This window comes from Bubalus kerabau, chromosome 9 (genome assembly GCF_029407905.1).
Source record: "Bubalus kerabau isolate K-KA32 ecotype Philippines breed swamp buffalo chromosome 9, PCC_UOA_SB_1v2, whole genome shotgun sequence".
NCBI lineage: Eukaryota > Metazoa > Chordata > Mammalia > Artiodactyla > Bovidae > Bubalus > Bubalus kerabau.
This window is the reverse complement of record NC_073632.1, coordinates 41,128,081-41,416,438: the sequence shown is the minus strand read 5'-3', so window position 1 is coordinate 41,416,438 and position 288,358 is coordinate 41,128,081. Positions and strand designations below refer to the sequence as shown.

Below are 288,358 nucleotides of genomic sequence, written 5' to 3'. Positions count from 1 at the left end.
ACACTAATACTGTATATGAATGCATATATATGGAATTTAGAAAGACAGCAATGACAATCCTATAAGCAAGGCAGCAAAAGAGACACATATGTAAAGAACAAACTTTTGGATTCTGTGGGAGAAGGCGAGCGTGGGATGATTTGAGAGAATAGTATTGAAACGTGTACATTACCATATGTAAAATAAATGACCAGTGCAAGTTCGATATATGAAGCAGGGCACTCAAAGCCAGTGTTCTGGGACAACCCAGAGGGATAGGTTTGGGGATGCAGGTGGATTGGGGGTTCAGGATGGGGGGACACATGTGCACCTATGGCTGATTCATGTTGATGTATGAAAAAACCACCACAATATTGTAAAGTAATCATCCTCCAATTAAAATAAATAATTTTTTAAAAAAACTCTTTCCTTGTCATTTATTGGGTTTCTCAATAAAAAGAAGCAGACTCTGATTATCAGATTTATATGCAGGAACTTCACTGAAGAGTGTTCATTAGATCAATACCTGCTGAGAGAAAGAGAAGTGAAGAGAAGGAAGCAGGATCGGGCAGAGGGGGAAGTTGAACTGTGACGCATTCACAAAAAGACCCTACTTGGCAAAGGCATGAGGCACTAAACATCCCATTGACAAGTCCTGGACTTCAGGCCGTCCCAAAGAGGGGGTGCTATGGCCTTGGATAGTGGTGCTAGCTGAGGTCCCATGGCAGGCAAAGAAACTATACCCAGAATACGAGTTTATTCTAGGCAAGAATACCAGAAAGGTCACTGCAAGAAAGAAAAAATTAAATGCTTTATGTCTCTCCCATTTTAAAAAATATTTGCTTTAAACTATTTGTTATGCATTGAAGTGTAAGTTAATTCTGCACTACTTTTGCCAGTCAGGCTAACTTTGTAACAATTTATGTTTCATATTTTCAAGTCTTCAGCATTAAGGATATATTTAGGTAGCCTTATGAGCCATGTCATTTTTCCCAAAATAACATCCTGCCCCTAAACCATGCAATCCGATCATAAGGAATTCATATCAATGACACATTGTCAACAGACATTTCTGAATCTGAAAAGTATTTGACCTATCAAAGGAGCACTGGAGCGAAGGTCTACTATCAAAGCCTTACATCCCATCAGGCCAGGTTTCTCTTACAACCCTGAGTAACGATCCTTCATTTGTCCATTAGCACTCAGCCTATCCTGCATATAGGCAAGTCCTCCCCTCTGCCTATTGGCCAGAGAGAGTGATGGACGGCAACAGCTGCTGCCTCAGTCACTCCCAGGCTTCACCTCCACCCTACAGAGATCGAGAACTGAAATACATCAGGAGGCCACTCAGCTGTGCATTATGGAGACCAGGTAGAGGGCCAGCAACCTGTGCACTTTAACCTGAAGCTAAGAGGTCTGCGTTATAGAAAAACCAGTGTCTCCATCCCCTTTTCTCTTTACAAACACAGCACAAACCAGGGACTCGGGCTGTAGGTTTATCAAAGACTTAGGTGCAAACGGGCAATTAACAGGCCAACTTTAGTTCCTGAGAGAAAACGAGGTAAAAGCAAAGGGATTGGAACAGGCACTCGGAGTCTGATACTGGGTCAGTGCTAATCGGTGGGTAGTGTTTTACAGATCGGGGTTGGCGGCACTGTCAGGCGTGTCTCAGCAATGCCACTGTCACTAAATCTGCAAATAGAGTAAGGTGGTAAGGAGAAGTGGGACAAGAAAGGGGCAACATCCAGTAAGTACTAGGACCTCTCTGGGACCCTGGAATGGACAGATCAGCGAATTTTCCACAGCTGCTTTTTTGCGACTGTATATTTGGGGAGTACACTTAAGTGTCAAGTTTTGAGGTGATGCTATCAGGCTTCCCTGGTGGCTCAGATGTTGAACAATCTGCCTGCAATGCAAGGGACCTGGGTTCAATCCCTGGGTTGGGAAAATCCCCTGAATAAGGGAACGGCTACCCACTCCAGTATTCTGGCCGGGAAAATTCCACAAAGGAGCCTGGCAGGCTACAGTCCATGGGGCTGCCAAGAGTCGGACACGACTGAGCGACTTTCACTTTACTTTTCTGGACACTGCCATTCTATGTGTACGGCTAAGAAGCAGTTGCTTTCTGAGAACTCCAATATTCCTGGACTGGGGACTCATATTGACCCTGGGTCTCCTCCACCAAACAGCTGACCAGCCTCTACTGTGTATCAATAATCTCCGGAGGCAAAGCAATGGGGATGAGCTGACAGCAGCATCTGCTGCTCGTCCATCATCTCTTCCGGCCAATAGAAGCGGGACATGGTCCCCAAGGCCTGGGAAGGCCCTCATTCTCCCTCTCCAGTGGCTGTGCCAGATGAAGAAGTCATTACTACTCAGGGCTGGAAAAGAAACCAAGGATGTCTGGAGGGAATAAAAGAATGAGAGAACAGGATACAGGCAGCCAGTTGGCCATCAGGGCACATCACAGCCTTTGGGCACTCTTTCCAGATGCCTTGCATTTTTTAGTGTGCAGCCACTTTCTCCATCCCTTCACTGGGGGCGGGGGGCGGGGGGGCGCAGTTCAAGGTTTTAACATCCCAGCATAACTCAGTCTTTAAGAGAGGGATAGAAAAGTCTTGAGAAAGAGAAAGCACTGCGAAAAGTGGAAAAAAAAAAAAAAAGAAAAGAAAGTGAAAGTTGTTTAGTCTTGTCCAACTCTTTGGACCCCACGGACTATACAGTCCATGGAATTCTCTAGGCCAGAATACTGGAGTGGGTAGCCTTTCCTGTCTCCAGGGGATCTTCCCCACCCAGGGGTTGAATCCAGATCTCCTGCATTACAGGCGGATTCTTTACCAGCTGAGAAGCCCAAGAATCCTGGAGTGGGTAGCCTATCCCTTCTCCAGTGGATCTTCCCAACCCAGGGATTGAACCAGGGTCTACCTGCATTGCAGGTGGATTCTTTACCAACTGAGCTATTGTGGCAACCCAAAAAGAGATTTAAAGTTTTCTCAGTATTTTGAGATTAATTCAGAAAGTTCCATGAGGAGACATGGGTTCCTAGGAGCCATGAACGTCCTTTAGACAAAGTGAGAAAGAAACAAGATAAGCAATCATTCAGTGCTTCTTCAAATGTCCTCAGTGTGATATGATTCTCTCTGTACTCAGGATGTGTAGGTCTTCCGTGGTTGCCCTTCATCACTGTTTTCACATCTTGATTCTCAAAAGTTTTATAGTTGTTAACAGTGATAGAATAATATTAGTATTGTCTTCCTCTTGAATTATGCACAGCATTTACAAAGATTGTTCACTTTTATGATTTCATCTGAAATCCTAGGGAAGAAAGATATGTGGTATAGTGCCCCTTTTAGAGGCAAAGGCCAGAAAGGTCAGAAAAGGTGCGAGCAATCCCAGGTAAAAAAGCTGGTAAGAGGTCAGTGTGGAACTTGACCTCAGATATTACATTTCCAAGTCCACGTTTCTTTCCACACTCATGGCTTACATTACATCAGCCCTGTCCACAACTCAAGTAACACTAGTCAGCTGTGATCCAGAAGTAGGGGCAAGGTGAAATACATAGCACCTGGTGAGTTCATCTGAAGTATGCTTCTGCTGTGATGTCATTTCCCTGAAGGAAGTTACATCCATGCCACTGGGGTGTGTGTGTGTGTGCACACGCACACATGCATATGTTATAAAATTATAATCATTTCACTCACCAATCAGTGACAGCTGAAATGGAGTCATTGAGTAATCTCAGTTCTTTTATGAACTCTTTTATCCCCTCTCATTTGGGATTTGGTGTCATTTTCTCAGCTCTTTGGGAACTGAAAAAAGGGACAAATTAATTGACAAAGTCGGTTGATTTATACTGAAATCTGAAAGGTAAAGTTCTATGCGTGTGTGCTTATGCATGTGGGTATTTTAGAAAGCAGCGTGATTCGCTTTTTGGACCTACAGAAAACAGTTCTTAACATTTAAGAGTAGAATTCATGCAGGAAAACATTTAGATACGGCAGTGCATACACAGTGCAGAAAATGAGCTGTCCTCAAATTTGTCAACTTCCAATAAATGACATGCTTCATTTTCCCTTCCTTGGGATCAATATTTTTAAATGTCCCTTTCCTTTTCCTCTTTTCATAAAAATGACAATAAAATATTTTTCCTTACCTTCTCAAAAAATGCAATAAAAAGAAAGATTCTACTGCTAGCTTAAACCAAACAAGTAAAACAGCATGACCAAACAGTATCTCATTATTCTGAAGACAATCTTTTCTGTGTTTTGACTTTCCACACCAAATTAAGTGATTTGGATTAGACGATGAAGCTTAGAAACTTTCACAGTAACTCTTAGCAAACTTTAATTCATAAACCCTAGAGCACACATTGTTCTGTCACTCAGTTCTGTCGCACGTTGTTCTGACTCTTTGCGACCCCATGGACTGCAGCACGGCAGGCTTCCCTGTCCTTCACTATTTCCCAGTTTGTTCAAACCCATGTCCATTGAGTCGGTGATTGCATCCAACCATCTCATCCTCTGTAATCCCCTTCTCCTCCAGCCCTCATTCTTTTCCAGCATCAGGGTCTTTTCCAATGTCGGCTCTTCTCATCAGGTGGCCAAAGTATTGGAGCTTCAGCTTCAGTATCAGTCCTTCCAATGAATATTTAGGGTTGATTTCTTTAGATTGACTGGTTTGATCTCCTTGCTGTCCAAGGGACTCTCAACAGTCTTCTCCAGCATTACAGCTTGAAACCATCAATTCTTTGGTGCTCAGCCTTCTTTATGGTCCGACTCTCACATCTGTATGTGACTACTGGAAAAACCATGATAAAATCAAAAACCATCCACAAAGAACATCAGTTAAGAAAGAAGAATAAAAAAAAAAGAATAAGAATAACAATTCTTGATGTTTTTTAGCTAACATCAGATGATGTCAGAAAGATTAGGAATACGGGATAAAATCATCATGAATGTATAAAAATGGAAATTTCCCTAAGATCCTAATTATTCTCTCTACTAAAAGAGCAGTGAAATCTTCTATCTTTCCCAAATGTGATACCAAGACAGACCTGTCTTCCTCCCTCAAATCCACTACCTCTTAAGTTTTAGGAACCAAAACAAAAAAAAGAAAAAAGAATAGGAAAAAAAAAAAGGTAAAGTTAAAAACTATAGCCTTCAAGCAATTAATCATCTCCTGCAAGCACAAATAAACTATAAAATGTATTGAACTAATTGTATCATTTATTCTCTTACTAAGGAACAAATGGGATTATAATACTATGGTACAAAAAGACCAGTCAAAAATGGGCAGAAGACCTAAACAGACATTTCTCGAAAGACGATACACACATGGCCAATGAACACATGAAAAGATGCTCACCATCACTAATTATTAGAGAAATGCAAATCAGAACTATAATAAGGTATTCCCTCACACCAGCCGGAATGGCCATCATCATAAAATCTACAAACAATAAATGCTGGAGAGGATGTGGAGAAAAGGGAACCCTCCTACATTGTTGGTGGAAATGAAAACTGATATAGCCATTATGGAGAACAGTATGGTGATTCCTTAAAAAAAAAAAAGTAGGAATAAATCTACTATATGACCCAGGAACTCCACCGCTTGGCAGGTACTCCAATAAAACAATGAATGAAAAAGACACAGGTACCTCAATGTTCATAGCCGCACTGTTTACAGTAGCCAGGACATGGAAGCAACCTAGATGTCCATCAGCTGATAAATGGATAAAGATGTGGTACATACATACAATAGAGTATTACTCAGCAATAAAAAAGAGACAGTTTGAGTCAGTTCTAGTGAGGTGGATGAACCTAGAGCCTGTTATACATAGTGAAGTAAGTCAGAAAGAGAAAAACAAATATAGTGTATTAACACATATGCGTGAAATCTAGAGACATTATATTGATGAACCTATTTGCAGGGAAGGAAAGGAGATGTAGAGGTGGAGAATGAACTTGTAGACACATTGGGGAGGGAGAGAGTGGGACGAATAGAGAAAGTAGCACCAACATATACATACTACCAGGTGTAAGACGGACAGCTGGTGAGAAGTTGCCGTGTGCCACAGGGAGCCCAGTCTGGCTCTCTGTGATGACCTGGAGAGATGGGAGGGGAAAGGGAGAAAGGCTGAGGAGGGAGGGGATGTATGTACAATGGTGGCTGATCTGCATTGTATGGCAAGAACAAACACAACAATCATAGAAAAAATTTAATGTAAACAAATAAAATGAACACAAAAAATGTTCATACACACCAAAAAAAGTAAAGTAAGTAAATAAACTAAAACAAAAAAGTATTAAGGTATTTCTTAAAGTATAATGATAGATTGTTCTTGTGACTGATTCTTGAATACAAAGGGCAAGAAAATATAAGGAAATGTTAAAATGTTAAAATGCTATCATTTGGTTGGCGATTTTTCTCCAACTTCTTGCATCTTCAGTTTTTGACACTCTACTCACTACCTGTGAATCTTAGATCATAACTGCCAGTTGGAAGTCAAGAGTATCTATAAGTTATTGATGTATCTTCAGACTGTCTTGACAAAACTCGGCAGTTAGACTGGAGATAAAAATGCACAATTCACTTATTTATTCCACTCCATTTAAATTCTGACATACTTATATCTCAAATGTAACCCAGACTAAAAAGGTATCTCACTTGAAGCCTTTTTATGTAGAAATGGAATGCATTAAGTAAAATGTTTTGAAAGTCCATGTTTTGAGACTGAAGAACATAAATGAGCAGTTACTATAAGCAGTAACCCAATCTTCTGGCAGTTATAAAGGAGCTGAACTTTTACAATAATGGTTTAGGAGAAAATTGTCTGGAATCGGTTGCCAAGATAATCCTTTGGAATCAACTGGTATGGTGACCCAATTTAACAAACACGGGCTTCAACCATGCAATAGTTAAACAAAGAACACATGTTCCTGAAGATAATTATACTCTGCTCTCTGACTTTCAGAGTAAAGTGTATTTGATTACATAAACTAAAGTAGATTTCCTTCCTTTTCAAGAAGCTGACAATCTTAAGGCTTGAAGTGTTATTGTGACTTTCCCAGGCCACTTTTCCAGTCTGTCTGTCTACCCACCCTCCTCAGCAAGGAAATCCCCAAATTTTAACAAGCAACTTTTTTTCTCAAGTTGCTGGATACTTTCCAAGACTACTGACCAGTTAGGAGATGGTGAATTAGTATCTCCTCTTTTTCCTGTATCTAACTTTTATTAGATTTCATATACCAGTATAAATTACCCCATAGCATAGATGTGAATTCTTTTCATCATAAAGAAGAATTTAGACAACAGAAACAAAGAGAGGCAGTACTAGATGAACAGGATATACTTTCTTAACTGCTATAATTTTTCCAAACTAAAATCTTTTAAAGTTGAAAGGATTTAAATTTTCTTTAAATAGTCATACACAATATCTTTTAAAAACGAGACTTCAGGAACAGGTTCAGATGCTTTCGTGTTGATCTTTGCAAGCAATATTTGCACGTGTGTTCCATCATTAGCAAATTATTTTAGAAAATAATGAGGGAACATCCCCAACTCTTTACATAAAGTTAACATAGTCTTGATAACAAAGTCAGCTAAACATACTACAAAAGAGAAAAAATACAACTTCAGTCATGAATATATATACAAATTCCTAAACAAGATATTCACAACCAAATCCAAAAAATTATGAAAAAATAACAAGACATCATCACCGTGGTTGGTTAATATTATCAACAGAAAATCAACTGATAAAATTCTCCACATTAACAGATTAAGGAGAAAGTTTGGTCATTTCAATTAATTCAAAGTGAGAAGTAAAGTCATCACCATTTATAGATGATATTAGTGTCCACATAAAATATACTGAAAAATCTATAAGTAAATTATTGGTATTTATAAGCAAATTCAGCAAGTTGGCTAGATTAAAAAAAATCAATGCACAACTATCTGTCTTTACCATCAACAATAAATTAGAAATTTTAATTTTAAAAAGATATCATTAAAAAGAGGAACAATAAATGGAGAATGCCTAGGAATACATCTTGAAAGACATTTTAAAAGACCTAAATAAATAGAGAGCTATTTCGTGTATTCGCACAGAATATATCCAATGGCAAAAACATGTCAATGATCCCTCAAATAGATCTAGAAGATTTTTCGTGGAACCTAGCAAGCTAATTTAAAATTTTATATGGTGATTCAAAATAGAAATATATCCAGGATGCTCTAAAGAGAAACCACAAGGTATGTGAATACACCCTACATAAAGGAGTGGAAAGGCAAGCCACAAAGGGAGAAGATATTTACATTACACAGTACAAAGGATTAGTGTTCAATATATATATGTGAAACTTCTATGAATTAAAAGAAAAAATAAGCAACCAAATAGGAAAAGTGTGCAGAATACATAACATCTCATGAAAGACAAAACATTAACAGCTAATTGTCATAAGTAATCAAGAAAAAGAAAATGAATATTTTTGGACTCTGATACACACACAACTTATTGGCCAATTTAATAATCAAGATAAAACATTAACAGCTAATTGTCATAAGTAATCAAGAAAAAGAAAATAGATATTTTGGACTCTGATACACACAACATATTGGCCAATTTAATAATCAAGATCAATGTGCTGGTGAAAATGTTTAGGAATGGAAACTCTCTCATCCCTTATTTGTGGGAGTATAAACAGGTACCTGCTTCACGGATCACTGCCTTCTCGTGGCAAAGGGGCTTGTGTAACTCAATGAAGCTATCAAAACAGAATCTTAAGGGAAATCAACCCTGAACACTCGTTGGAAGGACTGATGCTGAAGCTGAAACTCCAGTATCATGGTCATCTGATGCAAACAGCTGACTCATTGGAAAAGATGATGTTGGGAAAGATGGAGGACAGAAGGAGAAGAGGACATCAGAGGATGAGATGGCTGGAAGGCATTACGGATGCAATGGACGTGAACTTGGGCAAACTCTGGGAGATGGTGAGGGACAGAGAGGCCTGGCGTGCTACAGTCCATGGGGTCATAAAGAGTTGGACATGACTGGGTGACTGAACAACAATGACAGCTACAATCAATTAGAAATACATGTTGGCATTACTTAAACATGCAAAAAGCCTATGATTAGCCATTTTACTCCCAAGTATGACACACTTTAGAGAAATTATTGTACTTGTATGTACCAGGAGACACGTCCATAGTTGCATTTTCTTCAGTATCAAAGAACTGTGAACACTGGGAATTCCCTGGCTGCCCAGTGGTTAGAACTCCACACTTTCACTGCCCGGGGCCTGAGTTCAATCCCTGGTCAGGGAACTAGGATCCTGCAAGCCAGGTGGCATGGCCAAAAGACAGACAACAAACTGTGAACGCCTGAAATGCCCTTTAACGATAGAATGAATAAAAGTGTAGTTTTAGTCTCTACAACAGACTACATACAGTAGTACACACAACAGGAAGAAAATGGACTACAGCTTTAGATATCAACCTGATTAAATAGTAAAAACATAAATCTGAGTGAAAGCAGCATGTACACACGCAGTATGAGTCAATTTACATGAAGTTCATAAAGAGACAAAACTAAATGATACATTGTTTAACCACGTCCATCACACATGGTAAAATTGGGGTAAAAAAAAAAAAAAACAAGAAAATGCTTTATTTAAACACTGAGTTAAATACTTTTCTCACTCAGTTGAATCTTTAATTTTTAGAGATCAGTTCTTCATTGCCTCAGTGGACAGGACTTTAGTTATGAATTGTACAACTAAGACCACAGAACTCTGATCCATATTATTGTTTACAAAATACAAGAATATTTATCACAAAAGAAGCTTAAGAAGAATAGCCAGTCTCTAACTTCACGTAGTAGAGATAATTTATAAATTTATAACGAGGACATAATTGTTAGGAGCTTCCCTGGTGGTTCAGTGGTAAAAATATGCTTGCCAATGCAAGAGACAAGGGTTCAATCCCTGGGTCAGGAAGATCCCCTGCAGAAGGAAATGGCAGATTGCCATTCCAGTATTCTTGACTGGGGAATTCCATGGATAGAGAAGCCTAGTGGGCTATAGTCCATGGAGTCACAAAAGAGTCAAACATGACTTAGCGAGTAAACAATATTTGTCAAACACGGAAAGAAAATAAATACAAAGAAGATTGCTATGATAAACCTGTTGAAATCTAGTTATACCTTAAGTTGTTCATACAGTTCAATGTTTATCAAGATAGAAGATGTTAATGGTGGTGGTTTGGTCGCTAGTGAAGTCCCTCAGTCGTGTCTGACTCTTCGCAACCCCATGGACTGTAGCCTACCAGGTTCCTCCCTCCATGGGATTTTCCAGGCAAGAGTACTGGAGTGGGTTGCCATTGCTTCTCCAGGGGATCATCCTGACCCAGGGATCAAACCCAGGTCTTCTACAAGCGTAGAAGCGTCTGCAGGCAGACGTTTTACCATCTAAGCTACCAAGGAAGCCCTAATTCTTATGGCCTGACCCAGGAATCAAGCCCGGGTCTCCTGCACTGCAGGCAGATTCTTTACCCACTGAGCTACGAGGTAAGATATTAATAGATGTTTAAATTTGAGGCCCTGCTAAGTAAATATTGGATAATTATAGAACCATTAAGATCTTAACTGAGCATTTACAGAGAATTTCCCTAAATAAAATAAATAAAACTTAAATCTACATAAATCCTTCTTGTGACTCAGCAGGAAAAGCTATGCTAATCATCTTTCAGAGAAAAGGTCATGGAATCAGTAAAATGCAAATATGAATTCTGGCTCTCTCATCTGTTTACTCTGTGACTTCAGAAGCATTGCTGCTGCTGCTGCTGCTGCTGCTAAGTCACTTCAGTCGTGTCCGACTCTGTGCAACCCCATAGACGGCAGCCCACCAGGCTCCGCTGTCACTGGGACTCTCCAGGCAAGAACACTGGAGTGGGTTGCCATTTCCTTCTCCAATGCATGAAAGTGAAAAGTGAAAGTGAAGTCGCTCAGTCGTGTCCGACTCTTAGCGACCCCATGGACTGCAGCCTACCAGGATCCTCCACCCATGGGATTTTCCAGGCAAGAGTACTGGAGTGAGGTGCCATTGCCTTCTCCGTCAGAAGGATTACTGAACTCCTAAAAATAAGGAATTCAGTAATTTATTTATTAGTTCCCTAATAAATAAAATTAAATAAGAGGACTGTTAGAAAACTTACATAAAATATAAGCAAAGTGCCTATTAAGTATTCAAAATGTTATCTATTATTAATGCAATTATTAAAATATTACATCAGTAACAACTATGTTTATCTGGGGCCCTGACAATTTAGAACGGTCACAAGATATTTCTGTTATTGTTTGAGTTATGAAAGTTTTTCTTAAGTAAGTTCATTGGCCTAAAGATTCCTTATGTAAAGAAAATAGAGGTCTAAATCAATATATTCATTAGCTGGAAAATTCAACTGTTTCTTTTGCTTCCTAAAAAATTGATATGTGCAGGTATATCCTGAAGTGGTAGGTTTTCAGAAACTCCAAGGGACAGAGATCTATTGGCCATCTCTCAGAAAGATGCATTTCAAATCTTATTTAATAGTTAAGAGAAAAAATTATCTCATTTAAATGGAAGCATCCTGATTTCAAACTACAGGACAAAGCTACAGAAATCAAAAGAGTATGAATTGGCACAAAAACAGATGCATAGAGCAATGGAACAGAATAGAGCCCAGAAGTTAATTCACACTTATATGGTCAATTAATCTCCAGCAAAGGAAGCAAGAATATATTGGATTGGCCAAAAAATTCATTTAGGTTTTTCTATCTTATGGAAAAATCCAAACAACTTTTTGGCCAACCCAATACTGTGGGGAAAAGGCAACCTCTTCAGTAAATTGTGCCAGGGAAACTGGAGAGCTGCGTTCAAATAAATCAAGCAGGACAACAATCTCAGTTCAGTTTAGTCGCTCAGTCATGTCTGACTCTTTGCAACCCCATAGACTGCCACACCCCAGGCTTCGATGTCCATCATGAACTCCTGGAGCTTGTTCAAATTCATGTCCATCAAGTCAGTGATGCCACCCAACCATCTCATCCTCTGTTGTCCATACACAACTCAAAATGGATTAAAGACTTAAATGTAAGAGCGAAAATCATAAAACTCCTACAGGAAAACATAGGTAGTATGCACTTTGACTTTAGTTTTAGCAATATTTTTTTGGATATGTGACTTCAAGAAAGGGAAACAAAAGCAAAAATAAACAAATGGGACTACAACAAAGATGCTTTTGCACAGCAAAGGAAACTACCAACAAAATGAAAAGGCAGCCTATCTCAAATGAGAGAAGACATTTCTGAACTATATATATAATAAGTTAATACAAAAAATATGCAAAGAACTCATACAACTTAACATCAAAAAAAGCAAACAACCTGATTTAAAAATAGCCAGATGACCTGAACATTTTTCTTAAGAAGACATACAGACAAAAAAATAAAAAGACATACAGATGGCCAAAAGACACATTAAAAGATGCTCAATATCACTAATTATCAAGGAACTGCAATTCAAAGCCACAATTAGATGCCACCTCACATATGTTAGAATGGCTATTATCAAAAAGCAAAAAATACCAAGTTTTTGAAAGGATGTGGAGAAAAGGGAACCCTCATAGACTGTTGGTGGGATTGTGAATTGGTACTGTCACTATGATTAAACAGTACAGACTTTCCTCAAAAAATTTTAAAAAGACCTGATATATGATTCATCCATTTCAGTTCTGAGTATTTACCTGAAGCAAACAAAAACACTAATTTCTATACACACACACACACACACACACACACACACACACACACACACTGGAGTATTACTCAGCCATGAAAAATAAAATCAAATCTTGCCCTTTGTGACAACATGAATGGATCTAGAGGGCATTATTCTAAGTGAAATAAGTGAAACAGAAAAATAAATACTACATGATCTCATTTACATGTAGAATCTGAAAACAAAACAAAATGAAACAGACTCATAGATACAGAAAGCAAAGGAATAGTTAGCAGAGAGGGGATGGTTAAGGGGATTAAGAGGCACACTTCTAAATCACAGGAATGTAATATACAGCATAAGGACTATGGTTAATAATATTGTGATAATTTGTATGGGGACAGATGGTTACCATCCTAATCTTCATGATCATTTCAGAATATGCAATGTCAAATAATTATGTAGTTCCCCTAAAACTAAAATAATATTGTAATCAACTATTTCAATAAATAATGTTTTTAAATTTCAAAACATTCCAAAAACAAAAATTTGAATTTTTCGTATGATGGCAACCGTTTACATTATATTTACAAGTATTTACATAGCAATTACATCATATTATGTATTATAAGGGCTTCCCTGTAGCTCAGTGGCAAAGAATTCTCCTGCAATGCAGGAGCTGCAGGAGATGCTGTTTCAATCCCTGGATCAGGAAGATCCCCTAGAGGAGGGCATGGCAACCTACTCCAGTATTCTTGCCTGGAGAATCCCACGACAGGGAAACCTGGTGGGCTACAATCCATGGAGTCGCAAAGAGTCGGACACAACTTAGGGACTGAACAACAACAAAGAGATGATTTAAAGTATACAAGAGGTTGTCTGTAGGTTATAAAATACACCATTTTAGATAAAGGCCTTGAGCACCATGTATTTTTGTATCCATGGGTATCCTGGAAGTAATCCCGCAAAGGCTCCCGAGGGACAACTGTACTAATTACCTTCCCATAAAAATGTACAGCCACAGGCTTGCTGGGCTCTGGGCCGGAAGCCGGCAATCAGGTGCCTGATTCCTGAAGGGAAACCAGATGAAAAGTTCTGAGCTGGCCTCTCTACCTAAATCAAGGCTTGGCTTGTTCTAGGGCTTTCATACCCACAAAGAAGCAGAAAGGAGAAATGGCTATATCTTAATTAAAGCTCTCATCCTGGCTGGGCAGGGGAAGGGAGAGACAGGCAACAGCCTCATGAACAAGGACTGGGCCAGATGGCTTTGGACCCAGTGCCTAGATCCACGGTGTCTGTTATCCAAGAGCAGCAGGAGCTCTGAAAAACACACTTAAGACCAGGTTGTGGACTAGGAGGCACCCAGGGCATCCGCCTAGCTCACAGCTTTGAGTTTTCTTATTTTTTATCTTAGAATGCGTTTTGGGGTTCTGTTGTGTTTTCTGGTTATCTCTTTTTACATTTTCTTTATTATCTGTATATGGCTGAAGCAAAAGGAGTGGATCTAATGGTTAATTCAGTCTCATCTCTCCAGAAAGTGATTTTCATGTATTCTTTAAGAAAAACCAAATAACACAATTTCTATCCAAACTAAGACTCCTAACATAATGTGTGTTATTGCCTGTTTTCTTATAGTAATCTACCATTTCATCATTTCACCTGTCCTGAGAAAGGGCATTCATGGGTACTCACTAAGCTGAATATTACAGCTAATAATTCTAGTAATTTGTTTCCTCCATTAAGTAAGTTATATATTACTGCACATTGAAATTATGGTAATTACATATTACTGAAAAAGTTCTAGTTTCAAAGTCTCAGCATTACCAGACTAAACAAAACATGGTTATCTTCTGTTCCTGGTCTCAAGTTCAGAAAGGCTGTACTTTTATTTCCCAAGGAACAGACACTATATGCATACATGTACTCAGGCCCACAGAAAGCAAATGTAATGAGAGGTTTCCTTCCAATACTGCATGCCAGAGATCTCAGCTTTACTCATCTGATGCTTGGAAGACACAGTTCCTTTTCGTATTACATTTCCCTGGAATTCTAAAGGATCCCTGGCTAACTAATTCTGTCCAACATTAAAGAACAGGCCCTTGCTTGGTGAGATTTGGGAAACACAGGACATTTTCAAGTAAAGTTGATCTTTACATCTTCAAACAGGATCTTCAGTTGGAAGTACACTCATAGTAGAAATTTTTTAAAAACTACTATCCACTATTTTCAAATCAAATGTGAGTTTGTTCCCATTTCAGAGTTTGGAATCATAAACATCCCTCGATAGAGATCACCTAGTCCAGTTTCTACTTTGTAGACATGAGCAAACTGAGGGCTTAAGAGGTGACAACATTTCACACCACAGGTCAGTACCCAGTGTCTTGATACCCAGTCCATCACTCATTCCATGCTACTCATTAGCCTCCTCCATTCTTAGGAAAGTAACTAAGATAGTGTCATCAGGTTGAGGGTGTATTACTTTCAGAGAGAAGACAGGGCAATGTCCCATGAAATGTGGCCACTGGGCCAAGATCCCAAAGTATGTGACCTCTGCAGCTACATACACCCAGGGATTAAGTCTGCAGCCTTCTGTGCTTCAAAGGTGGCAATCAGCAGCATGCCCTTCCACCTTTCCCCTCTCCTTTTAAGAGCTAAGAGGTCTCTCCAGCTCTTCAACTGCTTGTTCACATAACTATTTGACAACATGTGCCCTGAAATGTCTTCTTTTTCTAATTTAAGTATTCACTTAATTTTATTTGTGGCTGTGCTGGGTCTTCGCTGCTGCACTGGCTTTTCTCTAGTTGTGATGAGCAGGGCAACTCTTCATTGCAACTTGCAACTCTAGCTGCAGCTCTTCATTGCAGTGGGAGGCCTTCTTATTGCAGTGGCTTCTCTGGTTGAGGAGCACAGGCTCTCAGGGCACAGGCTTCAGCAGCTGTAGCACGCATGCTCAATTGTTGTGATTCCTGGGCTCTAGGGCACAGGCTCAACAGTTATGATGCATTGGCTTATTTGCTCCAAGGCATGTGGGATCAGGATTAGACCCGTGTCTCCTGCACTGGCAGGTGGATTCTTTACCACTGAGCCACCAGGGAAGCCCACTGTCTTTTTTTTTTTTTTGACATCAACTATTGGAATTTTCTTTCTACTGAAATAACTCTGTGTAGTTTCCAGGTCTATTATCCAGGGTAAAAAACAGGAGGAAAGGATCTTGGTTACTCTTTATCTTGTTGGGAGAGTTTCTTTAATTTAGCATTTGGTTTTATTTCATGTTTTAACTTTTCAGCTGCACGCTGGCATATGGGATCTCAGTTCTCCAACCAGTGATGGAACCCATGTTCCCCGCATTGGAAGTACAGAGCCTTAACCACTGGACTGCCAGGGAAGTCCCTAATTTATTGACAGTCCTTTGTTTTAAATGTACAGCTCCAGCCTATTTTTCTAATAGCAAGTGCCTGTGAGTATGCTCAGTCGCTCAGTCATGCCCGACTCTTTGCAGCCCCATGGACTGTAGCCCACCAGCTCCTCTGCCCATGGGATTTTCCAGGCAAGAACACTGGAGTGGGTTGCCATTTCCTTCTCCCAGGGATCTTTCCCCCGATCCAGGGATTGAACCTATGTCTCTTGCATCTCCTGCATTAGCAAGCAGATTCTTTACCACTCCAATAGTTGTTTACTAACAGAGTTCAGTTCAGTCGCTCAGTCATGTCTGACTCTTTGCGACCCCATGAATTGCAGCACGCCAGGCCTCCCTGTCCATCACCAACTCCCGGAGTTCACTCAGACTCTCGTCCATTGAGTCAGTGATGCCATCCAGCCATCTCATCCTCTGTCATCCCCTTCTCCTCCTGCCCCCAATCCCTCCCAGCATCAGAGTCTTTTCCAATGAGTCAACTCTTCACATGAGGTGGCCAAAGTACTGGAGTTTCAGCTTTAGCATCATTCCTTCCAAAGAAATCCCAGGGCTGATCTCCTTCAGAATGGACTAGTTGGATCTCCTTGCAGTCCAAGGGACTCTCAAGAGTCTTCTCCAACACCACAGTTCAAAAGCATCAATTCTTCGGCGCTCAGCTTTCTTCACAGTCCAGCTCTCACATCCATACATGACCACAGGAAAAACCATAGCCTTGACTAGACGAACCTTTGTTGGCAAAGTAATGTCTCTGCTTTTGAATATGCTATCTAGGTTGGACATAACTTACTAACAGAGTTATCCTACACCATTTCTGAAAAGCTGTTTTACCACATCCATTACAAAAATAATACAGTGGCTTGCTTTTTCGCTACTCCCTCATATGCCCAGAAACAAAGCTATACACATTGATGTAGGTCGGGGATTCAAATTTATTTTAACCACTGAATTCTTGCAGAGAAAAAGAAGGCTAAAAGATAAAAATACATGTTCATTTTGAACCATTTCAGAATCACCATCTTCTTAAAATATTTGCAAACACCAACAGACGCTAGTAAGGTCATGGCCACATTCTGAGTACATGATTTCTTTGGAGAATTAGCTGTGCTCAAGAGTATAAGCACTCAGAAGAATAAGAAACTTCCTTGGTGAAAGCCCACTTTGAGATTTGAATTTCTAAGTTTGATTTCTGACATGGTCATATTTAGCTGGTTTTCACTCCAAATTAGCTGGATGACTGCCAAATTTTCTTTTTACATACTTTTATTTCTTCATTATTTCTGGCTGTGCTGGGTCTTGGCTGTTGCAGGGGCTTTTCTCTAGCTGTGGTGAGCAGGGGTCTACTCTCTAGATGTGGTATGCGAGCTTTTCATTGAGGTGGCTTCTCTTGTTGAGGAGCTCAGGCTCTAGGTGTGTGGGCTTTGGTAGCTGCAGCTCCCAGGCTCTAGAGCAAAGGTTGAATAATTGTGGCACATGGGCTTACTTGCTCCACAGAATGTGACATCTTTCCAGACTGGGGATCAAACCCGTGTCTCCTGCACTGGCAGGGGGATTCCTTACCACTGAGCAACCAGGGAAGCCCCAAATTTTCACTTCGATTCACTGTGTGGCAACATCTTGCATGAGGCATATAAATTGAATAGGATGTACTGTTTGTTCTTAAAGTGTACATTTCAAATTTTTAAAACTTCAATTTTTTTCAGGTAACGTCATGGGTTAGGTTATTTTACAAATTGATTCATTCCTCTCATAAAGATAAAAAAGTCATGGTCAATAGCTAAACTTTTACTTTCAAATATGATGCCCAGTATTTATAGCATAAAGTTAAGAACAAAATTAAATGTGAAGTCTGCCTTGAGGTCTGCTAGGCTATGTGCACCATCGATCTTCTTTCTACATGTTATACTTAAAACATAGTTAAGCCAACTTATTTATACCACGATGAAATATACTTAAAAATCAATCATGATAACCAAAGAAGTTAAAAACAGAAAATTGCCAGCCTGGGAGGCAGTGCTAAAATTTCTTCCACACGTGCCAAGAGAAACTTGCTATGAATGAGTTTCTAAGAAGCCGTTTCAAGCCCTCTTGAGGCATGTGACAGGGCATCACACTCAGATGGGTATCTTCACCTTCTGTCTGTTATTTCTGTGGTCTCTTTTTAATCCCTTTAGCATCCTGCTGAAATGAAGTTTATAAACAGAAGTTTGGGGATGGATCAACACCAATACTGTCAAATATCTAAGTCAACAATTTAAATCCTTCAGTCTACTTACACCTTCAGAATGTGCAAAATCCTCTATGTCTCTGCATCTTACAAAAGAGGCTTCACACGCATGTTAGTTTCCAGCCTATGTTCGTGTCTAGGCTGTTATCGTCAGACTGTCTTTAAAGAAAAAAAAAATTCCTATGAGTGAGTCAGATAGACTATAGTCAGAAATAAAAGACAAGAAAGGTGACTTTTCCAGTTAAGTAAAAGATGAAAAATTCTTCCCATTAAGAAATAACATACATAGTCTCTAAATTAACTCTTTGTGTCCAAACAACTATCAGAGGTTGTAAATTTCCTTCTAATATTTGTCCTCTTGTAAAAATCTAACAAGTCAAAGTATTTTACACACAGCTATTCCAAATCTACCTTTTTGTCATTTGTTATCATTTTAAAGGTTTGGGTCTTGTCAATTATATTTGTATAATAATACCTTTATACTAAGCATCTCATAGATACCCAGTAAAAAGAACTCATTTCTGAAAGATGAATTTGGTCTTAAAGTCCTAGAACTGTTGATTGTCAACATGAATTCAAGACAAAAAACTCAGAAAGTTGTGATTATTTAGCCAAGCTAAAGTTTTCTTACACCTAACATGAAAATAGTCATTAAAATATAAAGAAGGAAAAGTTTAACATTCTTATAATAATCAAATATATGTTAATCATTACAAAGTAGCCTCATCTATTCATCAGGATAGACCATGGAGGATTTTTACTTGAAAACACTATTAAGAGCTACTTTAATTTATATGAAAATAATTGAACACTCTTTCTCTTGGTTTTTCACTAGGCAAACTGGAATTCCTCCACTTAGCATTCTAGTGAGATTTCAGAGAACAGGAATTTCTTTTTCTTTTATTTCTTTAAAATAAAATCACCATTCAGAGTCCCATTAATCACTACAGTATCACTACTAAGTAACACTGAAAAAGCTGGCTTCTGCAGATATGTTTTCAACTAATACTATAATAAGTTGAATCCACAAAATCTTGTCAGCTACTCTCCAAATTCCAAACACATCCCTGCTCTGTAAAACAGGCAATGATGGGTTTAGCGGGGGCAGGGAGGAGGGGAACAGCCTGTGAGATTACCATGTGTTCATCTTCTTTGGCTGGCAGAATAAGGCAGCATAAAATGCCAGCACTCAATGATTCAAATAAACCATGGCCAAGAGAGGGGTTGGGCTAGCTGCAGGGCAGTGCTGCAAATTAGTTCTATTCCATACATCTTTCCCTTAAAGCAGCTTCTTTGCAGTTTTCAGAATAAGAGATAATACAGGTGGACAGAAAAAAATCAGAAGGTAATGAAGTCAGTTGGCTTATTAAAAAATGAAAGGCAGGTCTTCTGAAGAGGAAATTTCATTGTGATGCTACCTTGAAACATATTCACTCAAAGGTAACTTGGCTTCATTTATTAACTTTGAGAGTAAAGACATCTTTTATTTTCACAGTTATAAATATTGTTAGAATTGTACATGAGAACTAGGGTACTCAAAGGGAATTTTGATGAAATTAATTTAATTTTCATATAGCAACTTCCCCACCCCAACCTTGGCAGCTCAATAAAGTACCACGAAGCTATCATAAAGTTGAATTCCTTTCTAAAAGTAGTTTTATATTCCCTCAGCCCAATTAGGAAATTGAGACAATTAGATTAGATGCAATTCAAAACAGCTGATTTTTCTGGGGATATTAGTACATTTTTTCCTCAGGATCCAAGTTTTGAGACATTCAACTCTGGTTTGTAGTCTCTTCTCCTAAAATAACTGTGAAAGAGGAAGCGAGAGAGAGAGAGAGAGAGAGAGAGAAGAGGAGAGAAACTTTTCTCCCAGTTTTCTCCTTCAACCTGTAACCTATGCCCAAGGTTCTGAATCAAAACCTGACTCTTTTGACCCTGCTAATGTCTTGGCAGTTTGAATGGCTGGGAGAGTAGAGGGGTTAAATTTACTTGTTTTACTTTCTGCCTCAACACAGAAACAAGAAGCGACCTCATTAGATTGATAAATACCACCCACATGTAAATAACAGCTTTTCAGACATACAGAAAAGACTGAATATGCTTTGGATGTACTGCTAACTTTTCCCTTTCCTCTCTTGACTTTGGATTTGGAGGAAGATTTTTTCCTGCCTAAATTCAGGACTGATGCTCACTGGCCCAATTCTCTGTATTCCTTTACTCTCCTGTGCAGTCAGTACCCTTAGTTCACTTCAGTTTAATCGGGTCAGACTCTTTGCAAACTCATGATCTGCAGCACACCAGGCTTCCCTGTCCATCACCAACTCCCAGAGCTTGCTCAAACTCATGTCCATCGAGTCAGTGATGCCATCCAACCATCTCAACCTCTGTTGTCCCCTTCTCCTCCTGCCTTCAATCTTTTCCAGCATCAGAGTCTTTTACAATAAGTCAGTTCTTCGGATCAGGTGGCCAAAGTACTGGAGCTTCTTCAGCTTCAGCCTCAGTCCTTCCAATGAATATTCAGGACTGACTTCCTTTAGGATTGACTGGTTTGATCTCCTTGCAGTCCAACTGTGGAAAATTATTAAAGAGATGGGAATACCAGACCACCTTACCTGCCTCCTTAGAAATCTGTATGCAGGTCAAGAAGCAACAGTCAGAACAGGAGATGGAACAATGGACTGGTTCCAAATTGGAAAAGGAGTACGTCAAGGCTGTATATTGTCACCCTGCTTATTTAACGTATATGCAGAGTACATCATGCAAAAATGCCAGGCTGGATGAAGTACAAGCCTGAATCAAGATTGCCAGGAGAAATGTTAATAACCTCAGATATGCAGATAACACCACTCTTATGGCAGAAAGCAAAGAAGAACTAAAGAGCCTCCTGATGAAAGTGAAGAAGGAGAGTGAAAAAGCTGGCTTAAAACTCAACATTCAAAAAACGATCATGACATCAGGTCCAATCACTTCATGGCAAATAGATGGGGAAACAATGGAAACACTGACAGACTTCATTTTCTTGGGCTCCAAAATCACTGCAGATGGTGACTGCAGCCATGAAATTAAAAGACGCTTGCTCCTTGGAAGAAAAGCTATGACAAATCTGGACAGCATATTAAAAAGCACAGACATTACTTTGCTGACAAAGGTCCGTGTAGTCAAAGCTGTGGTTTTTCCAGTAGTCATGTATGGATGTGAGAGTTGGACCATAAAGAAACCTGAGCGCCAAAGCACGGCTTTCTACCTGTGGTGCTGGAGAAGACTGCTGAGAGTCCCTTGGACCATTAGTTAGGTTCAGTGATGTTTTTAAAACCTGTTTCCCTTAAGAGAGGTTTGAGAAATGTGAACAGAAACCAGCCCGGGGCAGCTGGCCTCACATTCTCTTTTCTTCCTTCCTTCAAGATGTGGGAAATCGTTGCTCCTATAATGCTTGTGAAAAATAACAATTGGTTGGGCCTTGCTGAGTCTGAAAGGTTGTTGTTTTTTGTTGTTTTTTTCCCTGCATTTGTGGGAAAGGTAAAGTTCATGGCCAAAGTAGAATTAAAATGTCAACCTGAGGAGGTACGGGGGATAGGAGGTGGTTACTAGGAAGTAGTCAGGGACAGGTTTCCAGCTTCCTGGCACTGGCTAGACCTGCGATTCGGTGCCCGCTTCCTACCGGTTTTCCCAGCTCAGTACTGCCAGCCTCTGGCCACGCTGCGGAGCCCAGGCTGCAAGGCAAGGAGCGCGCTCAGGCTACGAATGCTCGGGCCTAGAGATGCCCTAACCCAAGGAAGCCAGAGTCGAAACTCGTATGTTCAAGGATGGACAGCGGGACCTGAGCGAAAGCGGGGAGTGTGACTCACGGAGGCTGCGCGGCTGGTGGTGATCCGTTCCCACGCGCAGCGCTGCGCTGCCCTTACACTTGACCCGGGGCTTGCGGGTCGAGCCCACCCTGGGCCTAGGGCAGTGCGAAGCGGAGTGGTCCCAGCAACGAGGGTGGTCTTCCCTGGAGTGTTCGCTTTTTTGTCCCCAGAAGAGAAACGGATAAAGCGGTTGTTGCCCTCCTCCGAAACTCCTGAGTAACGGTGGGAGGGATGTTCTTTCTGCCTCACCTGTGCGCCCGGACCGCTGTAGGCTGCAGAAACCGCGGAGCTCAGCCACAAGACAGTCCGGCCGCTAAAAGCAGACTTGCCTGAAACTGTACCACAGAGGTGTCTTTATTTTATTTTAATTTTCTTTAATGAACTGCATTGTAGTTAATTAAAAAAAAAAAAACATTTCAGTCACTGAGGACTTCTCACCATTTATAAACCGAACTGGAGATACGAAGCCAACTTATAAATCGGGCAAAACCAAAATTCAACCCCAAAACTATTTGGCTTAAAATACGTTGTAAAGACAAATATATCTTTAAAGGCGCATTTGTTCGCAGTTTTTAATAGCCTGTGAATCACTGTGGGACTTTCTGTTGTATTTAAACTATTTAAACTCTAGTTATTCACTAGAGTTCATTTCTATCAGTAATCCACGCTGTCACTTCCTTGGGTCTGGGCTCTCAAAGCTCGCAAACGCTACCCTCTCTACTCTCCGAGTACGCCCCACAGGTATTTCCGTAACGTGGTTTCCCCTGCCTGACCGGATGTATAAAAAGCCTCGTCTCAATACGTTCCTAAACTTTAAGGACCGAGCACACCAGAGCTGGGGGAGGGGTGCTTGAAAAGGAAGAAAGCGTCGCAGAAAGCCGGTCCGAGCCGGGAGAGCTCTCTGGAAAGTAAAGAGAACGGCGATGCGCAAGGCGTTTCACAATTGGAGTGTATCCTCTTTCACAGCTGCTGTTACTACCGACTGAAGAGTCAGCAAAAGCCCTCTCTGACCTCCCTGCAGTGCCTAAGATAATTCCTCTTGCAGCCAACGAGTCCTTGTTCCAAAAAGTTACTGAAACTTAAAAGGATGCCGGCCGAGGAGACTCGGGGCGGCCGGGGGCTGGGTAAGGCTCCTGGACTCCTCGAAAGCAGCGTGTACCGGGAGGAGCCGGAGGCGGGGCAAGAAGAGCGCGGACCCAGCGGGTTCGGATGGAGGACATCCAGGAGAAAGGGGCGGGGATCTTACTCTAGAGGGTAGTAGGGACCCGCCTCAGTGAATGGAAAAGAGAGGTGTGGGAGCTGACGGCGAGTGGATCGGCTCCGAGGGGGCGCAAAGGAGGTGCCCCAGGGCGATGGTTACACTGGCTTCGGCCGCAGCCATTTCCCCGCAGAGGGAGCTCCTCCGCGCGGAGAGGAGTTCCCGGACTCTGACATCCTATCTGCGAAGATCCGGATCTCCTAGGGGATTCCTGGGGATGGCGCCGTTCCTCCCCCCCAGGAGCCGAGCGCAGAGACTCTCCTTCACCTCGTCACCCTGGATGCACACGCTCAATTCTCCACTGTGAGGTCGGGGCTCTCCCCAAAGACCCTTCTCCACCACGCCACAACTTCCTCTCTCCAAATGTAAGATCCCCGGTTCCTCCCTCTCCTCTCCGTCCTCCTGTCCCTCCGGCGTTAGCCTGGAAAATCCCTAGTCCTCAACGGTGCGAAGTCTCAGCGCTCAAATTCCGGGCTGCGCAGGTCGCCTCACCCTGGGCATAGGCTCGCCGCCGGGTGTCCAGGGAAAACGCACCGGCAGCCCCTCGGTCCCTAGTCCCTCTCACTCCATTGGCCCCCCGGTCCCCGCCCCCGACGCCCCCCTCCCCCCGCCTCTGCGGCTCAGGAGTGGCGTCAGCACGCCTGCCCCGCGTGGGGTTTAAATGCCCACTAGCGGGAGCCCGGGCGCTTCCAGCTCGGAGCGCGGTGGCGGCTGGAACTGCAGGGGTGGGAAGGCAGCGTGCGAGCGGGATCCCGAGCCGCGGAGCGCGCTGACCCTCGCTCCGCCGCGGATGACTCGGGAGCTCGGGTCCAAGTGGCGCCCAGGCAGCATCCCTGCCCTCAGCCGTCCGAGGAGAGTTGACGATAAAACACTTAAAAGTCTCCGCTGCGGGAAGCCATGAGCTGTCTGGATGTTATGTACCAAGTCTATGGTCCTCCCCAGCCTTACTTCGCAGCCGCCTATACCCCCTACCACCAGGTACGTGTCTCCTCTCGTCCGGACCGTGTAGACAGGTGGCGCGCCCCAGCTTCCCCAAGTACTGCCAGTGCTCCGAGATCCCCCGTACCTCCGCGCAGGTCCAAGGGAGGCCGACCAGCCGCGGGCGCCTCGGATGCGGGGATTGCCCGCGCTGCCACCCAATAGGTTGAGATAACCCCTTTGCTCTCTCGGGAAGGCAGCTAAGCCCTGCTAATGCGCGCCCCGGATTTCCTAGGAATAATCAGTCCAGGATCTCGCGGACCGCGTTGTTTCTTTAGAGTCTGTTGGACTCCAGATTGTTCCGAGCCCCGTGCCGGCTCGCGGAGATGCCAGCAAAGCTCACGCAGAGAAAACCAAACTTTGGTCCCAAAGGTGAGAGTGACGACGAAACAAAGGCAAGGATCTGCCTATGTCTTTCTGAGATGCAAAGGCTCGCGTTCTCATCCATGCAAGCTTATCAAAGCCTTTTTTTATCCCCGTTTCAATTCTTAGGCGATCAGGGCAGTTCATTTCAGAACTAGCGAATTCGTTATAAAGAGAACCGCACGAAACTCGCTAACTTTATAATCTTTGCTTTGCAAAGTTCTGGGGAATATTATTGACCCCAAGTTCTGGGTACGATTGACCCTGTAGGGACCAGTTTCATAGATAATATTAATACTTCGCCTTTCGCTAGCCTGAGTAGCTGAATCCGGCTGCCTTGCCATCAACAAACTCACTTTCGAGAGGACCCCTGGCCCCGGTTCCGCAAACTCTTCAAATTTTGTTTAATTATTCCAGTTTTTCTATTCTCTGGGAATTTTCTGATTGAACAGTTTTCTTTCAGTCCTCAGCTGATGTGGTTGAAACTGGTGACAGTAGTCAAGGAAATGAATAAGATCACACACTACAGTGGGTGGAGGGGGGATCCCCTAGGAGTCCTGAGCAGGTTCCAAAGTGAGAGCCTGGACTCCTGTTTTGGGAAAACTGAAATACACCCCGGTGCCTGAGCCCATTTTTGCCAAATTTTGCTTGCAAAATATATATTTGAAAATTTCCTGATGAATTAATGATGGAATGGGTAGATTTTGCATTTTTGGTTTTTGCTTTTTCCCTTCCTCCTCTCCTTTGTAAAACTTTGCAACTAGGAGTTTACTTAGTCTCAATGTTAACTTTAGGAACCACCAGAGTCTCTCATTTTAAGCCAAGTGGGAATATGGTAGAAATGGTGATGTAGCTAAATAACTTCAGTCTTTTAGCTTCAGTGTCTAAGATGAGCTTCTTCCCAGGCTGGGAGTATTACAAAGAGAAAAAGGTGGGTTGGTTTTCTATCTGTTTGGTCCTTTCTCCTCCCTGATCCCCAGCCAATCTATATCACCAAGATCTCTGTTCAGTTTTGTATGATCAGGGTCTCCCTTGAAGGACACCTCTGTCTGCATACTGCTTTAGCATTGCATTGTCCATTGCTCATTGCTAAGAAAATGTTTTCAGCAACCACACTTGGTTTTGTAAATTACTATCAGACAGTCATGATTTACCCAGCCTCACAGCCAAGATCATCCTCTGCTGCTTTTCTTTTTTTTTTTTTTTTTTTCCCTCAATACACACTGATGGTGAGGGTAGAAATAGCCCACTGGCTTTTCCTTTCTCAAAAGAAGGTCTCTCTAGAAGCTGAGATTTTTAAAATAGCCAGTTCATGGATGACCACATACCAACTTCCATTTATTAAATTGATCCATATCACGTTGTTATTCCATGTTTATACCCCATAGCAGTTCTTCCTTTACATCCTGGTTGTGTGGAGTGGATTTTGTTACCTTCATGTTCTATCACGAAGATGCTTAATCCTGCATCTTGTACGTCTGCCCTGAATTCTCAGCAAGGAACAGTCAGGCTGTAACTGGACTTGGGTGCCCTTTACCCTTGGAGCCTGATTTTAAAAATATATCTGCCTTGAGCCTGCCTCTGCGGTCAAACTGCTTAGGCTTCTTCCAGGACCTTCACCCTGACACCTTCAGACAGTTTTCTCTGTGTCCTAGCAACAATTCTGGGGAGACAAGCTCCAAGAAGGACCCCACCTCTCAGGAACCCCACCTTTGTTCAGCTGCAGGTTGAAAGGCCTGCGGACTGCGGCCCACATTATTGAGGTTATTGAGGACCGGCATAGGCACTCACAGAAGGCAGTTGCTCCTGGTTACCTTAGGGATCCGGATGAGGGAGTGCAGTCGGAACCCAACTTGTTATGTCTTTTGAAATTGACTTCTCTATTATTTCTCCTTTGAGCAGAAACTAGCCTATTATTCCAAAATGCAAGAAGCCCAGGAGTGCAACGCCAGCCCCAGCAACAGCAGCGGCAGTGGCAGCTCCTCCTTCTCCAGCCAAACTCCGGCTAGTATAAAAGAAGAAGAAGGCAGCCCGGAGAAAGAGCGCCCACCAGAGGCGGAGTACATCAACTCCCGCTGCGTCCTTTTCACCTATTTCCAAGGAGACATCAGCTCCGTTGTAGACGAGCACTTCAGCAGGGCCCTGAGCCAGCCTAGCAGCTATTCCCCAAGCTGTACAAGCAGCAAAGCCCCGCGGAGCTCCGGGCCCTGGCGGGGTAAGTACGGGCCTCACCAACAAGAGGGGATTGAGAGCTCGCACAGCCTAGGGTCCACCTGCAGAGGCAGCTGAAAGAACTATAGGTGTTAGAGAAGAGGTGAGATGGGGCATCGGGGGAGGAATAGATACAGGCAGGCATAAGATCTCTTCTTGAGGAGGCAGAGCAGAGCAGTGGCCTAGGAAAATCAATAGCCTTGAATTGGGAGCCCTTGGATTGTGCATTGGATTCCACCACTCCCTAGCAATATGACCTTGGGCAAGTCTCTTAACCTCTTGGAGGTCACTCTATTTACTGGTCTCTAAAATTAGAATAACACTTGCCCTCTTAACTACCCCTGGAGATGACAGTAAGGCAACTAGAAAATATATGTAAATGTGCTGTGGAAATATGAGGTTTCCCAAGTCAGGGGTGGGGGTGGGGGAAGGTGGATCTTCAAGTAAATAGCTTTCAGGGCCCTTAGTCCCTTTCTGAAAATATCTCCAAAGAAAAATGTCTGAGAATGCATTGCCAGCAAAACCTGCTGAAGAATGTCTCCTAAAACCTACTTATGCCTTTCGCCAGATTTCAGTTAATTGGGAAATCTTGAAGCAGAGAATGTCTTTCAATAAGCAAGTAAAGTAAAAAAGAAATAAGACTTTAAGGGTAGCCAAAACACTTCTAAAGGTTTTCCCCAAACACATCCCCTCTTTATTACTTTATCATTCTCACAAAACCCTGCTTCAGCTACCCTGGGACAATGGCTTCTTGGACAAGTCAAGGAGCTCTCCCTTCTATTCTGAAATCTCCACCTCCCTTTATTACCGAGACAAGGGTGGAGGTATTATTATTTGGTAAAATTTCTCACTAATCTTAGTTTTTGATGTGTACCAAGATGAGAAATGAGGACTTTATTGTAAAAAGGAAAACAAGTATTACATTTTGGGGGAAATGACAACCATCGACCTTCCATTTTTTTCTTAAATCTGATCATTTGTACAAGCCTTGCCTAGACAAGATCCAAAAACAAAACATTCCTTTTATTCTCCAGTTGCCTAAATGTTTTTAATAGACTGTTCACTACTTAGAATGCATTTTCGAAGCATTTTAAATTATGGACTATGAAGTGCAGATGCCTTCTCCAAGGTCCTTTTCATTAAATGCCTTTCCTTCCTTTCCTCCCCACTAAGGCAACAAATTTGATCTAAATGCTTCTCGCTTAAAAGGCTTCCAGACACTTGGTGTCAACAATGACATGGACAATAATAATTATTATAATTATATTATTCCTGGCGCCCACACTTTGATGCATAAAGTTTGTTAATTAAAACGGAAAAGACCTGTCCGTTAGTGTCCCTCTGTGCAAATAATACAGCTGCACTTTTAACATATCAAGTTTACTTTCTAGAAAAAAAAAAAGCCTTTTGAAAGCAAGTTTCTAGAAAGGAGGCCAATAATAGCAAGACTCCGAAATATGTCGATGGACTTCCAGTCTATCAGAGGCCTTGGAGGGGCACGATTTCTGGAGCAAGGGAGGCTGAAATGAGAGAGCGGGTAGTGAGATCGCTAGGCGACCAACCAAGAGCGGGAAGAGGTAGCTTTAGCTTGAGAAGAGGCTGCCGGCCGGGAAGGCGAGGCCGCTTCTGGCCCGAGGTGGCCCGGATCGGAGTCCGAGGGAAGCTCCTCGCGCCCCGAAACTGGGCCTGGGGAAGGAAGCTCCGCAGTTTCTCTCCCCACCACTCGCGGGGTTCCCGCAGCGGGAATACGTCCGCCACTTGCGAGGGAGCGGCACTCCCTGACCTCGCGTTCCCAGGCCGGAGCCCCGCGAGACAAGCGCCCTTCCCGCCCTTCGCCCAACCGGAGCGATCAGCTCTGCGGCGGTCGCGCGGGGTCGGTCGGCGACCGTCTCCCGACGGTGACGCGCTCGTCTCTCTCTTCCCTTCCCTCCGCCTCGCTCGCCCGAAGACGGCTCCTACCCTATGAGCCAGCGCAGCTTCCCCGCCTCCTTCTGGAACAGCGCTTACCAGACGCCGGTGCCCGCGCCGCTGGGCAGCCCACTGGCCGCCGCGCACTCGGAGCTGCCCTTCGCCGCCGCCGCCGCCGACCCCTACTCGCCGGCCGCGCTGCACGGCCACCTGCACCAGGGCACGGCTGAGCCCTGGCACCACGCGCACCCGCACCACGCGCACCCGCACCATCCGTACGCGCTGGGCGGCGCCCTCGGAGCCCAGGCCGCCGCCTACCCGCGGCCCGCCGCCGTGCACGAGGTCTACGCGCCGCACTTCGACCCGCGCTACGGGCCGCTGCTGATGCCCGCCGCCTCCGGGCGTCCGGCCCGCCTCGCGCCGGCCCCGGCCCCCGCGCCCGGCAGCCCGCCCTGCGAGCTCTCCGCCAAGGGCGAGCCGGCCAGCGCCGCGTGGGCCGCGCCCGGGGGACCCTTCGCGAGCCCCGCGGGGGAAGTGCCCGGGGGTCTGGGCCTCAGCGTGGACTCAGGTAAGCGGGAGAGGGGATGTGGCATCCCCGGGCCCCTCCTGCCCTGTGCCCCAAACTGGGCTGAGCCGGGGACCCCATTTAGTTCTCCTTGGAGACCCCAGTGACCCTGAGGCGCGAAGGTCTGCACGTAGCAGGGTTGTGTTTCAGCAGACAGATGACTCTGTCATCGGTGTGGACAAAATGAGAAAGTGCCCGGTTAATATTACAGAGGATTTTTTAAGAATAAAATTTGTCGGAGAGGTTCTAGCTCTGTGCTGTTCAGTACCGTAGCCAGCAGCCACGTGTGTCGGCTGAGCACATGAAACGTGGCCAGGCTGAATTGGGGTGTGCTGTAAGTGTATAATACACACTGGATTTCAGGACTTTGTCCCCAAAAAGAATGTAAAATTCATCTCATTATATTTTATATTGATTGCATGTTTCAACATTGCATACTAAATATATATTGGGTTAAATAAAATATATTAGTAAATTAATTCTCACCTGTTTCTTTTTACTTTTTTTTCAATGTGGCTGCCAGACAATTTAGAATTATACCCATGGCTTCCATTGTTTCTATTGGACAGCGCTGATCTAGAGTACCTGCTAAGAATGTAGTTTAAAATCCTCTACAACTTGAGGGGCGGAGAGGGTCTTGTCACCTAGTGATAGTTACAAGTCATACCAATATGACCCATGACTGATAACAACTTAATTGCTAAATGACATAGGTCTCTTGAAAACAGAAAACAAGTATACATTGTTAGTGATAATATTACGTCCCTAGCTTAAAGAGTTGAATTTGAAAGGTACATTCAAATAAGGGTTTACTTTTTTGTTTGCTTTATTTTTAGGGCGAAATGAAAAAAAAAATTGCATAATAAATTGGCTTGTAGTCTTGCCCCGCTTTCTGTTCCCTCAGGTGCAGATGTGACATTTGTTTGTTTTGCTTTTACTTTCATTCATGCCCTTTAGATGAATTCTGTGACTTTCACAATAAAACAGTGATGTTTGTCTTTCTCTTTCTTTAAATACCTTGTGCCTTCCCCTCCCCACCCACTTCTCTCTCCCTCTGTTTGTCTCTTCTCCCTCTCTCTCTCTCCCTTTTATTTTCTCTCTGTTTTCAGGTTTGCAGCCTCAGGACAAAAGCAAGGATCTGTACTGGTTTTAGACAGCCCACCTTCTTCCCTGTAGGTCTCTGCATAGCACAATTGGTGACACTCAGAGCTGAAATCAAGTGGGTTTGTAACAGCTTCTGATCTTGGTTTGCAGCTCGTCGTTATTCCCTCTGTGGTGCATCCCTCCTGAGCTGATCTGCTGACCTTCCCCTTGCCCCTTCCCTTCTGACCAGCCATGGAGGCTCAGCATCTGTGCCTCTCACTTCATGGATGAGCACATGGGGGAAGGCAGAGACTTCAAACTGCTCCGTGTATCGGGGAGAACCAAAACACACGCGACAGAGTTTTCATCTAAAAAGAATGCCTTCTGCCAAAAGAGCAGACCCAAAGACTCTGAATGACGCTCAATGACTTTTGGGCAAATCACTGGAACTATCCGTGGTGAGATCACTCAGGTGACAAGATATCATGGTTTTCTTGGAAAGAAGGAAAGAAAAAGAGACGTTTTGGTGTGAATATTTTTTATGCTGGTGTGAATTGTTTCATTAAGTAGTGGGATCACAGCACTGCTGACGTCAATATCCTCACACTGAAAATGTCTTTGTATTTGCATCGAAGACTATATGGTAGAGAAGTCAAAAGAAGCCAATTCTTTCTTCCTTACCTGTAGCCTCCAGCTCCCTTCCTGCCCACTCTCTCCCTGCAACACCCACTCCAGACACAAAGATACACCTTTTCCTTCGGACTGTGAACATAGAAGCCTCAGCCTGAATGTGAGTGGCAAGTGGCTTATCTGGAGCCACCTGCCCAAGTCTTACTGAAATGCAGCTGTCGTAGGACAACTGTTTAAAACTCCAGAAATACATCGACCAAGGTGGCACTTCCCAGTGTTTGGCACAACAATTGCAATTGCACTGGATATGTTTTATACATGTGTGTGTATATCATATTTTTTACAAAGGACATTTTATGATGAAAGAAAAAACTCTCTCTGCCTTCTCTCCCACAAGTTCTGTCCCTCCCTCTATCCTCCTCTGGATGGAAGGAAAAAAAAAATTAAGCCTCTAGAGACCCCAGTGGTCTCCAAGAAGAACTAGGAATCACCACAAGGGGAAGAGATGTCCATGGAGTCTTGGGTATCTCAAATATTCTCAGTCTCTATGGTCATGATTTGATCACTTTAGTATTGGGACAGGGGAAGGGGTTCATGTGTGGGCAAAACTGAAGGTGATGAGGAAGAAGAAATGAACATTAAAGATGTTTGTTTACCACTAGGTTGCTGTGTTATTTCTTCAAAGGAAAACAAATGTCTTAGTTTTTCTCTAATAGAATAAAATAATTTATAGTAGTATGACCTGATGTCAGTAAGTAAAATCACTTTGTACAAGTATTTTTGGTTTTCCAGAGTGTTTGCCATGCCATGAAATCTGAGAACTCCTTTCCACCTTGTATCAACCTTGGAGATGGAGAAGTTAGGTATTCCCACCTTGTTTCATAAATGAGAAAATCATGGCCCAAGGAAGCCCAGGTTACCTGATAGCCTTCATCAAGTAAAAGAGATGTATAGGAAAAGCGACTTGTGCACCATTCGGTCAGATACACACATTATTCCCCCAAAGAGAATTATCGTTACTTCTTAGATTCCACAGTCTTAAGATAGTAAAGTACTCAGTTTAAAAATGTTTTTGAAATCTTGGTTGTTTTATACTTGGATCAGCTAGGCTAAGAAACCAAACGTACAACTAGGCCAGAAAAAAAAAAAGAATTTATTAAGAACTTAATGGTTTTATGTTCCCTTGATGCCAAAGTTATTTGTGTACTTTCCCTAAAGAGAGAGAGTTAATGTTGTTCCCAAATTGCCCTTGACGGCTGTGAAAGCATAAAATATTAATTCAAATCTTGATCTTCATTATAACATGTCTGATTTTTTGCAACCCCATGGACTGTAGCCTGCCAGGCTCCTCTGCCCATGGGGATTCTCCTCCTCCTTCATTATAACACAAGAGGCAAATACCATTTATCTTGGATAATATTCTCAAGAGTTGGGTGCAGTTAGGGGAGCTTATTCAGAGCATGGCTTAGCAGAGTTACCCATCTCTTCTTTCTGTCATTTTGGTACCTGTTAAGTAGACTGTGATCATTAAAGAACCTGCTACTGGTTTTGCTCAGATGGAAGGTACTGTATGCTTATATTTCCCCAGATGTGATAGCAGTCAGGAATAACTATTAATAATTGCATTGTATATAGCAATAACAAATATTAATTGTCTATCATTTTTCCAGGCACTGATCTGAGGGCTTTATATATAGGTTAACTCAACCTCACAACATTTTTGTGTGGTACTTATTACCACAGAGGCTCACAGAGGAGGAGTAATCTGCCCAGTCACATAGCTACTAAGTGGCAGAGCCAGGAAACCAACCCAGGCATCCAGGGGGCAGAGACTGCACTGTTACCCACAACAGGAACTGCTGATCCACTTATGACTTGTCTTGAGATGCTCAACTTTGGGCTTACTTTCTCCTCCACAGAAGATGAATAAAGAAAGGAAAAGAGGCAGGGCAGCAAAGACTGGCATTCTAGAATGTATAGAATCCCAGGTCTCAAAGGAAATATCACAGGACATTGTCCAGACTCCCACCTGCAGACCATGCAACCAGATGCAGAGTTCCATTCATCTCTAGGAAGGACTTATTATTGCATCTCTTATTAATTCATTTCAGTATTTTTAGCCTTCTTTGCTCTGAAGCTCTTCACACCCAACCTAACCAAGTCGTGTTAAGCATGTTAGTCTGAGGTTTGGACACTGAAGCAATAACTAAAATTAACTTTGGACTTCTCTGTGATTTTTTAAATCCATGTTCCATTGGCATAGATCACCCGTGTATACAAGCATAAATAAAATGCATTCCCTTTCAGCGCACTTTTAAAAAGTTGCCAATGAGTGTGCAGATGAAGACAGCAAGTGTGTTCTCTGCTGGGCATCTTTTCCTAGTAGTCTCTTCCCTCTCTCAGAAGCTTTCCCTGAGCTCCACCTATGTTAGCACTCAAGATCTCTGATCAGAACCCACAGGGAGCCTTTTCCCAGCCATGAGGTTCTGATTACTGAAGCCTCTCTCCTGAGCTGCATCTGACCTGAATATGAGGTTGCTGGTGAGGAGACTCATTCACTGGAACTGGCCTTCGGGGCAGTCCTGAACAGACCTTCCAGACTGCCGAGCAGGGTTCCAGTGACCTGGCGCGTGGAACACGCAGAGCAGAGCGCGTCCCTCCATGTTTTACGTTCCCGAAGTAGAAATGCAAGAAGCCCTGGGACTCCCATCGTTCAGATCTGCGTAGTAGAGTCAGAGGGAACTTTGGTGAATTCGTAGCCCTAACTGACATTTTTTCAACATTCTTTTAGGCCTACCAGGTCATGTAAAGGATGCATTCTCATGCTTGTCTTGCTAGTATTCGTGAAACCATGCAGACTAGAGGAGGCCCTAGTAGCTGAAAAAAAAAACATTGAAGGAAAGGAGGGATGACGTGAGAAAGATAACCATGATGTGTCTGCATATATTATACCCAGTTGGGGGTCTCAGGGAGATGAGATTCTCCTCTAATCATCCCAGTTGGCACTGGTGCCCTCCTTACCCATGGTTTTCCCTTTGCACTTGGCCTCCGCTGAGGGAGAGGCGACGAAAAGGGGAGAGACAGCTCTCCGCTACCAAGTAATCCTGTTGCCCATTGCCCTCTGGCTGAGAACTCAGTCACCCAACTGCAGGGAACTCTATCTGTTCTACTCCTCTGGTTTAATAGGAGTTGCCGTCTTGTCTCATTTCCCCTTTGAAGTTCTATTTCAATGCGTGGCAAATTCTAGCAATGACTTAAGATTGATTCAGGCCTGGATGGGAGGGAGGGCAGAGGTGGTGGGTGTTGGGAACGCAGACTGCCTGACTGGAAGCTTCCCTCGCCACTCTTCTTGGGTAAGTACTGCATTTCTGTGCCCTTTCAAACTGGGGGACACTACTCATAAGGTAATTTTAACCTCCCATTTATTAATACTTAGAATCATAAATCCTGTGCTTATATGCAGGCACCCATATACCTTCTGTCAAAATAAACAAGCTTTTTTTTTTTTTAACATTTAGTGATTGGTTAACTTCAGAGTTGGAGGAGATTTTTAAAAATAAACCTTAAGCTGCTTTCCATATGAATGCCATTTCCATAAGCTGCATTTTTAAACATAACTCACCAGGTATCAAAGCATGGAGGAAAAATAGAAAGATATTTGAAAAGACTTTAAACGAAACTAGAAAACGTAAGATTTCTTTATAAAATTGCTTTCACAACCTGTGCATCATTTGCATGCAGATAATTCATGTTTTGATTATACCTGTGAAAGTCTTTGCTCTCTATATTCCCTTCTTCCTTGCAAGAGTTTTAGGATTTATCATCATTATTTGTTGCGTATTTCTAAAATCTGGAGTTAAGGAAAAAGCATCCTAAAGGCACTATCATTACTACAGTTGCTCTCTGCACATAACTGATGTTTTTAACAAACAACAGGGTAAAGCAAACATAAATTTCATATTTCCTCATTACCAGTTCTACTTCCTGTCCCATAAAGAAATGAAATTCATAATACAAATACAGGATCCACACGATAGAATCTGTTTATCTACAAATACCACATACACACACTCACACGATAGAATCTGTTTATCTACAAATACCGTATATGCACACATGATAAAATCTATTTATCTACCAATACACACATCACTAATGCAGGCCTAAAGAGAAATCAGAGACCCCCATGCCCTCAGACAGACACAGACACAAATGATTATTCTCACTTGACAGACCAACTGTATCACTCTTTCCTTGTATTTCACTCCAGCCCCAGAGGGCTGGATCAGGAAAGAGACACTTGATAGCTGCTGTTTCCATGGTTGGAATATTTGTAAAGTTAACGCATAATCTGAAAGCAGAAGCTAATAAATTATAGGGTGCTAATTGGAGCTGGAACGGAGCTGTCAATCATGTTATCCTAAACACAGAGAGACCCTCATACCCTAAAAAGGCAAGGCAGCCTTCAGGAGGAGCACACAGTTGTCTCCAGCCTTGACCTCCACCCCAGTGGAGACACTGCATCTAGGCAGAGCGGCCGATGAGAGTCGGCAGAGGTGATTCTGCTAATCCAAACTCACTTTAAGAAAATAGACAAATCCCCTTTGGGGGAAAAGAATTAAATATTTGACTGAAGAATTAATGTTTAGGGAAACATTTTTCAGAGCAATATATATAGTGAATTTACTGGAATAATTAATACTTTGGTAAAACATCATCCTCTATTTGGATTTTTTTCACTTTATAACTTTTAACTCAGTAAGAGAAAAATCTAAAGTTCTCCACACATGGTGTCATGTTCTATCTCAAATTACAGTGTTTCCAGGCATCTACCAGTGAACTCTTATGGAACTAAGCTCCTCTAAAACAGAAGCCAATTTCCTTTATCATATTGAATGCATTTGTTTCATCTAGAAAAACAACAGCAGCATATTTTCTGTTCATTTTGTCCTTAGAATCTCCTAGTAAGCCCTAGTCCTACTTTTCTCCCAAAATTTCTAGTTCATTAAAGACTGATTTTGTTCAAAACTATCCTCCTCTGTCATTATCATTTCCATTTCCTATCAAAACTGTATAATTGATAAGTATACAATTGTTATTACCTATAAGAAGTTTAGGTGAAAGGCTAAAATTTGAAAAACAAAACTAAAATATTAACTTTATTTCTAATCAATAGTTGCATGACTAATGATCTAGTTACCACTTAGAGATTTTTACCAACATTTATTTAACGAGTACATAGTTTAGTCTATATATGTATTTATAGGTATACATCATATATGTATTTACAGCTTATAGATGTACAAATATATATATGTATTTATAGTCTATATATGTATTTAGTAAAACACTCTATTTACCTCATAATTTGGAAGCTTCTTTAGAATACTTCACATAAAAATAGTTTTCACTTAGGAAGAACGAATCAAGTATCTTAAAAATATAAACACACAATTGCTTAAGATATGCATTATAATTGATGGGAATGTCAGAACTTATTTATTTTTCTGCTAATTCTCATTATTACCACTTTGCCCTTGTTTTTGGCAACAACATTATTGGCCCTGTGCCAGTCATGGTATTATCAAGAAACAGGGTGGAAACCAAACAAAAAATAAAACTTTCTGTTACTGCTTTTTATTTTTACTAGGCACAATCCTATTTTTTTTTTTTTCTTCTAGTGCATTTTACCCACTGTGTAATACATCTCAGAAAACAATGGGATGTTTTCTCATTTGGTAACAGCACTTTTTTCATTGTACCAGCTTTTGGGGGGAATTTCTTGACATATCTGGAAGGTCATTTCCATATATCTAAAGGTTCTGTATTATTTGTATTCTTCCACCTTGCTTTGTGGAGTGTGAAATCCTGTTTTTACTTCAGGCAATTTCTCCTCCACACTCAGAAACTGACAGAGGCCGTTGACAGATTTGGTAAGAAACACAAAGAACAGGGCTTTTGATATTTGTTCCCCCTTGTTCAAAGGCGTCTTCTAAAAACACATTCTTGTACTTTTTGAAAGGAATAAGAAAAGAGTGTAGGGAAGTGTCAGACTTGTATCCTAAGGGAAAACCATGATACAGTCATATGTACTTGGGATTGATGAGAAGGAAATTTTTATTCACAATTTTACACTTAACTGTTTCAAACTCTCTAATAAATTTTAAAAATGATAATATAGGCTCCGTCATCTTTCACTGAAGTTTGGGACATCTGGGTATTTAATGTTTAAGGACTGAAAAAATTTTAAATCCACCGGTAAGTTACTACCATCTCCTTTTTTTTGTTTGTATATTTATTTGTGATATAAATTGTATTGAAACTATTTTAAATCAACTATACGCCAATAAAAATTAAGATAAAATGTATAAAAACTTGAAAAATAAATAACACTTCATTACCATAAAATACCAGGGCTGCAGGCTAATATAGGCTTTGGGTCTCAGGAGACTGAGGTAGAAAGTAGAGGTACCACTGACTATGTGTCACAGAACAACAACAAGGGCAAGACATTACATTAAAATTATACCACTTAATAATGTATGTTCTTTAGATCATGAAAGTTTCTGACTACATTTTCACTGCTACTTTAGAGTGCAAATTTAATTTTGTCACTTGTTTATTAGAGGATTTTCTAAACTCAATTACACAAGCTTTATTCTCCTTCTTCCTACTTACTGTAAACAGAAAAGTTCTAAAAGTGACATTATAAAAAATGCTTTCCATGTTGTCTGCTCATTTCCTGATCTAGTTCCTATGCTTCCTAGCCCTTATGTCCATATGGATGCTCAGAATGAGCTTAGATCTGTCTTGTGACAGTTCCCAGGAGGACACCCAGCTCACCATCAGATGCTTTCAGCTCAAGGGTACATCATCTTAACAATTCTACTAGACTGCTCCTCTGAGTTAGCACACTCAGCAATGTCTTTCTTATATTCTACAGAAGCTTCCTGGTAAATTCCTCCTTCCTGTGCTATTAGGAAACCTTCAACCTAACTACCCTCTCATCCAAATGCTATCAATTCTTCGAAGTCTCACTAAAGTTCTGCCTCTTACGTGAAGCCTTGTCTCCACACTAGACGCAGTGAATGGTCTCACCTGTATCAGAACTCTTGCTACCTAATGTCTATGCCATGTATTTTCCATTTATTATTTAACATCTTGTGACACGAGTTCAGGATTTAAAAGGTTGCAATAACCCTAAAGATTATCTCATTCTCTCTTGACTTTAATGTTCTTTACCCCCTAAACTAGATATTCGGAGAAGGCAATGGCAACCCACTCCAGTACTCTTGCCTGGAGAGTCCCATGGCCGGAGGAGACTGGTAGGTTGCAGTCCATGGGGTCGCGAAGAGTCAGGCACGACAGAATGACTTCACTTTCACTTTTCACTTTCATGCATTGGAGAAGGAAACGGCAACCCACTCCAGTGTTCTTGCCTGGAGAATCCCAGGGACGGGGGAGCCTGGTGGGCTACCGTCTATGGGGTCGCACAGTATCGGACACGACTGACGCGACTTAGCAGCAGCAGCAACTAGATATTAAGTACATTGAGCAGGTACCACCAACTCTTGTGAGAAAAATACACAGATTATTGCATTAATTGTTTTATTTTATTATGTGCAAAGCAATTTAAAAATATAGGTTCATCTAAGGTTTACGTACAAGTTGAAAAAAAAACAGTCTAAAAGCCTGCTTCAGTTAAAAAAAAAAAAAAAATCCTCTTAATAAAAGGAGTGGGGAGAGGTTCTGTCACTTTTAGGAGGCAATTAGTGTCCCAAGTGGCTCAGTGGTAAAGAATCTGCCTGCCAATGCATGAGAGGCAAGTTCGATTCCTGGGTCGAGAAGATCCCCTGCAGTAGGAAATGGCAACCCACTCCAGTATTCTTGCCTGGAAAACCCCATGGACAGAGGAACCTGGTGGGCCACAGTCCATGGGGCCACAAGAGTCAGACACGACTGAACGACTGAGCAGGCATGCATGCACACATCCTTTTTCTGTGCTTCTATCCGGATCCTTAGTCTGGGTCTTCTGCTCAAGGACATCCCTTCAACAATTGTCCTTTCTCTTCCTGCACCATCATTTCTCCCCGTCTACTGGATCATTTCCATTAATATAAAAACAGGCTGCAATATTTCCTGCCTCAAAAAAAAAACCTTTGACCCCATCTCCTTTTAGTTACTGGGCTTCCCTGGTAGCTCAGCTGGTAAAGAATACAGCTTCAATGTCAGAGACCCAGTTCGATCCCTGGGTTGGGAAGGTCCCCTGGACGAGGCATGGCAACCCACTCCAGTATTTGTGCCTGGAGAATCCCCATGGACAGAGCCGCCTGGAGGGCTATAGTCCATGGGGTCACAAAGAATCCAACATGACTGAGTGACTTAGCACAGCACTTTTTATTTAGTAACTCATTTCTCTGTCCCTTTAAATGGCAACAGGGCCTTAAATGAGTCATCTTTTTGCTCTCTCCACTAACTTTTACATCTTCTCTTGTACCAACTCTAGCTTAGATTCTACTACACGCACTTGCCAAGGTCATCAGCTAGTTCTAGATAAACCTGAAGATCAGCTCTCAATAATCTTTTACTTCTCTCAGCAGTAGGATGATGCATCAGTTAAGAACCTCTGATAAGCAGATGTCAAGACACATACCATGTACTTGAGGCATTATTAATCTATTCTAGCAAAGATAGTGGCTCAGATGATAAAGAATCCTGCAATGCAGGAGACCTGGGTTCGATCCCTGGGTTGGGAAGATCCCCTGGAGGAAGGCATGGCAACCCACTCCAGTATTCTTGCCTGGAGTATCCCATGGACAGAGGATCCTGGCAGGCTACAGTCCATGGGGTTGCAAAGAGTTGGACACGACTGAGCAACTAAGCACAGCACACAACAAAGATACTACACCTGGCATGGCAGCTGCAATCGGAGTTAGTATTTGATTTGACTCATGGTACACTAAAGCTATTCTCCAGAGTCCATGTGGTCTTTTCAGGAGCTCTGGTGAAATAAAAGGAAATAAGACAGAAGCCATGAACACTGTGACCTTCTAACATAAATGCTGGTGCTAATCATTGTAATTCCCCGGGATCCTATTGTATTTTTAACTTACTGTATCGGCTAAGGGAAGGAAGAGAGGAGAGGCACAGTTCCAGAGTTGTCTGTTTGGCCTCCCACACACCATGATACATTTCACCCCACAGGTCAAAGATGCAGTGAGCCAACCACCAAGTATGTCAATCCCTATTACACATTTAAAAAAATTATTTATCTATTTGGCTGCACTGGGTCTTCATTGCTTTGTACGGGTTTTCTCTAGTTTCTGTGAGTGGGGGCTACTCTTCATTGCAGTGCTCAGGTTCCTCATTGCGGTGGCTTCTCATTGTGGAGCACAGGCTCTAGGCACACGGGCTTCATTAACTGTGGCACATGGGTTTAGTTGCCCTGTGGCAGGTATGTGGGATCTTCCCCAACCAGGCATCAAACCTGTGTCCCCTGAATTGGCAGGCAGATTCTTCACCACTAAGCCATCAGGAATGCCTGGCTCCCATCATTGCTGCTGCTGCTGCTGCTAAGTTGCTTCAGTCGTGTCCGGCTCTGTGTGACCCCATAGACGGAAGCCCACCAGGCTCCCCCGTCCCTGGGATTCTCCAGGCAAGAAACTGGAGTGGGTTGCCATTTCCTTCTCGAATGCATGAAAGTGAAAAGTGAAAGTGAAGTCGCTCAGTTGTGTCCGACTCTTAGCAACCCCATGGACTGCAGCCTACCAGGCTCCGCTGTCCGTGGGATTTTCCAGGCAAGGGTACTGGAATGGGGTGCCATCGCCTTCTCTGGGCTCCCACCATTAGGTATTAGTTAATTCATGTAGTTCCTTTGAGATGTAGTCTCTTCCTCGTCTATCAGATCCAGTCTATCCCAAGCCAGGCTAGTTTGGGATTTAACCTGGTTATCAAGTTGGTAGTGTCCAGGGGAGGTGTGTGCAGCTCCTGAGGGGGCCCATGTTTCTTGCTGTGGAGAGGCCACAGGAGTATCTTCCTGTACAGAATGCTGGCTCTTACATTAGAGCTGTGAGCCATCTTGACAAGCAGGGAGGGGTCTGCTGAGCCAAATTCCTTGGGGGCATCCATCCAGTCTCTTTCCCCAGTCCAGAGTTTCAGGGTCTTAGGTTTTCTCAACAGACCTACCTTGACCGATCGGTCCCACCTCTCTGGAGCTCTGTAACTCTCACATGCAAGGATCGCCCCTTACTGTGTTTGCTCTTACTTGACAGTTTATAAACGTCTCTTTTTAACCTATCAGAGACGTCCTCTAGCTCTCACACTTAGCCTTTGTTTGCTACATAACCTTGATTTCTCATAATCCTTCTTCAGGGAATCAGGGCATCTTAATAAGAGCCAGCCAGTTCCACTGTTCTCATAGACATCATCATCTCTGTGTCTTTCAAAAGCTTGAATCATCGCATTGGCAGAGGTTCCCCTCCATGGACATTTTTCTTATTCACCACTGGTGAAGTCCTTAGCCCTTGGGGCCCCCACTTTGTGCCCAGGACTGTCCACGTCCCAATATCCCTCATGATGAAGTCCTCTTAGCCTCTTGATGAGTGAGCCAGACCCCAAACCCCATCTTGCTACCTGTTTTCTTTGGCTGTTCCTGCTACTATCTATATTAGTTAAGGGCCTCAAAGAAACAGATGCCAAGAAGAATAGATGTGCAAATGATTTGTTGGGATAAATGTTTGGGAAAGATAAAGGGAGGGAGAGAAAGAGTAGTTTTAAAAAAAACCAAAAACACCTTCAGACTGCAATTCAAGCCTGAAACCTGTTAAGAACAGAGAGGCAGGAGGAATGGATGAGGAGAGCCTGGAACTACAGTGCTGTTCTGGGTAGGTGTCAGCCAGACTGAGCGGGTGTCAGTCCCCAAGTCAGAATGGCCTGACAGTGGCCAGATAATGTCCAGATCAGGCAGGAATGGCCCATTTCTGGTACTCCCCTATGTTTAGTCAGTGGCTGGAAATGGCCCACGGGAAGCCTGACCTGGCATGAATGTCACAGTAGATCTGAAGGTACAGCAGCTGGACGTGTCAATTAGCCATGCTCCCCAAGGCAGGTTCTCTTGAAAGATGATCTAAACAGCACACCTCCGTGTCCAACCACAGGGGACCATGTAATTTATGGTCTGAACAAGATCACTTGTAAGTGTGAAATGAACATGGGTAATAATCCAGGACAAAGGCATAAACTGGGAGTATCCAGGCAAACTAAGACATATGGTCACCGTCACTGCCAATAATATTTGACACAGTTCATAATTCCATCCCTCTTCAAACACTGTGTTTATTTGACTTCCAGGATTCCATGGGCTCTTGATTTTCATGCTGCTTTTCTGACACCTCCTTCTCAGTCTTCTTTGCTAGCCTCTCCTCAGCTCCCGAATGTCTAAACACGGAAAGACTTTGGCTTCTGCCTTCAGCCCTTCTTTCTTATTTATCCGCACTGCTGGTTGAGCTGGGCCAGTCTGGTGGCTAGTCAATACGCGGACAGCTCTGCAGCCAGCACCCCCTCCTTAGCCCCCTCTCCCACTGCATATTCAGCCTCTCCCCGTAGGTGTCTAAGAATCCTTTCAAAACGAACACATCCTAAACTGAAAATCTAATTGCCACCTCACCTCTCAAGACGAATCTTCTCTCCTTCGGTCTTTCCCATCTGATAAGCGGTAACTTTCGTTCCTCCCACTGCTTAGGTTAAAAATCTTAAATCGTTTCTTCTCTGGTACTCCATATCTAATCCATCAGCAGAACCTTCAGAAGAAACATAGAAGCAACCACTCTCTTCACTTTTACTGCTGTTTCATCTCCTTCCCTGCCAAGCCATCATCACCTCATGGTTAATCATCATAACTTTCTGATTTTCCTATTTTTACCTCTCTGTCCCACTCTACTCTCAGTCCCTTCTTCACACAGGCTCTGAAAGATTCTTTTAAGACCAAAGTCAAATCATGCATTTTGTATGTTCAGAACCCCCCAGTGTCTTCCTATCAGGTAAAAAGCCAAAGTCCATACAGTGGCCTGCATGGTCTAACCCCCACTAGCACTCTCCTCTCCATCCTTTCTTTTTACTTGCTGTTAAGTTTTATGAAAAAAAATCAACAAAATTAAAAAGCAATCTACTGGATGTGAGAAAATAATTGGAATTATAAATGTGATAAAGGGCTAATACCCCAAACATAGGCTTCCCTGGTGGCTCAGACAGTAAAGAATCTGCCTGCAATGCAGGTGACCCAGGTTTGATCCCTGGGTCGGGAAATCCCCTGGAGAAGGGAAAGGCTACCCACTCCCTACGCCAGCATTCTTGCCTGGAGATTTCCATGGACAGAGGCACCTGGAAAATCCCATGGACGGAGGAGCCTGGTGGGCTGCAGTCCATGGGATCGTTAAGAGTCGGGCACGACTGAGCGACTTCACTTTCACTTTTCACTTTCATCATTGGGGAAGGAATGGCAACCCACTCCAGTGTTCTTGCTTGGAGAATCCCAGGGACGGGGGAGCCTGGTGGGCTTCCATCTATGGGGTCGTACAGAGCCGGACACGACTGAAGCAACTTAGCAGCAGCAGCAGCAGCAGGACTCCAGTACTATTCTGGATAAAAGTAATGAGAGTGGTCATCCCTGTCTTGTTTCTGACCTTAGAGGAAAAAGTTTCAGCTTTTCACTGTTGATTATGATGTTAACTGAGTTTGTCATATACTGTCTTTATTATGTTAAGGTACATTCCCTCTATGCCCACTTTGCTGAGTTTTTAATCATAAATGGATGCTTCAGTTCAGTTCAGTTCAGTCTCTCAGTCGTATCCGACTCTTTGCGACCCCATGAATCACAGCACGCCAGGCCTCCCTGTCCATCACCAACTCCCGGAGTTCACTCAAACTTACATCCATCAAGTCGGTGATGCCATCCAGCCATCTCATCCTCTGTCATCCCCTTTTCCTCCTGCCCCCAATACCTCTCAGCATCAGAGTCTTTTCCAATGAGTCAACTCTTCGCATGAGGTAGCCAAAGTACTGGAGTTTCAGCTTCAGCATCATTCCTTCCAAAGAACACCCAGGGCTGATCTCCTTTAGAATGGATCTCCTTGCAGTCCAAGGGAGTCTCAAGAGTCTTCTCCAACACCACAGTTCAAAAGCAACAATTCTTCGGCGCTCAGCTTTCTTCACAGTCCAACTCTCACATCCATACATGACCACTGGAAAAACCATAGCCTTGACTAGACGGACCTTTGTTGGCAAAGTAATATCTCTGCTTTTCAATATGCTATCTAGGTTGGTTATAACTTTCCTTCCAAGGAGTAAGCGTCTTTTAATTTCATGGCTGCAATCACCATCTGCAGTGATTTTGGAGCCCCAAAAATAAAGTCTGACACTGTTTCCACTGTTTCCCCATCTATTTCCCATGAAGTGATGGGACCAGATGCCATGATCTTCGTTTTCTGAATGTTGAGCTTTAAGCCAACTTTTTCACTCTCCTCTTTCACTTGCATCAAGAGGCTTTTGAGTTCCTCTTCACTTTCTGCCATAAGGGTGGTGTCATCTGCATATCTGAGGTGATTGGTATTTCTCCCGGCAATCTTGATTCCAGCTTATGCTTCTTCCAGCCCAGCATTTCTCATGATGTACTCTGCATATAAGTTAAATAAGCGGGGTGACAGTATACAGCCTTGACGTACTCCTTTTCCTATTTGCAACCAGTCTGTTGTTCCATGTCCAGTTCTAACTGTTGCTCCCTGACCTGAATATAGGTTTCTCAAGAGGCAGATCAGGTGGTCTGGTATTCCCATCTCTTTCAGAATTTTCCACAGTTTATTGTGATCTACACAGTCAAAGGCTTTGGCATAGTCAATAAAGCAGAAATAGATGTTTTTCTGGAACTCTCCTGCTTTTTCCATGATCCAGTGGATGTTGGCAATTTGATCTCTGGTTCCTCTGCCTGTTCTAAAACCAGCTTGAACATCTGGAAGTTCACGGTTCACATATTGCTGAGTTTTGTCAAATGCTTTTTCTACATCTACTGAGATGACGATATGATGTTTATCTGTCATTTTGTTAATTCCGTATATCACACTGACTCATTTGTGAATGTTTAAACCATCTTTGCAGCCTGGAATAAAGCCCACTTGATCATGATGTATCATCCTTTTAATGTATTGTCATACATACTTTTATTTTTTATTTACTATGTCTTCTCCCCATCTAGAATGCTAGAATGTAGCCACCATCAAGGCAGAAACTTAGCTTTGTTTATTGTTCTATTCCTAGCACCTATGCTTTCTGTGCAATAAGCATTCAATAAATATTTACGAATGAATGAATCTACATGGGAACACTAAACTATAGTGTATCCATCCTAAGGGGTTGTATGCAGTTATTAGAAAAACAAGGAATTTTTAATGATAAGAGAGACAGCATGTGCAAAAAAGTGGGAAAAAAAAAAAGAGAAACTAACCCAGCCATGAAAATAAGCTCACATTGAGGAAGAGAAAAAGAAACCTAAAAGGAAATATTCTGATTTATATACAATGGCATTTGGGTTGTATATGTTGGCCCTTTGTTTCTTCTGGTTGTGAAGAAGCCTAGAAGGATTGCGATAGGTCTTCTAGTTTGGGCAACCCAGAGCCTTGATAAACTGTGAAAAGCAAAACTGAATGGGCTCCTCTTTACCAAAGAGAGAAAATCAAGGAGAAGTAAAGGACAACTTAACATTTATTCCGCATCCATAAGGCCATTCTGAGGATAAAAGTTGAGTTTACAATGAGGGAGAAAAATAACTTTTTGTCTTCTTTAATATCCTTTACCATCATTTCAAGGACTTTCAGCATTTCAGGCTCATCTAAGTCTGATCTGAAACTCAAAGCAGTCCACAAACTTCTGTAATATATCTAGGTCTCAGATAACTCAGAATCAAAAGAGTCCTCATAAGTATTCCTCTCAGCAATATACCAGTCTTCTGGCATCTCTTTTATGAGCTAAAAGTGAAAACTTGTGAAATGTGTTGGAAAAGAATGATGTAAAAGCCAAAAGTGAAAGTGAAGTCGCTTAGTCGTGTCTGACTCTTTGCAACCCCATGGCCTGTAGCCTACCAGGCTTCTTGGTCCATGGGATTTTCCAGGCAAGAGTACTAGAGTGGGTTACCATTTCCTTCTCCAAGAGATCTTCCCGACCCAGGGATTAAACCTGGGTCTCCCACATTGTAGGCAGATGCTTTACCATCTGAGCCACCAGGGAAGTCCTGAGAAAGCCAATTCACCCATTAAATATGAATACTTACTTTATATTAAAGATACAAAGGGTTAAACAACACCACCTGAGTTTGGAAAGTTTGCAATTTATTCAAGTTAATAAAACACGTAGAAATAAGGTAGAAATACCATACCACAATACCATAATTGCCAGTTAACAAGGCATAAAGACAAGAGCAGCAATAATTCTGATAAGAAGGAGGGGAGGGAGTTAGAGACAAGCCTTTCCAACAAGTTGGAATATGAGCTGACCCTAAAGGATGTCTGGAATTTAGATAAGTAGAGAAGAATAGGTGAGAACATTCCAATAGGCCAGGGAAAACCAGGATGCATAAGCAACACAGGATATCTGAGATCAAGGACAGGTTCTTTTCTCCAGGACATTCTGAATAAAGCATTTGAAGCAGAATTATAGCGACATATTAATTTTCTCCAGGTGAATCTTTGTTCAACTGGCAACATTAAAAAAATGTCTTTCATTTTCAACCTAAATATTTTTCTTACAGACTGTTTCTTTTCCTTGAACAATTTAAAATTAAGGTTAGAGTTATTGATTGGCTTTGTGTTTTGTTTTGTTTTGTTTATACCAATGATAACTTCTGCCTTTGGGAGCCATAAATTCTCTCAAGTCTAATATTTCCAGGTCATTTTTGCAGATAAAAAATTTGTCAATGAGATTTTATTCTTCTGTTAGTTTTTAGTGAAAGTGAAGTTGCTCAGTCGTGTCCGACTTTGTGACCCCATGGACTGTAGCCTATCATGCTCCTCCGTCCATGGGATTTTCCAGGCGAGAGTGCTGGAGTGGGTTGCCATTTCCTTCTCCAGGGCATCTTCCCAACCCAGGAATCAAACCCAGGTCTCCCGCATTGCAGGCAGACATTTTACCGTCTGAGCCACCAGGGAAGCCCAATTTTTTTTTTTTTTTTTTAGTGAATAACACATTTTAATTTAGTGAATAACACATTGCAGATTTTAGCCATAGCCAATTTTCCCCTCTTGATTACGAAATCTAATTTTTCCAGAATAAACTTACAGTTTTCAATATTATCAGCCATTTGTATTTTTATCAATTACTTTGATCTATAATAAATTTTCCTATGCGATTTCAGCCACTGTCTATTTTATGTTGTAGTAGATATTTCTACCAATATCATTTATTATGAATTACTTTTAAAAGTCTAATAATTTGCACTTATATCCTAGCTAAAGCATGACACTTTATGGGCTGTTCTCCTCAGATATTCTGTAAATTTCTCTATTATCCAGATTGTAATGCAAGTGTATTGTACCGAAAATCCAATTCTTCTATGTTTCTTTGTGCATTCCAAAATAAAGTTTCTGTATTACTTTGGCAGAGCAAAAGTCATAGATACAAAAAACAGAAGCTTACTCTGACTGACTTATAAGAAAAACATTTATTAAAAGGATATGGAGATAAGTCACAGAATCATTGGGAGGGCTTGAGAACCGAACTCAGAGGCTATGGAGCCGGGAACCTTTGCTAGAAGCAGACAGCAGAACCAAGTCCCCAGTCTGCCTGCCCCAGTTGCCAGAGGCACCAGGCTCCAGGCTTGCTCTCCGGGCTCCCCTAGCCCTGGACGCTGCGTTCTGGGAGCCAGACTAACTCCACTTGCCACCATGACCAGGCGTGACTCACCGGGGTCCCTGTTTCTTTGCTTCCTTCTCTCTCAATTAGAAGCCTGTGGTGGGTGTGTCTGAGAGGTGGGGGCTAGGGTCACTGCCTGCCTTCATATTGCATGAGATCTTAGGGAAGCAAATAGAACACGGCTCCCCATCTAAAGATAAAGGTAGAGGAACTCCCCAACAGGGGAAGGGGCGTCATATGGTAGGCCAACAAAAAGAATGATCAATGCCCATTAAAAAGTCTGAAGATCGGAGGGAAAATATTCTGCCTTGTTCAGTGGATACTAGATGTGATAGAGTGGCCATAAATCCTGGACCTTTACTTGGGGGCTGTTCACCACAGAACAAACACACCGACCTCCCTGTGTACCTAACCATACAGCCTGTCATCTCTGCAAGTTCCCAGGCAGTGGATACGTTTAAAAATGAACTAAATGATTCAAAGCGGAAACGGATCCATGTTCTGCTTCCACAATAGTTTTTAGCAAATGTTATTAGTATAATCAAAGTGTTCTTTGTGTCTTGTGAACACTCTGTATGCTGCAATTAAATAACACATCGAATACTTTCATTAGATCTGTTGTTAGAACGCTTGAGGCTTTCAGATTTAAATGGGTAACTGCAAAGAATGACTGGCTTTAAATCAGTGTTTCCCTGAAGCAATTTTTTAATAGTTCTCATTTAGGTGCTTATTATTTTGTATGGTTGCTGAAAATCATATAGCTTGAATTAACATTATATTGTCATTTATATTTAATTTTAAGGATAATTTCATAGTAAATGTAATCTTAAGTATTTTATGTAGAAAATAGATATGGCAAATTAAAAATCTCTATATTAGCTAATTTCTATAATATTAATAGCACAAAAATCACAGAGTCATTTGTATATGATCCAAAGATCATGGAATGCTAAACTTTAGGACACAGAGATCTTCATGGTCCTGTTTGCAATATGATTGAAACTGCTGTTCCAAGACTCCAAAAAACAAAATATTTTAGAGTAGTCATTAAGGACAATATTTTATTGTATTAATAGCTTTCTTCATGACTCGTGTCTCGGGTGCTGGTTCCTTCTGTATGTGTAGAGTTATTTAGTCATTTCCTTTGTCCTGCTTGGGATAATCTGTAGTTCACTTGGCCACCTGAGCACACTTGTTCTCCTCCTTCAGGTCTTTGAACATACGTGTTTTCTTTCTAACTAAGATGTTTCTCTTAGAGCCCAGACTGAAGGGTGGGAAGTGGCCTAAGAGACCTCGGGGCAAAGAATCACAGTTTCATTTCCAGACTCATTAGTCTTTCTAAGCTTTTCAAATGCTCAGAGGTTCACCACAGAATTCTGCTCAAGGTTAGACTGTTGGTATGGAGATTGTCTCAACCTAAACCAAATGGCTCTTAGAACCAAAATTAGAATACAGGAACTTCTGGTGTTAATTTGGAGTCACAGACCACCACACCACAACATCTATCACTCTACTAGGTTTTCTTTCCATGACCACTTAATGGGAGGAGTGTTTATCTCAACCCTGCATGTCCCAAACAGAGCTATTAATCAAACCCATCTCCATATCCACTGTGAGTGAGGCAGGCATAGTTCAGGCCTTCAGGCTTGCCAGGAAGGCAGTAAGCCACTTGTTTTTCTTGGCAGATAGCTATGTCTGCATGTGGTTCCTTCTCTTCTTTCCTCAGACCACAAGATTCAGATTCCTTAGAGCCTAGAGGACCCCCAGAATTGGTTTCACCTTGTCTGCATTCTGTAGCAAGTACCATGTAGTTTAACCCTTCTTGGTTCTTGGTTTCCATTAAAGCAACCAACGTAACGTCATCTGAATTCAAACAAATTGGATGACCATCTTCATCTGTGAAAAAAATACAAACATTATTCTAGCATGTATTTGGTTTCTTGTATTTGTAATATCCAGGTTCTATGAAAATTAGAAAAACACCAGCCTTGCTTATTGGTTCAGTAAACATTTATGATGACCACTGAGGGAACACAAAGATAAAAGACATGTTCCCTGTCCTTGATAACTACTACAGGCCAGTAGGAGAGCAGAAGTAATAAAATGTGATAGAAGGTTACATGTGCTTATGTAAGAAAGGAATACGCGAAGCAGTAAGAGCATATAGAGGTAACTGCATAACAGGTGACACAGGTCTGGTCTTTGTGACAGGAATTAAGTGGCCCTAGGATGGCCCTTTTGTATAAAGTGCTTACCCTTTCATCTTGCCACATTGGCTAAAAGATCTACCTTTAAAGATGTACTTTTTTAGGTCAAGGAAATTCAATCATTTATTAAGCTAATATTTATTGCCTGCATCCTGCATACCCGGCCATGTCCTAGGTATTGATGAGATAGCTGTGCACGAAACACATTTGTTGCTATTTGGGGTTTACACTCTAATGGGGGGGTACAGACAATAAACTAGTGGACAACTAAATCTATGTCAGGTGGTAATAAACACTGATATGAAATATAATCATAATAATTGTTATTAATACTTATAGAGTGCTAATTACATACCAGGCACTATTCTAAGCTATATGCATATATTAACTCATTCTTCCCCTATTAAGTAAGTACTGGCAGTATCTGCTTTCAACACATGTGGAAATTGAGGACAGAGGAGCTTAATGCTTGCCCAAGGTCACACAACTAGAATTTGAACCCAAATTGTCTGGCTCTAGTCGGTCCTCACGTTCACCTCCCCAAGCAGAGAGAGGAGCTGCCGTGCTGTGTGCAGAGGAGGTGGTGGGCAGTGTGCCCTACAGGAGTCCTTGAGAGGGACTGACTCCAGACACACATGTGTGAGGTGGGGGTGCCTGCAGAAAAACAGATAGTCAGAGGGAATCTGACCTTCTTCACAACTGTGCTCATATTATTTTGTCTTTCTCTACTTAAAGGCTGACCTTCTTACTTAGAAACGTATAAGAATTCTATTGAAACCTAATAGCAGAGCTTCTGAAACATTCCACAAAATTCTAGGGATTCTACAAGATAAACATACAAACATATTGAAGGAATTATTTGTTTTTTATCCATGTTTTCCAGTCCCTGAGTGTTACTGCCTGGATGAAAAGTTTACAGTCAGAAATATAACTGTCCTTTCACTCAGCATCACATTTTACAAATCAGAACCATTTCAGTCAATAGATGAAGGTCCCTCCCTTTCTCCTAATGATACTTCCAGCACAAGAGTGTCCAAATGTGTGGGTGAGACCAGTCTGGTTGCCAAGCTTCTGTGCATACCCCAGGCTGGATTTATTTGGAATGCATTTAAATTGAAATATCGGAAAAATTTAAACAATTTCAAAGGATGAAGGGAAGCACCATTGCACCTATTTATTCCCTGATGGAATCTAATGGATCTACCTATTAACCAGGGCTTCCCCAGTGGTTCAGGGGTAAAGAATCTGCCTGCGATGCAGGAGACACAGGAGATATGGTTTTGATCCCTGAGTCAGGAAGATCCTCTGGAGGAGGGCATGGCAACCCACTCCAGTATTTTTGCCTGGAGAATCCCCATGGACAGAGGAGCCTGGCAGGCTAACAGTCCATTAGATCCCAAAGAGTCAGGCATGACTGAGGACTTAGCACGCATGCACACACCTATTACCAAGTTCCAAATCTGAACTACAAAGCTTATGTTATTATCAAAAAATATGAATCACTGTTCTTGCTCTGTCTTAGTAGGTGTTTATTTAGTTTTTCAGGCCCTCACCCACTGCTGAATAACACAGAGGCCAGGCTGCAGGCTCTTTGGTATCATTCCATGTTCCTCTTCATTATTCCAACACCATTCTAGTATATTTCAAACCATGTGAATAGTCAGTTTTTCTAAAATATCTCCCCCATAAAAATAAGCTTATCAGATGTTGAGTTTGGTTAGTGCCTATGTGCTGAATATCAATGGAAGAATCCAACTGTTATGATTATTGTCAATATGTACTGATAGCCACTGAGAAATGCATAAGAATAACTTGCTATGCATGAAAATAGCAATACAAATATCAAAAAATGATAGGAAGAAATAGGATTAAATTGCCCAGTGGCCCAGATTATTGAGGAAATTAGGATGATATTCCTGAAGGGCTTAAAGAAATTAGGCTAAAGGAGTTTAAAATTTCAACAAAAACATATGCTTATAACATAGGTCTAGGTACTCACATTATCAGCTGCTGCATTGCCATACCTTTGGCTCATTAAATAGCATATTGGGAAACATGATTTAATTTTTTTGCCTACATTGGAAAAAAATTCTTTTCCATAAGTCAAATAAATTCTATTTTTACAAATTCTGGTGCAATATGTCAAAGAAAAATCATTAGCTCACTATTTCATCGCTTCATAGTACTTAGGACAATATTTAGTAACTTGACCCTGGCAAGCTTTCAGCAATGAGTACATCTTCTTATTGCATAAGGAATTTATGAGAGATGGGGCAGCTTGTTTATTTTGATTTAAAAACTACTGAATAGAAAACTTGCAGGTCCTTACAGCAGAGATCCTGAGCAAAGACGGCATGCACTTGGCAACTCTTGGTTTAAGAGGGAAATATTAAAATAAAGACTTCCAAGTAAGACAGGGTATTTACAGACGAGACATATGCCGGCTGACTGGCTATGTTTAGAACAGCAGAGAAGCATTTAGATTTGTTTCCTGTAGAACTCTCTGGGACTGATGAGGTGATGTTTACACAAATGTTTGGATGAAGTCACTGGGATATTTTTACTAGATGCCCAGATATGTTACTAATCTTCTCTCTATCCCCTCTCCACCCCATTAGGTCAGTAGGACCATAGCATAGGCATGGTATTATTGCTCCCTTAATCCTATTGCCCCCCTCCTTTTTTTCTTTTTTTCAAAAAAGTCCTCCCAGTGGCTTTACTTGTCTTCTTATATATCTCTGACAATAACAAAGACTTCTTACTGTTTTGTTAAATACATCCACCAGTCTGCAAAACAGCAAACTATTATTAAACACATTCTTTTACTTAAAAGTTAATTAAGTTTAAGCTTGCCTTAAAGTGACTGTTCTATGATTTCTATCCTTTGCAAATATTCAAACTCTGTTTTTCATTCTATTTCTTCTCGCTTCTCTGTCACTTTTTTTCAGTCACGTGCCAATTATCAAAAATGTTGGTGATCCCCATATATCTTTCCATTCCTTATGGTCACAATTTACATTTGTTGTAGATTTCAGAATGTGAATTTCTCTTGTTACCAAAATCATATATCTGTCATGGCACAAACTTGTTTCTAAAAAATTATTAGAGCTTGATTATATTCCCTGTTAACCTCTTCCAGTATCCTTATTCTGCCTAGTTATGTCTGCTTCTCTATTTTTTTAAAATATCCTTTAGAATTTTAATTCAGTCTGTCAACAACTTGGCTCCTCAATAAATTAGATATAACCAGGAAAGATTATTATATCTTTTCTAGCAGGCCAAAAGTAGCAAATTCTTTCACCACCCCTAGCTATGCAGAATGCTAAAGATAACAAAGTTTCCTTGCCTTTGCTACCACTCTGTGAAGGCTGAGAGCAAAGGCTCTAGAATAGAATCCTGCTCCAGCCCCATCCAGCAGGATGACCATGGGCAAGTTACTAACCTCAGTCTTTTCATCTGTAAAATGGTAATATTATAATGCCTACTTCATAGGGCTATTGTAAGGATTTAATGAGTTAAATAGCACAAGTGGTATATTCAAAAGTGCTAGAAATAAAGTTACATAATATTGAAATTAAAAGCCATTCATTAAAAGGGGGTTGTCCTTTATAGATACCGTGAGCAGTTTGGTACTTACCTCAGCTTCATAGATGAACTAGGTAATGGTACATGGAAAAAAGATTTCTGTAAGGGTTCATGGAGACATCTGGTAGACCCTAAGGTAAAGCTAAGCTCTCAGGTCTTCTAACACCCATTATGGCAGCCTTTGCTATTTTTTTTTTTTTTTTACAAATGTCTGTACATATTAGAAGGAAAGGCTTCTGTGAGCAGAGTTGAATTTTGAAATATAACACAAGTCAACACAACACAAGTAAATTCCTCATATCCCCACAGAACTCTTTTTCTCTGCAGCATTTGACCATTCCTGACTGTGAGCCTCTCTCTTTTCAATTTCCATGACAATCTTCCTCTTCCCATTCTGACTTCTCTCAGTGCCCACCAAGAAAAGTCAGTCAGTCTTCTGTCTTCTACCACTGACACTCTGAGAATCATCAGCTCAGCCTCATGATGAGATAGCAGGTAGCACCAATGTGAAACTGGCTTATTCTGAGGAGGATCGGGATGTATGCTCAAAGCACATCTCTTTCCAAATTGTCGCTTAGCTGTTCATGTTAAAGATGTGTCACGATCAGAGTCTAATCTGCATTCATGTCATGGATCGAAATTTACTCAAAATGTGTAGTTAGAAACACCGCAAACAAGACAAGCAGATAATCATCCTGGGCTTCTTATTTTTCCCTGCTATTATTAGTCAAGTGCATCACTCAAGGTGAAGGTCTCGCTGTAGAGAGATGCCTCCAGGGCAACGATCAGCCATTGAATAATCAATCAGTGCTGAGCCAAGAGGCTTAATTTCTGAGGGATTCTGAGTCATGGTCCATCTTGCCAGGTTTATTTCTCAGCAAGAATGTTTGCATTTGAAAAAAAAGAAAAGAGTCCTGTGAACTTTTAATTATGGGATGGAGTTTAAGAACAGCTGGAAAGGATCATTTTAAAATTTATTTTTCTGCAGCCAATTAGGCAAATGTATTATAAATCTGTCTTTGGAAATGAATTAAGTGACTATTGTGTTTTAATACCAAAATACTGAAGTGGAATTACACTAGCCTTTATCAGGGTATGACCCACTACAATAATCACAGCAAACTAACTAGGCAGTTTGAAGTACTAGATTAGATATATACACATGGATGGCTTTTAAAAACACAGTATTAATGTAAAACGGAAGAAAAGAAGCACTGTATAACACTAACGTATCCATGCATACAATACACATTTTGTAGAAAACATACAAATTAACAGAGACACATTAAATGGCTACCTGGCAGGTAGAGAGAGGAACTAGAACAGAAGAGGAATATGGAAATAAGGGGCTAAACAAACAAATGAAAGAGAAACCCTGCATAGACCAATGATGATAATGCACCACCAACTGTAATTAACTCAGCTCTGCCACTGAGGTCCAAACTGGCATGAGAAGTGGAGAATGAAGAGAACAGGCCCCATGAAAATATAGTCTAACATGTTAATTCTCTTTCTTACTATCTTAGGTTATAAATCCAGGGGCCATATCATTATTCTTTTTTTTAATGTAATGAACAAACCAAAATTACTTTCAAAGAGGAGGATAATAAATACTTAATTATGAGGATGGAGCCAGTGTATTATTCCTCCTGTGCACTGTAAGATATCTTCCAGGTACATCCCATTTTGACCTTGTTCAGTTAACACTGGAGAGAAAACCCAGAAATTCTGAAGAAGAATCAAACTTACCTTCAAAGCCTTCATTTATGACTCCACTGGGGTTTGCTTCTCCTCTGCATTGAGAAATACTATTTAAGGAAAAATTTCTGAATAACTGAAGCTGTTCTTGAATTTTATGGAAGGTAGGTCTTTGGTCAGGTTCTTGAGCCCAGCACTGGGTCATTAAATTCCACCTGGATATATGAGTAAAGACATGAAAGTAAATGGTGACTGGATATCATTAGGTAGCCATTACCGATAACCTGGGTAAGGTCATTTCAGACAGAAAAGAATTTGAGTTATTGCCAGTTTTCCACAATTAATATAACTGAACCAGAACAAAAGCTTTTGTTTCTTATTTATTTAATTTGTTGTTGTTGTTTAGTTGCTCAGTCGAGTCTGACTCTTTTGCAACCCCACAGACTGTGGCCCGCCAGGTGCCTCTGTCCGTAGGATTTCCCAGGCAGGAATACATTTCCTTCTCCAGGGGATCTTCCTGACCCAGGAGTCAAACCCATGTCTCCTGTACTGCAGGCGGATTCTTTAACCGCTGAGCCATGGGTCAGGAAGATAACAGTTGCTGACAATATAACTACCTTTATTAGAAAACATCTTCCTTCTGAAAGGCCAACATTTAACAGTTATTAATCAAATAAATAGATAGATAAATATATGGTTAGAAAATGTTTACCGAACCAATAAGAAAACCAACAGCTAAATTACTGAAGAAGCTGAGATTAAACTTTACATTTATACACTGATATCTGAAACAAAATCTAAGATGTACTCCAAGCCACACAGATATTTAGTGGCAGAACCAGAAGCAGAAATCAGATCCAGTTCTTCACTGTCAGGTTAAATAAGATGCTCAGTTCCCCTGGCCATAAATAGCTGGTTGTTTAATATTATCTTTTCCTTAATGACTGTCTAAGACATGTCTGTGCAGAACTCTCAATGACTATTCATTCATTCATTCAGCAAAGATCTGTTGGACACATTATATACGAGCAGGATATCAAGAGCAAGTGATGTGGCAGTGTGGCTCCTGTCCTCATATGATATATAAAGCACATATAAGAGGGTGGCAAAATTTACCCACTACAACTCACAGAAACAGGGGGAAAACGTAGCTCTTTTGATAGCTTTGTAACTAATTCGCAAAGCCTCACCCAGCAGAAGAAAATTAACTTCATTTAGAACAATGCCAGTTATGAACTAGTCTGTTCTGAAAACCACCCTTTTTGGGTAATCCTTGGTCTTTTATGGCTAATAACTTGCTGTCTCTTATCTTCAGGCCATTCCTACTCTCTCTGTCTTCCTCTCCAAGGTGGTGTCAGGATTTGCATGAGCTGTACTGGCCCCGTGAAGGATGCTTTGGGCCCCACTGTGCCCTCCAGGCCTTCTCTAGTCTCAGAGTGGAATGATGAGGAATTCCATAAGGAGCGACTGGTCTGGTCCTTCCTGCAGGCATCGACTGCTATCTGCAATCCATGATCTGTTTACCTGCTCTTTTGGTCCTTCTCACAGAACTGGTCCTCCCGTTTCTCTCTCTAGCTGCAGGCCTCTCTGAGACTGCATCACATCCTACATCTGCTGACAAGGCTCAGGGAACCCTTTCCTGTTTCTGCTGCATGCCTACAGGATGCTCCCTAGCCAAAGTTCAAGCTTTTAACAAAATGTTCACTTTACACAGGGAAACAAAGGAGGCTTGGAAGCAAAAGCTACATGTTCTCTTTCTGGACATGGAGTCCATCCTATTCAGGATGCTGAGTGTCCCTGTCAACGCAGGGGGTCCCGTGCTCAGAGATCTCCTTGCCATCCTGCCAGGCTGGGAGGAGTAGGCAGTTGCTCCCTGTGTTTGGTGTCACCTCATCTAACTGAAGCCTGCAGAGGTTTCAGGACCTAAATATCCAACATCTTCACCCTCTTATCTTGTCAAGGTTTCTTCTTCCTACCCTTGTCCAGGGCTTAGAAGGAGTGGAGCTTCTCTTCTTCTTGTTTGTTAGATTACATAGAATTATAGGTTTAGTAGCTCAAAGTTGCCATTTAGCAGACTAACAAGGAGCAAAAGGATTCTACATAAGCCTCTCTCTGCTCTAAGCATCGTTTCCAAGTCTGCTGACTCGCTAAAAAGGTCAAGTGCCCGCTCTCCTCTTTCACTCTCTGGAGCTAGAAGGCTGACTGGGGGCAGAGAGAGAAAGGCTAATAAAGAAACATAAACTGGGAAGTGTTTAAAAATTTTAGTATTACCATATCGACAGATAAATATACAATTAAAACTTATAAGTTCTAAAAATGGTACTGCTGCTGCTGCTGCTGCTGCTGCTAAGTCGCTTCAGTCATGTCCGACTTCCGTGCGAGAAAACAAATGTGAACGCTAATTAGAGATGGAACATTTTTGGTAAGTTGCTTATAGAAGAACTTCTGTGGAGGTGGCGTTTAAGCCAATGAACTCTGTAGAAAAATAAGATGCTAGCCATGGGAACTGGGTGGGGATGAAAGTCAGGGAACACACTAGAAGAGGCAAAAGCATGTGTAAATTCCTAACTTTGGAAAGAACTTGGCACATTTTAGAATGTGAAGGACAGCCAGTATGGCTGTAGAGCACTCACTGAGGGGGAGAGTATAAGAGATGAGGCCAGAGAGGAAGGCAAGATCACAAAAGTCAAAGATCAGCCTAGGCGCTAGATTTTATGCAACACAATGGAAGCTGTCAAAGATTTTTAAGGGAACATGATCTTCACATTTTTAAAGGATGACTCTAGCTGATATATAGAGAGAATTGATTGTAGAGGGGCAAGCTGGAAGCAAGGAAGTTATTAGAGAAGACTAGGTGGAAAACCCCATGGATGGAGGAGCCTGGTAGGCTGCAGTCCATCGGGTCACGAAGAGTCGGACATGACTGAGTGACTTTACTTTCACTTTTCACTTTCATGCATTGGAGAAGGAAATGGCAACCCACTCCAGTGTTCTTGCCTGGAGAATCCCAGGGATGAGGGAGCCTGGTGGGCTGCCGTCTATGGGGTCGCACGGAGTCAGACACGGCTGAAGTGACTTAGCAGCAGCAGCAGCAGCAGCAGGTGAGAGACGATGGTAGTTTGGACTAAAGCAATGACAATGGAGTGAAAATACATTCAATCTCTAGGTGACAATGACCCAGAAACCATCATAGGTGTTGATTGAATAGTAATATCTGTATGTGGCACAAAAATTCCACTTCTATCTCTTTTATTTCTTGACAAGCACCTCATGTCAGTGTTAATATCAGAGTATTATAGAGAAACCTAATATTGATCTTTTTCAGTATTGATCTGATGACTTTTCATTTATATTACAATTTACATTCTGGATATAGAGTACTGAGCATGGCTGTATTTTTTATAGATTAGAATCATCACTAAGAACCTAATCCTTTACATATTGCTTTATAATCTTTGGCATTTAGCAACAGGAATGAAACAAATAACTCAAAGAAGGACAATTCGACTCTGAAATAATATCATGTAACTGATACCCCAATCATGGAACTTAAACCAATTTTAAAATAGAATCTTAATGACAAACCTAAGGGCGGACCTCTAAGTTGCTGCTACCAGTAAAGAATCCACCTGCCAATGTAGGAGGCGCAAGAGATGCAGGTTCGATTCCTGGGTCAGGAAGGTTCTGTGGAGTAGGAAATGACAACCCCCTCCAGTATTCTAGCCTGGAAAATTCCATGGACTGGTGGGCTACAGTCTGTGGGGCCACAGAGGGTTGGACACAACTGAGCGAACAGCACACAGGTGAAAGGAGAAAGTAAAGTGTAACTTGCCACAAGAAACCTAACCTCTTCTAAAAACAAAGTTGTAATTCTGAGATACTATCAAAGGATACGTTGAATCTCTCAAGACTTGTCATATTTCAATTATGAAGTTTTTACTTTATTTATAATACACTTCATTCTACAAAGTATTCAAGACACTTAACGAAGATGATATAGCGAGAAGGAAGGAGGAAAAGGAAGGAGGGAGAGAGGAGAGAAAGTACCCAGACAATTGACCCTTCTCCACTCTGTACCTCACCCACTCCCACGTTCCTGCAAAAGTTTAATTTATGTAAGTTATTTAAGCAGATATTCCTAATTTTTCATCTATGGAGGCTTTAATTTACATTATTCTTCTTAACTCTCTAATGGCAAAAACAAGTGACCTGATAAATATATAAAACCTTTCTCTCCCACTGTCCAGGGTCAAATGAGTACTGGATTGCCCTAGATTAAGAAAAGAGGCACACTCCATAAAGCAATAGTCATTTAAAAGTAAAGAGTACAACTTGTTCAGGCTTCCCAGGTGGTGCAGTGGTAAAGAACCTGCCTGCCAATGGAGGAGACACAAGAGACGTGGGTTCGATCCCTGGGTCGGGAAGATCCCCTGGAGAAGGAAATGGCAACCCACTCCAGTATTCTTGCCTGGGAAATCCTATAGACCAAGGAGCAGGGCAGGTTACAGTCCATGGGGTCGCAAAGAGTCAGACACAACTGAGCACACACACAACTTGTACTCTTAAACAATATTAAAATGGCAATGGAATAAATGACTAGGCTTTTAAATATTATCAAACCCCCCAAAATGCATTTCTTGCATCTTGTAAATTAACAACTATTTCTTTGGTATAGGGGTCTTTCCTTACAAAAAGGGGTCTTTCCTTACTTGTCACAATTCAGTATCATGCATTAAATACTTTTACCAAGTTATAGTTACAAATATTCAATCATATTAATCTAAATAAAGTGACAGGTCCTTCAATTTTGTTAAAATTTACCTGGGATGGTTCTACCTCTGAACAGATACTCTGATACTTGAAATATCTCATTTAGCTAAGTGTTGCAGTTCAAATTCTTCCATTCACCATACCAACCCTTTTACTCCTCTTTGCTTCAATTTCTTCCAAAATAGCACAAAACTCATTAACCATGTTCATTATTAGTTTTTATGAGTTAAGTTCTTGGATTCATAAAGCAATTGAAATTTAACAGATGAAAACTCCATGGCATCTTTCAGAATTAAGTGCAGGTTAATTAATAGGCATTTAAGCAAATCATATAAAATTCAGATTTGAAAAACTCCCTTACTCACTATATGCACTCCTGGAAAGATGCAATTAACATCCAGATATACATATTCTTGGGCTTCCCTGGTGGTTCAGATGGTAAAGAATCTGCCTGCAATGCAAGAGACCCGGATTCGATCCCTGGGTCAGGAAGATCCCCTGGAGAAGGAAAAGGCCACCCAGTCCAGTATTCTTGCCTGGAGAATTCCATGGACAGAGGAGCCTGGCAGGCTACAGTCCATGGGGTCCCAAAGAATCAGACATGACAGAGCAACTAACACTTATACATATTCTTAAAGGGTAAAAGTAAGATGGTGAGGCTCCATGTTCTCTATTGTGACCTCCTGCATTGGAGAAACTCTCCAGTAATTTCAGTTTCCCCTGTGATACCTGTGGCCGAGAACCCCAAAGAGCTCTCACTTGATGTAGATTGCCCTTTGATCCCATTTATTCCTGAGAGTGTTAAGGTTGTTGTGCAAACTAAAAGCTGAAGAGAACGCTGAGGCCTGGGCTTTGCACCGTACGTCCCAGACTATGGAAAGAAGGACGGGAATGCTCTGAACTTTCACATTCCATTAATAGCTAAGCACAGCATAGCCATCTATGGGCTCACCTGACCCAGAGTGCATCCAGGTGCTGAGTATTTAAGCAGTGAATAGAAGGTGCAGACCGGCTCAGCGCAGACTTTCAACCCTCTAAGCTGGGCCTGTGATCTCAGAGAAAGGCTTCAAATAAAAATCAGTTTCCTCTGTACTCTAAGGAGAGTAGTTAATCTTTATCATGACAACTTAAGGCCGTGGCCAGATGAATGGCATCGCTGAGAGCTCCATTTCCTTAGCAGGGCTTGTCTCCCTAGTCGGCCATGGATCGTTAACCCTTCCTGGGGATCTGAAGCAGGCGGCCTTTGGAGGGTGTAGAGCATTGTTTGCTTTTTAATTATTGATGTTCAAATGAACTTCAAAATCAGCAATGGAAATTTTGGCTTCAAGGAAACTATACTTTCATAAAATTAGAGCAATAATATATCCAAATGAATAATTACTCAAGATAAAATCATATGGAACATTATCTTTTTTCACTCGTAATGAGGAATATTTTTCTAGAACTTTTCTAGCACTCCTTCTTCCTCCTCCTTCTAGTTAAATTTCTGGATACCTTTGGAGAGGGCAAAGTTCAACATAACCGCATTTTTCTTCCTTACAATAGGACAATTAATTATCTACCTTCTTCCTCCCCAAACAGAATAAATGAACACATTAATCAAAATGTATAATTCAGTGATTCCTAGAGTGCCTATCAAAAAAAGAAATGCATAATTATGATGAGATACATTACTCCCTAGAGGGGAAGATATGCCAAATAGAATTCTAACAGCACAAGGAAAGTTTTGTGCAACTGAAATTTGGGGGAAATCTTCTGAGTGTTCAATAGATGTATAAGAGGTGCAAAACAGTGGTTAGTTTGCTAACCACTTGATACAAATGTATTTCATACTTAGGAATGCTACTTTTGTTTTTTTTTTTCCCCTCAAGCCCTAGACTAACTTTTTAAAAATTTTATATAAATTTCTTACCCCTAACTTACAGAAGTTTTTCCATCTGCCCCAAAAGGATCATGAGTCATATTTTTAGGCACTGCCACCAAACTCGTTCAGATATGTGTATAACTGATCCTTCTGGAAATATCCCCGAGGCTATAAAAGCTAAATCAGAAACAGACAGTGATTCCAATCTTCTTCGAGCTGGAAGATTTAAATAATACAAAAACATTCACCCACAGAACATCCAACCAAGGTGCCCAGTTCTTAATCATCTTTTGGCTCCAGTCTGAACAATCCTCTAAATAACACAGCATGATCAAGGCCGTGCAGCCATGGTGTGTATCCGCATACTGCTAATTCCTTTTGCACTTGTCTGTACCACACAGTTTAGCACTTTATTACATGTTGGCTTCTTATCCAACTGCTCCATGTGCATGTCTGTCCTTTCAAAATACATTTGGAGATGCTGAAGAGCTGTGGCTCTGGCTGAAACATCTCTGTATTCCATGCAATCTGTAGCATGGTGTAGTACATACAACAGAGGAGTTTATACTTGTTGATTCTATGTTCTTTCAGAAACATCATGGGTAAGACACCTTTTAGAAAAAGTGTCAAGACTTCCTATTTCTGCTAAAAGGTTGTTCACAAGAAGGTGGTTAGTACACAGCAAAATAACCTGGTTTGTTTTCCCTTTATAATTAGATTAAAATCACCAACTGTTCCAAGGATCACAAATCTATTAGAATTCAGGACCTGCCAGGACCAATTGGATAGAATCTCTAATACTTACTCTATGTTAAGTTCATAAATAGATAACAACCTATATAGGTTGTTATATATTTTTAGTAGTAGTATATCCCAATATCAAGCAATTCAGCTTTTAAACAATATACTCCTATTTAAGAGAACCTTTAAATATGCAGGTTAAGATGTTAGCCAAATCAGATGTTCCAAAATAAAATGAGTATGTATGTGATACACACACAAACACACAAAGCACTTTTGTTTACTTATTAGAATTCACTTAACCAAGAGTAAACATATTGTTGTTCTAGATTTTGCTTCTGAAGTAAAGTGTGTGTATATCTATATAAATAAAAAGAAATCATCATATATTTAGTGAGTTAAATGTCACAATCAATTTACATTTTAAATAGGATATACAAATATATGAACTCCAGTTTTTATTTAAAAATACCATACCAGTGAAGCATAAGAATGCATGTACATGTGTTTTTGTTTCTGAGACGCTTATGGGGACATAATTAACTTACAGATCATCAGGACAATTTCTTGGTGGCTCCAGTCTTCCTCCTGTTTGCACATAGTTTAAAACATCAAGGTTGGAATGAGCTGGGTAAGGTTGATGACCAAGAGTTAAAATTTCCCAAATCAGAATTCCAAAAGACCTAAGGATATTAAACAGTTTGCTTTAATTATACTTATTACAAACATCATGTTTACAGTAGTTTTTCCAACATAATTATTCCTGGGGCTATCAAGAGTCTACTTTGTGATTGGCATTATTGGCCCCATAAAAGGCAAATGGGAGACTTAAAAGCAAGTCAACCTCAAGAAAAAGTAGAACAAGCAACTGCCTACTACCAACACTTCAAAGGTGATAGGAAGGCTTAGTAGGGGCACACACACACACACCCCCCACACACACACACACTTTGCTCCTCCTCCCTGGCTGAACCTGCACTGCAGACCTCCATTACCTATGGCTTTCATAGCTTCATTATGTAAACACACTAGGGGTGAGCAAGAAAGCGTTTCATCTACTTGAGTTTGAGTGCTAGCAAAAGTGGAGAGGGAAGGCATGAATAAAAACTGGCAAACCAAGGGCCAGCTTTATCTTATCCCCGATTTTGCAGAGGTCCAGTCTAGCTTAAAAGTTATTGGAGGGCTTCCCTGGTGAAAACTCTGTCTGCCAATGCAAGGGTTTAATTTGCAATGCAAACCCATGCAATGCAAGGATTTGCATGGGTTTAATTCCTGGTCCAGAAAGATTCCACATGCCTCAGGGTAACTAAGCCTGTGTGCCACAACTACTGAGTCTGTGACACCCTTGAGTCCGGAAGCCACAACTACTGAGCCCACAAGCACAACTACTGAAGCCCAAGCGCCCTAGAGCCTGTGCTCCGCAACAGGAGAAACCACCGCAAGGAGAAGCCCGCACACCACAATTAGGTAGCAGCCCCCGTTCCAGTAGCCCCCACTCACCATATCTAGAGAAAAACGCAAGCATTAACAAAGACCCAGCATAGCCAAATAAATAAATAAATAAAATCACTTTTTAAGTTACTGGATACATCGCTACATTTTGAGCAGCTCTAATCAAAAGTTTGGAGTCAACAAGCAAAAATGAGGGGTTCTATTCAAATAATAAAGAGCTGTCCAAACCTCCCTCATGTCCTAATCTTTTTGAGATCTATGATTGAAATTCTGCTTATAAATTAATGACCAAACATCCCAAAATAGTAGGCGTTTGGACACAAACTTGGACATTAATTCATAGGTGCCAATTCCTATTAGCCACAGCCTCTACATTTTTGAAGAGTAATAAGATAGCTGAAGTAAATGGATCTCTTGAACACACACCAGTAAGCTAACGGATCAAAAAGAATTGGTATAAACTGCTGAGACCCAGGAATAGCCCCTTCTTGCCCTCTAGCTGTCACTTTAGCTTGAGGAAAATCACTCAACCTCTATGGTCTTGTGTTTTCTCACATACGAAACAAGAAGACCTTTTAAGGTCCCTTCGGGCTCTGATATTTGATGGTGCTGCCCACGTTTCCCTGTGCCCTGTAAGCTCACCATACATCAGACTGAGTAGTGAAGATTCCATCCATCAAACTTTCTGGAGCCATCCACCGAACAGGGAGCAGACCTTCTCCTCTCTTCCTATAGTAATCGTTTTTATAGATGTCCCTCGCAAGTCCAAAGTCCCCAATTTTCACTATCCGTGATGGACTGGTATAGTCTTTCATGGAGACAAGGCAATTCCGAGCTGCCAGATCCCTAGAGCAGAAGCTATATTTAATAATAATAATAACAATGAAGTTCCAGAGATCAGACAAGCAACACCAGTAGGTCTGGAGAGAAGAGAGATTTTAATAGAAAGTATTGCTATCTTGAAGGAATGAAAATGTTAATTATCTTGTAAGTTTCACCCAAACTAAGGTGATTATGTGTCAATATTCATAAGAACCCAGTATCCAGAAAGTCACTATACCTATGAATGAAGTGCATCTGCTCCAAGTAGACGCAGCCTTTTGAAATCTCTACACATAGGTCCACAAGGTCAACCAAGGTGAGTAAAGGACCATGAAACTGCAGGAAACAAAAGAAAAATTATAGGCACTTTTCCAGTTTGCACTATATATAAATATGGCTGGGCTTCCCAGGTGGCATAGTGGTAAAGAACCCTCCTGCCAATGCAGGAGACAGGTTTAAGAGGTTGATCTTAGGTTGATCCCTGGGTCAAGAAGATCCCCTGGAAGAGGTCATGGCAACCCACTCCAGTATTCTTGCCTGGAGAATCCCACGAACAGAGGAGCCTGGGGGGTCCATAGGATCGCAAAGACTCGGACACTACTGAAGTGACTTAGCATTCACGCATTCATATGACTGCATATATATGATGTTTTAAAGGAATTTTTAGTTACAGTTAAGGAATTCAAACAGAGGAAAAGAGCTATATTTATAGGCTTTCCACCAAAATATACATAAATAAGACTGTTTAATAAGCCAAGGCAATGTAGAATCTTCATCGGAAAGCTCTTAGGGTGTTAGTCAAATGGACTATGCTAAAACCTATTTCTGCTACTTAAAAGTTGTGTGAACTTGCTTACAGGGCTTAACGCACTAAACAACCTTCTCATGTATAAAATGGGAACAATAAGACTGATTGTGCTGGATCTGAGATGAGATATGTAATCTGGTGAGACATACCAGGAACTTAATAAACAGTAGCTGCTCTCATAAGTAGTAATTATGATAGTTTAATTACTGGCCCAATGTCACGCAATAATGTCCATCATGAGAATGGGCTTGTTCTCCAGATGAGCCGCATAGAAACTGTGAGCAATCCTCTATTTCAAGGTCACAGATTACTCCTCTCATCTAGGAGAACCAGCACAAACGCATAGTTGAGCCTGTACTAGCTGCAATGATTTCTACATGAAAAAAGCCAGTTGGAGTTTTTATTAAGACCATATGGAAAAAATTCAAAGTCCCTTCCTGGAGGCTATATTCATATGTCTGTTCCTTACTATTTCCCTGAAATTACCCTATTTCAAGCCTTTATCATCCCTATCTGACGCTTCCCAAACTTCCCATGTCTCCAGCCCCCTGTGCTTTAATTAGCTCACTTTGTTGTGATCCACTGCCTGCAGAGTCTATTAGAGACCCCTGAGCACAGCCTCCGTGGAAGCCCCAGGCTGCACCAGCCTTTCCTCATATCTATTTATTTTCCATAGATTCTCCTCCCACGATCTGTGCTTCGGTCACACTGGGCCATTTGCAGCTCCTTATACCTGCTCTGCATTTCTCAACCTCTGTACATTATTTCTGCTCTCATTTCTGGAAGGCCTTCCCTATGCTTGATTTCCATCAACATCCTTCACTGAGCATCTCAAAGGATTCATAACCTTGAAATCCCTTGATTCCTCATAGACAGGTACTCTTAAATATTGTTCCCTCTGCCTCCTCTGACAAGCTCATGTCTTGTCCCCAGAGTAGGAAGAATCCTGATGATCTGGGACTCAGTATTGCCATGATCCCACTCAACCACACCTACATCTTATAACTCGACCCGATTTTACTCCCAAGAATCTGTCCCCTGCAGCCCCTTTATGGTCCACCAGATGCCTGTCTCACAGCCTTGTGTCTGAGTCCCTGCTGGGTGTCCTCCCAGGTTCACTGGTTCCTCGACAAACAGAACTGCTTTACTCCTGGCAAAACCTACTCTACTCTTAAAGACATTCTTCCCAGAGAATCCTCCTCCTGAATGACAGTCTGATGGCTGGTGCCTTGTTCTCTGCTGACAGATTTTCAGATGCTCCTTGCCTGCCTGGATCTCTAACTATAACTTACACCTATTAGTCCCTCTGACAACCTATTGGGACACCTCATCACCCCATGTCAGGCCTTTTTAACTCCAGATGCTACCCTGGGCATCTGTCTTGCCAACTCTCCAGATGTATCGAATCTCTATCTCAGTCTATTGCTAGTCAAAGCCTTTTATAACTCATATGGGTGTAGTTTCAGAAACTGTTCTCTCGCACCTTGGTTGTGTCCCAAACAGAAGATCTCCATCATGCACCCTTCTTGCATCTTCCCAGTAGGTAACATCTCTCTCTCTTATCTGAGCTTCAGCAGCATATTCTCTACTCCATTCTAATGAACTTTCCCTCTTTCTACCTTATATTCTACCTTAAATGAGTTATTCACACGTGACTTACCCACCCTACCATACTGGCGAGATCCTTGAAAGCAACTGCCACATTCCCCACTGCTGTATTAAATGAAATAAATATGCAGCAGAAATTTCATGAATTGAATTGTATCTGGCTATGGATTTGTATTATAGATACAAATAATAGATTTGTATCTATAGAGCTTTTTTTGATAGAGCTTTGTTTTTTTTTTCTTTTTTCACTTTTTGTTTTTTCACTTTTTCTATCTTAGTACATTTTAGAATGTTAGTTCTATCTTAGAATGTCAAAGTTAAAAGGAGCTGAGAAAGTTTTGGATTCAATATTCCATTTTACAGATGCAGAAACTGAGTGTCCTGAAAATGAAGGACTAGCCTAAGGTTTATAAACCCAGTTGCAGTCAATCCTTAGGCATTCAACTCAACAAAACAGTCTCAGAGCAGGGATGGGGAGAAGGATGCTTGTGGCAAATCTAGAAAGGTGTCTCTGAGTACCCTCTGTGGAGAGACGGCTGGCCCCACATGAACTTAACCTGGTGAGAGCTTAGAGCCTGTAGTGCTCTCCTGCGGACCCCAGACCTTAATTCTAGCACTGAGCACCTAAGGGCACCCTGTCCTATAGGGTCCTGGCAAGGGAGACAAGCATGGAAGCTGCCTGGGTAGCCAGCAGGAAAGACAACAGAAGGACTGACGTGCACTTGAAAACCGATCATCAGAGCCACTAGGACGCTAGCTGAATAGGATTCATTAGAGAAAAGCGGCGCTGTGAGTTCTTTCAGCCCATCTTCATTGTCTCTTCTGTCTCCAACAAAAACTAAAAGAAGAAATCTACAGAGAAACTTTCTTATTAAAGTCTCTTCCCAAACCTTACTAAAGTGACCTTGTAGAGGGACTATTATAATCTCATGAGGATGAACAGATGAGAATGGATAGAGCATGAGCCAACGTTTTGGAGGAAGGAAAGCAGATGGAAGCATGGTCATTTAGCAGAGCCCATAGAAATGAAAGCTAGCTGCCTGCAGAGAAGAAGGCAAAAATTAAGAGATTTTTTTTTTTACTATGCTGCTGCTAAGTCACTTCAGTCGTGTCTGACTCTGTGTGACCCCATAGACGGCAGCCCACCAGGCTCCCCCGTCCCTGGGATTCTCCAGGCAAGAACACTGGAGTGGGTTGCCATTTCCTTCTCCAATGCATGAAAGTGAAAAGTGAAAGTGAAGTCGCTCAGTATTGTCCGACTCTTCACGACCCCATATACTACAGCCTACCAGGCTCCTCCATCCATGGGACTCTCCAGGCAAGAGTACTGGAGTGGGGTGCCATTGCCTTCTCTGTTTTTTCACTATAGAACCCTATAAGTACTCTGGCATTGAAGGCAGCAAGTATCTCTGAATGCAGGGGTGAGGAGTAGGGTGAAGAGCAGGGTGAATACTTAAAAGCTTGTTTATGGGCTAACTAGAGCCCCTCACTGCATCAGGAGGCTTTCCTCTGCAAACCGCACCCCCACCACACACACACACATACAAACAGAACCAAAACAATTCCAGGTTCAAAGATACCAGTCATGCTGAGGCTCTGTGCTGAAAATGGAGAAGGGAATTAAACAAGCATCCTCATTCCGAGCCTTGAGACCCCCCAGCTCTCTTCCCTGCTTTGATTCCCTGAACTGAGGCTCATGCATTTACTGCCCAAGCAGGAGACCAGCAGACTCCTCTCTGGGGGAAACTGGCATATGCCAGGGAAGACATCCAGATGCTGTCATTAGGGGACCCCAACAGAACAGCAGGGTCCCACCTGACAACAAAAGGAAGCTGCTTGGACACGTAGGCTCCAATCAGCTTCTTAGGGCTCACTATTAAATATGCAGACTGGCCACAAATTACCACACATTTGAGAAAAGCTTCTCACATTACAAACAGATCCCAGAACAAAGAGGCAAAAAGGAAGTCAAGACAATGTAGGAAGCAAATTAACACTTTAAAAAAAACACTATAATTAGTATCCTAGGAAAGATAAAAGAAGATTTTGCATGTATGGAAAAATCAGAATACTATTTTAAGAGGCAGTCAAAATATAAGAATGAGTCTGTGGAAAATTAAATTTTTAAATTCTATTTCAAAGTTGAGGAAATATACCAGAATTGAGAGCAAAAATGCAGAGTAGAAAATAGGAGAAAATAGTTAATAAAAAGATAAAACAAAGATGACTGTTATCCAAATAACAGGATTTTTAGAACAAAGAAATAAAGAAAACAAAGAGTTAGTTGCCAAAGAAATGATATGAAAAAATCCCAGAACTGAAAGGCATGATTTTCCAGGCTGAGCATCCAGATGAGTAAAAAGTACCACAGATAAGGAGAAGTTCCTAAAATTTTCCAAAGAGAAGGGCAAAAAAGCAGGTCACTGATCATTTGTCCAGGAATCAGAATGGCATAAAAGGTTTTAAAGACAATTGTAGAAGCTAGAAAACAAAGACAAAGAGGATTTAGTTTTGAGGAAAAGGGATTCTCAACCTAGAACACAGCAAATCATTAATCCAGTGTGAGGGAATGAAAAAGAACATTTCCTCAAAGTGGGAAAAAAAAGGAGATTTTTGCCTCTTGTGCTTTCTCTTTTCTAAAATAGAATAAAATCATGGAATTGAGGAAATAAGGGCCCAACATGGAAATTACCAGGGTAAACGTGAAGGAAACCCCTAGATAACAGCACTGTAGAGACCAGAAGACAAAGTGCCCATATCAACTCCATGAGGGAAGTGTCCAGGGGTAAAATTGTGAGGAGCTGGATTATCTGATACATTTAACCATGTTGAGAAAGGATTACAGTTCTGCCAGAAAGTTTAGGTATATAGAAAGCTAAGCAAATGGGGGGAAAGAGGCATTTATTAAACTACTCGAGAGAAAAATCACAATCATAGTATTTGAGTATCTTAGCAAATAATAATTAAATAGGCATAGCAATGTAAACCTGCAAAGGTGATTTATCTGCAAATTGGGGTGACTGTCAAAGAATGGGGAAAATGAAGTTTTTCTATGTGTAGAGCTGATGGGGCTGGGCTGGTACATGACTGCTTTTAGTCAAGAGTAGTAGTCATGACTACTCTTAGGTTAAATCTTTGCCTCTCATGGTAGACAGTCAATAGATTCCCCCAAGGCTGAAAACTCACTGTGTACCATATACGCAGAGCACTTAGGAACGCAGAGGTAAACACCAGAAGGAATGAGCAGACACCTATTTTTCACCATAAACCTTGTCATATAGTTCAGTTTTTTACGCATATAATGTGTACTTTGCTGGGTTTCCCTAGTGGCTCAGACAGTAAAGAATCTGCCTGCAATGCAGGAGACCTGGGTTCGATCCCTGAGTTGGGAAGATCCCCTGGAGATGGTAATGGCTACCCAGTCCAGTATTTCTGCCTGGAGAATCCCACGGACAGAGGAGCCTGGCAGGCTACAGTCCATAGGGTGGCAAGAGTAGGACACAACTGAAGCAACTTAGCACGCATGCACGCACATGTACTTTGATAGAAATAAAAAACAGAATTTTTAAAACTACAGATTTAAATTTTAGTTACTTGTTTTGTCTCAGGTGTTTCTCATCTGAGACCTAAAGCAAATTCCACAGGAGCTGAGACACCGCCCCTGCCCCCGAGCCTGATTCAACACGCAGGCCACAGGATTTCCAGCGACCACCTGTGCAGGGTGCTGCTCTCGGCCCGGGGGAGACGGGGACCATGCACTGGGGCTGCGTGTTGTAAGAGGAACCCCAGAGCAGACAGGACCTCTTAGCATGATGGTAGGAAAAGAGAAAGTAAGGAGCTGGATGGGGGGCATGAAGGAGGATGCATGACATCAAGAGATCTGTTTTTGAGATGCCTGTGAAAATCCATTCGGAAAATGTCAGCTGGGGAGGGACGTATAACCTAGTACTTGGTAAAGAAAGAGGGCTGGAAATTTCAATTTATGACATAAAGGCAGGTAAATTAAGTACAGAGAAACTCCACACAGTCTCTGTTCTTGAGAGAACACGATTCTGGCAGCATGGTGGTGGTGGGGAACCTATTTTTCCATTGGATACTAAAAACAGGCTCAATCAGCCAGAAAAGGCCAGACATTAGCCCAGGGTTCTAGTTTGAGTAATCCAACATGAAGTAAATACAAGAATTTTTCTGATGGAAGTCATCTAAATTTCTACCATCAGGCAAAACTGCAGTCTATTGAATTTAAAAGAAGATTAAAAGGAACTTAAAGGTCATCTGCATTACCAAACCAATAGTGTGGACCCCATTTCCTACCAGCGTCATCCGGGCTTTACGCAAATAGGTAAGAAGGTCTCCTCCTTCCATCAGTTCCAGAATAATGTACTGGGGTTCATTCAGCAGACAAACTCCAAGCTGCTTCAGAATGTTGGGATGATTAAACCTGCTAAAAGGTGGAAACAGACAGGCAGGTTGACATGTCAGCAACAGAAGTCTTGTGAAGGCCTTTGTGAAACAGCAAATCTTTATCTCTGATTTCCTTTCAACCCCTGATTTTTTTTCTCCCTCTAATAAATGAAAGCCTCCTTTTCATGCCTGCCTTACAGAGGTAATATTGCAACCCCTAGTGGCCAAGGCATGTGCATAGAATAAGGGTAGTTTCAGAAGAAGTGGCATTTATATCAAGTATTTTATGTTTGGGGGAAAAAAAAGTAACTTTAACTAATACCTTTCTTCAAAAGACATTTTAAAAAACACTACATTTTTGGTCATGACAAATATGAAATAATTCTCTCCCTTTTAGAGAAACAATTCAGACACGCAGTTTTGGCTACAATTGTTTTCTCAAGAGGTCAAAGCAAATAAGCCCCAGTCAAATGGTCAGAACCCACAACCTGGGACCCTGTCGACCATCGCCTCAGGGTTATTAAAATGTACCTGAGTCGTTTTCATTACTATCAACTAACTCTAACTTGAAGACAAATTTACCAAGACCAAGGATATTTTCACTGATGTCACCGTGCTTAAGAGAACTCTCCCTTACTTGGTCTACTTGACTTATGATTACACATTTAGAAGAACATAAGCATATTTAAAGCTTATCAGCCTCAGAAATCCCTTGCAAAACATGCTTCTTATTGGAGGTAAAAGAAAAGACCTATTGTCTAAGGACTGCCTGTGCCCAGACTCAGAGAATCTATCATAAAAATCTATTCTCCAGAATACTTGTCACTCCAGACATACTTCCTTTTAAATTTCAGCCATGCTTATTTTGAACTTAATCTGTGATGTCAGCTGATTTTGAAAGTTAAAAATCCACGAATCATATGTAAAAGCTTCCTACCCATACCAAGGGAAAATTATTTCAGAACTGCCTAATACCTCATCAGATGTGCTTCCTTCAGGAATTCAATCTTCTCCTGGTCTGTGGAGCCCTTCTTCAAAGTCTGCGCAACATAAAACAAGCCAGGAATCAGTACAGCAGACATTTCTGTGAGCTAAGTAGGTTAATGGAGACAACCTTTGTTTTGTAATAGCCACCTTTATCTTAAACTATGTTCTCCAATTTCCCAGCCTTTCTTGCAAGCAAGGGTGGTCATATGACTCAGTCCTGATCAATGAAATGTAAGGGGTAAATTGTTGAGGAGGTGTGTGGAAATTTTTTACTTTCCTGAACATATACATCTAACACTATCCTTCCCCCTTTCCATATCCTGAATGAAGATGTGATGCTTGATTCTTTGGCAGCCATCTTGGAACCATGAGGCACCACACACGTACAAAGTCAGGAGAACTTCAGATATACTAGCTCTGGCTTGACACAGCACTATACCAAAGCCAGAAGTCATCTTGTTATGTAAGAAAAAGAAACACTTGTTTAAACCGCTTGAGATTAAAGTATGTTAAAATTCTATCAACTGGAAATGGAGAGAATTTTGCAACTTCTCTGACAATTTCTCAAAGCAATAAATTCATAACAAGCAATAATCAGGATATTACTCAATTACATAAAAGATATGTCACCTGTTGATCAAAAGAAAGTTTTACAAAAATACAAGAGTATATCCAGTGCTTCCTTTTGACTGCATCGAATACACTATGATGAATAATTTTGTAGTACAGGGGTCAGCAAACTACAACCTGTGGGCCAATTCTAGCCTATCATCTATTTTTGTACAGTTATAATCTGAAAATAGGTGTTACATTTTTATTTTTCTAGTTTTATTGAGGTATAATTAACTTGTTACATTTTGAAATGATTGAAAAAAGTCGTAAAAAAATAAGAGGACTGCATAACACAAGAAAATTATGTGAAATGAAAATTTCCATTTTTATAAATAAAGTTTTACTGGAACACAACGACAGCCATTCATTCACATATTGACTGTGGCTGATTTCACACTGCAGTGCCAGGGCTGCATAGCCAGAACTGACACCATCTGGCTAGCAAGTCTAAAATATTTACCATCTGCTCTAGCCCCAAGCACCGCAGTTCTCTTAGAGTATATTTGAAGGGAAAAACTCTCTGCTGGCCTTAGTGAATTAGTAACCTCAGAGGTAACTGTTCATAACAGAACTTTTGCAGGAAATGGAAAAAGTACTGTGATTTCCGTAGCCACGGATAGACTTCTACCTTCTCCTAGTCATCTTTTACACACTGAGAAAACCAGAAGGGAAAGAGACACGAGTACCCCAATGTTCATCGCAGCACTGTTTATAATAGCCAGGACATGGAAGCAACCTAGATGTCCATCAGCAGATGAATGGATAAGAAAGCTGTGGTACATATACACAATGGAGTATTATTCAGCCATTAAAAAGAATACATTTGAATCAGTTCTAATGAGGTGGATGAAACTGGAGCCTATTATACAGAGTGAAGTAAGCCAGAAAGAAAAACACCAATACAGTATACTAACGCATATATATGGAATTTAGAAAGATGGTAACAATAACCCTGTGTACGAGACAGCAAAAGAGACACTGATGTATAGAACAGTCTTATGGACTCTGTGGGAGAGGGAGAGGGTGGGAAGATTTGGGAGAATGGCATTGAAACATGTAAAATATCATGTATGAAATGAGATGCCAGTCCAGGTTCGATGCACGATACTGGATGCTTGGGGCTGGTGCACTGGGACGACCCAGAGGGATGGAATGGGGAGGGAGGAGGGAGGAGGGTTCAGGATGGGGAACACATGTATACCTGTGGCGGATTCATTTTGATATTTGGCAAATCTAATACAGTTATGTAAAGTTTAAAAATAAAATAAAATTAAAAAAAAAAAAAAATAAATCATCCCAGATTTAGTTAAAAAAAAAAAAAAAAAAAAAAAGATCACTCCTTTTTTCTCATTGTTATATTTAAATAAGTCCCTGTCAATAATGCAGACATAACAAGCCGAGGAGTTAAAAGAGCCACATTACCTTCACAGCTACTTTGGTTTCTCCACTTCCAACGCCTAAGATGTCTACCGCTGTCCCTTCATACACTTCTCCAAAGGCCCCGCTTCCCAGCAAGAGACACAGAGTCAGTTTTTCCCGAGGGAAGGCAGGAAGATTTTCAATCTCCTCTTGGGTCGGAAGAGTACTGGAAAATAACGTTATTTTTGGTCTCCCAAAATGCATACGGTTTATAAGTGGATGTGGGTGTTAGTGTTTGAGAATAAAAAAGGAGGAGAAAGGGAAGAGAAATCTCATGGCTTGGCAACACTGTATGCCTTCAGTGTGACATGGTGATGTGTCTACATTCCTATTCCAGTCCTATTCCACCTTCTAGAATATTCCTTCTGTCTTCTGAAACCCAGACAGAGTAGATTACTTTACTTCTAGGCAGCTTCCTTTTGATAACATGGCTGTGAGTTCATTGCCTCAAAATTTTTCACTGTAGTTTGTTTTGTTAAAATGATCAGTTCGTATTTTCTTCAGGTCACCTATTTGTATAAAAAGCTATTGCAAATTAGTAATAAATACAGCTTGGCTTATGAGCTCAAAGCTTTTACTTTACTTCATACACCTAATCTCTCATGTAATACAAAATTTACTATGATCGCAACATCATTTCTTGTCCATCAGATTAACTTTTAGAAAGTCAAGTTTCTCACTTGGAATATTATGAGCAGGAGAAAATTCATCAGCATTAAAAATGCTTTGAGCTTTTAAAAGAGAATCTTGAAAATCAGATACACTGCATATTTTCTCAAGGAAAAGTCATCTCTGAAAAGCATATTTAAGTCACCTCTGTGTCTACTCCAAGTCCTGTGTTCTCATGTCTTTAAATAAATTTCTAGAAACAAGGCCTATGACTATATACAATCCTTTTTGCATGGAGCATAATATAGTGTCTGTCTTTTAAATGAGACATTTAAATATTGCCTTAAATTATGATGACAATGAAAGTTAAAACCTCATATATTTTAGAGAAGTTTTGTAGACAATCACCATACAATTTCTGAAAACATTAAAAAATTGACTTAATAGCACACACAAGAGAATCCGTCTCTTCTTGTTGAATCAACCATATTACCATCTACTCCCTTCCACGTAGTATTTATCTCTTTGTTTTACTTATTTTTAAATTATGTGCTAAAACACTAGGAAACATTTGATTTTTGTTCATGTTTCTTAGGATAGGATAACAACATAATTTGCCATCCATCCCAGGTCACATTTGAGAATGAAAGGGGATGTTATTTTTGAATATGCCAGAAAAATGAGCATAAACCAGGACAGTCCTGGGCAACGTGGCACTCATGGACACTCTTTTTAGAGTAGCCCACAATAGGATCACAGAGTCCAACATGACGGAAGCGCCCCAGCACGCACACACTTTTCATCTAGGTGTCCCGTAATGCCAGCACAGGTTACATACTGTATCGCATAGCAGGCGTTTGCCAGCCCTACTCCAGTGGCCAGGCTTCGAAGTTCAGCCAATTCTTTGTCTTCATTTATGAGAACCGTCAGCCCTTCCTTGGGAGTGCTTTGATTCTTTAATCTATGCCAGACTATCAAGAAAAAATAGCATAATTTACCAAATGAAATATTGCTTTCTTTTTCTTTAGAAAAGGCTGCTAACAATACATTTTTAAAGTTTATACTGAACAACATTATTGATAGAATAACCAAATTTGATTGAAAAAAAATAGGCCCATAATAGAAAAACTAACTAAATCCAGGTAAAAAGTCATATGAAAATGTATAATTTATACCACATCACATTTTATCTCACTTCTCAGTGTAAATCTTAATATATTTCCAATTGCTGTTATAAACACGTGGAAGTATCTTACTATCAGAACTTATTTCACAAAGTCACTCATAGTCTAGAATCAAAATAAACCAAAACAAATTTGCATGACAGTTGTTAGTGAACAAATTCATTTTTGAATCCAGATACATTCAGGTTATTCTCCTCAGCAGACCTAAAGGATGCTTTCTATATAACGGCATGCTTTATTTTAAAATGCAGAGTACAGAGTGTATATTCATTGTCTTTCATAACACACATACTCATGTATATAGAAAGATTATTAGAATGAAATCTACCAAGTGTTAGCAGGGCTCCTCCCTAGTTGTGGAATCATAGGTAATTTGTATTGTTTTCTTCATACAATGGGCAAATATTATTTTTATAACCATAAAGCATGTTCTATTTTTCAAAGATTAAAATACATATGTCATTAAGATTGCCCATCTATACTAGAATATTGACACAAAAGTTGAAAACAGTAAGGATGCTTTGCAAGATGATGCTTAAAATTTGAACTTTATTCCGCAGTAGCTTCTGCACCCAACAGGTGAGAGTTTTACGCAAGTGAAATTTCATCTGAGGGACCACACAGGAAAAGATCTTAAGTACCTATGCTAATACAATTTTTCTAAACCTGAAATGCTCTTACCACCCGTCCTTCATTTTTAAAGACCCAGCTCAAGACTCCATATCCTCAGGGATGCTGTCCAAGACCTCTGCAACCTCTGTTGATATCTCATCTCTGAACTTATAAGACCAACTGTGGCTCTCAGTCAGCACGGCTGTGTCACTGTCTTCTACATTCCATTTACTACTTCCTTTTATTGCTGTTTAACACATCTCTCATTATTTTACTTTCTGCACAGGATGTGTCTTGAAAGTGAAAGTGAAAGTCACTCAGTCATGTACAACTCTTTGTGACCCCATGGACTATAATACAGTCCACAGAATTCTCTAGGCCAGAATACTGGAGTGGGTAGCCTTTCCCTTCTCCAGGGGATCTTCCCAACCCAGGGATCGAACCCAGGTCTCCCTGGGTTCTTTATCACCCAGGTGGATTCTTTACCAGCTGAGCCACAAGGGAAACCAATATGTCTTACCTCCCCCATTAAACGACAAGCTCCTGAGGTCAGCAATTAAAATTTTTAATTCATTTTTAATTGGAGGACGCTTGCTTTATAATGTTGTGTTGGTTTCTGCCATTCAACAACATGAATCAGCCATAAATATACATATATCCCTTCCCTCTTGAACTTTCCTCCCATTCCCCATCACACTCCTCTAGGTTATCACAGAGCACCATTACAGCTTATTTTCCTTTGCTCCCAGTGTAAGGCTCATGTTGCACAGTAGATATAACCACTCACCAAAGAGTAGGCTGTTGATGCTTATTTTAAAATCTTTGTTTCAATTTTGTATTTATAAGTATGACTGATGAGAACCCTCAGCACAATTCAAATTTTTAAACAATTGGTATTTTCATTATTTGAATAACTCAATCTTTCCTCATGCACTCACACAATCCTACCCGTAAAACCACATGCACTATTACTAAAAGCAAAAGAACCAAATTAGCTTAGCTCTACTCAAAAATGCATGAGTTCCACATAGAATAAAGACCTTTAAGTCCTGAGAAAGTCAGATATCCATGAAGTGTCTTGAAAGCACAATAGGTTGTCTGAAATTATCTCATGTTCATCCACTAGAGTCATGAGTTTAGACAATGATGTACAAGTAGGCAGGCAAAAGTCAGATGAAGGATCCTTCACATAATACTCCTTCCCAGTAGGAAAGCAGACAAATAGTCAAGCCTATATGCCAACTGCCAAATATACTACAGTCATATGCATAATTCTGGAGGGGCTGGCTTAGTGGCACAAACATCAGCTGTGCAGTACTTAGACTTCCTGGAACCACAGGTTAAAATCCTGGCAGGGTCAGATGAAATTTTTAGCTTTCCAAGTTAGCTGAAGGAATCATATATTCCATATATTGTCTGCTGTGGAATGTTTGAAAAGAAATCTCAATTCAAGTTTCAACATGCTAATAGCTATGACTCTAATCAGTTTGGGGAAATAATACAGATTTAGGACATGGAGTGAAATATTGACTTTCTTTATCCTGAGAGTTCAACTTTATGTTTGTAACTTTTCCTTAAACTTTTCGCTATTTATTAAAAAAAAAAAAAAAGAAGCCCCAATTTCCTGACTATATGCTTGAGTGTTGGTTTCTGGTAAATATCATGTCTTTTTTGTAATGCTTCAGCATGTCAGAGGCTCATATGTTAATGACAGAGTGACTGTGTATCTTATAATCCAAATCAGGACATTTTAGGAGACTGAAAGAAAATAGTAGTAATGACTATAATGGAATGATGGGGATAAAGCAGGATGCATAATCCACTATGATAACCTGAGAGTGAAAGTCTCTCGGTCATGTCCGACTCTTTGTGACCCCATGGACTATATAGTCCATGGAATTCTCCAGGCCAGAATACTGGATAGCATTTTCCTTCTACAGGGGATCTCCCCAACCCAGGGATCAAACCCAGGTCTCCTGCATTGCAGGCGGATTCTTTACCAGCTGAGCCAAAAGGGAAGCCCAAGAATACTAGAGTGAGTAGCCTATCCCTTCTCCAGCAGATCTTCCCAACCCAGGAATCAAACCAGGATCTCCTGCATTGCAGGCAGATTCTTTACCAACTGAGCTACCAGGGAAGCCCTGATGTATGATAACCTGATAGGTCTAATGTTTTAATCACCTTTTGGGGGCTTGTCCCTGTATTTTCTCATTATTAAATGTTTAAATAAAGACTTTTAAGACTAACACCTTAGTATAAAATTAGTGATGAGAAATAGCTAGCTTTCTATCAATCTAGCCAAACTGCTCTACTTTCCTGGTTATTTACAAATGAGTAGAGATTTGAAACAAATAGACCAGACATCCAAAAGTGAGAGTGAATGCTACAAGCCAGAAATGGATCTTCTGCAAGAGGCCCTGTTCATTTTAAACTGGGCTGTCTGCTTGGAGACCCAGACTATCCTGAACAAGGGTGTCACTGGTCTCCCTTTAATCCTCCACTTTTTTTATACCCAGAGTTATTTTTCTTTTACTTTTTTCAAACTATAAGTTACAAACACTTGTTATATAGCCAATCCGTAATACTGTTTTAAAAAAGGCCAGAAGTTGGTGCCTTAGCAAGTGGTTTTACCTAAAGAATACTGTGAAGTATAAATACGGATATATTTTTCATAAAATGGTTACCCCAGATTAGAAAAAAAAAATTCACAGGGTTTAGTGGTTATTGAAGCATAGCCAAAGGTAACATTGTGAATTTCATGAATCTATTTCATGTAGAAAGTTAATCAGATATAAATTAAACTCAGATAAATCAATTAATATGATCAAGTAAGCAGTTTATTACCTATTGATGTATTTTTAAATCTATTATACTTACCAAAGATTAATGGGATTGTAATAACCAGAAATATTCCAATTATAATAGTAAGTATAAAGCTTGTTTCTGGTATCCAAAAACCATCTAATAAAATAAATGAGAAAAAGAACATAATTCAAAGAGTAAAACTCGATTGTCTCAGTATTATGCCAGAATATGCCAAAGTTAGCCCCTACTGAATTTTTGCAAGCCAATAGTTAAACCATCAGTAGCTTGAAATCATCCACGGAGAGAGTATATTTACACTGTGAGTAATCAAAGTCAAGGGTTTTTTTTTCCTCTTTTTTCATTTCCAGTGATCTGGTTTCCAATATATCATTGGGATATACCCACCCTATTTTCTACTTTAAAATGGTTGATAAAACATGAATAATCTTTTTAATGAATTTGGGACAAAGAAGTCCCAACTTTCATTTATCATATAGTTGGGAGCATTATTTCTTCTATAACATCTTCATATACATTTAATTCCATGAGTATTTAACTGAGGAATATAAACATGAAAACATGATGTGTGTGTGTGTGTGTGCTTGCTAAGTCACTTTTGTCTCATGGCTGACTCTGTGGGACCCTATGTACTGCAGACTGCCAGGCTCCTCTGTCCATGGGATTCTTGAGGCAAGAATACTGGAGTGGGTTGACGTGCCCTCCTCCAAGGGATCTTCTGAGCCAGGGATCAAGCCCGCATCTCTCACATCTCCTGCGCTGGCAGGCGGGTTCTTTGCCACTAGCACCACCTGGTGAAAACATGGCACCTGCTCTTAGTTTCACTGAGAAGAGAAGACTTGGGGACCAGAGCTAGGCAATCTATGGCATGCAGGCCACATGTGGCCATAGTAACCTGATTTTGTACTCCTCATGAACCAAGAATAATTTTTACATTTTAAAAATATTTTATAATTGCCAGGACATGGAAGCAACCTAGATGTCCATCAGCAGATGAATGGATAAGAAAGCTATGGTACATATACACAATGGAGTATTACTCAGCCATTTAAAAGAATACATTTGAATCAGTTCTAATGAGGTGGATGAAACTGGAGCCTATTATACAGAGTGAAGTAAGCCAGAAAGAAAAACACCAATACAGTATACTAACGCATATATATGGAATTTACAAAGATGGTAACAATAACCCTGTGTATGAGACAGCAAAAGAGACACTGATGTATAGGACAGTCTTATGGACTCTGTGGGAGAGGGAGAGGGTGGGAAGATTTGGGAGAATGGCATTGAAACATGTAAAATATCATGTATGAAATGAGTTGCCAGTCCAGGTTCCATGCACGATACTGGATGCTTGGGGCTGGTGCACTGGGACGACCCAGAGGGATGGTATGGGGAGGGAGGAGGGAGGAGAGTTCAGGATGGGGAACACATGTATACCTGTGGCAGATTCATTTTGATATTTGGCAAAACTAATACAATTATGTAAAGTTTAAAAATAAAATAAAATTTAAAAAATAATAAAGCAAAAAAATACTTAAAAATATATATATATATATTATCAGGAAAAAAAAGAAGATGCTACAGAGACCGAATGTAGCCTGAAAAGCTTAAAATATTTACTATTTGGTTCTTTCGGAAAAGGTTTGTGGAGCTCTTCTCCAGGTAACTAACTATAATACAAATAAGAATGACTTCAGTTTTGCATAGAGTAATGTGCTGTGTGTGTCTAAGGAGCAGCAGATAAGCATCACAATGGGCACTGATGGATGAGAAGATTTCAATTGACAAAGTGAGGGAAAGAAAATCCCCGTTAAGGGCAAGTGGTAGGTGGTGCAAGCCTGCATTTGAGGCTAAGGGAACATGGTGTCATGGAAGTTTGTTTATTTGTTTACCAGTTTGGTATGGCTATAGCCGTAAGGATAAATATTGGGAAAGAGGAACCACAATTGGAGGGCAAATCATGGAAGGCCTTAAATGCCACAGAAAAGTTTGTACTTGATTCTGAAGGCAGTGAATGGAGAGCCTTTTCAAGATTTTCAGAGAGCGGTGCAGTGATCCAGCTTGTGCTTCAGCTGGATTAGCTGTCAGGAGTGGGGTTAAGCCAAGAGCACGGGCAAGAAGTGGTAGCTTAAGTTAGGAAAGCCAAAGTAGAAACAGGAAGAAGGGAACTTAGTAGATAGAAATCAAGATAATAAAGTCAACAGGACTTGGTGACTGAATAGAGGGGAAAATCAAACACGGTACTGAGATTTCTAACCTATGTGATCAGAAAGATGAAGCATTATACACAAAAATAGGCTACCCAGTGGAAGATGTAGATATTGGGGAAGAGACAAAGTTGAGTTTCAGGTGTGTTGTGTAGCAGATGAGAGAACCAGGAACAGAAAAATAAGGCTGGATAAAAACCAGACTGCGAACAACCTTGGAAGTCCATCTAGGAGCATGGACTTCATGCGGTAGGCATTAAAGATGAGCTGACAGTTACTGAGGAGAAAAAGGACATGTTGATATTGATGTTTCAGGAAGCTCTCATCACATAAAATGAATAGTTCAATAGTTTCTATGGTAGTTTGGTGAAGTTATATAGTCACTCAATTACTGCTAATGCTGAGAATACATTTATCTTTATCTCTGAATCCTTGTGTAATAAGCTAGTATGTAGACAGACATGGTAACATACCTCCAACTAATATAATATCCTCACTGATTCCACTATATTCACCAAACCCCAGATGATTTACAGCTGCTACTCTGAACTGAAATGTTCCTTTCAGGTTTTTGGACTTCCATGTACAAATGCTATTGCATGAGCCATTAAATGCCATCTTCCATGTTAAATTCTGGTTCTGTGAATCATTTGAAGTGCTCTTTCTGCAAAAAAAAAAAAAAAAAAAAAAAAGAGCAGAATCATAAATATAGGAAATATACAAGACAATATATGTGTTATTTCTAGATGCTCATATATCATTTTAATGACAGAACTCCAGAGCATCTCCTGTTGCACACTTTGCCCTTGATCTCATTCCTCTCACATGGTTTGGCTACAGAACATAGCAGAGTCTTATAAAGTCATCCCAGCAATGCCTGGAGCCAACCAACTCAGCCCATCTGGAAAATGACGAATAATCAATGGCTGAGAGACAGCTGAAGAGCCTCTTCTTACTATTGGAGTGTGCAAACTTTCTTCAGAACTCCTAACACATAAGACAATGATTTCATACTTTTTAACTGGAAATTTTTAAATTTTTCTTAATTTTCAGTCTCTTATGCTATCTGTCATTTACTGATACCATATCTGGATAAAACACAGAACATAAAATTGAAAAAGAAAATAAAATAGTTCGGCTACCAAAATTATCATTGTATCTGAGATTCCGAGCCTCATTGCTTCCAATTAGCCTACACCCTACCTCAGTATCAGTCCTCATTACTCTTCCTAATGAAACGGGAAGAGAACAGAGCTGGGTTCAAAAGACATACTAAAATGACTTTTAACAGAATCATAGACTGAAGGTAAGCTCAAGGCCTTTCCATTATGTCTTTTCTGACAATGACCTTTTCAAGTCTGGGAACGTCTAAAACTTTTCAGACCACAGCAGTTTTAGGACATGGTACCAACCCACAGTCAGCTTGAAGATAAATAATGGAAGCCAGTTCTGCTCCCACTAACTGAATGATTGTTCTGCAAGAGTACCAAGGACAGCAAGAGCTGAGCCTCCAAGGGACAGAGGATGAGCTAGGACATCAGGAGGACCAAGACAGCAGCGATGGTTACAACTGTGACCAGCAGCTAAGTGTCCTTGGGACCATCCTAAGTAAAGCTGTGGGACAGTGTTTCTCCTGCATCGTGTGAAGCCTCATGTTGGGAACTGGCAATTTCAATTTTTAACCCAAACAACTCTGATCCAAAAGAAAGAAGACCTTTAAACATGTATAAAGTGGTAAAACAATTATCCTTCAGTTAAAAATAAATATATTTTTTAAATGTATAAAGTGGCTCTTCACAGACATTGGCCACTAAGGAAGAGAAGGAAGACTTTTTATATTGGTTGAACACCTTCTGTTTACAACACATCATACAGGGGCTTTTCCTATGCTGTATCATTTCACTGAATCTTCACAACAACCTGAAGAGGTAGATATCATCATCTCATTTTACAGATGAGAAAGCTCAAGTTCAAAAAAGAAATAGAGCAAGGATTTTAAATAGTCTATGTACTGGGTTGGCTAATCCCCCTCAAAATTCATGCCACCCAGACCTTGTGAATGTGACCTTGCTTGGAAACAGAGTCTTTTCCAATGTAATTAAGCCAAGATGAGATGGTCCTAGTTTAGGGTGGGCCCTAAATCCAATGACCAGTGCCCTCTTAAGAAGAGACACACACAAGGAGAACACCATGAGATGACAGAGCCAGAGACTGGAGCGATGCATGTACAAACCAAGGAAAGCCAAGGATTGTGGTCCATCACCAAAAGCTGAGAAGAGGCAAGGAAGGATGCTTCCCTAGAATCCATCCTGCCAAGACCTTGACTTAAGACTTCCAGTCTCCAGAACTGTGAGAGAATATATATCTGTTGTTTTAAGCCACCTAGTTGGTGGTACTTTGTTCTGGCTGCCCTGGGAAACTGCCCTGGGAAACTCATGCAATCTACTCAGCTCCCAAGTGCATGCACTTTGCACTAAGACCACCAGTACACCATGAGCAAATACACACAAATGTCCTGACCGAAGAACTTACTCTGAGATACTATGAGATCCTCTGAGATAGATCACACTTTATATCTACAGTCCCTCTCCTGAGAGTAGAGACTTGGGGGCAAGGAAATGCAGAGTATTTATGGAGCTATGCACTAAACATGTTACTGAGGGGAATACACTGCAGTGCTCCTAGCAAGGCTACAGTAAGACTATGGTGTGGCCTGGTTGGTGAACATAACTACAGTCATAGACCACCAAGACAGTTCTACAGGTCAGAATGTACTTCACTCTGCATTTTGTTTTTAAAAAGTACCAGAAATTTCAAGAAGTTTTCAGTTAGAAATAAGCAAACATAATTCTCTAGTGTGAGCAGGAAATTTTTTTAAGGTTATGGGAATGCCAGAGCAAGATGAAGCAAAAATAGATCTAAAGCTCAAGTTGCCAGGACTATAATTATGGAAGTGACTTTTGTCCTTGGAGCTTCTTAAAAGATGGTTTCATAGTCCCGTGAGGGGAGTGTCTGTGGAATTTGGAATTCTCTCCTCAAGTTGGCACGAAATCAGCTCATCCGAGCCCGTTATGATTCACAGAGCTCCCCATACTGGCCGGATCTGAGGTTGCATATGTTCATCAGGTTTTCATCGAAGGCACAATTTTAGTCCCTGGGAACACACTACAAACTGTAACCTTGAAAATGGAGAGAGAATCCTGGGTTGCCTGTACACACCAGACCATTTCAGGTCTTGACTTGACTTTACCTTCTGAAATATACCAGCTCATTGTCAGTTCTCACTAGATCTTATTCATCTTTCTAAAACAAATCAGTCTCAGAAATTTATATACATACCATCATCTAACATCAAACATCAATTTAGCTTCTTAAACAGAATCGATATCAAGTCAATATTAGGTGCATGCTCAAAAGACTGAGTTGTTTCCACTGACAAGCTGTTGCAGATTTCTGAGAAGAATGACTATCTGCCTTGTAACTGAATGCCAAGGCTGACCACTAGAGATTGTGCAAAGAATGTAATGAGGCATGCAAGGCCCTTAAACTAAAGATCCCTTATGTTTACTTATAAATACACATTCATAAATATTGTTAATTTTGATCTAATAATACCTTACAATCAACTGCTTAGGTCTTTGTAATTTACAAAGCACTTTTGTAAACAGACATACCTGATTTCAAGGATATAGTACATAAGTCTGCTTCCATTATCATCAGATTTTTCCCACTGTATTGAATTTTTACTCCCTTCTAATAATTTTGGAATCCCTGGTTTACTTGGGACTCCAGCTTTGGAAACAAAAGAAAATTTGATTGATATGTTAGAAGTATAAAATATTCTGCATAACATCTTTCTATAGACAACATTTAGTAAGAGAAAAGCCAAATACATTAAAGAAATATTCAGAAATATGTTCATATGAGTGCATATGTTTAAGTGAGTACGTGAAGATTTTTATTAGTGATGGATTAGATAGATTTATGATAGGAGTAACATTAGATCTTTGGAGAAGGCGATGGCACCCCACTCCAGGACTCTTGCCTGGAAAATCCCATGGATCGAGGAGCCTGGTAGGCTGCAGTCCATGGGGTAGCGAAGAGTTGGACATGACTGAGCGACTTCACTTTCACTTTTCACTTTCATGCATTGGAGAGGGAAATGGCAACCCACTCCAGTGTTCTTGCCTGGATAATCCCAGGGATGGGAGAGCCTAGTGGGCTGCCGTCTATGGGGTCACACAGAGTCGGACATGACTGAAGTGACTTAGCAATAGCAACAATAGATCTTAGCCTGACACAAAGTAAGTGATGCAAGTAAAAAAGATGATTGTAAGATTTGGAGCATTTTTCACTGATTCTTACAGGGATCAACTTGGAATTATGGTATAGCTGTTAAAACACTGGTTAATTTAATATACTTGTTAGATTTTTTATTTTTAACATCTGGTTGTAGTAGTCTATATGTAAATATGTGAACACCCAGTGACACTGTTTTCATTTACTTCTTACTACAAAATATCATAGCTAGACAGAAAATCAGAATAATGAAAGGTGAAATAATTTTTCCCAGTTTAGGATCCTGCAAAACCAGAAGAGTATTATCTCATTACTGCCTGTAAGAAACCCCCACCCCTTCTCAATTTCTTCAGTCAGTCTCTAAAGATAATCATTTACTCTTTTAAGAAAAATCTCAACCTCTAGGATTAGTAAAGTAAGCAATGAGAAAAGAATTGAGAAATGTCCAGAGTTTCCTAAGTACTGACTATGTTAGTACTCACCTCTAGTCTTAAAACTTCCCGGAAGCGAGGTGCTGTTTGCTCCTGTCCTGTACACCACCACTGCTCGGACATTATAAGACGCATAAGGCTGTAAGTCCGTGATGTTACAGACATAAGCAGGACCTTGGCTGCACGAAGCTTTAACATGGTAAAACTCCTTGTGCTTCCACTAGGAAAAGAAGTCTCAATTAACATTTTTGTTTCTTTAAGAAAAACTTCTTAAACATAGAAATTCAAAAGCCTGTAGCAAGCATTAAAGCTTAAAGTTTATACTAAAATAGGAGCTTTTTTATGAGTGTCGGGTCCCAGATAGTATCCCCTTCCACCAACAGCAATTTTATTTTTTATGACAAGCTGTAAGTTACTTGAACGATGGTCCCGAGGATAAGTCCAAGGTGAGACGAGCACCTCTGACTGTTTATCATCGGAAGGATTGTTTGGCTTCTTGGTATCCCTAATCATAGGCCTCTTTATCGAATCAGGATGGCTGAGGATGCAAATTCATAGCTGAAGGGAAATGATGGATTAAAACTGTGATATTTTCAAGTCCACACATTTGCTGATTTCAAAGTAGTAATATTTTCACAATATTTCACATATTGAAGAAGTCCACAGTGACTTATAAATGAAAACATTTAGTTTTTCTTCCCCAAACCTTCTTCAGGCATCTAAGCAACATTCCTTATTTTTCTACATAGGAAGCCTAGTTCCCTAAAAGAAGGAAATCTTTGCCTATTGTCACTCAATCACTAAGTAGCAAGGTTAGAAGTTAAATATAGGAAATGTTACTTTCATTTTACTGGGTCTGTAATTAAAGCTATATTAAAATTCTTTCTCTGAAGCACTGCTTTTAAAGAATCTGTGTGTTTTTAAATATCTGTGTATTTTAAATAAGATACAAGATCCTTAATATCTTATATGAAAATGATGACTTTTTTCAACATACAAATAGGAGAAGACAGAGGATACGACATTCTGTCAAGGGTTCTTCATGTATTTTCCCCAGTACAGTTTCCTAAGAAGATCAGTTTCCATAAATAAACCTTACTTTACATCTCCTTTTTCATTTAGCACTCCCAAGGTCATGCCATTTCATTGGATGGGCACTTTATATTAGTTTTCTATTCAGTTAGAAATAATTCACTATAGCACCTTCAGGAAGTAGATTACCTTACTACAGAAAGAAAGAGGAACAGAAGGAACGAAAAGAAAAACCAGAAATGCTGATGTCAGAGACATTGCCTGTTAAACTCATAAATGTCTCAGTCTCACTGATTCATATAGCCTAATGAAATAGATGCAGATGCAGAATAATATTTATTCTGAACCTTCTGAGGGAGGTAAGGGGGAAGGAGGAAGGGAGATGTTGAGTCCTGGCTGAAAAATTTTAGCCCTTTTTGGTCCTGCCTCCTTAATGCCTCCTTCAGTGAGTAGTCTAGATGGCCCAACATTCCACACCACCCAGAAATCATAACTCCTTGGAATGTCAGGGAGATATTTGGCCAAGGGTTTTGCTGGAAAACTGTAGAGTATTGACCTCACCACAGCAATGAATGTTCTGGGCAGATCACTAACTTATAGAGATGCCATGGGCTACCCCAGTAAATGTCAAGGGAGTTGGGATCTTCATTCATCATAGGCCAACAAGTGCAGGGGGGAAGGCTACCAGAGAGGATTTCCAAATTATTGAGCAAGGGTGTGGAGGAAATGGTGCAGACTATGTCTCAGAGACAGAAACTTTGGAAATGTCCAGTTCTGGTAGGGATTCCCCTGGACAGCTAAGAAAAAGACAATTTTAATGAATTTTCATGAAAAAAATTTACCAAAGCAAAATTATTTATTTCTCCTCAATCTTAAATTGAATGTGTTCTTTTTCTACACATTATTATAATAAAGAATTTATGAAATCTAAAGACCAAGATAAAAATTTAGCCCTTGTGCTCAAAGACTCTCATTTTTCCATGTAAGGAAAAGATGAAGATTGGAAGTTTATCTTTTTATCCTTTTTCAGAAAGGAGAAGGGCAGAGGTGGAAAGGAACAAAAAAGATTAATTAAAATATGCATATTCACTTTTGTCACTCACCCCTCAGAGTTTCAGTGTGGAGTTACAAGACTATTTCTAACTTCCTACCATGATGAGGTAGGTTCAACTTGCTCAAAAGAAATAGACCTTTCCAACTAGATGGCATCACCAACCCTCTCAGAACACAGCCTTCTACATTAGTACTTGTAGGTGATCATGCATGTAGAAGTTACCATCTTACATTTTCAGCTTCATGATTTCTCAAGCGGTCTATCTAAAAACCTGTTCTGAGCAAGGGTAGAGGAGGTCTTGAAACAAAAGTATCATATGAAACTCATGAGGACAGAACCAGGTGGCCCCTGTCTGCTGCTCCTTTCCTAAACTTTAAGAAGTGGGGTGGAAAGCAACTCCTACAGCTCAACTCCAGAAAAATAAATGACCCAATCAAAAAATGGGCCAAAGAACTAAATAGACATTTCTCCAAAGAAGACATATAGATGGCTAACAAACACATGAAAAGATGCTCAACATCACTCATTATCAGAGAAATGCAAATCAAAACCACTATGAGGTACCATTTCACACCAGTCAGAATGGCTGCGATCCAAAAGTCTACAAGTAATAAATGCTGGAGAGGGTGTGGAGAAAAGGGAACCCTCTTACACTGTTGGTGGGAATGCAAACTAGTACAGCCACTATGGAGAACAGTGTGGAGATTCCTTAAAAAACTGGAAATAGAACTGCCTTATCATCCAGCAATCCCACTGCTGGGCATACACACTGAGGAAACCAGAAGGGAAAGAGACACGTGTACCCCAATGTTCATCGCAGCACTGTTTATAATAGCCAGGACATGGAAGCAACCTAGATGTCCATCAGCAGATGAATGGATAAGAAAGCTGTGGTACATATACACAATGGAATATTACTCAGCCATTTAAAAGAATACATTTGAATCAGTTCTAATGAGGTGGATGAAACTGGAGCCTATTATACAGAGTGAAGTAAGCCAGAAAGAAAAACACCAATACAGTATACTAACGCATATATGTGGAATTTAGAAAGATGGTAACAATAACCCTGTGTACGAGACAGCAAAAGAGACACTGATGTATAGGACAGTCTTATGGACTCTGTGAGAGAGGGAGAGGGTGGGAAGATTTGGGAGAATGGCATTGAAACTTGTAAAATATCATGTATGAAACGAGTTGCCAGTCCAGGTTCGATGCACGATACTGGATGCTTGGGGCTGGTGCACTGGGATGACCCAGAGGGATGGAATGGGGAGGGAGGAGGGAGGAGGGTTCAGGATGGGGAACACATGTATACCTGTGGTGGATTCATTTTGATATTTGGCAAAACTAATACAATTTTGTAAAGTTTAAAAATAAAATAAAATTAAAAAAAAAAAAAAGAAGTGGGGTGGATGGTGATGACTCATGTTCCTTCTGCAGATGGACTAAGGAAAGCCTCTGTAGTGATGAGTCAGCAATGAGGCAGAGGGTCCTCCCCTGCCCAGCTGTGATTCTGACTCATTGGGCCACCTGCCTGAGTGTCTAGCCTCTCATCAGTAACATGAGAGGCTGGAATCACCTCTAAGATCCTTCCTCAGTTCACACCTTTGATATGGGAAATGAACTTTACATCCCTCCCCTTGACTTCAAGCTGAACCGCATTCAGTTCAGTGCAGTTCAGTCGCTCAGTCGTGTCCAACTCTTTGCGACCCCATGAATCGCAGCACGCCAGGCCTCCCTGTCCATCACCAACCCCTGGAGTTTACTTAAACTCATGTCCATCAAGTCAGTGATGCCAGCCAGCCATCTCATCCTCAGTCATCCCCTTCTCCTCCTGCCCCCAATCCCTCCCAGCATCAGGGTTTTTCCAATGAGTCAACTCTTCCCATGAGGTGGCCCAAGTATTGGAGTTTCAGCTTTAGCATCAGTCCTTCCAATGAACATCCAGGACTGATCTCCTTTAGAATGGACTGGTTGGAGCTCCTTGCAGTCCAAGGGACTCTCATGAGTCTTCTCCAACACCACAGATCAAAAGCATCAATTCTTTGGCGCTCAGCTTTCTTCCCAGTCCAACTCTCACATCTATACATGACCACTGAAAAAAACATAGCCTTGACTAGACGGACCTTTGTTGGCAAAGTAATGTCTCTTACTTAAATAGATGTCCCCCAAAAAGATGATCCTTCAATTTCTCCAATTTAAAACTGAATTTTTATGAAATGACTATTTTCTAAATAGGTAACAAATCATCATAAACATGCTCAATGGAAAAAATCAAATTAAACTATAGTCTTGGTCTTATCAACTTAATACTTAGAGCAACTTATCACTGCTGTTGCTTATTTTTCATAGTTTTTATCTAAAAGTACAAAGATTCTAAAAGTACAAGATTCTAAAAAATAGATTATATAGTAAAATTTTAAAACCTCTGGGGAGCAACTTCATTTTTAAAAAAATGAGGTCATGACCATACTGATTTGTGTTTACAAAACACTCCTAACCAGTCTTTATAAACATGGACACACAAATATATAGTAGTGAAAAATGAAATGTCACAATTATAAAAACTTAATAATCTATTAAGTGTATCAGTATAAAAATCAGTGTAGATTTTCCTTAGAAGTGAATTAATTAGATTAATTGATGCTTAAATTCAGTGGATCTATTTACATTGGTTAATGCATGAAGATTTTTGAATGAGGAACTATTTAAAGTTTTCAAGGCAAGATCCAACTACTTTAGAATAAACCAGTTTATCACTTTCTTCTTTCCTGTTGCTATACAGTCCTTAAATGGTTGAAAGAACATTTATAAACAGGTTTTAGGTTTATGCTTGTTCAGTTTTTTCCATTTTTTTTCCATAAAATAAAACAAATTGCTATGGATTTCAAACCAGAGAACCACACTGATAACATCTAAAGTAAGTAAAATATTATGAAACCAGTAAACCGTAATTTATACTCTTTTATGTGGAGCCTTTTAAGAGCAAATTAAACTCTCTGGGAATTTTTTCCATCAGAAATCAGTCTAGATAGCTTACCACATCTATCTGGAAAATCTGAACCAATGAATGTTGTCAAATATATCACTCATTTAATACAAGTGAATGCCCTCAAGATATTTTTTGGAAAAAGCCTTTTGATTTATTCTGTAGCATAAAACAAAGATTTGCATTAAAAGTGTACGTTGAGATGTACCTTTTGGAGTTCAAACCAAAATCTGATGAGGTGAACATTTGATGGAGCCTTCCAATGTAACTGCAAACTAGTGTTCTCTGGAAGAAAGGCGTAAGGTTTCTCTGGCGAGTCAAATGTTTCCACAGTGACAGGGTGACTCTCCGCACACCACATTTCCTCGGCATGGCAGGCCAGAACCTTTTAGTAAAAAAGAACAATTGCTTAACCTTTCTCGAACCTTGCTCTCGAGAGTGGTAATTAAAGTGCCCAATCCACTGGCCGTACCTTTAACACATAGAGTTTTCTACCAGACAGTCTAGTAACGAGGAGAGAGAGACTTCCATCTGGATATTCACTTTGCCTTAGTGGAATCTCTGGAATGGGAGCCAGATGAGAGATTGCCACCTGATAGCGGACGGACTCGCTCGGTCCATTTGGCTTGTGAGATTCCCGCCAGGATATAACGAGGCTGGTGTCTGACTGCACGGTTGTGTTAATGAGCCAAACTGCCTCCGGTACTGAAATAAATAGCGGCGCACAATAAGGGATGTTGCAACAGTACTGCAAGATGGAAAGAATCACAGGGTCTTGGTTGAGGAATAAGCGTATCATGTGAGCAGAATGAATGACAGATGTTCCGAGGGAAAGCCAGCCTCTTATATAACGGTAAGTGACCAGGCTGCCTGAAAGGCTCTCGCTTATTTTTGACTAATGACTAAATCATTCTCTGAGTCCAGCTCGAGGATCTGGGCAATTCTGGTGAGTTTTGTGAACGCCATCGGAGACATGTGAAAGAAATGGCATTTCCTCATCATAACCGTCACCTCTTACAACACATTTTCAGACTCTAAATCCATTTAATGAGGTTCCATGACTTTGCATCTCAGTAGCCCTCGGTAAAATTCACATAGATCTATGGCTGATTCATGTTGAGGTGTGACAGAAAACAACAAAATTCTGTAAAGCAACTAAATTAAAACTTCAATTAAAAAATAAACAAAATTTTAAAAATTCACATAGAGAAAAAGTTTGACTTTCCTGGGTCTCACCACGTGTACAGAGGTCTATAAATATACAGGAAGAGAGTGACACTGTGTGGTGAGACCAAAGAATGTGTTTCTAGTAACAGAATTGGTTATGATGTTTTGCTATATAGTTGCTTTTCATTTTGATGGAATATTATCCATCATCTTCTGGTGTTAGAGTAAGGATGTCATCAGAATATTCGTCTACAAACACATTTTTCTTACTAAGCTTAAAAAAACTCACATAAGAAAGATTTCTTAACATCCAGATAAAAAACGAATATAGGCTCACACATCACATTAATTGCAAAATCCCACTCTAGAAACCCACACCATGCCCATAACTCACCTCCACTTTTAGTTTTTCCCCAAATCTCTTTTCCCAGAGGTATTTGTTCCAAAGGATCTGAATAATAATTCTTTACAGCTATCTGTATCATATATGTTGAAAATGGTTGTAAACCTTCAATAAGGGCTATACTCCCCTGAAATTCCTGTAATTAATTTAAAAAAATCAATATCTTATTCTTATTTTTTGTACAAATGGGGAGAAATTATTTAATCAAAGAGAGAAAAAGGAAAAGACTCAAAATTTTTAATTTATTTTTAAATCTTGGATCATGACTGACGGTCTTCATTGTCCTAATCTGCCCAGACCTGAGTTGTTTCATGTTTCCAGGAATAAATGCCAAATGATTGGCAGCCCTCAGTCAATTGTGACTTAATTATTTCATGTAGGATGTTAAATTCCCAGAGGACAAAACTGTCTTATTAGCCTTGCATTAGAAATTCAGCAGGAAGGTATTGTGAGAATGTGACACATAAGTTAATACAGTAAGCTATGTTACCTAATCATTCTTAGAAATAAAGCTTAAGAAACTGAAAAGGCTCTCCTTAGACCAACGATTCTCAATTTTGGTTATACTTTGGAATCATCTGGGAAACTTTAAGAAAACACTGAGGCCTGGGTCCCACCCCTAGAGATCTGATCGCATTAGTCTTAGGTGAAGCATGTGCTCAGAGACTTTACAAACTCCAGTGAACCATCAGGGTTGAGAACCACTCACTGCCTTTGATCCCTATTAATCGCTGTGAAGCCAAAATGATAAGATTACCTCTAATAAGAGAAATGCCATTGCCAGAAGCCCAGTCTTAGTCAGCCAAATGATTAATCTGTCTCTGAAACAACTCCTTTTAGAAATGTGTAAAGAAGATTAAAATAGACAAAATTGAAAAATAAATAATGTAATTTTAAAAATAGATAAATGAAGTAACAAGAATCAGATGTACTTTCTGTCAAAGAGTACAGTGCTTGTTACCTCCAATAGATGATGGTCAATTTCACCTTTTGACTTGATCAAAATATAAGTACAAAGAAAAATACTAGAAACACATGATTCCATCACATGGCATTGGAACATCGGTGATGGAATCACTGGGTTCCATCATGGATCAGTGATGGAATGAATTGTGTCCATTCATTCATTCAAGAAATACCTAGTAAATGCCTATACAATGGCAAGTATTATGCTAGGAATACAATGATGGATAAAAAGGTGAGTGAGTGAGTGAAGTTGCTCAGTCTTGTCTGACTCTTTGCAACCCCGTGGACTGTAGCCCACCAGGCTCCTCCGTTCATGGGATTCTCCAGGCAAGAATACTGGAGTGGGTTGTCATTTCCTTCTCCAGGGGATCTTCCCAACCCAAGGATCGAACCCAGGTCTCCAGACGCTTTAACCTCTGAGCCACCAGGGAAGCCCGGATAAAATAGTAGTCCCTGCCTAATCGCACATTTCACAACATATAGAAAATAAAAATATAATGTACAATTTGTATATTAGCTATATATGATGGAAGAGAGGTACACAATAATGTTCTTTCTGTCCAATTTACTTCTTACCCCTCAATCTGTTGGGATGGCCACAAAAACAGGTCTCTATCAATTTCTGCATATAATTAGATAAAATTAGAGAGCCAACAAACCCAGCTCTTTTAGGACACTCAGGGAACGGTTACTATAAGGCAATCTACAATTGGTTAGAGTTAATGTACTTCCTTAGAGCTTAACTTACTCCTAGGCAAGAGACTAGAATCCAGAATGGTTTGATGATTCAGCTCTAAAAATCAGAGTAATAGCATATTTCAGAACATTATACAGAAAATACTTCGGCTGAGGATTTTATATCAAAATAGGGAATCTTGGGAAAAGACAAGACAACTGGCTTCAGCCTTACCAGCATTTTATCTCTCAATTCAGAGCTGTTCTTCATGTCAGTTACTTCTTTGTAATAAACCAGGTATGTGGGAGTGGGACTCATGATGCCATCCCATGTGAGTTTTGTCCGGGCAGGTGGTAATCTGATTGTGAGGCTGGTGTTAGTGGTGTTAAGTATAGTTGGCTCTGCAATATCAGAAGCTAGAGACAGAAATGCTCTATCTAAAATAATAATAAAAATGATTAAATATATACACACATGGATAAGAGAGAAATAGCAGATTTATCTAACATCAAGGATAATGTCGCATTTCATTTTTATTTAACTGATAAGGTGTGATATATTGGAGTGTTGGAAATGTTATTCTGGACAGGAAGACACTTTTTTTTTCCTCCCATGTGTTTTGAAGATGATAAATGCCTGGGGAAAAGAGAGCAAAGTAACTGGTAATTGCTTACAATTTCCAGCAGATGGAGCTAAAGTACGCTTAATTATGTACCTGCTGCTGCTTAGTCACTTCAGTTGTGTCCGACTGTGCGACCCTATGGCTTAGAGCCCGCCAGACTCCTCTGTCCATGGGATTCTCCAGGCAAGAGTACTGGAGTGGGTTGCCACGCCCTTCTCCAGGGGATCTTCCCAACCCAGGGATCGAATCTGGGTCTCCTGCATTGCAGGTAGATTCTTTACCACTGAGCCACCAGGGAAGCCTTAATTATGTACCTAGACAGTAGCAAAATGGACCCTTTTTTATTTGAAGAAAGCAATGAGAGTATTCTATCAATCACATTTTTCAGTGCACTCCTATGATGAAAACTGATGTCACCTTTAGGACTTTCATTCTACAGATATGCCTGTGTGCTCAACCTCAACCAGATATTGCACATGCCTTTTGAATCTCTTAATGAATTATTTACCAAAATAGACATTCAGCTTATTTATGAATTCTCCCATTTTTCATACTGTATAACTTACATATTTTATAACTGAATACATTTAAGCAAAGAGAGTTTCTTTTATTCATTTCTGTCCGTCTCTAAGAGGGAATTATACTGAATTTAGAATGACATTGTGACTTTAATGGAAGAGAGAACTTGAGAAAACCACTTTAGGTTTGAATGTCACCCATAAGGCTATGTGATGCTGTTTTTGTTCTTGTTTGGTTGGTTTTTATATTTCAAACATTTTTTATTATGACTCTCAGCAAGAAATATAGTCAGTTCCACCATAATATGATACTGCTGCTGCTAAGTCACTTCAGTCGTGTCCGACTCTGTGCGACCCTGTCCCTGGGATTCTCCAGGCAAGAACACTAGAGTGGGTTGCCATTTCCTTTTCCAATGCATGAAAGTGAAAAATGAAAGTGAAGTCGCTCAGTCGTGTCCGACTCTTAGCGACCCCATGGACTGCAGCCCACCAGGCTCCTCCATCCATGGGATTTTCCAGGGCAAGAGTACTGGAGTGGGGTGCCACTGCCTTCTCCACTTCGTGGGTCTAGCCCGGATAATTTGATACATACATTTCTAAAAGTCATTGCATTAAACAAATTCCAGAAGGTTTGTGGGGAAAATAGATTTAGGAGCACAACACTAGAAAACTTCATGAGTGACACATGAAATAAGCAAGATGGAAACAATAAAAATAGTAGCACACATGTACACACGTTAAATAGTTGACATATATAATGCTATAATACATAAGTCACTTCACCTTGAAAAAGACCTGAAATTAAATGCAAAGCTTTCTGACACCACTGGGAAGTCTAAAATACCATCAGGGGAGACACAAGACAAAAAGAAGGGAAGTTATGTGACTAAGAAGAGAAAGAGAACAGAGAGATTGACAGGCCGAGGGTTTCCCACATCTAAAGTGGCCTACCACAGCCCAAGCCACGAGTACACATAGAGATAAACTGTGACCCAGGCAAATAGCAATTGCAGTGTGCACCAAACCCTGACCATTTGGAGCAATGCTGAGAGCACAGTGATGAGCTGGAAGGACTGCCCTGGAGGAGGAGACATTATGAGATTTTCCTGACCCTAAACTGGGAGAACAAGCTTATAAAAAATGTGACTTTCCTACCTGGAAAAGGCTGTAGAACTGAACTGTAAACCAAAATATGTTTACTCCTTGGGGCTTCCACCTGGGAAAGGATGGCCCCATTGCTTTTCTTTGCTTGATAAATCTGTGTGCTGTCCTCTACTTTGGAGATCCAATATAGAAATTCCCCATCCACAGTCAAGCTAACAAGCATTTTTCCTGCTGATGAAAAACATAAGTGAAAGAAAGAACGTAAAGAACAAAATACATAGCTGACATTTTCTGCTCTAAGCAATATATGAAATTTTTCTGATCAATTTTGAAAGTATTATTTCAGTATAAAAAATAATTTTATTTTGAGTTTTTAGCCTAAGCATTTTCCAGATATTTTCTCATTGTAGTGCCATATCAAGCCAACTTGCCATATCAAGCCATATCAAAGCAAATACTAGTATTATTAGTCTAATTTTGTAATTAGGAAACTGAGGCTTGGAGGGGTGAAATAATCCCCTCAAGGCTACAAAGTTATCCAAGGGCAGAACCAGTATTTAAAACTCACTTATGGATCATCGAAAAAGCAAGAGAGTTCCAGAAAAACATCTATTTCTGCTTTATTGACTATGCCAAAGGCTTTGACTGTGTGGATCACAATAAACTGTGGAAAATTCTGAAAGGGATGGGAATCCCAGACCACCTGACCTGCCTCTTGAGAAACCTGTATGCAGGTCAGGAAGTAACAGTTAGAACTGGACATGGAACAACAGACTGGTTCCAAATAGGAAAAGGAGTACGTCAAGGCTGTATATTGTCACCTTGCTTATTTAACTTCTATGCAGAGTACATCATGAGAAACGCTGGGCTGGAAGAAGCATAAGCTGGAATCAAGATTGCCGGGAGAAATATCAATAACCTCAGATATGCAGATGACACGACCCTTACGGCAGAAAGTGAAGAGGAACTAAAAAGCCTCTTGATGAAAGTGAAAGTGGAGAGTGAAAAAGTTGGCTTAAAGCTCAACATTCAGAAAACGAAGATCATGGCATCTGGTCCCATCACTTCATGGGAAATAGATGGGGAAACAGTGGAAACAGTGTCAGACTTTATTTTTCTGGGCTCCAAAATCACTGCAGATGGTGACTGCAGTCATGAAATTAAAAGACGCTTACTCCTTGGAAGGAAAGTTATGACCAACCTAGACAGCATATTCAAAAGCAGAGATATTACTTTGCCAACAAAGGTCCGTCTAGTCAAGGCTATTGTTTTTCCAGTGGTCATGTATGAATGTGAGAGCTGGACTGTGAAGAAAGCTGAGTGCCAAAGAATTGATGCTTTTGAACTGTGGTGTTGGAGAAGACTCTTGACAGACCCTTGGACTGCAAGGAGATCCAACCAGTCCATGCTAAAGGAGATCAGTCCCTGGGTGTTCATTGGAAGGACTGATGCTGAAGCTGAAACTCCAATACTTTGGCCACCTCATGCAAAGAGTTGACTCATTGGAAAAGACCCTGATGCTGGGAGGGATTGGGGGCAGGAGGAGAAGGGGACGACAGAGGATGAGATGGCTGGATGGCATCACCGACTTGATGGACATGAGTCTGAGTGAACTCCGGGAGTTAGTGATGGACAGGGAGGCCTGGCGTGCTGTGATTCATGGGGTCGCAAAGAGTCGGACACGACTGAGCGACTGAACTAAACTGTGTGATTTCACATCAAACAACACTGACTGAAGGGAGGTAAGAGAAGAGGCTCAGGACTCAATGCCTTGCTCAATATTTTTATCAATAATTGAGAATGAATGCAGAACAAGCATATTTATCAAGTTTGCAGATAATACATGAATCATACTGTTGCTAGTGCATTCAGTGTTTGGCTTACCAATGAAAAATATCACAGCAGAATCATGAAATGGATGGAAATTTAATAGCATTTAATTTAATAACAAATATAACATCCTAAATTCAAGGTTAAAATTAAGTCTGTAAATTAGGAATGAAAGAAATCTGGCTTAATAATCATTAAAACATAAAGAAGGCCATGAGTTCTTCAAATGGCAGGCAGCTCAAAGGCCTAATGTTACTTTCAGCTGCAGCAAAAGAAGACCTGGGTAGTCAGAGGTCCTCTGCGCTGACCAAAACACATTCAAAGTTCAGTGAGTTATTATGGGGCAACATTTAAGAGGATTAAGCAGCTAGAGTAAAATCTCAGGAGGGTGACCAGGGCAAAGAAAGATCTAGAAGCCACACTGCCTAAGGAGTATTTATAGATACTTGATTTTTTTCCTCTAAAGGAACTGCTTAGCATGGGCTATGACAGCTGTTTGTACAGTTAAGCGGCTATCATGTGGAAAGTGACTGACTTATTCTTTGTAAATTTAAAGGTCAGAATTCAGGTCAGTGAATAGAGGAATGGGAGAAAACTTTGGTTAAACATAAGAAAAAAATATAATATTTAGAATTGCACAAAAATTAAACAGACCTCTTTATAAGGTAGTAAATGTTTTATAAACAAGAGCTCAAGGCTGTTTTTGTAAAGGAGATTTCTTCCAATATTATGTCAGCTAAATGATCTCTAAAGTCATTCTAATTTTCCAATTTGGGGATTATGGATTTCAATTGTGGCTTCATGAAAGACTGACTAGTTCTATAAGATAAGGGCCCATTAGATAATTCTTGTGTATCAGATGGTAAGGAAAGTTATTCTGACACTTGTTTAAATGGTCAGGAAGACTTTAATCAAGGCTGTTGTAATATTGCAATGGGGAGGGAGATGTGCACAACTCAAATACAACCATGACAACTGGGGGCGGTAGCCAACAAGGAGAGGAAACATCAAGGGGCAGGGGCGGGGAATTCCTGCTAAACTGGTCCAATAGGGTTTTTGCTAAAAGCAAGCCAAGAACATCAACAGTGGGGATAAAGAACTTAGTCAGATACTGAGTGGGAGGGACTCTCTGTAAATTGATTTGGCAAGCTTCTTGGACTCAGCAAGGATGGCCGTGCTAGGTCAAGTATGAGGCCTAGTTTATTCACACTCCTCACAAGAGTGGAACTGAAGTTTAATCAGGGACTTCCCTGGTGGTCCAGTGGTTAAGACCCTGGACTCCATGCTCTACAGCATGAAGCACTGGCTGGACTCCTGGTCCAGGAACTAAGATCCAGCACGTCACAAGGCACAGACCAAAAAAAAAAGGAATTAAACTTTGACCAAGGAGTCTTTATCTTTGTGAGTCTTTGTGAGTGTCTTTGTGAATCTTTTGTCACAGACTCAACAGAAGCAAGTTATTCTCCTAGTAAGAGAAGTTCAAATCATTATCTCTAATCTGAAGCCCACTGAAAGTACATTGCAATTGTTTCTAGAATGCTCTGGGACATGTCAACAAAACCATACACTCAGTTATACCACACAGACACACACACACATGTGCAGTTTCAAAATGCCCAATAGCACTTTTGGCGATGGAAATATTTTATATCTATGCTGCCCAATACAGTAACTATTAGCCACTTAATGGGTTTTGAGCATTTGAAATGTGACTAGTATGGCTGAGGAATTAAATTTAGAATTTAATTTTAATTAATTTAAACTTAAATCACCACATGTGATGAGCAGTTACTATATCGGATGGTGAGGACTAGAGCCTTAAGAATATATGGGGATGTTTAGGGTATTTTTTAAAATTTTACAAGTACTCCTAATTAGGAGACTACCAAATGACTTTAAAATATTTCCTCCATAAGCTTGTGAATTTCAGCAAACAGACCTGTCAAATATTGACCAAGTCACACTAAATGTGAAGGCAATGAGATCATCAACATGGAAGTGAAGTACTGGCAGGAAGATCAGGGATGCTGTAGTTAGGCCCAGTTTCAAACACCAGCTCCTGTATTAATTTTAACCCTACAGACAGCCTCAGCCTCAGTTTCCCTATCTGTAAAACGCATATATTAATATCTACTTCCTTGAGGTATTTTGAAGATCAAATGCAATAATGCATTTAGTAACCTGTTTAGAATATGTAATTGAGCTCAATGAGTTGTATTAATAGTTCTGTTAACTATAAAATGACAAGAAGAAAAAAGTTTCCTACCAGTCCAGAAAATTATGCCAATGCCTGTGTACAATTTGCCTGAATACAACTTGAAATCCACAAAAACATTTAGCATGGTTTGGAGTAAATACCATATACATATATTATTTGTATGTATATACATATATATATCCATTTGAGTATATGTTGAATGTAACCCCTTTTTAATGGGGTAGGAAGGTCTCCCATCGCCAGTGAAGATCTACATACACACAAGTGTCTTACCAAGTGGAGCAGGCAGGATGATAACTTGCCAACACTGACATGCTTCTAGATCTGTTGCCCAGATCTCTTGACCTTTGACAAAGTATATCTGTGGTTTCTTTAGGTCAGAGGTGTCAATAGTCATTGCTCCACTCAACTCAGATTCAGTCACGTTGCAAGAACATTGGCTTCCGTTTGGATGGTTTATGACTGGGGGTTGCAGAATTCGGTGCACGGTCTGGTTGATAATACTGTAGTAGAACATCTGAGATCCAGAATAAAAAACTTCTGTCCAATATAGGCGACTATTGGGGGAAAAAAAGACCCTCCAATTTAATCAGTTAAACCTACCATCACACATATCACTTTCTAATGAAGAGAACTCATTTCTAATGACTGTGGGAACAAATGCCACCTCTAGAGAGGACATGTCTCAGAGCTCAAAAACCTTCTGATGGAAAAGGTCACATGAAGTCCAGTATGTAGCATTTTCCAACAATTTCTCAATAAATGTGTTTACAACAAAAGCCTTGGACTATAATGACCTTGTAAGTGTGTGTTAGTCACTCATTTGTGTCTGACTCTTTGTGGCCCCATGGACTATAGCCCATCAGGCTCCTCCATCCATGGAATTCTCCAGGCAACAATACTGCAGCGAATAGCCATTCCCTCGTCCAGGGGATCTTCCCAGGGATCAAACCCATATCTTCTGAATTGCAGGTGAATTTTTTACCATCTGAGTCACCAGGGAAGCCTTAATGATCTTAGGTATTGTATTAAATAGTTTGTTAAAGCCTCTAAATATGAAATACATTTGCATACTTTGCATCAACACCATTGCCATTCCTCTCTTCTTAAGTTTGTTTCTGCTTCTTAATACTAGTTACCAATCTAGTTTCAAGACAGACTATAACCATAGAAATGGCACAAACATAAGCAGCCTGAAAAACTTCCCTTCAGGTGCTGAATGGAGGTCTTAAAATTCATCTAATGAAGACATTAATTAAAGACAAATGAGCCCAGAATATCATTTACTGTGCAAAACAAACTGCCTGTCTCCTGCTCATTTCCTACCACTGTCTCAATCCCATTCCTGTCCTTACCAACTGGGGATATTTATTAAATTCACTGGATTAAAAATACACTCCAGTTTCCTGCTGGTAATTAATCTAACTTTAGGTTAAAGGAGTTCTCAGTATGGATTAATTTTATATATTGGTGGTTATGGGCTCATTATTCATACATAGAATTACTTACTGTAAGTTAACATCAAGAACATTAAGCATCTTATTGTCCCATCATTGACTCTGATATTAAACCAAAGATATCACATTAAATATGTTTATGTCTATTTCATCACAATAGAAACAGATACACTTCACATACCTTAAAAAAGGATACACAGAAAAGGAAGTTATTGTTGAATTTCTGTTGCAAAATTTCAGCTTCCTGGGATATTTCACCTTGTTCTCAAGATCCATATCAAATATTTGCATTCTGTTCTGTGATTCTTTCAGCACAAAGTAGAGGTGCCTTGAAATCCAGTCAATTGTAATAAATGTGATATCGAAAACCAGTGCATCTCTGAAAATCTTAACAACAGGTAGTAAGCACAATCAAGAAGATAGTGGTCATTTTCCTCAAATCTGATGACTTTTTTTAAACATTCATATTACTTATTAGCTGCACTTCTCTTTTGTAATATCAAATCTTGATAACTCTGGATTGTGTATCGTTGTAACACTGGACCTCTTTTCACACATGGTTAATTTCAATCACCATGGCTTCAACTGTAATCCACAGACCAGTGCTACAAATCTACATTTTCAGGCAAGATGGCTCATTGAGTTACTGATTCAAATATCAAACTACCTACTGAAAATCTTCAAATGAATGATCCCAGGAAACAGAATGCATCACTCCACCCCCAAATCTCCTTTTCTCCTGCATTTTATATTATTATGGATTTCCAAGACTCACCTGAGGAACAATCTTGACAATTGTCATTTACCCATAGTGAATTAGTCCTATTTTAAATATCTTCCAAGTTTATCCTCTCCTCTCTCACCCATTGTCTCTCGTTTCCTGCTTAACATTTCCCACCTGGATTTCTGTGATAGCCTCCCGACTGCCTCCGACTTAACCTTCTCTAAGGTTATTGAGACAGGTAACAGAGAGGTCTTCCTGAAACACTAGTTGATTGCATTAATAATCCACTAAATGTCTTGAACAGCTTAATGCTGGCTTTAAAATTGACACTCAACTCCTTAGCACAGTAAAGAAGGCCCATTACATTCAGGCCCCTGCCCACCTCTTCAGCTTTAACACCTGCCTTTCACTGTGCCCCCTCACCTCCATCTCCATTCCAAGTTCCTTCTACTTGTTGTACAGCCACCAAATCATGTTCAATTCTTTTGCCACCCCATGAACTGTAGCCCGCCAGGCTCCTCTGTCTGTGGGATTTCTCAGGCAAGAATACAGGAGTGGGTTGCCATTTCCTTCTCCAGGGGATCATCCCAACCCAGGGATCAAACCCATGTTTCCTGCATTGCAGGCAGATTCTTTACTGCTGAGCCACCAGGGAAGACCTCCTTCTATTTACAGCTCCCCAAACAGGCTGTGACTCTCTGGTTTCCCAGACTTTGCTGATCTCTCAGCCATGCCCCACTTTCACCTGATTCATCATCTTTGTACCCAAGATGTCTTTCCACTCTGCCACTATCACCACCATTCCACCCTGGGTTAAGTATCCGTTCTCTGCAGTCCCATTGCATCCTGCCCTCAGCACAGCACTTACAGTCTTCTGCCTAGCCCCTCCACTAGCTAAATTCAGTGAATGCCTACCACAGGCCAGGCATTGTGCCAAGTGCCTTCCAAGGCTTAGCTCATTAATCTTCACCCTAAGATGAGAAACTATGCAACCACAGTGGTTAAAGAAACTGCTGACGGTCACAGATCTAGCAGTAATAGAGTCAGAATTAAACCCTAGCTTGTCAGATTTCAAAGCTCACCCTCTTAACCACTATGCAACCCTGTCTTCCTTATCTTAGACTAATACAAGACTGGGTTTGCTCAAAGACAGTGACTTTTTTTTTTTTTACCTCTATCTCAGGTAACACAGTGCCTTAAACCCACTGTTTGCTAAATTAAGCCTGAATCACATTTGCCCCAAATATAACCTGAAATCATTTGTAACTAAATAATTGTACAACACCTGTCTTTTTCAGCCATTCTAATCTTAATGTCTCAACCACTGGCCAGTGATTTTAATCACAGGCTTGTGTGATAGGCAGATACTCCACTTTCGTTCAAAGGAATTACATAGCAAAATACCTTAGTGCTGGACCGGTTGTCCATTCTGAGGAGGATGAGGGAGTCTCCCTGAGCACAGTACCCCACTGCATCATCAGCTGTGTAGCCCATGGCACCAACATCGCCTTCTGCCGAAAACGTCCATGCGACCTGATTTCGATCCATATCTAACAAAGTTATCTTGTTGTCAACGAGAGTTATGAGGTATGGAAATGGGTTAATTTCTAAAAACAAACATGTAGATAATATGTATGAGAAAAAGAACTTTAGCAAAACCCCTTGATTCAGTATCAGACCATTTTGAAACCCATGAGTCTCTGGGCTCATGGATTACACCTATACCTGTTTCAGTGGAGACTGCCCAGGCACTCTAAGCTTAGGTGATGATAAAAGTCGATTACTTTGTTTGACTTTAATTTCAGCTCAGAGATAGTACGTGGGTATCCCTGAGAATACTAAGGGTTAAAATGTTTTTAAATCACTAGAGAGAGAGTGAAATGAAAGTCACTCAGTCGTGCCTGACTCTTTGTGACCCCATGGACTGTCCATGGAATTCTCCAAGCCAGAATACTGGAGTGGGTAGCCGTTCCCTTCTCCAGGCAATCTTCCCAACCCTTGGGATCAAACCCAGAGCTATCAGGGAAGTTCCTGATAATTAAATCACTAATTGTTATTAATATTTGATAATCAAATCAAATTTATATTGTATAAAATTAATATACTATTAATACTTTTATAAAATTGATATAATATTGATATTTTATAATTAAATCACTAATTGTTATTAACATTTGTACAGGTTTCAGATAATAAATACCTGATGTTTTGGACTTTACTATGTCAGAAAATGGTCCAGGTCCTTTGGATGTGAAGACTCGAACCTAAAGAAAGAAAAGAATAAAAGAAGTGCCTTCAGAAGTGTCCTGAGTGACAATAATTGAGTTCCGAGACTGATAAATTATTGAATGCTTCATTTCAGAGTTATGAGATACATTATGAATAGTTTCAGTTAGTCACATCTAAGTATACAGCAATAAACTATGAGGAAAAATATTGTCCTAAACTACTATTTCTAGGGCTTTTTTGTCCAGAAAAGTACAAAGTAATGGCACAAATCCCTATTGCAGAAGATCTAAAGTTTTTTAAAAAGGTTTTTAGCTATTTCCAAAATTAAGTTACATGGAATATTTAACAGAAACAAAACTATATAGATTATGGTAAACTTCCACTTATCATGAAATCAACATGAAGCTTCAGATAACTGAATTTCCTGTACTTTTTAAAAAGGGGATTTATGAAAAGAAAATAGTAATTAACCCTCATGTTTGAAAAGGAATAGTGTGTTTCAAACCACTTTTACATAGATCATCTCCACAACTACTGAGAGTAGAAACTGGACAAAGATCATCATCGGGGTAGGTAACCCAGCCAAAAGGACACAGGTAGGGACTGGCATGAGAACTACGTCTTCCGAGGTCTGTGTGCATTTCTTCCCACTGCGCCACATTGCATTCCAATAGCAACATCTTTTAACAATTTTTATTAAATGTCTTTTATTATATAATAATTATTTCCACTTCCAAACCTTGCCTGTGTACTATAGCCTACGAGAAAATTGCTGTCCATAATGATGACCTGGAAAAGACAGATCCTCAAGTGTTCTCTCAATCAACAAAATATTGGCTCATTTTTATTATACCTCTATTAAATCAATTCTACTGTATTCTATTTATTACTATCTATCCCTGGTGTGTGTGTGTGTGTGTAATGTGGTGCATATATATATACACATATATTTTATGTATATCAAGCAGCCTTCACTTTTGTACTGGACTATTCAAGTAAAACTCATGCCTATGCATGTGTGTCACTTTGCAAAGTTCTGTGCTGACTGAGATCTGAACCACTGTAACCATATAGGCTCAGCAGTAAAGAATCTGCCTGCCAAGGCAGGAGACGTGGGAAGAGCCCCTGGAGGAGGAAATGGCAAGCCACTCCAACATTCTTGCCTGGGCTATCCCATGGACAGAGAAGCCTGGTGAGATACAGTCCACAGGGTCACAAGCGAGTCGGACACAACTGTGAGGCTAAACAACATCAACAAACCATAGAGGCAAGTACACTCAACCAGAATATTTGCTTAATTGAAACACACATAATTCTTAACAAATAAGAATGTGTATCATCTCTCACTTTTATGTATAATTTTTATTAGTATATGTTAACCTATTATAAAAATAATTGTTGAATTAAAATTTTATAAAAATAAAATAGATCTTCTGGAAACCACAAATCTCTAAAACTCTCCCCAAACCATATGTTTCCCAAAAAAGATGGAAAATAACTCTAAATATGCACAACCTTGTCACTAGTCTGATATATAATGAGGATGTAAAAATCATCAAGCCATCTACCATAAGGGGAAAGCTTTGTCATATTAAATTAAAAATGCCCAAACAGGTGGCAGTAGCTTTTTCCTTTTGACTCCCACTCTCTTTCACTTTCTTCTCTCTCAGCAGCCAGGTGAAAAATGTGAGATGTCAACTACCTAGACCCTCAGGTTTTATTTCCTTCTATAACTGGAAGTAAGGGCATCCCCACTTGTTGGATGCCTCCCAGGAATTGATGTGATGTGATGGAGAGGATTCTAGGAGCCAGACCAAACAGCACACTACTTCCCAACCACACAGCTTTGGTACCTCACCGATGCACCCAGGGACATGGCTTTTTCTTCACAGACGATGTGAAGATCGAATGAGATAATCAATATAAAAGCACCTACCGTGCGTGATACATGGCCTTTAGTGATGGAGCCAAAAATAATGATTTGTTCTGAATCTGGAAGCAAGAAAGTGTCAAGATGTCCTTTATCCTAGCTGTACCCTCTCCCTGCTCTATATTTGCTGCCCACTTGACCTCTGTGATTATAGCATACATCAGATTATTAACAGAGCAGACTTCTTAACCTGGTCCTTTAATCCACTCTCTGCCATCTATGGGGTCGCAGAGTCAGACACGACTGAAGTGACTCAGCAGCAGCAGCTGTTTACACTAAGACCCCCGTATCCCCATTTTCACTCTCGTACCTGGAAGGCAACACTGTACCCGGGACTCATGCCCTCAAGTTGAAAAGACATCACTGAGGGAGTGACATTGACAGCAATCCAGTCTTCAACTGTTTTGTTCGTGTCATTTTGGTTGGATATTTGGTAGAAAATTTCGAATCTTGTTAACACACCATTTTCATGCTGAGGCTTATTCCATCTAAATTCCACCACAACTACATTCTTGTTACAGTGTTTTTCACTTGGTAATATAAATATTCTGGGATTCTCTGGTGCTGATGGAACTGAAAAGCAGAGATACAGGGCAGAAAAGAATATAAGGTCAACTTCTATCACTCACGATGAGGGTACAGAGCAACATAGTAATAAATATTTCTCATTCCAGACAGGTAAGGTGTATCTATCTTGTCCTTAAAGTTCTTCTGGAGAGAATATGCCGTAGATTTCTTCAGGAACCTATCCTGATATTTCTGCTAGTCTTCCTTTTCTCCAACCCAAATCCTGCTTACTATGATTGAGGCTCATCTTTCTAGTCTGTGTTTGTGTACATGGAAGCTGGCTAGTTCTCCTTATAAAATACAGTATTTACCCTCATTCTGGAGGTGGAAATGGCAGTCTCCATTGGAAGGAAGACACTATCTCTACCTAGATTTTAGCCAGTTCAGGGTATAAAATAAAGCATATCCTGGGTCCAGATCATCTCATCCTGAACCCTCTCTGAGAGTATGGCTTGACTGTTGCCATCTATTCTAGAGCCAAACCAAGCAACTGAGCCTCTCACAGTCCTTTAATTAATTTCTCTCTCTGTGTGTATGTCAATCAAGAGAAACTCTTCTGCCTGTTTTCCAAGTCGTGCCATCCAAGACATTCCTCTTCTTTCTCAGGATTCCCCCACAAGGTCTTCTCCCAGTCTGTCACTCCAATCCCCTTGCTCCTTAATGTTCAGCCCTCACATCATTATCCAATCCCCAGGCCTTCTTAGATTGTATGTACATGGGATAAACTTCTTCTTGCTTCATCCCTTAGAACCCAGCTAAAGTTTCCACTCCCTGAAGGAAGGCTTTCCCTGGTCACACCAGTCCACAAGCATGGCCCTCTCTTAAGAATGCTTCACTTGATAGAGGTGAAGGTTTTGTGGCTTGTTTATTCGCTCTGTGCTATTGCTAGTCAACTGTCACTGTCTCATTTCTATTATTATTAGCAGTATCTGTGTTTTTCTCTCTGTGTCTTTTTTAACTTTTCCCCCCAGCTTTATTAAGATATAATTGATATACGGGCTTCCCTGGTGGCTCAGACGGTGGCAAAGAATTCTTTCCTAGGTGGTAAAGAATCTCCTGCAATACAGGAGACCCAGATTCAATCCCTGAGTCAGGAAAGTCTCCTGGGGAAGGGAATGGCACCCACTGCAGTATTCTTGCCTGGAGAATTGCATGGACAGAAGAGCCTGGCAGGCTAGAGTTCATGGGGTTGCAAAGAGTTGTATATGACTGAGTGACTAATACTTTCAATAGACATATAACGTTTAGGTTTAAGGTGTAGTGTGATGGTGTGATACACACATATATACTACAAAATGATTAAGGTCAATTAACACATCAACTTACATAATTATAATTGTTTGATGTGGTGATAATATTTACTATCTACTCTCTGAGCAACTTTCAGGTATATGATACAGTATTGTTGACTACAGTTACCATGATGTACATTGATCCCCAGAACTCATAACTGTTTTATGAGCTTCATCAGAGAAAGAGAGAAAGCACCTTTTCTTGATCCTTACTAAATCCCCCCAAATCTAGTAGAGGACTGGCACACGGTAAGTCCTTAATAAATATTTGTCAATTTGAATAATTTCCAACTATATTATAAATTTCCCCCAAGGCAAGCGCCAAATCGTATCATTCTTCCTTGTTCCTGAGTACTGAAGATCCGTTGCTCTCAGTGCATCCCCTGATGGATGCAGTCAAGTCCATTTCCACAGAAGAACTCTACCAAAGCTAACATCCCAAGACAATCTCAAAGAGTGCACACCTGGATCCAAACACTAACTGCTCCGGAACCTGCCCAGGTTCCACTATGCTCCTGTTATGAGACTCATGAATAAATACTGCTGATAAAATCTTAACAGTTAAAAAAAAATGCAATGGCAAATGTATTTCTATGTTTATTGAGCTCTTATTGCCTGCCAGGTCCCATGCTGGGAAGTTTATATAAATTAAATTAACATGATATGATCATTTGCCAATGTTTACAAAAATGACTGAATGGAGATTTGAAGAAACTAGAGTGAAAAGTTCAGAGTAAGTCCCAGCCCCGCCACTTACTAACTCTTACATGGGGCAACTTCTAGGCTTAACATAACATAATAACCTGCTAAGAGATTGTTATCTCTTAGCATAATGGAGATAACAACACCTGTTCTACCTACAGCAGAGCTATGTAAGGATCAAATAAATGATACAATGATGTTTCTGACACATGATAGGGATGTAATAAATGTTTAATAAAGAAATGATACATATAAATGTACTTTGTACATTTTTTAAGTGATATACACATGTAAAGATGTGGCTAATTTTCTTTTTAAAAATATATTCCAAAGAAAAACATTTTTTTAAAAGTTTAGACATTGGTTTTTCACCTACAGAAGATTCTGAATTACCATCTGTAAGAACACTTCCTGGTAAACCTGCCTTCCAGGAAATTTTTACATTCTTAAATCCCCTTTGTCCTTATGAAGCATTTCACAAATAACCTGAAATTTTAATATTTCTGCATTACATACATACATCATCACAGTCAAGTGAAACAGTCTTTAAGGAATCTGAAATATTGTTTTGAAATGAATTATGCAGATTTAATTGTGCTATTCTAATCCCCAAAAAGTCACTGAAAGAGTATTGAATCTAAATACATCTACACAAAACTAAAAATTATTGTTAAAAATGATTAATTATCCATTCTAGATCATGGAAAGCAAGATTTTACCTTTTTTAAAATGAGATTTTAGCCCCTGTACCTGTTTCGGGTGTTCGGAGTGATAGAGATGTTTTGGGACCCTTTCCCCAATAGGTATACGGAATGACAGAGAGATTAAATAAGGCATAGGGCTCCAGCCCTTCCACAGTAAATACAGGTTTAGACTGTTGTTCACTAGTCAGGAGCTAAAATATAAGCACAAAATATTATTTTCTTAGGAAGAGAATCATAACATTTTTTTTCCAAATTACAATCTTTAAACTTTGGTCCACATGAAAGTTAACCTTGCAATTTTGGAAATGCTAATGTTGGTAAGTTCCATGTTGTTCCACAACACTAGTGTATGTAACACACGAATCGTTAACACTAACCATAAAGCAATCAGACACTAGCTGTAAAACAGAATTCTCAGGAATAATCTTTATAACCAAATGCTACAGGAACAGTGAGGGAGATGGACTCAGCTAAGTAAAGAAAGTGCAAATCAGTACAGGCAGGCCTGATGAAGATGGTACAGTCTGTTTGAAAACTAGAAGTTACTAGAACCAATGCCATACCTTAGAATGAGCACTAAATTCCACACTGTAGAAAATTATGCCCCAATCCACTGCTGGGGGAGCATTCCAGAGGATGTGAAATCTCGAAGCATTTCCTTCAATCATAAATGAAGACTCTGGAATGGCATCTGGGATAACCTTAGGGGTAAAGGAAAAGTTCCCTATGGGATGAAAGAAAGAACAGAGAGAAAAAAAAGGGGGGGATTATCAATTATTGCAGACACATGGAATATTAATAGAAATCACTGATAATTAGAACCAAAATAAAATTTTTCTTTCCTTTAATATACTCTGAAAATCATCTTTTTCTGACTGTTTCAGGCTGTAAATTTGGGTTAAGAGTTAAAAGGATTGCAAGCAAATCAACAGAAACTACTAAAGCCTTTTTTCCCTCTTAAAACATAATTTTAAAGGAAAAAAAAAAAAACCAACCTTAAAATTTATTTAACAGAAAGTATGGAGAAGAGAGGGTAAGCAAGAATAAAATATCATACCTGGCAGAGGCTTGAGGGATGTCTGAACAATTGTGAACTGATTAAATTTGGCTGGTTCCAAAACAGAGACGCTGGTCCTCTGACCGATTTCCTGAGCTGTGATAATCCGAAAACCATTGATCCAGAACAGCCGACCACTGTAGTACATCAGTGCATTCTGGGAAATGTCAGAGGTGCTCCAGGCTGCGAATTCTGTGATGGTGGTATCCCCAGCACTGCTGAAACAGGACGCCAATTAGCGTGTGTGTCTGGAGTGGGATAAGGGTTGGTACATTCAAGTAGAGAATTCAAGAGGAGAGAATGTGTGTTTGTTTAGTGTGTGTGTTTGAGAACAAACTTTGCGACAATAATTCTCATTATTCTTAATTCTATGTAAAGTTGACTTTTTGCATTTTTTTCAGGAAGTATTCCTAAAGTAGATTTTCCAGGGCTTTCCTTACGAATGTGATATTGCAATAGCAAGTGTTACACAGATCTTAATAAGTCCTCATGATTTTTCATAATAACCCCACATCGAAGGCACAGCCCACTGATTGGTTTCTCCTCACTGCCTTCCACTTGTTCTTGGTTAGTCATACTATTTACTCACCAATCTTTATTCTAAGCTGTTTGATCCTTTGCTTTATACTATTCACAACTGTCTGTTGCTTCATTGATACTTACCAATTTCCACAGTTTAGTCCAAATGCTCTGTTTCAGACCAGGGAATTCAAGTAAACAGAATGTCATTTAAAATTGCTTTTAAAGTTTTTTCTCAATGATGAGGAATTTTATAATGATTTTTACTTTAAAAATCTGCTTGGTTTACTCCGGTTTTCTAGTACTAATTACTCCAGTTTTCTAGTACTCAATAATAACTATCTCAATGATTCTCAGCCTTTTGGAGTAGTCATTTCATTAAAAAAAAAAAAAAGAAATGATTTCTCTAAATCTTTTAAAGTGTTGACATTCCCCTTTTTAGAAAAATATGGCACTTAAAATCAAAATAAATAAAAGTTTTGTTTTGAGAGTTTCATAATACCTCCTTGAGAAAACCAAAATTACCTCAGAGGACCTGGGAGTTGTGAGCCTTATAAAGAAAAACTACATTCACGTGTACTATTCCCATAGTCCTTTTTCTTGTAAAAGATTCTTTATTCATACCTATTCAGATGTGAAGACAGCACCTGGCTTGCCTTTTGGACTTGTACCTCTTCCAATTTTACACTTTCTTGTTTCCACTTCTCATGAGACCTTTCCAGTATATCTCTTGGTGAGATATATAAAACCAAATTCCATACAGAAGGAAGCTCACCGAGCAGGATGCACTTGACCTGAGAAGGCCGGCACTTCTGGACCATACACAGGGCTGCTGCAGCCTACATCCTACAGATATGTTCCTGTTAGCCTTGTTCACAAGTGGTTTATTCAGCATTCCCAAAACAGCCTCTGGGACAGAGACTTCCCTGCAGGCTGAGACTGAAGTGACGTGAAGTGAAGTCCCTCAGTCGTGTCCGACTCTTTGCGACCCGATGGACTGTAGCCCACCAGGCTCCTCCGTCCATAGGATTCTCCAGGCAAGAATACTGGAGTGAGTTGCCATTTCCTTCTCCAGGGAATCTTCCTGACCCAGGAATCGAACCCAGGTCTCCCGCATTGCAGGCAGACACTTTAACCTCTGAGACAGTAAAGAACCCAGGCTGAGACTGGAAATCCCTTAATTGTCATTGGCTGGGATTGCCCCTCATGCCCAGCTGAAGACTTTTATTCTGTGAATATCTTCTGGGCCAATCCAAAAATTCTTGACATCTGGTGTTCATCACAATTTCAGCACAACCTCCTCACTTGCAGGAAGTCAGTACCTCAAACCCTTCAGTCCACAGCAACAGGTAAAGCTGGATTTAAATCTAAGCTCAACAAAAAAAATCACTAAAAGGTAAATCCTTCCATGAAGCATGAGATATGTATAGAGGTCAGCTGAGGTTACTCTACTGGAGGTTTACTCATTTATTCAGCAAATGTTGGGTGCCAGTTCTGTGGTGACCACTAGGAATACAGCGGTAAATAAGACAAATGCAATTCCTGCCCTCCTAGAATATACAGCCTAGTAGAACAGGCAGGTAAGAAGCAAATAACTACATCATTGAATGACACTTTAAATGGAAAGATAGAATGGGCTCCTTAACAAGGAGACCTAATAGGGTCTGGTCAGAGAAAGTCTCTCTTAGAGGAAACCATGTTTAAGCTGAGCCATGCAGTCTGAACACAAAGTAACCAAGAGAAGCAGGTTTGGGGACCATTTTATTCAGAGAGAACAGCAGGGTGTAGGCACCTTTAGAGCAATATACTCAGTTCTGACATGACTAAATATGCCTGAACTTTTACAACAGATGCACCCTTTTTAACCTCCAAGACAGATACGGTGTTATACTGATAATAGATTCACTATTTAATAAACCAAAGGGAATGGTTGTACATAGCAGAGGAAAGAACAGTCTGAAAAGCCACTTAGAGTTGTCTTCAAGTTCAGAGTATGCTGAAAGACAGTAAACAGCTAATCTCATCTCTATTGTTGTTTAGTCACTAAGTCATATCTGACTCTTTGTGACTCCATGGATTGCAGCCTACCAGGCTTCTCTGTCCATGGGATTTCTCCAGGCAAGAATATTGGAGTGGGTTGCCATTTCCTTCTCCAGGCAATCTTTCTGACCCAGAGATCAAACCTGCGTCTCCTGAATTGGCAGGTAGATTCTTTACCACTGAGCCACCAGGGAAGCCCAATCTCATCTCTACTGTATGCTAGAATTACACTGTTCAATAAGGTAGGCTACAGGTGACTACTGAGCCCTTAGCTACCAAAATTAAGGAACTGAATTTTTATGTTATTTAATCTTAGTTAACCTAGGTTAAAATTTTAAGCTAATATTTTATTTATATATTATAAATCATATATATGATTTACTAGAAAACTTTTAAGTATTTTGGAAAAACTTGGGTACATAAATCAACTTTTTCAACTGTAAATTTTATCAAATCTAACTGCAGATCAAATATTTCCTATAAAAATTTAGTGTGCAAATTGAGATGTGCTATGTCTATAAAATATACCCAGGCTATTAATTAGAATTAATGTGAAAAAAATGCAAATATCTCATTAATAATTTACCTATGTTTTTACTTTTTAAAATGAAGCAACTAGGAAGTTTATAATTATGTATGTAGCTCACATTATTTGTTTTGGGCAGTGATGATCTAGACCAGAGGTAAGGAACTTGAAATGCCGAAGAAGGAATTTTGGTTTTGAATTAGGGAAAATTTTCTGCTTGTAAGATGGTTCTGGAGTTCCTATCTTTATCTACCACTCTTTTTTCTGGTGTGATAAAAAGGCAACACTTACTTGGAGGGCAAAATGCCTGTCATTTGTATAACCTTGTCAAGATCTGCTGCACTCCATTGGGCATGCATACAAGGAAAATTAACCTTGAGATAAAGAAATGCATTTTTAAAGGAGAAACTCCCTTCTCTCATCTGCTGAATCCAATAGTATTGATTTTCTGGACACTTAAGAGCAGGACTCTCAAACAACGCCAGTTAGACTGTCCTCTGAGATGCGCAGACGCGTACAGAGAATCGTGATCCTTCAGGACACTGTCATTTGAGCACTGTCTATATCACGCAGACAGATTCTTTTGATAATCAGATTGCCAGTGCTTCACAATTTCTAGGAAAAGGAACAGCCAGTTTTCTATGGTTCACAACTGGGAAACTAGCTAGAGCTATACGTTATAGCTGATATAAAATAAATGATTAATCAGATTGCTCTGTATATGCTTATATGCATTATAGGTATACACACACACACATATATATAGGCTTCCTGGTGGCTCAGATGGCAAAAATCTGCCTGCAATGCAGGAGACCTGAGTTCGATTCCTGAGTTGGGAATATCCCCTGGAGAAGGGAATGGCTACCCACTCCAGTATTCTTGCCTGGAGAATTCCAGGACAGAGGAGCCTGGCAGGCTCTAGTCCATGGGGTCACAAAGAGTTTTACACAACTGAGTGACTGAGGATACATACACCTTTATATACATATTTATATATATATATACACACACATATACACTCCATTATATGTTTATATATGTATACATATTCCTTTTTCATATTCTCTATGATTAAGAATTTTTCCATAAACCAAACAAAAGTATTTTTTAATCTAAAAGTAATCTTGAAATTGTATTCATAGAACAGGAACTTTTGGCCTTTGTAAGATTAGACTCTCTTGAAAATTTGATGAAATGATGGATGCTCAGCTTCCAAGCACTCACACACATCCTAACGCCAGCCATGAATCGGGGTCCAAGAACCCAGCATTAGAAATCTCTGCCCTAGAGCAGGACCTTTTGCTTTACTTTAACCTTTTCCTGACTACCTCTCCAATTTACTGTGTGACAGTCAGCAAATTTATACACATCTCTGTTTCAATGTCCTCGTCTATGAAATAATATGACCTCTAAATTCTCCCTCTGACTGCTGTTCTCTAATGACTTTTTGTCCTTATTTTAATTTGAGATATGTAACTGTTTCCTTGAAGTTAAAAACTATTGGCTGTTTAAACTAAAAATAGTAATAAACATGGATTTTATAGTATAGGTAAAAGTAAAATATATGACAACAAGAGCACAAAGAGTGGAGGGTAATAATTGGAAACATATCATTATAAAGTTTTAAATCATCTCTTTAACAAGTGGTGCTGGGAAAACTGGTCAACCACTTGTAAAAGAATGAAACTAGAACACTTTCTAACACCATACACAAAAATAAACTCAAAATGGATTAAAGATCTAAACGTAAGGCCAGAAACTATAAAACTCCTAGAGGAGAACATAGGCAAAACACTCTCTGACATACATCACAGCAGGATCCTCTATGACCCACCTCCCAGAATATTGGAAATAAAAGCAAAAATAAACAAATGGGACCTAATTAACCTTAAAAGCTTCTGCACATCAAAGGAAACTATAAGTAAGGTGAAAAGACAGCCTTCAGAATGGGAGAAAATAACAGCAAATGAAGCAACTGACAAACAACTAATCTCAAAAATATACAAGCAACTCCTACAGCTCAATTCCAGAAAAATAAATGACCCAATCAAAAAATGGGCCAAAGAACTAAATAGACATTTCTCCAAAGAAGACATACAGATGGCTAACAAACACATGAAAAGATGCTCAGCATCACTCATTATCAGAGAAATGCAAATCAAAACCACAATGAGGTACCATTTCATGCCAGTCAGAATGGCTGCGATCCAAAAGTCTACAAGCAATAAATGCTGGAGAGGGTGTGGAGAAAAGGGAACCCTCTTACATTGTTGGTGGGAATGCAAACTAGTACAGCCACTATGGAGAACAGTGTGGAGATTCCTTAAAAAACTGAAACTAGAACTGCCTTATGACCCAGCAATCCCACTGCTGGGCATACACACTGAGGAAACCAGAACTGAAAGAGACACATGTACCCCAATGTTCATCGCAGCACTGTTTATAATAGCCAGGACATGGAAGCAACCTAGATGTCCATCAACAGATGAATGGATAAGAAAGAAGTGGTACATATACACAATGGAGTATTATTCAGCCATTAAAAAGAATACATTTAAATCAGTTCTAATGAAGTGGATGAAACTGGAGCCTATTATACAGAGTGAAGTAAGCCAGAAAGAAAAACACCAATACAGTATACTAACGCATATATATGGAATTTAGAAAGATGGTAATGATAACCCTGTATGCGAGACAGCAAAAGAGACACAGATGTATAGAACAGTCTTTTGGACTCTGTGGGAGAGGGAGAGAGTGGGATGATTTGGGAGAATGACATTGAAACATGTATAATATCATATATGAAATGAATTTCCAGTCCAGGTTCGATGTATGATACAGGATGCTTGGGGCTGGTGCACTGGCATGACCCAGAGGGATGGTACGGGGAGGGAGGAGGGAGGGGGGTTCAGGATGGGGAACACGTGTATACCCATGGTGGATTCATGTTGATGTATGGCAAAACCGATACAATACTGTAAAGTAATAAATAAAAAAAAATAAAAAAATAAAAGTGCAACATAAAAACTAAAAAATATAATAAAATAAAATCATTTATGAAATAAGAACACTTTGAATATGACAATAGTAAGTTGAAGATGTTTACTGTTAAAACATGTATAATATCATGTATGAAACGAGTCACTAGTCCAGGTTCAATGCACGATGCTGGATGCTTGGGGCTGGTGCAATGGGACGACCCAGAGGGATGGTATGGGGAGGGAGGAGGGAGGAGGGTTCAGATTGGGGAACACATGTATACCTGTGGTGGATTCATTTCAATAAAAAATAAAAATAAAAGAGACTAAAAAAAATAAATAAATAAATAAAATAAAAGTGCTTATTTTACTCTTTAAAGCAATCTAAAGAAAATTATAAATACACATAATTTAAATGTCATGAGAAGAGATAAAATGGAATACTAAAATAGTATTTTATTCACTGTCAAAAATGCGTAAAGTAGAATAGAGGAATAAACAGCTGATGAGACTAATTGAAGTCAAACACCAAGATGGTAGACTTAAATCCAAGCATATCAATAAATAATTATATTAGATGTAAATGAACCAAACACCCGAATTAAAAGGCAGAAACTGTCAGACTGCATAAAAAAGCAAAAACTTATATGCTGTTTACAAGGAACACACTTTAAGGGTAAAGACAAAAATTGAAAGTAAAGAGATAAAGAGCTGTGCCCAGCAAACTAAGCATAAGAATGCTGCTATGACTTTCTTAATATCCTAATATCAAAATATTAATGTCCAAGGTAAAAAGCAGCGGCTGTGCTTTGCTGGAGCAGCCATGAAGAGATACCCCATCCAAGGTAAGAGAAACCCATGTAAGATGGTAGGCACTGAGAGAGGGCATCAGAGGGCAGACAGACAGAAACCACAATCACAGACAGCTAGCCAATCTGATCACATGGACCACAGCCTTGTCTAACTCAGTGAAACTAAACCATGCCGTGTGGGGCCACCCAAGACAGATGGGTCATGGTGGAGAGACCTGACAGAATGTGGTCCACTGGAGAAGGGAATGGCAAACCACTTGAGTATTATTGCCTTGAGAACCCCATGAATAGTATGAAAAGGCAAAAATAGGACACTGAAAGAGGAACTCCCCAGGTCAGTAGGTGCCCAATATGCTACTGGAGATCAGTGGAGAAATAATTCCAGAAAGAATGAAGGGATGGAGCCAAAGCAAAAACAATACCCAGCTGTGGATGTGACTGGTGATAGAAGCAAGGTCTGATGCTGTAAAGAGCAATATTGCATAGGAACCTGGAATGTCAGGTCCATGAATCAAGGCAAATTGGAAGTGGTCAAACAAGAGATGGCAAGAGTGAACATCGACATTCTAGGAATCAGCAAACTAAGATGGACTGGAATGGGTGAATTTAACTCAGATGACCATTATATCTACTACTGTGGACAGGAATCCCTTAGAAGTAATGGAGTAGCCATCATGGTCAATAAGAGAGTCCGAAATGCAGTACTCAAATGCATCTTTTGGATGCAATCTCAAAAACTACAGAATGATCTCTGCATTTCCAAGGCAAACCATTCAATATCACGGTAATCCAAGTCTATGCCCCGACCAGTAATGCTGAAGAAGCTGAAGTTGAACAGTTCTATGAAGATCTACAAGACCTTCTAGAACTAACACCCAAAAAAGATGTCCTTTTCATTATAGGGGACTGGAATGCAAAAGTAGAAAGTCAATAAATACCTGGAGTAACAGGCAAATTTGGCCTTGGAATACAGAATGAAGCAGAGCAAAGGCTAATAGAGTTCTGCCAAGAGAATGCACTGGTCATAGCAAACACCCTCTTCCAACAACACAAGAGAAGACTCTACACATGGACATCACCAGATGGTCAACACTGAAATCAGATTGATTATATTCTTTGCATCCAAAGAGAGAGAAGCTCTATACAGTCAGCAAAAACAAGACCGGGAGCTGACTGTGGCTCAGGTCATGAACTCCTTATTGCCAAATTCAGACTGAAATTGAAGAAAGTGGAGAAAACCACTAGGCCATTCAGGCAGACCTAAATCAAATCCCTTATGATTATACAGTGGAAGTGAGAAATAGATTTAAAGGACTAGATCTGATAGACAGAGTCCCTGATGAACTATGGATGGAGGTTCGTGACATTGTACAGGAGACAGGAATTAGGACAATCCCGAAGAAAAAAAATGCAAAAAAGCAAAATGGCTGTTTGAAGAGGCCTTGCAAATAGCTGTGAAAAGAGGGAAGTAAAAAGCAAAGGGGAAAAGGAAAGATATAACCATTTGAATGCAGAGTTCTAAAGAATAGCAAGGGGAGATAAGAAAGCCTTCTTCAGAGATCAATGCAAAGAAATAGAGGAAAACAATAGAATGGGAAAGACTAGATCTCTTCAAGACAATTAGAGATACCAAGGGAACATTTTATGCAAAGATGGGCTCGATAAAGGACAGAAATGATAGGGACCTAACAGAAGCAGAAGATATTAAGAAGAGGTGCAAGAACACACAGAAGAACTGTACAAAAAAGATCTTCACGACCCAGATAATCACAATGGTGTGATCACTCACCTAGAGCCAGACATCCTGGAATGTGAAGTCAAGTGGGCCTTAGAAAGCATCACTACGAACAAAGCTAGTGGAGATGATGGAATTCCAGTTGAGCTCTTTCAAATCCTAAAAGATGATGCTGGTGAAAGTGCTGCACTCAATATACCAGCAAATTTGGAAAACTCAGCAGTGGCCACAGGACTGGAAAAGGTCAGTTTTCATTCCAATCCCAAAGAAAGGCAATGCCAAAGAATGCTCCAACTACCACATAATTGCACTCATCTCACACGCTAGTAAAGTAATGCTCAAAATTCTCCAAGCCAGGCTTCAGCAATAGAACTGTGAACTTCCAGATGTTCAAGCTGGTTTTAGAAAAGGCAGAGGAACCAGAGATCAAATTGCCAACATCCGCTAGATTATCGAAAAAGCAAGAGAGTTCCAGAAAAACATCTATTTCTGCTTTATTGACTATGCCAAAGCCTTTGACTGTGTGGATCACAATAAACTGTGGAAAATTCTGAAAGGGATGGGAATACCAGAACACCTGACCTGCCTCTTGAGAAATTTGTATGCAGGTCAGGAAGCAACAGTTAGAACTGGACATGGAACAACAGACTGGTTCCACAGAGGAAAATGAGTATGTCAAGGCTGTATATTGTCATCCTGCTTATTTAACTTATATGCAGAGTACATCATGAGAAACGCTGGGCTGGAAGAAGCACAAGCTGGAATCAAGATTGCTGGGAGAAATATCTATAACCTCAGATATGCAGATGACACCACCCTTATGGCAGAAAGTGAAGAGGAACTAAAGAGCCTCTTGAGGAAAGTGAAAGAGGAGAGTGAAAAAAGTTGGCTTAAAGCTCACATTCAGAAAACTAAGGTCATGGCATCCGGTCCCATCACTTCATGGCAAATAAATGGGGAAAGAGTGGAAACAGTGTCAGACTTTATTTTTCTGGGCTCCAAAATCACTGCAGATGGTGATTGCAGCCATGAAATTAAAAGACGCTTGCTCCTTAGAAAGAAAGTTATGACCATCCTAGATAGCATATTAAAAAGTAGAGACATTACTTTGCCAACAAAGGTCCGTCTAGTCAAAGCTATGGTTTTTCCAGTGGTCATGTATGGATGTGAGATTTGGACTATAAAGAGGGTTGAGTGCAAAAGATGCTTTTGATCTTGATGCTTTTCAACTGTGGTGTTGGAGAAGACTCTTGAGAGTCCCTTAGACTGCAAGGAGATCCAACCAGTCCATCCTAAAGGAGATCAGTCCTGGGTGTTCATTGGAAGGACTGATGTTGAAGCTGAAACTCCAATACTTTGGCCACCTCATGTGAAGAGCTGACTCACTGCAAAAGACCATAATCCTGGGAAAGATTGAGGGCAGGAGGAGAAGGGGATGACAGAGGATGAGATGGTTGGATGGCATCATTGACTCAATGGACATGGGTTTGGGTGAACTCCAGGAGCTGGTGATGGACAGGGAGGCCTGGCGTGCTGCAGTTCATGGGGTGCAAAGAGTCGGACATGACTGAGTGACTGAACTGAGCTGAACTGAACTGAATACCAAAATAGTCTTAAAGATTAAGAGTATTACCATAGATTAATGAGAATATTTTATAGTGACAAAAGGAAATATAATCAAGTATATAGATAAGAATACTAAACACAAAGCATTCAGATAGATCAACTAAAGAGGTCTACTGCTGCTGCTGCTGCTAAGTCACTTCAGTCGTGTCCAACTCTGTGCGACCCCATAGACGGCAGCCCACCAGGCTCTGCCGTCCCTGGGATTCTCCAGGCAAGAACACTGGAGTGGGTTGCCATTTCCTTCTCCAAAAGATGTCTACATGCCTGTCTATAATCATAGTTAGAGACTGTGTTAAGAAGCATAGAAACCTATCCATTCATTTCCTAGGCTCTTGAGGGGCATGCTCCTCAGTGCCTCTACTGGACTCTCTTTATACCCCATTGCCATATTCACCCTGGTGGCAGTTTAGTCAGCTAAGTCATGTCTCACTCTTGTGATCTCATGGACTGTAGCCCACCAGGTTCCTCTGTCCATAGGATTCTCCAGGCAAGAACACTGGAGTGGGGTGCCATTTCCTTCTCCAGGAGATCTTTCCAACCCAGGAATCGAACCCAAGTCTCTGTCATTGCAGGTAGATTCTTTACCAACTGAGCTAAGAGGAAAGCCGTAGAATATTCACCATGTTCTACACTAATTAGTTGTTTACAAACTCATCTTTCCTTGCAAGCACAATGTCTGCAAACACAGTGGATAATTAGTGAATGTTTATTGAAAGAATAAATGAATTCTTAAGCACTATCATTTATAACTAAGGGGCAAGTTACTTTCTCTTTTTCAACCAATTACCTTCAGTATTACTCACCTTTGACCCCGAAGAACAGCTGTATACAGGTGAATACACTGACTGTCTTGAACCAACCAATATAGGAACCCATCACTAAGGTCTAAAGTTAAAGCAATTACCTAAATAGAAAATAAGGAAAGAAAACAAATCAAATACATGTTTAATCTTTGTGATTACATCAAGCTTAAGCTACAGATTTCTCTTTAGCATCCTTTTTGGAATAATAAACTTAGTGATTTTTACCTTTTACTGAGTATAAATATCATGTAAATATGCTTATTACTATGTAGTTTGGATATAAGCACTGGTTTCCTAAAAATCCTCAAATGGCAGGAACTATCTATTATTCACTTCTATATTCTTATCTCTAGTGGTTCTCAAAGTTTGATTTTTGGACTACCAGGATCAGCATCACCTGGGAACTTGTTACAAATACAAATTTTCGACCACACTCCAGGTCCTACTGAATGAGGAAATTTGAACCACTGTGCCAAGCCTTGTCTAAAGCTAGCACAACTTTGGACTCTTCAGCCACGTAAGTCAGTGAATCTGATCGTTGTTTAAATCAGTTGTTCTCAAACATTGCTGCAGATTAGAATTACCTGTGATTCTTTAAATACATCAATTTCCAGTCTGGCATTCTGTTAAATTTTGATCTCTGGAGATGGTACCCAGTCTCCAGTGTGTCTTCAAATTCCCCAGATAATTCCAATGTGTCACCAAGTTTGAGAACCAACCATTCAAGCCATTTTAAATTATATTAATATCTGTTAATTACAACCGAAAACATACTGATAATTTTCTAAAATACAATATAGACATGGTTTTCACGTGATACAATTGGATAGAGTTGTGTACATATGGAACTTTAGTCCCATTTCCAGCTGACATCTTACAACCACTTTTTATTACCCTTTCTTTGTCTTCTTGTTACAATTTGTGTCTTAAGTCCAGTTGATTAGGTAAGACCTGTGGAAAGACTGAGTCTCCTATGAAATAGAGTGCAAGAGATAGAATTTACAATCCAAGGGATCTTTTTTGCTTTCTTTGGCTTTATAGGTATTGAGATTACAAGGAGTCTGACCTCAGAGTAGTGGAGTCTTTCTAGAGCAGACCTGGAGGCTAAGAGGTATCAGATAAAATAAAGTTGATGACTATACCTTTAGCAAGATATAACAGCATATAAACAAAAGCATCAATCAGGGAAAAATATAAAAAGAATACAATGAAGTATCCAAGAACTAAAAGTACTTGGTTACCCAAGACTTGCTATAAAGAAATAATCTCGAGTTTCATGGCTGCCAGAACCTTCAGTCATCGTATGAATCACAGTCTTTTGTCTTTAAGAAAACTCAACCTACTCTTTTTCCAAAAGGTAGAAAACTATTCTAGCAATTTCCAGCCTTTGGGGAATTGAATTATGTCCTTGCTTCAGGCTAAAAGAGATTTATTGATAATTTTTCCAGTTAAAGTGAAACCAAGTTAATATTGCTTTTTATCTATAATGAGATGCCCTAGAGTTTTATAAATCACAGATTAACTCTACTTTATCTCTTAAAAAAGAAGATTCTACAACTCCCTTTGCTGAAATATGACAAACTATGTCAGCCATAAGTCAAATTCAGGGGATGGGTCATTACCCCATTCCTTTACACCAGCCATTGGAGCCCATGGTTAAAGAGTGTCAGAGGGTGTTCCATAAACCTTTGGTAACCATCATTATGTCTAACAAAGCCCATCCCTTGGAAATAATCCCTTTGATCTAAATTAAAACCTTGAAGTTTAATCCTGTGGTAAAATGTACTATATACTATGAGTCCTACATCTTTTCACTTTAAAGGAATATCTCATTTCATTTTCCCTTTTCATCATACAAATGAGTCTTTCTATAAATGACTTTTATTATACCTGTTGATTTCAAAGTTATCTTATGACTCCATGATAAATTTGTGAGTAGCATGTAAAGGAATGACAATGAGAGGGAAGGCTTTACTCAATGTAAAACATATTACCTTCAAAACACTCACTAGCATTAACAGAGACAGATGAATAAAACATCAAACAGCGGAACCAGAACACATATTGGCACAAGCAGCAGCACCATTAGCCAGCCTGTGAGAGAATTTGGAGTGGATTTTAAACAAAAATGTATTTCCTCAAACATGCTGAGAACTCTAAAAATTCACTCATTTATAGAAAAGTCCCCAGGGCCACTCCAGGGCTATCCTGAGTAGATGTATCCCAAAGGACGAGATCAGGACAGCAGGGTGATTACAGACGAAGTCAAGGGGATGAATAGGAAGTTACTCTTGAGAGACTATTAACTTTAATATGCCTTTAAAACAAGAGTTTTTCCCCTAAAATTTTTTTATCGAAACATAAAAAATATACTTTGTATTCAGACTCAAGTGGCCCCAAAATACAATTAAGAGATCTTTTCATTATTTGACAGAAATGAATAATCTCTGGTGTGTAAACTTCTATTTCTTTTAAATACCTGTGTTATAATCTGTATATGAAAATCTTAGGAATTATAACTAGCATGTCTTTTGGAATTAAGGATCGAATGACTCAACAATTTGTTTGTTTATAAATGATCTGGTATACCTATACTATGTATGTTTTATCTCTATTGACAACAAAAAGGGATAAAAATTTTAAGAAATATTAAATAGATAGAAATAGTATGAATGATTTATTACTTCCTCCACTTTTCAGTAATTTCTAAAATTTCTACAGTAGACATATTCTTAAGATCATCAGAAAAAATAAAATTTCAAAATATAGATGGATAGCTAGAGGGAACCTAAACAGGATCAAGAAAAATACATATTGCTTCTAGAAGTTGAGGAAGTAAAAAAAAATTTGCCTTAGAATCATTTCTCTTAATATATTACTGCATTTTTTAGATTGAGTTACAAAATATAACAACTATTGAGTGGTTGTTCTCACTACTTCCCGTGAATTATCTCATTTAATCATCACAACAACCCTAAGAAGGAGGACAATTGTTAATATTCCCATTACTCAGTTAATGAAGCAGTCACAGAGAAGTCAAATAACTTTCCTAGGAGCTGCATAGTTATTAGAGCAGTCAGTACCAGAAATTGACTAAAAATAATAAAACACCTAATAATCACCCAAGAAGACGTTCTCAAATATCCGATAGAATTCCTAAAGACTATAAAAATGGACAAATTAAGATGCTCTTAAAGTGTGAGTCCATTCAAGATAAAGCAAAACATAAAAATCTCCATATTATATTTTATTTAATCAATTATGACAATCAAATAAGACTTAGAGAAATTTGGTTATACCAAGATCTTACCATAGTAGTATTTCCTTTCAGATTCTACCTGAAGTATTCACAACAAGTGGAAATAGTATTATTATAACCATACAACAGCATTATTTAGTATAATTAAATGATCAGATCTTATGTTTTTAACTTTCACCTTTTTCCCAGAAAACCAAGGCTGTGCCTGTAATACAAGTGGACTTTCTCCATTTAGCCTGGTACTTTCAACTGAATATAACGTGGTCCAATAGAGATATCCACCAACTGAGTCCACCACCATATCATTTACCAGCAACTTCACGTGAGTCACAACGTCTGTGCGTCCTGTCAGCACAGACTGCCTTTGAATCTATAAAATAGTCATAACTCAGTTTTAGTGATTTTTCAATGGCATCATTATTTCTGAATAGTTTATTGCAATTGTTAGTAAATTACTGCATTCATCCATTCATTTCTCCAACCATAAATATTTACTGGCACTCTGTGCTGAGTCATGCACCTAGCTTTGGGAATGTAATTACAAGGAAGCTTACTCCTTTTCATGTCTCCAAAGAGAAAGGAGATACACTTATTTTGAGTTAATACTTGCTGTTTCTAATCATACACCTAGACAATCAACACATAATCAAAACATAAGAATGTATTTGATTAGATTCCCAAAGATGTATACTCCAAATAGTGATGTCTCTCCTTGCTCCTCTCTGTCTGTTTAATCTCCCTAATATTAATTACTATAATTAAGTACCTATTATATGCTAGGCACTGTACTTCTTTTTTATCTTTAAAATATTAGTTATTATAACCCTCACATTAAGCCTGTAAAGAATTTCCATTTCCTACTTTTTCACAAGTAAAGCTGGGTTCAAAGAGGTGAAGTGATTTTTCAAGAAGTTAAATCATTTTATAAGAAACAGAGCAAATACTTGAAACCAGTTTTTATACTACTCTACCACTTCCTCCTTCAAAACTATTTTCATACTAATCCATTTTGGGAATCATTCTCTGATTAACCCCACTCAGCTCCATTCTGCCTACAAGTCACTGGCACTTATGAATTCATACTATACCATATTACTTTGCTTCTAAATACAATGCTCTGTCCCTGGAGAAATGGCAACCCACTCTAGTATACTTGCCTGGAAAATCCCATGGACAGAGGAGCCTGGTGGGCTACAGTCTATGGAGTCACAAAGAGTCGGACACAACTGAGCACACACAACAACAATGCTCTGTGTGCTTCTTCTAATGATTCACAATGTTTTCTTTTTGGCACTGGTCTTAGTTGTGGTATGTGGGATCTAGTTTCCTGACCAGGAATCGAACCCAGGCCCCCCCAGGAATTGGGAATGTCTTAGCCACTGGACCACCAAGGAAGTCCCCATGAATTTATTTTTATGTCATGAAAAGAGCAGGGGCAAGTGGTGATGGTTGTGCAGCAAACACACTAAAAACCACTGCATTTTATATAATCGAAGGTTGAGTTTTATGGTACATAAATTATATCTCAACAAAGCTGATATATTTTTTTCAAGGGCAGAGACATGACTACTATTTTCCTCATATTCTCTACTATGCCAATTGTCAAGGCTCTAAACATACTGGTAACAGATAATGAATAAATAAACAAATGGATATGTGCCATCCTGATTAGGAAACAATTTTGTACCATAAAACCAAAATGACTTTTTTGTATCGTAAAACTGAAGCAATTTTTTTCTTGATCTATTAGACCGTTGATCTCATCATCAACCGTTCTTTTCTTCAGTGTGCACAATGCACAGGATGTCTTCCTCTGGTCCCCAAATCCCACCCTGTCTACCCTCCTCAGTGCCCCCTGAGCCTGACAGTGATGGACTGCATCAACCTAGCTCCCTGTTCTCTGGCTTCCAGGGAGGTGCAGCCAATGGAAGCAGTGGCAGAAGATCAGAGGGCAGAAGAAAAGAGGGATGGAGGTACATGTGTACTATCGTATCAGTCCTTGCTGGACTATACCTTTTGACAATGGCTGGTTTTCATATTGGCAACTCTGCTAAAGCTACAGCCCTCACCATTCTTTCCCTTCTTTCCCTTGTCCTCTCTGCCTAGAGGCAGTAATATCCTCCCACACTTGCTAGCCCAGAGCATGCTTCACCGTCCTATGCTCATTTCCTTAGCCCTGTCCATGCTTTGAAAATAGTCCCCTCACTTAGTTTCTTTTCATTATGCCTTTGGGGTGTGCCGTCTTCCCCAGGACACTACTCCACTGGTGAACATTTTAATATATGTATTTCAAGATATTATTGAAAATACATAACTAATCAAATACTGATATAGACTTTCCTTTCTACATGAATATTTTAATTAAAAGGTGAGTAGGCTTAGAGACAAATATTAAGTAAATAATAACATAGGTGAAACACAAGTATGAAAAAAATCAAGAAAATAACATTCCAGTCACTGAAGTGGGTAGGCATTGTTTGAGAGCATGTAGGATGTCAGGCTTCAACTTACCACATAGGTCTTTCCAGCCCAGTAGAGAAAGTGACCCAGCCACTCAAAAGCTAAAGCCCCTGCTCCTGCAATGTTGGGTATGTGATAATTCTCTGAGACGTCTGTCCCATTCAGCAGCCATACATAAACATCACCTTTCATGTCGCTGTAGTAGAGGCTGTTGTTATACCAATCCATGTCTCAAAACAAAGTGAATTGGTAGCAGTTATTTTCTCGTGTATGCCAGTGTAAACATAGTGTGTCAGCAAATCACACATGCACGTCAGCAATAACATGGATATTCACTAGAGCTTCAGAGATGTGTCAAGAATGCTTCAATAACATTAATCTAAAATCTTAAGGCCTGGAACTAGACACAGGAACTAATATTCATTGAGCATCTCCTCTTTGCCAACATTGTCCTGGGCACTTTTATATATCTCACTCAACTCCTAAAGCTCTAAAGTAGAAATCATTTCCATTTTTTGACATAGCAAACCCAAGACTAGGTGAAATTATCTATTTTGCCCAAGGTCTCACAGATGAAAAGAGGAGGAACCCAGACTTGAACCAACTTCAAAGTATCATTCTTTCCATTAGTACCACACTACCTCCTAAGTCCAACTCATTTTGGTCAGAAGTGCTATGGTAATTTTTAACGACCAAATAAAGAAATCAAATAATTAGATAATTACAGAAGACGCCATTAAGTAATAAATGGGTAGTTTTGCCTTAGGCATTTATTACATAATCTTCTTTGCCATGAAATTCTTTCTTATGTTTTATTTAGAACTTCATATAGCTGTTCTGTGCTCCAGTCTTATAGCAAACTCATAACAAATTACTTAACTATAGCTATCTTCATAGAACAGGATAGGCTGTTACTTTGAGATGACACTGAGAGATTAAAACACACGAGAAGTGTATCAAAGCCTTCCTGAAATGGGCATACATCATTAAATAACCTCACATTTTGTAGAGTAATAAATGGCCCTCCTCCTTGAGAACAGACATTTTCTTCATCATGTCATGGGCAGTATAATTCAATATTTTTTCCTTTCCTTATTGACCTAATATTAAAACACTCAATTCTTCTGATTGGTCGAATATCTCAGGAAGTCTAATAAGTAGAAACCTGCCATCCAAGTGTACAGGGAACTTGGTGTTTACCTGACACATTTCCTATATCAGAGGATAGGAATTCTCCTGGGCCAAAGCTATTTAATGGCTTACTCCAAAGTCCATCTTCTTTCACGGCCATGATAAATGGTGGTTCTGCAGCTGTTTGGTTTAAAAAAAAATTGAAAGAAATATCACAGAAAACACACATTTTTAGGTACACATCTTGTTTGTTAGATTTCTTTTATAAAGTAAATCAGCATTTTGAAAAATACACTGGAAGTATACGAATAATCATATCTGCTTAGAAGAATACTGTATCATATTAAACACACTTTGATTTTTATGTAAATATTTGTAATTGAACGTGAAGAGAAATGTGTATGATGCTGCCACTACAGCAATGTCACATCATGGCAAATTTTTTTGTTGTTTTGCTTTAGCTATTGGTGATATTCAGAAGCAACAGTAGTATAAATGGTTCAGTTCTTTCCGTTTTCTTTCAACCAAGAGGACAGAATTCAACATAATTCACAGCCCCTCAACTTCTCTCGTCGAGACTTTCAGCATCCAAGCAGTGCTACAGCTTAATAAGCCATGAGAAAGGAGAAAACCACGAAGAAGAATAAAACTATATTGTTTGTTCAAAAACATCTTGGACAGTATAAAATAGAACGTTAGAAACATTAATATCACACTGTGCTTCACTTACTTTCCTAATCTCAGACAAGAAACGTGCTCAAGGGTCAATGCACCCTCATTCTCATTTCTTTACCACATCTAAGGTGAGAAATTTTAAAGAAGACAGGCAGAAAGCCTTTTTTGTCAGAATCACTCCCTAAATCAAGAGCATTCTCTCACCTGGTACCAGGGTAGTTCCCACTGAGGGCTCTGACCAAGGGCCTGGCCCCTTGGGAGAACTCGCTCTCACAGAAACCTCATATTTTGTAGCACTCTGAAGGTCATGTACATTAAGGATGGTCCCACTTATATTAGAGAACACGTGAGTGGTTTCAGGAAGGTCTTGGGTTGATACTTTCACCTCATAAGTCCAGTCCTGCCAGGCAGAAGGACCTATGCGGAAGAGTTAAACAATATTACTGACCAGGATGACATCAGCAAGGGCAAACAAAGGACTTTCAGTAAACTTATCTACAGCTTCACCTTGAGTGGAAGGATAATTGGGCCTGTTACCCCTTAATCGGCCAGGGTTAACCTGATGATATGATTAGGACAGTGGCCATTCTACTCACTCATTTTGTCTCATCAAAGGAGACGTCTTGCCAACAAATGGGAGGCCACTGTCCCCTCTCTGTGCTGTGTCACTGGCTGCATGGAACTATCAGAAGGGTACACTATACAAGCTCCTAATAAACGCTTAACGACGAATCTCTAATACTATTCCAGTGTCAGCAGAATATCACTCTCCTAGAAGCCCAAAAAATAAAAATTAAAAAATTTTGCTAATTCATTTTCAGCCATCTTTGAGATATACAACAAACAGGCATAACTAACTTGGTCTTAAAGTAAAAGTAGGGCTGCCGTCTATGGGGTCGCACAGAGTCGGACACGACTGAAGCAACTTAGCAGCAGCAGCAGCAGACAATGATTGCTAGGGGACCAGAGGTTGGCAAACTGCAGCCCACAGTTTTCAGCCCACAGATCTGGCCCACTGCCTGTTTTTATAAACAAAGTTGTAACGGAGCACAGTCACGGTGACTTATTTACATATTATCTATGGCTGCTTACATACCACAAAGACAGAGTTGAGTAACTATCCCAGAAACTGTATGACCCACAAAATGGAAAATATTTATTATCTGGTCCTTCTTTTATTAAAAGAAAAAAAAATTGCCAACTTCTATGCTAGATACTGTTCTGGGTTCTACCTATGCATCTGAATTCGGTCTATATGACAATCCCTTAGAAGGATATAATTAATATTTTTATTTCCAGCAGTGGAAACATGCATGAAGTGGCTAAGTAACTTGCCCAGGTCATTCTGCTAATAATTGATGAGACTAGCCTTTGAATCCGTGCAGGCTGGCTCTAGAGCCCACCTGCATACCCACCACACATGCTGCCTCTCCAGAGATGAAAATTCAAGTCCCGAGAGTTTTAGGCTCAAATTCATGCAAGGTCTCCCTGGATACAAAATCTCAACCCAAGTGTTCCATTCCCCTGGCTAATGCATTCCCTCCAACTAGAATGTCAGTGCCTGGCTCCAAGGAGACACTCAATAAATGTTCCAACCCTTCTGTTGGGATGTACATGATGAAATATAGAAATTCTCTTTATTTATCAAAACTGGTAAATGTAGAACAAACATAATAACACTGTGTGTATGTGTGAGAGAGAGGAGACAGAGAGAGTGCTAAGTAGCGCTTTGGGTTAATGGCTAAATAATCACACAAGGGCTCTCAAAGCTGAGTTGCCATGCCAAGCCTATTAAGTTTTCCTCTCCTTCTGACAAGGCCAGCCTCCAGGCGGGGGACAGGGAACTCACTGGCTCCGATGGCGAGTGTGGGGGGCTTCCACTGAACCAGGGCCTGGTGGGAGCCGAACAGCACGGAGAGCTGCTGCGGGCGGCCTGGCAGCGGGTGTGGCTGGGTGTATGAGCCAAAGATGACCAAGTTGCCAAAGCCAAATTCTTCTATGTGACTCAGGTCACATCCCACGATGAATTCATTAAAAGACAAAGAATCCTGTTGGAAAACAGCCTCGCCATCTGTGACCAGGAAGTCGTTGTTTTCACAAGCGAAGCTCTTCACATTAGTAAAGGGGACATGAGGTAGGATGATGTGGGATGCGGAGCCGTCCAGAAAGGTTGACATGAAGACTTGGGCAGTGTCGTTGAAATAAATGATTCGCTTGGACTGTGGCTTGATTGCAAAGTCCTTTAAAGTACCACTCTGCACAATACGCATGGCTTCTGAGCCCCCACCAGAAGGCACAGGAAGATTGACTCTATAAATGCCGTCTCTCAGGAGATAAAAGACATACCTGACACAGGAGCAAAAGAAGCCTGGTGTGAGTCAGTGCAAGGGTGAAGGAGGAACACCATTGTCTTATCCTGCTGGGCAATCAGAAACAAGTATCTCCAGAGTGGATAAGTACAGGGTTTCCCAAGATGCAAACTGGTAAAGGCATTTATTACAAATATGCTCTATTCATTTAAGTTAGAAGTTGGAATCCTGGAAAATGTCAGCCTCTCTTATAAGGCTTAATCTCCTAATTATTACATGTGACTTCTTAAGGAATCAGAATTTAAGGACAATAGGGGTCTTTAAAGGTTTTCTAATGACGTCTACTCTTAAAGGAAAGCATATTATGTAAAATTTACATGACTGAACCTGTCATTTATTATGAAACATTTTTCTCCAATACACAGAAATTCTTAGTCAAAATCTGTCAATAAATATTCCCATGCATTGTGAATGACAAAACGGAAGAAAACATAAACATTTAAGCCATTTTTTAAAACTTCATGGTATTATTTTGCACAGTTGCTACCCAGCAATACTAATCCTGCATTTGTATTAGACTAGGAATGATGCTAAAGCTGAAACTCCAGTACTTTGGCCACCTCATGCGAAGAGTTGACTCATTGGAAAAGACTCTGATGCTGGGAGGGATTGGAGGCAGGAGGAAAAGGGGATGACAGAGGATGAGATGGCTAGATGGCATCACCAACTCGATGGACGTGAGTTTGAGTGAACTCCAGGAGTTGCAGATGGACAGGGAGGCCTGGCGTGATGCGATTCATGGGGTCGCAAAGAGTCGGACACGACTAAGCGACTGAACTGAACTGAACTGAAGCTTTTTGCTGACAAAGATCCATATAGTCATAGCTATGGTTTATCCAGTAGTATGGATGTGAGAGCTGGACCATAAACAAGGCTGAGTGCCGAAGAATTGATGCCTTCAAATTGTGGTGTTGGAGAAGACTCTTGAGAGTCCCTTGGACTGTAAGGAGATTAAACAGGCCAATCCTATAGGACATCAACACTAAATATTCATTGGAAGAACTGGTGCTGAAGCTGCAGCTCCAATACTTTGGACACTTGATGCGAAAAGCCAAATCACTGGAAAAGACCCTGATGCTGGGAAGATTAAGGGCAGGAGAAGAAGGGGGCAACTGAGGATGAGAAGGTTGGATGGCATCACTGACTCAGTGGACTTGAGTTTGAGCAAACTCCTGGAGAAAGTGAAGGACAGGGAAGCCTGGCATGCTGCAGTTCATGGGATCACAAAGAGTCAGATACGACTTAGGAACTGAACAACAGTAACAAGCTTTTAAAAATATTCACAATTAAGTGAGGCAATAGTGTTAGCATTTTACAAAATCATGATGAAGTACCCCACAAATGAGTAAAAACAGCTGGGAAGAACCACCCAAAACCAGCAGAAAGGAGTCAGTGGAAGAATGCTAAATCCATGATAACCAGACCAGAAAAACAAACAGGCACTGAACTGCTCAGCAAGAGAAAATGGTGTAATGAAAAGAAGAAAGATAGGCAGGAAGGGCTTCTCATGGGGAGAGCAGAGGGGGAATAAAACTCTGAGTCATGCATAAAATCATGACAAACCCAAGAAGAGAAGCCAGGTCCCTGAGTCCCAGAGAAGAGATTTTTCCCATATGCCCATAAGCTACTGCCAAGGAGAAAGGAAAACCTGCTTACCTAGAAAAGTTGTGGGTGAAGTTTGAAAGAAATTTCCTCTTGGCTCTATAAGAATGAAAACTTTGCCTGGATTTAATTAAATATGAAATCAGATTGGCTCATCTGTCACTACGATATTATTAGCAAGCAAGTTTCCCTAAGATTCTTGCCAAAGGAAGAGAATTCACATTTACAAGGCTAACACTTACCCATTGTATGAATCAGCCACAATTTTTTGAGGTGCAATGATTGAGGGAGGTGTAACTGTCTCAATGTTTGAGCAGTTCTCTAAATCACAGACACATACCTAGAGAAAAGTACATCCGTAGCATTAGTGTCTCTAGTCAACTTGGCCAACAAATATTCCTTAAGCAACTGTTCTGTGCTTAGAATTTCACTAGTCGCAGAGCACTTTTTGAAAACATAAAAAAGCCCTTAAAAGACAGTTTTATATCCTATATCCTAATGAGTTCATATTCTATTGGTATCCATGAAATACAAGTACATATTTTTCATATTTGTGGAGACACTCAACTACTTTTATTAATATTTTAGTTATATCTAAGCTTATGGGCCTATCTAAGCACCAAAGAATTGAGTTTTTGAACTTTGGTGTTGGAGAAGACTCTTGAGAGTCCCTTGGACAGCAAGGAGATCCAACCAGTATATCCTAAAGGAAATCAGTCCTGAATATTTATTGGAAGGACTGATGTTGAAGCTGAAACTCCAATACTTTGGCCACCTGAGGCGAAGAGCTGACTCACTTGAAAAGACCCTGATGCTGGGAAAGATTAAAGGCAGGAGAAGAAGGGGACCACAGAGGATGAGATGGTTGGATGGCATCACCAACTCATGGACACGAGTATGAGTAAACTCTGGGAATTGGTGATAGACAGGGAAGCCTGGCGCTCTGCAGTCCATGGGGTGGCAAAGAGTCGGACACAACTGAGCAACTGAACTGAACTGAAGCTTATGGGCTTCTAGCCACAGTGACTGAGCCCAGCCTCTCTTTCAAAAAAGGAAACTTGATTTGATAATACCAATATTTTCAGAGACCTACTAAAGTTATCCATGGTTATTACATAATTTAAAATGCTCACAGCTGATTTTAATCATGATTGGCAGTTGTTACCCAGTGATAATTCAGGTTACCACTGCCTCATGGAAGTCAAATTATCATTAGTGAAAACTCACAGCTCTGAAAAATCACAAGAAAGATGATTTAATGGTATATCAGGACTAAATAAAGTACTTAGTACTAGGTAAAATCTAGATCCTCCTATAAGACTCTATGTATGATTCATTGCTAACCCAGTATCTAAAACATAGTAAACACTCAATGATTAATTATTGAATGAAAGAATGTTTACTTATAAATATTAATATGTCGAGATATGCATTAGATTTTCAATATCTAGTTGTTCACTTTAAATTCTCAGACTAACCAGTTCATCCATGATGAAATACATTTTCTGATAAAGCCAGTCTATGGAGATGGAAGAAATTAATCCTGAGCCTCTGTAAAAAATTCTCAGGCCAGATACATCAGACATGTTGGCAACGTCCTTCACCCATATAAGAGTTCCTTCAGAGAAATAAACAGCTTGCTGGTGGACATTAACTGATATTCCTGGAAAAGTGATGCAAATACATGTGTTATTATGTAACAACCAGACAAAACACTGACACTAAAGAGAACTCATTTATTTAATCATTAACAAAGGTATTAAAGCCAACCTGGCTCTTTCCTTACACACTAAGGAAACATTTTTCTCTATTACACTGACCTGTAATATTATGGTGTGTGGCCTCTGACTGAAGGCAATGTGCTTCATCTACTAAATGTTTTAAAGACCTCTTTCTTAGAGACGTTTTCCTGGATAAAAAGAGCCACTGTTCCTCTTCTTGAACTAAAAGAACAACACGACTTTATAGACAGACAGACCAATCATATACATATTGACACAAAAAAGATCAATATCACCCTTAAAAACAAGGGGACTGGGACACGGAAGAGCTTTGCCAGATATTCTCTGAAGATACAGGGGTATTTCAACTGTGGTATAAATCACAATTCTATGATTGGGGTGGGAAGTACTGTCTCAACCAAGTAGGATTTCTGGGTACGTGCCCCTGAATGCCCTCAAAATAACACCACATGCAGTATCACTGTTCTCAACAGCCTTGCCCAAATAGGAGCTCAGCTCATTATCCTCCACCCTGGGAATCTGACTGCTTGGTGGAGGTAGTCCAGCCCAGGCTGGAGAGACTGGTTGCATAACACACACATATAGACAGACTTTGGTTGCTCTGTTTTGTCTTCAATTATCTCTCCCTTTGAGGCAGGAGAAAGGCCTGTAATAATGAACTTTGAGGACTGCAGAACTCTGCGTGATGTCCTATTCGACTGGAGACTGATGCATTGTGCCTTGATCAACACTTTTAGGGTAATTAATAAATGTTATGCAGTAATCATAGTAATAACAACCTTAAACCTGCTCTATATTTAACTCGTCCTTTGGATGCTTCTTGCATAACAAAAATACCTCTCCTTTCCTAGAGTCTAGTAACAGCCAAAGAAACTAAAGGTTAGTAATGGATGACATTCAATAAACACCCACCAGCATATCTGGGGGCAGATTCAGGGAATGGGAGGTCAAGTCAGCAAACAGGGTTGCCACCAAGACAGAAAACACACTCCTAGTATTTTGAGTTTTCGCATGTTATTCCAAATGTTTTGAACTAACTTTCCCCAAAATATTTCTGGTGCTTCCTAAACAGCATTTTCTTTTATTAAGATTTTGCTTACGTGGGAATCATGCAGTAAATATTTAGTCTCCCAAGGCAAACGTTAAAATGCTGAAGCCGGAAAAAAAAAAAAGGTACTTGCCAATTAATAACAAAAGCTAATTTGGTAGTTTGAATATCAGAATAGTAAAATGTAACTTACTAAGTCCAGATAGATTTGAAAACCTAAAGGAAACTGGAAGAAAAAGATATCTGATCTTTATTAAATGATGGCCCATAAAGCAGAGGTTAGAATAGGATATATGTATTCCCTAAGTATATAAATGAAAGTCATAATCACTAGTGACTTAAACTGAAACCAAGTGTTTACTTGTGGCCATTTTTTTTAATTCCTTTTTTTTTTCTTTTTTTAATTTTTAAATTTCATTGTAAAAACTTTGCTCTGACAACTTACTCCTGTTTGTCAGCTGGGACTGATTTCTCATTTAAAATTTAAACTTATCAAGTATTCACAAGACAGTGTTATTTGGGCAGACAAGTAGGGGCCTAAGGAACACCGGATGACACAGGACCTGTAAGATCTGAATCCACCCTTCCACCCCTCAACTTGCCAGTAACAGGAGGCACACCCCCAGTCTATACCTGTTGGAGATGGAGTGGTAATACTAGATTCTGCTTCCGGCCCCTCACCAACTTCATTTACTGCTGCAATAGAAAACCTATTCCAAAAACAATTTGGAGAGATGTGTTTTACGTGGCATGGTGTGAACTTAGGATAAAAACAGAAGGAGCAATAACGTTTCTATTTAAAGGACAAGGTGGCAATGCGTGTATCTAGTTACTTGGTGCTGCTGCTCAGCGCTAAAATGACCATCAATCATGTCCTTGTTTGCATTCCCCACAGAATAGTTCAGGGTCACAGAGGTCAAAAACAGAACTCTGCTATCTGCATGACCCTCATGCCCTAATTTACAGAGGTCTTAGTAAATGCTAGAAAAGCTAACAATAATAAAATAATTCCCTTAACAGTTAATGTAAAAATACCATTAACAGAATTCTACCTCTTTACTTTTTTCATGTTGGATTAAATGAAGAAATGATATTGATGGTGCTTATGTTGTCTTTTTTAGCCCATATTTATTAGCTCACATTTGTATTTTTCTCTGAATATAATAGAAAGGCTTGAAAATGCTTTTGCTTAGGATGGTGTAATCTAATAAGCATACAAACTTGAGGGAAACCACAACTTCAAACCAGCAGCACAAAGTCAATGAGACTTCTCAAAATACATTTTAAATTATTTTGTAGCCATATTTCTTAGATAATTATCATGAATGCACCCATGCTGGTTACATTCTTCATGTACCACTAAATTCTTACCTGTAGGTGGTATTTGGTAGAGTGGAGTAAAACTGGAAACTGGTTCTCTGTGTCCCTGAATCTAGTTTCTGGTTTTTGCTGATCAGCCTTAAGTTATAGCCTAAAATAGGTCCACCTGGGAATTGAGGTGGAGCCCAACTGACTTCCACCGTGTCGGGACTTGAGCTTTCAATATTCCTAATGAAAGGAGCAGTTTCAGGAACTAGAAGAGATAATGGTAACACGGTGAGCAGAAAATATACAGAGAAAAACGTAAACAGGGTAGGGTAAAAGTCTTGTTTTTTGAAAACTTAGCATAAATGAAATACTTTTTTTAAGAGTCACAATAAATGGTAGGAGGTGGTAATATATGAACTGCAATTCTTGATCCCTAAACAATATCAGTTAGCTACTCTTCTAAGGGACTCTTGAAAGAAAGTGTTATTTTCCTCACTTCTAATTTATGCCATAAAATTAAATGTGGAAGTATACAAATAGGATAATGCTGTAGGGGGGAAGAAAAACTTAAAAATCTCCAGATACCTGACTGAGTTAAAACACGGGATGGAACCAGGTTAGGAAGGAGAAGAGACTCTGTAACAAAACTGAAGTCAATGATTAACATGAGTTGAAAGGAGTAAGGCCTGGGGCGTTTTCCCTCATTAGGGTCCTGTGGCTGGACCAGTTCTAGCTGAAGATAGGGATTTAGATAAGCCGGAATTAGAACAGCCTACTTCCCTTTTGCTGGCATCAGCTCTGCTGACCCAGACAGTACTCTCCTCCCGCCAGCTCTCAAGGTCCCCCAAATCCAGGTTTTCTGTGCCTTAGCAGCATCCCTTCCCTCATGAAGGACGAAAATGAGCATGCATTTGCTAACCAAGCATTCACCCGCAGACTGTAGGATCTGCCCCAGTGGCAAAGAACAGAAAGGAAAACAAATGATCTAACATCCCAGTCCGCGCCTGCTTTCCATACCTCCTATGCCCTGCAACCCCACCCATTTATTTCCTCTTTTCATAGAAAGGCAGACTGATACCACTTTGCCCTTCAGCAGGCTCTCTCCCTCTGAACAGTTTTTGGGAGGTGCACTGCATCACCCCTGTCCCCTTAGAGTGGGGAGAGAGAAGACAGAGCCGCCCTCCTGCTGGCTGTGTTTTAAAAAGGCTTTTCAACTGATCTCTGATACGGTTCCTCCCCAACTCTCAGAAGGAGCTTGAGCAAACACAGATATCATTGCCTCACTCCTCAGCTCCCCGCACTAAGTGACTTAGGTGGACAGGGAAGAAGGAATCATCTCCTAGCCAATCAGAATTAGGATGTCAGAAAACCTAACTCTTTAGTCCACACCCAGACAGGCATGATCTACCCCGCTGCAAGTACATTCCATGCCACCTCCGTGGCAAGTTGTGAGTAGTCCAAATCTCTCTGACAAAAGTCGTCCCTGAAAAGGCTGGTCAGGTTAGGCAAGGTGATTATTCCATCTGATTAAGAAATTATCTTCATAAAGGCCCCAATTAAAAGGCGATAATAACCATCTAAAGTCATATATTTCCCATAGCTGAAAGAGAAAAGGGCCACAAGGTGACGGAACACAAATGGATAACTCTGTAAGTTTTGATGTGGCTAAAAAAGTGAGACAGAATTGAAGCATGAGATGTTATCCATGGAAAGGATACCCAGTATGAGAACTGAAACATATGGAGGGTTTGGGGGCTTGTATATCCAGAGAGAGACTCAGAAATGGAAAGCACTATTTGCCTTCTTCGCTACTTTGATGTAACTAGCCATCTGCCCTGGACCACAGTACGTCTCCAGTACTGGAAAATGTTCCCATACTGTTGGAGTCCATGAGGCACTGCTCTGAACAAAAAAGGTCTAGGTATTCTACTCTGATCTGGAACATTTCAAATATCGCCCCAGACCCGTGTCTAATCTGAGGTCCTGAGGATGGTCAGGGAATAATCAGCAGAGGGACCACATGTACCCTAAAATCTATAAGCAAAAAGAAGGCACTAATCAGGGGAGAGGGAAAATGCCCCAACCAGCTTCATCAGCTGTCCTGCTGAGGTTTGGTCCAAGGCCTAGTTCAGTGTGAGGGTCTCTGCACGCAGCTGATTCTCCAGAACTGAGGGGTAGGGACATCCAACATCTGGCTTGGAATAAGCCCTTCCAAGTCCCCTCGGCTAACTCAGATGTTGAGAACACTAGCAACTCTCCCTGAATGTCTTCCCCTGGCATTTGTCTCCCTGAAAGGCTCTAGGCTTGAATCCTTTTCCCAGTATGGAAATCAAATCTTTGAAAGAATAAATCAGAAAATGTTCCAACATATCGACTGTTTTTTAAAATCATCTCTAACCAAAAGTTGAAGTACAATAATAACCTCCCAGCTGGTCTTCCTACCTCTGTACTTCCCAGTCTCTATCACTCAATGTCAGTCAATGCATTCTATGTGTATTTGCCAATTATCTTTTTAAGGAGCATTTGAAGCAATTATTCCTTTAAAACCTTCCATAACTCCTAATCACATAATGAGGCTTATTCCGACCAACTGCTTTAATGCACTCCCCATTTTTCCTGGACAGACCCTGCTCAAAGCATTTTTCTTACCATAGCAACCCATGTCTTCCTACTCACAGTATACTTTCCTTATTTATTAGATTTACTGTCGAGGGAATTTCCTTTCCACCAAAATTTCCTTTCCTTTCCTTTCTCTGCTCTAGCTGTACTAGAGCAGAGATTTTTCTTTTGATCAAAGGTATGGTGGGAACCTGGGCTTCCCTGGTGTCTCAGATGGTAAAGAATCTGCCTGCAATGCGGGAGACCTGGGTTCAATCCCCGGGTCAAGAAGATCCCTTGGAGAAGGAAATGGCAGCCCACTCCGGTGTTCTTGCCTGGGAAATCCCATGGAGAGAGGAGCCTAGTAGGCTACAGTCCATGGGGTCACAAAAAGTCGGACAGGACTGAGCGACTAACAATTTCACTTTTCATGGTGAGCACCTGGAAGACGACTTGACACCCAGTTATGTACCCCATTGTTAGATGGATTGATTAACAAAGGAATAAATCTATTTCACTATTTAAAATAAAAGTGAACTAAACCAAAGCTTTGGAATGACCCCTGATTTCTTGAGCAAAGTATGCATGCCATACCTCCATAAGGATGAGTCCTGTAACTGGGACTTGGAGGGGAATACAGATGCAGCTGGGCTGTGAAGATCCAAACCACTCGAAAAACATATTCAGTGAAGGGATGCAGGGGCTCTACCACATAGGAGAGCTTGGACACGGCCTAATCAATGAGAGATCAAACATCAGCATTTATGGAATCGCTTCCATATATTGTAACTCAAGAATACAGATTCATTTGTAGATGATGCGTGGCCTTCCGGATATGAAGTGATCCAGGGCTTCCCTGGTGGCTCAGACAGTAAAGAATCCACCTGCAATGCAGGAGACCTGGGTTCAATCCCTAGGTCAGGACGATTCCCTGGAGAAGGGAATGGCTACCCACTCCAGTATTCTTGCCTGGAGAATTCCATGGACAGAGGCGCCTGCAGGGCTACAGTCCATGGGGTCACACAGAGTCAGACAGGACTGGGCGACTAAGCACACACAGCACAGGGCCTGCCAGGCCAGCTGAAAAGGAGGCCTGGAGCTCAGAGCTGAGATACCCCGATCTCAGTCCACACAATTCACACCGAAATTCCTTCCGTCTTCAAACCTGCAAAATTATGGATTCAATTATTTGGCATTTACCTCAAGGCTTTCCTTTAATTTTCTGTGTTAAAATACTTGGTGTCTTGGGACTGTTCTCTGAACCTGCTTTTGCTGTCTTAATAGGGACCCGCCTGGATGACCGCCCTGACCTCCTCCCTAGTTGGCATCATTTTCAATGGGATGGACAGATAATGACCAATGATATGAGTAGTTGGTTATGTGTTGCTGAGCTGAAGGAATAATATCTATATCCAATAATATATTTTCCTCAAAAATAAAAGGTTTAACGTGAAGAGTAGCAAAGATTGAAGTTCAATGGTGGTAAAGCATCCACCTGCCAATGCAGGAGACACAAGAGGCACAGATTAGATCCATGGATTGGGATCCCCTGGAGTAGGAAGTGGCAACCCACTCCAGTATTCTTGCCTGGAGAATCCCATGGGCAGAGGAGCCAGGAGGGCTATAATCCATGGGGTCACATGACTGAATGGGCATGCAGATACCTAGGCAGTGGTTCATACCTCAGTGTAAGTCCAGCTTCCAGGAAGTTGTGTGTATTTCCACTGAATGATGTATTTTACTCCAGAGATGTTGGCCGATTTCCATCGTAATGTCATACCATGGCTTCCAATGGAAGAAGCAAAGGGTGCAGTGGGGAGGTCTGCATTTTCTGGGGAGAAAACAAGATTTCATTCACCACATCCCATGTCTGTCGACACAGGACAGCGTGTCCCTGCTTCATCTCAGCACACTCCTGCTACATCTTGCCACAATTATTCATCTGAACAGTAACTGATGCCTATAATTTAGTTGGTTTATTTCTTTAAATCAGCCAGTTGGTCTGGCAGCTTTTTCCCCCTCATCCTGCCTACCTGCTTAGTCGTGTCCAACTCTTTGTGACCTTTGGATGTAGCCCACCAGGCTCCTCTGTCCATGGGGTTTTCCAAGCAAAAATATTGGAGTGGGTTGCCATTTCCTTCTCCAGGGGATTTTTCTGACCCAGGGATTGAACCTGCATATCCTGTGTCTCCAGCATTGCAGGTAGGTTCTTTACCCACTGAGCCATCTAATCTTTGAAGATAGTTTTTCTTTCAGGCAAGCAAAATGGAGTGTTCTGAGACTGGTTTTCTCTTGTCATACCACTTCTATATAGGTTAGAGGGGTGGGTGCCAAGGGTATGTGTAGGGCAACAGAACCATCCACTGACCCAGGGCACATATCTCAAGATATTTTTAAATTTTACACTACACATCTATAGCCCATTGTGTCAAACATATTATTTTTACATGTGCAAGTAACTGTCTGAGCTCCAAAGGATCCTATAGTCTGCTCTTTTTTATTGTGAAATATTTCATGACTTTTAAGCATTAGCAACATTACAATTGGTACACGCAGTTATTGGTACTACTTCCCAGACACTGTATAAGTGTTAGAATTCTGAATGCCAGAACCATACTGTTTTGATTATTATAGTTTTGCAATAAGTTTGAAATCAGGAAGTATGAATCCTCCAACTCTGTTCTTTTCAGAATTTGGGGTCACTTGAGATTCCACATAAATTGCAGAATCGGTCTTTCTATCCCATGTAAAACATCTGCAAAAATGTATTTGGAATTTTGATAGGGATTGCATTAAATCTGTAGATTGCTCTGATAATATTGACATCTTGACAATATACCAAGTTTTTAAATTCATGAATGTGGGATGTCTTTCCATTTACTTGCCTTCTTTAATTTGTTTCAGAAATGTTTTGTGAACGTTTCACTTTACAAATCATTCACCTCCTTGGTTAATTTCTAAATATTTTATTGATGCTATTGTAAATGAAATTTTCATCATAATTTCCTTTTCAGATGGTTCATTATTTGTGCATAGTAATGCAATTGATTTTCTAATTTTAACTCTGTTTCCTGCTACTTTGCCAAATTTGCTTATTAGTTCTAACAGGGTATTTTGTGGTATCTTTGGAGTTTTCTGCATATAAGATCATATTATCTGCAAACAAAGATAATTTTACTTCCACCTTTCAAATTTGGATGCCTTTTTCTTGCCTACTTGCTTTGGCTAGGACATCCAGTATTATAGAAGTGGCAAAAGCAGGCATCTTTTCCTGAACTTAAAGGATAAGGTTTCTTCACCACTCTGATTCAGAAGCAAATCAGGAGAGCAAGGCAAGATCCACCTGCCAATTTTCATCAACCATTGAAACAAGGACTGCAGCTTATGGAAAAGCCAATCATCTCTTGTTCCAGAAAGAACTGTTTATCTTCCAGTGGGAGGAAAAACTGGGGAATTCTGGAAAAGCTAGCTGCTAACATAGGCTATAGTTTGTCAAAGAGTTGATCCTTCAGAAATGACTAGAGAATTAAGACACTCAGGCAAAGTCTCTTAAAGACACCCAACCTGCTCTGAAATAAGTCAGAGGGAACTGGAGACATATATAGTCAAGTTCCTTGCTTACTCAAAATCTAACACTGAGAAGCATAACTTCTATACATTCTGCAAATTTCCCAATATATTGTAAAGAGCCATAACTATAGAAGGCACTCAATCAATTGAATAACTGTTAGCTGAGTGATGAAATTCACATTAAATAAAATATTTATATACTTTCAGTTCATTAAAACAGTGGCATTTCCTGATAATCAAGTTGCTCAGGATTCACATTTGTCCCTCATATTAAGAGAGAAGTGATTGCATCCACTGAACTGAGGGCAAAATCTCAAATTCTAAACATGTCATATGCTGTTTCCCCTATTTTTCTCTGAAAGAAGACTTTTGCTGAGTCTCTAAATATGGCTTACACATTTGAAGTTAATAAAAAAATATATATATTCGATTATATATATATGTGTGTGTGTATATATATCCTACTGAGACATGGAAGTCTAGATATTTTAAGTTTGCTCATTGCCCCTACATTAGGACACATCCCTGGAGTGGTGTAGATTATTTTCAGTAATAGTTGTGTGAGTCTGCTTACCCAGCACTTCCTCTTCATATGCGCCTTCCCCACTGCTGCAGCCGACTTCACAGGATTCTCGCTATGGAAGACAGGTAGCATGCCAGTCAGCGTGGCCTTTGTGCTGCTTTTGCTCACAAGCTTCAACCAAATTTTGAAATATGAATGCCTGATATATAACTATACCTGTATATCAAGAATGTGAACTGTAATACTCAAGTTCCCATTTGCTAGTGGGATTAGAACAACACCTTTCAATCTTTTTTGACCATGTCCCAAATTCCAAAATACATTTAACAAAACAAATTTTTACACACATACAAGTTGGGGAAAAAAGATTGCTGAAATGGTAGTTTTTCCCCTTTTTTAAAACAGTTTTGTTGAAATATTTTACATACCATAAAATCTACCCATTTAAAGCACATAATTCAATGGTTTTTAGAATATTCAAAGAATTGTAAAATCATCATTACAATCTGAATTTAGAACATTTTCATCTCCAAAAGGAATCCTGAGCTGTGATGCAATCTTATATGTTCTATTCTATGTCATTTTATTTATTGTGACTCTTTATTCAATAAGTTAATTTCATGACCTTCTAATGGGTGACACCCCACAAGGTGACAAAATACTGAGCTCAACAATGCAATTATATGTTTGCTATCTTAGTCAAAGGTTTAGTGAGTTACTTAAAACTCTAGCCTAAAATGAAGCCTATTTATTTTATGTATCCATGCCTTCCTTGAAAAATTAAAAGTGGACTATAAACTTCAGAGCAACTGAACATTTCAATGAATGACTTAGGGCCAAAGTTAAATTTTAAGGTCTACAAAAACCTAACGGTGATTAACATCCCATCTCATGAACTGAAAAAGAGTAAACATTTTGGTGGCTGAGACACAAATTTCCTGCAACTTTTAACATTAACAATAGTTAGGAGGAGAAAAAACAAGGAGAAAAGGCACACAGCATAAAACTACAACACAATCACGATCAATCTTCCCTCTCTCATTCAGTTTATAATTATAATACCTAGGACAACATTCTATTGTTTCTCATGATAATAGGGGAAACCATGACTCATTGCATTTACTCTGCATGTCCAGGTAGAGAAGGGCTGTTTAATTTGCAAATATTCAACTATCCCATATTTGATCTGTGCTCTCCAAGGAAGTGGAGCCTGATAAGCCCAGGTTTGCTTAGTTAAGGATTAAATACTTCAGTCTGGGCTCAGGATTATTTACCTTAAGGGTCTAGTATACTTTTCACATCTTCTTTGAGGTTTCAGTAAAATACACTCAACACATTCATTAACTGCAGAGAATAAATGTACCAAGTGGCAGCAAAATTATCATTAACCTGGGATTTTCTTTTCAAGAAAGAAAACTGAGGAAGAAGGAAGGAAATGGAATAATGAGTATTTGGTAACACAGCTAGTTCTGACCTATCCAGGAGCTTAAATGTTTTGTTTACTTCAATGAAGCTTGCCTTTTTTTCCCAGCTTTATTAAGATAAATGATTACCACCATAAGCTAACACCTTCATTCCATCATATAATTACCATTTCTGCTTTGTGATGAGAATATTTAAAATCAACTCTTTGGCAGCATTCAAGAACATAATACATATTATGTATTACATATTAGCTGTAATCACCATGTTGTAACATTAGATTCCCAGAACTTGTTAATCTTATAACTAGAAGTTTGTACTCCAAAGAGTTTAAATGTTATCTCGAGTGGAGGCAAAGCTATTGAATAGGATTTCCTTCTTTTGTCTCTCCCTCTCTCTCTGTGCCTTCCTCCCTCTATCTCACTTTCTCTCTCTCTCTCTCTAATCTAACATTAGACTTCAAATGAAGTTATCCAGTGTTTCTCAAACTCAAGTTGCCCTGGAGAGAACTTAAAGGAATTTGGATTTAAGAAGTCCACAGAATCTGAGCCGAAAGCCCTGGATGGGGCATTTGTACAACATATTCTAGGCTACTGAGCTGCCATTCCCACTGAAAGCCAAGTTCATCCTTCCCAGGGGCTACACCCATCTGCTGTCTCTGTTCTCAGAGCAGTAAGATCTCTTTTATCATCATCCCTCTGGCTCCACTCCTGTGTTTCCCTGACTGTCACATCTGCTGTCTTTTGTTATTCCTGCAGCTCAAGGAGGACAGGCCCCACCACCCTCCCTGGATGCCTCTATTGCAGAGTCTCCATATGAACTGTGGCTTCATCTAAAAAGTCATTCATTCAAAAAACATTTACTGATACCTTTTACATGCCAAGCACTGTTTTAGATTTTAAGGCTATGGCAATGTATAAGACCAGTAAGTTCCCTGACTTCATGGAATTTATGTTCTCTTAGAAGAAAATACACAATAACAAAGTAACTAACTTAAAAAATAAAGTACGCTTGGATAATGTATTCTTGCCTGGGGAATCCCATGGACAGAGGAGCCTGGTGGGCTATGGTCCAAAGGTCACAAAGAGTTGGACATGAATGAGGAGACTTAGCACGCACCCAGGAGGAAGATAAAAGTCAAAGACATAAGGCATGACCAGACAGGAAGGGGGCTAACTTTAGTTAGGGTGGTCAGGAAGAACCACGCAGAGGTGACCTTCAAGACAAGACCTGAGTGATCAGAAGGAGCTGGCCTTGAAAAAATCTGGACAAGGGCAAATGCCTTGAGGGAGGAATATGCCGCATAGACTCGGAGATGAGGGAAAGGCCTGTATGGCCGGTGCAGAGAACAAGGAACAGGAGGCAAGATGAGGTGGATGAGCCAGCAAGCACTGGTAGTTTCTACTTTTTCTTAAATGGCAATGAGAAAGGTTTTTAGAACCTTCTAGATCAGAATAATCTAATTTGTGTTCTAAATTATCAGGGATAAGCCATCTCACTTGCTCACATCAGTTTCCGAACTACACCTTGCAAGCTACCACTTCTAAAACTATTCCCTCCAAGAAACATGTGGGCAAATACCAAGCTTTCTAGGTGGAAGCGTTGAGATGGTCAAGGAGTTCAAATTTCCTAAAGGTGTGAGCAGCTGAGTTAAAAATATCTATCTCTATATCTCTCTCTTTACCTCCACCTCTATCGAGCATGTATGACTGTTCAGGTCTACATTATTTAATGTATAAAGTAGCAAAACATAATAGGAAAGATAGAATGATTACATGTTACAATAGAGAGCAAGGGTACACATTACCTAAGCACGACGGGGCAGCATAGTGATGAACAGTGAACTATCGCACTAGAGACCCAGTCCTCGAGGAACAGAGATGCCGATGCAGAGAATGAACGTGTGGACACAGGGCGGGAGGGGGGTGGGACGAACTGAGAAAACAGCATTGATGAGTATACACTGCCATATGTAACATAAATAGCTAGTGGGAAGCTGCTGTGTAACGCAGGGAGCTCAGCTCTGTGCCCTGTGATGACCTAGAAGGGCGCGATGCAGGGAGTGGGAGGGAGGCTTTAGAGGGAAGAGATACATGTATACATTCTGCAGATTCACGTTGTTGTACAGCAGAAATTAACACAACAGTGTAAAGCAATTATCCTCCAACTGAAAAAAAAAAAAAAAGGCTTTAAATTAACAAAGTTTAAAAAAGGAGAATGAAACCCAGTCCTAAACTGCTTGGATGCTTCAGGCACATTCGCTCTCTGGTTTCTAAACGCAATCCTCTACGGGACTGTTATTTTGGCTGCTGCTTTTGTTTTGGTCACATAAAAGAGTTCTCAGGCTTGTCTTTTTTTTTTTTTTTTTAATCTCATCCAGGAATGAGCTTTAATTGTCTATTTACATAAGGAGCAATTTTTCCTCTTTGTTTTATTTCTTCCTAGCTAACTCAACCACCCAAGGAAAAATCACTCAGATACAGGGTCACCACAGACTATTGAGAGAATATTCCAATTTAATTTTTGGCTTTTATTTTCTATTTGAAGGAATTTTTTCTATTTTACTAATGAATGCTCATCTGTATCTCTTCCTCAGGCATGATAGGATAGTTCTGTTCTCTGGTTTCAAGGACATTTTAAATAGAATACAGCATAGATGTGAAACTGAGAAATAATGCAGTTTCATCATAAGTACCTATTGTCAAATAAACTAAAATAAATTCTGCAGGGTATAGAATCCTGGACAGGAAATTTTAATTGAAGAAGACTGAAGGAGAAGAAGGTCAAGTGCAGGGGAGAGACCTCCCGTGGGGCTAGAGGAGAGGGTAATTGGAAGACACCTGGGCAGCCAGAGTCAGTATGAGGTCCCTTATTATCATAGCAAGAAGTAAATTAACTGAAATTTAAATTTTAAAAAGCTGTGTTGCCAAAGGAGTTTCCTGAATAAGGAAGAAGATTGCAACCTAAGAGTACTCTTCTGCAACGTTCCTGGTAGTCAAGTGGTTAAGATCCTGCACTTCCTATGCAGAGAGCATGGGTTCGATCCCTGCTGTGGAATGTGGCCAAAAGAGAAAATAAATAAACAAATAAATAAAAGGTTATCTTTGAATACACTGTATTTAATGATAACCCACAGGCTTTAGGGGGAAGAGGTGAAATCAGCAGAGATGAGGGTATCCCCACTGTGCCTTTTCCTCTCTTCCCACCACCCAGGCTTCGGGAATCAGAAGAACCTTTCAAACCAGATTAGAGTAATATATATGTACACATGTGAATGTGTATGAGTGCATACACACATCTATGTACGTTCATATATGCATTTTATATGTGCACATAGATATGTAGAGCACAGCAAATACCTGAGTCAAAGATAGAAACACACAGTCATTTTTACACCCAGAGTTAGAGCACTCCTAGGAAGAACATTTCTGTGCACCAAGAATGACTCAGCCTTCTTTATCCTTATTTTAATCGTGTTTTAAGGATAAGAGAGAAGGACGTGGGGTTTAATGACACCTTTTTTGCAAGTGACTGGCACTCACCTCACAAACTGCAGCATAGGTTTCATTCTGCATGGAGGAAAAAGGAAAGAAAAATTACTTAAAACCTTTAGAGTTGTAAATAATTTTAATGACACTTAGCTAGGCATTTCTACCAAATTAATTTATGCCCCACCATCGACAAAATGCTTCCCCTGTGGTTCAGCGGGTAAAAGAATCCACCTTCAATGCAGGAGACACAGGAGACTCAGCTTCAATCCCTGGGTTAGGAAGACCACCTGGAGGAGGATATGGCAACCCATTCCAATATTCTTGCCTGAAAAACCCCTTGGACAGAGGAGTCTGGTGGGCTATGGTCCAAAGGGTCACAAAGAGTTGGATAAGGCTGAGCAATGGGGCATGAGCACATGACAAAATAATCAATAAAGAATAATCCAAAGCAAAAGATTCCAGAGCTGGGCCTTCTGTGCAGAAGGCCACTGTACAAACTGCTATAAAAAGTATGTTCTTTGCATCACTGGAAAAAAAAAGGACACATGATGTCTACTAGAAAATCTCAAAATAAGCAGTAATCGGTGATGGACCAGGTTAGAGAATGAAGGGATGTTGGTAGGTGCCCAGGGCCACAGAATCGGAAATGAAAAGCCACCAATAGGTCTGGTTAGGAAAGGCCAGCAGATTCTTCTGCCCAAACTGGCCACTCCAGCATCCACTCTGCTTGCTGGACTGATTCCCCCAACAAATGGTACTTCTCATTCCTTCACTCACTCAGTGCAGTCTGAGCACTAGCTACGTGCCCCTCACTGTGTTTGGTGCAGGGGACAGTGTGAACAAGACAGAAAGCGTCCTCCCCTGATGGCCCTACATGTTGGCAAAGGATATTAAACACATGACTAGGCAAATAATGATTCAAACTACCATCTGGACAATGTGCTACCAAGGACACGGAACACTGTTTTTATTTTTTCGCTTGTGTATTTGCTTGACTGCACTGGGTCTTAGTTGCAGCATGTGGGATCTAGTTTCCCAGCCAGGGATCAAACTACAGCTCTCTGCACTGGGAGTGTGGAGTCTCAGCCACCAGGCCACCCAGGAAGTCCCTGGAAAAGTGTATGTAGAGTGTGTGATTGTTCACAAGTCCAAACAGCACCTGCTCCAACCTTTGGTAACTTCCAGTCTATGAAGCACACCATCACAAGCAGGAGAGTGGGTGTAAGTGACTCCTGGAGCTGAGATCTGTGAGGACACCTGTACAAGAAAAGCTGTGAGGACTGACTATACACAAGAAGACGTTAATATCCTTATTTAAATCTCAATGCTATAATTTGAGTCTTTAATAGAAAATGATATTCTGTGTGCTTAGTCGCTCAGTCGTGTCCAACTCTTTTGTGACCCCATGGACTCCACCCCATCAAGCTCCACTGTCCATGGGGATTCTCCAGGCAAAAATACTAGAGTGGGTTGCCATGCACCCCTCCAGGGGATCTTCACAAGGGACTGAACCCAGGTCTCCCGAATTGCAAGTGGATTCTTTACCATCTCAACCACCAAGGAAGTTCAAGAAAATGATATTACCTAAAGTTATCATGATCCTAACTAATTTAATCTCTGAACTGAACAAAGCAACCCATTTTTAAATTACAAAACTCTTATCCATGAGATTGAAGTAATTAATTATAGTGTAACAACCACTATCCTTAGCAGGGATTCGCTTATTATCTGAATTTACCTATTAGGAAAGTAAAGTACCAAGTACCTTAACGAAGTCACGCACTAATTGGCAAAGCCAGGATAAATGAAAAAGTATTAGGGAATGTATTTCCTACACGAAGTGAAGTAAACCTAGGTGTGTGTGCCCTCTGGGTTAGACTGTTTTCATGTTCCCCACAGAGAAACCTTGAATGTGATCTAAGTCCTTTCAAAGTGTGGTCTGGAAACACCCAGCATTGCATCACCTAGGCGCATGTTACAAGCACAGAATTTCTAGTCCCCACACAAAACCTAGTGAATCAGAATCTGCATTTTAGCAAGATCCCAGATATTTGCATATTAAAATTTGAGAAGTGTAGGACTAGGACATTTAACAAATACTTAACATTCTACTAAAAAGTCACTATAGTTTGGAGCAATTGGTCATTCTGGCTTCCATGGTTTGCATTAACTTCTTTTGGTTGCCAGTTCACCAGTTGCATTAATAATGTTGATTTTGGGACTTCCCTGATGGTCCAGGGGTTAAGAATCCACTTTGCAATGCAGAGGATGCAAGTTCAATCCCTGGTTGGGAAATTAAGGTCTCGCATGCCACAGAGGAACTAAGCCCTCACACTGCAACTCCTGAGCTCACTCCACAACTAAAGAGTCTATGCACCACAATGAAAGATCTCCCGTGATGCAAACAAAGACTCCATGTGCCACAACTAAGACCCCACAAAGCCAAATTAATTAAAAAAACAAAAGTGATCTCATTTTCTCCATTACTCCATTTCCATTATGTATTACTCATACTTTTGCTTTAGAGTCAAGCAAGCTAATTAAAAGCCAATGGAAACTCACATGGGAATCCTCGTGGAGAATGTCTCTCTTGAGGAAAACATTAATATCAAAACAGAAACATAATTAATACTTACACACTTTAAGGCACAGTTTTCCTGATCTGCCGAATTCCAGAAATGACATCCTTGGATGCACTGTAAGAGAGAGTAAGAGACAGTGATGACTGAAGAAGTGTGATTTTTCTAGTCACCTGAAAGTGCAAATAGTAACAAAGTGTTCCCGAAGTAGAAATCTGTCTACCAAGGAATCTGTGGCCTCGCAGCAAGCAGGACTTTTGAGATTGTAAGCAGAGATGTCGTATTCACAGAGGAGGGCTTGGAGTGAGTGGCTCAGGGTTGCTGAGTGGAGTCTAGCCTGGGGCGGGCAGGCCTAGATCCCAGGGAGCAACGGAATGTCTGGGAACACACTGTCCACTGGGCGCTTGGTGCAGGGGAAGTCCAGGACAGCATGGTGTCGAGCACATTATATAGGTCCTCGGGGTGTACCACGCAACAGGCAAAACCTAAAGCTGGAGACTCAAGCAGAGGCAGCACATCAAAACTGAGGTAGGTGGATAGTCTGGGAAGTCGGCTGCCCTGACCTCCCACTGGACAGATTCAGCTTGTGCCTCCTTACCTGGTTTGTCTGCGCCTGTGATTGCGTGGACCATTCAGTCCCCAGGCTGCAATAACACCTAAATCGCCTTCCCCTTCCCTCAGTTCCTTCTGCTCTGCCATCTCTCTTTTTTTTTCTTCTCCTTTTTCCTTTCATGTCTATGTCCTATCCTCAACTTTTTCTCTTTTCACTCTTCAGGTTCTCCAAGACTGAGTTCATCTCCCGTCTCAGTATCAACCATCCGAATTTGAACTTCAGCGGAGACCCCTTCCTGAGCTCCAGACCCAGATTTCAACTGTTTGTTTAACAGTTCCATTTGAGTCCTGACAAACACCTCAGATACTGGAGTGAGTTGCCATTTCCTCCTCCAGGGGATCTTCTCTACCCAGGGATCGAACTCATGTCTCTTACATCTCCTGCATTGGCAAGCAGGTTCTTCACCACTAGGGCCACCTGCTAAGTCACTTCAGTCGTGTCTGACTCTGTGCGACCCCATAGACGGCAGCCCACCAGGCTCCCCCGTCCCTGGGATCCTCCAGGCAAGAACACTGGAGTGGGTTGCCATTGCCTTCTCCAATGCATGAAAGTGAAAAGTGAAAGTGAAGTCACTCAGTCGTGTCTGACTTTTAGCGACCCCATGGACTGCAGCCTACCAGGCTCCTCCGTCCATGGGTTTTTCCAGGCAAGAGTACTGGAGTGGGGTGCCATTGCCTTCTCCAAGGGCCACCTCGGAAGCCCCAAATTCAGCAGATGAAACATCAAATTCCTCCCTTTGTACCCTTGAATTTGCTCTCTCTCCTATGTTTTCTATTAACATGCTTCAGTCTTCTGAGCTGCCTGAGCCAGGAGTCAGGGCAGCTTCTCCTCCTTTCACTGCCTTCCCACCCCATCCTCACAGACAATCCATCACCAAGTTCTACGGATTCACTTCTTTGTTGCCTGGACTCTGTCTTGGTTCCTTGCTCACTCACTGTCCTTGTTTTTCTGGGCCCACCACTGCTTGCTAACAGCTTCATGGGGGACAACAAAACCTAATCATATCCTTATCCTATCTAAAACCCTGTGTGTCATTGAAACCAAATATTCCCAACATGGTATGCCAAACTCTCCACCATCTAGCCCAAAGCCCAGTCTTCTACTTCCTGTCTCTGCACACGCACACTCCCCCAAGCAAGCTGAAGTACCCCTCCTTTTCTGCACAACTCAGCTGTCTCAAACCTCTGGGTCTGGACACAAAAGGCTCCCTCTGATTACTGTACCTTTCCCCTCTAGTCCTTCTAGAAAACTCTTCATCTTTCTAGTTTTAGCCATGCAACACCTGCAGGCAAGCAAGCTGCTTTTCCTCCTGTGTATTCTTCTTTCTCCTCCCACCCACCGCTGTTCTGACTCTCACAATGCTGTCTGGCTATGATTTTATGTACATGTCTGTCTCTCCTACAAGACTGTGAGTCCTTTGAAACAGAGACACTATTTTACTCATTCTTAAGTCTCTACTACACAGCACAGTGCCTGGTTTATACCTATACTTGGACTCACCAAACACATATTGCGTAAATGGATACAGGTGCAGGAAAGAAATAAGACTACAAATGTAACTGATAGAGAAAAGAGCAGACACCGTCTAATCCAACCCTCTCAGAATACCCATATTTTAGTAGTTTTAACTACATCTCAAAAATTTTAAGTAATTTGGCCAAAGCCACATTCATTGGAAGGACTGATGCTAAAGCTGAAGCTCCAATATTTTGGCCACTTCATGTGAAGAATTGACTCATTAGAAAAGACCCTGATGTTGGGAAAGATTGAAGGCCGGAGAAGGGGACAACAGAGGAGGAGATGGTTGGATGACATCACTGACTCGATGGACATGAGTTTGAGCAAGCTCTGGGAGTTGGTGATGGACAGGGAAGCCTGGCACTCTGCAGTCCATGGGGTCTCAGAGAGTTGGACAGGACTGAGCAACTGAACTGAACTGAACACAGCTGCTGCTACTGCTAAGTAGCTTTAGTCGTGTCCGACTCTGTGCAACCCCAGAGACGGCAGCCCAGCAGGCTCCCCCGTCCCTGGGATTCTCCAGGCAAGATCACTGGAGCGGGTTGCCATTTCCTTCTCCAGAACACAGCTAGGTATAATCAAAATCATGGTCTTGGCTTAGTCCTATGTTCTTTCCACTTCAACACACTGTCCCTGAACTCATGTTTGAATAATCTGTGATGCAGACTTCTCTCTATTTTCCATCCAGCTTCCTCCATTGGGCACAATTAAATGAGCTTTTACTTAGGAATTATTACGGTAATCAAAACTGACTTTTGTCCCTTTTTTATCAATGCAAACACTGTAAAGTCCCGGGCAGTAGAAGCAATTACTCACCGGTTCACTCAGATTGTGAGGTGTGCCGACGTCAAGCTGTCTGCCCTGAAATGAAGAAGGAGGGACGGTGTAACTACCACAACATTAAAAAAAGAATAAAAGAGCTTCCTTTTTTGCCTCTCCAGTGTTTTCTAACTGTAAATTAAGGAGCCAAATGTTTTAAAGTCATTAAATCAGTCATAAAACCAGACAAGATACCTCTGCAAGTTAACAGGAATACCTTGGAGATCCCACAAGTTTGGTTCCAGACTACTGAAACAAAGGAAATCAACAAATTTGGGGGCTTCCCAGTGCATGTACAAGTACGTTCACACTATACTATTATCTATTAAGTGTGCAATAGCACTGTTTTTTAAAAAGTACATGCTTTAAGTTTTATTGCTAACAAATGCTAACCATCATGAAACAACACAAGGTTATCACAAATCTTCAATTTGTAAAAAACCACAATATATGCAGAGTGCAATAAAACAAAGTGTGCCTGGATAAGATGCAATGCCTAAAGATTCTGCAGAAATGATAAAAGTGGGAGTTAGGATATAGCCAAAAGAAGTAGTTAAGATCAATGGGGAGACACAGTATTAAACAAGCCTGTGACATTAGTCAATCAAGGACTCCTGGATTAGAGATGAACTACATTTGCATTTTTCTTTTTTTTAAAGAGGCTAAAACAACAATGGACTACATTTAATTCACAGTATATAACCAACCATACAAAAAATGCATTCATATTCTAACCTAAATCTGTATACATTTTTGTTCACGACACACAAGGTAAAAGTGTGAATAACAGCTGCCCTAGGCAAGGTTTTTTTAAGGTGTATTTCTTCCTCCTGTTTCTATGCTTATTATCTTGGATTTGTTTTTATAGTGTGAAAAGCTATTTTCCTCCATCCAAGAAAGTACTTCCTATATAAATATCATTAGTGCCCTTGGATCCAGAATTAAGAAATGGAAAAATAAAATCATAAGCTAAACAGACTATTTGACCATGAGGTTAATAACCTGAAGCCCAGAAACACTTAATTTTGTTCTTCATAAAGTCTCATGTACTAATATGAACAGTGTTTCTTAATTTTCATGGCTATGCAATGTGTGTGTATGTGCATGCATGCTCAGTCATGTCTGACTCTTTGCGACCCCACAGACTGTAGCCTGCTGGGCTACTCTGTCCATGGGATTCTCCAGGCAAGAATACTGGAATGGGTTGCCATTTCCTTCTCCAGGGCATCTTCTGAACCCAGGGATCAGATCCACATCTTTTGCATCTCCTGCATTAGCAGGCAAGTGCTTTACCAGCTGAGCCATTGGGCTATGCAATATTTGAGGTTTATATGACCAGTCACTCTCCAACTCTTTAGCAAAGGGATTTTCAGAAGTTCTGGAAACAAAGGAGCTAGTGGAATGGCATTACCACTAAAAGATTTATGCTAGCCAGGTGTTTGGGTTGCTTGAAAAGTACACCATTTAACATACAACATTTCTGTTGTAAATACTAAACCACCAGAAGACAGATTAAACAGTTTTGTATAAAGCTGCAAAGAGTCGGACACGACTGAGCAACTGAACTGAACTGAACTGATGGTGTAAAAAATCAGTGTTTGTATGCAAAGTCACTTCAGTCATGCTGGGGTGTTTGCAACCCTATGGACCATATCCTGTCAAGCTCCCCTGTCCATGGGATTTTATAGGCAAAAATACTGGAGTGGGTGACCATTTCCTTTTCCGGGGAGTCTTCCTGACCCAGGGATCGAACCCACATCTCTTAAGTCTCCTGTCTTAAGTCTAGTGCCACCTGGGAAGCCCTGGAAGCCCCCAAAATAGGAATAATGAAAAAACATTGTATTCAACTTTACTTGAGTAAATTGCCAAGCACATGATTTGGAGAATGCCACAACGCCCTTATAACACAAGTCATTTAAATTGTCTCATACAGAGACGAAGGTGGTTTCGGGAAACATAAATGTAGAATATGCATACCAGAAATAGATTAATGACTATGCTAATCAGACATACAATTATATGTGTCATGCAAAAACTCAAAGTACCCCAAGGTTTCAGTGGCCTATTCCATCATCACCTTGGGGTCCTTTGAATGATTTTTTTCCACAATGCACATATAATCATAGTTCTAAATTGGGAAAGGAGTACATCAAAGCTGTATATTGTCACCCAGTTTATTTAACTTATATGCAGAGTATATCATGCAAAATGCCAGGCTAGATGAAGCACAAGCTGGAATCAAGATTGCTGGGAGAAATATCAATAACCTCAGGTATGCAGATGATACCACTCTTAAGGCAGAAAATGAAGAGGAACTAAAGAGCCTCTTGATGAAGGTGAAAGAGGAGAGTGAACAAGCTGGCTTAAAACTCAACATTCAAAAAATGAAGATCATGGCACCCAGTCCCACCACTTCATGGCAAATACATGGGGAAACAATGGAAACAGTGACAAACTTTATTTTCTTGGGATCCAAAATCAGTGCTGATGGTGACTGCAGCCGTGAAATTAAAACACACTTGCTCCTTGGAAGAAAAGCTATGACCAACCTAGACAGCATGTTAAAAAGCAGAGACATTACTTTGCCAACAAAGGCCCATATGGTATGGTTTTTCTAGTAGCCATGTATGCAAGTGAGAGTTGCACCCTAAAGAAAGCTGAACGCTGAAGAATTGATGCTTTTGAACTGTGGTGTTGGAGAAGACTCTTGAGAGTCCCTAGGACTGCAAAGAAATCAATTCAGTCCATCCTAAAGGAAATCAGTCCTGAATATTCATTGGAAGGACTGATGCTAAAGCTGAAACTCCAATACTTTGGCCACCTGATGTGAAGAACTGACTCATTTGAAAAGACCCTGATGCTGGGAAAGATTGATGGCAGGAGGAGAAGGGGACGACAGAGAACGAGATGGCATTACTGATTCAATGGACTTGAGTTTGAGCAACCTCCTGGAGTTGGCAAAGGACAGGGAAGCCTGGGATTCCCTGTTGGTTCAGAGGTTAAAGCGTCTGCCTGCAATGCAGGAGACCTGGGTTCTATCCCTGGGTTGGGAAGATCCCCTGGAGAAGGAAATGGCAACCCACTCCAGTATTCTTGCCTGGAGAATCCCATGAACGGAGGAGCCTGGTGGGCTACAGTCCACGGGGCTGCAAAGAGTAGGACACGACTGAGCGAATAGTCTCAGGGAAGTCTGGAGTGCTACAGTCCATGGGGTCACAAAGAATCAGACATGACTGAGCAACTAAACAACAACATATAATCACATGTGTGATTAGCATAGTGATTAGCATAGTCATTAATCTGTGGCTTATACAATCATGGGGCTTCCCAGGTGGCTCAGTGGTAAAGAAGCTGCCTGCCAATGCAGGAGATGCAAGAGACATGGATTCGATCCCTGGGTCAGGAAGATCCTCTGTAGCAGGACCTGGCATCTCTCTCCAGTATACTTGCCTGGAAAATTCCACGGACAGAGGAGCCTGGCTGGCTACAGTACATGGGGTCACAAAGAGTCAGACAAGACTAAGGGACTAAGCAGGCATGCACACACATACAATCACACTCAGAGACTTTGACTTTGTCTGAATAATGAGCTTAACCTGTTAATTGCTAAAAATCCTGTTTGGGAAAATTATGGTTTTTCAGGTTTATAGTCTTGAGCTTTTTTTATACAAACTAACCACTAAAAATGGGGGTTGGGGGAAGTTTTTCATGAAATGAGCATTATAGGAACTAACCTCTGGGTCAAAATCTACAATGATTCACAAGTGGGATTTCCTGGGGTTTCGTAACTTTTCCATGAAGGGATTTACATATGTCCAAAAGAAGCCACTGCTGAAACTGGTTTTTTTTCCCCCCTTGGGGCAGAGGGACAGGGAGCAGTGGTTAAGGGATAGGGTGTGCTCTTTTCACTAATTAGTGAAGTAACTGTATCTGTTCATGGTTACAGAGCCATTGTGCTTTTTGTTTTCTAGGTCAACATATTGTTGTCATGTTAACTTGCATCTCAGCCGATCATGAAAGTTGCCTCACAGAAGGTTTTAATCAAAGTGGCCAAACCAACAAAACAGGACATCCTGTTTCAAATTACACTCTCAATCTCATTTTGAACTGTTGCTTTTTCAGAGATTTGGCAAAATTCATGATAAGCCACTTAGCAAAGTGTTCACATTTGATGAAGCAATTTTTACATAAACATAATTTTCTGCCACCCAGTCCTTTAAAATGTCAACTATCCATGGTTAAATGAAAAGCAGTGCTACATTTTCAACTAGTTGCATGAAGACTTAAGGCACAGAGTCTAAAATTGTGCTCCTATTTAAAAGATTTCTCTACTCATATCTCTATAACTTGGATGCCAATCTTAAAAAAAAATAAACATTTTTTCCATCTTTCTCAGCTTCTCATAAACATAAGGGCCGTCAACCTTGTTTAGTATTTAAGCTTTTGAGTATCTGTATCCATCTTCCTTTCACATTGCTTAAATCTCACAGACAAAACAACTTGTACGTGACTACTAGAGCCTGTTACTGTAAAATGAAACAGAATACCACCCATTGTCGTCAAGAGTTACTAGATTCCCACCAGACTCCCCTGGGACTCCACCCTTCTGCTGTAGGGGGCATGGGTTCAATCCCTGGTGTGGGAACTAAGATCCCGCATGCCGGGCAAAAAGAATTATTAGATTCCCATCTGGATTTCCCATGAATCACCAAGTTAGCATACAATCACAACCCAGAAATTTCTAAATTGTTCACAAGCAGTACAATAGGTCAAGCTTGGTGCAGGTTTAACAGCATTTTGATTGAAGACCATCCTATTTTCATTCATATAGTCATGGCCTCAACATTTTTTGCTGATGGTTCATTGAAGCCCAGGGTTCTTTTCTTAAAAAAAAAAACAAAAACTAAAGTCTCATTTTTCTCATAGATAGATATGAGATTGATATTAATTCTTAAAGCCTAGTGTGCAAACACATTTGAGACTTGACACAGAGACAGTGTGTCTGCATACAGGTGTGCAAGCGAGTGCAACAGCTGCCATGTGACAAATTAGGGGTCAGATCTTCTAACCCTACCTCATGGCACATGGCATTTTTTTTTAAGCAGTCTTATTAAGAGCAAAGGGAAATATACCAATTCAGAATATTGCATATAGTGAAACAGATTCCTCTGTTTATTTCTCACATTTTCACAAATTTTAAGAACTTTTTTTTGCTGAAGGAAAATAAATGGAAACTAAGAAGGAAGAGTCTATAAATTGTTTATCCTCTCTCTGGTCATTTTTGAGTGGAGTCCTTCATGAGCAGAAAGGCTTACAAAAGATGGCAATGCTGAGTCTATGATAACCTGGTATGCACCCAAATAACCTTACATAAGTATGATATTGTTGTCAACCAGCCCTACTCATTGACTTAGAATTATAAGCAGAGGAAAACTAAGTGAATATTTTTAGTAACTCTAACTGGCACTAACCAGCACCAGCCTATGCTCAGCTGTGTTCAACTCTTTAGGACTCTATGGATGGTAGCCCACCACACTCCTCTGACCATGGGCTTTCCAGTCAAGAATACTGGAGTGGATAGCCATTTCTTCCTCCAGGGTATCTTCCTGACCCAGGAATGGAACCGGTGCCTCCTGTGACTCCTGCCTTGGCAGGCAAATTCTTTTCCCACTGAGTCACTTAGAAGGTCCAGTACTGACCAGAACCTTTCCTTAAAAGTTGCTGAATTTGAGCCTTTGAATTGGAGAGGTGATTAGTTCAGCAAGGAGCACACCATCTGTCCTGGGGTGACCCAGCACTACGAGCAAGATACATTTCAAGAGACAACAGAAAATCTAAAAGGGCTTGGAAGGTGGCTTAAGCATCTGTTGTGGCCTTTGGAACATCCTGTGCTTTTCAGAAGGTAGCAAAAAGATGACCATCACTGAGCTCATGGAGCCCTCTCTTTCCATTCCATGTAAGCACCATCCACTTTGCTGCTCACTCTCTCCAACCTCTAGAACAATGCCAAAAGTATAATGGTGTTCCATAACTATATGCTGAAGGAATAAATCCAAGAATTCAAGATGGCCTACTATTCAGGAAGGGTCCAGAAGTGCCTTGGAAGCATCACCCAGTGGCCTAGGATAATGAGGGATTACTCTCATTTCTTGAGAAGTAATCAGACATAGGAACCAAAGGACAAATGTTGACTTCTTTTCCTCTCATTCGGTATGTGAATAAAGATTCCTCTGATCTCCATTCCCTAACCATTTATATTTGTAGAGAAAGGAGAAGAAAGCTTAATATTTTTTGTTTTTAGATAATTAAGTACATAGAGAGTAAGAACTGTATCTTTTAGGTTAATTGTGCAACCAAATGCTTCATAGTTCTTTGTGTTCATAATTTTGTTCAAAATGAAGCTTTTGATTCCCCCTTATGTGATTGAAACACAACCAAATACAATGACATGTAAGAGAGTGAATTTGCAATTGAATTTTTTCCTATCCCTTCAAAAATTGGTGTTAGCTCATAAAAGCAAAAGGGTGAATACCTGGGTAGTTTTTAAACAATGAAACAACAGAGACGTTTCTTGGTGACCTTTAAGTCACACTGTAATAGTATTGAGTCTTTCTGTTGGCAGCTCTCAAAATTAAGTTTAATAAACCAAATGGTGTGCCCATCAAATGGTCTTGGGCAAGGTAGCTTCATGAGTCAGGTCTAGGGGGTTCAGATGAAGATGATTTTGTCAACACTCTTCCCTAATTTCCAACTCCCTCTCCATCCCCCTCCTCCCCATAATCATAGCTAACATTAGTGAGTGAGTCTCAAGTTCCAGGCACTCTTCTTGGTGTTTTACACTGAATCTCATTCAACGTCCCAACAACCCTATTTGGGAGATGTTTTTATTAACTTCATTTTGCGGCTGAGAGACAGGGAGGTCTAGTAAGTTGTCCAAGAGTTAGGATTTTAATGGGGCACTAGTTGCCTCCAGAGCCTGTGCCCATAACCAAAGCACAGATGCTGCCTCTAATCTGTACCAAATTCCTCACTTTGGAGTGAGAGTTCTCGTCATTTACCTGAGCTCACCTCTTCCAATTACCTGCTTGAAAGACACTGTCCCAGTCCCAGATCTTAAATCCTCAACCCAACTCCTACTTCTTGGCACAAGCGTCCCTATATTGCCCACCTCAGGCAGAACTAACTTCACTCTTTACTTCCTACCTTATTAATGAAACAGAACAGAATGATCTGCATTTTGATCCCACATATATTTGCTCCTGATGTGATCATTTTAAAAGTTAGCTGTGTTGTTTAAACTTAGTATTCTCATCTGAAACATCAGTAGGATAATAATTAGTGCTTAAAGTTCTGTGAGGATTAAATTAAATTATACATTCATTATTATAGTACAGTGCCTGGCACTTAGAAATTTATTATTAATATTATGTGCAAATTTGCTATAAACAGCCTTTTGCAGACATATCATTAGTGATGCAATAATCTCTTCAGATAAATTTCTTGATGTTCAGGGTTAAAGGTATGCTTTCTCTTTTAATTTTGATATTTATTTACCCACTATTTTCTAGAATGCTATCAACTTACATCCTAACGAAAAGCACATGGAAGTTCCAGCTTATCCAAACTTGGCCAATTTTAAGATGTCTTTATCTCTGCAAATCTGATAGAATAAAAATTGATAATTCATTTTTCCTATGCAATTTTGTGTTGCTGTAAGGTTGAACATCTATCACATTTTTTTAGTCATTAGTGTTTCTTAGCCATTAATGTTTCTTTTTTTTAAAAAGCAGGCCTTCTTGTTCTGAACAATATTTAAATACTCTCCTTTACAAGAGTTGGTAAAATTGTGTTTATCATATGTAAAACTTTTTTCCATTCTTTGACTTTGTTTTTATTGTCTTCTGTTTATTGTCATATAGTTAATTTCTAAGCAGTTGAATTTATTAATAATTTCTTTTAGTGAATCTAGGTTTTTGAAACAGACTTCTTTGCCACTCCAAGATTATACAAATAGTCTTCCCTAACTTATCAAAATATTTTATAGGATGAGGTCTTGTTCTGTTTTTGTTGTCTGTTTGTATTTAAATTATATCTTTTTAAAATACCTCATGGAATTTATTTGAATCTGGTAGTAATATGTTAATAGGAGTTGAAACTTTTTGAATCTTTTTTTTTTTCACTTTTCTTTTCAAAGAAAGGAGTACTTTATTTTTTACTTTATCTTGTTTAGATTAGCTTAAGGTGTATGACAGAACTGAGTTTAAGGTACAGAGATTTTCCATCAACTCCCTGCTCCCACACATGCATAGCTTCTCCCATTATCAACACCATTCACCAGAATAGCACATTTTTAGTAAGCATGAGCCTACAGTGGAATAATCACAATCACCCAAAGTCCATAATTTACCTTAGGGTTCAGTCTTGGTATTTGGACAAAAGTATAATAATATAATATCATACAGAGTACTTTCACTGCTCTGACCATCCTCTGTGTTCTGCCCATTCATCTCCCCAGAGCCCAGCACCATCGCTCTCAACCACGGATCTTTCCAGTATCTCTGTAGCCTTGCCCTCTCCAGAACATCATACAGTTGGAGCTATACAGTCTTTTCAGATTGGCTTCATTCACTTAGTTAGGCATTTAGGTTTCCTCCATGTCTTTCGTGGCTTGATAGCTCGTTTCTTTTTATAATAGCTTTGAATAATATTTCCTTACCTGAATTATCAGTTTCCTTATTCTTTCACCTACTGAGGGAAGGAGTTATTTTTCATTCTAAATGGATAGCTTCACTTTGGTTTCAATTATCATCTTTATCCTATTCCACACTCCCTTATGTACACAGTATAATTTCTGGAGCATATTCTGTTTTACTGGCTTGCCTATTCCTGTATTGGTACATATTGTACTAATTTCTGGATATTTTATAGAATTTTGGAATTATGGTTTGGTGGCACTAGTGGTAAAGAACCCACTTGTCAATGCAGGAGACATAAGAGATGCAGGTTGGATCCCTGGGTTGGGAAGGTCCCCTGGAGGAGGACATGGCAAACCACCCCATTATTCTTGCCTGGAGAATCCCCATGGACAGAGGAGCCTGGAGGTCTACAGTCCATAGGGTCACAAAGAGTTGGACATGACTGAAGCAACTTAGCCCACATGTTATAAAGTTGTATATTGATATATAAGAAAGGTATTATATATATACATATATATATATATACTTTTTTAAACAGGACAACCTTCTGAATCTTATTATTTCTGACAATCATATTGAATTGACTTGAGGCTTCTAAAAGAGCACTTCTGAGCACTAGGTCCTCAACTGTTGGGATTTGTTACTCAAAAAAAAAAAAAGAGTTTTATTGCCAAAGAAGATTACAAAATTGTGATTCAACAAAGCCATCAATATGAGGTTGTATCCTGTTGAATCTACAAAACGAGGGTATGGGCAAAAAGCATTTCCATAAATTATTTGGCCATAAGTCTCTTTTGTTTTTTCTTTCATAAAGGATCTCACAATGCTAGTGTTCTGAAAAATAATAATTATTTTTTTGTTCTCTGCAGCACATGGCACATACAATCTTAAAATATCAGGTCAGTTAATACACTCAACTAATACATACAGATTCCTCCATTAGTGTAAAACCCACACTCAAACATAGAACTATGATTTGTGCATTTTGGGACAGCAGTTTTAACATTCCTTTCTACAAGACACTTTTGTTTCTTTTTAAAAGGCAAAGATGCCTCAATATCAACAATCACCCAGTGAGAATGATAATATAATATACATGTAATTTGAGTCTCAGGGCTTTCCAGGTGGTTCAGTGGTGAAGAATCTGCCTGCCAATGTAAGAGACGCAGGGGACACAGTTTTGATCCTTGGGTAGGGAAGATCGCTGGAGGAGATGGCAACCCACTCCAGTATCCTTGGCTGGGCAATTCCAGAGGAGCCTGGCAGGTTACAATCCATGGGCCCAAAGAGACAGATACGACTGAGTGACTGAACATGCACAGAGTATCAGTAGGCAAGAAAAGGATATTGTAGAGGCAAACTTTTGAGAAATAATGACCAATAGTTTTGTTAAAATGTTGAGATACATGAATTGGCAGTTATAGTGAGTGTGTTGTACGTTATTTACCAAGCATGATAACAAAAAATTAATTAACAAACAGAACCACCCAATGACATCAAAGATGACCTGCATAGCAAAGTCCAAGCTAAAAACGATAGCATAGAAAAAAAAAAATTCAAACAGTGCAATAAACTCCAGCACTTTTCATATCGTTCCTCTGATCCATGGCTGTATTCATTGTCCTTTCACCTAGCTTTCGTCTCCCCTGCCCTGATGTGGGAGGAACAGATGGAGAACATGATTACCATCACTAGTCACACTGGCAGACCGTGTCTTCTGCAGTTGCCACCCATCAGCTGTGCCTTTCTCTGTAGGAGGTGAACGGAAGGCAACTCAGCAAAGGAACAGACTGTCTGCTCCTTCTGCCAAACCCTGAAATCAAGGAGCCCACACACAAAAATAAGATAAAACTAAGTTTAGCTAAAACATAAAATGGAGACTCCAATAAATGAAACAGCCAGCATCAGTTTTGATAGTCAGGAAATTAATAAACAAAGTATAGTGGCACATTCATGTGATGGAATATTTAAAATATATTAAGGACTGTATTGCCATAAAAACATCAAACATTCAAACAGTGCAATAAACTGTTTTCCTGTGTACGGGAAAATCCACAAAGTAATGTTCAATGAAAGAGCTGGGTGCACAGTGTGTTAAAAATTATATACATACTTGAGGAAAAAAAAATCACTGAAAGAAAATACAATTATAGGTCAATAGTTGTGGAATTACAGGATTTTTTCTTTTATTCTTCTTTTCCATAAACATTTTACAGTGAATATGTATTGTTTTTATAATCAGAGAAAAACATTTAATAAAAAAGAAAATATTTAATAGTCCCAGTTTTCCATTTTTAAATTTGGATATTTAGGTTTATAAAAACCCTAAAGCACATATTTCTACATTCGTGTAGTGACGTCTTCAGCAGAGAATTCTATAAAATACCAACCATATTTTTATTATTTTTTTCAACCATGTTTTTAAAAAGTGCTGAAACAATAGTAAGCTTAAGCAGTGTTTACAATGATAGTTTAAATTAAACCAAGAGTATAACACAAATACCTTTCCTTTTTCACTCTACCACAGACTTCTATCTCTAATACTTTAGCCTAATAATGAATAGTATTTGGTATTTTTTTATTTTAAAAATATGACTATAAGTATTGTCACATTGTCTTTAGATAAGAAGAGTGCATCTTTCCATGACTAGAATATATTTGGCTTTTAACGTTGATTCAGTGACTGTTTTAAGCACAAATAAGTCACAATAACTGTAAAGATGTGACACACTATTCAGGAGGAATGACACCCAGAAACGAGGAGAAAATCATAAATGTCCAGAAAAACTCACCAAAAATATTATAAATGCACAGACAGGAATTTACAAACAATTCTGCCATTTAATAATGATAATCATTATAAGTATATAATACATAAAACAACATGTAAATATATAATGATTAATAATAAGAAAAAGTGTTCTACATGGCATCCACATCTGCTTCCCTCATCATCCCCCTCCCGATACAATTGTCTGTCCACAATATAAATAGTACTTTTGCCTGCAATGACAAGGTATTGCCCTGTGGCCAAACCTATTTCATGCTTCAAGACAAATATAAATGATTTTGTAATAAATGAGTTTAACTGATATTTTTTAAGGTGTGCAAATTGATTTAATTTTTGCCTCCTTTGCCCGAATCCCATGCCCCCTGTTGCAAAAATAATAATAATAATAATATATGAACAGACAACTTGAAAGAAATAAAGTAGCTCTGCCCTACTTACTATAATCACAAACTTACTAACTTATTTTGGAAAAAGGACTCTTGCCTTGCCATCATTTCTCATGAGAAAACTTCTCATAAAGAGAAAATAATTCAACCAATATAACAAGCTGAATTCTATCTGTTCTGCTTCCTATAAAGACAAATATTAGACCAGGAAAACTTACCAGGTTAGTCACACATGACTTTAAACAGCTGTTTAAAACTGTACACTGGACCACAGAAATCCATACGCAGCCAAGAGTTGCAAAATTGACAAGTTTCAGACTAAGCCAGTAAACGTTCTTCATCACTTCACTAATGGCGGATTTTCAGATGAACTTTCTTCTCATTTTCTCCATTTCGCTATCTGAATCCTTTGGGTTTCATCACTTCAGTTCAAAGAGTGGCTGGTGGACTTTTTGGTCTTGTTTTGATGTGTTGGGATATCTTTGCCTTTTCAATAATGTTTAGAACTTTGAATACTAGATAGTTTGTATCATTCCCATAACAGCTATTTTATAACGAGGCTTCCTTTTACTCCCATAAAGAAAGTCACCCACTGAGTAAAGGTTAGGTCTTAGGAGAGCGCTTCACAAGGAAAGTAAACAAAGCGGAGAAGGCAAATTACATTTCAGCAAGCATGTGACAGGTGCACAGTCTGAGAGGGATCAGACTGTGGACCCTCCACCACTTCACTTCTTTGAGGTTTGTTCAGCTATGCAGGAAACTGGGTTTTAAGCATGTTTAGCAAACAGTAACACTATTCTAATAAAGAATTATCAGAAAAAAAAAAATCAAAGCGCCCAAATCAAATGATGCAGCAGAGAGGAAAAACATAACCCTTTGAAACCAAACATACATACTTTAAAATGAAAAAGCAAACAAACCTGAAATTAATAGACAGATACTCTGAGGGTCAGCTAAAGACAAGGAAGTTTGTTAGGCACTTTCAGAACTTCACTACATATTAACTAAAACACTGCCTTATCAAATCTATTGAGACAGAGAACTGGAACTAGCCACCACAGAGACCTAAGATATGTCTGAGGGTAACTGTCTTGAAAAGGAAATATTGTACAAATTTCAATCTGCTCAGCATGGAGATGAAGTTCAAGCCCAAAACAAAGAATTTTAAAAATTTGCAACATACAGAAGTGAGTCATTCTGGATAGCTACTTTTTAGATCGCCGACGGTTAACTCTTTAAGGCCAGATATTGTCATGTTGGTATTTTTTCTCATGACAATCTATAGTTTCAAATCAACTTCCTTGTCTTCTTAAATAAATTAAACTGTTGTAACTTACCCTTGTGTTAATGACATGAAGTTCTCATTGTGAGGAACACCCACCTGAGGGTTTGTTTCGAGCTGAGCATCCTTTAGTAAATGCTAACCAAACTGATGAACAACATGAAGAAGAATGGTACTGACTCTAGATTGACCCCTAAAACCTGGTCTCTTGAAAAAATTCCCCACCCTCTGCCTATTTTTTGTTCATTGTCTGCATTTGAAAGAACATAGATCACAGAATATGCAACTCTCCAATTTCTTGGTCAGAGGATATGGCCATTTTTCTACAAAAGTATGTTTAAATCAGAGGATAAACTTTCTTGCCTATGGAATTTTCTCTTCCCAAAGAAATGTATCTTTTTTCCGGTGCGACTAGTGCTTTATGTCTTATTAGCACAAGTAATATTTGTAACTGTTACTTCACTAAGTGGACCACTAAGTACTTCCTTTAAAACCTAAATATAATCTTTACTCTCACTTAATCTAATTTTTGGTGTATCCTTTCAATATCAAGATTTGTGCTTATTCTGATTTGAGGAATTTAACTGGCACATAGATTCACACTTGTGAAAAATGAAGTATATTCCAAGATGTTTGTTGTAAAATTAATTATATTAGCAAAAGACTTAACCTAAAATTTTGATAATCTAATAGTGGATCAACCATTAATTCACACAACTTGTCCAGGTGATTTCTCCAAATAGACTTCTTTGGACTTCTTCACAGCACAATAGTCACCAAGCAATTGGGTAGCTTGCATGGTGACTTAGAGCTTTGATAAAAGTGTGCCAGGGTTATGTGTATTGACTTTCATGATTCATCTTTAGAAATCATTCAGCTATTTTTTTTAATGAGGCTATTTTCCCCATTTTATTGGTTACCAGAAAGGCACAAAACTGCCCTGATTCAAGGAAAGGGGAATTAGACCCTACCTTTTGAGATGGGAATGGCAAAGTCCTAGAAGAATATGTAGGATGGGAGAGACTATTGCACCATCTTTGGAATAAAATCTGCCACCGTGTAGGCAGTCATGACTGGAATGTAGAAGTTTCAGTTACCACAGTTTAGTTAACTAACAACACAGTTCAAACTTCAGTTAGCACAATATATTACCTGTGGGTATCGTGCATTAAATACAAACTTCTCTGCTATCTCTGCAGTCCACAAATCAGATGTATATAACAGATGCACATTAAGATCAGATATCAGCCATGTCACCTCTTTCAAAGTTTATCAGTGATCAGCCACTCACTGCATATCTGTTATTCCGCTCTTACACAGACAGCAAAGCAAGGCGGCCTGTTGCCTCCCTGTCTCCAGGTGATAAACCCACATGACATTCTGCAAAATGATGTTTAGAAAAATGGATAATTGAAAAAAGGAATTGGCCGACAAAGATAAAATTGCAGCAGAGAAATAAAAATTGATGAAACTGGAAGTGATATTTGAATCAAATGTAAATGGAGGATTTGATACCGAAAACAAAGGCAACAAAAGCAAAAATAAACAAAGAGAACTATAGCAAACTAAGAAGTTTCTGCATAGCTAAGGAACTCATCAACAAAATGAAAAAGCAACCTACAGAATGAGAGAAAATATTTGCAAATCACATATCTGACAAGAGGTTAATATTTATTTGTAATGTCTGAGTTTTGTACCATGTGTACATACTACAGCTTCAAAAAATTAATAACTTTTTAACATATTCTGAATGAGAATTTGAAAGCATCGATTGCAAGCTCCAAATTCATCTCAAGTTAGAATAGAATACTTGAAACACGTGACTAGAGTTCACACCAAACAAGTTTCTCCAAGATGGCTTTGAACAAAATTTTTGTACATGCATTAAAAATGTTATCCTAACAAATAAGACTTAAAACTCCTGCAAATCCCTTAGAATAAATTGACTTTCCCATGGGATCAATTCTGCAATGAACAGATCACATTCTGAAACAATGGCCTGGTTCATAGTTGAATCAGTGAGGCGGCACTATGAGAGGAGAAATTGTTAAAATGTTCCTTTATAATCCTTGGTGGCTCAGATGGTAAAGCGTCTGTCTACAGTGGGAGACCTGGGTTCGATCCCTGGGTCAGAAAGATTCCCTGGAGAAGGAAATGGCAACCCACTCTAGTACTCTTGCCTAGAAAAATCCCATGGACAGAGGAGCCTGGTGCAGGCTACTGTCCATGGGATCACAAAGAGTCAAATACGACTGAGCAACTTCACTTTCACTTTCCTTTATTCTAATCCTATTTCGTTCGAATAAGCTTTACAGATGGTTAACAACAGATTTGATGTGATCAAATACATCTGAGTTTTGAAATTATATATATTGAAAATATACAATGTACATCCTCAAACTCAGTTGCAGTCTATCAGTACCACATGGGGAATAACATTTTACAGGGAAATAAAATTTTACAATCATCAAAAGGAGCCCCAGAGAAGGACCTTTTACACTACCAGGCTTGAGAAGGGCCATGTCAACATTCATGGCCTAAGAATTTGCCATGCAAGCAAATTCTTACTCCAGCACATGGCCTTGCCATCCTGCGTTACTACTTTATCAGACCCACTAGAAGCCTGATCATGGTCTGCCATAGCACATGTGCTGAACCTTGAAATTGGCTAAAAAGACAGATACACTAGCCATCACCAAGGCAATAATTACTCCTATGGTGGGTATCAATCGAGGGGGTGTGGTCCTCCACTGACATTCATCAGAGCCAGTGTATCTCCTCTCCATGCCTCAAGGAAGGGATGATGCTATAGCATGCCAAGGAGGAAAGTATTAAATTATTAGCTTTTCAGGTTCAACAGCCAATGTCCTCGCCAGGAGAAACAGAGGCCAGAGACACACATTTCAGTTTCTGGTCTGCAATTTGGATTTGCTACATTATTATCAAATTTAAGTTGTATTTTAGCCTTGGACCTCAGTGGCTGAAATGCACAAGTGAGGAGTTATTAGACACTCGTGTCCTCCACACTCCTTCCCTGAGACTTGAAGGTGGAAATAGGATCTATTACGCCACCCCTTTTGCACGGAACAACAAGAGATAAAAATCACAATAGAAAGGCATCATTTTTTTTTCCAGTTCTTCTCGTATATTTATTTACCTCTGAGTGCTCAGGGGATTTTATTGTTGCTGTTGTTCAGAGCCTGTTTCCCTGCTGCTTCCAAGTTTGGAGCTTTCTCAAATTCATCAAGTTCTAGGAGGCTGGTTTTTAAGTGGTTGCTCTTTGTATGAGGTACTTAATGGTTCTTAAAAATCTGCCTCAGGAGGAGTTTTTTAATGGCTTGAATAAATTAATGCTGTAATATTAGGTAGAAAGGAATGTATAAAATTATGTATGTATTCTGAGACTGGTCTCAAGTATGTAAAGTAAAACTAGCTCCCTCTCTCCCTCCCTCGCCCATCTTTCCTACCCTCCCTCACTCCTTTCTCCTTTCTTTCTTTCTTCACCAGAGAAAAAATATTCTGATATATTTCTACCATTTTTTTTTTTCGGTTTTATTTTGAAAGTATTTGCACTTTTTGAGCCTTTTAAATCTAATTGAGACTAAAAAGCCTTGTGTTTTCATGGAAAATACTTTCAGAAATGGAATCCAGACACTGGATGACCACTTAACATTTTACCTACAGCCAGCCCTGAAGTGAAAACTGCTTTTGTAATAAAGTTGAGAGGTTTTCAAATGCCAAATCAGGCCCTCTTCTCCCAGCCTCCAGATCAGAGGAGTCAGAATCTACAGCAGGGTTCTCATGGTTCCTCTCCGACAAGAGTGCCTCCAACTTTTGTTTTCTTTTTTTCTGCTTTTTGACCACACCCCACAGCAGGCAGGATCCCAGTTCCCCTACCAGGGATAGAACCTGTGCTCTCTGCAGTGAAGGTGCGGTGTCTTAACCACTGGACTGCCAGGGAAGTCCCAGCCTTTGTTCTTAATGAAGCTTCTCCAAGTGTGGCACTGGGGCCCAGGAACCCTGCAGTATCACACAGCACCACCTTGCAGACCGCCATCACCCCACTGGAACAACCACTGCTGTTTCAAACCCTACTCCAGGCATGAAATACATGAACAGAACAAAGAGAGCAACTGCTGAAGGACAGAAGGTGGTCACAGGACAGGAAAGCCCTGATGCAGCCCCCTGAGCCAGGGAACCTCGATGGGACATGGGAGCAGGTGAGGGAGGCAGCGACTCTGACCCATGAGAACCAAGTCCCAGGACTTTTATCTTGTAATGAAGTTGCACACCCTAAGAAATGTGGGATTATAACTGTAATTATTAAGCTGTGAGTGATGTGGGAAAAACTTCAACATCGTCCTTAATACAGATATTGAGAAACAAATAAAAGAGGGGGGAACACAGGAAAACTTACCCAATAACTAATTATGTTGCAGGAAAATGGGGATCAAGAGGATGGTCCTGTCCCAGGTCTTAGGCGAGTTCCTGGGAAGGGCCACCAAGTGAGGGTCCCTGGCTTCACACAGGAAAGAATTCAAGAGCGATCCATAGTAAAGTGGAAGCAAGTTTATTTAGAGAGATACACATTCCCGAGTCACAATAAGGTCCATCTCAGAAAGTGAGAGCAGCCCCAGGGTGCAGGAGTGGTTGTTAATAGTTTTTACGGGCTGGGTAATTTCATAGGCTACTGAGCGGGAGGAATATTCTATCTCTGAGAATGGGTAGAGATTTCCAGGAACAGGGGCACTGCCCATTGTTTGGACTTTTCTGCTCAGCCTCAGAACTGCCATGGTGCCTGTGCGTGTGTCATTTAGCCTAACGTATTGCAATGACTGTATAGTGAGGCTCAGGGTCTACTGCAAGTCCAGTCTTCCAGCATCTTGCGCCTAGTAGATTCTAACCAGTTTTCCTTAAGTCCTCAACAGCTGCGCCATTCTTTTAACGGTTATGCCCTGCCCCCTTCCTTCCTATTTCTATTACATCATTTATTGTTGTTTACCATTTACGTCTTAGTCTGAGCACAAAACCAATTAGCTTTAAATACCAATGTCTTTCCAAGAATACCACCAAAGGTCACCTAGGAAAGAGAAGAAAAGGAATCTTCCAGGTTTTTCTTTGCTTCAGAAATTACTGCAGTGGTAAAGAGAGGCTCTTGGTATGTCAGAAAACAGTTCTTCACCCTTAGCGGGTATGGAAAGATCAATTACTACCATCAAGGTAGACATGGTATTAGATTTCAAAGCACGTTATTTCTCTTATGTCCCCCACCTCCAACATGTCTCTGACGTCAGAGCCCTCACCTTTCCGGTCTTCTGGAAATAGTACAGTAGTTAGAGCACGGACTCCTATATTAGCCTGTGTCCGATCCTGGCTCCACCTATGAGCTTTGGAGTTATTTCAGTTCTGTCTGACTCAACTTCCTCATCTCTAGGTGGAGATTATTACAGATTCAATCACAGTGTATTAGTACCTGCCACTTGGTATGATCTTGGTCAATTTCTTCACGTTTAAGAATTTTGTCACTCTAGGTACAAAGGTTGTTTCAGTTGAGGTTAAATTAGTTCTAATGACTTGTTCATTGACTCTTTGACAGTTATTGAATTGACTGTTTGAACAGTTATTTGGCACTATGTGCCAAAGACCATGCAAAGAACTATGAAGACACCAGTGGACCAAGCAGATCAAAATCTCTGTCGTCACTTGGGTAGGGACCAGAAGACACAGTAGACATAAACAGGTAAAACTCATACTAAGTTATTATATGCTAATAAGTTCTAAAGAGGAAAAAGGACAGATTTGGGGGATAGAGGGCTGAATTTGTAGGTTGCTATATTAGATATTATAGCACTGAGTAAACTCTGATGTAAGCACTGAGTAAGCACTGACCCTGATGCTGGGAGGGATTGGGGGCAGGAAGAGAAGGGGACAACAGAGGATGGGATGGCTGGATGGCATCACTGACTCGATGGACATGAGTTTGGGTAAACTCCAGGAGTTGGTGATGGACAGGGAGGCCTGGCGTGCTGCGATTCATGGGGTCACAAAGAGTCGGACACGACTGAGCGACTGAACTGAACTGAACTGAAATTCTATATAATTTTGTTTATTATTTAAGATATATAAGATTGTGATTTTAACTGAAACAGTGAACTAGTTCCATTATATGAACCAATTCCATATAACAAGGTTATCTGCTCACAAATTAAAAACATTTGCACAAACATTATTTTCTTTAGCTATTTGTGTTTAGTAAAAAGACGTCTCCATCCCTCTCACATATTTTTCAACAAGAATACTTTGACCACTTACAAGCAAAGATTAGAGCCAAGAGCAAAGTGCTTTATTTCAAAAGCTCTTACTGCTATTGTGGACGACAGACACAATGTTTAAACTCAGAGATGATGAACTAGGAAACCATGACTTCAGACTTAGCAAGGTTGTTTGTTTATCAAATCACCAGATTTGCATTTGCAAATATTGCAACATATACCTCAGACAAACATTCCAATTGAATCTTTCGCTAGAAAGAAATTTTACAACACAAATTGATTGCAAAGCTCCTCTAAAATAGTTTATAATAATATAATTTTGTATTTTAAATAATTAGTATTTATTTTATTAATTATTTTAGTCTTATTAACAGATTTATACCATTAAATATTTTAAATTTTAAAATTTAATCAAATATTTTAAATATAAGTAATAATATGATATACTATTAGCTATAATAAAATATGATTAAATATCATTAAACAATGCAGTTTAATATTACTAAAAATATATTTAACAATGTAACTTAAAATACTATAATATTTACTTTTTTATTTCAAAGACTGGGCTCGGAGAAGGAGGTTAATTCAAACCACAGGCATCTGGACATTAATAGCCAACAGCCTAATATGGCGATCAGTGCTGAGCTGCCATATCATCAAGGAGGCATGAGTGCCCGTTTTCTGCCTGGCGAGAGCATGGTAAATTGCTTTGCGGGCCTCAATCAGGGTTCCCATTTAAAAGGCAATCACTAAGGGAAACAGTCTGCAATTGGAATTTTGAAAATATGCTATTCGAATGTTTTTGTTTATGTGTCAGAGTTTAATTACATGTTTGGATATACACACATAATTCAGGATGGTTCTTGTGGTTTTCTTCTATCATGAGTTTTGTATCAACACACAAATATAGCTGTTGTGATTAATTCACACAGAATGAGCAAAGTCTGTGTACTATACACTAAGAAATGGTTTATGTGGGTTATCTTGTTATAGTCTAAGATTCGAAAAAATAACTGTTAGCATATCCACTTTGCAGTTGAGAAAACTGAGGCCTGAAAGGTTAAAAAAGTTTCTTAGGTTCAGATAGATGAAAGGCAGCAGAATTTGGGAATGAGACCCATATTTATCTAACCCTAAAGTCCATAACCTTAATCTTAACATTAACCTTGACATTAAACTGTCTTTAGCCAGGTAATGTTTTCAGTGGCTCATCAGCAATCTTTTCATCTTTCTGAAATGGACTATCTAATTTGTAGAATAGTCCTGCTCCTTTTAAGGTAGAAATGCATTTTATTTAGCACTATCAATTTAAAGTTTAGAGTAGTTCCCACTTCCCACCTTCACCCCCAAATTTAAAACAATGATAATAATAATAACAGGAGAAAAGCAATCCCTGAATTATAATGTATTACATTCTGATTGTTGCTATAACTAATCATTTCTCAAGTTTTAGATATGAACAAAGCTCTTGGAAGAATGGCAACATTTAAAGTGTATTATTATCATTTGTAATAGTAACATTCTTTATATAAGACTTACATTATGCTAGATATTTCTTAGAATATATGAAATATACTACATATTTCTCAAAGGAGTTACCAAGACAAAGATCTAAGACCAAATAGGGTTTGGACAAGAGACTAAACTTTGGCTTAAGTAAGTGTTAGTCACTCAGTCATGTTCAACTCTTTGTGACCCCATGAACTGTAACAGTTCATGAGCCTCCTCTGTCCATGGAATTCTCCAGGCAAGAATACTCAAGAGGGTAGCCATACCCTTCTCAAAGGGATCTTCCCAACCCAGGGATCAAACCCAGGTCTCCTACATTGCAGGCAGATTCTTTACTGCCTGAGCCACCACAGAAGCCAAAATTTTGGCTTACTGAGAACTAAAAATGTCCTTATGAATATGTCATTAGGTCAATCAGATTGTTCCCTGATCTCTAGAACTGTGAAAAGTTGATCCAACTAAATCTCTCTGACATGTGTGAGATAACTAAACTTCATTGGCCTGTTCTAATCACCAACACTGCTATGTTCACAAGATCACAATGTTCTGTGCTTTTGATTCCTCTCCCTGGGAGAACTCTGACAGCAAAGGAGAATTTATGAGTTAAGTGGGGATGATGGCCATCTCCACACTTGGGTTTGTGTTTTGGGCTTTAAGCCATTCACGAGCTCAAATTTTCTTTCTATCTCTAGTTTTGACTTTAAAATTCATACAAATTTAGCAGGTTATTGAATTAACACTGGGCCCACCTACTTTCAGACTTCTTTAAATGAGATCATGTTTGTGTTGTTTAATATATTTTCAATTTGTTACTGTGATTCTTAGTCAAGAGTTTCTAAAGTGATACACTATGCTGCTGCTAAGTCATTTCAGTTGTGTCTGACTCTGTGCGACCCCATAGACAGCAGCCCACCAGGCTCCTCTGTCCCTGGGATTCTCCAGGCAAGAACACTGGAGTGGGTTGCCATTTCCTTCAATGCATGAAAGTGAAAAGTAAAAGTGAAGTCGCTCAGTCACGTCCGACTCTTAGCAACCCCATGGACTGCAGCCTACAGGGCTCCTCTGTCCATGGGATTTTCCAGGCAAGAGTACTGGAGTGGGTTGCCATTGCCTTCTCCGAAAGTGACACACTATAATAAAAACAAAAAGAATATGAAATGATAACAGATAAAAATGAAGCCTAACACCTTGCAGGTCATACAAAAATGTTTGTGGGTGATAATATTGGTATCAAACATGAAAAGATTTACTGTCAAAAATTCACAATAACTCTATTTTTCTTTTTCTGGTAGCTTATCCTATTTACATGGAAAGAATGGATCCTAATTAAGCTTCAGGAGCACAGAGTTGTTATTTACTAGTAAGGTTTGTTCTAGGTATTAAACAGTCTTACAGCCATGAAATTAAAAGAAAATTGGAAGAAAAGCCATGACAAACCCACACATCATATTAAAAAGCAGAGACATTACTTTTCTGACAAAGGTCCCTATAGTCAAAGGTATGTTTTTCCAGCATACAGTTTTTCTAACATTTCATGTACAGATATGAGAGTTGGACCATAAAGACGACTGAGCACCAAAGAATTGATCTTCTGAATTGTGGTGCTGGAGAAGATTCAAGAGTCCCTTGGTTTACTGCAAGGAGATTAAACTAGTCCATCCTAAAAGAAATCAATCCTGAATATTCATTGGAAGGACTGATGCTGAAGCTGAAACTCCAATACTTTGGCCACCTGATGTGAAGAAGTTGACTCATTGGAAAACACCCTGATACTGGGAAAGATTGAAGGCAGGAGGAGAAGAGGGTGACAGAGGATGAGATGATTGGATGGCATCATTGATTCAATGGACACGAGTTTGAGCAAACTCTGGAAGACAGTGAAGGACAAGGAAGCCTGGCATGCTACAGTCCATGGGGTTACAAAGAGCCGGACATGACTTAGTGACTGAATGACAACAACCAAACTCGGTACGCTATCTACAGTCAACATGGCTGTGTGTTTCAATATTATGTGTAGTGTGATTATATAAAGCAGATCAACTACTGTAATCAATATTGTATTCTTTCAGTTGCTTTTATATCTACCTTGAATTTTCACTGAAATAGCCACTTTAAAACCCTGGCTCAGTTGTTTTGAAGGGACTCCTCAGCAGCTAATCCACCCCAAGCCACTTATTTCAAGTGTAAAAGAGAAGTATGATGTCTTCCATATGCCACCTCCTTTCTGAGTCTCAACTTCCATCTGTTCCACTGGAAACTGAATAGTCACAGTTTCTCAGAGGAACAAGAGAGCCTGTAAATGAATCTCAAGGGACCCAGCTGTGAGGGCTGTGGTGTGATCACTGCCTCCCTGCCCGCCAGGATAAGCACTGCCCTCGTCACGAATGGACACTCCTTCTAGAGGCACAGGTGCACTTCTAAGACTGGACAACAATTCACACTTTGGATGCTTCATTCTATTCAGACTTGGAAATGCCAAATAGACGGCCTCTGAGACTAATTCTATACCAATACACAATGTATTAATAAAAATCAACCGCTCCGCTACCTAAAACACTTGGTGGCTTCCCATTTCCCTTTAGACTGTTTAATTAATTAAACAGGGAGGTCATTAGTCTGAGTTGGTTCTAATACTCTGGTGGTTGAGGTAAGCAAACCAAATAAGCCTGCCTATAAATGCCTCGAGGCTGAGAAATTGAAACCTGAGAACAACCCATCACGAACAGCCAACTGGGCTTTTCCCAAATGAGGCAACTGCTCAATCAAATAATTTCCTTGGGACTTCCCTGGCTGCCAATGCACAGGGCCCCACTCGGGGTTCCATCCCTGGTCAGGGAAAAAAGATCACACATGTCAAGCGGCATGGCCAAATAAAATAGATAAATAATTTCCTTGCTTTGCCTCTTCATTTAGCTGTGTGAGTCTCTCCCCTAGCTCCTGTCCACAGAGCACTTCTACCCACTTCCCGCCTAACGAATTCTGATTTGGCACTGCCCCATTAGAATCTATATTTGCTCACATAAACTCTTAAAATTATTAATGTGCCACAGTTTACCCTTTAACAGTTCAACATCTAAAAGTCCCTAAAATGAATATGGTTTATGAGGGCCCCCTCAGCCTACCTGCTCCGGCTTCTCTCCCTCTGATCTCCCTACATCAGCCTCTAACTGGCCAGAGCGCTTTCTGGTTCTTTTCTTCCACAGCGAGCCTTCCCTCGTCAGTCTCCACCACCTGAAAGACCCACCCCTCTCTCCATCTGACTCCTCTCGCCCATCCCCTCCCACCACGTTCCCAGTTGCCCTCTCAAGACTAGGTTGGTTCCCTCATTCCATGGTCCCCTGGATCCCTCTTTCTGCTCATAGTTGGCACACCTGTAATTATTTGCTGATTAATTACTCTTCAGTTATTTGTATTAAGGCTGTATTCCTTACTAGATTATCAATCACTTGAGAGTAGCAGTGTTCTCACTGCTGACTCCTTGAACGAAAATTTAGCCAATAGGCTCAAGCATGTGAAATGGGCTGATATTTGAACATCAGTTTCACATGATTCAACCTAACACCTGTTCAACAAATACTTATTAAGCAAACACATTCAAAAACATTCACTGTGGTTTTAGGATTTCTGGGTGTGTGTGTGTTCAGCAATTGTTAGCAGTTATTAAAAGAATCTCAAATTATGCTAATTTTAACTGTTGTTCAAAGTGTTAAATGTTATTTAAAAAATCTCAAATTCTGCTAATTTTAAAAATTTAATTGGGTTTCACACAATTTTTTTTTCCACACAAATTTTTTTCAAAGTTAAATACAATAATGAACTCTAAAGAACGGGTCCTACTTGAAATACATCAGTAGTTTCCCTCTACTGCTTTGATCTTAGGCCAGTTTTCTGTTCACGTGAGTTTTCTTCATTCTTCTGTAGATTTAGCTGAAATAGTTATACCTGGAGCTCCCGGGAGCCCCTACAGGTGAATCCCACAGGATTTCCCTCCTACCTGTGGAAGGAGGAACCAGGACCGGATCTAGATTTTGCACTGCCACACACCTGCTTCAGACGCCCTTCTTCACTTTCCCTTCCTGAATTGAATTTAATTGTTTAAAACCATGACTGGTTCTCTCAGTCAGCAGCTCCTCTCCAGGGATGCCTTGCGAAAACTCCCCGAACTTTTACACTGAATATATGGAATCGTTTACCTAGAATGACAGTTCACCCAACCCAGCACTTGGTCAGTATCTGGGGTGACAACACGAGGAAAATAGGATGTGCATGAACAACAGTCACGACAATTGTGCCTCGGGAGGCCAACCAGATTGCTCAAGACCCACCTGCCTTCAGTCCTTACAGCAACTCAACTCAGTGAACATGTTATCAAACCCATTTTACAGGTGAGGAAACTGAGGCTTGAGCAGTGAGGCGTCACACCCAGATAGATATATCTCTGAATCTCTCAGGCAAAGTTGCATCTGAAATTGATGGCTTCCTTACTCTCTCAACTCATTTGCAAGTTAATTGATTCCATAGCTTATAGACGTGAAAGGTGTTAATCATGGAAACTTTTACACGTACTTTTTTTTTTCATGTTTTTCCATATTATTCATCATTCTGTTTCCTGACAGTCTGCTACAGTGGAAGCATGACACTGAGGATCTATTCTCTTTTGTAAACAACTTTATTGAAATATAATTCACATACCAGACAATTTGCCCATTTAAAGTATGATATTCCATGGCTTTTAGTCTATTTACAGAGTTGTGAAATCACTACCACTATCTAATCTAAGAACATTTCATCATCCGAAAAAGAAACGCATACCCATTAACATTCCACATTCCCGCTCCCTCCAGCCCCTGGCAACCACTAATTTACTTTCTGTCTCTATGGATTTGCCTACTCTGGGCATTTCATATAAATGGAATCACAATTGTGGCCTTTTAGGTCCACTGCTTTTACTTAGTGTGGTGTCTTCAAGAGTTATCCAGGGTTGTAGCCTGTATCAGTATTTAATTCATTTTTATTGCTCAATAATATTCCATTGTATGAATATACCACATTTTATTTGTCCATTCAAACAGATGACAAACTTTTGGACTGCTTCCATTTGGGAATGATTATGAATAACACTGTTCATGACACTAGCTCCATTTGCTTTCAGCTCACCATACTCCCCTTTTACTCTATAGTGATTACAATGAGCTCCCCTATGTCTGTGACAAATTACTAGAAAGAAAGAAGGCTAAAATCCCTGGGCAAGATAGCAATATGTGGGTCACACTCTGGGTGATCAAGTCTTTCTGGTTTGTCCAGAAAGTGAAGTGAAAGCGTTAGTCACTCAGTCGTGTCCAGCTCTTTGCAACTCCATGGTCTACCCTGGAATTCTCCAGGCAAGAATACTAAAGTGGGTTGCCATTCCCTTCTCCAGGGGATCTTCCTGACCCAGGGATCGAACCCAGGTCTCCTGCATTGCAGGCAGATTCTTTACTGTCTGCATTACCAGGGAAGTCTGGTTTGCCCAGAACTTCTCCAGTTTTAACATGGAAATTCCTGCATCCTAGGAAGACTTTTCGTTCCGGACAAACCAGGATGATTGGCCAATCTCAACTGGGCCTTAGCTCAAAAAAGAAACCCATTTTTCCAGAATGAGTTTTGTGGTTTCTGGTGGTGGTATAATTAATTTTTTTAAACTGGCTTTTGCGGTACCTATCATTTTACATATTTCTGGTGATGTTATATTTTTTAAACTGGCTTATGGAGTAACTATTCTTTTACACAGTTTCATTGGAGTAGAAAACCATTATTCTTTTAATTTCTGCATGGTGAACAATGCCCCAAAATTTCACAATTTCACTTATACTATTTTAAAGTTATGCATATTATCTACTTAACTATTTATCTGGTGGGTAGATAGATACTATTTGCCCTGCATTTTTATTTTCCTTGTTTGATTTTTTTTATTTTTTTGTTTTTAAACTTTACAATATTGTATTAGTTTTGCCAAATATCAAAATGAATCCGCCACAGGTATACCTGTGTTCCCCATCCTGAACCCTCTTCCCTCCTCCCTCCCCTTGTTTGATATGTTTAAAGACTTTATCTTTGGGAGCAGGTTCACAGTAAAATAAAATGGAAGGTATAGAGATTTCCTATATCCCCCCAGCTTCTACACATACATTGCCTCCTCCATAATCAAAGTCTCCCAGTGAAGTGGTAGGTTTGTTACAATTGCTTGCCCTGAATATTTTTAGGCAGGGTACTAGTTAGTTATTAAAAGACCTCCCTAAAAGCTGAAACAGGCTTCCCAGGAGACACAGTGGTAAAGAATCTGCCGCCTGCCAATCCACGAGATGCAAAGAGACATGAGTTCAATCCCTAAGTGGGGAAGATCCCCTGGAGTAAGAAATGGCAACCTGTTCCAGTATTCTTGCCTGGAAAATGCCACAGACAGAGGAGCCTGGCCAGTTACAGTCCAAAGGGTCACTGAGAGTCAGACATGACTGAACACCACTACCCCAAAAGCTGAAAAGCCTCATGTCCACAGGGTGGCAGTGTAACACTCCATGAACCCAAATGGAATTCAAGTAACACCTGTGTTAATAAAACCTAATCTTTATAGGGAAATGGCAAAGGCCAATCAACTCCTCCTGAGATCAGTGGCTTTTTTCTGTGGCTGGTAAATGGACCCAGATGGTTAAGGACTGATGTTTCCAAACCACCCTGGAGCCCTAACAAGAAATACAAACTTTTTTAAAATTTTATTTTAATTGGAGGCTAGTTACTTTACAATATCGTGGTGCTTTTTGCCATACATTCACATGAATTAGCCATGGGTGTACATGTGTTCCCCATCCTGACCCCCCCTCCCACCTCCCTCCCCATCCCATCCCTCAGGATCATCCCAGTGCACTGGCCCTGAGCACCCTGTCTCATGCATCGAACCTGGACTGGCGATCTATTTCACATATGGTAATATACATGTTTCAATGCTGTTTTCTCAAATCATCCCACCCTCATCTTTTCCCACAGAGTCCAAAAGTCTGTTCTTTACATCTGTGTCTCTTTTGCTGTCTTGCGTACAGGGGTCATGGCTATCATCTTTCTAAATTCCATATATATACGTTAATATACTGTATTGGTGTTTTTCTTTCTGGCTTACTTCACTCTGTATAATAGGTTCCAGTTTCATCCACCTCATTAGAAATTATTCAAATGCATTTTTTAATAACTGAGTAATATTCCATTGCGTATATGTACCACAGCTTTCTTATCCATTTGTCTGCCAATAGACATCTAGGTTGCTTCCATGTCTTGGCTATTGTAAACAGTGCTGCGATGAACACTGGGGTACACATGCCTCTTTCAATTCTGGTTTCCTCGGTGTGTATGCCCAGCAGTGGGATTGTTGGGTCATATGACAGAAGAAATATAAACTTGATCAAACAGTTCAAAGGCTAACATTGCATGCCTTTGTTAAAGCTTTCTTAAAAATTTCTTCTGACAAAATCTTAGAATCTTGCTGCTGCTGCTGCTAAGTGACTTCAGTCGTGTCCGCCTCTGTGCGACCCCATAGACATCAGCCCACCAGGCTCCCCCGTCCCTGGGATTCTCCAGGCAAGAACACTGGAGTGGGTTGCCATTTCCTTCTCCGATGCATGAAAGTGAAAAGTGAAAGTAAAGTCGCTCAGTCGTGTCCAACTCTTCAAGACCCCATGGACTGCAGCCTACCAGGCTCCTCTGTCCATGGGATTTTCCAGGCAAGAGTACTAAAGTGGGGTGCCATCTCCTTCTCCACTTAGAATCTTAGGGCCTTAAAAATCACAAAATTCAGTGTTTTCTGCCTTTTTTCCACAAAAAAAAAACCCACAAAACACATTTTCAGACACTACACATGCCCCTGACATTTCATGAATTATGACTTCACACCTTTCCCTCAACTTAAGGAAGAGTTTTGAAATTCAGGTAAATGACAGGGATATAAGGGTAATCTTGAATCTTGTCTAGTTTTTAATTTATTCATTCAATAGTTTCAATACTTGCTTCATAGAAATAAATTTCTTTTACATGCTTAACAGCAAATCTCGACACATGGGTATGTTAAAATTCTTAAACTGAGAAAACATAATTCTAGTCCCAACCTTTCTTGAACATTCTTGAAAGCTTTTCTTGAATATTCTCAAAGTTATCTGGGAAAAGAGCACAAAAACAATTACCTTTAGTCTGAATTGGCTCTATTAGCATAAATCCAATGGTGCAGACATGATATTCACAAATTTTTATATTTACTTTTAAAAAAGGAGTCTAGAAAGAAACGTGCACATTTTACTGCAAATGACAGCAGACTTGGAGTTTGGAAACTTTGTTCACATCCTTAAAGGTAGGGGTAAAGGAAGGTATGGGCTCTCTTTTGCAAGACGAAAAGACAACACTGAAATTACTGAGAAAAACCATTTCCCTGTTATAGTTTCTAAGTCACACAGCAGGCCAGCTTTCACCTCTTGTTAATAAAGCAGCACTAACAGATTCAACAACTGAGTAAAACTAAAGGAGAAAAAAAAACCCACACAGACTAAACATGAATCCAGAGACATATTCTGTCTCACTTTTGAATGTCAGGTCCCAGTGTTCATGGCATAAAAAGCAATCTGATCTCCAAGGGTGCCTCGTGATGCAACCTGTTTTCTTCCAGGAGTCTTCAGTCCTAATTTTACTTGGCTCTTGTTCGCTCATGTTTGACTCAGATATCTATCATGACATTGCTGAAATCTGAACAGGTAGACAGTGACTATCTAATTTTCTCTAATTCTATCAAATTCTCTAAGAAAGAAGGTAGCATATGTTTAAATTCCTACTCTGTCTATGAACTTCTGTTTGGAAATTCTAAATGCCCACTTTTATAACTCTTGTAATGGACGCTGAATAGCTATAATTAGATTGAATAGAGTCATTTTTTGTTTTCAATCTTGTTTTTATTGTTAACAAGTGCCCTCCAGGATGGCAATCCACTGTGGCAGAGGATCTTTGAGGCCTAAAGTACATATCTAGGCCGTGAGAGCTACTTTCCTCAAAAATGGAATATATTGTTTGAGTTAATACTTTCTCTAGATCGCATGGCCTGATCCGTGTAGGGGGCTCAGTCACTAGTTAGTTAATTCCATCACTCTCTTCCACAGGAAGCCAGGCCCTTCCCACTTACAGTTTCTCAATAGATTCTGAAGTTTACATAATAACTTCCTGTTTGATAAAACAGGCAGTATAAGCACAGTTTTGCTATGAATGATGCTTTTGAGAGCTGTGTCTTTGATGTTTCCTTTAGGGATGGTTGCTCACCTTTATAACATATTTCAAAGAGCCATTCAGATAACTTGCCTATTGTTGGTTGGTCTGGAAAGCAATGCCCCCCTTTCGAGCTCTTTAAGGTTTGTCCCCAAGAGCTTCCCCTGCAATTGTCTGCTTGGGTCACTGAGAACGTAATTTGCTGACAGAAGGTCCCTGAAAATCAAACTAGAACAGCCTGGGGGTAGCAATCAAAATAGCTACAAAGCTTTGCTAACAAGTTGTTGTTGTTTAGTCACTAAGTCCTGTCCAACTCTTGCGAGCCCACAGACTGTAGCCCACCAAGCTCCTCTGTCCATGGGATTTCCCAGACAAGAATAGTGGCGTGGGTTGCCATTTCTTCCTCCAGGGGTATCTTCTAGACCCAGGGATCAAACCCTCATCTCCTGCACTGGCAGACAGGCTCTTTTCCACTGAGCCACTTGGGAAGGCTCAAGGTCTAATCCTCACAACAGAGCAAAGTAGATATTATCGACAGGTACAGATCAGGAAATTGAGGCTGAGAGATGCAGAGATGTACTCAGTGCAGAGAGTACTCAGATGTACTCAGTACAGAGTACTCTGAAGCTGGAGCTGGTTCTCCAGCAGCACTCTGCTGTCCAGGGGCTCCTTCCCCACAGATGATGGGGCTTCCCTGGGAAACATCTGTATCTCTAGAGGGACACAGGTTCCATCTCACAAATTAGAAAGCTGGAGAACTCTAGCTCCAGCCCCAGAACTACGAAGACAGAACATTTGCCGTCCATCAAAATACTATCACTGGGGTTTGTTTGAAGGGGTTCTATTTTTTTATTGTGCTTTAAAGAAAAAACACATAACATAAAATTTACCATCTTAACCATTTCTTGCTACTGCTGCTGCTGCTAAGTTGCTTCAGTCGTGTCCAACTCGGTGCGACCCCAGAGACGGCAGCCCACCAGGCTCCGCCATCCCCGGGATTCTCCAGGCAAGAACACTGGAATAGGTTGCCATTTCCCTAACCATTTCTTAGTGCTAACTATATGCACATTGCTGTGCAACAGAGCTCACAATTTTTTCATCTTACAAAACTCAAACACCATAAAACAACAACTCTCCTTTTTTGCTTCCCCTCAACCCCTTCAAGAAGCCTTCTACTTTGTGCGTCTCAGAGTCTGACTATTTTAGATCCCTCATGTAAGTGAAATCATGCCGTATTTGTCTTTTTGAGACTGGCTTCCTCTACTAAGCACAATGTACTCAAGTTTCATCCATTTTTGTAGCATATGACAGAATCTCCTCCTTTTTAAGGGCTAAATAATGCTTTGTTATATGTATAGACCACATTTCCCCTTTTTTAAAAGAGATCTAATTGACATATACCATTGTGTGAGTTTAAGGTATACAATGTGTTGGTTTGATTGATACATTTATATGTTTGGTTTTCGCTGTAGCTTTAACACCTGCATCATGCCACAGTTTATTTATCTGTGGATGGACACAGGTTGCTTCCATCTCTTGGCTAGTGTAAATAATGCTGTAATGAACATGGATGTGCAAATATCTCTTCAAGATCCTATTTTCAGCACTTTTGGATATATACCCAGAAGTGGGATTGCCAGAACATATGGTAATTCTGGGTTTTCTTTTATTTTTTGAAGAAACTCTATACTGCTTTTCATAGCAGCTGCACCATTTTGCATTCCTACTAACAATGCAAAAGGGTTCCAATTTTTCCACATCCTCACCAAAACTTGTTATCTGCTGTTTTTTTTTAATAGTGGCAACATTATTTTTTATTATGTATGTCTCTGGCTCTTATCTTTCCCTAAACTTGGCCCATTTCAAGGTTCTTTCCACTTTATTTATCTGTTTGTCTGAATTTTTTAAACATCTGTTACTTCTATAATCTTTAAGGCAGTGAAGATACATTTTTAAAAAATCTGTTGCAGAAAGGTTGGCCAAAACCAACATTATTTAGGCATTTGATAACTTTGAGTATGGCATATGTGTTACTGAGTGCTGGGGTCCAGCCCTGGTTGGATCCAGGGATTCCCTCAGGATGTCGGCGTTGGCCATTAAGGGATAGCAAAGGCTAAGAGATTTATTAGATGCTCAATAATAACTGGTTTACACGGGAAATCAATAAAGTTCGTGATACCAAACTTGCTCTGACCACGGAGGCCACAGGAGCCCTCTCGAATAGTGGAAGGTGCCCCACCTTAGGCACCTTCTCGAGTGGGTCTTAGAAGCCCAGGCAAATAAGTGGTCGCAGAGGACCCCCGCGCTCCAAATTATTTTGGCATGAAGAAAGAACAGAAGAGAAAAGGAGGAAAAGGAAATAAGAAAGAACGACACGGGGAGACCAAGCTTCAATGAGCAAGGCCCTTAGCTTTATTTTCAACAGGGGCTTTTATACCTAAGTTGCACATAGAGGATAATAGGGGGTATGAAATCATGCAAAGTCAGCAGTCTTTGATCTTTATCAAAACCAGGGTTTCTTTTCTGCAAACTTATCGTATACAAATGGTTTAGGTGATTTACATCATCTTCTGGCCAGAAGGCCTGTTAACATTTTATGACTCTGATAAAAGTTTGTCAACCATAAGACTTATTTTCTCTAAGAGTAATTATTTTAAAGTTTAGCGCCATCCTCCGAAGGTGTTAGATAAAGTTGCATTCCTATAGGGCAAAGGTGCAGTGGGTTTACAACAAAGGAAAGAATTTATTACCTTAAGGGTCTAAAGTTGTTAACACCAAGGCCACTACTTATTTTTCCTACATACCAACTGTATTAATTAATATACTCCCAAGGGTACAATACAGAGGACGTGGAAACTTGGCAGCAAGCATTGGCTCAACAATGAAATCTTCTACTAGTTCTATTCTGACAATTTCTAACTCTCGAGAGGCTCTATACTATTTGAATATCTTAAGCTTCCCATGCTTCTTGCGGCTGGGAGACTGTAAACAATCGTATGCATAGCTGTAGGAGTCCAGGTAAACCTGTCAGGCAAGCTAGAGAGCCATCTGAGGGGTTTGTGAACTAAAACACTCTTGTCACACCCAGGAACTTTATTAACTGGAGCTGTAAGTTAACTCTTTTTCAGAGAGAGAGATGGTGGTGGGGGACAGCCCCCCGTAAAGTCAGAGGTGTAGGTGAGAGCACAAAGCAGTAAAGTAGGCAGACTCTGGTTTTGGGGGTAGATGCTCAAGAATTTCTAGGAGGACTCCTGAGGTTCGATCCCGCCTTTGCGTATGTCGAGCCTCCTTCCTCATGACCTTTGCCATGGGCAGAGTTCCTCATACTGGCTCCCAGCAACTGAGTACTGAGAGAAATGATAAAATTGAATTGTAGATTTTTCTGAACAGTGTGGAGCTGAGGCTAAAAGATCATACTATGATCCAAATACCTCTCCATCATCACCTGTCTTCTCTGTACCCACTCAAGTAAGATTAACGTTGTTAGAAAAACTATCATTAGCTAAGGCATGTCCTAGACTGTCAAGTGAAAATCCATTTCCTTTGTTATGCAGACAAATATATTTATTAATTTAAAGTAAATAAAAATAAACATAGTGCTCTCCTGCCAACTTACACTTCTACATAAATCTATAATCAAGTTGCTTAGAAAGGTAGAATTCAAATGTACTAGAACCTTATCTCATAAAATTAAAGACCACTTGCTGAGACAAAGTGATAAAATGATAAAATTCCATGAAGAAAGTGGTCTGCACTGAGGACCTATTATTTATGACAGACTATTCCCCATACATTTTTCTCCTTCAGTACTCACTATAGCCCTCTATGTAAATATTACACAGCTGAGCGACTTCACTTTCACTTTTCACTTTCCTGCATTGGAGAAGGAAATGGCAACCCACTCCAGCATTCTTGCCTGGAGAATCCCAGGGATGGGGGAGCCTCGTGGGCTGTCATCTATGGGGTCGCACAGAGTTGGACACGACTGAAGTGACTTCGCAGCAGCAGCAGCACCCTTACAACCTGATTACCTCCTAAAGGCTCCACCTTTGAATACAATCACACTGGGGATTAGCGCTTCAACAAATGAATTCTGGGGAAGACACAGCAATTCAGTCTATAGCATAGGAGCTACTGTAAATGACGGTATTAAATTCAACTTCCTGGGCCAATGTTTTCTGGCCCTACTTGAAGGTGAATCCAGTTGGGTTTATTCCTAAGGCATGTCTTGAGGACTAGGACACAGTCAACAGTGGGACTTGATATTATGTACTACTTATCAAATTTAGGGACTGGTGACAGATCACATCTTTACACCCATATTCTTAAGTCTTCTCCTCTGTTGAATGTATTTGAGATTCAATGCACCAGCTTGCAGTCACCAAATTTTCCATGGGAAGTGAGGTTGCTCTTACTTTTCATTGGAAGGGAGCAAATACACCTGATTTCCAGCCGGAGACATGACAGGGAAGAATCAAAGACAAAAGACAGCAATGTTAGGATCACTGAGACCAAGTAAAAAGTCAAGACTACAAGCCAGAAGTACTATCAGGATGAGGGTCTCAGAGGCAAGTCAACAAACCAACCTGATTTGAGGATAAGGTCTACTGATGAAGGACAGCAAGTTCTCATCATGCTGTTCATGCCCATCTGACTGAGGTGTGAAAAACAGCTTTAATGCTCAAAGCATAGAAGTACAACAGTGGAAATGACAAGCTGAGGAACTGAAGCTTTTGTTGAGGTCTCAGCTGCTTGCTTCTGCACAGTATCCTGGGTCAGTGGCTCACTTCTGTTAGTGTACAAGCTTGATCAGATTATCACCCTGGAGAAGACTGTTTCTTTTCCACCTGCCTGGCTTTTATGACAGTAAGGCTTATTTCTTCCTGTTCTTCTGCATGTTCAGATATTATAGAAACTCTATAAGCCTCTTAATTTACTCTGCAGAAAATCTGCTCTAGAATGTACTGTGTGCTGTGTAACCAAAATGTGTTATTTAAAAAGAAGCAGGTTCAATCCCTGGTCTGTAAAGATTCCACATGCCACAGGACAGGTGGGTCCAGGAATTGCAACTACTGAAGCCCAGGTACCCTGGAGCCCATGCTCCAAAACAATGGAGATCACTGCAACAAGAGGCTCCCATTCACTGCAGCTGGAGAGTAGCTGCTACTTTCCACAACTACAGAAAGCCCATGCACAGCAATGAAGACCCAGAGCAGCCATAAAATAAATAAATAAATCTTAAAAAAAAAAAAAAAGGATTCAAGAGGTGAATGGATCTCAAACACTATAAATCCAAAGAAATCTACAGAATGGCATGTCATAATTAAACTTCTAAAAACTAAAGACAAATAAAAACAATTTAGAAAATAGAGAAAATAATACCTCACTATGGTGGGGAAAATACCAGAATGACAGCAGATTTCTCATCAGAAATCATGGCGACTGGAAGGAAGTTGAACACTATTTTCAAGTACTGAAAGAAGTCAACCAGAATCTTGCACCCAGAGAAAATGTCTTTTAAGAATGAAAACAAAATCAACACATTCTCAAAGGAAGGAAAAATAAGAACTTATCTCCAGTTCAGTTCAGTTCAGTCACTCAGTCGTGTCCGACTTCTTGTGACCCCATGAATTGCAGCACGCCAGGCCTCCCTGTCCATCACCAACTCCCGGAGTTCACTCAGACTCACGTCCATCGAGTCAGTGATGCCATCCAGCCATCTCATCCTCTGTCGTCCCCTTCTCCTCCTGCCCCCAATCCCTCCCAGCATCAGAGTCTTTTCCAATGAGTCAACTCTTCGCATGAGGTGGCCAAAGTACTGGAGTTTCAGCTTTAGCATCATTCCTTCCAAAGAAATCCCGGGGCTGATCTCCTTCAGAATGGACTGGTTGGATCTCCTTGCAGTCCAAGGGACTCTCAAGAGTCTTCTCCAACACCACAGTTCAAAAGCATCAATTCTTCGGTGCTCAGCCTTCTTCACAGTCCAACTCTCACATCCATACATGACCACAGGAAAAACCACAGCCTTAACTAGACGGACCTTTGTTGGCAAAGTAATGTCTCTGCTTTTCAGTATGCTATCTAGGTTGGTCATAACTTTCCTTCCAAGGAGTAAGTGTCTTTTAATTTCATGGCTGCAGTCATCATCTGCAGTGATTTTGGAGCCCCCAAAAATAAAGTCTGCCACTGTTTCCACTGTTTTCCCATCTATTTCCCATGAAGTGATGGGACCGGATGCCATGATCTTCATTTTCTGAATGTGGAGCTTTAAGCCAACTTTTTCACTCTCCACTTTCACTTTCATCAAGAGGCTTTTGAGTTCCTCTTCACTTTCTGCCATAAGGATGGTGTCATCTGCATATCTGAGGTGATTGATATTTCTCCCAGCAATCTTGATTCCAGCTTGTGTTTCTTCCAGCCCAGCGTTTCTCATGATGTACTCTGCACAGAAGTTAAATAAGCAGGGTGACAATATACAGCCTATTTGGAACCAGTCTGTTGTTCCATGTCCAGTTCTAATTGTTGCTTCCTGACCTGCATACAGATTTCTCAAGAGGCAGGTCAGGTGGTCTGGTATTCCCATCTCTTTCAGAATTTTCCACAGTTTATTGTGATTCACACAGTCAAAGGCTTTGGCATAGTCAATAAAGCAGAAATAGATGTTTTTCTGGAACTCTCTTGCTTTTTCCATGATCCAGCAGATGTTGGCAATTTGATCTCTGGTTCCTCTGCTTTTTCTAAAACCAGCTTGAACATCAGGAAGTTTTATCTCCAGTAGATGTACTTAAAGAATGGCTGAAGAAATTCCTTAAACAGAAAGGGAACTTTAATGGAAGAAACCCTGGAATATAAGGAGGAAAGGAAGAACACAGAAACCAAAAATACAGGTAAATACAAACTAAACCCATAGCAAGAAGAAGCAAGGAAATAATAAAGGTGAAAACAGAAATCAATGATAGCAAATTTTTTTTTAATTACAGAAAATCAATAAAATACAGAGTTGGGTCTTTGGGAGAAAAAACAAAATTTGACAAATCTCTAGCAAAACTGATAAAACAGAGAGAAGATACAAATTACCAATATTAGGAATGAAAATAGAGATAGCACCACAGATTCTGCAGACATCAAAAGAATCACAAGGGAACATTTACAATACAAACAATTCTACACACATATATTTGACAACTTAGATGAAATAAACCTCTTTTTTTTGAAAGATGTGGACTACTATAATTCACTCCATATGAAATACTTTGTAGATCCCTATAACTATTAAGGAAATTCATTTCATGAGTAAAAATCCTCCAAAAAACAAATGTGCAGGCCCAGATGCTTTCACTGGAGAAATCTACCAAACATTAAAAAAATAATAATTATATACAAACTTCCTAGAAAACAGACAAGGAGAGAATAATTTCAATTCATTTTATAAAGCTAATTTTACCCTCACTCTGAAATGGACAGCAAACAAACAAAGAAAAAACATCCCAGAAACATACAGACCAATATTCCTCAACAGTACATATTCTAAATCCCTAATATAGAATTAGCAATGTATAAAAAGAATTAGATTCCATAAGCAAGTGGGGCTTATGCCAGATTTAAAAGGCTGATTTAATATTTGAAAATAAATCACTGTCAGCACCATGTTAGAAAGCTGAAAAAGAAAATGTACGTGCTCATATCAATTGAAGCTGGGAAAATATTCGGTAATTCAGTATTCACTCACTCACCAAAAAACTCAGAAAAATAGAAATAGAAAGGAAATCCCTCAACTTCATAAAGAAAATCTATCAGAACCCCTATAGCTAACATCATATTTAATGTGAAAGTCTTATGCCTTCCCACTAAGATTGGGAACAAGGTAAGGATGTCTGCTCTCACCATTAGAAGCTCTGGTCAGTTCAGTAAGACCAAAAAAAAAAAAAAAAGAAAAGAAAAGAAAGGGCATAAGATCAGAAAAAAAGAAAATAAAACTTTAAAAAATTAATTAATTTATTTTAATTGGAGCCTAATTGCTTTACGATATTGTAGTGGTTTGTTGAAAACATGATTGTCCACATAGGGAAGACCCCGGGAATCTACCAGAACTTCCTAGAACACAAAGGTGAGTTAAGCAAGGAATGGCTTGATTTGTAAGTTTTGGGACAGGTCCAGACAGTCCTCTCTCTCTCTTCCCACTTATTAATCTACTGGCGGGAGTAATTCAGTCTGTATTCACCATAGGATTCGGGGGATATTTCATTCAACTCATATTCTGTATTTATCAAGTCTGTCTGCCCACACTACCCCAATACTAAAACAAAACAGCTTTTTTATTGAAAGCAAAAAGCTACTATTTTTATATAGCTAAAACAGGTCATATAAATCTTTTCACCTTGATTGTGTAGGGAACAGCACATATAGGTAGCCTAGACTAAACTGTCATAAGAAGAAATATGGACTCATTTAGGTTTCAGAAAGAACTAAAGCACAGCCATAAAGCAAAAACAATTTAGGAGTTTGAAGCAAAAATAAGGATGTCTGTTTTGCAAAGGACATACTGGACAAAATCTGGTAGATGGACATTCTGGACATACTGGTAGATGAAAAACTGGGGGAAGATATTTGTGACTCCTACACAGACAAGGAACCAACATTTGGAATACATTCATATATATACATAAATCACCCTGAAAAATCTAGGACTTGTTTCAGAAAACAGGCAAATTGTATGACATATCATTTACAGAAACCTAAATGCCTAACGTGTATCGACAGCTGTCCAAACTTAATAATGAAATTTTTTTTAAGTTTTTATTGCAAGATATTTGTTTTACAATATTGTACTGGTTTTGGCCATACACCAACATGAATCAGTGATAGGTATACATACGTTCCCTCCCTCTGAAGCCTCCCTCCCACCTCCCACCCCGTTCCACCCCTCTAGGTTGTCACAGACCCCCGGCTGGAGTTCCTTGAGTCATACAGAAAATTCCCACTGGCTATCTATTTTGCATGTATTAGTGTATATGTTCAGAGAAGACTATGGCACCCCACTCCAGTACTCTTGCCTGGAAAATCCCATGGACGGAGGAGCCTGGTAGGCTGCAGTCCGTGGGGTCGCTAAGAGTCGGACACGACTGAGCGACCTCACTTTCATTTTTTACTTTGATGCATTGGAGAAGGAAATGGCAACCCACTCCAGTGTTCTTGCCTGGAGAATCCCAGGGACAGAGGAGCCTAATGGGCTGCCGTCTATGGAGTCGCACAGAGTCGGACATGACTGAAGCGACTTAGCAGCAGCAGCAGCAGTGTATATGTTTCCATGCTACTGTCTCCAGGAGTCTCACCCTCTCCTATCTATCCCATCTCCCTGCGTCCATGAGTCTGTTCTCTATGTCTGCCTCAATAATGAATTTTAAATGCTGTGAAACACCAGCTTATACTCTGAGAATGGCAAAAATAGAAAGTAAGATAATATAAAATTTGGTGGGGACATTGGATAATAGGGACCCTCCTGCACTGCTGGAAGGAGTGTAGACAGGTGCAACCATTCTGGACAGTAATTTGGCAGTGCTCAATCAGATCAGGTACCCACAGCTCTGCAACCCAGCTGGGAACATAATGGGACACGCATGAGGATGTAGAGGAATTAGGACATCCATCACTTGAGGGATTGAGCAAAGTGAAATGTGATGTTTGTACACCTTGGAGCACCATGCAACATTTAGAATAAATAAACTGGATATGCATATAACAACATAGACAGCTATTAAAAACAGAAAAGACCCAGAATAGGACTTCGTGTGTGCAAATTTGTATAAAGTTTTAAAACACACACTCAAACAACAATGCTTTTTATAAAGTTGCATGAGAATTCAAGAAAACATACAAACTACATTAGTTTTGTTGACTGTAGTGGGGAAGAAAACAGGGGTGGTGTATAAATAACTAAGCATAAAGGGGCTTGGTATAGGCTCTTGATGTTGATGACACTGACTTGCAATGAGTATCTTGGCTCAATCCTGTGAATCTAAGGTAAGTAACGAAGAAAAGATGAAGGAGTAACGGAAGGCTGGTTGTATAGAAGAGTGAAAGCTGAGATGATTTCATGTAACATCATCTAAGTGGAGTTGATAAACCAGAAAGTCACATTAGGCATGCACATCTCAGCTGCTTCCTGTTTTTTTGGGAGGGAGGCCTCATCATGCAAGCCTGCTTCCATCCTGGGCTGTCTAGGATTGGGTGGGAAAATTTTCCTAATTTTGTAGTTTAGTCAGCAGGCCTAGTTGGATCTCACATTTGCAACCAAGGACTATTGGTAATGGCTTCCATTTTTACTCTATTACTTAAATTGTTTAAAATGGGATAGGGGAGAGGGCTACTATTTATTGGGAGCTGACCCAGAGACTGTGACTGTCATAGGCACACACTAACCTGAACTGCATTGCTTTTATTATTTGGCAACTAATATTTTCTACCATGTTACCAACCTGGATCAATATACAGCATGGACTTGGCAAAAAGCTGTGGAGTACTGAGCTGAGTCATAAAGGTTATAATCTCACGACTGGAGAGGAATGAAGCCATTAACAGAGCCTGACATTGATTCCAGTGGTGAAGCACTGAAAGACGGACCTCGGTTCTTGTCTTCTCTGAAGAAAGAATTCAGCCAAGACTGTGAAAAAGAAGAAAGCATTTATTAGAAGTAAAGTATGTCTGGAAGAAGCAAAGTGCGTGGAAGAGCATGCAGGTGAGCTCAGAGTGAGTTGCCCACAAAAAGGGAGGCTTAGGTTGCTTCTATAGGAGCAGTTTTCTGGGTTGTCTCTGGCCAGTCACCTCTATATTTGGTCCCGGTGTGAGCATGGAGGGGCTTCCCAGGTGGTGCTAGTAGTAAAGAGCCCGCTTGCCAATTCAGGAGACATGAGACGTGGGTTCGATCCCTGGGTCAGAAAGATCCCCTGGAGAAGGGCATGGCAACCCACTCCAGCCTGGAGAATCTCCATGGACAGAGGAGTCTGGCGGGCTACAGTCCATGGGGCTGCACAACTGAAGTGACTTAGCAGGCAGGCAGCGGGGCATGGATCTCTCAGTCCAGATGGATTCCAGCTTCTCCCTCCTTTTGTCCTTCCCCTGGACTGAGGGCCTTCTCTGTGCGTGTGTCAGGGAAATCCACAGGAATGCACCCAGTCAGGGTCCACTGCTGGTAAGCCATCTCAAAGCATTGCCAGGAGACCAGGTGCAGCTGCTCAGACTGGGGCCTGGATATCTCCCACCTCAATATCAGAGCTTGTTGACTCAGGTTTGTGAGTAAAATTACATGAGCTTGCTTATCAGTCTTTTTGCTGGCTACTTTCAACTATTACTGTGTTCTTAGGGTGTGGCATACGAGGAGGAAACATGAGATGGAGGCCGTGGCGTGCTGGGAAAAACAGGCAGCGAAGGAGGTAACAAGGGAGCCAGACAGCGAGTAAAACCCTTAGTCATCGTGGCGTGCCTCCCGCAGCACAGTCCCTGATGTCCCTGAACCTTAGCACAAAGGTGAAGTGTTCCTCCACATATTCTGTTCAGTTAGGCAAGAAAATGTCTGTTATAGCTTTAATAGATTGCCATTAAAACTAAGAGGCTATTTAATACAGCTAACTTCAGCTATCTTAAAAATTGCTCATGTACCACACCTAATTTCCCAATCTCGTTTGATAAAGACTTATGACTTGATAGTACTATTTAAAAATAATTATTATATTTACAGAGTCTACTCTTGGTACTTTTCTAAAAATGTATGTCTTATTCTTCTTCACAGTTGTTGAAGTAATAAATCCAAGTCATTATTAGTAGTTCCAAGTCCTTTCCTAAAGCCAATGAAACCTTTAAGAGTTTTAAACAAAAGAGGTATCTGTAGTTTGTCACTATTTATTTCAAGTTTTCTATTGCTTTAGGGAATGTTGTGAATTTGCAACGTATATATTTTGCGTTATGTAATTGTACACTTTGATCAGAAACACACAGTTAAATAGTAACCTGTAATACATTTATATTACATATGTAGCTAGGTTTGCAAATTTTCTGTCCAACTTAGAATGATAATAACTTTTAATTTCTTCAGTTCAAGTTTGAGGAAACACCATGTTTGAAAACCTGGGCAGGCAGTAATGTTTCTAGTAGGACTGTGTATATGTGTTCGGTCACTTAGTCATGTCCAATTCTTTGCAACCCCATGGACTGTAGCCCATCTGGCTTCTTTGTCCATGGAATTTTCCAGGCAGGAATACTGGAGTGGGTTGCCATTTGCTACTCCAGGGGAATCTCCCTGACCAGGAATCAAACTAATGTCTCCTGCATCCGTAGGCAGATTCTTTACCACTGTGCCACCTGGGAAGCCCTCTAATAGGACTAGAAACACTCATTTTGCCGTGTCTGTACTTTGATTTTTGCAGCCCTCGTATTCACTCAGATGCTTAAATTTCTGTGTGCACTGAATTAGAAGCAATCAATATAAATGAGAAAACATCTTTATAACGCAGAGTAGAAATTTGCTGGGAATTATTTATTGATCATGCAAACTCCAGAAGCTGAACATAAAGTTTTAAATTATTTTTCTGCTTAAAATACAGTATGTGATTGTTGTAAAAAGGTAAAACAGTCCAGAAGTATAGGACAGAATTAGGATTTCTTCTTCTTCATTCCTTTTCCTCACCCACACCAGAAAAACACTGTCAGGTTTTTGTGGGAATTCCTCAAGAATTTGAAAAATTGAGTTTTGATTTTGCCTCAAGAACATCACTATTTACGTGTAACTAATATTTTGTGATTATATTGCCCATCACATAGATAAACTTTTTAAAAGCAGATGAAATTTGGTTCACTATCTGTAAAGTTATCATAGGGACTTTAAGGAATCACTTCCCAGTGTTAGACTGACTCATTTTAGATTCCATTGTTTGGAACAAGAAGAGCTGGTTAGGCCTGTTTCTCTTGGTTCCCACAATCTTTTTGTGACCCAATCCAACTTCACCTCAAACTGTTACACACCCAGTAAAACTTGCTTTCACGTTATTGATATATTTTTACTTTTAATAGTTCTTGGATAAATTACTTTTTTTGCTTCTTTTCTTTATAGGAAAAAAGTCAGCTGGTGTAAGTACTAGCAGCTTAAACTCTGATGAAAGCCTCTGCCAAAGCAAGAAAAGCTTTTGGGACAATACCAAGTTCTTTGTACCCTGTGCTGTGCTGTGCTTAGTCGCTCAGTCGTGTCTGACTCTTTGCAATCCTATGTACTCTAGCCTGCCAAGTCCTCTGTCCATGGGATTCTCCAGGCAAGAATACTGGAGGGGGTTGCCATGCCCTCCTCCAGGGGGTCTTCCCAACCCAGGGACTGGACCCAGGTCTCCCGCATTGCAGGTGGATTCTTTATAGTCTGAGTCACCAGGGAAGCCCTCTTTGTATCCTAGATAGATAAAAAAGCTTAGCAATTTGTCATTTTACACTTTCCAGTCCATTAAAGAGGTAGATAGTTGATCTCTGTTGATTTGCAACAGAAATTCTTGGCACATTAAATGGATGAATAAAAGTAGGAGAGTAATTATCAATCTTATGTTTCCAATTAATAATGTTTAATTAAAGTGACAAATGCTTACTAAATAAGTAGATAAATGTGCTTTTAAATTAATGGTTAAATACATGGCTTTAACAAAGATGTGGTAATATTTTCTCATCAATAATTGAAAAGCTAAATAGTCTGAGTCCATTTGTTAATTCATTCACTCATTTGTTGTATCCAGCCATCTATGCATCTATCTTTCTTTTTATCCATCTATCTTCTCAAAAAGTACTTTGCAGAACACCTTATCTGGAGGTGGCACTGGGAGAATAAAAAAGCAAACAAAAAAGTCCCATAAAACATCAAAGGTATCCCCAGAGGCTAAACAACAATGCTCTGGATATAATTCTTGAAGTGGATTTTTTTGGGGTAGTGTTTCTTTTTTAAAAATCATAATATTGATTTATATGTATCTTAAGGGGAGTTTCTAAGAAACTAAAATTAGAGGTAAAAATGTATACTTTCAAAGCCCAACCCTAGAAGATCTTGATTTAGGAGGTCTGGATCTGTCATTTACTAACTGTGAGCTCTTGTTCAAATAGTTTTATTTTTCTTTGCTGGATTCCTCATCTATAACAGAGAGATAATAAAACCTACAATTGAAGCTCATTGGGAATATGATACTATACATAAGAACCTTTGGGACTCCAAACTGTTACACCGTTCTAAGGTAAGTCATATATAAGGTGCCTCAATGAAGCACAAACACATTTTCAGGGGCATAGAGCCTTTTTCTTAGTTTTGACAAACACTGTTAATGGCTAGTGATATTCTGTTCTAAGTAATCAGTCAATGTTTGTGAGTTAAGAAAAATACATATCTAAAATTTTTTTCTGATTGATTCCAGTGAGGGGTGTGGGGAGGACTGGGAGAGAGGAAGGATGGGCAGAGGAGAGAAGAGGTGTGGAATGTGGGCCGAGAAGATGGAAGTGGGCAGGAAGAGTTAGTGTGTGGGACGGTGGCTCTGCAGACCATGGCTGACCATGGATGGTCCTGTCCTGGTGATCCTTCTGGGGATCTCAGTCATCCCGAGAGCCCTTGGAAATTTTGAAAGTACACTTTGAAACCCTAGAGTGTTAGCTCTAGAAAAGAATGCACAATTATCCATTCCAATGTTCCCAGTTTTGAAAGAGGAAATAGTACCAGAGAGGTTAAGTGCCTTAATCAAAGTCACACAGCTAGTTAGCGGCAGGGACACATGATAATCAGCATGAGTTGATTTGACACCGGGCTATTTCAGAATTCTAAAACATAAAGTGGTTTAGTTGCTAAGTCATGTCCAACTCTTGTGAACCCAAGACTGCCAGGCTTCTCTGTACAAGGGATTTCCCAGGCAAGAATACTGCTATGAGTTACCATTTCCTGCTCCAGGGGATCTTCCTGACCCAGGGATTGAACCCAGGTACCGTGCATTTCAGGCAGTCTCCCGCATTGCAGGCAGATTCTTTACAGGCTGAGCCACCAGGTAAGCTCTACAACATAACTGCCCATATCACATTGGTGTCAGGATTAGTGAGGGGCTGGGATGGGTGTGGCTCAGAGGCATGCTACTAGAGCACATGTTACTAGCACTAGTCTGCTGACCACACTAACTCTTCCCAGATTTTGGCCCCCATTCTATGAGAACGCTCTTATCTCTCCATTGGGTTACATCTTACCGTCTATGATTTCACTTTTGAAATTACAATATTTTTTATTTTTTATACTTAAATGTGTGCTTTTTTATTGGTGATGCAAAAAACCCAAAATATTTGTACTTGAATCCATGGCGACCCCATGGACTGCAGCTCCTCTGTCTATGGGGTTTTCCAGGCAAGAGTACTGGAGTGGGTTGCCACTACCTTCTCCGGTCATGAGGGTAGAGCCCTAATGATCTTAGCCCCATAAGCTAAGCCTGACACTCAGCGCCCAGGACAAATGTCAACATTCAAGTTAAGGGTTTGTGTCTGTTATGAGTGGGGTGTCTGCATGACAGCTGTTAAAGACATGTAGTTCCAGGAGAAGTAAGAGGACCCTGGCTCAGCCTGTTTGCAGAAATGATCCAGCCTCAAAATTCCCCTCCCTGCCTCTCAGCCAGGCAAACAGCTCAGGTCTTTGGACTGCAGGTGGCCACTGTGATGACAGCAGAAACTAGAACTCTCCTCCAGAAATCCACACTGATCTTCCCCTCCATCTCAGCCTCCCACAAGAGAGTGGGAGCAGGCCACTGCTTAGTCACGGTCTCTTTTAAGCCTGGAGGGGGAAGCTGCCCCCCTGTGCCTCTTCTGAAGGTGTTTGGGAAAAAAACAAAATAGAAATTATGAAGTTACCCTAAATCTCACCCAACACACTGCAGGAAACAGAAATGAAATTTCAAATCCATTTGGGAAACAATAGTTTCCATAAATCATTTTCTTGGCTTCACAACTTTTCCAGCCTCAGGGGCTCTCTGAGTGTAGGTAAACTAAGAACCCATTAGGTAAACTAAGAACCCATTCAGATCAAGTATATGAATGTTCTTCCAGAACTATTTTTTTAAACTACACAAATGTATTGCAGGCAGCTAGAACTGGAAAGCGGGAGTAGGCAATGGCACCCCACTCCAGTACTGTTGCCTGGAAAATCCCATGGATGGAGGAGCCTGGTAGGCTGCAGTCCATGGGGTCGCTAAGAGTTGGACATGACTGAGCAACTCCACTTTCACTTTCCACTTTCATGCATTGGAGAAGGAAATGGCAACCCACTCCAGCGTTCTTGCCCGGAGAATCCCATGGACGGAGAAGCCTGATAGGCTGTAGTCCATGGGGTCGCACAGAGTCGGACACGACTGAAGCGACTTAGCAGCAGCAGCAGCAGAACTTGAAAGCAGGGATACTCCTTGAAAGTTAACACTGTAAATCAACAGATAATGAAGGGAACATGGGAAAAAGTCTCAGCAGGAGAAAGCCGACTCTCTTATTAACATCCAAAGAAGAAATGGAAATTAGAGAAAGGCCAGCTTAGGAGGCATGCTAGACAGTGCTCTGTTAAGTTCTGTGCTGGGAGAGGATTTGGTCAGCTTATTCTAGCTGTGTATCGCTAGTGGCTTCCCTGTGGCACAGCTGATAAAGAATCCGCCTGCAATGTGGGAGACCTGAGTTCAATCCCTGGGTTGGGAAGATCTCCTGGAGGAGGAAAAGGCTACCCACTTCAGTATTCTGGCCTGGAGAATTCTGTGGACTGTATAGTCCATGGGGTCGCAAAGAGTCAGACACAACTGAGTGACTTTTACTCCCTCACTCAGCGCTGGTGGCAGAACTACACAGATGGTGGATGACAAAGACTCTCTCCTTGATCAAACTAACGTTAGACTCCTCCAAGCCCCCTTTCTGATTAAACCTCACCCTTGAGTCCTCTCTGGCCTGCTTAGTCCAGTTTTAGCAAGATTTCTGCTAAGTCAGTTTAGAGAGAATCCCCATCCTTAATATCTGATTACCCCTGATATCTGATCGAATTCCTCATTCTCCACCTTTGATGTATAAATCCTTGACCTGCCTTCAGCAGGAATCCTGTTAAGTGGGTTCAACAAGAATCCCCTTTGCATTGATGTCTCCTCCTAGAATTGTCCCATCGACTCCTTGTCACTCTGCTCCTTGCCTGGAAATCCCCGGCTGTCTTTGCCATATTCAGAGGTGAACCTTGATCTCTCTCCACTATTGCCATAGTCTTGACCCCTATTGCAATAGTCCTGAACAAAGTCTTCCTTACAGTTTTAATAAGAGTCAGAACACGATTGTACTTTAATAGGATTGAGAGGTGGGAAAGACAAGCATCCTTACTTTGTTGCTTCTAACATTAGAATCCCTCAGTCAACTTTGCTTTTCTTTATGTTTACCTAACAACCTCTGATGGAGTTTAGCTCCCAAAGTTGTTTTCTGCTGAAGAGACTGTACCTCACCATCTTATAGTTCTCACTGATATTTAATATACTGGCATTGGTTCTGGTTTGTATCTTCTGTGACTAACTTAATCATGGAGCAGTATACCCACGGCAAGCACACCGACAGAAAACAAGTTTCTGGGCCCACAAAAGAGAGGCCCAGAAGGTGAGACCTGGCCACGGTGAGCTACAGCATTTAAGAATTACTGCTGGAGCTTAGATGACGGAGCTACTAGTGAACATCAGCAATCAGTTTTTGAAAAGTCAATAGGCAGTTAGAGATGAGGAAATAATGTGGATAATACAAATTATTTTGGCCATTGCATTCAAAATTTAATCCTTTTTTTTTCCGCACTGTTTACATTCTAAGACTCAATATACATTTTGTATTGTCACCCTTTATCGCTCAGATTTGCCCATGGCTCTATCCTGACTTGGAAATATAATTATAATGCAGAATCTGGTTCAGAGGTCCTGGTGGGGTGGAGACAGGAGTCTGTGTTTCTGGAAAGCTCCCAAGTGTTGCAGATGCTGTTGGTTTGGGGCACTTAGAGTATAAGAGGTGAGGTGTCATCATCTCTAGTCCAGAGTATTAGTATAAACTCCTCACTGGTCTCCCTGCCTCTTTTTCCAATCCATTCCCCATGCTGCAGCCAGTGTGGTCTTTCAAAAATGCAAATCTAAACGAGTTCTGCCAGTTTTTCTGCTTCCCATAACCCTCAGAGCCTCAGAGCCTGCTGCTGTCTCCTTCCTCGCCTTCAGGCACCCACTCCTGTCTCAGGCTCACTCTTCCAGCCCCCATGAATCAGACTCCATTCCTGTAAGCACCTGTCAAGTCGACTTTTCTGCTTTCTCACAAGTTCTTCTCATCTGACAAACATTATTTCTCCTATTTCCCATCTTTATTCCTCTCGTGTCCTCCCAAGTTATGAACCTTTCTCTCCTCTCTGATCTCTTCCATTCATTGTACTTATCAACCTATATAATTACTTGTCTCAAATTTCTATCAATAGATCATGAATGAGGGAGAGAGGTACCTGTATTTGTTTTAATTGAATCTCCATCACATTGTTTCACATATAGAAAATATTCAAAATATATTTATTGAGTTGAATCAGAAAAGGAAGAGAGTTAAGGAAGCAGTAGCCTGTAAAGATTTCAAACTGATACCTCATTTGGTCTATTCCAGAGAGTCACAATCAGGGTTACTAAATATCAAGGACAAAATTGACTAGGTCGTCAAATTGACAATCTGAACAACTGTAACTACTTTAGAATAAAACTAGGCTTGCGGTTCTGTTTAAATTCTGTCTTATCCAAGCAATACAGAATACATTTTTTATACATAAAACAAAGGAGCCCTGACCAGTTGTTCTCAATTTCCACAGAAGGGCTAGCAAATATAAGCAAAAATTATATTTAGATATGCAAAATACAGAAAGATTAGATAGTAAGTAGGAATAGGGGTTAGATAGCCTGTGAGAGACCCTTCAGAAAAATGTTTCACATGATAAGTAATTTTTATATCTTAGTTTGTGAGATGTTGTAGATGGATTCTAACAATTATAATCTTTAATAGCATCTTGGAACTTTACATGAACTTCAGAGATGCAATATAAAAGAAAAATCAAAATGGTATGAACTCAAGAATAAAACAGGCGCACATGCCTAACATAAAAGTCTGTGTGGCTGAAGTATATCAATTCAATGAAGCTTATTAGTCCTGGAGTGGATTGCCATTTCCTTCTCCAGGGGATCTTCCCAACCCAGGGATCGAACCCGGGTCTCCGGCATTGTAGACAGACGCTTTACCATCTGACCCACCAGGGAAGACATTGTGTTATATACAAAAGTATAATTGATAACCTGTTGCATTTTCATGTTTTTCTTTCACTATGCTTTTTTTTTCTTGACTAGAGACTTTATTTTTTAAGGAAAGAATGGCATGTGCAAGTACTAGGATCCACCTGGCCTTTTAGTTTTCTCATTACCTGATCCCAAAATTCCCGATCTGGCTCAGGATTCTGGTGTAAAACAAACTACTGGATTTCCATCAAGGTACTGTCTTAGACAGAAAAGATCCCCAAGGGAGCCCACCTGCCCCACCCTATGAATTCCTCAGGGTGAACAACGCTCCCATTGTTTATCTTCATTCATTACTCTCAGAGCCACACCTGGTAGAAGCCAGAAGCTGCCCATACCCACCTTCTTAGAAAGAATGAAAGAAAAAAAAAGGAAAAAAATGGAGTTAGGAAATGATTCAGTGTATCAAAGTATCTTTTTGTGTTTTGTGTGTAAGAATATATAATATTTTCAGGGGTGTGAATTTGCTTTCAATACAAATATGCTAAATCTATTATTTGCTGATTACTCACATGCTAGAACTTAAAAAAAAAAAAAAAAAACTCCCTTTTTACTTCTTTATTTGTGGCTGCCCAAGGGCTTCAGTGGCAATCCACTCCAGTATCTCTTGCCTGGAAAATCCCATGGACGGAGGAGTCTGGTAGGCTGCAGTCCATGGGGTCGCTAAGAGTGGGACATGATGGAGCGACTTCACTTTCACTTTTCAGTTTCATCTTTGGAGAAGGAAATGGCAACCCACTCCAGTGTTCTTGCCTGGAGAATCCCAGGGATGGTGGAGCCTGGTGGGCTGCCGTCTATGGGGTCGCACAGAGTCGCACACAACTGAAGCGACTTAGCAGCAGCAGCAGCAGCAGCAGCAAGGGCTTCTGTGGGGCTTCCCTGGTAGCTCAGCTGGTAAAGAACCTGCCTGAAATGCAGGAGACCCCGGTTCGATTTCTGGGTCCTGCAAGATCTCCTGGAGAAGGGGTAGGCTACCCACTCAAGTATTCCTGGGCTTCCCTGGTGGCTCAGATGGTAAAGAATCCGCCTTCAATGCGGAAGACCTGGGTTTGATCCCTGAGTTGGAAAGATCCCCTGGAGGAGAGCATGGCAACCCACTCCAGCATTCTTGCCTGGAGAATCCCAGTTGACAGAGGAGCCTGGCGGGCCACAGTCCACGGGGTCGCAAAGAGTTGGACACGACTGAGTAAGCACAGCACATCACAAAGGCTTCTGTAGTTCTGGCCCCCAGGCTTAGTTCCCCCATGGCATGTGGAATCTTCCTGGACCAGGGATCCAACTCATGTCCCCTGCATTGGAAGGTGGATTCTTTACCACTGGACCACCAGGGAAGTATGCTAGAACTTCTTATACATATTTTATCTTGTCTTTGTGACAACCAGGAAAGTTAGGTATTATACTCCCCTGTGAAGAGAAGCCCAGAGAGAATCAGTCCCAGTCAGTGGCTGATCCGAGATCCAGACTTGGATCAACCTCATTTCTAAGCCTAAATTCTTTTCTCTAAGTTCTGCTGCCTTCCAGAAAGCAAAGCCCCAAAGAATCTCATTGGAAGTTTCGACTAACTTTATTTAGTCAAAAAATAGAGGAAAAAAGGAATGCATGTGTGCACAGACTCTATCGGGGGTGTCCAAAAAGCGCGTGAGGGACCGAACTGGACCTTAGAGAGGCTATTGGTACCCCCTACCCCTGCCCCAGTACTTCCGCCTCTCTGCTTCCGCAGGTGTTAACTGTTACCCAGGAAAACCGCAGCGCGCGGAGCGGTAGCGAGAAAGTTACGGTAGAAAGCTGAGGTCTAGCGATCTGGAGATGTCAGTCTTTAAAACGTATATTCAATCTGTCCTCGTTCACTTTCACTACCTCTTTCTCACCCAGCTATTCGCTAATAGCCTTGTAATTCTCCCCTCTTCTAAACTGTCCTCCCCCAAACCCTCCTTCACCCGCCAGATAATCGGATCATGTCCTTCATCTCGTCTGAACCCTCCGTGGCTGCTCTTTGCTCCGGGGATGAAGTTTAAACACCCTTCCAGGCCCTCCGCGTTCGGCCCCTGCTCAGTACTCTGGCTTCCCACTCCCGGCCATGAACTCACCTGTTCGCCTTGCTCCCCCCACGCAGGCCCTTTCCTCCCTCAGCTTTTCTGCGCAGCAGGTAAGTTCTCTTGTCCCCCGCCTTCAGCTTTCCCGAGTTCCATTCACTCTCCGAGCCTCAGCTCAGATGCCACTTTTTAAGTGAAGTCTTTCGTGTCTAATTCCTACCTGCAGTCTCGACTCCTGCCATCTAATTAGACCTTCCTGGGTGTACCCCACTGGCGCTCTTTGTCTAGGACTGCAATTTGCATTGCATGCTTGCCTGATTATTTTTAATGTCTGCCAAGTGTCACGAGGTTTTAGCGCCGTGCCTGGAAGGCACCCTACGGAAACCTAGTAAATTTTCAATGAATGAATGAATGAGGGAACTTGAACTGGATGTTGTCACCACCATCATCCTACCGTGACAATATTTCGAGTCCCTCCATTGCCACTGTCAATGGCATGCTCCGCCCCGTGGGCTTAGCAGAGAGTAGGCGGCGCGCCCACCCCTGGCTCCGGCACTCTGGGGACTCCCCGGGCACACTGCTGCTCGGGGCAGGTCTCACCGCCAGGAGTCCTCCGGACTCCCAGGTTCACGTGCACCGGGGAGGAGGGGCGGAGGAAAACGCGAGCGTATGCTCTCGGAGGAAAACGGAGCTCCCGGTGCGCCTCCACTCTGGCGGCCCGCCGCCACCCGGGAGCCACTTCCTCCTTGGGGGCCGGCGTGCGGGGCGGGGCAGGAGACGCCCCCGCCGGGCTGGGCCCCGGGCCGCCCCAATGAGATTCGGTGCCCGGCCGCGGCTGCGCCCAGTCCAGGCGCTGCGCTCGGCCGCGGAGGAGGCGGCCGGCCGGGGCGGCGGCGGCGCTGCGCGCGCCAAGGGGAAGCCGAGCCTGCCAAGCTGGCGCCCGGCGGGGCCATGGTGATCGGCGCCCGCGGCTGCTGCGCGCAGGCGGGGGCTGTCCGGCGCGGCCTCCTGACCCTGCTGCTCGCGGTCTCCGCGCCGCTCTGGCTGCAGGCGGAGGAGCTGGGTGAGTGGAGCGCGTCCGGTGGGCGGCGGGCTGGGCCTGGAGGGACAGCGCGCGGGGGAAAGTCGGAGTCGCAGCCTGCGCCTGGAGTCCCGCTCTCTCCAGCCGATGGCGGCTCGGGTCAAAAATAAGTTACTGCATTCCAATCGCTCCCCACCAAACTCCTTCCTTTGCCCGCAGACACTTCGCGCCTCCCTACTTTCTCTCCCCCCCTGAGTTGGTTTCCAGACTTCCTGACTCCGCGGGCCCCGTGAGAAGTGACATGGCCCGGGGGTCGCGAGCTGAAGACTTCAGCCTTACGGGGAGGGTGTGAGCGGGGGAGGCGCCTCTCAAACCTTTTGACAGAGCTGCCCACAGTCGGCCGCCTCTCGTCCCTGCGCGGCGTGTGAGCTTCTGGCTGGCACGGAGGGTTGGGAAATGATTTCCCGAGGTCCGCCCTGGGAAGCCGGCAGCCCCAAACAGGACGCCCCTCTAGAGTGTGCTGCTGCGCCCCGACTTGGAACTGTGTGGTTCGGCTACTTCTGGGGTGTCCAAGCGAGTCTCCCGACCTGGCTGATCGTTCTCTGGACCTGGTCCTTGCCTTCAAGTTGGACCTAATTAGCCCACCGGCGAGTTTACTGCTGCTTATCCAGCAGCTGAAAGCAGTAAGCCGTTTTACCAGCTGTAGGCAAATCCTTGAAATTTAGTTCTTTATTGATCGCGAGGGACAGCTTTCTGCGGCGTTTTCCAGTGGTTTCCGTCCTGCCTTACTTTTGCCCCTCATCAACTCAGATGATGTAATGGCAGTGCATCTATCCAGAATATTTTGACGGCTCCCCACCCCGTGTTTTCTAATGGGACAAGAATCAAAGCTAAACCAAAGGCAGGCGTTTTGGTCACTGAACCCTGTATGTCTGAAACTTTGATACTCAAGATGTTGGTTTTGGTTCCTAAATTAGCTTACATAGCTATTTGTTAGGAAAGAAAGAAAGAAAAAAAAAACCCTAAAGTAGCAGAATGCTAGGAATGTTGTAAAATATTGATAAATGTGTGTGCTTTTATTAAATATGTAGGATTTTGATCGTGGTGTCTTAAGCCCTTAGAAAATGTTTCTCAGGTCATTGTTTGAAGATGGACCTTCAGTACTGTACATCTATGAATAGATCCGCGATGTGTTCCTATGCTAGTCTGGCCCCAGCTGTCACCATCTTTCCAAATGCAGTTTTTTTAGATGTTATATGGCATCCAGACTGTTAACTGGGTGCTTTATAGAGCAGTCTCTGGGAAGTAGTGTGATTGCTTAGATTCCTAGAGCTTCACATTTGATATTTATTGCACAAAATTGTTGGAAGAAGATGTCTTGTTTCCATGAAGAATCCTGTATATTTAGGACGTTAAAAGAACCAATAAAGGCATAGGTATTCAAACACAAAAGAAGTAAAACTTAGATTTGGCACATTTACCGAAAAAAAAAATCTCGAACTCGAGTTCTGATATCTCTTGAGTGAAGAGGCATAATCAATGATTTTGAGTATCTCTCACATCTGTGGTATTTTGGATTAGCCCTCGATCACCTGTTTTTCAAGTTTTCGTAAATTTAAGTATGCAAATCCATTTTAGGTTTTGAAATATGCGTGGTATGGTGATCTTCAGTGATATTAGTACTCTTAATGTTTTAAAAGTAAGACTCGTGCCTTAGCATGAATCTGGTTTTGTTGAGAAGACTCTGTTTATTGCATTTTACCATCATTGTTTTTGAAGGTAGCTTAGTCTGGTGCTTCTTGGCTCCGCAGCCTGTCTGATCACCACTGTCTCCAGAAGCTTTGTAAAGCCCCAAACCCATACTGTGAATCAGAACGTCCAAAGGGTGGGGCCTGGGAAGATGTGATTCTAAAAAGTTCCCATAGGTAATTCTGATTCAAATCAGCTTTGAGATGGTGGAAACATCTGATATTGTACAATGTTAATTATATATATCATATATTATTATAACATATATCATATACTGTATGATGATATGATAAAGTGCTACTACCATCTGTGTCACAGACCATTTAATATTAGACTTTTATTCATGTTGGTTCAGGAAATAAATGTGATAAATTAATCTGAATATTTATAAGCCTAGTCAATGAAATTATTTATTTTAAAAAAAGTCAGAGTCTGGTGACCCCTGAAGCTATACTGGTTCCTTGTAAGACTGCTGCTTGCCTATGTGCTGTTTTTGCTATGTATATTTTTTTATCTTTTTTTTTTTAAGTCCATTCTTCTATATTCACTGCCAGGCAGGCCCCAGGCATTAGGGCTTGATAAGCAGAATATGGGTTGATTTTTGCTCCTTCTTATGCCCTGCTCCTCTGGACCCACTTAACTAATGTTAAGTATTTCCACAGATTGTTTCACATGATTTTGACTTTACATAATATCACATTTGGGGCTTCCCAGGTGGCTTAGCGGTAAAGAATCTCCGTGCAATGCAGGAGATGTGGGTTCCATCCCTGGGTTGGGAAGATCCCCTGGAGAAGGAAATGACAGCCCACTCCAGTATTCTTGCCTGGGAAATCCCAAAGACAGAGGAGCCTGGCAAAAGAATCGGACATGACTTAGTGACTAAAACGACGACAGTAATATCCCATGTATGTTGATCATTAGCATTGTTTCAGTTTGTATAAATCTATAGGCTTGGGCTTAGGTCTTATTACCTTGATTATCAGTTTTGTGAAATAAAATACCTTTTATTCATGTGAGGAATTGGTGCTAACTAAAAATCTCTGATTCTCTCTTCACCAAAATATTTGGAAATGGATATTAAAGATTTCCTTCTTGTGATTTAAGTATTAGAAGAATAAAAATAAGCAGTTAATATCTGTGGAAACTTGTAAGCATACAATTAGATACAGAAAATTTGATTATAAGATTCTGCCCAACTCTAACTTTTTACTTTCAGAAGTTCTGCTTTTAAGCCATCTGTCCTTTACATTTGGTTCAACAGGGGACAGCTGATGTCTGATGCTTTGGGTGAGTGGCTTTTTAAAAAGTAGTCCCCACTTTCTTCTGGCACCTTCTGCATTAGTGCGTGCAGTTATCCCAGATTTTCCTTCATCTTGAAGGTCTGCCATTTGGTCAACGTGATGAACTCTAAGTTCTGGAGGGCAGTGACTGGGATTGTCCTTATCTTCATAGCACCTGACCAATAAATGTTTCTCGAGTTGAACTGAACAGTGTCTTTTTATTTAGGAGATATTTTCAAATTGTCCTCCTTAGAGGAAACCAAGTAATAAAGGGTTTAATCAAAGTTCTTATGAAGGCACATCTGATGCTTCCACTAATTAGCTCTGTTTCGCAAGCCCAGCTCTCTTGGCATGCTTATTTCTATACGTCAGGATGCCTTTAAATGCAAGTGCAGCAGAAAGAAGGGAGGGTGGCCACCAGAACAATATGTCTTTTGGCACTAGTTTGTGCAATCTGTAACTGGCACCCTGAAACATTAAGTTATACCATATATTTCAGGGGAGAAAAAGTTGTGCTAAAGGATTAATTAAACACATCAAAGGATGTAATTAAAACAGGATTTGAACTCTGAAGTGTCTCAAACTGTACTTATGAACTTTTCATAAGTTGAACCCTTTTACCTTAGGGTACTGGAACAGACTAGAAAATCATATTAAAGATCACAACTTGGAAATAAGCAAGACATTTGACATTTATAAGAAACTAGACTTTTATTTTTCAGGTGCAAGGGGAAATTAACTGCAGCATGTAGCAAAGATTTTAGTCATGTTAAGGCAGTGGGGTTACAGGACAAGGGAGAGGGACTTGTTAAGGGAGATATTTCCTAGAGAGTTTTGGACTTACTGCTATGATTGTCCTGAATTATGAAGTCAAATCTCTGCATATTAGAGCAACCAGTTGTTTTGCAATTTTAAGGAGATAATGTCCTGTGCTTAGTCATGTCCAACTCTTTGCAACCCCATGGACTGTAGCCCTCCAGGCTCCTCTGTCATGGGATTTTCCAGGCAGGAATACTGGAGTGGGTTGCCATGCCCTCCTCCAGGTAAGGAGATAAAACACAGTACCTATTTGGACTTGCTCTTAGCACAGAGAACTCAATAAATGGCAGCTACCTTATTAATTATTACTGTTTATTACTATTGACACATATGGGGACCCTTTGTTCTGCCTCCCCCACTGCCTCCTGGACCTCATTCTCTACCACACTCCATGTTCCCAGCCATACTGACTTTCTCACTATTTCTCTGTGGTATCAGGCTCCCTGCTAGCTCAGAGCCTTTGCATGTGCTACTCCCTCTGCCTGGAACAGGCTTGTCCCCAAATGTCCACACAACTTCCTTCCCCCTTAGTCTTTCTTGGGACCTTGCCCAAGAAAGGGCTGGAAGGAGACCAGCCCTAACCACCTGGAGCCCTCTCGTCTTCCCCAGAACTCCACATGCTCTGCTCCTTGCTTGCAGTTTTCTCCAGAGCACTTCATATCTTCTAACAGAGTGATCTATAGCTTTCTTTCTTGTCTCTCTCCCTGCAATGAGAATGCAAGGTCCATGAGAAGCCTGGTGCTGTGGCTAGTGCTTGCTGGGTGCTTGGTAGGAGATGGGTGCTCAGTGAGAATAGGGTGAGAAGACAGTGAGGAACCAGTTCCTGCCCTGCGGTTGAAGACTCCGAGCTGATCCTAGCTGAGAATCAACCTGAACAAGACAAAGTACTGAACTTGTATGTCTAGTCCAACTGCTATTTGTAAACAGAAAGTCTGAAAATACGGGTTTAAAATAGAGGAACTCACACAGAAGCAGAAGATATTAAGAAGAGGTGGCAAGAATACACAGAAGAACTATACAAAAAAGATCTTCATGACCCAGATAGCCATGGCAGTATGATCACTCACCTAGAGCCAGACATCCTGGAATGTGAAGTCAAGTGGGCCTTAGAAAGCATCACTACAAACAAAGCTAGTGGAGGTGATGGAATTCCAGTGGAGCTATTTCAAATCCTAAAAGATGATGCTGTGAAAGTGCTGCACTCAATATGCCAGCAAGTTTGGAAAACTCAGCAGTGGCCACAGGACTGGAAAAGGTCAGTTTTCTTTCCAATCCCAAAGAAAGGCAATGCCAAAGAATGCTCAAACTACCACACAATTGCACTCATCTCACACTCTAGTAAAGTAATGCTCAAAATTTTCCAAGCCCGGCTTCAACAGTACATGAACTATGAACTGCCAGATGTTCAAGCTGGATTAGGCAGAGGAACCAGAGATCAAATTGCCAATATCCATTGGATCATCGAAAAAGCTAGAGTGTTCCAGAAAAACACCTACTTCTGCTTTATTGACTACGCCAAAGCCTTTGACTATATGGATAACAACAAACTATGAAAATTTTTCAAGAAATGGGAATGCCAGACCACCTGACCTGCCTCCTGAGAAATCTGTAAGCAGGCCAAGAAGGAACAGTTAGAACTAGACATGGAACAACAGACTGTTCCAAATTGGGAAAGGAGTACGTCAAGGCTGTCTTGTTACCCTGCTTATTTAACCTATATGCAGAGTATATCATGTGAAATGCCAGGCTGGATGAAGCACAAACTGGAATCAAGATTGCTGGGAGAAATATCAACAACTTCAGATATGCAGATGACACCACCCTTATGGCAGAAAGGGAAGAAGAACTAAAGAGCCTCTTGATGATGAAAGAGGAGAGTGAAAAAGTTGGCTTAAAACTCAACATTCAGAAAACAAAGATCATGGCATCCGGTCCCATCACTTCATGGCAAATAGATGGGGAAACAATGGACTTTATAATAAAGTGTCAGACTTTATTTTTTTGGGCTCCAAAACCAATGCGGATGGTGACTGCAGCCTTGAAATTAAAAGACACTTGCTCCTTGGAAGAAAAGCTATGACCAACCTAGACAGGATATTAAAAAGCAGAGACATTACTTTGCTAGCAAAGGTCCATCTAGTCAAAGCTATGCTTTTTCCAGTAGTCATGTATAGATGTGAGAGTTGGAGTATAAAGAAAGCTGAATGCCGAAAAAAGAGATGCTTTTGAACTGTGGTGTTGGAGAAGACTCTTAAGAGTCCCTTGGACTGCAAGGAGATCCAACCAATCCATCCTAAAGGAAATCAGTCCTGAATATTCATTGAAAGGACTGATGCTGAGGCTGAAACTCCAATACTTTGGCCACCCAATGAGAAGAACTGATTCATTGGAAAAGATCCTAATCCTGGGAAAGATTGAAGGCAGGAGGAGAAGGGGATGACAGAGGAGGAGATGGCATCATTGACTCGATGGACATGAGTTTGAGTAAGCTGCGGGAGTTGGTGATGGACAGGGAAGCCTTGCGTGCTGCAGTCCATCGGGTTGCAAAGAGTCGGACACGACTCAGTGACTGGACTGAACTGAACTTCTGGTATATTCCAGAGCATTGAAGATGAAATGAAAACTATTGCCAGACTTTCAGGTCTGGAGTAAGAAAGACTAAGGAGTAATTTTGCCTTTTTGCAGCACTGATATCATCTTCCAGATGTTAATTCTCTACTTTGTATATAAAATTTTTAAAAATAGTTTTTCACCTTAGGGGGTTCAAGAATGGAAGAGACTTAATTGATGAGGGGGAAAAAAACCACATGGTGATTTTTAACCCACTGTGGAAATAAATTCAAACTGAGTTCTAATATTGGGATGGGGGTGGGGATGGGAGAAAAAGAGGAGAAAAGTCTGAGATCCATGAAAGCAGGAATGAAACAGAGCCTTTTTATTCACCACCAGCACCAAGTTCAGTGCCTGGCTGATAACTATTTCCAGATAACTGTTTCCTGAGTCAGTGCATGCATGCTGTGGCTGAGGTCTGAGAGAATGAGGTGAAAGGTAATAGTCACTTAAGTATTTTTAGAGGATATTGCACACATGACTGTTGTGATGTCTTTAGAGATACCTTACATGTGTTCAAGAAAATAACTGAATTCAACCCTGAAAAGGGCTGGGAATCTGAGACCCCTTTCCAAACAACACTGGGAAAGCTGCCAGGTTAGGTGCTGGCAGTCTTGAGAGCAGGGGAGCGGGTGGTATACCGGTTTGGGCGAGGTGAGTCAGTGGTCCCCTGAGGTCTGCAGGTGCTTATACCTTGAGGACAGCAGGGCCCTGCTTTACCTTGAAGATCATTTGGGGACAGTTTAGGTATTTGTGACATTGGCACTGTGTCAAGCTATAGAGTCCTATATGCCTTGACTGTTTAATGCCACTTCTGTTTAATCTACTTATCTAGTTTTCATGAACTATCTCCAGGGAAGATGTAATTCCCCATATTTGCAGAAATGTCTTTGTCTTATATACACTTGTATATGGTCATTTTAATTTTATATGGCTCCATTTCATAACTGAGAGTGTTTCATGAATATACCTAGAGGTTGTGTGTAAATGATTTTTATGGAGCACGCTATTCTTGAAAAAAGGAAAAGGAAAAAACAACGCTTTTATTTCTGATGAACATCAAGACCAGTGAATGTTAAAGGTTATGAGTTACGAAGTCCAGTTCAGTTTCGAGTGCCAGTATATAAAATTTCCTACAGGGAAAACGGTAAACATTTCTGTGGGTGTCACTTAAATTCTAAGTGGCTGAGTAGGTTAATGCAGCTTTCTTCTTGCTTTTCACGAAAGCAGGTTCACTTCAGATTGAAGTGTGGTTGGTTTCAGTCCCAAGGAGGAAACTCTTGAGACATAATAGCTCATGGGCCCACTGGGACGTGAGATCTGTTTATTGGATTGCTCCTGCTCTGAGTTTAGAATGGAGGCCGCTTACTGTGAGAATTACATGGACCACGATTTGCCTTTTTTTCCACTTGCCACTAGAAAGCTACTGCTTTGCCAAGAGTCTAGAATAGAAGGTAACTCAACTCAACAAAGAAATGGCCCCGTGCCTGCTATCAGTGCTAGCTCAGAAGGGTCGAAAAACCTTTGAGACCCTCTTGCCTTTTGGGTAAGAAATTCCTTTTTCTTCCCCCCAACCTGTCTTTCTTCTTTTCCTTTTTCATCCTCTTTGCTACAGTTACTGTGCTATATTATTAAGATCTTAACAGACACACTGCTTTTCCCCTGAGGTATTCAAGTATATTAAAGACTTCAAGGCATTTCTCCCCTAAAGATTTAATTTGCATCTATTAACATTTTCTTACATGGCCACAATGGCTTGAGCACACCTAAAAATACTAATGGTGATATCTTAATATCATCTAATACTCAAGTCATATTTCCCCCATTTACCTAACCGTGCTTTTGGGCTATTGGTTTGTTCAAACAAGGATCCAAACAAGGCTCACACTTCTCAGGTAGTTATTACATCTGTTAAGTCACTTTTAGTCTATGGCTGATCCCCACCCGCATACATTTTATTTTCCTGAAAGGAAGTCAGATTCAGTTATCTGGTGACATGGCTCACATTTTAAGTTGACTTACTGCTTCTGAGTGGTGTGTCTTTTACTTGCACCAGCGCCTAAAGTATAAAGCTGAATTAGATCTACAACTGTGATTAGACTCAGGCTAACTGTTTTGATAAAGGTACCTCAGAGTGCCATGTATTGCTAATTGTATCACAACAAGATGCATTTATTATTACTGTTATTTTATTGCCCCATGTTTGAATGATGCCAAGAATGATCAGTGACTTCCGGAAATTACAACTTGATCCCTCCGTTATAAAGTTGCCTTTTCCCATATGACCTGGAAGTAGTCTGTGGGATAGTAATTTCTTGCTCACTCACAGGACTCTTCCCCATCAATATTTCAGTTAGTGGTTTAAGTGTCTGTTGATGATTGTTACCCAATCAGATTTTTTTGATGTAAACAACATTTTAAAACCTTACCTTTGTATTTTTTTTAGTCAATTTTTTTTTTTTGCCTCTAGCTTAATTTAGTCCTGACAAGTCTGAGAGCTGTTGAAAGAACTGAGATTCAGAGAGACTGGATCATTTACCCCAGACACATTCACTTTCTGTGCCTAAAGTGGACTCAGGGAGCACGTCCTACAGTTTTAAGTGCCTTAGGATGGTCTCCTGACTCTCATCTTCTCAAGATGTTCTTCCAGATGAGATCAAGTTCAAGAAAGGAAGCCTTGGAAGAATGCAGTTTCAGGGGAGTTTTATGCAATAAAGTTTTAAAGTAGTAGCCTTTGGCTTTCTCTTAGAGGTGATTACATTTGCCACAGAAATATTAAGACTTTAAGTGAAAAGTGTCAGTCACTCTGTTGTGTTCAACTCTTTGCAACCCCATGAACTGTAGCCCCGCCAGGCTCCTCTGTCCATGGAATTTTCCAGGCAAGAATACTGGAGTGAGTTGCCATTCCCTTCTCCGGAGGATTTTCCCCACCCAGGGATCAAAGCCAGGTCTCCTGCATTGCAGGCAGATTCTTTGCCATCTGAACCACCAAAAACTTCCAGTTAGTAGCTAACCATAGGCTTTTATCCACTGTGATATATTCAGCAGTGCAGAATACAGAATGTGCAATGGTTGTACAATTTTTACGACCATGCAATATGACATGAATTTTATAAGGTTTACTTTTTTTCTCACAAGTCTTATGTTTCATACCTCATTAGATGTACGATAAAATGCCATCTCTTTCCCAACGGAGATTTGCTGTTCTTTGCTGGGTAAACACTGATTGCTTTTTCCTTATATGTGGTGCATACATGTGTGTTCCCACAAAACTTCTCATCCTATTTCTTTGTATATCTTCCGTTGTATGTTCAAATAATTCCTAAATTGATGCTATTGTCTATGTGTCAGAAATATCACTCCGGTTTAAATATAGATCCTGAAATTTATTCTTTTCTTCCTAGGTGTATAAGTGAAATCTAGAGTAAATCTATGTCAGAAATAGATGTGTTCCAATTTTAGAAATAGATACTAAAGTAAAACCATACAAAGCTTACATGTTAAGGATTTTTCATTTTTAAAAAAATTCAAGGCAAGATCCCTGTTAATAATGAAGGCTGTTTAAGTCTCTTAGGCTTCCCTCATGGCTCAGATGGTAAAGAATCTGCCTGCAATTCAGAAGACCCAGGTTCAATCCCTGGGTTGGGAAGACCCACTCCAGTATTCTTACCCGGAGAATTCCATGGACAGAGGAACCTGGCGTGCTACAGTTCATGGGGTTGCCAAGAGTCAGAGATGACAGAGCAACTAATACTTCACTTCCTTCCCAAGTCTCTTGCTACTCAGAGTACATCTTAAAAGGATCAGCAGAATAGTCATTATCAAGAGATTTTTGGACATGCAGAAATTTCAGGCCCTGTGTATTAGTAAGATTTCCAGGTGGTTGCTGTGCCCACTGAAGTTTGAGAAGCAGCACTTTAATCTACCGAAACCTTCATTTACAGAGCAGCTTTTGGGAGCTACACTGATGCAGTCAAGTAGAACAACCTCTGCTGAAAGTGAAATAGTCGCCTCTCAGACTATTCCTTTAATAGTCTAGTAAAAAGCACTTACTTAAATAATTTAAAAGAGAGAGTGGTGGAATTTCTCGTAAGTTTTATGAGAAACCCTGACTTAAATATGGCTCTCTTCCTCATGTTAATTTTGAGACTAAAAGAGAAGGACTATAAATAAATAATTGTAATGTGGGTTTTAATGCCAGTTGTGCTGCTTAGCAGTAGTAGTGTGATCCTGGGCATGTCTTAAATCTCTGTTTCCTCACTCCCAAAATGTGCAACTTTAGCAATTGCAGCCTAAATGCTTGAGTTTCATGGTCTCTGGAGTCAGACAGGTGAGGTGCACACGCCAGCTCCTCCATGGGGCTGACAACTCAGCTTCTCAGAGCCTCTGCGTCTTCACACATATAACAGGGATAATAGGAAGGACATGTGATGAAGAAAGGATGCTGTGTGCTTTCATGGGTTGTGCTGGAATTGCCCTGTCTCAAAAGATATGGGGTATGTTCTTGGATGTTTGAGATTTTACTATTTATACATAGCTATTTATATGTATGCCTGTGTGTATGAAATGTTTTATAATTTTTAAAATGGGAATTAATAATATATTAACCAAATATGATCCTAAAGATTAAATAAAATTAATATAAAGGCCCTTAGAACACTCAGTATGTCACTTTTTACAATAGATGGTTGATAAATGCTACCTATTAGTAAGAGCCTTTCACAATTAATTTTATGCTTTTTTTTTTTTTCCTGTTCTAGTAACTTTTTGGTTCTTAATAATTTTTAAAAAATCTGTCAAAGCGATAATACCTGTGTGTATGAGGGAGCAAGAGAGAAACATTTACCATTTTATATTTTAAAAAAATTTATTGACGTACAGATGATTTATAATGTGTTAATTTCTGCTGTACAGCAAACTGACTCAGTTATATATATATATATTTATATATATATATATATACACACACACACACATTCTTTTTCATATTCTTTTCCATTATGGTTTATCACAGGTTATTAAATATAGTTCCTGTGCTATACAGTAGGACCTTGTTTATCCACAGTTTTAACTTCTAAAACTCAGGTGAACTTTGTAGTTGGTAATATTGGAATTTTTGGACATTGAGAGAAAAGTCAATGTCTGGTTACAATTTATGTGAATATCAGTAGTATGCATATTTAACATGGAACCAAGTTTAGAAAACAGCACATTGAGATGGGAAGGATTGCTCTTATTTATCCTCAGCTTGAGCAACTGCAGCGTGGCCATGACATCAACATCCTGACATTATTAGTAAAGGTCAGCAGCCATTTTTCTCTGACTTCCTTATCCTGAGCATCTATTCAACAGGGATAAAGCAGTCATCCTAGGTTTATTTTGCTTTACAAACAAGGGTTTTGTTTTATTTTTATATTTACATCTGTGAAACTGAGACACTTCTCTCATACAATGTATCCAATTTGTTACCAATTTCTCTTGTAAGTTAAGCACTTGTAACTTAATAACAACTTTGGGAAGTCTGACTTTAGAATATCAGTCAGATATTACAATTTTAGCCTCTGGTTTTAGACCTCTAAAGTCTCAGGTCCATCTCTCCATAACTGATCTTTGATCCCAGAAGCACTGTTTTGGGGTCTCTGTGTGCCTAGGAGTTGGCCCATGTGTCCCACAGAACACCACTCCCAGGAGACATCCAATGAGCAAGGAGTCCCTTGGGAGTATTACAGCCTGCATCCTCTGTTAGAGCAAGGGCTTTGAGATTGTCCTGAGGTAAAGAAAAGGATTCTGGGAGCTTATTTGCCTTGTAACTCTTTTTTGGTGACATGGGCTTGCTCTCTGTAAACCTTCTAGGGCCAGGGGATCCACAGTGCCTACTCTGACAGATGCTGAGCTGCCAGTTAGTAGCCCTACGTACATCTTGAGGAATGCATTCCAGTTAGACTTTCCAGTAATTTCAAGCACTTAACACACACAGCCTTATTCATCTTTACCATGCCCAGTTTTGGTTGGTCATTTTGAAGGAAGATTGATACAAACTTCTTAGAATCATAGAGCCAATGAGTGTTACAATTTGGAAGAAGCCATCTAATTCAAAACAATATTCTTGATATTTTGTGTATAGTATTTTAAGAGAAAAATATAGTAATTATAACATTGAATTCTCGCTATATGCTCGCCTCTATGCCCAGTGCTTTACTAGCATTGTATCATCTGATCCTCATGATGACCCTAGTTGGGCACTGTCATTGTCTCTGTGTTGCAGATGGTGAATTGACTCCTGGAGAGGCAAAGGGACTCACCCAAGGCCACACAGCTTCCAAGGACAGAGGAACCCAGTGCATTGCGCTCTGCCACTTCCCAAGTATATGGAAATAGTTTATGAAATTAGAAAAACAATATGTGTCTTCCCCTCACATCCTCAGCCCTTACAGTGATCTTTTTTCCTTTTTGTAGGAGTCACAAGACTGGAGGGTGACCAAAGAACTATGGAGTTGTCACTGATTTTATTTATACCCCATTAAAGAATAGCATAGCATTCGGAGAAGGCGATGGCACCCCACTCCAGTACTCTTGCCTAGAAAATCCCATGGACAGAGGAACCTGGTAGGCTGCAGTCCGTGGGGTCGCTAAGAGTCGGACATGACTGAGTGACTTCACTTTCACTTTTCTTTTTTTTTTTTTTTTTTTTTTTTTTTTTTCTTCTTTTTTTTTTTTTTTTTTTTTTTAAATTTATTTTATTTTTAAACTTTACATAACTGTATTAGATTTGCCAAATATCAAAATGAATCACTTTCACTTTTCACTTTCATGCATTGGAGAAGGAAATGGCAACCCACTCCAGTGTTCTTGCCTGGAGAATCCCAGGGACGGGGGAGCCTGGTGGGCTGCCATCTCTGGGTTAGCACAGAGTTGGACACGACTGAAGCGACTTAGCAGCAGCAGCAAAGAATAGCATTAAACTAGGTTTTGAGATTTTTATTTCCATTGGGCATAAATGATGCTTTTTAATGTGTTAATATTAAAATTATTGATGTCTTTGCACACTGATGAAAACATCTCCCATTATGTAGGAACTGTTGGATAGGACCTCTTGAAATGATTTAATTTTCATGCATTCATATTGATTTAAGTGATTTTTTTCTTTAGCTGATAGGAAGCATTGTGTTGAGAGTTCACATGGAGAGACTTTTGACAAGTCCCTTCTGTTCCTCCCTTTTTTTTACTTTCATATGCCTTTCATCTGCTGAGACAAAAGTGTCATCTTCATTACATTAATAGTTATACCTTTAGCACCTATTTTATACATAGTGAGAATAAAGTTTAAGGAGATTCTTTAAGTTTAAGTTTGCAGAATTATTTTGCAGTCAGTCATGTGTTTCTAGTCTATGGCTACAACTATCATCCATTATTTTTTCAGAAAAACTAAAGATTTAGAATAATTGAAGTTTTACCATTGTAACTTCTGTTTATTTATTCTCACAAAGAATAAAAAAACTCTTCTCCGCTTGCTCTTCTATTCTTTTCCAGGCAACACATAAAGTAAAAAAGTTAAGCACAATTGGAGGGTAACAAAGTTTACAAGAGAGGATGGCTGACAGTGAAATTACTAATAGCTTGGGAAAGCTGTTCACTTTACCATCAGACAAAGAGCTCTGTAATAATTGCAAACTCCCTTTTGTGGTTGAAAAGATTGTAGTCATCAAGAGCTCACTTGATCTCAGACATAGGAAGAAATTTTCTCACACCTACACAGGGGTGATGGTGTATGCATTGAGACCTGTTGTAACTTGAATATTACAAAGAGCAAAGATACAACTGTAATGAAATCATGTTTCTAGAAATGGTTTCACTTGTGATATTTTAGAGCATTCTTTCCCAAATTGCAACTTGGGACCCATCTGTAGGTGGTACATTTAGTTCACTTGGCACAACTAGTATGCTTTTAATTTTAAAAAAGAAAGAAATGGAATAGAGTAGGAAATATCATAGTTCATTACATATAATAAAAAGTACTATAACATTCAGTTCAGTTCAGTCGCTCAGTCGTGTCCAACTCTTTGCGACCCCATGAACTGCAGCACACCAGGCCTCCCTGTCCATCACCAGCTCCCGGAGTTCACTCAGACTCATGTCCATCGAGTCGGTGATGCCATCCAGCCATCTCATCCTCTGTCGTCCCCTTCTCCTCCTGCCCCCAATCCGTCCCAGCATCAGAGTCTTTGCCAATGAGTCGACTCTTCGCATGAGGTGGCCAAAGTACTGGAGTTTCAGCTTTAGCATCATTCCTTCCAAAGAAATCCCAGGGCTGATCTCCTTCAGAATGGACTGGTTGGATCTCCTTGCAGTCCAAGGGACTGTAACATTAGGCTTTTGTTATTGATGCAGGTGTATGGATGTGCGCTTGCTTAGGTTGTGACGAAAAACAATCTTGATTCTAACTATGGGTCGTAATAAAACCAGTGTGAAGACCGCTGTCTTGTTCTGTGGTTGAGTTAGTAATTAATCTTAAAGGTATTTTTGTACTAGTTGTTTAACTTCATCCAGATAATTTTCCAACAAGTGCAATTCAGTTTAAAAAAATGGTTTTAAAGCCGGAATCGTTCTTTGTAGTATTGCAGCACTTAGTCCATATCAGATATGTCTTAATTTCACTTTGCTGTTAGTGGAACGTGACTTCTTATCAAAGGGAAATAGTCTTTTAAGGAAGTTATTGTTTTCCTTTCTTAGTGGCTGGAATTACAGTAGACTAAATAAATGGTGGATTCATGTAGACAAGCATCTGGGATTTGTCTTAAGCTTATTTAGAGAATAGCTTGTATAGCCATACTTCCTAAGTAGCCGATGTTAAAGTCTGAAAGAGGCATATCCGTTCATTTCAGGTATTTGGAGAGCAGATATTGGGTCCGTTGAAGCTGTCACTTGACTCTCAGGAATTATTGTTAACTCACCTCTCTCCCCCTCTGACTGTGAGCTCCTTCAAGTGAGAACCACATTATATTAAGTTCTGAGCTGTTTGTTGAGTAAGTTTTTAATGCCAGTTTAGGTATGTTGGTTTACAGAAACTTAAGTCTAATGCTGAACACAGCCTTTAATGTTTCAAAGAACATTAGGTGGATTTGGTAGTTTTAATTATGTTATTTTTCTGGTTTATATATAATGTACTCATAGTTTAGAAGATAATGGAAATCAATTCTAATCCCACACCATAAAAATAAACACTTTAAACCTTTTTTTTTTCCTTCATACTTATGTATGTGGTCAATATTGTTTTAAAATTAGTTTTCTAAAACATGGTTTTAACTTTTCCTTAATATCAATTTGCTTGAAGACATCATAGTTTGACTCTTCTTATTTAGATTGTTTCCAAATGCTTAGAGTTAAAATGTTTAGCCTTGGGGTCGAGATTGCTTGGGGATTTATAAAGCATTGATGAATACTTGCAGCTTTCTCCAAAATCGAAGCTTCAGACATCCAATTTTATTTCTGTGAGTTGTCTTGAGGAGGTAGAGGGTTGGTGGCTCCAGGCAAACCCCAGGATTTAGGCCCCTCATGAACCCTTCACATATTCTTCAGAAGGGAGAAGTTTTCAGCCTAAAGAGAGGAGGAAATGATACAAAGTTTAGTCATCATGTGCTTTGGCAATTAAATTACAGTTCAAAGGAAGAAGATAAGCCCTGTGTGGTAGAACTTTGAAGAGTAGACAAACTCCCTGTGGCCAAACTTCCTCCTTACCCACTTCTTGCCCTGTTCTCCCCTTGATGGTGGGTAGGTGGTAGGTCAGTGTCCCTGTCCCCTCCCACCAATGCATCACTGCGGCTCACTCTTCCGGAGTCCTCCCAACACCATGTGTAGCTTCATCCTAAACCTGATTGTATTTTTTTTTTTCCCTTCAAGATTGACCTTTATTTTTCTTCATTTTAATTAAAAAAGAAAAAAAAGACGAAAACACCTATGAATACCTCATCACCCAGCTATAGTAACCATCAACATTTCCCCCATCTTCTTCATTTATTTTTCTCTCTTCCCTCCCTTTTTTGCTGAAGTGCTATATGGCAAATCCCATACTTCATGTCATCATGTCATTTCAGCCTTACATATGTCAGTGAAGTGAAGTGAAGTCACTCAGTCATGTCCAACTCTGCATCCCCATGAACTGTAGCCCACCAGGCTCCCCTGTCCATGGGATTCTCCAGGCAAGAACACTGGAGTGGGTTGCCATTTCCTTCTCCAACATATGTCAGTAGGCATCCCTAAAAAGAAGGGCATTTTCTCACATAACTTCAATACCATTTTCACACCCAAAAAAGTGGATAGTACTCCCCTGATAGTATTTAATATCCCAATGTCTCTTTAAAAATTAGCATCAGTATTAAGAAGGATGAGATGGTTGGATGCCATCATTGACTCAGTGGACAGGAGTTTGAGCAGACTCTGGGAGATACTGAAGCACAGGAAAGCCAGGAGTGCTGCAATCCATGGGGTCACAAAGAGTTGGACACACTTGAGCAATTGAACAACAGCAACCTTTATTAATGGGCTTCCCCTGTGAGTCAGCAGTGAAGAATCCACCTGCAATGTAGGAGATGTGGGTTCGATCCCTGGGTGGGGAGGATCCCCTGGAGGAGGGCATGACAGCCCACTCCAGTATTCTTGCCTGGAGAATCCCATGGATAGAGGAGCCTGTTGGGGTATAATCCATAGGGTTGCAAAGCATTGAATACAACTGAGGTGATGACTGAGCATGAAAGCACACATTTATTAATAGAAATACATTGCATTTGAAAGTCTAACTTTTTAAACTTGTAGTTGATTTATAGTGTTTCAGGTGTATAGCAAAGTGCATGTTATATGTGAGTGTCAGGATTAGAACCCAGGCCCCTAACATGAGGCCGAGTTTCAGTTTCTAGAGTAGCTCTCTGGGATCAGAATGAAAAGAAGTATTTCACAGTCGGTTCTCTTCTCATCTCAGTCAAAGATTAGGATCAGGTGGTGAGGAACGACTCTTGCCTCTCTTAAGGAAGACTTGGAAAGTGAAAGTCGCTCAGCCTTTCAGAGCCAAGTGTGTCCTCTGTGACCCCACGGACTATGCAGTGCATGGAATTCTCCAGGCCAGAATACTGCAGGAGGTAGCCATTCCCTTCTGCAGGGGATCTTCCCAACCCAGGGATCGAACCCAGGCATTGCAGGTGGATTCTTTACCGTCTGAGCCACCAGGGAAGCTCAAGAATACTGGAGTGGGCAGCCTATCCCTTCTCCAGTGGATCTTCCCGACCCAGGAATGGAACCACCCTTTGCTGTACACCTGAAACATTGTAAATCAACTACATATATACTTTTTCAGATTCTTTTCCATTATAGGTTATTACAAGATGTTGAATATAATTCCCTATGCTATACAGTAGGTCCTTGTTATTTTATATATAGTAGTATGTATCTGTTTGTTTGGAGAAGGCAATGGCACCCCACTTCAGTGCTCTTGCCTGGAAAAATCCCATGGGCGGAGGAGCCTGGTAGGCTGCAGTCCATGGGGTCGCTAAGAGTCAGACATGACTGAGCGACTTCACTTTCACTTTTCACTTTCATCCTTGTAGAAGGAAATGGCAACCCACTCCAGTGTTCTTGACTGGAGAATCCCAGGGAGGGGGAGTCTGGTGGGCTGCTGTCTATGGGGTCGCACAGAGTCGGACACGACTGAAGCGACTTAGCAGTAGCAGCAGCAGTCTGTATCTTAATCTCAAATCCCTAATTTAATCCCCCAACACCACTTCCCCTATGGTAACCTTAAATTTGTTTTCTATGTTTGTGAGTTTACTTCTGTTTGTAAATAGGTTTATTTGTATCATTTTGTTTCCACATACAAGTGATATCATGTGGTATTTGTCTTTGATTTACTTCACTTAGTATGATAATATCTAGTTTCATCCATGTTGTTGCAAAAGGCATTATTTCCTTATTTTGTTATAACTAGTGATATTCATATATATATATACACAAACACATGCATACACACATACACACACCATATCTTTATCCATTCATCTGTTGATGGACATTTAGGTTGCTTCCATATCTTGGTTATCGTAAATCATGCTGCTATGAACATTGGGATGCATTTATCTTTTTGATTCAGCATTTTTATCTTTTCAGGTTAATATGCCCATAACTAGGATTACTGGATCATGTGGTAACTTTGTTTTTTTTAAGGAACCTCTATACTTTTCTCCATAGTGGCTGTACCAATTTACATTTCCACCAATAGTGTAGAAAGCTTCCCTTTTCTCCACACTCTCTCCAGCATTTATTATTTGTAGACTTTTTAATGATGGCCATTCTAAACAGTATGAAGTGGTACCTCATTGTAGTTTTGATTTGCATTTCTCTAGGAATTAGTGATGTTGAGCATCTTTTTATGTGCTTGTTGGATATCCATATGTCTTCTTTGGAGCAATGTCTATTTAGGTCTTCTGCCCATTTTTTGTTTGGGTCACTTGTTTCTTTATATTGAGCTATATAAGCTATTTGTATATTTTGGAAATTAAGCCTCTGGGGTTGCATTATTTGCAAATATTTTCTCCCATTCCGTAGGTTGTTTTTTCATTTTGTTGATGGTCTCCTTTGCTGCACAAAAGCTTTTAAGTTTAATTAAGTACCCTTTATTTTTGCTGTTGTTTCCATTACACTAGGAGATGGATCAAAAGAAATATTGCGTGATTTATGTCAAAGAATGTCCTGCCCGTGTTTTCCTCTAGGAGTGGTCTTACATTTAGGTCTTTAATCCATTTTGAGTTTGTTTTTGTATATGGTGTTAGAAAATGTTCCAATTTCACACTTTGACGTGTTGCTGTCCAGTTTTCCCAGCACCGCCTATTGCAGAGACTGTCTTTTCTCCATTGTATATTCATGCCTATTTTGCCAGAGATTATCTGACTGTAGTGTGTGGGTTTATTTCTGGGCTTTCTATTCTGTTCCATTAATCCATCTGTCTGTTTTTGTGCCAGTACCATATGTTCTGATTACTATAGCTTTATAGTATAGTCAAGTCAGACAGCGTGATTCTTCCAGCTCTGTTTTTCTTTTTCAAGATCATTTTGGCTATTTGGGGTCTTTTGTGTTTCCATACAAATTAAACAAAAAAAATTTTTTTTTTTGCTCCAGTTCTGTGAAAAATGCCATTGGTAATTTGATAGGAATTGCATTCAATCTATAGATTGCCCCCAGTTATCTATTAAAAATGGTTTGGTAAGATTGGTTTTTTCAAATTATGGTCCAAATAAGATTCACATGGTTGTTGTGGTGCTTAAGTTTCCTTTAATCTAAAACACTTTTAAAAACATTTCTTTGTACAATTCATTGTTGAAGAAACTGGGTCAGTTGCACCTAGAATATTGCAGCCTGGATTCAGCTAATGACCTCCTTATGGTGTTGGTACACTTGTGTTTCTACCCTATGTGTTTCCTGTGGACTGAAATTAGATGTAAAGTCTTGATGAGATTCAGCTATTGATTCTCATGTTTTGCTTTTTGGTGAGAGTACACGTGAAGGTGTGTAGAGCACGTTTGAGCCTGTCAGGAGACTTGTAACATCTCATGGTCTCATGTGGTCATGCTGAGATCCATCAGTGGGTTTAGATGGTGCCCTGCCTGATTCTTTCATTTTGAAGTTCTTCCTCCACCTTCTACCCATCTATTTGTTCCATCTATTTGTTACCATTGCCAGATATTCTTATCAGCAAGTTGTTCATTTTAATAGATGATGTTGTGAAAGACTCTAATGAGAGCTCTGATAAGATAGCAGTGCAGGTAGTTTCCCAAAATTAAACACAAATACACTTATGTTACAAAATAAAGAGGTAGGACAAAAGTGTTTTCAAAATTCTAGAATTGGATCACCTTGAAATTGTCATCTGGCATCCACCATTGGTTAAATAGCTTTAAGGCAAGTACATATATGTCTTGTGTTGTTATCTGTGAACTGGGTCATATGTTATGACCCTCTCAAACTCAACACTCCGTGCTCCTTAGACAAATATGAGAACTTGGTTAGTGGATTTAGTACAAAAAGATTTTAGAACAAAAATTCTCCTTTATTGGTTATCATTCTGTAGTGATCTTTTTAATGCAAGCTTCTATAAATTCTTTAATTAAAGATAAGTAGAAGAGCATACAGGATCACAAAATCTAAATAGTATAAAAAAGTATAAAATAGGAAATAAAAGCACCTTTGTTTTCCCCCACTGCCAGTCAAATTTAACCAGGCTGATAGGTTTTTTTTTTCCAATTTTTTAATTGAAATTTTTATTCTGAGATGATCAAGACCACTTGCAGTTGTAAGAAATAATACAAGAGATGTTGTGTATCTTTGCCTAGTTCCCCTGTGATAGTATCTTGTGAAACTGTAATATAATATCATGACCACAATATTGAAGTGAATACGTTATATATGGAACATGAATTGGTAGACTTTTAAACAACTCTTGACATCTTCCTTGTTTGTGATTCTTAATTAGAGCTGGGTTCTGAGTTAAGTGACAGAGTGTTAGGATGAGGTCGTGGGAATAGTGTTTATCTGTTGTTTTCATTTGCTTTATTCAATATATGATACCATATGCTTTATTTATGCTCTACTTTATTCAATATATGATACCATAGGCATTTTCTCTCCCTAGGCACTTCCCAGTCCCTCTTTGATGTATTTCTAGTTCTTTTTTTCCCTCAACTTTATTGAGATATAATTAACATATGACGTTGTGCAAGTTCAAGTCTACAATGAGCTGGTTTTATATATTTATATATTTCAAAGTTATTTAACACCGTGGCATTCATTAACAACTGCTGTCGCCTCACATAATTACTATTTCCTTTTTGTGGTGAAAACATCTAAGATCTACTCTCTTAGCAACTTCCAGTTATATACTATAGTACTGTTAACTCTATCTAGTCCTTTGAAGTAATCAAAACTATGGAAAGATGGTTGGTTGAAAATTCCTGATGTCATCAATATCTGTGAAATACATTTATTATATTAGCGCTTGCCCCATAAAACTCCATAAATAGTCTTCCATAGGTAAGAGTGAAATTGCAGTTGTTTGCTTTTCTAATGAATTAGGACTTCGCAGTTCTTTTCAGGTTTTTTGGGAGAACAAAGACTTAGTTTCATTCTGCTAGATTGTGAAAAGGGAAAACTTTCCCAAGAAGGCACAAATCTCCCATGTAAAGTAACGATGGGAGTGCTGAAAACTTAAACTTGCTCCTATTCTGCCAATGTCAATGGGTGAAAGGAGTTTCCTCGTGGGGTTTAGAGTAGAAGGCATTGAAAAGAAGCATAATTACAGCCTTGAATAAAAGTGACCCCCTGGGATTTCCTTTGTCATGACATGTCACTTAAAACTTAGAATACAATAATCATGTACAGGCTGATTCACCTGTCATTGATCCTCATTTTATATGTAGCTATGTTGTCTAGGAAAAGGTTTCAGTTTCTTTCTTCTTATTTATTTATTTTATGGCTATGCCACGCAGCATGTGTGATCTTATTTCCCTGACCAGGGATCCAGCTCGAGCCTCCTGCAGTGGAAGCATGGAGCCCCAACCATTAGACTGCCAGGAAATGCTCTCTTTTTTCTTATAAAAGCAGAGTTTCATAGTACTAAGAAAAGGGACATTTAAATGTTTGACCAGTGATATCTTGGTGGCTTAGACAGCATTATTTATATGTACATTTATATGCAGAATTGTACACTAACTAGTTCACAAGAAAAAAAAGCAGCAGACTCTAATTTTGACTAATCATAATGGGAAAGACAAGAAGAAGAGAAAAAACAACACTGGGATTTTGAGTCCAGAAATGATTGAAGACTGAGGCTGATATGACAGAAAGGGAAGCCCAGGGGGCAAGAAGATTTGGGCACAGAGGCTGTAAGTTTTGTTCTTACATGTGAGGTGATAGCCATATTTCTGGACTCAGGTTCAATCCCTGGGTTTGAAAGATCCCCTGGAGAAGGAACTGGCAGCCCACTCCAGTATTCTTGCCTGGGGAATTCCTTGGACAGAGGAACCTGGTGGGCTACAGTCCCTAGGGTCACAAAAGAGCAGGACACGATGGAGCAACTAACAACAACACTAGTTACCTTAGTGTTGTTTTACCAGAGTGCTCAAAATCAGTGCCTTCAAAGGCGAGGCGAGCCGTAGAAATGAGTGACCGGGACCTGGTGGGGAGTGAGGGCATCTATCTCTATTAAAAGCACAGCTAGAATGCCTGCTGGTGTGATTGCCATGTCTTCTGGTTTCCAAGAGAAATTATGCATTAGATTTTTTTTTTTAACTAAAGCCTTTAAGAGCAGGTAAATAATTCAAGTTTTCAATCAAAACTTTGTTTCCTATGTGCTTCTGCAGCATATGCATTACTCTAGTATAATTTTTGTTTAATTCTCAACAATTTTGTACTTACTGCCAGACAGCTCCAGAAATATGTTTTTGTTTAGTTCCCAAGTCATGTCCAATTCTTTATAACCCTTTGGACAGTAGCCCGCCAGGCTCCTCTGTCCTCGGGATTTCCTAGCAAGAAGACTTGAGCGGGTTGCCATTCCCTTCTCCAGGAGATCTCCCCAAAGCAGGGATTGAACCCGCATCCAGAAATATATTTTACAGCTATCACCTCAAGCATTAAGAACCAAACTTACAGCCTTTGTCCTCAAACCTGCTTGCCCTCTGGGCTTCTCTTTTTGTTTTATCAGCCTCAGTGTTCCAATCATCTCTGGACTCAAAATCTCAAAGTTGTTTTTTCTCCTCCTGTCTTTTCCATTATAATAGGTTGAAACCCAAGTCCATTGATTTTTTTCTTGTGAACTTCCTCCTGTTTTTCATTCCCTTTCCATCCCAGCTACGACATTTCTAACTCTCCTCCTACTCTATGATGCACATTCTCCTGCATTCTAGTTCCTATCTCGAGTCTTTTTCAAATACCTCTTTCATTATCTCACTTCTCAAAATCCTCTGTGGGCCTCTATTACATAGTCATATAAATTCCACAACTTCTGCCTAGACCTCCAGTTTTCAGAGTAGTTTTATCTTAGCTGTCTATCTCCATTTCCCCTTGGAACTAACTTCCTGCTTCTTTAGGTCAACTCTCCTCTAATCCAAGGCTTCCTTGGTGGCTAAAATGGTAAGGAATCTTCCTGCAATTCAGGAGACCTGGGTTAAATCCCTGGATGGGGAAGATCCCCTGAAGGAGGAAATGGCAACCCACTCTAGTATTCCTGCCTGGAGAATCCCATGGACGGAAGAGCCTGGTGGGTTTCAGTCCATGGGGTCGAAAAGAGTCGGACACGACTGAGTAGCTAACACTTAAACACTTTTCCCCCGGTCCAGCCTCCCAGCTTGGACTCTTGAGAGTTCAGTTCAGTTCAGTCGCTTGCTCCTTTTAATTTCATGGCTGCAGTCACCATCTGCAGTGATTTTGGAGCCCAAAAAATAAAGTCTGTTATTGTTTGCATTGTTTCCCCATCTATTTGCCATGAAGTGGTGGGACCAGATGCCATGATCTTTGTTTTCTGAATGTTGAGTTTTAAGCCAACTTTTTCACTCTCCTCTTTCACTTTCAAGAGACTCATTAGTTCTTCTTCGCTTGGGCAGGGCTGTCCCTCGACCTTGACTGCGGGTTTGGCACAGATTCTCCCACCCCTTATTTTAATGAGGCCTCCAATACCATTTTGGTCTTTCCTGGTGGCTCAGTGGTAAAAGAATCCACCTGCCAATGCAGGAAACCCGAGTTCTTTCCCTGGGTCAGGAAGGTCCCCTGGAGAAGGAAATGGCACCCCACTTGTACTCCAGTATTCTTGCCTGGAGAATCTCATGGACAGAGGAGCCTGGTGGGCTATAGTCAATGGTGTCGCAGAGTTGGACATGATTGAGCTACTAAACAGCAACCAATCACTGTTTGGGCTGCAAGCCTCAAGGCAAGAACAAAGTGGGATAAAAGAAGACCCCAGATGAATCCTGTAGTAGAGGCTAGACTGGAGAAGGAAGAAGGCTGCCGAGGGCTTCAGATTCCCATGATGCCCTAGCTGGGTCTTCTGCTATAGGAGGCTTTGGTCTGCCTTCTGTTACCACCACAGAGAGTTTCTTCTCCAACAGACTTCTGCTTTCTCTCCCTCTGGCTAAGGGCAAAAATTCTGGCTTTGTTTCTCTGCACGTGTACTAATTATAGGCATTTTGTGCTTTGAATTCAATGTATGCTCCTTAGTCTTGCAGCCCACCGAGTTTTACATGCTGTCAGATAACTTGGTTGCTTTAATTTACTGGAGCAACTTGTTGGTCAATTGATTAAACTTCCCTATTCAGAAAACCTTGAGAGAATTCCTTATTTTAATGAAGTAGCAATGGCATCCCACTCCAGTACTCTTGCCTGGAAAATCCCATGGACGGAGGAGCCTGGTAGGCTGCAGTCCATGGGGTCTCTGAGAGTCGGACACGACTGAGCGACTTCACTTTCACTCTTCACTTTCATGCATTGGAGAAGGAAATGGCAACCCACTCCAGTGTTCTTGCCTGGAGAATCCAGGGACGGGGGAGCCTGGTGGGCTGCCATCTATGGGGTCGCACAGAGTCGGACATGACTGAAGTGACTTAGCAGTAGCAGTAGCAGTGAGAATTCACTGAAATAGATTCTCTCTTGCCCTCTTTGGCACTTTGCTTAAGTTCCTGCAATAGCAGCTACTGCTGCTGCTAAGTTGCTTCAGTCGTGTCCGACTCTGTGCGACCCCATAGACGGCAGCCCACCAGGCTCCCCCGTCCCTGGATTCTCCAGGCAAGAACACTGGAGTGGGTTGCCATTTCCTTCTCCAATGCATGAAAGTGAAGAGTGAAAGTGAAGTCGCTCAGTCGTGTCCGACTCTCAGCGACCCCATGGACTGCAGCCTACCATGCTCCTCCGTCCATGGGATTTTCCAGGCAAGAGTACTGGAGTGGGGTGCCATTGCCTTCTCCAAGGGGCACCTAGAATTACAGTTATCTGAGCATGTGACTGTCTCCCATTTCACTTTGAGTGGTGAACAGCCATTGCTACTTGTATGTGTCTCCAACAACGCCATGTCTGGCAGGTGGCAAGCACGAAACTCATGATACGTCCTGAGTCTATTGTGTGTGCGTGCTCAGTTGTATCCAACTCTTTGCAAACCTATGGACTGTAGCCCTCCAGGCTTCTCTATCCATAGGGATTCTCCAGGCAAGAATACTGAGGTGGGTTGCCATTTTCTCCTCCAGGGAATCTTCCCAACCCAGGGGTTGTATCTGTATCTCCTGCATTGGCAGGCAGATTCTTTACCATTGAGTCACCTGGGAAGCCTCCAAGTCTCCAAATCTGTGGCTGTTATTAACTGAGATATGAATGTGGGATGATTGTTAATCCCCAGCTGAATGACAGGCTCTTAAAGATAGTCGACTCAGCATGAGTCTCAGATTCTCCAGAAGCATTTTGCATACCTGACCCCATTTAATCAGGACAATTACCCCCAAAATGAGTGGTATTTTTTTTTCCCCTCAGTTGCAAATTGTTTCATACCATTGGCTTGCTAATAGACAAAACCACTAATGGCAAATATGTGAATGCCAAGGGCCCACTGTGCAGGTGTGGATGGGTAGATGAATAGATGATTAGAAAAAGTAATTTGATTAAATGATGTGTTTGCAAAGGGCTTACCATGCTAATACATGAAACGTTTTGATCAACAATGTTCAGAAGATTAAGCTGAGAAACAAGAGATGAAATAACCTGGAATAATAGATAACCGTGTAATAACTAAAACAATTTTTTTTAGCTTTTCTGTCTCTCTTCATAGAAGGAATAAAATACATAAGGTGAAGATTAGAGTGAACTTTCTCAGCTCTTGGTAAGAATTCATTTCACTTACTTGTATCCTTTTTTTCTTCACCAGGTGATGGCTGTGGGCACATGGTGACCTATAAGGACAGTGGCACCATGACATCTAAGAATTATCCATGGACCTACCCCAATCACACTGTTTGTGAAAAGACAATCACAGTACCAAAGGGGAAGAGATTGATTCTGAGGTTGGGAGATTTGGATATTGAATCCCAGACCTGTGCCTCTGACTACCTTCTCTTCACTAGCTCTTCTGATCAATACGGTAAGCAAAGAGCTCTCACTTTCTGCGAGTGTGGGAAAATTTGAGATGTGGAGAGGAGGCAAGTGGTGTGTCCATTAGTGTCCCAGCCTGGGGAGATCAGAAGAAAAACTTGCCCTTCATAGACTCTCAGGATAGTTCACATGGATACACTTGCTTCGTAAGCCACAACAAAGACAACTGAGGAAGTTTTAGCATTTTGTGTGGGTGTCAGGAGCTTAGTTTGAGTTTATGTCTTGCTGGGAAGAGAACTGGAGATGTGTAGCATTTGGCTAAAATACCTACAGTTCATTCATTGATGTGACAAATACTGAATAGTGGTCATGTGTTCAAGTACTCTGTGAAGGACTAGGTGGGACATAGCAATGAAAAGACAGAGTTCCTCTTTTCGTGGTGCTTGCACTGGTGGAGGGAGAAGTGAAAAACAACAAAAAAAATGCATCTATAATATGAGAGGTAGTGATGAAGAAAAATAAGGAATAAGAAAAGTAAGTCATCCTAAGATGATATCGAGTCTGGTTCTGAGTGTGTTTGTGTTCAGATGGGATGGTCAAGAAGCCTTCTCAAGAGGGCATTTGAGCAGAGACCCAAGTGGACTGAATGAAGGCACAGTACACCTGTGTCTATGGTCAGTTTTCTGGGTAGGGGAATGGCAAGTGCAAAGGACAGTTTTCAGAGTAACCTTTTGAAATTAAGCTCTTTGTCATTTCAATATGCTGTTAGCACATTGGTGTCTGAACTCACATTAACAGTGACCCTACAGTCCTTAGCCCAAGGAAACAACTTGGATTTAGATGACTAGAAAACAAAAACAGTCTTATATACAGGTTCTTCCAAGGTTAGAGTTTTTCTGAAATTCACTGTGCATACAACTCTGAAAATGATACAGGTTTTAAGCAAAACTCTGTCCACCTGCTACTTTCATAGGTAATTTCTCTCAAGCACACAGCTTTCTGGGCTGTCTTTACCTTTGCACCCAGAGATTCTGCACTCCTCCCAGTGTGGTGCCTCCTCCCAGCATGAAAACCCAGACCAGACCAGAGACTGTTCAGAGATCTAAACTTACCTAGCCCTCATGGAGGAAATGGAGAAGGCAAAGGCACCCCACTCCAGCGTTCTTGCCTGGAGAATCCCAGGGACGGGGGAGCCTGGTGGGCTGCCATCTACGGGGTTGCACAGAATTGGACATGACTGAAGCGACTTAGCAGCAGCAGTAGCATGGAGGAAAAAAAAACCTAAGTTTTTTTTTTTTTTTTTAAATGCCTGGGAATATTATCCGTTGTAATGATGGTTCAGTTAATCTGCCAGTAAAGATGGTTGATTTCATAAAATTTGTTGTTGTTCAGTCACTAAGTCCTGTTGGACTCTTTGCTATGCCATGAACTGCAGCAGGCCAGGCTGCCCTGTCTATCACAATCTCTCTGCGTTTGCTCAAACTCATGTCCATTGAGTCAGTGATGCCATCCAATCATCTCATCCTCTGTCGCCTCCTTCTCCTCCTGCCTTCAGTCTTTCCGAGCATCAGGGAAAGATTTCCTATGAGTCGGGTCTTCACATCAGGTGGCCAAAGTATTTGACCTTCAGCTTCAGCATCAGCCCTTCCAGTGAATATTCAGGGTTCATTTCCTTTAGGATTGACTGGGTTGATCTCCTTGCTGTCCAAGGGACTCTCAAGAGTCTTCTCCAGCACCACAGTTCGTGGAGAAGGGAATGGCAAACCACTTCAGTATTCTTGCCTTGAGAACCCCATGAACAGTGTGAAAAGACTTTCATATAATTAAATTGCAATTAACAAGTTGCAAGTTTTTAATTCCAGTTTGACTCAAAGGGGAAAAATGCAAATTCCAGGGGTGCTGGGAGCACTTACTGTTCGGTAGCTCTGGTAATGGCAGGTGTATTAATTTACGGAGGCACTCTTCAGGGAATCCCTCACTAGCCAGGGCATTGCCTCCAGGTTCAGAAGGGGGCACCGAGTGTCAGAGCTCCCGTGTAGAATGTGAGGGAAGGTGCTACAGGGCCAGTACAGCATTCTCACAGCTCGTCTCTCTGGGGAAGCATCTCCTTTCCCTGAAGATGAACAGTTAGTTCCACCAACTGACGGAGCAGCAGTCTGATCGTCTCTGTTGCTTTAGGTCTCAGCTCAAGGGCTGAGGTGAGAACTAGAAAGGGGGGCAAATTGTCCTGAAGCATGATTGGAGAATGGATGTGGCTTTCCCATGCATTTTTGATGTGTGTTCATAAACAGAAAAGAGGAAAAGCCTGGGATTTAATTGTATTTTGAGAACTTTCCTGGTGGCTCAGATGGTAAAGAATCTGCCTGCAAGGCAGGAGACCTGGGTTTGATCCCTGGGACGGGAAGATCCCCCGGAGAAGGGAATGGCAATTCACTCCAGTATTCTTACCTGGAGAATCCCACAGACAGAGGAGCCTGGCAGGCTATAGTCCTTGGGTCTCAAAGAGTCGGACATGACTGAGTGACTAGCATTTAACTGCATTTTAGGAGCTGGGTTACAAGGTGCTCATGGTCAGCATCAGGGTACTCCGGTGCACGTTTCCAGCTTCTTGAATTTTCAAGAGTTAGACACTTCACTTGGAAGTGAGTAATGAATTGCCATTCATTTCAATAAAGCCCAGTAAATTCATTTTTCTCTTCAGATTTTTTTCCTACATAGTTGTGTTTGTTTTTTAAAAACAAAATATATGCTCATTATAGAGGTAAGCATATTCATTGTATGCCAGGCATAGGTTTGGCCTTAGGTAGATTTTCTGGAATCCTCAAATTCCCCCCTGCAAGGTTGTTACTATTAACTTCTTTTTGCAAACAAGGAAACTGAGGCATGGTGAGTTTTGTTGTTTCTTTTTTTTTTTTTTTTTTGCTGCACTGTGTAGCTTATGGGATCTTAGTTCCCCAGCCAGAGACTGAACCTGGGTCCTGGTAGTGAAATCATTGTGTCCTAACTAACCACTGGACTGTCAGGGAGTTCCCAAGATTTTTTTTTTTTTTCAACTAACATGCTGAAGATCACACAGCTAGTTAAGGGATGAAAGGAAAATTTATGTCTATGTCTCTGTGGTTTCAAGATATCTGTTTCCAGATGTCTCTTTCTCCCCAAGTCCCAACACACAAAGAAAGCCTCATGCTCTACTGCCGTCCCCACGTGGCTCCGCCCAGTACTGCATCAGACAGCAATTTTGCCTAAAACACAAGTGCAGTTAATATTTTGGGTTGGGGATGTTCTTAAATAAAATACTTATTGATGCTTAGAATTAGTTTATTTTGAGACTGCTTTAAAGATTTCTTGATCAGTCACATTAAGGCAAATCTGGTAGACAAGAATAATAGAAATGAGCAATAAAAGGAATACACAGAAAGGAAATTAGAATATTTCAATCCTATAAGCATATTTTAAAGAATTAAATGGCTCAGAGCCACATAGAGTGGGTATACAAATGCATATACATATATGTTGCATCTATATATTTGTGTCTTTGTATATTAATTCTGAAGAGCATTCTTGGAGAAGCTGCTTATTCATATATTTGTACTTAAAATATTTTATCCAGTGATTTGAATATAGTAGATACTCTGTGAACAAATAGTCTAAAATGTGAATTGGCAAGTTCAGTGGCAAGGAACCAGTTAAGCAAAGCATGTAATACTTGCAATATTAAACAGCTATCTGTCAAAAAGACAGTTAACATGGAAAGCTGCTTATGATGATATTGTTGTTGTTGAGTCGCTAAGTTGTGTCCAACTCTTTAGCGACACCACTTACTGTAGCCCACCAGGCTCCTTTATCCATGGAATTTCCCAGGGAAAAATACTGGAGTGGGGTGCCATTTTCTTCTCCAGGGGATCTTCCTGATCCAGGGATTTAATCCAACTCTCTGGCATTGGCAGGTAGATCCTTTACCGCTGAGCCATGATGTAGTGTTCGGTAAAATATGAATACATAGTAATGTTATAATAATAGAAAAAAGCCTCTAAACAGAGTGAGAACATAACTGCAGCAAATTGTTAGGAGGAGGATTTTAGAAGGATCAACTTGGTGTATTGTTTTGCCTTCCCTTGACTCTTGTTTTCTTTAATAAACATTTGTTTCTTAATAAAAACAAGTAGATTTTCTTTGACTAAGATCACTGACTTTAGACCTGTATTTTAATTTAGTTAAAACAGTCCCCTAGTCAGTTTGAACTTCCTGGCATCTGCCAAGAAGGAAGAGGAGGCTGGAGTGCTTTGTTGGCCTGGGCGAGCTGAGGGAGTGGGCTTTCCTGTGGGGCTCTTGTCCTGCTCCCTGGAGGAGGTGAGGCCCCTCTGCAGCCAGTGTGGCCCCAAGACTGTGGAGGGAGGGTCCGAGGAACCTATAGCACCTGGAGGGGAGTGTGCACTTCGGAGGAGGTGGGATAGAAACACATGCTCTGGAATACTGCCTGCAATTCCAGTATACTGGGCTCTAACAGTTACATGTGTGGCTGAAACAGCTAAATAGTTTTGGTTTATCCAGCTCAGATTTTTTTCAATTAATTGCTAAAACCCATTGCCAAGAGATTTTAAGACTCAACACTGTCAGACTTTTAAATGTGGAGTTAATGTTTTGAAAAAGAATTATGTCTTCTGGCATTCGTGTTTGGAAGCTCTGCCAAGAGTGGACATAGTTGGAATGTGATTCATTAACCGCTGTGAATAAGCTGAGGTTGTAGTTTTTAATCATTGTGCATTTAATTTGTAATGGTTCTCCCTGCCCACCCCACACTGATTTTGTTTTAAAGGTTTGGTGCATATACTTTGATTGCTTTCATTCCTGGTAGCAAAATGTACTGTAAACAGGTGTGACCCACATCAGCTTTCACAGTGATCAAGCAAAATGTACACCTGAGCTCACTGATTGTTAAGAGACCTGATACAAACAAGGTGGGATGATTCTTCTGTTTGTCATGTATTATAATTATGGCTGATATTTCAGATCCAACATCAATTAGAAGAGTGTACTTATATACCTATGGCTGAGTTAAGACACTGATTCTCCTTCTTAAAATACTCTTTAAACAACCAGGAATCAACAACTTTGTCAGCCTTACTTTAGAACATATGTTAAGAACGAGGTATGATTCTTCAGTTCAGTTCAGCTGCTCAGTTGTGTCCAAGTCTTTGCAACCCCATGGGCTGCAGCACGCCAGGCTTCCCTGTCCATCACCATCTCCCGGAGCTTACTCAAACCCATGTCCGTCGAGTTGGTGATGCCTTCCAGCCATCTCATCCTCTGTTGTCCCCTTTTCTTCCTGCTCTCAATCTTTCCCAACAACAGGGTCTTTTCTAATGAGTCAGTTCTTCACATCAGGTGGCCAAAATATTGGAGTTTCAGCTTCAGCATCAGTCCTTCTAATGAATATTCAGGGCTGATTTCCCTTAGGATTGACTGGTTGGATCTCCTCGTAGTCCAAAGGACTCTCAAGAGTCTTCTCCAACACCACAGTTCAAAAGCATCAATTCTTTTTGGCACTCAGCTCTCTTTATAGTCCAACTCTCACATCCATACATGAGAGTATGATTGCAAGATATTTTTAAACATAAACTTTTAAACTTATAAACATTTTTTGATACAAAACATATATACTGACTTTTAAGATCGTGTGTACTAATATCTGGCCAAAAAAAATTTAAGTATCATACTTTTCTTGGAGATTTTTTTTCACTGTTACTAAGGGCATTTTGCATTTCAGTTTGAAGCCAAAGTAACAGAGACTTTCTTCAAAAGCAACAGCAATGTCCCTTTCCTGGTCTAGAATTCAGTCAGGATCATGAAGCATTTAGTTGTATAGTTCAGTTCAGATTGCTGCTGAGACTCAATCTCCTCCCTCTTATATTTGTGATGTAAAATAATAAGAAGTTAGTTGTATAAAATATTAAAATATCTTGAACTTGTGGGGAGAGTAGGTGCTGATTCAGGCATTGTGTTGTACCAATATACCTACATTTAAAATATGAAATGTCTCATGTTGTTTTATTCATGACACTGAAGAGGGAAGACTGTGGATTCATACTAACGATCATTATTCTCAACTTTAAAACTTCTTAGGCACTCTGTAACCTTGAGTTAAGTTAATGTTAAGTTAATGTAATGGAACTTAATGTTAAGTTCCAATTCCAGTCTTGCTGACCACAAAGAAGTCACCCAGAGGTTTGTTTCTGCTACCACTGTTTGTGGGGATCCCAGAGAAATTGTTATTTCTGTTTCCTGATATTTCAAGATTTACTAGGTCCCAGTTTTCCATGAAAGTTGATCTTCCCCCAGTGGGTAGAGTTTAGGGCTGTTCCTCAACTCCCTGAAGGACCTGCTGGAAGAATCTTGGTGGGAATATTGGTCCCTTGGGATCTCAAAGGACCTTGTTCTGATGGAATTTCATAGACTTCCACACCCAGGTCACTGTGGATCAATAAAACCAGGCCTTCAGCATGGACTGAGATGAACACTTCTGTTTCTGTGTAGAGTTTTCACTTGGGCTTAAGAGTGCAGACTCTGGAATTAGACTGCCTAACTCCAAATTCCTGCTTTACTGATTATTTTTAAATTACTTTGACCTTGAGCAAATGCCTTAATTTTCCGTGTCTCCATATTCCCTTCTTCAAAATGGGCAAAATAACAATATCTGCCACATTTGGGTGATTGAAGCACTTGTATGTATAACTTTAAAGTACAATGTACGGCCCATAATAAGCACTCAGTCAACATTAGCTACCGTCATCATTCCTTCCCTCCTTCCCCTTTTCTTCCTGCCTCTCCCTTCCCTTTCCACCTGCTCCTCCTCCTCGGTGGGCTAGAACACAGTCTATTGTTTGTCTAACATGTCGGTCCTTCTTGCTACTCCACACGCTCTCCTTTCACCCAGAAGAGGCTAAGCTGCAGCAGGACATGCCATCTACCCCTCCTGGTGACCCAAGTTTATCCAAATCAGTCCAGCCTGTGGCATGGGTTCCCTGAGTCAGAAGTAGCTTCAGGGACAGATTTTCTCCATCCAGCTTCATGAGATGAGCAGAGAACCCATGTTCCTTAAGCCCATAGTTCATTCAGTTTGGCTTATTTTGTTTTGTTTTTTTTTTTCCCACTGCCACCACCAGTTCACATCTTTGTGTCTATTTCTTATAGAAAAAACTTCCTAATTTTTTCCTCTTTTCTTTCACCAGTCTCCATTCCCTCCAGGCCATCTAAGATTATCTTGTTAAATATTGTTGTGATAATTTCTTTCTTTATTTCAAAAATGGTTAATTGTGCCCCACTGTCTACAGACAATTGCTAGCTTGGTGTTCAAGGCTGGCTCACTCACTGTCTTCCCCACCCACATTTCCAGCCACATCTCTGAGTCTCCGTATCTCTATGCCCTTTCCAAATAAACACATCACACAGTTTCATGTTCAGTACATTTGATGATGTCATTTCTTCCACGTGTCCCTCTCCTGTCCCCCCTACTTTTCTGCCCCTTCTAAAACACACACACACACACACACACACACACACACACACACACATAACACTCTCCGACATACATCACAGCAGGATCCTCTATGACCCACCTCCCAGAATATTGGAAATAAAAGCAAAAATAAACAAATGGGACCTAATTAAACTTAAAAGCTTCTGCACAACAAAGGAAACTATAAGCAAGGTGAAAAGACAGCCTTCAGAATGGGAGAAAATAACAGCAAATGAAGCAACTGACAAACAACTAATCTCAAAAATATACAAGCAACTCCTACAGCTCAATTCCAGAAAAATAAATGACCCAATCAAAAAATGGGCCAAAGAACTAAATAGACATTTCTCCAAAGAAGACATACAGATGGCTAACAAACACATGAAAAGATGCTCAGCATCACTCATTATCAGAGAAATGCAAATCAAAACCACAATGAGGTACCATTTCATGCCAGTCAGAATGGCTGCGATCCAAAAGTCTACAAGCAATAAATGCTGGAGAGGGTGTGGAGAAAAGGGAACCCTCTTACACTGTTGGTGGGAATGCAAACTAGTACAGCCACTATGGAGAACAGTGTGGAGATTCCTTAAAAAACTGAAACTAGAACTGCCTTATGACCCAGCAATCCCACTGCTGGGCATACACACTGAGGAAACCAGAACTGAAAGAGACACATGTACCCCAATGTTCATCGCAGCACTGTTTATAATAGCCAGGACATGGAAGCAACCTAGATGTCCATCAACAGATGAATGGATAAGAAAGCAGTGGTACATATACACAATGGAGTATTACTCAGCCATTAAAAAGAACACATTTGAATCAGTTCTAATGAGGTGGATGAAACTGGAGCCTATTATACAGAGTGAAGTAAGCCAGAAAGAAAAACACCAATACAGTATACTAATGCATATATATGGAATTTAAAAAGATGGTAACAATAACCCTGTGTACGAGACAGCAAAAGAGACACTGATGTATAGAACAGTCTTTTGGACTCTGTGGGAGAGGGAGAGGGTGGGAAGATTTGGGAGAATGGCATTGAAATACGTATAATATCATATATGGAATGAATCGCCAGTCCAGGTTCGATGCATGATACTGGATGCTTGGGGCTGGTGCACTGGGACGACCCAGAGGGATGGTATGGGGAGGGAGGAGGGAGGAGGGTTCAGGATGGGGAACACATGTATACCTGTGGCGGATTCATTTCAATATTTGGCAAAACCAATACAATATTGTAAAGTTTAAAAATAAAATTAAATTAAAAAAATAAAAAATAAAACATACACACACACACATACACACATACACAGTGGGAAGACAAAGCAAATCCAATGCTAGTTACCTAGAACCTCCTCTGATGTTCAGCAGCTCCAGATACTCCTCTTGGGTTCACGTTGTTTTTCTAAGCCTTCAGTGGAGCACCAATCTCAGGTGGAGATCATTATTTTAGCCTCTCAACTGATACGGGGTTTCCTGAGGAAGGAACTGCATTTGATTCATCCTTTGAACATCCCCTGTTGCTTGTCATAATCTTACACTTGCAGACTCTCAATCAACATTTAATGAATCAAATTGCATGCAGCTTGATTTTGGCAAATATACATTTAAAAGTCTATAATCTTATAAATTTGAGTATCTTTACTCACACTGTAGGAAGATTTATAGTAAGATTCCTCTATCAATAAATACCTGCTCTGCATTTAAAGAAAGACTTGATTTACCTACAATTTTAGGACTCTACTTATTATATTCAAAAGACCATGAAACTGTATAAAGGTGCCTGCAATAGAGCATTCAGCTGTGCTGTACACTGGGCTTTGGGGCTCTAGAGTTACTCACTTAACCCTCATAATAGCCCTGTAAGAGGGGGCCTATTATTAGCATCCACACATAAGGAAACTGAAGCTCAAAGAGGTCAAGTCACTTGCTTATAATCACTTAACTAGATCTGGGATTCAGGTCTGGACATTTGGCTCTAGGGACCATTCTTAAGCACCGCGCCATTCCCATTCAGGGTGACAAAAGCCATCTGATCTCATGATTTGTGCAGAAGTGAACTGTAGTTCTTGTTCATTATTTGCTGGAAGAAATGGAGACCTCTGCAGGCCTTCCCTTAGGGGTGGGTATCCTGAGAACCAAATGGAATTCTCAGAAATCACTTACATGCAGAGTGCTAGTATAAATTTAAGGCTTCAAAAAGTACTTCTTAGTCAAGAAATTAAGGGAGACATCATGGTCAGTGAACCTAATTATAGTCAGTCAAATTAGCTGTGTTGCTAAATGACTTGGACTATGGAAAACCCAGGACCTTCCAGAATTGTTCTCTTACATTTCCTGTACTCCCACCTCCACCCCCAGTATTTTTTTAACCATTGTCAGATTGTTAGAAATACAACGATGTGAAGTCAGCCATTAATATTTATATTACACCAGGAACAAGAGAAATGGGAAAAGTCGGAAATAATACTGAGTGTTTTGACTCATAACTACAATAAGATTTCTGTGATAATAGTTTAGAATGATACATATCTGGCATTTTGTAATAAGATCTAATCATTATGACTTCTCTGTTGATTTAAGAAAATTCCAAATAGAGAAAAACGCAAGATTGGCAGCCACTATTTTATACATGGTTTATGTCTCAAAGCCATATTACGGAGAATACAAAATTCTTATGACTTCTGAAGATAAAACAAAAGCCTATGAAGAAGCTTTTGGAAAATTATTTTGGGGCTTCCCACACCCCAGAAATGCATTCTCCTCTATCACTGGGGTTGCTTTGGTGGGAATGCTTAAGAAGGACTGCTTTTGCTTTGTTTTGCCTTTTATACCAAGATAGAATTCAGAAAGAATTTAAGCCTATGAAAAAGTTAGGGGACTTCCCTGGCAGTCCACTGCTGCAGGGGGTGCTGGTTCCATCCGTGGTTGGGGACCTAAGATTCCCATGTGCTGCGTGGCACGGACAAAAATTTTTTTAAAATACAAATAAAACGTATCTCTTACAAAAGTTTTATGAGCCAGAATATTCCATGCTAGATGTCTCACTAACATAACCATAAGCCTCAAGGAGAAAAGATATTGGCTTCTTCCTTCTCCTTTTCCTCAAGCACTTCCCCAGAGATTTAACTGTGATTCATTTCAGCAGATTGCCATCTTTTGTTGGGCGAAAAGTGATCGCCTAGGTAGGTTCTGGCTCTTTTTGACCCAAGTCCTGTAGCCCCAAGGAAAGCTGCACCTTTGTCTAGGAATCTGCCTGGTTCATTTGTCATCTGTCACTGATTTTTGTCTGGGAACCAGAGACCAAAACTCTCCAGGGATACCACTTACATTCTTACGTGACTATGGTTTTAATGGCACAGTCCAGGAATATCCCTTTTTTATGCAAATTTCCCTCCTTTTCAAAGAAAATGGCCCTGAAAATTCTGTAATTTTGTACAGTGGCCTATTGCAATTAGCTAGCAAGGACAAACCCTGCCATTTGACTGCACAGAAAAAAAAAAAACAAATGGAAAATGGACAGAAGTCCAGTGGCATTTGCAGCTTTTCTGGAGATTGTTTTATCACTGTGCCTCTACACCCAGATCTGGGCCACATCAGGTACCACTTTTGTGGCAGCTGGCCGATAGCACACCGTGTGGCTGGCTCTGGCAGTGGCTTGCCCAGGGAGCATCACTTCATCTCATCCGCATGTTCTTATCTGCCATGAAAAATTAAATGTGTGAGTAAGATGGTGCTCATAAAGCTAATGGAGGCTTTTAGGAGTTTTTTGGTGGTCGTTGTTCGATTTGATTTATGACAAATCTCTGGTGAGTTAGTTTTTCATTTGGTCTCTGTTTTCACCACTGGATCTGGAGAGGGAGAGATCTCCTCTTTGGTTTCTTTTAACAGCATGCATAGCATCTTTTAAACACATCTTTTCACAGGTGAAACACTAATTTAGTGCCATCAGTTTCAAGATCAAAAGCATAAACCCATCTGAAATGACTTGGAACAGTTATTAAACAAAATACTGCCTTGTATCCGGAAACGTAGGCAGACAGGCCATGGAGAATGGAGCGTGAGGATGAATTGCTGCACGGATTGTTAGATTGTCAGAGATTCCAGAGGACTGGCTCCAGGCAGACAGTTCATTCTTCCTGGTGGGACAGTTTGCCTTTATTCACACATGGGAAGATAAAGGGTTTCCCCTCTCAGCTGCTTATGGAACAGGGGATGTGCTGAGAGGAACTGGCCCACTGTGCTCAAAGCAGGCAGCTCCTAGGGTTCCTGGCCCTTCTTCCTTTTGTCCAAGGAGTCAGTCCATTGTCTGCCAGCTCCTGGTCTCATGTCTGGTGCCAAACACCACAATGCTACTCCATTTGGTATCACTGATGGCTTTTCCCACAATCCAGGGTGACTCACTACAAACCACAAAAGGTAGAAGGATTTATTTCTCGTGATTTTCTTACTACTTGATGAACTGCCTTTCTGCTGTCTCCCAGTCGGATGGGAATTTGTGACTACGAAGATGGAAACTGCTTCCCAGACAAGGATAGAGGTAGGGAGGAGGTCGGAGTTAGACAGCAAGTCCAAGTTCTGTGAAACACACAGCACTTCCAGTTGTAAAGCAAATATCCATGCAGATTGTGAGGCTTGATTTTGGGTCTGCTAGAGTTCTTAAGAACCACTGAAAAGGGTTAGGGTTCAGCCTTGACTGTGAATTGAGGCAGTTTTATCAATCTAGGAACACTGTGCAGGAAGAGAATATAACCACGGTCAAAGCTAGAAGTCACCTCTGAACTCGTAATGGATTTCCAATGACACTGGCATTGTGTATTGTTCAAACAACGGGTGTAGATCCTTTTTAAAAATTGAGACAGTACCTAAGAGTAAATACATCTTTTGGGCAGGTGTGGGTGGAGAAAGTCTTTTCATAGAAAAAGATACCATCCTCAAGGGAATCTGGCTGAAAACTGAGAACGTAGGACTCTCCTGGTGGCTCGGTTGTCAAGAATTCACTTGCCAGTGCAAGGGGACCTGGGTTCGATCCGTGGTTCGAGAAGATGCCATATGCCACCAAACAACTAAGCCCATGTGCCACAGCAGCTGAAGCCCACACTCAAGGGCCCACGAGCCGCAGCTCATGAAGTCCACGAGCCTAGAGCTTGTGCTCTGCAATGAGACCCAGCACGGTGAGAAGCTCGTGCACCGCAGGTAGAGAGTAGCCCCCAGTCTCTGCAACTGGAAGGAGCCCACACGCAGCAACAAAGACCCAATGCAGCCAAAAAGTTAATTAATTAAAATAAATTAATAATTAGTTTAAAAAAAAAACTGAAAGAGAGAACTTAGGATAGGCTTGTAGGGTCCTTCTGTGGTTTCTAATTAATTATTTTTCCTTCTCACTGCCAGTCACACTTTTCTGTTTTCATCGCTTTTCCCTTTTAACTCCAGGAATGCAGTTATTAACTTTTAAGTCTGTGAAGTGAAATCTTTATCTGTCAGACCTTCAGACAAGCAATAATTTGAATGTTTTGCCAAAGGCAGTAGAGCAGCCAGTCCCCAGCTTCAATTCCCTGCTCTGGACTTCTGCTTTAGCTGCCTCCTGCTGTGTGGTGGTTGTGCCTTGCTGAACCTATCAATTAACTCTTAATGATGGCGTTTGTATAGGCAGGGCATAGCCTATCCCTGCTAAGGTTTAGTTATGTTTTTGCAGCATATCAATGAGAATGTGGGAAGGATGGTATCGGTGGGTTAAGGGTGATTAAAGGATGTGTGTGTTTACATTTTCTTTCTTTGAACTTCTTCCAGAAATGTTTACTGGGACTTTGAGGGGATGCAGCCAAATTAGAGTTTTACTATGTGTTTTTGATTTAGGAAATTATATGTATTGCACAGCAAGTTAGCATGATGACATGCACTCTTATCTATACATGTACAGTATTTATAATTTTGCAGCCTTTCCTTTCAATTGTTCCATAAACATCTAAAAAAAAAAAAACAAACCCTCCAGTTATTCAACCATGAGAATAACGGTTGCAACAATGTAGATGGACCTTGAGCACATATTGCTACGTGAGATGAGTCAGATAGAAAAAGACAAATAGTGTGTGATCTCCATTTACATGCTGCTGCTAAGTCACTTCAGTCGTGTCGGACTCTGTGCGACCTCATAGACGGCAGCCCACCAGGCTCCCCCGTCCCTGGGATTCTCCAGGCAAGAACACTGGAGTGGGTTGCCATTTCCTTCTCCAATGCATGAAAGTGAAAAGTGAAAGTGAAGTCGTTCAGTCATGTCCGACCCTCAGCGACCCCATGGACTGCAGCCTACCAGGCTCCTCTGTCCATGGGATTTTCCAGGCAAGAGTACTGGAGTGGGGTGGATCTCCATTTACATATGGAGTCTAAAAAAAGACCAGTTCATAAAAACAGAAAGCAAAATGGTAGCTACCAGGGGATGGAGGGTGGGAAAACAGGATTGATGTTTTTAAGGGTACAAACTTGCAGTGAGTAACAAATAAACCCTAGAGATTTAATGCACAGTTTAGTGAATACAGACAACAATACTTTATTGTAATCATCAACTTGCTGAGACTACTACTTAATTATCACAACCACTCAGAAGAAATGATAAGTAATATGATAGATATGCTAATTTGGAGAAGGAAATGGCAACCCACCCCAGTATTCTTGCTTAGAGAACTCCTTGGACAGAGGACCCTGGCGGGCTACAGAGGACCCCCATGGGGTCGCAAAGAGTCGGACACAACTGAGCAACCAACACGACAGCACACGTGCTGATTATCCCTAGGATGACCATCATATTAAAATACATAAAGATATCAAACTAACGTGTTGTCTACCTTAAATTAGTGTTATATATCAAATATATTTCAACTTGAAAAATGTCAAGTTCCCACTGATAATCAATTTAGACTTGCTTTTCCTCACTGTTTTTGTTAGAACTCGTTGGAATGTAACAGAAGTTTAAGGAGAGATTGGTATGGTGTCACCATCGCTGTTAGGAGAAGTCTTCATGTTGTTCTTTCTTCTTGGAAAAAGTAAATATGGGTTAGGAAAGTATTCTGACTTATTAATAGCAACAAGTAACTAGTTATTTCATCTTTGTTGTTAGGTTTGCAAAGCAAGTATCTCACTTAACCTGTGCAAAGAACAAATGAATTTGAAATATATTTAAAACTGAGAATCAGTTGCCAAAGTCAAGCACAGTACTGACTCACTTTACTTTTGAAAAAAGCTTCTCATTCTACTTTATTATGCAAAAATGGATGTAGTATTAATTGCCTATCTTCTGTGCTTATGAGCACTCTTAAAGATCAAAAAATCCATATAGCTACCACACTAATGATTTTCTTTCTTTTCTATAATTTTCTTGCTTACTTCTTCATGATATTCTGTAATGACAAGATTAAATATTTTATGTATCTTTATAATCATGTTTTGTTTTTAAAAACCAACTGTTGCAAGTAGAAAAACATTTAACTTCATTTAGATTCAGACAATATTTGGAAAGCTGCCACATGTTCAAGTTTTCTGAGAGAAAGTGATGAATAGGAAAGTCCCTAACCTCACGGAATATAGTCTAAAAGGAAGACAGGCATTATTTGTTTGTTTTTGTATATCCATTTAACAGGTATTTAATGCATGAGTAACTCTTTATATCCTAGGTTCCATTCTAAATAATTTGCAAGTATTAACTCATGTAAGTAATTATATACAAGTATTTCTAAAGAGAGAATCTTTTTTATTTGAATTTCATTATCATTTAATAATAGGGAACAACAGAGATGTGTGGCATGTAAACATACAACATCTCTCTCATTTCGTCACATTTTCAGAATATGTCATCTGGACTGGACAAAGAGAAATCCGATCCCTTATATCAGGAGAGGAAGGCTAAGTTGGGTTCACAATCTTCTTCTGCCTATTGAAGCCATTTGGTCCCTATATTGGCTTTGGCTGGTGTGACCAGATGTACTCATGCTGACTTGGCGCGGTCTTCTTCCCTTAACCTGATGTAGTCATTGTTGTTTCAATTACCCGTTTCTATGCTATTCTATTTTGGGAGAAGTTGATGAAGAGTACCTCCCTTCAAAATTTGTTTGCTCATCCCTGTTTTCAGAGAAATTATCATGTCTTGCATACTTGACTCTCAAGATGACAATTTACAAACTACACTTCTACTTGAGTAGTCTTAGGAAGGTCTTTTTTTTTTTTTTTTTTAATAAGCTCCAAATCTAATTTTGTCTCTTAAAAGTTCATAGAACTTCTTATTGCTTTTCAAGCAACATAGTCTAGAAACAATAAGTTATACTTTTAATTGTATAATATATACTGTGGTATTTCAAAAGCCTTTAGAAATTACTCTGCTTTCTTATAAACTTCATTTTACAAATCAAAGTAAATTATATACATTAATCAGAAGTTACTGTTAAGAGTGGTAGAGAGGAGAAAGAGAAATGAGTAAATTGCATGAACATAGATTTTTACCATGTATGGGACAGTCTTTAAATTGTGGAACTTTCTTTTATGTACTTTTTTTTAAAAAAATTGTAGTATAGTTGATTTACAATGTTGTGTTAGTTTCAAATGTACAGCACAGTGATTTAGTGATGCACACACGTATTTTGTATTCAGATGCTTTTCCCTTATAGTTAATACAAAACATTGAATATAGTTCCCTGTGCTATACAGTGGTGGACCTTTCTTGGAAGAAGGGAATTTGTGAGTTTCTATGAACAAATTTAGGAGGCCCCTGTGCTTAGTCACTCAGTTTTGTCTGCCTCTTTGCAACCCCATAGACTAGTAGCCTGCCAGGCTCCTCTGTCCATGGGGATTCCCCAGGGGAGACTATGGAGTGGGTTGCCATGCCCTCCTCCAGGGGATCTTCCCAACTCAGAGATAAAACCCAGATCTCCCGCATTACAGGAGAATTCTTTACCAGCTGAGCCACAAGGGAAGCCCTCGGAGGCCCCTAGAATATATTTTTGTGATAACATTTTCTTTGCTATCTCTCTTAGTCTCTCCAGGCTGCTATAACAAAATATCATAGACCAGGTAGCTTATGCACAACAGACATTCATTTCTCACAGTCTGGAGGCTGGGAAGTTCAAGATCACAGTGCCAGTGGATATAGTGTAGTGGCTGGTGAGAACCCAGTTCCTGGTTCATAGCCATCTTGCTGTCTTCACCTGCTGGAAGGGGCAAGCCAACTCACTGGGGCCTTCTTTATGAAGGCTCTAATCCCATTCATGAGGGCTTTGCCCTTGTTAAACTAAGCATCTCCCCAAGACGTCACCTTCTAATACTATCACATCAGGCATTAGGATTTCATTATATGAATTTGATTGGGACACAATTATTTAGACCATACTTTAAGCAAATTTGGGCTTCCCTGGTGGCTCAGATGGTAAAGAATCTGTCTACACTGCAGGAGACCTGGGTTAGATCTCTGAGTCAGGAAGATTCCTGTGGAGAAGGGAATGGTAACCCACCCCAGTATTGTTGCCTGGAGAATTCCATGGACAGAGGAGAGGAGTCTGGTGGGCTATAGCCCATGGGGTTGCAAAGATTCAGACACAACTGAGTGACTAACACTTTCATTTCACTTTTTTTTTTTTTCTTTAAAATAAATTTAGGAGGTTCCTAGAATATCACTTTCGTAACAACATCTTCTTTACTATCTAACATATCTGTGTGTGTGCATGCGCTCATGCTCAGTCTTATCTGGCTCTTTGCGACCCCATGGACTGAAGTTGCCAAGCTCCTCTGTCAATGGAGTTTTCCAGGCAGGAATACTGGAGTGTGTTGCCATTTACTTCTCCAGGGAATCTTCCCAACCTAGGGATCAAACCTGCATCTCTTGCGTCTCCTGCACGGGTGTGGATTTTTTTTTTTTTTAAACTACTGGCACCACCTGGGAAGCCCCCAATATATTTAATTTTATTAAACAATTTATTTATTTATTTATTTAATTTTGGCCATACTGCACAGCATGGGTGATCTTAGTTCCCTCATGAGGGATTGAACTCATGCCCCCTGCATTGGATGGACAGAGTCTTAAGCACTGGACTGCCAGGGAAGTCCCCTCATATATTTGATTTTTGTTACTAGTGTTCTTACAAAAGTAAAAACCTATGTCTTGGGTTGTTCATAATTAAATTAACTAGTTCCAGCCTGTTGCCTGTCTAGAGTTGGCCACTGTCCCTGCCTTGGTTTGTCTGTGTAATTAAGTTTACCATCCGTTTCTATTTCTCAGTCTCAGTACAAAGCAAAATTTCAGTTGGTAAAAGATGATAATCCTATGTGTGTGTTGTTTGGTAAATTTGACCTTTAAGGAAGAAAAATGCATAAACAAATTCTTTGTACTGGTCCAAATGTTGAAATGAGCCATGAGCATGCTTTGTTTTCAGGTCCATATTGTGGAAGCATGACTATGCCCAGAGAACTTCTGCTGAACACCAATGAAGTAACTGTGCGCTTTGAGAGTGGATCCCACATTTCTGGGCGAGGTTTTTTGCTAACCTATGCCAGCAGTGACCATCCAGGTATGGCGGAATAACCAGCATGAATCTGTAAACCTTTATCTGTCTTAGAATTCCTCTTGCTAGTCATCATCTCTGGACAGAACTGTGACCTCAGAAGAAGGAAATGGCAACCCACTCCAGTATTCTTGCCTGGAAAAGTCCATGGACAGAGGAGCCTGGCTGGCTGCAGTCCATGGGGTTACATGACTGAGCATGTGTGCATGAGGGTGGAGGGTCACGGGTTGGTAGCAATAAACTGGTAGAACTAAAAAAAAAAAAAAAAAAAGAACTGTGACCTCAGAATCAGAATTGAGATGTGAGGGAAGAGAGGAACACAGTGTCTTCATAGGTCTTTAGTTAGGTCTGAACTGAATCCTTTCATAACATGTGTTAGATTGATCACTGACTTATATGGGAGAGGGTTGACTTAATTTTCCAAGAAACCTTGGATTGTGTATCTTTAGGGATATGCGCCTGACCCTCCTGAGGTCTGGCTGTTCTCTGGGACTCTCCCCCAACCCCCTTCTTAGCCCAGGAAACAAGCCTTTTAAGCAGTGATACCCCCTGCCCCAGCCCTCATACACACCAGCGCACCAGCCTGGAAGCACGCAAGGCGAGAGAAGGATGAAGTCACTGTCACCGAGTGCCCCATTCATCAAGCTGGCACATCAGCAGGAGAGAAGAGGAGCATGAACACGGATGGAGAAGGAAAACACGGCCTCTGTTCCAGGTCTCCAACTCCAGTCATTTCCGTGCAGCCCAGGGCCTCTCCAGGGCCTCAGAGGAGCCCATAGTTTCTGCTCAGTTCCCTGAAAGAACTCTGCGAACAGGGTACTCCATTTATTTCCTGCTCAGCCAACCAGATCTGAGCAATCCTAGCAGGCCCCTGCATGGCCAGTAATTAGCATAGGTTGCTTCCTAAGAACCACTGAAAAGATTAAAGAAAGAACTCCTGCAGCAAGTATATTTTGGGTGCCATCTAAAAACACACAAATCCACAGCATCTTCGCGTTTCCACTCTTAGTATAAGTTCAGTTCTATAAGTTGCTTCAGAGAGCGCCTTTAAGTGTTTGGACCTCATTGATCAAATCTGATAGGTACTTTGTGTTCCAGCTAAATGCCACTAGATAAACTGTCAAATTAAAATGTTCCTGAACTTTCTCTGTAAACCACATGGGCTCTTGAAATTGTTTTCTACCTGCCAGTAGAAGGTACGTGATCTTTGTAGGTGTGTAGTTAATAGTAACAAACCAAAGTTGTTTTTTGGTTGGAAAAAGATTCTGTTACCATCCACTGGATAAACGGTGAAGAACCATCATGGATGGTAGAAAAGAAAGATGAAGGGGAACTAATGAAATCCTGGGGATAGGATATCAGTTTTTGTTTATTTTTAAACAGAAAAGTTCAGATAACTAGAGAATAAATAAATACTTTTCAGAAACTGTTTCATTTTAAAAGAAATCTTTAGAACATGAGTGTCCTAACTTCTATTCAGTCTGCTAACTGCAGTTGTCTTTATTTATGACAGATTTAATAACGTGTTTGGATCGAGCTAACCATTATTTGAAGACAGAATACAGGTAAATACAGTGTGCTACTTACGCTGCACTCATTTGCTGCTGAATATTTTGTTTTCCTTGACATTAAGCCAGATAAAGTACCTTTATTTGTGTCGATTTAAAAAATCATCTGTGTTGTAATGAGTCAGGAATATTTGAAATGGTTTCTTATACAGCAGAGATCAGCAAACTTTCTGTCAAAGGCCAGGTAGTAAATATTTTAGGTTTTGCAGGCCATGCAGTCTTTTTTTATCTGTTCATGCAGTTTCTATTGCCTTTGTAGTGCAAAAGCAGCCATAGACAGTATGTGTGTGAACGAGTGAGCATGGCTGTATTCTGATAAAACTTTATTTAAAAAAAAAGGTGCAGGTTGGATTTGGCCAGTGGGTCATAGTTTGCTGACCCCTGAGTTCTACTCCAGTACCAGTGTGCCAAAATGGAGTCTAGAGTGCATTTATTACCCGGCCAGCATTTGGGAGTGACTTTTGGGATTCTGGAGGGGGTTCATTTTCTCTTTCCCACTGGAAGTAGACCTACTGAGAATAGGAGATGAAAACTTTCACTCCAGCCTTACTTTAACTGGAAAAATTACTTGATCTCTTTGATGTACATTTTCTCATTTCTAAAACAAGAGCCTAGAGGGGATTTCTCAACCTTGGCACTACTGGTATTTTGGACGATTTGTTCTTGTGAAGAGCTGTTCTGTGCATTGTGGATATTTAACAGCATCCCTGGCCTGCCAGTTGTGATAAACATCTCCAGACATTTCCAAGTGTTTCTGGGTGGGCAGAAATCACCCCTAGCCGAGAACCACTGCTCTAGAAGTCATTGTCAGCAAAAACACTAACAACAACTCTTAACTCCTTAGAATGTTTTCTTAGTGCCAAGTACAATTCTCTGGACTTTGTATATCAATAGCTACACAATAAATAAGTATACTCCAAAAGTCAAGCTCAAGGGTCCATGGTCCTATCCATCTAACATTCTAATAAATGAGATTCTTTTATATGCAGAATCAACCCTACTGTTTGCTAATATGAAGTCTAGTTCAGAAAAGACAAAACAAAAATGACCAGTAATTAAATGTTGCCTTTAAAGTTGCTGTTCATCCAGCGTGGACATTCACCAGCATTTTCTTTCCAGCCATCTGTGTATAGCCCCGGTGGTGCCGAGGCCTTCGGGTTAGAGAAAGGAATGTGCTCAGCCCCACAGTGTGATATTATGGTGCCAGATCATCGAAGCTGTGGGCCAGCCGATTTGTACTGTTTAGTTAAAGATGAGGTATGATGACTAGGAGAGAGCCATAATCCTTCATCTATCATGAAATGTAGAAAATGTAGAAAGTTGGAAAAGTCAAATAATTTTTGTGATTCATTTGGTGGCAGCACCTGATTAATGTGACTGTAGATTCATCTGACAGCAAAATTGGACTAAATTAAACATGAGGCTGTTTTATCTTTATCCTTTTGGCCCAATACAACTATCCATGTATTTGGTAGAGATGTTGAAGTTCTGATTAATATTTGCAGACCTCAGTAGGGTTTTATATCATATACACTGTTAGCACTGTTTTACTTTTCCAAAATCCTTCAAATTCTGAATTCTGAAATATATCTGGCTCTAAGGGCTAGGATAAGGAACTATAAGCCTGTAATAGGATTTCCGTTATTTCTGTTTCTTAATTCCTTGATTATTGCTGCAGTGCTGGATTCCATTAGGTCAATGGGGAAGAATTATAAACCATGTACTTGGGTAGTTTTGATAATTAGGTGTTGTCACACATCTAACTTGCTAAGTCTGCAGGAGGAAATTGAGAGGAAATGAAATAAAAGCAGCTGCTATTTTGGAATCTGTTTGGGCTGGTACATTCTTCTTGAGCAAACCAAACAAACATTATTGTAATATGGTATATATAGAAACAAGGGCTTACGGCATTCATCTTCAAAGCTGTCGATGTTCACGTAATGTTCTGAGTTTCCTTTTGCGTGTTTTTTAGATGAATAATTGTCTTTCATAGCCTATTGATATGTTGATGCTGGAAGGAACTACAGAAGAGGAAACTGAATTTAAAGGGGATTATATGCAATATTCGGGGTCACACAGCTAGTTAGGTAGTAACAGAGCCCAGGTCACCACAGCCTAAGCCCCTTCAACCAGACCATATGCCATGACATGTTTCTGGAAAGTTTCTTGAAAAATGACTCTTAAGTAAGTGGAATCCTAATTGTAAATGTACCTATTTTAGTCAAACTCATAGAAACAGAAAGTAGCTGCCAGGGGCTGGGATTAGGGGAAAAAGGGAAAGGCTAATAAAAGGGTATATAAACTTTGAGCTACAAAGATGAATAAGGTCTGAGGATCTAATGTGTAACATGGTGACTATAGCTGATAACACCACATTGTATAATTGAAATTTGCTGAGAGAGTAGAGGGACTTTCCTAGTGGCTCAGTGGTGAAGAATCCGCCTGCCACTACAGGAGACACGGGTTCGATCCCTGAGTTGGGAAGATCCCCTGAAGAAGGAAGTGGCAACCCACTCCAGTATTCTTGCCTGGGAAATCCCATGGACAGAGGAGCCTGGTGGGCTACAGTCCATGGGATTGCAAAGAGTCGGATATGACTGAGTGACTTAGCAGCAGCAGCAAGCGTGGTGGTGGTGGTTTAGTCGCTAAGTTGTGTCCAACTCTTGTGACCCCCTGGCCGGAGTCCTGCCAGGCTTCTCTGTCCATGGGATTCTCCAGGCTAGAATACTGGAGTGGGTTGCCATTTCCTCCACTTAAATGTTCCCACCACAAAAATATATATGTACGTGTGTGTGTGTGTGTGTGTGTGTGTGTGTGTGTGTGTGTACGAGATGATGGCTGTTTTATTAGATGGGAACAATTCTTTCACAATGTATATAAATATCAAATCATCATGATGTACACTTTAAATATTTTACAATTTTATTTGTCAACTATACCCCAATAAAGTTGAAAAAAAAATATACCTTTTTTCTGATTGCAAAAATAATTTGTAATTAATGTAGACCATTACTATACTATCTAGGCATTTAAACTTGACTAATTCAAAATGAGTTGTGCTATAAATAGAAAATATAGTGCAGATGTTGAGATTTATTTTTTCAAAAGACTAGAAATATCTTGATAATTTTTCTGTTCATTACATGTGGAAATGATAAATTTTGAATATATTGGATTAAATAGAATATGTATTAATAGTATTAATGTGTTTGGCTCTTTAGACTTTTTTAATGTGGCTGCTAGAATATTTAAATTTACATGTATGGCCTCCATTCTGTTGTAACTGGATAGTGCTAGCAGAGTGAATCCAAATTTACAGTTACCGATACTGAAAGTGAAGGGAACCCAGAGATATTTCTTTTTCTTTTTTTCTTTCTTTCTTGTTTTCTTTTTATCCATGTTTTCTTTCTTTCTTGTTTTCTTTTTATCCATAAACAAAGTTGTTATTTAAACATTTCTTTTTATAAAAACAAGATTATACTATATATATTGTGTTTATACACTTTATCTTTTTTCTTAAAAACATTTTTTCTTGGACATTTTCAAATCAATTAAGATGCTTTAGGGAAGCTCATGTTTAATAGAGTTTATAATGAATTGATATAAAGCAAATAGTTGCTGTGTAAAACTTGCCCTCAGATTAACGTCTTAGATTAATCTGTGTGTGTGTGTGTGTTAGACGCTCAGTTGTGTCTGACTCTTTGAAACCCTATGTCCTGTAGCCCACCACGTTCCTCTGTTCATGGGATTATCCTGGCAAGAATACTGGAGTGGGTTGTCATTTTCTTCTCCAGGGGATCATCCCGACCCAGGGATTGAACCCATGTCTCCTGCGTTGCAGGCACATTCTTTACCATCTGACTCACCAGGGAAGCCCTTAGATTAATCTGTGTTTTCACAAATCAAGTTTCTGATTTGTCATTAGAGGAAGATGTTCCTGCATGTTGCATGGAGAGAAAATACTTTTAAGTATAATTTAATACTTTTTAAGTAAACCTTAATAAAATATATACTCTTATTTTTTTTTTTCAGCAAGTTCTGCCCAGCTGGTTGTAGAGATGTACCAGGAGATATTTCTGGGAATGTGGTGGATGGCTATAGAGATGTAAGTAATTGAGGGTAATTTTATGGCAGGGAAGACATTAAAAACTTAGTGCTTGTTGCTCTGCCTAAATTCTTTACAAAGTAAAGTCAAATAAGATGTAAAACTTTGTAGATAGATGCACAGTTCTCTTTTCTGAGAATAAATGAAATAATAAGTATAAAAATCAAGGTTTTTCATGCATTCATTCCTATTTTTAGCATTTCCAATTAAGCATACTGTAAATGAAATGGTAAACAAAACCCTTTATTATAACTTAAGAGTACAATTCCATCCAATTTTCATAAGAGATCATCCTTTTGTTATAATTTATTTATTGATTTTACTACTCCAATTGCTTCAGGTAATACAGCCAAGGACATGAACATTTTACAGCACAGAATAGTGACGTTGTATCTGGGACCAATGAAGCCATTTGCCCTCCTCTTTTATATTATTCCCCTCCCTCCTTGCACCCCAATTTCTGAGGCCTATTGAAACTGGGTGATATACATTGTTTCCAGAAAAAAATAAACTCACCAGAAATCCTTTTTCTTAAGTATATGTCTTACATTCAGATTCACAATTCTTCATTTCTTACTATTCACAGATTTCTATCCTGGAAATCTGATACCTGATTTTTTAAAATTTACATTACTATTTCAAATAGTTGGGTTTATAGCTCATGGGAAGGGGCTTGAGTTATTAGAAATACGAAAATCTGTATAGTGATGGAAATTTCCTAAGATTTATTGACATGTTTTTATGCACAAGGAAGACATACATGTTCTAGGAGCTTGATCATTTATCTCCTACAGGAGGAGGAAAAATTGGCTTTAATTTTGCTTTCAGTACCTCCTGATTCTGGAAGCAGCAGGTCTGTGATTTTGCTCAGTTTCCTTTTTCGTGTGTTTTATTTACAAGATTGACACAGAATGTTTACTTGGCCTAGAAACTGAATCTTAGAATGATTTATACTACCTCAGTTCGAAAATTACTTGGCATAGGCTGAAGTACTAAATGACTTTAGGAAGTAAACCACAAGACATAAAAAAGTTAAGGTATAGTTTTCACCTCCTAGCAATGTCTAGTTTTAATTTATTATTTTCCTGTCCTGTGTAAGAAACTTAAGAATTCCATGCAGCAAGAGAAATAGCGTTGTTTCTTTCTTACTTGAGCTGTTTACCCTGCCTCCTCTGGACAGAGCTCTCCTTTTCAGAGTAACAGGTAAATGGTTTCCTGGGTGGTACGTGACCTGGAAATGCTGACTAACAGGTTTCCCATTTGACGCACTAGCTGGTTTTATACCATTTGCTCTCAGTATGATTTTCTGGAAGGAAAATGTGTATTTTGAAAACATCTCTTCAAAGAAGTCAGACTAGTGTCTCTTTTTTGTATATGTTGATATTGTGGGTATATTAGGTATCAGTTGCCACATAACTATTACCAAAACGTGGAAGCTTGAAGCACATGTATTACCTCTCATGTTCTGTGGTCAGGAGTTGGAACATGCACTGCGGAGTTCTCCGCTTCAGGGACACTCACTCACCAGGTTGTATCCAAGGTGACACAAGGGCATCACTGGGGCTGCAGTTTCATCTGAGGCTCCACTAGGCAAATATTTGCTTCTAAGCTCACATGGTGTTGGTAGCATTCGGTTACTGATGGACTGTTGGATAGAGGACCTCAATTTCTTCTTGGTTGGAAGCTGTCCTCAGCTACTTACCATGTGGACTGTTCCAACATGGCTACTTGCTTTTTTCCCCCTCCTGATAATTTTCTTTCCATCTCCTGTGTACCATCTTTATTTATTTTTTAACTTTATTGATGTATAGTTAATATATAATTATATGGGCTTCCCTGGTGGCTCAGACATACTTCATTCAGTATGACAGTCTCTAGGTCCATCCATATGAGAAAAAATTGGTATAGATAATCTTATATATAAAGCCTAAATAGAGGCACAGACATAGAGAACAAACATATGGACACCAGGGGGGAAGCGGTGGTAATGGGAGGAACTGGGAAATTAGGATTGATATATACACTATTGATACTATGTATAAAACAGGGCTCCCTGGTGGCTCAGATGGTAAAGAATCTGCCTGCAGTGCAGGAGACCTGGGTTCGATCCCTGGGTTAGGAAGATCCCTTGGAGAAAGAAATGGTAACCCACTCCAGTGTTCTAGCCTGGAGAATGCCATGGACAGAGGAGTCTGGCGGGCTAATAGTCCATGGGGTCACAAAGAGCTGGACATGACTGAGTGACTGACACAACACAGCACATAAAACAGATAACTAATGAGAACCTACTGTATACAGCAACAGGGAACTCTACTCAGGGCTCTGTGGTGACCCAAATGGAAAGGAAATCCAAAGAGGGAGGGGTACATACAGCTGATTCACTTTGGTGTACATAATAGAAACTAATACAATATTGTAAAGCAAATGACGCCAATAAAAGTTAAAAAAAAAAAAAAGAATTGGTTCATTCTGTGTTGTTTCAAAAGGCAGAACAAAGATCTGGGAGGCCAATTTCCATAGCATGTAAAGAATAACTGAACATGCAAAATGAGATAGGGTGTCTCCAGAAACAGCGGGGCCTAATCACTGAAAATGTCAAGTGTGGAGATTACAGCCTTCATCATGGTGGCCTGGGTGTGTGTGGGAAGCTGCTGTGGGGTGGAGAAAGGGACAGACTGTTAGGAGGTGTCACAGAAAACTTTCAAGATCATTTATAATTCTGAAGATTCTTAATTCTGTCTCCTTGGCTGCTGAATTAAGGCATCGTACAATGTCGGCTCAACATGCCAGTTAAGAAATACAGTCTTTAAGCTCTGCCTCACCTGGAAACCAGAAATAAAAAGTGCTCAGAACAGTTTTTCTCTTGGCAGCTTCTCCCAAGCCTGCTGACTGTACCATTTGCTTTTAAGCGGAACACATCCCTTAACTAACTTGCTTCAGTAATTCTCCATTCCCCCCAAATATCCAAGAAGTACTGTAAGTTACAGGGAGACAGTGCAAAAAGTGTGTTCCTGATGTAGCAGCGAAAGGGAGAACCCAGGTGCATACACCCAGAAAAAGCCAGAGGCAAATAAATACACCATGTAGGTGAGTGCTTATCTCTGACTGATGACAATATAGTGATTTTATTTCTTCACATTTTCTAAAATTTATATTACTTTTCTAAGGAAAATGTTATCATGGTAATTATGAAGATTGTAGCGACATTAAAACAATTCGTTGAATAGACTGAGGAATACATTTTTATAATTTTGAACATGTGCTTGCTTTCTTTTTCTTTTTTTGGCTCTGCTGGGTCTTTGTTGAAGTGCCAGGGCTTTCTCTAGTAGCAGTGAGTGGGGGCTATTCTCTCTAGTTGCAGTGTATAGGCTTCTCATCGCGGTGGCTTCTTTGTTGCAGAGCACGGGGCTCTAGGTCACGGGCTTCAGGAGTTATGGCACGTGGGCTCTAGAGCACAGGCTCAGGAGTTGTGGCCCACAGACTCAGTTGCCACATGGCACGTGGGATCTTCCTGGACCAGGGATCGAACCTGTGTCTCCTACATTGGCAGGTGGATTCTTAACCACTGAGCCACCAGGGAAGCCATCTCCACATTATGTTAAAGTGAATCTAAAACATGTACTCATATTAACTTTTAATACTTTGTCAATACTTTTTAATACAAGTTGTTTTTTCCTACAGGAAGACTTAAGAAAATGCTCCAGTTCTGGGATGACTTGATAATTTCTTTGAGTCTTCTCATGCTGATCTGCTTAGTCATCTTTTGTGGCTCAGAGAACTTGAGAGATGTTTAATTCCACCAACTTCCAAGTTCCTGAGCCTTGCAGGTGTTCTCCTCAGCTGTCCATTGCATTCCCTTTCCTGAAGAAATATGTTTAAATTTTTTTGTTTAAGGCAATCACTGATTAATATAGGCTTTCCTGTATTTACATTTCAGTGAAGTGTAGATCCCCAAATAGCTAGAAAACAAAGTATAAATCTGTTGTTCAAAAGGAAAACTTTTAAAAATCTCGGTTCAGTGAGTATGAATTTTTAAAGATCAAGAAGCAACAGTTAGAACTGGACATGGAACAATGGACTGGTTCAAAATTGGGAAAGGAGTATGACAAGGCTGTTCACTTAACAGCTTATTTAACTTATATGCAAAGTGCATGCATGCATGCTAAGTTGCTTCAGTTGTGTCCAACTCTTTGTGACCCCATGGCTCCTCTGTCCATGGAATTTTCCAGGCAAAAATACTGGATTGGGTTGCCATTTCCTTCTCCAGAGCATCTTTCCAACTCAGGGATCAAACCCACGTGTCCTGCAGCTCCTGCACTGTAGGCAGATTCTTTACCGCTGAACCCCTGGGAAAGCCCGATATGCAGAGTACATTATGGGAAATGCTGGGCTGGATGAATCAGAAGCTGGAATCAAGATTGCCTGGAAAAATATTAACAACCTCAGATATACAGATGATACCCCTCTAATGGCAGAAAGTGAAAGGAACTAAGAGCCTCTTGATAAGGGTGAAAGAGGAAAGTGAAAAAGCTGACTTAAAGCTCAACATTAAAAAAACTAAGATCATGGCATCTGGTCCCATCCCTTCATGGCAAATAGAAAAAATGGCAACAGTGACAGATTTTATTTTCTTGGGCTCCAAATCACTATGGATGGTGACTATAGCCTTGAAATTAGAAGACACTTGCTCCTTGGAGGGAAAGCTGTGACAAACCTAGACAGCATATTAAAAAGAAGAGACATCACTTTGCCAGCAAAAGTCCATATAGTCAAAGCTCTGGCTTTTCCAGTAATCAGGTTCAGGTGTGAGAGTTCAACCATAAGGAAGGCTGAGTGTTGAAAAATTGATGCTTTCCAGTCGTGGTGCTGAAGAACACTCTAGAGAGTCCCTTGGACAGCAAGGAGATCAAACCAGTCAATCTTAAAGGAAATCAACCCTGCATATTCATTGGAAAGTTTGATGCTGAAGTTGAAGTTCCAATACTTTGGCCACCTGCTGCATAGAGCCAACTCATTGGAAAAGAACTTGATGCTGGGAAATACTGAAGGCAGAAGGAGAAGGGAGCAGCAAAGGATGAGATAGTTAGAGAGCATAACCAACTCAGTGGACATGAATCTGCGCAAATTCCAGGAGACAGTAAAAGACAGGAGAGCCTAGCATGCTGCAGTCCATGGGGTCACAGAGTCAAATATGACTTAGCGATGAACAACAAGACGAAAAAGCCTAAGCTTTAGAAAACATCAATTTTATTTAAGTTCGTAGAGTGATTTTTTTTTTTTTTTTTAAGGAAACAACCTTCCTTCCTGGAAATAACCCAGGAAAGGGCTTACATTTTTATCATGATATTATGATAGCCAGATCTGGTGGTTATTCTCTTGGGGATGTAGCTTATGTCCTGCCTTTAATATAATGAAAAAATATTAAACAAATACATGTAATTTAATATGCAATAATGTAATGAAATAAATTCCATAAAAGGGGCACATACCACTGGGTACGTCAATGCTAGGGACTGTGGGAAATGAGAATATTTGTTGTCAATGATAACAATAGGTCCCATTGCTTGCTGGCCCATAAACCTGTCCTCTTGTTCCCAAGGAGGCCCTTGGACATGCCAAGTCCACTGAGAGCTCTATACAGGGCAGGGATCCTGGGGTGAAGACCATCTCATCCCCAGGCTGAATTCAGAGGAAGCCAGGTGATCCCAGAAACAGTGGGAATAGCTGCCCAGCTGACACCTGGATCAATCTGCCTTTCATTTGGGGCGGAGAAAGGGAAACAGCCCTGCATCGACCCTGTAATAGTACACAGGGTGCCCTTTAGAATCACAAAGCGATTCTGGACATCACCCAGTCCAACCTTTTCATTGCCCAGGAGAACTGGGAAGCTGGGTCCAGAGCAGTGAGATGACTTCACATCTGGTAGAGTTGGAGGCAGAGACAGGGTGATGCGCTAAATTGCTGAATTTACATTCAGGATGTCTCCATTATAGCTAGCTCCTCTATTTTGTGCCCTAAGAGACTAAAACCATAATAAGACACCTTAAAAAAAATTCATAAAAGATGAAATGGCAAGCTGCCTTTTTAAAGATTACTATCTTCTAATTCTGTTTTTCCCTCCAAATCAAGAAGGGGGTAGTATCTGCCTCTGTTTCAGCATTCTCTTCTCTTCTCTTACTTCTTCTCTGTCATGAAATCCTCCCCTTTTTTCACTATGATAGTAGCCATTGGAAAACTGACTCACTTTGCCAAATCTAATCTAGTTCAGGAAATATGAGCACTCTAAATTAAAGATCACAAAAGTTCTTAATTTTATTGCAACCGCATTGTTGCTGCTGTTCAGTCACTAAGTCCTGTCCGACTCTCTGATCCCATGGACTGCTGCACACCAGGCTTCCCTGTCCTTCACTACCTCCTGGAGTTTGCTCAAACTCATGTCCACAAAGTCGGTGATGCCATCCAACCATCTCATCTTCTGTTACCCCTTTCTCCTCCTGCCTTCAGTCTTTCCCAGTATCAGGGTCTTTTCCAATGAGTCAGCTCTTCTCATCAGGTGGCTAAAGTATTAGAGCTTCAGCTTTAATATTAATCCTTCCAATGGATATTCAGGGTTGCTTTCCTTTAGAATTGACTGGTTGATCTCTTTGCAGTCCAAGGACTCTCAAAAGTCTTCTGCACAATTCAAAAGCACCAATTCTTCAGTGTTCAGCCTTCTTTATGGTCCAACTCTCACATCCTTACATGACTACTGGAAAAACCATAGCTTTGATTATATGGACCTTTGTTGGCAAAGTGATGTCTCTGCTTTTTAATGTGCTGTCTAGGTTTGTCATAGCTTTCCTTCCACGGAGCATCTATTAATTTTATGGCTGCAGTCACCATCTGCGGTGATTCTGGAGCCCAAGAAAATAAAATCTGTCACTGTTTCCACTTTTTCCTCCTCTATTTACTATGAAGTGATGGGACCAGATGCCATGATCTTTGTTTTTTTAATGTTGAGTTCTAAGCTAGGTTTTTCACTCTTCTCTTTCACCCTCATCAAGAGGCTTCACATTAGTCACAAAAATATGGTTGGTCTCATTGGTCCTCCTAGTATTATAACCTAACCTAAGAAAAACTGTCCACTGCAGTAAGGTAAACAGTGTTGATATTAACACAAAGAGAAACTCCCAAATTCAGTTATGAAACACATTTTCATGAGCTGCTTTTTGGCACTAGCCATCACAGAGAAGTGAGGCATTGCTAAAATTTATTTAGGAAAAGATCCTTCCGGACTGCTCAGTCCTGGGCTAATAGCCAGATCACCCTCCCACACTGGTCTGGGCTTGTGGGGGCCTCTGGGCCTGGGCGCCCTGTGAAAAAGTTCCATTTCTTTCTCCCTAGCCCCACTTCCAATCACAGGGCCACCTGGTAATCAGGGGCAGCCAGGTGTCTGCTCCAGGTTCATCACCCCAGCCAGCAGCCATGGAGGGCTGAGCCAGCTGTTAGACCCACTCAGAGGAGATTCAGGAAATGAGAAGGGGGCTGTTGGCCCTGGGTTGCTCTTCATTTGCTCTGAGACCTTCATCCCATTTTCTTGTCCATTGAGTGTTTTGTGGCTGATACTACCATTTTGGTTTTGAAAGTGAAAATCTCTCAGTCATGTCTGATTCTTTGAGACCCCATGGACTATACAGTCTGTGGAATTCTCCAGGAATCTCTGGGTTGGGAAGATCCCCTGGAGAAAGGAGTTTTGGTTTTGATGCCTTGTTAAATGTCTAATTTTAAAATGAAACTGTGGTATGGAAGTTTCACCTTCTCAAATGATCCTCAAAATGTGCATTTAGTAAAAAAATGTAAGAAACTGTTGTTGTGGTACAATCGCTCAGTTGTATCTGACTCTCTGTGACCCCATGGACTATAGCGCCCCAGGCTTCCCTGTCCTTCACCATTTCCCAGAGCTTGCTCAAAGTCATATCCATTGAGTTGGTGATGTCATCCAACCATCTCATCCTCTGTCATCCCCTTCTCCTCCTGCCCTTAATCTTTCCCAGCGTCAGGGTCTTTTCAAATGAGTTGGGTCTTTTCAAATGAGTTGGCTCTTCACATCAGGTGGCCAAAGTATTGGAGCTTCAGCATCAATCCTTCCAATGAATGTTCAAGGTTGATTTCCTTTAGGATTGACTGGTTTGATCTCCTTGCAGTTCAAGGGATTCTCCAGAGTCTTCTCCAGCATAATTCAAAAGCATCAATTCTTTGGTGCTCAGCCTTCTTTATGATCCAACTCTCACATCCATACATGACTATTGGAAAAACCATAGCTTTGACTAGATGGACCTTTATCGACAAAGTAATGTCTCTGCTTTTTAACATGCTCTAGGTTTGTCAATGGCACCCCACTCCAGTACTCTTGCCTGGAAAATCCCATGGACAGAGGAGCCTGGTAGGCTGCAGTCCATGGGGTTGCTAAGAGTCGGACACGACTGAGCGACTTCACTATCACTTTTCACTTTCATGCATTGGAGGAGGAAATGGCAACCCACTCCAGTATTCTTGCCTGGAGAATCCCAGGGACCGGGGAGCCTGGTGGGCTGCCATCTATGGGGTCGCACAGAGTCGGACACGACTGAAGTGACTTAGCAGCAGCAGCAGGTTTGTTATAGCTTTTTGTCCAAGGAGCAAGCGTCTTTTAATTTCATGGCTGCAGTCACCAACTGCAGTGATTTTGGAGCTCAAGAAAATAAAGTCTTTCACTGTTTCCATTGTTTCCCCATCTATTTGTCATGAAGTGATGGGACTGGATGCCATGATCTTAGTTTTTTGAATGTTGAGTTTTAAGCCAGCCTTTCACTCTCCTCTTTCACTTTCATCAAGAGACTCTAGTTCATCTTCACTCTCTGCCATAAGGGTGGTGTCATCTGTGTATCTGAGGTTATTGATATTTCTCCCAGCAATCTTGATTCCAGTTTGTGCTTCATCCAGCCTAGCATTTTGCATGATGTACTCTGCATATAAGTTAAATAAGCAAGGTGACAATATATAGCTTTGACATACTCCTTTCCCAATTTGGAACCAGTCCATTGTTCCATGTCCGGTTCTAACTGTTGCTTCTTGACCTGCATACAGGTTTCGCAGGAGGCAGGTAAGGTGGTCAGATATTTCCATCTCTTGAAGAATTTTCATAGTTTGTTGTGATCCACACAGTCAAAGGCTTCAGCATAGTTAATGAAGCAGAAGTAAATGTTTCTTCTGGAATTCTCTTGCTTTTTCGATCATCCAACAGATGTTGGCAATTTGATCTCTGGTTCATCTGTGTTTTCTAAATCCAGCTGAACATCTGGGAGTTCTCAGTTCACGTACTGCTGAAGCCTGGCTGGGAGAATTTTGAGCATTACTTAGCTAGCATGTGAAATAAGTGCAATTGTGTGGTAGTTTGAGCATTCTTTGGCATTGCCCTTTTTTAGGATTGGAATGAAAACTGACCTTTTCCAGTCCTGTGGCCAATGCTAAGTTTTCCAAATTTGCTGGCATATTGAGTGCAGCACTTTAACAGCATCATCTTTCAGGATTTGTAAGAAGCTGAGCAGCTATCTATTCTTGCTGAATAAGTCACCCCAGAACTTAAAATGATGTTTTAAAATGATAGCCATTTTCTTTGCTGACCAGTTTGTGGGTCAACAGTGTGGGTTGGTTGGTTCTTAAGCTCCCTTTGCCTAGAATTGAAGCTGCATTTGTGTGATAGATCATCTGGGGTGGGAGTCTCAGGAGGCCTTACTGACAGTTGGCAGGGCCGTTACCTGCAGCAGAACAGAGCAAGTGATATGGCCCAGTTCAGATTCAGTGTGGGAGGTGACCACACATGGGCATGGCCACCAGGAGGCATTATTCACTAGAGAGCCACGGATACTGTAAATCACCTCTCTTCCTTCCTACCTAGTGGAAAGGTTCCCAAGTTAGTCAGCATAAATATATAACTCTGATGTCATTCTGAGATGGTTATCTAATACTTTTTTCCATTCCCTTCTACTTTAAATGAATTTTAATTTAGCCATATCATGGGTCATGTAGGCATCCTGACCACCAGTTGCAACAAAATGGAAAACTCCCGTATGTGAAATGCATTGTTGAGTCACTTTTAAGTGATGATGTTGCTGTGTTTCAGACCTCTTTATTGTGCAAAGCCGCCGTCCATGCAGGAGTGATCGCAGATGAAGTGGGTGGTCAGATCAGCGTGTTTCTGCGCAAAGGGCTAAGTCGATATGAAGGAATCCTGGCCAATGGTGTTCTCTCAAGGGAGTAAGTACTTAGCTTTTTGTTCTGAATGCAAGGTAACCCTGCAGGCATATGTAATCAGCTCACAATTTTTTAAAGACAGCTGGCATGTGATACCAAGGGCCTGTCAACTTGGAAAAATATGTTTGAATGCTTAGAGTAGTATGTATAGTGTCCATTCAGGCTTTCCAGGTGGCACTAATGGTAAAGAACCCACCTGCCAATGCAGCCGACTTAAGAGATGCAGGTTCTATCCCTGGGTCAGGAAGATGCCTGGAGGAGGGCATGGCAACCCATTCCAGTATTCTTGCTTGGAGAATCCCATGGACAGAGAAGCCTGATGGGCTAGGTTGCAAAGAGTCCGACACAGTTGAAGTGACTTATCTTGTAGCAATAAAATAGTTCAGTTTATTCTGACAAGTTAGTTAAAATGGCACATTTCTAAAGTCCCAGGGCAGCAGAACATTCTACTCTCAGGTGCTTCAGTGGGAGGGAATAAAGGCTTATTCCTCTCTAGTTTCTCCTGTTTATGTAAATTACTGATTATTGCCAATATTACCAAAGACATTGAAGGAGACACAGGACTGAAATAAACCCAGGCAGAACCACAGAAATCCCTAGAGGATCCCTAGAGACTGTCTCTTAAGGATGAATAATAGTTGAGAAGTGAAAAAAAGATGGCTTTTGTTAACATTGTTAACTTCTGTTTGTGTTATCCTCTGATCTTTTAGCCTTTTACTAAAAAAAGTATGTCAGTTGCTTTAAACACTTCAACCTCAGCTTTTCTTGCTTTCAGGTTTCCTCAGCTTCTAGAGAGGAAAACTAGAACTGTTATAACTAAAATAGGCTAGCCTTATGATCCAGATGTCCATCTGTATAAACAAGCAGCTAAGACTGGTCCAGAGGGACACTCCCTTTGGAATGGGTGGCCGCCTAGTGAGGGAACAGTGCTCCTTGGGCCACTATTCAGTTAGCGTCCTCAGGGATTGGTTCCAGGACTCCCGTGGATACCCAAATCCAGGGATGCTCAAGTCTCTTATATAAAATGGCATAACATTTACATGTAACTATGCACATCCTGCCATGGACTTTAAGTCATCTCTAGATTACTTATAATACCTGCTGCTGCTAAGTCACTTCAGTCGTGTCCGACTCTGTGCTACCCCAAAGACGGCAGCCCACCAGGCTCTGCTGTCCCTGGGATTCTCCAGGCAAGAACACTGGAGTGGGTTGCCATTTCATTCTCCAATGCATGAAAGTAAAAAGTAAAAGGGAAGTCACTCAGTTGTGTCTTGACTCTTTGCGACCCCATGGACTGAAGCCTCCCAGGCTCCTCTGTCCATGGGATTTTCCAGGCAAGAGTACTGGAGTGGGGTGCCATTGCCTTCTCCTATAATACCTAATACAATGTAAATGCTATGTAAATAGTTGTAAATACTACTGTAAATGTTGTGTAAAGAGTTGCATGTGGCAAATTCAAATTTTACTTTTTGGAATATTTTTCCTGAATATTTTTACTCTGGTTGGTTGAATCTGGGGATGCAGAATCTGCAGATATGGCTGACTGTATATACACATGTATGTGCTCATACATATGTACTATAAACATAAATAACATTTTATATTATGTAGACATGTATTATATATCCTCACAAATATGCACACACATAAGTATATACATTTTTTTTCACTTACATATTTACCTCAAACTCTTTGGGACATTAAAATTTATATCCTGATTTATAAATTTATACCCTTTTTTATGGGGAGCTTCCCAGGTGGCACTAGTGGAAAAGAACCTGCCTGCTAATGCAGGAGACATAAGAGACGTGGGTTCAATCCCTGGGTCAGGAAAATCACCTGGAGGAGGGCACAGCAACCCACTCCAGTATTCTTGCCAGGAGAACAGAAGAATCCCATGGACAGAGGAGCCTGGTGAGCTATAGTCCATGGGGTGGCAAAGAGTCAGACATGATTTATAGTATTTATAGCATAGCATATTGCTTCTGCACAGTAAGCTTTAAGTGTCTGCTCAACTTTGACTTTTGAAGATCTATTTATGTGTTTTATGGTTCGCTCTATTGATACTACGGTACTATTTATCAGGAAGGTATCCAGCTGTGACCTAGATCTGTTTCGGTGCTACTTCTCCAAATAGGAGCAAAGAACTGGCCTGTGGCCTTAAGTCTGTTGTTTTTGGATCTCTTGCCTATGTTTGAATATATTTGCATGCTTCTTTTTTAGAAAAACAGGATAGGAAAAAGTTAAACTTGTATTACTTGGATTTTACTTTTGAAGAAAAGTTATTTAAGCTGTTGAATAAAAGTAGGCATAATGTCCTCAATTACTTCTCCTACATCAACTGGACTTACTACATTAGAAGTCACTTTATATAATTTGATATTAAACTTTAGGGCAAAAATAAGAGTCCAGAGATCTAAATCATGAATGAAGTAGCAATGTTTTGCTCCACAATCCATATAGTTATTTGAACTAACTGAATGATTTTTGCTTTGGTGTGCATAGATAGAAAGTCTAGAATTATATCAAGGTCCCTTCTCCCTTCTGGCTCTGTGGTTCTTTTTTTTGTGCCAGCAGAAAAGAGTGAACTGTGTGCTCACACCATTGCTTCCACTGATGTCCATTCCCAGGCCTTCAGGGAGCCGCTGTTTTGATCGGTCCTGTTTTGCTGTTGGGGAAGCATTGTACATGCGGTCACTGAACTTCTGTTCCCACGCATGATTGTTTGGTGTTCAGGAAGACACACAGAAGGAAGCATTGCCACTGAGGAAGAAGGGGTCCCTAAAGTAAATATCTAGGGTTCTACTGGGATTCATCCCGGGTCAGGTCACTTCCCTGATCTGAGGAGACCAGAATGGAATCAGGAAGAGCCACTGACCTCACAGAGGACGATGGCTCAGACCATCTGCAGGGAGGGCTTTGTGTTTACATCAGACAATTCATGATGGCTTCTACAGCCCTCTGGGAAGGCTGGCAATTCCTGGAATCTGATTCATTCACCCTAGTGTGCAAATGCCTCAGAATCCCATCCTCCCTAGGGGGGTTTTATTTTTAAAAGCAGCAGCTTATTTACCTACAGAATTCTCTAGGTGGTTGTATTTAATTAGTTTAATTGGGTGAAATGGAAAAACATATTCCAGCTGATAATAGAGGAAAGCCAGGCAGAGAGGTCTGAGAAGCACAGCCTTCCCTAGCATCATCATCTTCTCAGGGTTAACTCCAAAGCTAACCTTCTTGCCTTAACTTCTCTTTTTCAGTCACAGAATAAATCTTTTAATGATTCATGGCAGTGAGAGCACATCCAGGCGATCAGGGAAGAGGCAGTATTATTTGGGCTTATCCGGCCAAACTTCAAGTGTAATAGTGGAGAAATGTTAGAGGAAATGGAAAAATCAAGAAGCGGTTCTAAATACATCTTAATTAATTTAAATATGAATCGGAAAAATGTGAACTGCAACAGTGTGAACCTTTCTTTAAAGGTTAGGAAACCTGGGTCCTCACCCCCACTCAGCCACTAACTATGAACTGAAGGAGGTCCTATGATCCACGTGGGCCTGCATTTTCTCATGTATGAAATGGTTGGTCCCTGCATTATACTCGGCACGGATCATAATAGAACCTGAATGTGGAAAACCAAGGCTTACAGAGTCTCTTCCTGAGAGTGGACAAAGAATATGAAAGAAAAACCTGTTACTTAAGAAAAAAAAAACAAAAATCAAAACCTTTGATGTGAATGCGCTAATACTCTTGTCCAGACTATTTTTGGGTCCTCTGTGGATTTCACATTTCAGTACTCTTTGTCCTTTACTGCCATAGTAACTGAGTCAAAACATTTAAAATTGTAAGCAGTACTCCGATTGTAAACTAATTGAACATGACAGTGATATCTACCTTTTTTGTTTACCTCTAGTATCTAATACATAAAGTATGATGCATATAAGATGAATCTTGAGAATTTCAAGTTTTCTATTCATTCTCTGTACTGTCACAGCATTGAGTTGAGGGATTTACAAAAAGAAAAATGTGATGGTAGGCCTTAGGAACCTCTTCTCTGCAGGACACAACTGCAGAGCAAGGCTGATTTGATAAGTTCGCCAGGAGAGTAATAGAAGTCATAGAACTGGGGGGCCCAGAGCCCCAAGGGTCAACACCAGCTGTGCAGGACTGTCCAGCAGCAGAGGGGGCCAGGTGCAGGACCTGTCAGTGAGGCGCTCTGAGTTCTCTCCAGCTGCACCTTGTTATCCAGAGGCAGGAACTGCTTCATGGCTTGGTGTCTTTGCTGCAGGAAGTTGGAGTGTGACTGGAGAGACCAGGCTGAGGAGGTCCCTCAGGCTGAGAAGGGCCACTCAGGGAAGGAGTGAAGTCTGTGGCAAAGGCAGCAGATAACATGCTCATTCTTCTAAAAGTGAGCAGGTGTCTTCATGTCTCAGTGGTCCTTGACGGTTGATAGTGGGGCGCTGTGGGGGTGCCTGCTGAAGCAAAGGGCATGTCTAGAGCAGGCATCCTTTCTGCCTCCGTCACCACAGACTCATTACCTGGGATTTCAGGGTGTTCTAGAGACCGTATATGTGTACATTTCCTTCCCAGTACAGTGTGGCGTGATGGAAACAGCACGGAATTTTTATTCACAAGCAGTGCCTCAAGAGTCCTGGCCACTTGCCACGTGTATGAATTTAGGGAAGTTGCTTACCTTCAAAGGGCCTGAGTTTCTTGGTCTATGAAATAAATACCAGTGATGGAGAAAGAGTGGCCTTGCCAGGTGCTCTGAGGACACCTTGCGGTGTGGGAAGGCTCTGAGCCCCATGCTGTAGTGCTGTTCCAGTCATTAAGATCCGGTTAAGCAACTCACCTCCTCATCTTTGTGTTTATTATTTCAGTGGTTCCCTGTCAGACAAGCGATTTCTGTTTACCTCCAATGGTAAGGATCATGCTTTCCTTAAGAATTTGATAATTTAAAAATCTTCAGGGGTAGTTTATTCTTCCATACCCCTCAGATGAGATAGTTTCAAGGATTATTTTTGTTTCCCCTCAGGCTATGTAGCACCAATATGCTGTGACTTAAAAATACATCAGAGAATAAACCGTTAGCACTAGGAAGAAAATATTTTTCTTTATAATCTCTCAAACTTTTGCCAAAAAGAATGAAAATTTAAAATGACATTTAAGATAAATTCCTTTGTCAATTTTTAACAGAAAAAGCTTTTGAGTAAGTACAACTTGTATTTGTGATCAAGTTATTGAAAATGAATATATAGTATAAAGGCTTTTTTTAGCCCCTCTATCATGGAACTTATCCTGGGGAAATAGTCTCCCTCATATAAGATATTTGGGGAGAACACTGTAAACTTGTCTTCTCTTTCCAGGAAGAGGGCTGGCCTTTCATCTGCTGCCTCTGCATTGTCTTGGGCATTGCTCTAGTTAAGCGCCTGGGGGTGATGTTGGGTATGGTGAACTGATCTTTGAGCACCTGCTGTACCTGTGCTTCAAGGGTACAGAGCAGGAAGTCCCCCTTCTAATCAACTGAGAAGAACCTCAGCATTAAGCTTTTAAGACACCTTGCACTTCATTGAAATTAGGGTGAATTTAGGAGGATAGAGAGGAAAATCTACAGTGGGGACAGAGAGATATCACTTTTAGGGGATATAAATTCTGTAAAAAAAACAGCAACAATTTCAAGACGCCACAGGACCAACAAGTCAAATGGAACTCTGGATCATTAAAAACTAGTAATTAAACAGTTGATTCAGTATCAGAATGGAAGTAAATCAACTGAATCATTCTAGGTGAAATGGGGTGGGTTTTTTTTGCTTTCATTTTGCTTCCATATCTGAAATCTTTTCCTGCCCTTTATCCTAGGCTGCAGTGGATCCTTGACTTTGGAACCTGACAGGCAAATCAGAGCTTCTTCTTCTTGGGAGTGGATCAATGAGACTGGAGATCAGGTCCGCTGGTCTCCTGGCCAAGCCCGACTTCAGGACCAAGGCCCGTCATGGGCTTCAGGGGACAGGAGCAAGAATCACAAACAGAGAGAGTGGCTGAGGATAGATTTGGGAGAGAAAAAGAAAATAACAGGTATGGACACAACTGCAATTTCATGAAACAAGATGACTTGCCATTGAAATTGTTCTGAATTTGCATGGGTGTCCCCATCTCAAAATATCATGTTTTGTTTAAAAGTAACAAATCTTCACCTTGTCTCGGTGAGAAGAACCCATGTGGAGGGTATACAGTGTGTGGATAAGAGAGCTGGTATCTCTTTGCGGAAACCTTTTTAGGGCATGTTGTCAGTGTGAAAACTCATCTGTCATCACGTTTCTAGATGCAGATAAGAAAAGCAGGCCTGAAAAATGATTTGAAATTTCAGATGGGGGAGGGGAGGAAAGGAAAAGAAACCTGAAAATAAGAAAGCAAGTTATGTATAACATATTTTTAAAACTAACCCATAAATAATATTTTCTTAACAAGGAATTAGGACCACAGGATCCACACAGTCAGATTTCGACTTCTATGTAAAGAGTTTTGTAATGAACTTCAGAAACAACAACTCCAAGTGGAAGACCTATAAAGGAATTGTGAATAATGAAGAAAAGGTAAGAGACACTCTGGAGGGAGGAACTGAGCTGGAGAGCGGGCCTCCAGATATTTTCATTAGTGTTTCCAGAAAACAGATGCAAAGCACCACATGCAATTACTTAGCCTTTGAGTGCAAAGCCTTGTATTTTCACTATCAGGCATGTCTATACAAATGCAACGGACATAGAATCCTGGCTTTGATTTCGTATCACCAGGTGTGAGTGGGTTGATCAAGACCTAGAAACTAATAGAATCTTCAGGTAAAAGTTACTTGTTCCTACAGGTGTTTCAGGGCAACTCTAATTTTCGGGACCCTGTGAGGAACAATTTCATCCCTCCCATTGTGGCCAGATACGTGCGCGTCATCCCCCAGACGTGGCACCAGCGGATAGCCTTGAAAGTGGAGCTCCTTGGCTGCCAGGTTGCACCAAGCAGGACCCAAGGTGAGTGATGGAGTTACTGAATTCTGGTCCCCTCCTTTCACAAACTGCTGTTACCAGTGTGGTTTCTCCAACATCTCTTCTCACTTAGGTAATGACTCACTGGTGTGGCACAAAACAAGTGTGAATACTGTTGGTTCAACGAAAGGAGAAGATAAGACAATCTCAAAACCCATCCCCTCTGAAGAAATGCCCAAAGGTATGGCAGGGATCGTTTTATGGTTTCTTAAGGAACATAACTGGTATTCCAGCCAATAATACAGTAGCTTCGACAACATTCTTTTTTCCTCTGTCATATAAGTGTCTGGAGGCAGATGGTTCAGAGGTATCTGCATATGCATAAGATAATATGTATCCACACTTTTCATTGCGATGCTGTAAGTAGAAACAGACTGGAAACGAAAGTATGTGCCCTTCAAACACTATGTAAATCTTTTGTAGGAAAAAAATACCAATAGCACATTCATGCCATGGAACACTCTAATAACCATAAAAAAGTACATTAGAGTCCTCTGAGACCCACTGACAACTTAAAATAATAAACATTAAAAATACATTTATTTTTTCAGAATGTAAAATAATTTGCATATTTTATACAATTTGGTAGATTTGAGAGAGAGATATATATAAGAAAATAAAAATCATCCATAAATCAGCATCCATGGTCACCATATTCCACTGTGTATTCAATTATATTTTTGTAACTTCAAAACAAAACGGCAGCATAGCACATATTTTGTTCTGTAGCATATATTTTTCATTTGACATTGTATTTTGAGCATTTTCCAATGCTATTAAATAGTTGAAAAACACAGTTACTAATATCTTTATAGTGTTTCTTCATATGGACATATTTAATTAACATATTTAGTTAACATAGTTAACCATTCCCCCGTTACTGGATGTTTGAACTGTTAGATTTTTCCCAAATTCCCACTCCTATAAATAACAATACTAATTTACATAAATATTGTTCCCTTCTAAGTTCCCTGTCCTCCGTTTCATGAACTACACATTTCCACTCCTGATCATTCCTTTATTTTCTTCCCAGCGAACACAGAAAAAATGAAGGGTTAAGAAGAAACATTTCTCCTTTAGTTTTCATAGTTTCTACAAGCTGGGGGTCTTCAGTGGCTGTTAAGTGACCTTCTTCCTTAGACAGACAGTTGTGGGAAGACATGGTCTGATGTTGGGCTGCATTTCCCTTCAGTCCACAGTTCCAAAGGTCTGCTTCCCTGGGCTTCTGTTAACCCTACAGGTCCAAACCTGCCCCCGTCTTGGGGAAATGCTTACCTGAGCCACGCTGAGAGTTCTGCACTGTGCTTACATCATCTACCTGCCTGAATAAGGCCAGCTGTAAACCTCCCCAACCATTTTGATTTTTAGTCTGATATGATCCAGGCAACAAACTCAGAGTAAATGTTAATCCCAAGAAACACTGGAAAGTGCCTTTGCGGGAGGAAAAAAAGATCAATTTTATTTTCCTAAACTTCAGCTGGGATTTTGAGCCCTCTCTTTTTGGTTTCCAGTATCATTACATGTCTAGCGTGTATTCTTTTTCCCCTTATGTTAAACCAGTGAGGACTTTTCAAATCAGTGTTCAGTTTTAGATCATGGGATTTGGTCGCTCTTCATTTCTGTTGTAATGTGGTGGTTTTCCCCCTTTTCAGGATTAAACATCACAACTATTGTTATCCTACTGGTGCTCTTCTTCGTGCTGGCTGCTGGAGTGGGAATCTTTGCAGTCCTTAGAAAGTATGTGACTTCACGTTTAAAATTTTTATTCTAATTATGTCAACAATTACAAAAGTTGACTGCTCTTCATATGTTCATGTGTAGAAAGCAGCATCACTTCTTCCAAGATAAAATGTTAACTTATATTTTTAAAACAAGTTGGAGAGAGGGAGAAAGTATCAAGTATTATTTCATGAGCAGTACCTATCATTTAGAAATATTTTCAGTGGGATTTTTTTGTTTTAATAGGAAGAAGAAGAAAGGAAATCCTTATGGATCATCTAAGACTCAGAAAACAGGTTGGTTGAAAAAACTATTACAGTTTTATTCTGTCTTTGAGGACACGAAAACCCACACATGGTTAAAGAAATAAGATTTAATAGCTTTAAGTTAGCAAATCTAACAGGAAAGAATATATTGTATCCTATCTCTTAATTCAGAATCTTCATAGCCAGTTTACTTTTACCTTTGTTCACATCATCCCATCATTTGTCAAAATTATTTTTTTTGGCAACTGGAGTTTGAGTCACCACACTGCCTGTCATCAAGGAGAAGACAGCACCCCCAGTACCTTCAGGCCTTGTGTTTCTTATTCTGGGAAATCGGGGGAAGGACTGGGTCTCGCAGGTTTCAGAGACTCCTTAGGACACGGGATGCCCTGCAGTGAATCAGCTGTGGTCCAGAGAGAGGGCAGCAGGCAGGACCCCTGAGAATCTCAAGGCCACCTTAGGGTGCCACCTTCAAAGGCTCTGAACCGCCAGCTGTGTGGACTCTTCAAGGTCACAAGTGCCCTGTCAGCTCAGATGAGGAAAGTTCATGCCCGGGTGGTCTACACTGGGGATAATCCGGGGGCTGATGGGTGCACAAGTGCATTTTGCAGGCCCGGTGGAAAGCGCGGTTTGGGTGGCACGTGCTGCTGTTGCAGTGGCCTCGGCATGTTTCTGCCACACACCTGGAGAGAGGGGTCGTGCGTGTGCCACAGTCAGCTGGCAAAGGCAGCCTGACCTCTGACTTTAGCAGGAACCTGTTGTGGAGTAACTGTGTTATACTCCTGAGATATGTGTTTCGTGTTATCTTTATTCCAGACTGTTGGAAGCAGATCAAGTATCCCTTTGCCAGGCATCAGTCAGCTGAGTTTACCATCAGCTACGATAATGAAAAGGATATGACACAAAAGTTGGATCTCATCACCAGTGATATAGCAGGTAGGGACCAAGTCTCTGTGACCCTGCTATAAGGTGCTGCTTACGGGAGAGGGGAGGCCAGGAAGAGAAGCACGACTAAAATCTTTTGTTTAGACAGGATCTGGTGAATCAGTAACGTGTGACATTTTCTCTCTGTGCTCTGTAAAGAGTCACAAACTAACACTGAAATATTTCCCCGAAGCCCCATTTAGCCTAGACTCTTACACCTGCAGGGCCTCTGACACCCAGAGCCATGGTCCTGAAGTACCGCTGAAATTTGGATGCCCTTACTTCATCTATTTTTGTTACTAAGGTTTTGATTAAGGCACTAGAAAAAAAGAGGGACTAGAAAGATGAATTCAGCATAGCTCCTGCCCTGAAGAAAGAGGAAGAAGAAGATGAGGCAATCTGTTAGAATGGCCTCAGGGTTTTGACAAGCCATTGTGGAGTCACTGGATTTATGAAGAAGGATCTATTGTTTGGTTTTTCAAAATGTCTAATCCATCAAGGACCAATAGTTTTATAAAATACAGTATAAATAGTAGGTGAAATTTTAAAAAGAAATGGAAAAAATTGTTTTAATTTTTAAAAAACTTTTTGGCCATGCCCTATGGCACATGGGATCTTCTTTCCCTTACCAGGGATTGAACCCCTGCATTGGAAATGCAGAGTCTTAATCACTGGATCACCAGGGAAGTCCCACCACAATCATTTACTAACCCATATGCTCCAGGAACTCCTTTTCTAAGTGGCTTCCATCTGTGCATCCCGTTTTTCAGGGCTTAACATCTGGGAAGCATCCTCTTTCCTCTTACCCTACTTACATTGTTGGTGACCAATTCTTCTGATGGTGGTGGTTTAGTCGCTAAGTCATGTCCGACTCTTGTGATCCCATGGACTGTAGCCTGTCAGGCTCCTCTATCCATGGGATTCTCCAGGTGAGAATATAGGAGTGGGTTGCCATTTCTTTCTCCAGGGGATCTTCCTGACCCAGGAATCCAACCCAGCTCTCCTGCATTGCAGGCAGATTCTTTACCAACTGAGCTACGAAGGAGGCCGTATTTTTCTGATACCTGTCCCCAAAGTGTCTTCCTTCCAAAGCTGCTGCTAGTCCCCTAATTGATGACTTTTTGGGTTTCATTTCTCTTTTTACTTTTATCTTTCCCTCTTCTGTCTCTTTCCAGGGTTACCTCTCATTGCCAGTCACTTATTTAGAATCTCCATAGGTTTCTACACAATTAAGACAAACTCCCTGGCAGGGCACTCACTGCCCACCACGATCTAGGGTATAGGTAACAACTCGAACCTGGGGCATGTGTTTGCATTCTTGCTCCACTAGCTGCTACCTGTGTGATCCTGGAAAAATTACTTAAATTTCTCTCTGCTTCAGTTTTCCATTTGTAAAAGTACTATGAGCAAAGTGAAGTCGCTCAGTCGTGTCCTACTCTTTGCGACCCGTGGACTGTAGCCCACCAAGCTCCTCCGTCCATGGGATTCTCCAGGCAAGAATACTGGAGTGGGTTGCCATTTTTTTTCCAGAGGATTTAACTAATTGATATATTAATGTTATAGAATAGTGCCTGGAGCCAAGAAAGGACTCAATAAATGTGAGCTCTATGATTATCATTGTTGTTGTTTAGTCGCTCAGTTGTGTGCTCTTTCTCACCTCATGGACTGTAGCCAGGCTCCTCTGTCCGTGGGATTCTCCAGGCATTACTGGAGTGTGTAGCCATTCCCTTCTTCAGGGGATCTTCCTGACCCAGGGATCGAACCCGCGTCTCTTATGTCTCCTGCATTGGCAGGCAGGTTTTTTACCACGAGCGCCACCTGGGAAGCCCATGATCACCATTACCAGTTGTCATTAACTCCCAACCTATCACTCTGGTCTTTGCTTTCTATTAAATTTCTCCACATCTCCTATACTCTGGTCACACCACACTCTTTGTTCATGGTTGTTTAATAGGTTGTTCAATCACTTTTCCCTTTCCTGACAGTATTATTTTCAACTCCAAAATTTAGCCTTTCAAGAGCCAGTTTAAGAGCTCCATGAAGATGTTCCCTCATACCCCTAGGTGTGGTTAGAGGTAATCTCCGCCTCTCCAGGCGTGCTATCTGTGCTGCTTACATCCCTGTCTTTTTCTTCCGCCGGGTACACGTCAGGGACCGGGCAGAGCACTCCCTCTGCGGACAGCCGGGGTGTGGCTGGAGTACCAAAAGTCTACTCTTTGGGTTTCAGATTACCAGCAGCCTCTCATGATTGGCACCGAGACGGTCACCAGGAAGGGCTCCACTTTCCGGCCGATGGACACCGAGGCGGACGCGGCGGGGCCGGGTACCGAGGCCGGCGGCCACTACGACTGCCCCCTGCCGGCCGGCCGCCACGAGTACGCGCTGCCCTTGACCAATCCCGAGCCCGAGTACGCCACGCCCATCGTGGAGCGGCACCTGGCCCGCGCACACACCTTCTCCGCGCGGAGCGGCTACCGCGTGCCGGGGCCCCGGCCGGCGCACAAGCACTCCCTCTCCTCTGGTGCCTTCTCCCCAGCTGCCGGCTACCAGCGGCCGCCGAGCCCCGCGCCGGCGGAGCCGGGCTACGACCAGCCCAAGGGCGGCGGCTTAGGCGCGGGGTGCGCCCCTCCCGACCATCCGAAGCCCCAGGTCAGCCCCGCGAGCAGCGCTGCCTACTTGGCCCCCCGAGACTGCCTCAGACCCCTCAACCCGACGGCCATGACCGCTCTTCTGTGAACACACACACTGTGAACGAAACTGCTGCTGCGGTACTGAGCGCCAGGCTGCGCGCCGCCCTGGAAGCCGATGCGCTCGGGAGAGTGTGCGTGTGAGTGTGGTGTGTGCGCGTTCGTGTGTGCGCAGTGGACCAGGATCCTGCGAGGAGCACCCCTTCCACACTGTTTACAGAATTGTGCAGCTGGTTTTGTTCTGACCCTGAGGGCCAGCGTCTGTTGGGTTTTGTGGGCTCAAAAAATGAACATTTTTCGGATGGCGTTTTCATTTCTCTAACTGTGATACTGAGCTGCTTCGATGTAAAAATGTGCAATCTGTACAGAGTTGTATTTAACAAGAATTAGAGTAACTTAAGTTTGCTTTAGCAGATTTTCGTTCTGCAGGGAGGTTAAGTGGGAGAATGCAGCTGTTGCAAAAACATATAATAGTTATGTTCACTTTTTAAATATATTTTATCTGATACTGTGTTAGCAGCAGGTCTGTTTAAACTTAATCTTGTTGTTATTATGGCTCATTTCCTTTCCTTTGATATGGAAAACTGAAAGCATTGTTAACATTCTTCTCCTGGAAGGAATGAAATTACTTGAAGCATGAAAAGCACACCAGGGTGGTTGTTTGCAATTACTATTGTAGATTAAAAAGAACAAACAAAACACTGGCACCTCGGCAGCTGCTGCTTCCTTAGACCCCACTTCAGGTGGGCATGCGCAGTGGCCTGTCAAGGGGTGCAAGGACCAGGTCTCTGTGGCTTGCAGGGGACCTCCTTTCCCTCAGCCTGCAGGACTTGGCCCTCTGAGCAGCTGGCCTTCCTGACACGTAGCTTCTTGTTCACCTCGGGCCTGGCAGATAATTCGCTTTCACATGCAAATCTGCCTTTTCAAACTGTCTGCGAAGCCAAATGCCCAGACTTAGAGCAACCAAAACTGCTCTCTCAACAGAGTGAAGGTGGCACAGCAATTACGCTCTAAATTACTGTGTCAGATGCTTTTGTACCTCACATGAAAAATATTGCTGAGGTCAGACGCCCACACTTTTCATGACTCGGAAACAGCACACTGTACTATTTGAAACACAAAAAAGTTATTTGAAGTGTGTTCTTGTTAAAAGTGACTGAAGCCAAATCTACATAGGGCTTTTTCTACTGAGATGGCTGGAAAACGCTAATTTTGTAAGAAAAAATTTTCCCTTAAGTAGGTGTCTATAATTCCAGATTGGCCCTGACTTCAGCTATACCGCATTGTCCGGTGGTTTTATCTGAGTTTGCTTTGTAAGTTCACTGTGGGCGGGGGACGCGGGCGGGGTGCGAATTTAACCTCTTTTGTCAAAGAGGAAAGTGTATGTTTTTGTTTTAATAGAAAATGTGGACCAAAAAATTCTTTCCCTAAAAATGTATAATACTAGTTGTATGACACTTTCTGTGATACTGAGGTGCTGGAAGGTCACAGCAGACTATCTGTGGTTACTATGGAGGACAAACCATTTACCTTGTGAGTTTACATGGTTTTCTATGCATACTAATTGTAATAAACTATGCCAAACCAATGTACATACCTGTCTCTCATTGGTATCCTGCTTGCTGGCCTACTGAAGGCACTGGAGGCTCAGCCTCCAGACAAGGGCAAGCGGTACAATGGGAAGAGCATACGTGGCTTCATCTGGTTGGTCCTAAGTTGGAAATAGGGACAGAAATGAGGGAAGCTGTCAGTTATTAATAAAGTCCTAGCGCTCCGGGGTCAGTTTCAGGCATTTTAATTTGGCTTCCTGCATTGTTTCCAGAAGTAGTGGTCCAACTTCCTACAAGCCTGACTTACAGCAGGCTGGCCTCTCTACTGGCTACTATGGATAATGAGTTGGTTTCCTATGCTTATTGCTGTAGGCGGCCAGCCAGAGTTCTGTTTTATTTATGGTCTGCCCATGACCCATCTGTATATCCAGTTCGTCATTACCTAACCCTGAGCCTCAGTTTCCTCATGCATAAAAACGATATGAGTGTGCCTTCCTCCAAGGCTTATAGATAAGAACTGTGACATTTGGGCTACATGTATTTTTAACATTAAAATACTAGTCAAAAAACCCCACACTTCTCTACGGTGGGGCAGTATCCATCTATCCCATTTCTTTCCCGTATACATGATCCAATCATGACAGAAAGAGCAAGGACAGGACTTTGTTTTGGAACACCACTTCCTCAGGATGGCCTCACTGCGTAGCCCAGGATGGTCAGTGGAAAAGTCTGTCTGATACACCCAACACAGCCAAGCCTAAACTACAGGATAAGGGCAGGAAAATACTATGCTTTTCTTTTCCGTTTTGCAAAATTAGCACCTATGATAAGGCAACTGTCTGTTTTTTTTCCTATGTTATCAAATCCTACTGGGAGGCAAAGATCGCAGTCTGTCACTTCTTACAGTTGTGGCAGAAAGATATCTGCTTAGACAAGACTGCCATCCACAGAGGTTGCTGACGCTGCTCTGGCTTCTATATCTATGATTTACACATGCACTAACTCATATTTATAATCAGCCTAGAAAACATCTAGAAAGGATGCTAGAGATTTCTCGTTTGTTTTGCACTGCTTTAGATTCTTAGCAGAAACTGAAATCATATTTATCACCATGAATAGCCTTTCACAAAAACATCATCACAAGGCCTTTCATATATACATCAATTTAGCAATCCAAGTGTAGCCACCAGCTTGGCCTCATTATTCTCAAAATGCTTCTCGCATTTGTTTACGCACCAACTATTTATTAAGGTTCTGAGAGCCACACTCACCCTGTACTTCCTTGAAAGAAAGCACAAGCTTGGGCTCTCACCAGGACCTGGGAGAAGCTGAGTCCCACTGATGAGAAGCTAGGGTTGAATGAGTCCTCCTAGCGGTCTCTGCCCCCAAACCCAGCCCATCCAGTCACCTAGTAGTGCCCTTCTCAAAGCCACACTGCTGTGTTCATGGCCCGCTACTGATCTTTCACCTCCAACTATGGTTCTCTCACCCAGCTTCTCCCTACTCTGAGAATAAACTCCCCTAGAGGTTTTCACTCGGCTTTTGGTATTCTGCAATTTTACCTCCAACTATGGTTCTCTCACCCAGCCTCTCCCTGCTCTGGGAATAAACTCCCCTAGAGGTTTTCACTCTGCTTTTGGTATTCTGCAATTTCACCACTTGGGGTTGCTATAAATTCATTTGTATTCACTTGGGGCTTCCAGAATCTCAGGATTCATCTTTATGAACTATGAAAAAGTCTCAGCCTCCCTTTTCCAATACTACTTGCCTCTGCTGTTTTCTTTATTCACTCCTGGGATTCCTGTGGAGGCTCACTGGGCATTCTCATTCCATCATGTCTCTTCTTCCCTCTTATTTTCTCTTTATTGTTCTTGTTGCATTCCAGGTAAATTCCTGAAAGACAATATAGCATAGTGGTTGAGTGCATGATGGGCAAGGAACCAGAACTTCTCTGCACCTGTTTCCTTGCTTGTTACCTGGGGAAAAAATACACTCTCCCCCTACCTATAGCTGTTGTATTAAATTAAGCTTTCAGAGCACTGTCTGACCCACATGCTGCTGCTGCTGCTAAGTCGCTTCAGTCGTGTCTGACTCTGTGCGACCCCATGGACGGCAGCCCACCAGGCTCCCCTGTCCCTGGGATTCTCCAGGCAAGAACACTGGAGTGGGTTGCCATTTCCTTTTCCAATGCATGAAAGTGAAAAGTGAAAGTGAAGTCACTCAGTTGTGTCCAACTCCCAGCGACCCCATGCACTGCAGCCCACCAGGCTCCTCCATCCATGGGATTTTCCAGGCAAGAGTACTGGAGTGGGGTGCCATTGCCTTCTCCCTGACCCACATGAAGCACTGTATAAGATTACATATTATACTCCAGTTTACTAATTTCCAGTTTTGCTATCTGCTATTTAATCATTGAGGTTTCAATGTCATTAAAATTTCTGGAGGGTCTACTGATTCTTTTTCAAGTCTTCCCTTTTCTACAGTGTCTTGGTAATTTCTTTGGCTTTGATTCCTTCTTTTAATCATGTGAAACCTATTCATTTTACATTCTCTTTTATTTTGTTATCTTCATCTCATTGAGAGTAAGACCCACAAAGTCTGTATAGTGATTTTATAAGGCTCCATCAACACTGCCCAATGAAACTTTTGCAAGAACGGAAATATTCTCTGAGCTGCTCAGTAGGGTAACCACCAGAGTCACATGTGGCTGGAGTGAATGAAGAAAAATCTTTTTAATCTTGTTGACTTTTCATTTATTTAAATGTAGAAGCCAGATATAACTACTGTTGGACAGGACACCCCGCATCAGGCTGTCACCTGTCTGACTTCATCCCCCACCTTGTTCACCCCAGGCCAGCCACGCGGAGCCCCTGGCTGTCGCCCACCCATGCCAGGGATGTATTCTGTACTTGCTCTTCTCTCCCTGGAAACCTCTTCCCCTGGACCGTGGCACAGTTTGTTCTCTCAGCCCCATCGAGTCTGTACTCCAGCAAAAGCCCCTTATCATTTTCCTCTCCCTGTCAGAAAACTGCACATTGCTCCCCTAACACGTTTTCTATCTCCTTTCCTGCTTCATTTTTCTCCTTGACGCGTGTCTCTGTCTAATCCAGCACAGTTTTATTTTCTTGCTTATTATCTGACTCTCCCACTAGATCACATCCCATGAAGGAAATGACTTTTGTCTCTTTTGTTCCCCACGTATATTCCCAGCACTCAGGACAGTTTTCAAGGAGGATTGGCTCAGTGACTGAAGAAGTTCCAGAGGCTCTGTCCTGATTGTCATTTCTGCCAACTCTTGTTTGTGATAGTTTGTGTGGTTTCAGACTGCTGCCTGTGAGTCATCCCTCAGCAGGGTTTTTTCCTCCTGGTGAAAACTTTGTGATAATGTCTTTCTGAGGGGTTTTTGAATTCGTATCTGTTAGGTACACCAGGTAGGGTTGCCAGATAAAATAAAGGATAACCTGTTAAGTCTGAATTTCAGATAAACAAGTAATTTTTTAGTTTAAGTATGTTCTGTGCAATGGGACAGATTTATACTAAAAAGTTATTCACGTCCTATAATATGGATTTGTTAAATCTGGCAACTCTAGTACCAGGAGTACCAGCCACCTTGCACCAGTTTTTAACTTTTGGATTTAGCTTTTCAAAAACCGTGCAATACACACCTTCCTCCTGATTCCCACTTCCCCATCCACTCTCTCCTTCAGCCCCATGCAAATCTCTCTTCCTTTATGACTCAGCTGGCTAGCTCTACCAGCTTTTCTTCTCCATGTGTCACCTAATATCTTCCAAGCCGTTTCCCCCATTCACTGGGGACATCAGCTAGCTCAGTTCTTCTCCAATCTTTCTCTATAATCATGTGGAAAAGTTCAGTGTCAACATGGTAACTTTTATGATTTTTTTGACATCTACTCTAGAAACCTGTAGTTCATTCAAACCACCTCCATATATGTCCACACTTCTTATCAGCAAGAACTCCAGCTCTGAAATCTTAGTAATTCTATCTCTGCTCAAAACCTCCTGTTCTCTTGATTCCTTAGCTTTCATCCTAGGATTCACTGATCTAAAGAAGAGATTTAAAATTTATTTAATGCCCAGATCCCATCACTTTCCTCTGGCTGTTAAACTTTTTCGGTTTTCTTTTCTTCCCCATCTATCACTTAAACTATTTTGTCTGAGCATCTTCACTCCATCCATGGTCTTTCCAGGACTGACAACCTTAAGGCCCCAACGACAGAACTCCCCTTCAGGATGCCATCTTCCCATTTCCATCAGAGCAGCAGGAGAACAAGGCATAACTGTTCAATGGAGCCTCTCAAGATAATCCCAGTTACCTCAGGCTCATTATTCCCTACCCCTTTACATGTCTTGGATCCACTTCTTTTCTCATCTCTTTTTGCCACTCTGCACAACTTCCCTCTAGAGATCTTGCCACATCTTTCATTTAGGCAAGAAATTAAAATCAGATCCGACAACTCCTTGTCCATCCTCTCCCCGCAAAAGCTGCATCTACTCCAGTCCTTTCCTCCTGTGCCGATGGAAAAAATATTTGAAACCTTCACACACCAGTTTCTCCCTCATTTCAGATTTTGCTTCAATTATTTCCATTTCCTTTATCTTTAATTTCCGTTTCTGAACTGATATCTTCCTCTTGACCTATAAATGTGTTCAAATCTCTCACAAGTATAAAAGGATTCTCCCTTAATATCCCAAGTCCTTCTAGTAAACAGTGACCTAAGCCTAGAAT

General features: G+C 40.6%; 3 protein-coding genes and 1 long non-coding RNA gene across 15 annotated transcripts; 2 read left to right on the top strand and 2 right to left on the bottom strand.

Annotated features, from left to right (window-relative positions):
- Nucleotides 1-24,166: 24,166 nt before the first annotated feature.
- Nucleotides 24,167-31,997, top strand: VGLL2 (vestigial like family member 2). 7 transcript variants are annotated; one of them, XM_055535094.1, is made up of 6 exons: nucleotides 24,167-24,460; nucleotides 24,739-24,832; nucleotides 26,726-27,038; nucleotides 28,983-29,510; nucleotides 30,617-30,679; nucleotides 30,762-31,997. In XM_055535094.1, exons 1-5 carry the CDS (start codon nucleotides 24,393-24,395, stop codon nucleotides 30,658-30,660), a joined length of 1,047 nt encoding a protein of 348 aa, XP_055391069.1. In that variant the 5' UTR covers nucleotides 24,167-24,392; the 3' UTR covers nucleotides 30,661-30,679; nucleotides 30,762-31,997. The 7 variants fall into 7 exon arrangements, with proteins under 7 accessions (XP_055391069.1, XP_055391070.1, XP_055391068.1 ...); XM_055535095.1 differs by lacking the exon at nucleotides 30,617-30,679; XM_055535093.1 differs by having other exon boundaries at nucleotides 30,617-31,997.
- Nucleotides 31,998-46,573: 14,576 nt separating this feature from the next.
- On the bottom strand, nucleotides 46,574-182,036 carry ROS1 (ROS proto-oncogene 1, receptor tyrosine kinase). Its single transcript, XM_055534733.1, has 45 exons — nucleotides 182,020-182,036; nucleotides 180,330-180,516; nucleotides 156,266-156,310; nucleotides 153,376-153,435; nucleotides 150,791-150,817; nucleotides 145,878-145,938; nucleotides 143,416-143,564; nucleotides 142,328-142,466; nucleotides 139,199-139,400; nucleotides 138,461-138,537; nucleotides 136,858-136,980; nucleotides 136,516-136,700; nucleotides 135,280-135,377; nucleotides 132,916-133,412; nucleotides 131,271-131,483; nucleotides 130,461-130,571; nucleotides 129,312-129,490; nucleotides 126,979-127,170; nucleotides 123,542-123,642; nucleotides 112,503-112,720; nucleotides 112,009-112,169; nucleotides 111,492-111,636; nucleotides 108,491-108,753; nucleotides 106,222-106,285; nucleotides 105,426-105,628; nucleotides 103,479-103,684; nucleotides 102,114-102,397; nucleotides 97,844-98,023; nucleotides 95,783-95,985; nucleotides 93,898-94,042; nucleotides 92,809-93,041; nucleotides 92,545-92,721; nucleotides 87,310-87,478; nucleotides 86,203-86,320; nucleotides 83,002-83,192; nucleotides 80,373-80,456; nucleotides 76,538-76,670; nucleotides 75,094-75,256; nucleotides 73,048-73,112; nucleotides 71,983-72,112; nucleotides 65,491-65,588; nucleotides 65,073-65,276; nucleotides 63,527-63,661; nucleotides 55,655-55,818; nucleotides 46,574-50,009 (listed from the first exon to the last, which is right to left on the bottom strand). The coding sequence occupies exons 1-45, from the start codon at nucleotides 182,034-182,036 to the stop codon at nucleotides 49,699-49,701; spliced, it is 7,110 nt and encodes a 2,369-aa protein (XP_055390708.1). The 3' UTR covers nucleotides 46,574-49,698.
- A 24,522-nt stretch (nucleotides 182,037-206,558) lies between these two features.
- LOC129619762 (uncharacterized) lies at nucleotides 206,559-209,459 on the bottom strand. Its single transcript, XR_008698092.1, has 2 exons — nucleotides 209,246-209,459; nucleotides 206,559-206,724 (listed from the first exon to the last, which is right to left on the bottom strand). It is a non-coding gene; the product is annotated as an uncharacterized LOC129619762 (long non-coding RNA).
- On the top strand, nucleotides 207,570-283,649 carry DCBLD1 (discoidin, CUB and LCCL domain containing 1). Of its 6 annotated transcripts, none has more exons than XM_055535086.1 (16): nucleotides 207,570-207,963; nucleotides 221,595-221,693; nucleotides 235,263-235,475; nucleotides 253,361-253,495; nucleotides 255,003-255,054; nucleotides 259,090-259,162; nucleotides 269,304-269,437; nucleotides 274,312-274,352; nucleotides 275,291-275,506; nucleotides 275,900-276,024; nucleotides 276,291-276,450; nucleotides 276,539-276,646; nucleotides 278,118-278,202; nucleotides 278,431-278,480; nucleotides 279,267-279,386; nucleotides 281,602-283,649. In XM_055535086.1, the coding sequence occupies exons 1-16, from the start codon at nucleotides 207,624-207,626 to the stop codon at nucleotides 282,108-282,110; spliced, it is 2,460 nt and encodes an 819-aa protein (XP_055391061.1). In that variant the 5' UTR covers nucleotides 207,570-207,623; the 3' UTR covers nucleotides 282,111-283,649. The 6 variants fall into 6 exon arrangements, with proteins under 6 accessions (XP_055391061.1, XP_055391063.1, XP_055391060.1 ...); XM_055535085.1 differs by lacking the exon at nucleotides 207,570-207,963 and adding an exon at nucleotides 208,674-208,913; XM_055535089.1 differs by lacking the exons at nucleotides 207,570-207,963; nucleotides 281,602-283,649 and adding exons at nucleotides 208,675-208,913; nucleotides 280,756-281,037.
- The last annotated feature ends 4,709 nt before the right edge of the window (nucleotides 283,650-288,358 follow it).

Excerpts from the sequence above, each read along its gene's own strand:
- VGLL2 (XM_055535092.1), top strand. The coding sequence starts at position 24,393 with ATGTTATGTACCAAGTCTATGGTCCTCCCCAGCCTTACTTCGCAGCCG. Across the intron at positions 24,461-24,738 it reads CCTATACCCCCTACCACCAG|AGTCTGTTGGACTCCAGATT; the intron begins GTACGTGTCTCC and ends TTGTTTCTTTAG. Across the intron at positions 24,833-26,725 it reads ACCAAACTTTGGTCCCAAAG|AAACTAGCCTATTATTCCAA; the intron begins GTGAGAGTGACG and ends TCCTTTGAGCAG.
- ROS1 (XM_055534733.1), bottom strand. Across the intron at positions 95,986-97,843 it reads AGTTCTACAGCCTTTTCCAG|ATAGAGCATTTCTGTCTCTA; the intron begins GTAGGAAAGTCA and ends TTATTATTTTAG. Across the intron at positions 50,010-55,654 it reads CATAAATGAAGGCTTTGAAG|ATGAAGATGGTCATCCAATT; the intron begins GTAAGTTTGATT and ends TTTTTTTCACAG.
- DCBLD1 (XM_055535086.1), top strand. The coding sequence starts at position 207,624 with ATGTCAGTCTTTAAAACGTATATTCAATCTGTCCTCGTTCACTTTCAC. Across the intron at positions 259,163-269,303 it reads TGGTGGATGGCTATAGAGAT|ACCTCTTTATTGTGCAAAGC; the intron begins GTAAGTAATTGA and ends GCTGTGTTTCAG. Across the intron at positions 279,387-281,601 it reads CATCACCAGTGATATAGCAG|ATTACCAGCAGCCTCTCATG; the intron begins GTAGGGACCAAG and ends TTTGGGTTTCAG.